General features: G+C 44.3%; 4 protein-coding genes and 1 long non-coding RNA gene across 11 annotated transcripts; 3 read left to right on the forward strand and 2 right to left on the reverse strand.

The window, feature by feature from the left end:
* The first annotated feature begins 599 nt into the window (after positions 1-599).
* Positions 600-72,648, forward strand: LOC102458959 (synaptotagmin-like protein 2). 4 transcript variants are annotated; one of them, XM_075940955.1, is made up of 18 exons: positions 600-923; positions 4,131-4,267; positions 22,325-22,914; positions 34,068-34,219; positions 40,822-40,933; positions 43,235-43,328; positions 44,361-44,454; positions 45,005-46,108; positions 47,340-47,438; positions 49,292-49,383; positions 50,144-50,245; positions 51,339-51,508; positions 53,718-53,820; positions 55,836-55,997; positions 56,701-56,779; positions 58,035-58,134; positions 63,717-63,922; positions 69,716-72,648. In XM_075940955.1, the coding sequence occupies exons 3-18, from the start codon at positions 22,814-22,816 to the stop codon at positions 69,859-69,861; spliced, it is 2,916 nt and encodes a 971-aa protein (XP_075797070.1). In that variant the 5' UTR covers positions 600-923; positions 4,131-4,267; positions 22,325-22,813; the 3' UTR covers positions 69,862-72,648. The 4 variants fall into 4 exon arrangements, with proteins under 4 accessions (XP_075797070.1, XP_075797072.1, XP_075797071.1 ...); XM_075940957.1 differs by lacking the exon at positions 4,131-4,267 and adding an exon at positions 22,096-22,230; XM_075940956.1 differs by lacking the exon at positions 4,131-4,267 and adding an exon at positions 22,096-22,219.
* A 20,223-nt stretch (positions 72,649-92,871) lies between these two features.
* On the forward strand, positions 92,872-108,022 carry RAB39B (RAB39B, member RAS oncogene family). Its single transcript, XM_006136224.4, has 2 exons — positions 92,872-94,238; positions 102,901-108,022. The coding sequence occupies exons 1-2, from the start codon at positions 94,024-94,026 to the stop codon at positions 103,325-103,327; spliced, it is 642 nt and encodes a 213-aa protein (XP_006136286.2). The 5' UTR covers positions 92,872-94,023; the 3' UTR covers positions 103,328-108,022.
* A 3,655-nt stretch (positions 108,023-111,677) lies between these two features.
* Positions 111,678-130,125, reverse strand: VBP1 (VHL binding protein 1). The gene is made up of 6 exons (XM_075940958.1): positions 129,969-130,125; positions 122,645-122,769; positions 120,865-120,931; positions 119,050-119,148; positions 115,437-115,575; positions 111,678-113,017 (listed from the first exon to the last, which is right to left on the reverse strand). The coding sequence occupies exons 1-6, from the start codon at positions 130,059-130,061 to the stop codon at positions 112,947-112,949; spliced, it is 594 nt and encodes a 197-aa protein (XP_075797073.1). The 5' UTR covers positions 130,062-130,125; the 3' UTR covers positions 111,678-112,946.
* A 14,112-nt stretch (positions 130,126-144,237) lies between these two features.
* Positions 144,238-208,204, reverse strand: LOC102459993 (phosphatidylinositol-binding clathrin assembly protein-like). 4 transcript variants are annotated; one of them, XM_075940960.1, is made up of 21 exons: positions 207,737-208,204; positions 186,725-186,867; positions 183,074-183,149; positions 181,179-181,281; positions 180,898-180,991; positions 180,660-180,771; positions 178,667-178,773; positions 178,025-178,066; positions 171,488-171,573; positions 166,287-166,410; positions 164,178-164,314; positions 163,541-163,644; positions 162,540-162,686; positions 161,071-161,181; positions 159,121-159,237; positions 157,161-157,191; positions 156,263-156,383; positions 151,698-151,721; positions 151,503-151,559; positions 150,994-151,101; positions 144,238-148,940 (listed from the first exon to the last, which is right to left on the reverse strand). In XM_075940960.1, exons 1-21 carry the CDS (start codon positions 207,864-207,866, stop codon positions 148,926-148,928), a joined length of 1,989 nt encoding a protein of 662 aa, XP_075797075.1. In that variant the 5' UTR covers positions 207,867-208,204; the 3' UTR covers positions 144,238-148,925. The 4 variants fall into 4 exon arrangements, with proteins under 4 accessions (XP_075797075.1, XP_075797077.1, XP_075797076.1 ...); XM_075940962.1 differs by lacking the exon at positions 162,540-162,686 and having other exon boundaries at positions 207,737-208,203; XM_075940961.1 differs by lacking the exon at positions 151,698-151,721 and having other exon boundaries at positions 207,737-208,203.
* LOC142831243 (uncharacterized) lies at positions 207,430-217,741 on the forward strand. Its single transcript, XR_012906917.1, has 2 exons — positions 207,430-207,576; positions 217,593-217,741. It is a non-coding gene; the product is annotated as an uncharacterized LOC142831243 (long non-coding RNA).
* The last annotated feature ends 18,493 nt before the right edge of the window (positions 217,742-236,234 follow it).

A 236,234-nucleotide genomic window follows, 5' to 3' on the forward strand; every position in this document is an offset into this window, starting at 1 on the left:
TGAATTGGACCAATAGCCAGTATTCCTCACTAAAATATAATACTGAAAAATGTCAAAGCTGCTGAGATGTGGATTTAAAAATCTCAGCCTGAATGAAGAACTGTGTTTTTAAGTAATATTTAAAGTGTGTGTGTGGGGGGGGGGGGGGTGGCGGGGGCCGTGGATTTCTGACCCACCCACTGTGGAGGAGACCCATTGTCATACCCCTCAAGGAGGGCTGCTGGGAACCCTTGGTCCTTCTTTTGCTTGTGACTATTCATTGTGCCAAGGGTAAAAACATTGTTAACTTATAGTAATGCCATTAAGGTCCCCTTTGTTATCCCTTAGACTCTGTGTGACTATTTATGGGAACCCCCCAGGCAGAGGGGTGGGGTCGCGCTTGTAGAGCTCAGTGCCTGGAGCACCTCAACACTTGCCTCCAAGCTCATGGTGCACCCAGCGCTTTACTAGGCACAGTGGGGCTGGGGTATCAGTACACTGGTGCGCCACCCTGCAGGAGGGGCCTGTTTCGGGACCTGGGGCAGTGGGTGGGGGTTGTAGCCGGGCAGAGAACCTCGGGATTTGCAGCTCCCTGGTGGAGGCTGGCTTGGGGGGCGGGCACGTGTGGGGATCTGGGGTGGGTCACCATGTTACGATCCAGGCCAGGTTTTCAGGCTGGCTGGGGCTGCTTGGGCTAGGGGCTGGCGATGAGCTCCGTGCCGCTGGCCCCTGGCCACAGCCGCTGGCCCGGTCCCTAGGCGGGGATCCAGGCCGGCTTTTACAAGGCGCTGGAGTCTAGGTGCAAGCCGTGTGCGGGGCAGGACGGGCGCGGGCTCCGGGCCGGGTTTGCCGGCTGCCCGGGCATAGCCGCTGCCGGGGGGTGTGCGCTGCGCCCGGAGCTTAGCCCGCTGCCGGGGTTCCCCTGGGAGAGCCGCGCCAGCCAGGTAAGAGACCCCGCGTGCCCCGACACTCTATCCCGGCTTCCCCGGGGCGGGCACCCCGCGAGCCCCCTGCGCTGGCTGCAGCTGCCCGGGCCAGTGGGGGCGAAGATGCGTCCGAGCTGCGCCAGGCTCGCTGGCTGCCCCCTCAGCCTGCGCTGCTCACGTTTGTCTGCAGTCAGGGGATCTGCGGGGCATCCCCCCCTTACTGTCTGTCCGCTTGGGCGCACGGGGCAGCGCCTGGGGCGCCCTCCACTCCTGTGCCGCCTGTGCAGACTGGGTGCCAAACGGCCCCGAATCAGACCCTTGCCAGCGTGTCGTGCTCGCTTCGCACACGTGTAAACGCTCCCCGAGGTTCAAGGACGTGCAGAACCGGCCCCTTTCGGTGTGGTCCTCTCTCGTTTCCCCTCGTGTGGCCTGTCCTGTCGTTAGGTGCATGCCCGCAACCCGGATCTCAGGATCAGGGCCTTCACTTACCTGTTTCCCCTTCCCCTCTTAGGTTGTTTTCTTTCTATGTGAGTGGCTCTTACTGCAACAAGAGAGAGAAAAATAGGTGTAAAGGCAGGAGGATGTGTTTGTAAAACTACAGAAATGGGAATTCAAAAGCACTTTATGAAAGTATCTTATAACTTGTTTGTTTTATGGCTGGCTAGACTAATTATGTTCATGAACAGCTTTTTCCTTTGAAGACATATATGGACAGATCCAGCTACCAGAACCCTGATCCCAGTTCTGCAGCTGCCTTGCTGTCTCAGAGTTGTAGTAAATCTAGTTTCTGACCAGCCCCAAACTTTATGGGGATTAAAGAGGTTGAAACTGAAGTCCATTTTCTTGTTCCACCTCACTCATCTCTCACCATAATTAATGTGCACTGAACACAGCCTATTTCTTTGCAAAGTTTAGGTTGCCTTTTGATAAGTATTAAAAATTACAATCCAGGAGACATGGCCAGAAAATTAAAGTGAGTGCTGCCAGTCTCTGAGTTACTAGCAGAAAGCTGGAGACATTCTGCTATCTGAAAGTTAGCAATCTAAACTGAAATTAATGTTGCATCTGGGGAAAGGGGAAGAACATGGGAGGGGGGAACAAACCAAACCAATCCACTTGTAAACAAAGTAGGAAGAGTGTATTAATCACTAGGAAAAAGGTTGAATTTTAATGCCAACAACCCCTCCCCCTGCCACTATCTAATTACCGCCCAATCCTATCTAAGATGAACATGTGATGCTGGTGCATCTGCAAAGTAATGTTGGTTTTAATACTTATGACAATGTGGTTTAACAACTCCTGCCTTGTGGAGATCAGAGATACAGGTTAAGGGGCCTGATCCGCAGCAAAGTAGCTTTGTCAGCAGTTCCACCCTTGGTCCAGAATGCAGAACCATTTTGCTCTCTAATGTAAGGAAATATTTTGAAGATGGGTCAGGCAGACTTGCATGAAAGGAATGCAAGATGTAATGAAAGGAATTACAATTGGGATTAGCAAAAAAGTCAAATCTCCTTGCAAGCAAAAGTATCTAATTTAACAAGGAAGATGGGGCTGATTCTGGCCCATGCAGGCCGTTCCAGGACCACAGTAAGTATGGACTCAGCAGGATATGGCTGCTGTAAATGTCCTACCCTCTCCGTCACAGGCTCCCATGCAGGGGTTATGTGAAAGGTGAGCGTGTCTGTGTGATTTGTGCTGTGCAACTGTGCAATCCACAGTCTTCATGGGGAGGCTGACCTAAATTAGAGCACCCCCAAAACTACTCTAATTTATGCCAGAAGCCTTTTTATCCCTGTTAGCTGCCTAAAATCTGTCTATTGGAAAGATGGCTTTAATCTTTAGTTTTAGAAGTTGATTATGAGAATCTATTAGACGTTTAACTGTGCTCATGTGTGAGAGAGTTGGTTTGGCACTCTTGTTTTTGCCTGCATTTTCACTTGTTACCAAAAAAATGTTGGTTTACAAATCCTGATGTACCCTGAGGCAGTGTGATTCAGTGCATAAAGATGGGAAATCGGCACTCCAGGGCTCTATTCTCTGATCTACTGCTGTCTTGCTGCATGACATTTGTCAACTTCTAACCATGCCAGATATTGCCCAATGTAAAGTGCATTGAGCTGTACAGATTAAAAGCACTACGTAATTGCAAGGTGGTGTTAAGATGCATTTGATTATAATAGTATTGTCACTGTTATGTATAGACAGTCTCATTGCATACTTTGACAATCCACAATAGTACATATTTATATGATGTATGTGAGGTAAGAAACTGTATCATAAAATAAAAGCACAGTATAGGTCCTCTCCCGCTTCCATTTAGATTAATGGGAATCTGCCCATTATCTTGACTGGGATTAAAATTAGTCCCTATACAATTTTATATTGTTGCCAGTTCTAAATGCATCATCATTGTACCAGACCACTGTTTTCATGTCGTTGGTTTTTGATCCCTCTTGAACGTGGTCAGAAGTACAGACACATGAATTTTCATCCAATTAAATCATACCACTTAAATAAAACTTACTTTCATGAGTCGTGTTGTCAAGGCTTTTGGCCATCAGTTATAAAGCATATGTCCAGTATCAAGAATAAGATTTAGGCAAGCATGATTGCCGGGGAAAAAAACAAACAAAACATTCAACAACAACCACTCCCCACCCAAAAAAGCCCCATATGTGCATTTGGAATAACATTCCGGGTCCCTTTTAGGAAGAGACAAAGAGATTTTTTTTATAAAGTAGGTGGATCTTCCTGATAGCTACATCAATAGATATTTGGAAGGGACATTGTCCAGTGCACCTTCTTGTTGTTTTCCTGCTTTGCACTGTTTCAAAAATTTCTTAGAACCTGGAGTAAAAAAACATTTTTCCCTCTGAATTTCTCGTGCTCCTTTTGTCTTCGTTTTCCCAGGCCTCCCCTCTATCCTATGATCTTTAATTCTTCTGGCCCTGTTTATTTACTTCCTTGTTCATGTGCCATTGTTGCTGATAAATGCCAGCACAGCTCTAAGAGTAGGGCTTGTTAATTTCTGTTCCCTCTGCAGCTGATCTTTCTATGTGAACAATAGTTCTGTATGAGTAATGTCTATTTTTGACTTTTCTCATTTATTTTATAAATAATCATGTCTTTGTTTCTTAAATGGTGAATATCATATTTAGATTCAAGCTCACATCCCCGACCAGATCATATGGGCCATTTTGTACCCTCTGCTTCTGTGCATAATAGGGTCAGAGCACTGAAGGAACCAGGGGAGTTCTGCATATGGTGGTGTTCTTCACTTCCCAAACCTCACAAATGATAACTTTGGATGGGGGGCAGGACTCCGTGAGCATGGCCCAGATGTAGCAGGACACCAACATTTTGTAAGTTCATAGTGACTCGGTCAACATTTAAGATGCTCATACTCCATTTCTGCCTCCATGTGTGTAACCCCTCTTTTTCAGGGGCAAGAAGGGCTACGGGTCTAGGAGATACTGCTCTGAAAGAGTCTTCCACAGATTCCTCATGGATTTTGGGAGGGATGTGCTGCTTTTGAGCATTGAAACTCTTCCTTCCTTCTCTCCTCTTCTATGGAAGAACCCCACAAAGAAGGGCTCCCTGAATTGCTGGTCTCCTACATGGTTCCAGATGGATCTGTAGTGTCAGGGCAAATCTGTGGTTGGTTGGTTTGTTTTATGTGTGAGTGTTTTACTCTAAGGCAGTGGTTTTCAAGCCATGGTCTGTAGACCCCTGTCCGCAAACTGTCTAAGATTTCCAAAAGGTTCTGCATCTCAATCTGAAATTTTTTAGGGGTCTACAAATAGAAAACATAAAAAATAAACCATGACCCCACGCTATTTCTCCATTTAATTAACCCACAACATTGAATCTTTTTTTTTTTCATAGTTCGCAAGTAGGCAGCCCTTAGAAGATACACAATAAGGCACAACAAGGACAGTGTGTTCATTGGAGGGCAGGCATATTTTGATTGCTTTTTAAAATCAATACTGTTATCTACAACTCAAAAGATTACAGGAATAATGGAGCAATAACAAATTATCTAAGTAACAGGGTAGCCAAGTCCAGGTGAATAAAAGCCCATTCTGCTCTGGTTAGTGAACTGCAAATCTGCACACAGGTAAGAACTGATCTTGTTGATTGTGAAATCAAAATTAAATAATCTTTCATAGCTTAACTCTAAAGGAACAGCCTTTTGAGGGGAAAAACATTATAAATCAGGACAACAATTTACTGGAATTCACTTTCAGTGGTTATCCTGTTACACTGACAAATATGCCTCTTGAGTACAGGCAGTCCCCGGGTTACATGGATCCGACTTACATCAGATCCCTACTTACAAACGGGGTGAGGCAACCCTGCACTAGCTGCTTTCCCCCAGCAGACCAGGGAGACGCGAAGCTAGTGCCCCCCCAGCAGACCAGGGAGACGCGGAGTGGCTTTTCTCAGCAGACACCTCAGCTTGAGAATAAAGGACTGCGGGAAGTGAGGTGTGGGAGAATAAAACTGAGCTCCGGAGAAATGTTTGGCTAGAGTTTCCCCTACAATATGTACCAGTTCCGACTTACATACAAATTCAACTTAAGAACAAACCTACAGTCCCTATCTTGTATGTAACCCAGGGACTGCCTGTACTTGTATAAGCTCACCTCATAGCAAGCTGTTCAACTTGAGCACTTACACCCTTAGATGATACCCCTGTGTAGAACAAATTTGCACAATAATGCACAACATCCAGAATATCTCACAGTTTGCCCTTTGGTACAACTGTACATCCTTTGCACTTACGATACCTCAGCACCCTGGGTCAGCTGTCACTGGGGCAGGAGTTGTGTAAGTATGGGCAGAATCTGGAATCTGTCTCCTGTTACTTTGTGGGAAGAGAAATCCAAGCCAGTGGAGCTAGGTCCTAAAATACAGAATGGGGGAAGAGTTTCACTGTTTCATACTTCCCTGTTGGTGGCACCTTCCTGGATGTTCTGTACATGTTCCGGGAGCATAAAGGAGAAAGGCAGTTTTGGTCTCATCACCATCATCTGCTGCAGTTTCTCTGTCCATATATTGAAACCTGCCCAAGGGCAGATTTGGAACAGCATTTGTGGAGAACACCAACGATCATAGCTGGTAATGGACATGCACATCCATGGATAAGAGCTTGGGAAGCAGGATGTTATAGACTTCTGTAAACATAACCTGCACTACAAGATCTCCCTCAGCAATCCCTTGCTGCAGAGAGCCAATTCAGAGGAAACTGGCCAGGCTCATGTCAGAGTTAGCATTGGGATTTGACTCTATTGTAGGCTTCTCCATGGAAGGGAACAGTAGTCCTGGTCAAGTTTTGCACTGCAGTAGTAAATTAGGTCAGTAGGAGGAACTGAAGGCAGAATTTTGGCCACTGCCATTCAAATAAAGGGTTTGGAGGAGGACAACTTTCCAGGTGAATACTCAGAAATAAAGAAATGTTATTCACTGACACAGGTGAACTTGTGATCTGAAATGTCCGGTTCCCCTGTATCCCTGGAAAATTAATGTGTGCCCCTGGGGTTATGAAGCTGTAAAGAGCACCTTGGCTAGACAGAAAAGTCATACCAGTTGTTCAACTTCAATTGGTTACTAAACTGATTTCAGCTGGTTGTAGTCCCTGTTTGAATTTCAGCTTCATTTACATCGGAAACTTCAACATCTAAAGCAAACTGAAATAAGGGTCCATATGGGATTGTACCAGTTTACCTAAACCTGTTTAAAATCACGTCTTTGGTAGGGATATAAGTGACTAGTTGACTAGTGATGCGACTGGTCGCTTTCCCCTACCCCCTTTTTGCCTCTATCAGAGAGAGAGACAGCAAAAGGGGGGAGCAGGAGCTGGTGCTGGGGGAAGCCGGATTAAAAGTCAGTTCCCCCTGGCACCGTATCTGTGGGAGCAGGGGAGGTAGAGGCACAGGGGAAACAGCGCGAGTGGGAACTGTAGCAGTCTCTGTTCGCACCATTTCTGCTGCAATTCTGCTTTTTAAATGTACAAGAGCCCCAGTGGTGCTCTTCTACATTTCAAAAGGAAGCCCCGCAGGGAGCGCAGGGCCAATGGGCAACTCCTGCTGGCCCCGTGTTCCCTGCCATGCCTCAGCCTTTGAAATGTACACGAGCCCTGGTGGGGCTCATGTACATCTAAAAAGCAGAAGCCCCACAGTTGGCCTCACACTCCCTGCGGTGCCTGCTGGGGCTCTTGTATATTTCCAAGGTTGAAGCACTGCAGGGAGCGCTGAGCCAGTAGGAATCCCCAGCTGGTCCCATGCTCTCTGCAGGGCTTTCTTTTGAAACGTGGGGCTCTTGTACATTTCAAAGGCTGAGATGCCACAGAGAACATGGGGCTTCTGTGTTTGAACTGTAGCAAGAGACCAGCAGCAGGAAATCCCATTGACTGTTTGATTAGTTAATCTACCTTTAGCGTCTTTAGTTAAGTTAGTGTAGCTTCCTGGTATAGACAAAGCCTTAATGTGGGGACAACTTGACCTTTACTCCATAAGGAATATTGCTCCTTATTTAGCATTTTGAAATCGAGTCTGATCCTTTCATGTAGTGTGAGCTGTTCTGCCCCTTCAGATGTTGTCGATTGCACTTGAGTGGATGGATTCTTAATTTGGGCACCTTTGGAACACTGAGGCTACGTCTACACTGGCCCCTCTTCCGGAAGGGGCATGTAAATTTCACTAGTCGTCGTAGGGAAATCCGCGGGGGATTTAAATATCCCCCGCGGCATTTAAATAAAAATGTCCGCCGCTTTTTTCCGGCTTTTAAAAAAGCCGGAAAAGAGCGTCTAGACTGGCCCCGATCCTCCGGAAAAAGTGCCCTTTTCCGGAGGCTCTTATTCTTACTTTGAATAGAATAAGAGCCTCCGGAAAAGGGCACTTTTTCCGGAGGATCGGGGCCAGTCTAGACGCTCTTTTCCGGCTTTTTTAAAAGCCGGAAAAAAGCGGCGGACATTTTTATTTAAATGCCGCAGGGGATATTTAAATCCCCCGCGGATTTCCCTACGACGACTAGTGAAATTTACATGCCCCTTCCGGAAGAGGGGCCAGTGTAGACGTAGCCTGAGGAAAGGAAGGAATGGGACTAATTGTTTTGTTTTTCCCTATTCTTGGCTAACAAGCACTGCCAAAAATGTTTCTTTGGCTAGCTCTCACCATCCAGCCTATTGATCAAATGAAACCTGCTCCAGTGAATGAATGCATGATTGACTCTGTGTTTGTATTGGAGAGTTATGTTAAAGCTAGAAAAAGGGTATCCAAACAGAGCTAATTTGTTCAAATGTATTCCCATCTACGGATTTGTTTTCTCACAGAAGGCAGCATGCTAGGAAAGGGTGTAACCATAGCTAATTGGATTACTGTAAACAAAATTTCATTTCACTGGCTCACAAATCTGGGATATGCAAGGTAAGAAATGAAAATGTTTGTGTGCTTTTGAAGCCTTAAATATTTTATCTGTTCAAAACCTAAACCAGAACTAGGTCTGGACCCAACTCCAGAACTGAACACTCTTAAAATTTGGAAGGGGAGTGAGTGGTTTAAAAATCCCAAATCAGTTCTAGATCTGAGCTTTGCTGTTGCTCCCTTTCATAACCACAAAGCTGCCACATCACCATTTTGGGATCTGGATCAGCTCTGGGACAGAACTTTGCATGTTGGGTTCACCTTTTGCTGAAATTCTTTGTAACAGATTTGTCTCTGAGAGCTTATTTTCATAACCTTTAAAAGGAATCCAACCTTTAAAAGGAATCCTACCTCTCAAGTGTAGCTCACTTCATCACTTGTTTTAAGTCCTAGGTACTTGTGCACCACCAACTTACCTGTGCAACTAAAGTATCTGCTTTTTTTTCATTGTTTACATCACAAATTCCTGTGCACCCTAACTTTGCTGCATAAATAACTTTGTGTGTGTGTCTGAGGTCTTTGTATCACATTGTGTCCCACGTTTTAGAACTTAGCAAGTTGAGAGGAGTGGAAAGAACTGGCCCCTAGGATTTTTAGCTTGCGTGACCTCCAGCATCATTAGACGTAGCCAAATAAGGTGGGGGTTTTTTGTTGTTGTTGTTTGGTTGGCTTTTTTTGTAAGAAAATTTGGCTACCTCTTTGAGGCCCTTACTGAATGCTGATTCTTAGGCCTTGTGTATGCTTACTGGAAGATTGGTGCTGTGGGCATCGATTTCCTGGGTGTGTGTGTGTCAAATTAGCAGGTCAAATGAAGACCTGCTAAATTGATTGCTGATCACGCTCCCATCAACTCCACTACTTCACCAGGTCGAGAAGAGGAAGGGGAGTTGATGGGAGAGTTTTTCACATTAACCCTCCACAGTGGAGATGCTGCAGTAAATCAAACTGAGGTTTGTAGACTTCAGCTATGCTATTTATATAGCTGGAGTTGCATACCTTTTTAAATTCATCATTGCCCCAGTGTAGACCTGGCATTACTTGCTGAAGAGTTTGGTGGGATGAATTTATGCAATGACAGAGGCTTAACTGCACTGTGGTTTTAATGCCTTGGTTCATGTGACCCAGTCTTTGATTGTCAAGTAGTTACTATGTCATTGAGCTCCTAACAAATGAGGGAAGGGACTGACTGTGTCATGCTAAAGGAAACAAAGGCCAATCCTTCTGGGTGTGGAGCAGCCCTGCGGTGTACAGGTGTCTGTAGGAGGTCAGGAAAAAGTCAAGAGTTGAAATGAACAACTATTCTCCTCCTTCCATCCTGCAGTTCCATCATTAGAAGGAGTCTGTAATTTACATTATCATGTTTTCTTTAAAGATTGCACAGTAAAGAGGATTCAGACTGCGTTTAAAATGGATAAATAGAGTATGGACAAAGAGGAGGGGACAAGTCCACAATACAGGAATGTGAGATGATTTGCCTAATACGTGCCTGCCTTCTGCAGTGGTTTGAATGAATCATTCCTGGGCTTTGCTCTGATCTCACCTGCAGATATTTTCCTAGCTCATTTTCTTTTGTTTTTGACACAACCTTTTCCAAGTTGCCTCACAAATAAACAGCGTAGGCAGTTTAAAGGGCAGCTACTGCTCTCTGAAGCACTTACAAAAAAGGCAAGCATGCATTTAGTGTGAGGATATGTTTTTTTCTTCTTTAGTGAAGAGCAACATGATAAATGTGTATAATGTGAGGGAAAACAAGATGTTTCCATAGTGGAAGAGTTTAAGTGGAATGAAATGGGGGCTTGACTGCATGGGGTGATCAGGGCTGGATCACGATTAGAGCCCTACCAAATTCATGGCCATGAAAAATGCATCATGGACTGTGAAATCTGGTCTTTTGTATGCTTTTACCTTAAACTGTACGATTTCATGGGAGAGACCCCTCAAATTGGGGGTCCTAACCCAAAAGGGAGTCAAAGATATTTTAGGGGGATCACAGTATTGCCACCCTTACTTCTTCATTGCCTTCAGAGCTGGGCATCCTGAGAGTGGTGGCTGTTGGCCAGGCATTCATCTCTGAAGGCAGCGTCCTGCCAGCAGCAGCTCAGAAGTAATGGTGACTATATCCTATCACATAGGTATTGACTTCCCCTCTAGCCAAGTGGAGCTTGATTTCCGCCTCCCCGCCGCCCTCTCTGTCCACCACCACTTCTACTTCACCTCTTCCCATACCTCTTCTGCTGCCTCCTGTTTCCATTCCATCACTTCCCCCAAGTGCGCTGTATCCCCAATCCTTCCCTTCCCTCCCAGAGTGTCCTGAGTGCTGCCAAAGAGCTGTTTTGCTGTTGGCAGGAGACGCCGGAAGGGTGGAGTAGAAGTTGGTCAGCGGGGCTGCCAGCAGATGAGAAATGCTAGAAGGATAGAAGGCAATACTCATGGAGTTGGCACATATGCCCTACCATGCCACTGTTATGTCTACACTGCTGCCTTTAGAGCTGGGTAGTCAATGGCTGCTGCTTACTGAGAGCCCAGCACTGTAGGCAACACCATAAAAATAAGAGGTGGCAATCCCATCCCATCCCATCCTTCTGCATTGCTGTTTGCAGTGGCTCTGCTTTTCTGCTGCCCAGCTCTGAAGGCAGCATGGCTACCAAAGCAGTGCAGAAGAAAGGCTAGCAGTACAACGGTCCCCCTGCAATAACCTTCCAAACTCCCCACAACTCAGGGGGAGAGGGAGGGGGAGCCCTACAATTACAACACATTGAAATTTGCCATTTTTAAAATCTAAGGACCATGAAATTTACCAAAATGGACCTAGAATTGGGTAGAGCCCTGCTCCTTATGAGACCAAGGGACTTAAAAATACTACCAAAGGATAAAAAAATAGTCATTGCAAGGTGCTAGGAGGAGTGTCTTCTGCAAAACCTTTGGATTTACACCCCCAAAATAAAACGTCTCTGAAAAGTCCAGAAAATGTCTGTGTAGGGTGTAGTGTAGGAAGAGAAGAGCACTATCTGACTTGAAAGTTTGTCTGCCTCACCACAAGGAGTTAGTCCACATTGTGTAGTGAGCATTGTATAAACGTTCCCATCCAGCCTTCTTGCTTACAGTGCACCTTAACCTTCATTTAGACCCCACTCTCCCTGCCCCACTTCCACCTTGTGTCCCTTTTATCTACAGGGGATTCCACACTGTAGATTGGATAGATGAGAGACAGAACAGACTTAGTCATGTAGCACATGAGGGTGGCTACAGTAATGGCAGACTCTTTAAAATACTGATATTCTCTGCTGCATTTGGGACATTACCATACATATTAAAGGGATACAAAGTAAACCTCTACTATCCCCTATGGGCAGTGCTTGTTTGGTTGTGTTCTGACAGCATACACATACAATGAACTACATCCTGTAAAAGCTTTGCAAATATTCCCCACCTATGAAGTAAACAGAACTCTCAAATATTTAAACTAAAGCATCCAATTAACAGTTTATTAACAGAAAATGTTATTTGCTTTATTGGTTTTCGTGGACTCTGGTTCACCTTTTCCTGAGACTTTTTTTATTTGAGTCATTAATACGTTTAAATTAAAATAAGACCATTCTCTTTAATTTAACCCTATAAGGTCAACATATACCTTTTTATAATAAAAGAACCAAGAATTATCCACTGAAATTTAGAAGGCAACATTTGAAAATGATAAAAAGGAATTCTATGTAATATATCTATGTAAAATTAACCAGCAGAATATTCTGCCACAAATCATCATTGAAAGGCAGAGATGAGTAGACAAGTTAAACTACATAAGATACACATTTATCGGGGATATATATCCTCATGATTCATTTATATCATATGATAAACACTATCTGATGTGTTAAGAAACGTATTCCTAATGCAGAATTGTTCTTTACTATATTTCTTCCACAGTTTTCAGAAGTGTCGGGAACTAGTTGTTAAAGTTTGAACTAGATGGACTATTAGCATGATTCATTATGGCAGTTCCCATGTTGCTATGATCATTTGAGCAAGAGCTGTGCAAATAACTTTTTTTTTTTTTAAGTTCATTACTAGGCATTCCAAAATATTCAGGGGTGAAGGGATTGTTTAGGGTGGACATGAAATGCAAATTTTTCAGTTTGAAATGTTTTCATTTGGGTTAATTAAAATGTGTTGTTTTGAATTTCACTCTTTTAAATGTTCTTAATAAATATGTAGTTTCTAAAATGTAGAATTCCTTTGGGTTTGTTTGGTTTTTTTTGACATGAGCAATTTGGCGATGCCAGTACAATTACAAAATGTTTAATTGATATTGAATCTGTTTCCTCCCACCTCCCCCCCCAAAAAAAGTTTCAGTTGATTAATTTAATCAGTTCTAACATGAGTGCGGTCAGTGAACACCCTTTATAAGCTGTTTACAGTGATGGATGTCTCAGAGGGAAAGCCCTATTAGTCTATAACTTTAAAAATAGTGAGAAGTCCTGTAGTATCTTAGGATATGTCTATACTACGGGACTAGATCAAATTAAGGTCTTCAGCTACGCAATTAACGTAGTTGAAGTTGAAGTCTAAGCAGCTTAACTCGACTTTTGGTGCTGGCCACACTGCTGGAAGTTGAAGGGAGAATACTCTCCCTTCATCTTACTCCTCATGAAGTGAGGGTTACAGGAGTCAGAATAAGAAGTCCTCCATCTAAACTTTATTTTAAAAGAACAGCTTACTGTGCAGATGTGCACTGTTATTTCAGAATAACGTGCATTATTCCAAAATAATGCTGCTGTGTAGACATAGCCTTAGAGATTAACAAAAATATATATAGTTTCATGAGCAAAACCATGATGGAGAAATTTATTTCTATTAATTTGGATTACTTTCTAATAACTCTTGATATGATGGGTATACAATGGAAGACAGTGCTGAAACTGAGTCCATCCATTAACTAAGTCCAAGTTAATGCTCTTGTCTAGTAAAATGGTGCAAAAGGCCTCACTTTTTTTGTAACATGAATAGTTGTGAGACTGAAAAACCATTGATCCGGTCAGAAGTTCATTTTTTTACTGGTGCCTCCTTGTTTACCCATTATTGTGTTGTCAGTGGGAATGACAAAGTGGGTCTCATACAATTCCTGTTGCATACAGAAGGTATATTTTAAAAATATCCATGGGGTAAAGGTAAATTACTCTGCTGCAGGAGTTCCATTTTGAGATTGGTAAACTTGAACAATCAAAGCCTGAACAGAAGTAACTCTGAAAGATGACCTATCTTCACAGGTAGGCCTTGACCAACATAGAAAAGGTAGAGCTGTGGAACTCCATTACAGTTAATGCATAAGCGAGAGGAGAGTTGTGTTCATTGTTTCTAATCCAATAACCTTTCAGAAAACTATTGCACTTAAGCCATCTTCTGCACACTCACCTACAGCCAATCTTTGTTTGCCAAGAATGAGGTGGCTCCGTCACTACTGATGATGATGAATTATTTTAAGACCAATATTGTGCATCTCTGTGGAGCATTCTACCTGAAGATGTCAAAAGCACTTTAAACATACGATTAAGCCTTAGAACATCCTGGTGTAGTGCCACAAAATGAGGAGGGAAGACCAGTACAGAGAGTGAGCCACACAATGAGGGTAGGTCTATGCAACAGGTAAACACTCATGGCTGGCCCGTGTCAGTTGACTTGGGCTCCAGCCTGAGCCTAAACATCTACCCTGCAATTTCGCAACCTAAGCCTGGTAACCTGAGTCAGTTGATATGAGCCAACCACATGAGTTTAATTGCTGCATCGACACACCCTGAGTCAATGATAGCATTTTGAGTAGAATATAGATAGTCTGACTCCAGACCTGTGCATTACCCAGTAGATTGGCTTTACCTAAGACAATAAGAAGGAATTATGCATGGGCCATTGGTGCAGCTGGGGCTGAGGGAGGCAGGACTCCAGCCCCACCTACAGCTCTGCCCCCTTTGCTGAGGTCCTGCCTCCCATGGGGAGGGGTGGGACAGTGTGCCAAGCATGCTCACCCCCTGGGAGGTGGTGAAGCAAGGCAGCATGCCGAGCATGCCCCAGACTCCCAGAGCACTGGGGAGGGGAAGAGAGAAGAGGGAGCATGTATGCGCAGTGCAGTTCCCCCACACCACTGGAGCACAAGGGGAGGGAGGCCGGCCCCGTGGTTTCTGCCTCCCTGGCCTGGAGCATGGGGAGGGTGGGTGTTAGGGGCAGCAACACTATGCCTACAGCAGGCATTCTGGGGGCAGAATGTGGGTGGGGACAGGCTGGTGGGTTGGGAAGGCAAAGCCTTCTCCTGCCTAAGCCACCAGAAGCCCATTAAGTTATGTGTATTAGAACCAAAAATAATCCTAGCAATGGTATTTGTCTATTACAATAAATATTTCTGGTCTGTATTTGGGGGGAGGAGAGAGATAGCATGCTTTCCATTTCACTAGCATCCTAAGAGGATGTTGAACAGCAATTATCAAAATTAGCTATTTTTGAATTAGCCGGTCCAGATAACTTGCAAGAGTTTTAAAAGAGCTGGCTAAGTTTTAATGTTAAAAACTAGGGAACTTCCAGAAGACTCAAAGAATGCTAATATTATACCAAAATTTAAAAAGGGTAAACAGGGTGACCCAAGTAGACATAGGCTTGGCAGTTAGACATCAATCCCAAGCAAGATAATGGGAAAGCAGATCCTGGACTCAATAAAGAATTAAAGGAGGGTAACTAATGTCATTCAACATGGATTTTTGGAACATAGATTTTGTTAAACCTACTTTTTTAAGATAACAAGTTTGGTTGATAAAGGTAGCAGTGTTGACATAATATACTTTAGATTTCTGTAGCACATTTGGCTTGGTAATACATGGCATTTTGATTAAAAAAACTAGAAAGATATAACTAACATGACACATGAAATGATTAAAAGCTAATCTGGGTCTCAATGTAACTATAAATGGGGAATTATTGCATGCGTATATTTCTAGTGGGATTGGTTTTTGGTCTTATGCTTTTTAACTTTTTTTTTCTTTTATTAATGATCTGAAAGAAAGCATGAAATAATCACAGACAAAGTCTGCAGATTACACACAAATTGGGGTCGTGGTAAATAATGAAAGAACAGGCCACTGATATGAAGCATTCTAGATAGCTCTAAACTGGGGGAGAGGGTTCAGAGAGGAGCTACGAGAACGATTAAAGCATTAGTAAATATGCCCCATAGTGACAGACTCAAGGAGCTCAATCTAGTTAAGTTAACAAAGAGAAGGTTAAGGGATGACTTGATTAGTCTCGAAGTCAGGGGTTCCCAAACTTTTTGACATGGGGACCAGTAAATCCATTCACGAGCTTTTGGAGGACTGGTAACATTTATTTGCATATTCATTAAGCAACCGATGAATATTTAAATGAGTTGATTCTGGTCCTCCCAAAGCCCCCTGTGCCAGCTTTAGCAAAGCTTTTGATACAGTCACCCACAGTATTCTTGCTAGCAAGTTAAGGGAAATATGGATTGGAGAAATGGACTGTAAGATGGATAGACAGCTGGCTAGACCAGGATTTCCCAAACTTTTTACTTTAGTTGGAACCTGTTTTTTTCCAGTACTGTTTTTTGCAGCCCAAAAATATAAATGCGTATTAAAAAAAGAATTAAAAATGAATAAATATTCAGTGTTTCACTCAGCTGCATCCTCTGCCCAGCCTGGGTCAGGGCTTGGGGGACTCGATGCCACATGGGTACTCCAGGAGGCGGAAGCAGGAGCAGATTGGGGGTAGGGTATCTGGCTAGGAGGGAGGGTGCAAGGAAGGGTAGAGTTGCCAGGTGTCCGGTTTTGTACCAGACAGCCTGGTATTTGAGGGTTCTGCCCGGGAAACAAATTGAGAAAATACTGGACATATAAAATGTCCAGTATTTTCTAATTAGGTAAGTTTTATTATAATTAGGTGTATCAGTCCATAGCTGCAAACTGCCTGGCTGGTAAATATGCTCAGGCTGTGTGAGTGTGTCTACCAGCCAGGCAGTTCGCAACTACTTTAGGGAAGGTATGGGGGGGGAGGCAAAATGGAATCCCCGGGGCGAGACTCACTCGTGTGCACGAGTGTGCATATGCCCAGGTCAATCTTGCTTCCCGCCGGCCAATTCGCTCCTCCTTCTTCCCCCCCTCCCCCCATTTCTCCTCCCAGTCTCCCCCATCCAGCCCTGCTTCCGGTAGCCGGTTCCTCCCCGCCCCCCACCGATCTCTCCTGGCCAGCCCCGCTCCTCCCAACAACCCCCCCAACCAGCAGCTGAATCTGGATGCCAGTTCTGACTTACATACAGATTCAACTTAAGAACCCCAGGCATCCCCAAGTCAGCTGCTGCTGAAACTGATCAGCAGCTGATTCCAGGAAGCCCGGGGCAGAGCAACTCTGCCTCAAGCTTCCTGTAGTCAGCCGCTGGTCAGTTTCAGCAGAGGCTGACTTGGGGATGCCTGGGGCAGAGCAGCTTGGGTGCTGCTGGGTTGGTCCAGTAGCGCGGCCGCTCCTCGGCGCTACTGGACCAACCCAGCAGCACCCCAGCTGCTCTGCCCCAGGCGTCCTGATCCAGCCGCTGCTGAAACTGATCACCGGCGGCTGAATCAGGACTCCTGGGGCAGAGCAGCTGGGGTGCTGCCGGGTTGGTCCAGTAGCGCCAAGGAGTGGTGCTGCGGGACCAACCGGCAGCGCCCCACCTGCTCTACCACAGGCCCCGGGCTTTGCTCCACATCTCCCTGGTCTGCTGGGGGGGGTCACTAGCTGCGTTCCCCCCCCAGCAGACCAGGGAGACGCGGAGCAAAGCGGCGGAGGACCCGGGCCGGACCGCGGCTCTTCCAGATCAGCGCCGCGGTCCGGCCCGGGTCCTCCGCGGCTTTGCTCAGCGTCTCCCTGGTCTGCTGGCTCCCCCAGCAGACCAGGGAGATGGGGAGCAGCTTTACTCGCCCTGGAGGAGGTGGGCGGCGGGACCCGCCGCTCCAGTCATCCGGAGCAAGAAAATCCCCGTTCGTAACTGCGGATCCGACATAAGTCGGATCCGCGTAACTCGGGGACTGCCTGTATTGCATTTGCTTTCAAACACAGTACACTTTCCTTCTTTTTGTCCCAGGTATTTTCTAGCTGATGGAGGTGTTGTGATGTCTTTTACCTTCTTGGGCTCTACAGTGTGTAATTCTGTTACATTGTCAGAGGTTTGCTGGGGTGGGTGGAGGGAGCTAGAATTGATGACCTCTGTGGCATGTGTATTACCTTTTGTCGGTTTTGTTGTGTGTTTAGGCAGAGGCTGGAGATTATTTTGTGACAATGACATTTTCCCATATCTTTGTTGGATTAGTATGTGGAACTTCATATGCTCCACGTCCCATTTTGTTCTGGAAGGTGATGTGGTCCAGATCTAAATGATTCTGTTTTGATCAAGGTGATACCCCGGAATTGGCATATTGACTATTCAGCCAACATTAGCAGGGGCTGTTGAAATGGGATTTGTTTGTCTGCCAGATTTTCAGATTAAAGTTTCTAATTTGGCTCAGTTTCTCTGTTGTGTGCAGTACGCCATAGAGTAAATGGAATCCGTTTAGCCTGCAGTGTGTGGTATTGTTAATTTCTGAGTATACCGGTATTGAGGAAGAAGACGTGTGACACTCAGAAACTGGGTATTCAAGGTGAAATGAGATCTGAGACTGGAGTGCCTTGCCGATAATCAATAGGTGACAAATGTCTGTAAACCGCTAAGAGCAACAGTCTTCTGGCATCGTTTATCGCAATGGCTTGTATTAGGCTCAGTGAAGAATCCCCTTAACACAGCTGAAGAATGCAGCATACACAAGGAAGGCAGGTCCTCCAGTATCCAACTTTCCAAAAGGAGCTGTGATTTCATGCAAAACTAAACTAACAAGAGTTTCATTTTTACATATGTTGTCTTTTAAATAATAAACCTGTTTGGGAGGGGAAAAAACAGCAAAAAGAAGGCTCCTTTGTAAGGAAAAGGTAAAATATCTTGAAGGTAGTAGCTGGTAATAATGTATAGTGCAGCCTTATAACACTGCACGTGTGAGTACTCCTTCCTGCAAGTGCTCCTGTTTGTAATCTGTTGGACTACTTCCCTTGGTAGGAATTGAGCCCTTAAAACAGTTCTTTACAGGGGTGGTTATTTGTACAGCCCTTGTCCAAACCCTTGAATAACCTGGTAATTTGATTAGATTTAGACTGGAGGGCGGGGTTGGGGTAATTCAGTTGTTTTATAATTTGTACTGTGTGTTCATCCAGCAAACCAAACAGTCAAGTTGCAAAATGCAACCGTAGAAATAAAAAGTGCATTCACATGGTCCAGGACCATGGAGGATCTTAGGCTTTGTCTACACTGCCTATTGAGCGGCAAAACGTTTGACATTCACACTTCCTTAATCCTCCTCTGGCCCCAAAAGACACAAGTTTTGCCACCTCAAGTGGCAATGTAAAAGACTCCTTGTCAGGAGGAGTACTCTACTATGGACAACACAAACTCCTGTTGCAGGGGGTGGAAGTGTTTTTACTTGCAAAAGTGCTGACAAACAGCGTTTACACTGCCCAACTTTTCAACATGGCTGTGTTGCTAAAAGCTGTGTAGTGTGGACAAAGACTAAGGCTGTGTCTACACTGGCCACTTGCTTTTCCGGAAAAGCAATGACGATCTAATGTAAAATCCTCATTGTTTTTCCGGAAAAACTATGCTGCTCCTGTTTGGGCAAAAGTCCTGTTCCGGAAAAACTGTTCTGGAAAAGGGCCAGTGTAGACAGCACAGTAGTCTTTTCCGCAAAAAAAGCCCCGATCGTGAAAATGACAATTGGGGCTTTTTTGCAGAAAAGCACGTCTACATTGGTCACGGACGCTTTTCCGGAAAAAGTGCTTTTCCGGAAAAGCATCCTGCCAATGTAGACGCGCTTTTTCCGGAAATACTTATAATGGAAAACTGTTCCGTTTTAAGCATTTCTGGAAAAGGGTGCCAGTGTAGACGTAGCCTAAGGGTGCTTCTACACAGCAGGGCTAAAGCCAAAATAAGATATGCAACTTGAGCTACGTCAATAGTTTATTTCGGCTTTTGGTTCTATCTACACGGCAGGAAATCAAAGGAAGAACACTCTTCCTCCAACTTCCCTTACTCATCATAAAATGAGGGTTATAGAAATCAGAGTAAGCAGTCCTCCAGCTCGACATTGTTTTGACATTATGTCAAAATAACAGCTTGTAGTGTAGACATGGGCTATGTTATTTTGGAATAACATCAGTTATTCCAAAATAAAGCTGCTGTCTAGACGTACCCTAAGTGTACTTTAGCTTGTAGTTCTAGATTACAGAATACTTTCCCTTCAAGTCACAATGACTTAGCAACCCTCAAAACTTTACAATACTTGAAAATTTGGTGTTTGGCCTCTCTGTTGTTGTTGTTTTTGTTCTGGGATTTTGGCCTTGTGTGGGCTATACTAATTATATGTCTGCTCCGTGTCACTGGTTCCAGAGAAATAGCAGAGCTTGTTGGAGGAAAGTTAATCAAGTGTTGATTTATTTTATTTTATTTTTTGGTCAAGATCCTTAGCTGATATAAATTGGCACAACAACTTTGAACTCAGTGGATTTGTGTTCATTTATGCTTGGTGAGGGGATCTTCTAGCCCCTGATGTTGAAATTAGGACGTCTCCATTTCACCAGTTGTTACAGTACACTGGATAATAATTATATGAAACTGGCATGTCCTTTCTCAGCAGCACACTCGAGTCATACTGCTGACTTTCTTGAAAAAATAAGTTGTATTAGCACTAGGGATGTTAAGGACTAGTTGACTGTCCAATAAGCATTTGCAATATCCTGCCTCTTCTTGCCTCCCAGACCCTATACCTCCACCCCTACCTGCTCCCCAGCAGCTCCCTCCCACACACTAAACACCTCATTTTGGCTCCACCTCTGTTCCTAAGGGGGAGCCCACAAAATCTTGTAACCCCACACCTCACGAGGAGTTAATCTAGCCCAACTGACAACAGAACTGTTGGCCAAGTCCCAATGGCAGGGCCAAAGTTTGCAACTCCAGTACGTCGCGCACGTATAACTAAGGGAAGGGCACAATGTGGCTTGTAGAAACTTTACTGTTGGTGATGAATCAAAAGATAGAAGGAAGCCAGCTTGAGTGCGAGTTCCCAGACTTGGTTTGCAGTGCTTGCCATGCGGGGGGGGGGGAATATTTTCACTTGTAAACTGAGCTATTGAGAGGCAAGAGAGACAAACTCCTTGACTTTTTTTAGAGACCCTTTTCAGAATAGAGTCCACATCTTCCTTGCACACAGTGCTTTGGGTAGGCCCTGAGTAGCTCTGTGCCAGCACCACATTCCCTATGCAATTTTTTTGGTGCTGAGTGACTTTATTTTTGGGTCTATGTTAAAGAAATCCCCTAAGAGACAGAAGCTATTGCAGTGAAGGGTATAGCCAGCAGCATGGGAAGATGGCACTGAAGTAGGTCTACTGCCATGTTCCTATCAGCTAGTACACCTCCACACTGGGCATGCTGTACTTAACTTGGGAGGTTTCCATGGATCTGGCAATTTGACCGTTTTGGATTTCTCAGCACAACAAGCCTTCCTCTTGTTGATCTTCCTATGATGTTCTTCTTCAGAGAGATTCCTATCAAAGTAATTAGATTTAAAGGCCCTTTGGACATCTAATACGTTGCCTTTGCCGATGCAGCGATGGGTCTTGTGGTTACTGAATAGGGAAACATTACAACATATTGTCGCCCCTCTGCCATAGCATATCTGGGAGGAGAGAGGACGCCTTCTAATGCAGCAAAGCATTGTAGTTATAAAGAGAGAGAACAAATGAGATCTATGACTTTTATGGTAAGAAATGTTATGGAAGCCAGTATACATTACAGAATGCCATGTTCCTGTCTGATAACATACCATGTATGTCAAGTGATTTTATTCCTATGTATTATGCCTCTAGGTACTAGTAAACAAATTACATGCGATTGCCCATGTCTTAAAATACCATGCTGAATAACTGCAGGTTTTCCTGTTTCAAGACTGAGTCAACAGTAACTGAGGTGTGGTAATGTGCAGAACAAACATTAAGAAATGCTTTGGCTAAAATCATAAAGGTGATGGGTTTGCTTAGCTCCCAGTGCATACAGCAGATATGCAAATAGTCTCTGTTTACTTCTGCGTGGCTGGTCCTAATGGCTTGGCTTAGCATTGAGGTCAGCTACCCAAACGGCAGGTGGAGATTTCTCACAACTGGGAATTTAAAAAAAACAAAAAAAAACACACACCACACCAAAAAACCCCACCTTCCCCACAGTAAACACTTCAGGTAGTTTGGGGTGATAGTGCATAAGAATCCATGGGGGAAGGTGACAGGAAATGTGAAATTGTTCCATGCTGTTTCAGACTAAGCTGCAGGAAAGGTACACAACAGAAATGAAATTTAAAACAATTTTTTTTGCTTTAATCCTATAAGCTGGTACTGGGGGGACAGGTAAGAAAATACAATGTTTGTCGGACAAAAACAGAGTGTATAAATGGGCACAGCTCCATTGAATGTGCAGTGTAAGGAGACATGCACGTTCCATTACTAAATGAGCAGTCTGAAGGCTCTTGTCCTGGAAGGAGCAGTAACAGCACTTAACCCTTCAGAGATTAAAAAGGTGATAAGTGTCTGATATTCACCTCCTCTTACAGGTGGGTTAATGAAGGTGAAGTGACTTAATATTTTGTTTGTGTTTCCTACCTTGTTTGCTTTAGAAGCAGTGTTCTAAGGAAGCTGTTTACCAGTTCCCTTGAAGCTGACTAAAATAAGCTTGTATCGTGGTTAGGCTTATGCTGTATCAAGAGCTGGCAGAGATGGGGAGAAAGGCAGGACAGCTTGGTATGGGACTTGTGCGTAAGAACAAATAAACACCTCCAATGTATACATTCACTTACCATATGGCGTCTTTATCTAAAGAGGCATCTCTGTGTGATTTCTTTGCAGGAACAATTGATCTACCCTTGAGATGACTTCTTTCCTGAGAAAGACTCATGCTAGAAGTTCTGGTGGTTGTTGTCTGTAACGTCCGAGTTGGTCCTTCATCCCTTCTGAGGCAGCTAAAACTAGTGGGAAGATTTCGTCTCTATATTTGGATATTTGATTGATGTTGGCTCAAGAATGCTGTGACTGTGTGTGAGACAAAGGAAGGAACATAACTCTGTGAAGAGACACCCTCCCCCCTTGGCACAAGAAGGCATTCAGCATAGAAAGCGATGCCAGAGAACTGCTTAGTGCCTTGAAGTAGGAGTTGAAATCTTAATGCAGCTTCCCTTCAAGCCATGATGTCGTGAGGTATTTCTATCCAGCTCCAGTACAGTTTAGCACGCTGTGGCTCTCTGCTCAGGGGGCTGCTAATGGCCCTCAAGTAATCTGCTCTCAGATAGTTTGTGGCCTCTCAGTGCTCCAGCTGGCTGGAGATCGTTGACCGAGAAGATGCTGGACCTAAGCTTTCTGACCGAGGAGGAATACGACAAGCTTATGAAGGTTCTGCAGAGAGATGCGGAGTTGAAGAAAAAAGACAGTGATCGTATCAGGTAAGGAGCTCGAGTGCACACAAATGCTGATCTGTGAGGCTTCTCGTTGTATGATTTCCCCACCGCTGCCCTTCCAGGAAGTGTGTATGTGTGTGGGATATAGGCTGCCCTGGTTTTTTTCTTCCCTCCCTTTTCTACCACGCTGTTTTGACCCCCAGGAGAGCTGGGCACAACTCCATCTCTGAGTTCAACAATAGCTCTCACATGCATGGAGAAGTCATGGTTGAGGAAAAGGAGTGAAAATACAGGAGCAGCAATTGACATGAGTCTCTCCCCTTGGAGTGTAGATGTGTCCTTAAATCTCTACCTCGTATATTTATGCATCTTATTAAGTGGATCTTTGCCCCTCAAAAGCTTATGCTCAAATAAATCTGTTAGTCTTGAAGGTGTCACAGGACTCCTCATTGTTTTTGCAGATACAGACTAACACAGCTGCCCCTCTGATACTCGTATATTTATAAGGCTTTTCCATGATGTGTGTCTCTGTGGTATGTGAGTACCGATGCACATTAATGACCACGTCCTCCCAACAGCCCAGGGAAGGAGGACAATATTTGATCTCTATTTTACAGAGAGCTGATGCGGAGAGGCTAAGTGATTTGCCCAAGGGCACCCAGAGAGCTGTGGCTGAGCCAGGAAGACACACCAGATCCACAGTGCCAAACTGCAACACCATCCTGTTGCTGTTTGATTTTTTTTTTTCATTTGAATTCTGGCTGTTTTGTGTGCGCTGCTGCTGCCACTTCTAAAATACCAGTCACTAAGCTATTCTGGGTTGGCAGTAAGCACAAGGCTTAAAAATTCAGGGCAGCTAGAGCTCTGTGGAATTTTGCCCGCTTACACTAGTGGTGTGAGCGTTTTGACTTCTTGCTGAGCCAGAAAGGACAGCGTACATCGTGAGGGGCAAAGCACAACTGTCTGGAATGGTGGGTGGATAGCACTTCTACAGCAGCCTCCGAGTAGCCTATGGATGCCCTGTCCTCTGGCTGGAGGAAATGGCAGGCCCCTATGCAGGAAGGGTGAGAACTCCCCTCCCCCACCTCCCGATGGGGCCGATTCCATTTGGGCTTGGGAAGGCTGCAGTGTCTCCAGGCAGACTCGAGCGGCAGCCGCCCCCTCTACTAGCTGCTTGCCGCAAGGGACAATCAGAGCTGACAAAGAATGAGACCTGCCACCAATGCCTGGCCAGCACTGAGGGGAGGGGCCCTGGCCCTCTGGGAGCAGGAGTCCCACCCCATCCCTCCATGCCACCCGAAATGGGGAGGGAAGCAGGGGAGGCAAAAAAAGGACCACAACTCTCAGCATGCCCTCTGCCCCCACATAACCCAAATCTTCTGTCCCCTCCCTGCCCCCATATCCCCTCCCAGAGCCTGCACTACAATCCCCTGCCCCATGTCACAACCCAAACCCTCTGCCCCCCTCCTACACCTCAATCCCCTGCTCTCGGTCATAACCCAGACCCCTGCACCCTAGTCCCCTAACCCTGGTCACAACGGCCTCCTTCATTCAAACTCCTTCCTAGACCCCACACTCTCTCCTGCACCCCAGTCCCTTACTGAAAGCTGCCTTCTGCACCCAACCTCCGTCCCAGATCCCGCACCTCCTCCATTGATACAGAAGAGTGCAGCCCTTGACCACTTTCCAAATTCTTGGAGTGGCCCCCATCAACAATTATTGCCCACCCCTGGTATGGACAAACTCTGTGCACAGCAATAGTAGGAGGCCTCTGAGACCTTCATTCCGAGTCTGGGTTTCAAAGGTCTCCTAGCGAGAGGAGTGGGGGGCAGCTGCTCTGCTTAGTGTCCTCCTAACTGCAGCAATAGTGTGAGCCTCTTGTCCACAGGGCAGACAGGCTGTGCTCTAGGACGGGTGGTGGGACTTGGGGGGGCTGCTGGCTGTAGCAGGAAGGGCCCAAGAGAGTGTAGCTGCTGCCCCTCCCCCTCCACTCCAGCTGAGGTGAGTGCCCCACTCCTTGCCCTTTGCCACCTGGATATATAGGAGGGGCCACTGCTGTTCTAGCAGGTGCTATTGCTGAGCCACAGCTCGGTACTGACAGCCTCTGCCCATTTTCCCCCTACCCCGCACTTCTCTGGGGTGATTTCCCCCTTCACTGCTGTCACCTCACTCCCACATTCTAATCCCGGAGGAAGTAAGGGGACCATCCCTTTGGATGGTGTCTGATTCTGTTGCAGTTTTGCAGTTTGCTCAGAGGAGGCAAGAGGGTACGAGCAGGTTTGGTAATGCCTTTGAAACTGCAACACTTCACAAAGCCACCACTCTGTATCTGATCCCTCAGGCCTCGCCCTCAGAGGGAAACCTTCACACCAGCTTAAAAAATGAGCCTGGGAACTTAAATTCGTTCCTTTGCTAGATGCTGCAAAATATGAACTGACCAGACACAGTGGATTTATGATTCATTACAGAAAGAGGCAGCAAGGGTGGGGGAAGAGAAGGGGCCGCTTCAAAGCAGCTGTGCTATGTGGAGCCCGTGGTCAACGGGGTACCCTGGGCTCCATGTGGCGCTGCCACTTTGAAACGCCGCAGGGAGCACAGAGCCAGCGGGGGGCTGCTTGAGTCCCCCGCTCACCCTGTACACCTCACAGTGCTTTCGCCTTTGAAGTGTAGCAACAGCCCTGGGGCTGTAGTACACTTCAAAGGTGGAGGCGCCCTTATTGACTAATCAGATAGTCGATGCAGATTGCATTGGCTATTCGATTAGCCAATTAATCTAAATTTAACATCCCTATCTGTGACCCCCTTAACTACATCAGGATGGGGGAGTTGTTAAGGGGCCACTTCACCTTAAGTGGTCCTTTGAAAAATGTGTTAACTATTTATGCTAAACCATCTGTTCCATCTTATGTTTGACAGTGACACTAACTCTGGGTATGTTTCCCAAACCTGAAGAGCTCTGTGTAGCTTGAAAACGTGTCTCTCTCTCCAACTCACATTGGTCCAATACAATTTAGACAATGTAGTACCTCCACCAGCTTGTTTCTGTGAGGTAATTGCAAGTCGAACTTCCCCTTCTTACCAAGGCTTGTGGAAGCCCTTCAACTACAAGCATGGGGGTAGACTTGGTTCTCCAGAACACAACAGGGTTAAAACTGGAGAACAGCTTCTAAATGTGGCTTCAGATACAGGCAGATTTCCAGTTAGCAATTTGAACTGACGAATCAGGCCCGTACATGGGGGTGTGTGCGCGCAAAGGATGTGAGTGCACCCCTGTACGGTGCCCCAAGTAAGCATGCTCCGGGGAAAGGCAGGAGTGGTGCACTGTCCGAGCCGCCCTCCCCTATGCTCCGGCTGGCCCAGGAGGGGTGGAAATCAACTCCGGGCTGGCTGAAACAGAGAGGAGGGCTCGAACAGTGTGCCACTCCTGCCTTCCCCCAGCTGGCTGGATCACGCTTACTTGGAGGACTTTGGGGGAAGGGTGTGCTCGCACCCTTGTGGTCCACATTTACCAAAAAAAAAGCGTGTGCACGTGCGCACACAGAAATTCCTGCGTATGGTCTCTCTCTCTTTCTCTCTCTCACTCACCCCCACCCTCACCCCCTCCAGAGACCAGATAGCCAAAAGCTAGTGCTGCACTGGGAATGTCAGACAGCATGATTAGAGTCAAGACTATTCTTTTTCTAGCAGAGCAATCTTGGTTAGGGTTGTGATTTTCTTTTCACTGTGGTTCTATAAAGGCAGAAGCCCTAGTGTAGAGGCTGCATTACCAGCTTAGATTAGTTTGTGCAAGGAACCAGTATTAGCAATTCCAGAAGCAATTTTTTTCTGGTATAAGCCTCATTTGCATGTGGACAGTTGGATAGCATGGCTATCCCAACAAACCTTTTCTAAGGTAGGCAAAGTGGAAAGAATGTGTCACTGCAAAAGCCATTGTTATAGAGATGTAGCCGTGTTAGTTGTTGGCACTCATCCAGATTACGGTTTTAATAATACAGTTGCCCTCCTAAAATGCAAGATCAATTGGCCATACTGTTTTGTTTGAGGCTTTATTTTTTCCTTCCTTTCTTAATTTTTCCAGTGCTGAAATTTGGCAGTTTCTATTCGCAGATGGTTGGTTGGTTGGTTTGGTTTCTATGCATATTTAAACGCCTGTGCTTACGGTCTTAGTCAGCAGGGCTGACAGCCACTGCAAGCCCAGGGTCAAGGAGTGGGAAGGTATGGCTCCACGCCCCTGAAAGGGGTGGGGCCGAGAGCAGGCAGCCCTTGGCGCTGCCCAGAGCACAGTGCTCCCTTTACCCCTCAGCGCCACTCAGGGTGGCATTGCCGCAGTGTTTCAATGAGGCCTGGAGCTTGTGGCTGCCACTGCGGCTAATGCAGGGCCCCGGTGAAATTGCCCTCTTTGCCACCTCCCCACCCATCAGCAGGCCTGGTCTTAGCTGGGAAAGTGTCATAGAGATTTTAACTATGGTGATGCTTGTGAGCACTTCTCTAATACAATTGACCTGATTAAATGCTTCTCTGTATGGGAACGTCCATGGCTGGTTTCACTGCTTGGCTTGCTTTTGAGCAAAACTCTGTTGGTAGTTGGGGAAAAACTGAGTACAGTGAGTGGAGTTAGGGTTGAGTTCCAGGAGTGTCAGTGAATTCAGAATACAACCCTTAGTGGGTTTTTTTATTTTATTTTATTCTCTACTAGTACTTGGTCCAAATTTTCTCCATTGCATGCATTAAACGGGGAGAGAAGAGGAATGGAAAGTAGGCCACAAAATGCCCTAGAATCATGGAAGGGGGAAAGATGGGTTTAATATAGAGTGTTCTCCCAGTGTTCTGGGATCGACAAGCTTTCAGGGTTCATGTTAGTGTTAATCCAGAGGAGCCACTCTCTGGATACTGTGCTTTATACTACAGGGTGGAATGAGGGGCCGACTAACTACTTGGAGGGCAAGGCCCTTCAGGGGCTGATCTGGGATACCTGGGAATATTCTCTAAGTTCATAGCCCTTGTCACTCTCCTCCCAATGGGAGTTTTGGAGATAAGCTGCCAACTATTGGAGTTGGGATAAAGTGTTACCTTTCCCCAACGTTGCCATTTCGGGAGAGCAGGGGCACAGCAGCCGAGCATACCGAGATGCAGCTTGCTTTTCTTCCTGTTCCCCTCAGGGAGCGAAGGGGGAAGTACTTGGATTCTGTGACTTACCCCTGTGGCCCTTCCTTCACCAGCCAGGAGTAAGAGGCATGCACGGAATCCAAGTATTTTCCCCTCGCACCCTGATAGTCTGGGGAACTGGAAGAAAAAGCAAGCTGCATCCTAGTAAGTACAGCTGCTGCCCTCCTGCCCCCCAACTCCTGCTCTCCCGCAATGGAACCCAGGTTTACTCTTCATGCCGGGGGAACTGACCCCGAATTCCCTGCTGGGCTTCTGCTTTTGAAATGTACAAGAGCCTCAGATTTCAAAGACTCGGGCTCTTGCTACAGTTCAAAGAAGGAGGCGCCTTTATAGACTAATCGAATGGTCAATGGAAATCCCATCGACTATTCAATTAGTTAATCTAAATTTAACATCCCTAGTCGCTCTGTTTCCTCTAGCATCTGCAGCCATCCCTGAGGGTAGAAATCCATTTGTATTGAGCTACAAGGAGATAGAGCCAGCTCACTCAGGGATGTTTTTGTGCAAAAATGAATTTGCTGGAGAGAGTTAAACGTACACATTAGCAAACAAAACACTAGCTGGGGTGCCAGAACAGTCCGTCGGGTGTGCCAGAGCCAGCTACAGTACAGAGAGAAATGCTTTGGGAAGGACGGCTAAGTGCTTGTGTGCCAAAGTCTGCTTGGTGTGGTGACCAGAAGAAAAATGGCTCGCCAAAGAGGATGGTGGGCCAAATTGCTCTCTTGCATGTAACTTCAATGGGGGCTGTATTTGGCTCCATGCATGCTGAGGCATGAATTTGGGACGAGACATTCAAGAGCTCATGAAAGATACTAGTGGGATTGGCAGAGGTCAAGTGCAGAGCCTATAAAACTTACCTGTCACAGGCTCCTCCAAAACAAACTGCAACAATGCAGTGACGCAAGCTTCTAGTTTGGATTTCATTTTTGGGGACAGCTGAACACCCATGTTCACTATGGACCATTCCCTGTGTTTTCCTGTCCAGTTAATGCAGGAAGCCACCTTTTAATTTTCTTGTAGTTCTGACCCTAATCTTTGTAGCAGCAGGCAGGTAAATTGCCCACTCTGTGGGCTGGCAGTTATAAAAATAGCATCAGGAAAGACACAGCTGCTGTGATCTTTGTTTGCCATTCGTTGATATTGTCCAAGTAGGAGTGCCTTTTATGATCTTGCTGCTTTCATCTGCCAGGGAATGGTTTCCATGATGCACAAACTCCTGCTGCATGATCATGATTCAGCTACTTAATGCATTAATGATACTGTAATGATCTGGCTAGGCATATCCCTCAAAGCTTGCTAGTGAATGGGATGGCAAAAGCTCAGCTGAGTGTCACAGGCAGTATCCTGTTGAGATAAAGGAGTCTCCTTATCTCTTAAGTGCCAGAGCAAGAGGATAAAGGTTTTATCTTCATTGTCATCATGGAGTTCCCAGGGGTAATGTACCGCCACATTGTGATGCACCTACAGCTCTTGGTTGGCCACAGGTTTGTTGCCATACATAGGATTTTTATAGGGCCCTCAGTCTGAGTCAGAAACTCCTGGATTTAGCCTTGCAGTGGCTCCATGAGGAAAATATTTCTAGGCCATGTTTCAGATAGGAACTGAAGCTCAGAGTTGAGGAAGTTTGCACGAGTTCCTGAAGGATTTACTTGGGCAGAGCTTAAAATAGATCCCAGTTCTTTGATCTCGTAAAAGAGTTCACTCTCTTCTTGTTCACGATCATCTATATTCGCATGTGAGTGGGGAAAGAACGGAAATAGTCCATGGGGGAAGTACCATGTAGCAATTTTCTTACTTGAGGAGGGGAAATAGCCACATGGTTTTCCTTAATTTTATTTGCAGCTCTGAAAAGCTGAGGTTTGTCAACTGCTTTCTTCAGTTTCATGTTCTGAGTGGTTTCCACCTTCTAGACCAATATGTTCTCGAGAGGGATGTGACTGGCTGTTCTGCAAAAGTATGTTCAGTCATGGGATGTTCACTGTGATTGGAAAGCGTAGCAGCCCCATGGCGAGTGCTCAGTCAGTCTCTAGCAATTCATTCTGTTCATACCATGGAATATTTGATAATTGAGAGAGTGCTTGGTTGAGCCAATCAATTCCTCAAACAGCCCTTTGGTAAATTGCAGAATTGCTCTTCATACAGCTCTCATCTCTGTGCCGCTCAGAGGAAAAGTCTTTGCACCCAACACTCGTTTACCAAGAGAGCTCAAATATTCATGGTGACTGCCCCTTCCTGGGACAAATACAGGTTGAACCTCTCTAGTCTGGCACTTTCTGGTCTGGTAAATTCTGTGGTCTGGCATGATTTTAGTTAGCCAGATATCCACTTATTGTGGGTGTGGCCAAGTTTCTTGTGGTCCTGTAAAGTTTTTGGGGTGGGGAACCTCTGGCCTCCAGGCTGGATGTGTCCTGCCAAACAATTTAATCCAGCCCTTGGATTAAATCGTGAAATGGTGTGGAGGGTTCTGGGGGGCCACTTTTAAAACTTCACCCAGCCTCCCTTGCAGCGGCTGGACACCTTCAGTTCCTCTCCTGCACGTAGGAGAAGCCTGCGCAAGAGACCTGGCCAGAGGGAGACGTTCCACGTGCTGGAGCTCCTGAGTAAACAGAAGCTCTGGTGTTTCTGTGCTTGCCCCCCTTCTCCCGAGTCCCGCATGGGGGGGGCAGGCAGCAGTGAAAAAGAGGCCGGAGCTGCTTCCCAGCCAGCAAAACTCCTTTTTCGGGTGAGGAGACATGCGGGACTGGGAGGGCGGGAAGAGGGGAATCTGTCCCTGGAATGGGAGGGAAGGAAAGCTCCCCCCAAGCCTCTTCCCTGCATGGGGCACCTTTCAGGAGAAAGGGAAGGCCACATCGAGGCCAGCTTCTTCCTTCTTCCCCCTCCGCCCCTTTCTCTGAATAGGCTGGCTGCACCAGGCAGCAAGTGTCTGGCAGGCAGAGCCACATGCTGCCAGCAATGCCTCCTTAACAGTTAAGTAAGGAGGCATGCGGGACTCGGGAAGGTGTGGGGGGGGAATCCTATGCAGAAGTGGGAGGGAAGCCCCTCCCCCACAGCCCCTTCCCTCTACCTCTCCTTGGATAAAGAGAGGATGTGTCTACACTGCGCCGTTATTCCGTAATAATGGCCGTTATTCCAGAAAAACAATACTAGCATCCACACTGGAACTGCATTATTTTGACAGAAAGTCGAAATAACAGAGGGGTTTTCCGACAGCGGTAAACCTCGTTCCACGAGGAATAAGCCCTTTTCCAAAAAGGCTTTTTCAGAAGAGGGTGTCGAAATAGCTCCTCCCCAGGGCCATTCTAAAGTTATTCTTTCCCAGTGCCTCCTGGGTCTCAAAGTCGAGATTGCGCGTCCGCATTAGGGGGGCCTGCCTCGGACTGATTTTGAGGCTTCTCTGTAGTGTAGACAGTCTATTCCGAAATAAGATATCTTCCGGAAAAGCTTATTCCAAAAGAAGCTTGCAGTGTAGACATACCCAGAGAGAAGCTTCAACTGACAGAAAGAGACCTCAGAATTCTCCCTCTTGTTTAAGTCTTTATAACCCATCCCTTCTGGTTCAGAGAGTTGGTGCAAATTTAACAGCATTCCCCTGCAGGGTCATGACCCTGGGACCTCCGAGCAGGCACCTTCAGCCTTTCAGGTTTGTTTAATAGCATCTTGAATCTCATTCATAAACTGTCATTGTTCATATTGTGAGCACCATGCTTTGACTTTGTTTGTAAACCACACTGAGTTTTAGTCTTTGAGGGTTGTTATGCAGGCTTCAGTGAAAGCAAGACACAAGTAACACATTTTTAGTCCGGTATTTTTATTTATAAAGGTACTAGAGGATTTACCCAGCATTGCTCTGGGCCTTGGGGAGGGGGTGTGCACTCAGGTTAGGGGGTGGGAGGTGCAGGAGTCAGGACAGTAGTTTGGGTGTTTGGGGGACTCAGGGCAGGTGGTTGGGAGGTGTATGGGGGTTGAGAACAGGGTATGGGAATGCAGGAATCAGGGCAGGGAGTGGGGGGTGCTGGAGTCAGGGCAGGGGGTTGGGAGGAATGGAGGGGGCTGTTTGTGGCCACACTGGCTGGCCAGCAGTGGCACCCCGGAGACACTTGTGGTGATGGGCCACAGCTCCCAGCCAATGGTGGCTCCCTGGGGTTGTGCTGGCCAGCTGGTGACAGTTCCCTAAAGCCACCTGCAGCTCTGGGGACCACAGTGCCCAGCCAGCGGCAGATCCTGAGGGGCTGTGGTGCCCAGCTGGTGACGGGGTTCCCGAGGGGCCACCTGCGGTGGCAGGGGCTGCGCTGACCAGCCAGCAATTGCTCCCCAGGCCCGATAGAGGCTGCATTGCCTGCCTGGGCTCTCCATAACCCTGGTGTCTGGTGTTGGGGTCAAGGACAGGGGAGGGAGTAGTCTGGACTGTGGTTGTGGAGCAGGGGGCCAGCATAGGAGGGGAAGGACAACCATATTCAGCACTAGCACGGGGCCCTTAGCTGTGGATTGTCAGCTGGCCACTGTTGTACGGTGATTTTGCAATATAACTGTGCTGCTAGCCCTAGTGTTTTATGAGAAATGATCACATTCCAGGCACATCCCATTTTCCTAGCCCAACCAAACCCCAACCTTGCTTTGTTATGATAAGAAGAAGTTGCATAGCAAGTGTGGTAGTCCTAACTCTTACCATTGAGAAGGAGTTCTTGAACTGACAGACTCACAGATAGACGGACAGACAGAAGACACACAAACTCTCAAATATATAGTATATTTACTGTGTGTCTTTCTGTCTCTTTCCAGTATTAAAGAGACTACCAGATTTAATAGTTTGAAAAAACTTTTGGATTGTGTTTCAAAAATGACCACAATTGTCACCTGTATGGGGCTGGTTTCGGCCCCCCTTACTCAGAAGGTAGTCCCGTTGAAATGACTGGGACAACTCCAAAAGTCAAGGCTTAGTCACTGTGACGAGGGATGGCAACATCTGGTTCATAATAAATATCCAATGGGGCTGTTTACTTCTTGCCTTTGTAGTATAAGTTATCCTGTAATTTTAGTACAGTAAATATGTATTTCCTGATGGGAGGGATAAAAGTGTTGGCCTTGACTGGATATGGACAGGCACTATTAAATAGTCACCAGTTGGCTGGGTCAGACAGCCATAAAATTGGAGAGTGTGGATTACAATATGTTCCAGTGAGTAAAATACTGACTGAGGAATTTTTCAACAGGAAACATAGAAGACTACATTGTTAGAACATCTAAATGTGATGTACCTGCAGCTGTATTCCCTTGGGTTCTGATCTCCGTTAATCCACAATTTAAGCAGGAATAGGGTGGGTCTGTAATTGACTGGGAGACTGTCCAGGATTATGTATTTGTTGCAGAAAATAGTTTTGGTGATTCAATGGATGACGCTCTTCCATCTTGATCAGAACGGAACCAGGTGGAGGTAGTTGAGTTGTAAGGCCCAGGGTCCTGTCCCCTTGCATTTACACGTGATCCCAGGGCGCATTTTGTAAAAGAAGAGGGTTTTTTTTAAAACCACTGTCTCTCCTGAATTCCCTTTCAAGTAATTTATATTCAGTCCAATTAAGTGGCCCGGTGTTTTCAATTGGATGTCACATTTTTCACTTCTTGTCCTTAACTTTTAATCAGCTGCTGTGGTCTATCTTGATCATAATTCAGTGGTGGATGAAGAGATTTCTGCTTCATAGGAAGGTTGCAGGGGATGGTGGTTAAGGTTTGTAAACAAGCCTTCGACATAGGTGAAAAGTATCGTTTATAAGCAGGTTTAGATTTTGGAAATATGTAAGTAAAACCCAGCCTAACATAGGATTTTTAACTTTAAAAGAAAAAAATCCTTTTTCTCAATATCTGACTTACACATGCAGGGTATTTTGTATGACGAGTACTGTGTGTGGCTTTAGAAAATCTATGAGATTAGTCAGCTGGAGTCAAGGTTCTTACTTGACTTCTGCCCAGCACTAGTAAAATATTTGTGAATGCAGTATAGTTTTAGAGCATCTTTTTGTTTGTTTGGTTTTTTTTAGACGGTTACAAGGCTCTCTCAAGGATGAAAAGAAGAAAAAGTTTGTGACCGGTGAATGGTTTCATGAAGTGAAGGCAAAACGTTTTCAGGAGGATTTAGAGGGGCCAGATCTGCTTCGAGCATCAATTAGAAGGAAAAAGGAGAAGCCAGGAAGTAAGTATATTACTGCACATTATTGGGCAGTCTGCTGGGTGACCAGGAGAAAGTGAGACCCAGACGCTGTATGGTCTGATTCCTAAATGCTGTGCCTTTGGGGTACTTGCCTTTATATACCTGACACTTCCATTCCAACAGGGGTTTTGTGAACTGTTTTTAATACTAGCGAATATAACTGGCTCTGCATTAGGGCTTACAGGTGAGATTTACCTGGCTGCAGAGATCAACCCTGACGGCACGTGGGTGCCCAGCAGGACTCAGATGTGTGAGGGGTAGACTGGAAGTGACAGCTCTTCTCCCTGCCATTTGTTCCTTCCCATTACAGTCCTGCAGGGTTCTACTGAGCCCAGTAGGTCAGGGCCGTGGGTTCCTCCCATGCGATGTGAGCCACCCTGGAGAGGGGATTGTGGGGTTCAGATGGCAGAGAGCTCCTGCAAGAGCCCGGCTGTCCAGGGGCTGGAAGGAAGTTGCCTCAGGTCTTCTGTGTGGATGGCTGCATCCTTCCTTGTGCTCACTGCCACTTCTGCTGGAGGAGGAATCCTTGGCCCTCTAAGACAGGAGTGGGGAACCTAAGACCTGGGGGGTGTCAGATGTGGCCCCTGGCTTGCCTGTATCCAGCGCCCCTGAGGCTCAGGGCTCTTCACCACCACCCCCAGCCTCAGAGAAGTTGAGGCCCTGCAATGCTCCCGGAGTTGCACCCACAGGGCTGGAGCAGTGGGAAAGCCTCAAGCCTCACAGGCCAGAGTCAGGCAAGCCAGGTCCAGATCTAATTCATGGGTGGGGGAGAAAGCAGCTCCTGCACTCCCCCCTTCTGCCCAGACTCCCCCATCCCCACTTTGCTCCTGCACCTACCTTCTACCCAGCCTTCCCACCCCTAGCCTGCTCTGCACCCTAACACCTTCCCAGATCCACCTCCCCAATCCACTCCTGCACCCTCCCCCCTGCCCAGACTCCACACCCCAAGCCTGCTTCCCAGCAGCCCTCTCCCACAACTGAACCCCTCATTTTGGCCCCACCCCAGAGCCCAGGGTGGCCCACAATATTTACTACCCCAGGCACTTTTGTGAAGCCCCCAACTGTTTTTTCTGTGGGTCAGGGGTCCCCAACCAAGATTCCCCACCCCTGTTCTAAGGAAAATGAGAACTCTGCAAAGTCTAGTTGCCTACCAAGGAACTAGGTACCACAAGGTGTGCTGAGTCCGTGCTGAAAATGCCTGACTCACACCCGGGCTATTGTGCTAAGGCAAGGGTGCGTCTGGGAGCGTGCACTAATTCCAAGATGCATTGTGCTTCATTTGATACGCATGTGCAAACTCATGAGTGTGCATGGAACAGAAGAAATCTGATTTGACTGCTAAGGGCACTGAAGAGAATAGTGTAGCCTTTCGTGAGCTGGGCGGGGCTGTGCATTGAGTCCAAATATAACCAGCCTGAATTTGGCATTTTTTTACTGAACGCTTGTGGAAAATAATACCGGGGATGATTCACATCCAGTTCCGAACATGAATATGAGCCAAGTAAGACTCGGCAGAAATGCTGCAGGACTGTGTGCCAATCTTGCGCAATCTACAGCTTAATTATTTTGCTAGAGTGGAAAATCACAGATATTCAGACACGCTTGATTAATTATTGGCTCCAGCAGGTTCCGGGAGATCCAGGACCTGATGGCAAACTTTGCTTAGAGCTGCCAAGTTCTGCAGTGACCTAATTGTGCTTTGGTCCTGTGCATAATTCAGGTTGAATCACCTTCCAGTTTTTCAAAACGCTCTTGTGTTGCTTCACCTGACTTCATAGTCACCTCCTCTCCATAGTGGGCTCCTTCTGCATTTCCTTCTTGATTCATGCCTGGAACGGGATTGCTTTTTCAACTTGTGCTATCCCAGCAACCCTACCACCAGCAGAGTTTGGACTACAATGTGAAATGCTGTAGACTACATGTGTATTCTATAGGAATGTTAAAATTAGGTTATTTTAGTAATCAGCTAATAGAATACTTATCAATTACTCGATAGGGGAAAGCAGCCAGTCCAGTCCCAGCTTGCACTTTTAAGCTGGCTCCCCCACACCAGCTCCTTCTGTCCTCCTCCTCTCCTCCCCCCCCCCCCCCGCTACCTCTGATATAGAGGCAGCAAGGGGAGGGGTTAATGCAAGTAGTCGACTAATCGACTACTCTCTTACATCCCTAGTATTATACCTTTCCAAATCAAGGGTCTCTCATTTCACTTCGTAATGCTCAGAGCTTTAAATGAGGATCCTGAGCCCTAGACTCATGGAAGCATTGCACTCATCTTGTTACTTGAACACCTACCTGTTCTACTCAGACTTAATTGATGGCTAACTAAACAGTTCTGATTCGTGGAGGCAAAGAATAAAGGTTGGCAAGACAGTAATTGAACACCCTTATCTCCCTGATTTCAGACTCATCATAAGTTGTGTCTTAGCATGTGTGTTTTGAGTAGTGGGAGATGAATATTTGTTTAAACAGGATGTGGCAAATGCTGCTAAACTTTCATATTGTTTATTATTGTGGTTAGACTTTGCCCTCTCTTCATTCTCCCATTTTCTTTCTTCCCCTTCCTACTTGTTTCTCTTTCTATTCTGAGGCTGATTTTCAAATCATTGGACCAGTATATGACTCTTATTTTCAAATAGAATTCCTCCTATTAACCTTTCCACTGCCATGCTATAGTTTTGGTTAGGGGACAAAGGTCAGGTACTCAAACCATTGCTTACACTAAAGGCTACTTCTAGTAGTAGTCAGATGCAAAAATCCTCCCTCTAATTGCTGTATATTAATATAGTACCATTTGCTCTTCACTGTAAAAAGTAAAATAGTGATCTCACCAACCCTGCCATGATTCCATTGATGACGATGTTGCACCAGAATACTACTGGTGTCACTGAGGGCAAAATCCGATTCATGCAAGTAGGTAGCAGAATGGAACGTGCCTTGAGCCTATGTCAAGTCTGAAATCAGTGAGATAAGGAAATTCACTTGCTGTCTTGCTAACCTTTATTCTTTCCCTCCGGAGATCGGAACTGTTTACCCTGCAGTCAGTTCTTAAGTCTGACTGGAAGAGGTAGGTGTTCGTTTAACAAGATTAGTGCAGTGCTTCTATGGGTATAAGACTGAATCCGGACTTAAGGCTCAGAGTTATTGCCTTAGGAAGTGAACTAAGAGAACCTGTCCTTTGCAAAGTCCTACCCTGCTGGACGCTGAGGGTAGGTTTAGACAACAAGCCTCTTTCGAAAGAGATCGCCTAGACAGCTACACAACTTTCGAAAAAGTGATCCGCTTTTTCAAGAGAGCACTCAGGCACTCTGGATGCTCTCTTTCGAAAAAGCCCTGTTTGCATTCAAGAACGCCTTTTTTTCGAAGGAGCTCTTTTGAAAAAAAACTCTTTTAAAAATGAGGTTTACTGCTGTCAAAAAAACCGCTGCATTCTTTTGATTTAATTCTGAAAGAGTGTGGCGACAGTCTAGACACACGTGAAGTTTTTTAAAAAAAAGGCCGCTTAAAAAAAAAAAAATCCTGTAGTCTAGACGTACCCTGACAGTCTCTTCCACCCTTAGCTGCTACCAAAGGGAAGCAGAAGGGGAAACTTTAAAGTCCTAAAAGAACAAAACATTTCTACTAGAAGCAGAGTTTGGACTCCAGAGCAAAAGTGCCAGAGACTCCAGATAGTTCACTGGGACTTCCACTGCTCACTATGGAAGATGCTCCGATGTTGCGGTGATGATGGGCCGCCGTAGAAATCCCTAAGGGTATGTCTACATGAGCTCGGTAATTCGAGCTAGGTAGGCAAATCAGGCAACCGGAGTTGCAAATGAAGCCCGGATTTAAATATCCCGGGCTTTATTTGCATGCTCCAGTCTGGCTGCCATTTTTAAATCCCCCTTAGTTCGAACAAACTGCCTGCGGCTGCACGCAACAGTTTAAAATTAATCCGAACTAAATCCTTAGTTTGGATTAACTGTTACACCTCATTCCACTCAACTGCATTGAGTGAACTTCTCAGGTCCAGCAGATAATGGCTCCTTTTTAAATCCTGGGAGGAGCGTGTTTGCCTACAGTCAGCTTTCTTAGCTTTTTCTCAAACTGGGTAATTTCATGAATTTAGTGATAACTTCTTTATCCCGGAACAGTCACTGCATGAGGCGTGTCAAAAAAGAAAGCACCTACTTTTTCCTGCCAATGTGGGATGATTCCCTATAGTACATTTCTAGTGTTTCATCTTGTATCAAATGCAGGTCTGTGTTTTAATGCAGTAAGGAATGGATAGCCAAGGAAACAATTGACCTGTTAGTGCCATATGATTAAGCCGTACCCATGTATTTTTCTTTTAAATATAGAGCTAAGCAAGCTGAACTCGTTGAACAACTGCTAATTCAGGGTGGAACTTGACTCTCACAGTATCCGTTCTTAAAGTAACCAAGGCCATTTTCCTGGCTTTTGTGGATTATAATACCCTGACAACCTGTTTGTAATTAAGACAATGATTTGTGATAGTTGATTTGATAGGGAAATCTCGTTGGTCGGGAATCTGAATGAGACTACATGAAGACCTCACGGTGCTCAGCTGGCAACAGTGCAAATATGTTGCAATGGGTTTCATAGTGCGTTGCAAGGTGAACGCAAGTGTTAGTTGTCAAGGCCTCTCATGGCTTGCATAGACCAAGTATAAATTTGAAAGGTTTTTGTTTGCTCCTTCTCCTTCTGGTTCTAGAAGAGTGACCTGGTTTGCATCTCACTATCTTGGGTGCAAGAGAGTGTTCGGGTGAAGGAGGAAGCTCTTGCTTGTGTCCACCCATTTGGTTTGACACACAGTGCTTGTCATTTGCCATGCTTGTCTTGGCATGTGCCCAGCCAAATGGAGACTTTTTACCACATTACAATTCTGTGGCTTTCCTTTGTACATTGAAATGCTACCCCTTTTGCAGTTCTCAGGAAAAAAAATATGGAAAAATGGAGAGACAAGGTGGGTGAGGCTGGAGCTAAAGCCTGGGCCAACTTCCACTATCCCAAATAGCTATTCTGCATCTTTTGAACAAGCCCATTATTTCGAAATCTAATGGGCTTGCTGTTCTGATGTCCCTGTGAACCTTGTTCCGCAAGTATTAAGGGACGTTTCAGAGTAGCACTTTTTCAAAATTTGGCGCTGTGTAAACAGCACCAAATTACGAAATAAGCTATTTCTAAATAACTCAAAATAAGCTATGCAATTTGAGTAGCTCAAATTGCGTAGCTTATTTCAAGCTAAGCGTGCTGTGTAGACGCACCCTTAATGTGGGTTCTATCTGCTCACGTTACTCCTGTAAGAATGTGTTTAGGAAAATTTCTGTCTTGTGCATCACCAATAGAATTCCAATTCCAGTTGTGGGGACCATATTCTGCCTCCATGTACATTTCTGCAACCCAGACATAGATGTAGGTAAGGACAGATTTTTGGCCTGCAGAATCTTGGATACATGATGATGCACAGACTTGAATTTTAAGGTTTTAGGAACATAGGTTTTGCCATTTTGACTCGGATAGTCAGCCACCTGGTACAGTGGTTGGTCTGTCAGTGGTCAGTACTATGTGCTTCCAAGGAAGGTGCAAGAATCACCGTGGCTGTAGGAAGAGGCCGAACCATGATGTGCCCATGAAGAGTTTCTCTGCTGTTTTGACTCTCAATTTTTCCAAACCAATGGCTGAATTCCATGTTATACAGTGTGCCGCACATGCACACACACGCATGCACATATGTGTTATACAATGTGATATTGTGATATTTCAGGCCTTTGAATAGGAGCCCTTGTGTGGTCTGTTCCATACAATCTAAGGATTGCTGGCAGGTTTAATAATAGGTATGTAGTCTGGGTGCAATAGATATTGCTGGATCAAGAATAAACGTATTGAGATCTTGTGTAGCTTTTATTGCTCAGAACACATTGACTTTTTCCTCCCTGTTTGAGAGTTTAACCCTTTGTGTTGTACAGTAAATCTGTTTGACAATTGAGTTTAAGGCAGCTTTTGTACGCTGGCATATATTTTTTTTGTTATCTATTTGTTTTTTTTCCTGTCAGTTGGTTCAATAAAACTCAGAAGACACAGCTTAGCCTTGTTCCAGTACAAACAATAGGGCTCTCCTCTTATTAACTCTATTGGCCTCCTCATCTGTTTGCCAAGATCAGATGACTTTGAGTCAAAACAGGAAATAGCTGAATTCAAATCCTGAAATGGATTAACTTTGACCACTGCTGCGGTGTCTTGTGAAGGTTTATTACCTGTAACTGGTTTGACAGCTTCTATGCTGAGTAGAGTCATTAGCCAAATCTGTTGATGCTCACAAATCACAGTGGACTGGGACTTGCTTTTGAAAGTTGTATGTGTCTTTTGCACCCTATCCACCTCCATTGAAATGGACAGATCTTTTAATTGAGACTCTGAGAGTAGAGAGCTGGCCAGTCTGCCTCTCTATCCATTACCCCCCGTTAATTTCACGGTTTAGCTCTGGTATGAATCATTGAACAAGTGTTTTACACCACATAAAAACGTAGCGGCTGTCGTGGTTTTTAATTAAATGTCATTTCCCAATCCTCTGTGTTGTATAATAGATGAGCCTAATGAGCACATCCGGCAGAGCCTGGAAGGTAGAGCTGCTTCACTGTCATCAGATGCGTCCAGTCCTCTCTTCCCTGAACTCACTCCAGACTCAGGAGCTGAGAGGTAACTGATGAAGAGAAACCGTTTCCATGCTGCATGTTTGCTGCATAGTCTCTTTGGCTGTCTCCGTTATTGTTTGTGAAAATTAAAACTAACAAGCAAAATCTTGGTTCTTTAAATGAGCCTGTAGTTCCTAAGGGGTATCTTATTTACCCTCCTGTAATAAATGTCTGGTAATGTGTTTTTTATTAAGACTTTTCCTGCATGATTTGATAAGGCGCTAATAAAAAGGCGGCAGAGGCCAATCTCTGAATATTATGGTTAAATTTCCAGATAAAACATGGGCTTATATTTGTTTAATTTTTGCTGCTGAGCGCCATTAACAAAAGAAGCTGCTGTGGGGACTCTGTTAATTTCTTAGCTGTTCCTTGCCACCCTTTTTGCAGATTCAGAATGCTGCATTGTAGCTTGATTGTGCAAAGAATAACTAATCAAAGTACAAGCAACACGGTGACTTCCTTCAACATTTATAAGTTCTAGATAAACAGTTAAAATAGGTGCATTTCTGTTGTTCCAGCTCATCTACATTTGGTCAGCAAAATAATAAATAATTTTTAGCAACAGGAATAGTGGTAGAGATGTAGCCGTGTTAGTCTGGGGTAGCTGAAGCAAAATGCAGGACAATGTAGCACTTTAAAGACTAACAAGATGGTTTATTAGATGATGAGCTTTCGTGGGCCAGACCCACTTCCTCAGATCAAATAATGGAAGAAAACAGTCACAACCATATATACCAAAGGATACAATTTAAAAAAATGAACACACATGAAAAGGACAAATCACATTGCAGAACAGAAGGGGGATGTGGGGGGGGGGGGAAGGAAGGTGAATGCCAGTGAGTTAATGATATTAGAGGTGGGGAAGGGGAAATGTCTGTGAGTTATTAGTATTAGAGGTGATAATTGGGGAAGCTATCTTTGTAATGTGTAAGATAGTTGGGGTCTTTGTTAAGTCCGGTGCGGAGGGTGTCGAATTTTAGCATGAATGCCAGTTCAGAGGATTCCCTTTCAAGTGCAGATTTGAATGTCCTACTTCAGAAGACATTCAAATCTGCACTTGAAAGGGAATCTTCTGAACTGGCATTCATGTTAAAATTCAACACCCTCCGCACCGGACTTAACAAAGACCCCAACTATCTTACACATTACAAAGATAGCTTCCCCAATTATCACCTCTAATACTATTAACTCACAGACATTTCCCCTTCCCCACCTCTAATATCATTAACTCACTGGCATTCACCTTCCTTCCCCCCCCACACATCCCCCTTCTGTTCTGTAATGTGATTTGTCCTTTTCATGTGTGTTCATTTTTTTAAATTGTATCCTTTGGTATATATGGTTGTGACTGTTTTCTTCCATTATTTGATCTGAGGAAGTGGGTCTGGCCCACGAAAGCTCATCATCTAATAAACCATCTTGTTAGTCTTTAAAGTGCTACATTGTCCTGCATTTAGCAACAGGAAGGTAGTGAATTATTAGACGAGGCACAATGATGCATCCATGCTCAGAGCAGTTGATGGTGGGATTATTTAGTAAAGAGTTTCCTTGCATAACAATGTTCTACTCCTTTGCCAGCATAGAAATTCCTTAAATTTCATTTGGGCCAAATCCTGAAATCCTCAGGATTTTACTTTTCCTCTCACTTGGGCAAAAGCCCTATGGGAGTCTGACCTAAACATTGGAATTACTGTACTAGATCTGACCAGTGGTTCATTATCTTGTCTTTGACATTGCCTGCCCCTTTCTTGGACAGTTCTGGCCAATCGCATAGCCTGCCCGTAGGGAAATTTCTTCCTAACCTGCAGGCAGGTAGCAATTGACTTCTGCCCAAGCATTTGCACTCCATATATGTATTTGTCTCCTGTCCAGTGTAATTCTGGCTGTTGTCTGTATAATTATCTGATCCCCCATTAAACCTGTTAAGCTTTTGGACTGAATAAGGAGGAGCTTTGGCCTGATACCCTCCACACCCTCGTACGCCACTCCTCCAGGTCAGAATCCTCTTCTGCACCCATTCCCCCTCCAGGACCATGCACCCCAATCCCCTGCCCTCGGTCACAACCCACTTCCAGACCCCACATCCCTCCCTGTCTTTGACTCAAATCTCCCTTCTGCACCCAACCGCCATCAAAGACCCCACACTTCCTCCATTAATATCATAGAACAGTGCATCTCTTGACCACTTAGCAAATTCTTGGAGTGGCTCCCCTCATCAAAAATTATTGCCCACCCAACCATGCAATGTACTTTCAAATTTGGTGTTGTCATCTGTCTTTGCTAAGGCAGCTCTCATCTTTCACAGATCCAGTGCAACTGCTGTGGATTCTTCAGAGGAACATAAAACCTGGCCAAAACCAAAACCAAGACTCATCATACTGACACCCTCCTCAAATGAGGTAGTATCCACACATAGCATCTATGTGTTGCTTGATGATCCTTGGGATCTATATGTAGCCTGTGTCTGTTGGCTGATCAAGAGGCTGGGAGGGCTGCTTGGGGCCTATGCTGAGATACAAGACAATGTCTTTCCAGTTTTTATAGAGTTTCAGGTCAGAAAGGACCAATCACCTAGTCTGACAAACTACTAACCCCACCCAGTTTTCTCTGGATTGAGCCCAATAACTTAGACTAGACTAAAGTATTAAAGCCTCTGGAGACTTAACTATCGTATGCAATCAGCAAAGAACAGGCAGTATTGCAGTGCACTGGTGCCAGATAAGTGGAAATGGGAGGAGGGATCCTCACCTTCCCACTTTTCAGCGGGGTCCTGCTTCCACTCCTCCTGGCCAGACTGACAGCGGAACCTGGGCAGTTGTGGGCTCCAGGGACCCTCCACCAGCCAGCCTGGGTTGTAGAAGTTGGGAGTAGTCCCTGGCCTGAGGCTGTGCCATGCGAGCTCTTCTCCTTCACCATCCAGAGTCCATGGCTCCTCGCAGCTGCCCATACGTGGCTCTTATCTGGACCTAGCTGTGGCTTTGGGGGGGAGGGGCACAGACTGGCCATGGGAACATCAACGTGGACAGCTGTGGGGAGCTATGCTGTGGACTCTCCACCTGCTAGGGCAGGGGACACGAGCTGAGGGCTGCTCTCGTTCCCAATTCAGGCAGATGGGGGATCTATAGCATGGCGCCCTCTAGCTGAGCTCTTACCATGGCAGGGCTGTAGTCCCTCAGCTAGAGCTGAGTCCAGATGACAGCCATATGTGGAGAGCTCCAGACTCTCCTGCCTGGGTCTCTGGCTCCCAGCCTCAATCCAGCTTGACTGGGGTGGGGACTTCAGCATTAGAGGAGGGATGGGGGGCCTTGGCTCCTCCCACCCTATTTTTGGGTGGACTCTAATGCTCCTGCCATGACAGAGAATTGATTTGTAGAACTAGACTCAGACATTTTGCCAGTTCATACATGCTGACAGGGTTTATTTGCTTGCAGAGATCCAATGTAAAGGACATCTCCCCAGGAGAGAGCAATGCTGGAGTTAGTCCACACTTCACTTCCACAGACAACTGGCAGCTGTCTGGAAAAGGTAAGGCTGTTGTTTGTTCAGCAATATGACTTGTATTGTGCAGTATGGAAGGTGGTGTCTAGGTTCAAAGCATTGCTTGTTGTGACTAAGGGCAGTTCTTACCTCAGCACATAGGAATGAGTTCCCTGAAATGCACAAATATTAACCCTCTAGCACATTCTATCAAAGACGGGAGGCAGGGAGAGAAACCCTCTGATTAAACCTTCTTTTGGTTCCCCTAGTGTATCAAATGTTGTCTGTTTTGGCTTGTAAACTCAGGACAAGGACCTGCTTTCTGTCTCTTGTACAGCACTGAGCACACTGAGTGCATCGCGAATAGTGCATATGAATAATGAGAGACCACTTACCTTGCCTCAAAGGAACAAACAGGGGAAATTGTGTTTTTATTTTTTGGTTGAAACTTCACAATTAGAAGGGGGGGAAAGGAGGGGGAATGCTGGTGGCTTCTCCAAAATGTTTTCCCTTTCTTTTTGACCAGCTGTTGCACAAACCTTCTGGTGAAATGTTGCTGTGCAAGCATTTGGCTGTGAATGTATGTTTGTTTTCGTAGGTCATGAAGTACCTCCATCTCCTGCCAAGCTCTCAGAAGAAGATATGGTACAGTCCAATTGTTCTTCTAGGGTGGAGGCTCCTGATGTGGCCAGTGGGACTCCAACGACGCAGAAAGCACCCCTCAAAGACATTAATACTACCAGCAAGATACCAGTCAAGAGGAAAGCAAGCAAAGGTCTGTTCAGGTCAGAGACTCTCACGGAGCAAACTGAGGACAGTTATATGAAAAGAGAGTCCCTTAAAAGCTCAAAATTATTGTCTGGAGAGGAAGACAACAATCCGGCTCTGAAGCAAGGAGCCAACTACACCATCTCTTCCATGAGCAGTAAAGAGGAGGAAATTGGCCTAGATCATGAACACTTTAAGAGCCTGAGAAACTTTTGGGAGAAAGGTGCAGATACTGTGGTAGCAAGTAATGTTTCAGAGGAGTCTTTTGAAAAGCCTGGTGTGGTGGAATCCAATGGAAGACCGCTCACACTGAGTCGATCTCTCTCTGCACAGTCTAATCAAAGCCAAAATGGCGAAGAAAAATCCACTGTCTCCATAAAAAGCAGAGTTCCCTACAAAAGAACAGTCACCTTCTCTTCTAGTGAAGATGAACCATGCTATGTCGCCCCACCAAGGAGGGGCTCAGCTTCTTCTATGCCCAGATCTACATACAGCAAGAGCAAAGGGACAATACTTACTAGGAATAATTCATTGACTGAAAGTAATGGGAGGCAAGAGGAGGAGAGAAAGGCACAGCGCTGCCTGAGGAAATCCAAACTGCCTGTGCGAGTGCCTTCAATTAAAATAGAATCACCCTCTCAAGAGGGGCCCAGCAGCACGTTTGAGCCAGAAACGCCTGCAGATGAGTATGTCATGCCTGAGGAAAGCAGGCGCAAGGTGGACTCCTTGGCGAGCAGGGTTCAGATATTGATAGAACCTGTACCTTCAGATAGGGGTAGGGATGAAATGTCTGATTTGGGCATTCAAGACAAAATGGAAACTAATGGAGAGGTGCCTGAGACTAAGACAGGTGAGCCTGCAAATAATGTGATGCCCAAGGAACCAGCCATGGAGAGAGAAGCAATTCAAGGAACTGACTCAGCTGTATTCTCAGGTATTGAGAACTCCAACTGCATTCCCTATAAAGTCCTAATACGTAGGGTTCCCTCCTTCCCTGCATCTAGTCTCTTTCCTTATCTCTGACCTGGAGGCACCTAATCTGTGGATGGGGACAGTTCAGGCTGTCAACTCACTCTGTTCTCTCTTTGGAGGCTGCCATTGGAGAGCTTTTTCCCAGAGATTTTGTGTTAAGTCGGTACCAGGGATAATTACAGAAAATACGTTTGTTCTTCTCACTGACGTGTTGCTAGAAATATCAGGAGGCCTAATTTAGCGTGGCAGTTATTTAGATTTTTTGCTTTGGTGGTATAGAGACCTCTCCATCAGTAAATGGATTGAGGCTCCCAAGCAGTGTTTAAATGTCAGTGACTTGTGGGCATTTCCAGGCCTCCAAGATTTTGTCCATTAATAAATTTTGTGCTCAAAACTGCAACCACAATTAATTGCACTGCCATTCTTCATCTCTCTGGATTTTTATACACTACTCCTCCTTGTAGTAATGTTGCTTTGATATGCCTAGCTGCCTGAAGTGTGATTTTGTTTACGTGCCTGAGTGATACGATAGGTGGGGGACAAAATGTACCATTCTAGCTTGTATTTTTAGGTAAAAACTAGCACTTGCAGTACTGTAGCTATTTTTCTTAAAATGCGGGCTGTGTTCCTCCAGCCAGTGACAGAAGTGGAAGGCTCTGAGTTTTGTATACAGTCTCCATAGCTGCCTTCTACTCTTACCATAGCCTAGGACAGTATCAGGTTGAGACTTAGTTAATGCCACTTTCTTCACACTTCACATATCCTTATTTTCAAGTACTGCTGCCACAACAGGGTTTATTCCCTCTCTTCTAACATCTTGGTCGAAATACTGAAGTGTGTTTTCCTTCAATGGAAGCCTACCTTGTAGGTAGATATCAGGCCACTTTTCAAAGATATATTTAAATGTCTTTGTCTACATGCTGTTTTCACAGGAATGAGCCTGCCAGGTGGTGTTTTGTGTGGGAAGCTTTGCGCCTGGGATGGTCTATTTTGGTGACTAGATTAACTCTTTAAGTGTTTGGTTTGTAATTGGGGGGAGATTTTTCAAAGGCACAAGTGTCTGTCTCCGATTGAGTCATTAATTAGGTGCCTAAACTGCATGTGTGCCTTTGAATCACCTCCTTTATTTAATCCAATTAGTGTACTGATTATTTAATGTCCATAATTAATTGATTTTTTAAAATTTATTTCAGAGGAAGACCGGCATCAGTCCCCTGTTGCCATGGCTCTGGCACGAGCGAATAACGTTAACCTAGCCAAGAGCATGGTGAATATTTACACAACCAACGAGAGTGAGTAATGTCTTCTGTCCTCTTTGTTTTACATTCGCTTAAGCTCATACTTCACAACCCTGATCCTGCAGCCATTGCGTTCATGTACATGGACTAAACAAAGTATGTTTCTTTATCAAATTATACAGCTGATATTGCCTAGGGTTAGATTCAAATCTTGGTAAATCTCTTGCCAAGTTGATGTTTATCTTTGGCTTGTCATTATGTTGTAGGTGAAACCTTAGGGGTGTCAGTAGGATGGTGAAAAGGCCATAACTGAGCTGTCTGTGCCAGGCTCCATGGCAGCCCACTCAGTGGCACATCGGGGGTGGGACTTTGGCAGAGTCCGTATCTGCTGGCTGCAGTCCCTGTGTTGGGAAAGACTGGAGGAAGCGATGCTGCAGTAATGACTCCAGACTAGCTGCTCCAGGCCTCTATATGCTGCACAGCTCAGTTTGTTTGGGACTTGCACAAGGACCAGGATTTCAGCCTCTGTTTTAAAGTTGCTATGAAGTTTTTGTTCAGAGCCATAAGCCCTGAAGGTAACAAAATCAACTATGTAGCATTGTTTTGATGTAATTTGTTGGCAAAATAATAAACCTGGAGGGCGGGTTGTAATCAACAATGTATTGTGTTTACTGCAGTTTAGAGGTGAAAATGACTTGTAGGTTTCTATACTACTGAGAGTGTGCTTGGGCACTTTGATTATTGTAGGATGTATTGTGGATAATCTAAAATCAAGTCCATTGTTTTAGAAAGGGGTTAGTTAAACAAGGATCAAATAGATTTTATTTAACTTGGCGTTTAAATGTCTAATCTTCTTTTTAACTTGGACATTTTTAAAACTCGCCTTTTTTTTAATACAAAAGACTCCCTTCACCCTTTGTTTAATCTTTCCCTTGAGATGTTGCCATATATTCTGAAAAACCAGTTAGTGCCAATGCAGTAGCAGAATTTTAAAAGCATGTTGTTAAGAGTCTGTGCAAACCGTGTATTTAAAGACTGACCAAAATCTTAGGACCAAATTCGGCTGCTAGTTATACCAATGTAAAGCAGGAGGAACTGAGTAAAGTCAGTAGAGCTGCCCTGATATACACTGGTGTGACTGGGAGCAGAACGTATCTTTAGATGTTAGTGACCAGTATCACTCTTAACAATAATTAAGGAGTAAGGTGACTTTTCCCTCCATATCTCATGCAGCCTGAAGATCAAATTGGATATTACTAATCCATTTGATAACTTATGATCTGATACAAAGCCCACTGAAATCTATAGGTTTCTCCTCATGAACTTCAGCAGGGTATGTACCTACCTAACTACAAAGAGAAAGTTGGATTCAAAATAATCATCTCTGTCTTCCTCAGAAGTACTAGGAGAAGAGTGTATGCAACTCTGAAACTGTAGGCACAGATACATAGTGATTTTTTGCAAACAGTGAATACTGCATGCAATATGCTGATGGTAAATATCAGTAATTTTTTGTGTTCACATTTTATCCTAAATTAATCCTACATTAATAATGAGATACATTTGTTGTTCATAACTGAAGAGTAATGCACAATTCTTTTAGCTAATATTTAGATTAAACTAGCCACTAGAGGGAGTTTACACACTCTGACAAATACCGTGAAAACTCATTGAAAATAGCATCGAAAAATTTGATAAAAAGTATTTCAGGGTTACAGTTAAACTTACAGGGCTAAATTCAGGTATGGAGTGAGTGGATAGAACTCTGTTGACTTCCAAGATAATTTCCCTAGGTCATCCCAAGCCCTATGTACCTACTGCGGTTAACGGAAAGTGGGTCTGGGTCATTGTTTTCCTGCCTAGTCTGTAGGATAATTTGTTGCCTTTTTTCCACTTTGTGCCTACAGCATACAATAAGCCTCCCATTATAACCCATCAACTTCTTGAGCCCGAACGAGCCAAGGAGCTGAGCAGATCCACCCCGGTCCTGCAATCTGAGGTAGGGGGTAGCCCAAAATGCACCAACTTGAACATGAATAACATCCATGGAGAACCTTCATCTCCGTAAAATATGTTGCTGCAAATGCTTGGTTTTTTTAAACATTGGTTGAGCCACAAACTCTGGCGATGATACTGTGTGGGGCCACTCGCAGCACTCCCAGGACTGGCCTTATGGGGATGGGGAGAGGGAACACCTGGCCTAGGTGCTGTGGTCAGTGGGGCGCTGTGGTCAAGAAGCAAAGAGCAGGGCAGGCCCGGGCTGAGAGGCCGTAGAAGGGGCAGTAGGGTGGGGGAGGCAGTGAGTGCCAGGTGAGGGGCCCTAGGGAGGCAGCGAGGACTGTGGAGAGAGGGGAAGACACAGAGGTGCCAGGACCCTGAGGTGCCAAAATATAAGTTTGCTCAGAGCCCTTTTCTCTAAGGCCGGCCCTGAGACCGTGCCTTCGGTTTGGGAGGTTGAATCAAAGATCCTTTTTAACAGAAATAGTCCTGAAGGATACCCAGGACTTCTCCTTTGTCGTTCTCCCAAGATCATCCTGGTGATTTCTCCAGAGAGGGAGATTACGTGCAGCTCCATTGGTCGTCCAGCAATGATGTTATTTCAGTCAGTCAGAGGAAATATCCCTGAGGAGACTTCCCCACGCAACATTCCTTTTAAATCTTCTTGTAACCGATCTCTCATGGGAGTCTGCTGAGCTCTGGGGTTTTGTGCAGAGTGCTTATACCGCAGTGTTTAAAGGTGCCTGTTCATTTCTTCACAGACTGAATCAGACACGGCTTCAGAAATCAGCTTCCAGTTTAACAGGCACAAAAAGTCGCCTAGTAGTGGCAGCCACTCCTCTGACATGGCATCGGTCTCTTCGGTAGGTATTTAATGGGCCCATCGTGCTAAAAAGAGGTTTGTGGTAGTGTAACCCGCACACCTAGTGGTTCACTGTCCCATGTAGTGGCACTTAAACTTACAGCCAAAGATAGGAACAAGGGAGCTCTACAGCCTAAGCTGAGAGCCAGCTGGCTTTATAGCTCTAGCAGTAGAGACTCCTACACAGAGATCCCAGGCTCAACTCTGCCCATTGGTGGTTATTGTAGGACACTGCATTTAGCTCTTATGCTGTGGCATCTGGAGTCTCTGCTTATTTTGGGGCATTATCTGGTCTATCATGTTTTAGAAATGTGTCTGTCTGTCTGGGTCCGTTTGTTCAAGAACTCCTCCTAAAGGGTAAGAGCTAGTGCCACCAAATTTGGTATGCAGCTTCCCCTGAGAACTTACAATAACATAAGGGTTTGGTTGTTCCTGGAAAATGGAAAGTGGTGATAATGGGACTGTTTTCCTGAACATGGAAAGGGAGGGAGCAGAGAGAGGAGCGATGTGATACTCAGAGTGACCGCTGGGGCAGCAAGCACAGGGGACAGCTATACTGCAGAGTGACCACTGCAGGCACCCATGCCACTCAGAGAGCGGCTGACAGGTCTGGGGCTTGCCATCTCGGCTCCTCCCAGGGTGGTCTGTTGGCAGGCAAGGAGGAGGGCAAAATCCCCTAGTAATCTCCCTGCCCCAACCAAATATTCTAGTGTTGCCGTAAGGAGCAGGAGGATGACTGTAATGATTGTGTTTTTCTTTTTATAATTTATGTATGCTTATAGTTGTGTCTAGAGGCCCCATCCAAGATCAAGAGCCTACCGTGCTAGGTTTTTATGTAAACACAAAATAAGAAAAAAATCTCTGCTCCAAGCTATTTACAACCTATATAGATAAAACTGACAGTGGTGGAGAAAAGAAAGCACTGTTATCCTTGTTTTACAGCTGCAAAGCTGAGGCACAGATTAATATAGCTAAAATCAAGTACAGAGTTTTTACAGTGTTTTGCTGTGAATGTAGTGCTGGTTGTTGTTTTTTCCCAGCATAAGGAGGCTGCCTGCCTTATTAGCACTAACCTCTCTTTTCTGCCCGGACAGGTGAGTGGTAGCGTGCTCAGTGTGTACAGTGGTGATTTTGGGAGCGTGGATGCACAAGGCACTGTTCAGTTTGCTCTGGATTATGATGAGAAAAACCGAGAATTCCAGATTTGTGTTTTCCAGTGCAAAGACCTGGCTGTGGTGGATGAGAAGAAAGGCAGATCTGATCCGTGAGTGAGGCTTATGTTTGTTGCAGTTTTATTTCTAAATTGTCTGATCTTTTGCCCTGGGGGATTCTTGCTTTATCTGTTTAATGTCTTTAGCCTAAAAATTTAATGGTTTCCTCCCTCCCTCCTCCAGATTTCTCTCACTTGCATGGCAGTGCTGCCTTTCCAGTTGACAGCCCTACACCTACTCGAATCAGTAAGGGATTTGCCACTGACTTAAATTTGAATGGGATTTTGAAACCTAAGGCCCTGCTCATGATAGGGGTTAAAACCCTGCAATTCCTATTGAAGACAGTAGGGGATATGGGGATATGATGATACTTATGATTTGATTCTTGTTTATGTTGGTTCCTACAGACCTTTGGCACATGTCTGGCAAAAACATGATCACAATATTGTAAATACATTTTTGTTGATACTAGTGATTCTCCATCATGTGAGGCTGAAAAGGAGACTGTCTTTTTTTTAACCTATGTAGGAGCTTCAATTGAATGTCTTCTAGGTTATAAGCTTCAGGGGGTAGCAGAGTTAGTCTGTACAGGATAAACTTAAAAAACAACAAATAGTCTGGTAGCACTTTAAAGACTAACAAAACATGTGGATGGTGGTATGAGCTTTCGTGGGCATAGCCCACTTCTTCATATGCAAGGCATTGCATTCAGCTGAATGGAGTGGAAATCCATCAACTACACAAAGAAACTCGCACAGATCCAGACTGACATCCTCTTCCTTTCCAAGTGCAAACAGATGAACATCATACCTAAGAGTGAAAAACCCACTACAGTCTACATATCCCATGGACTACAGACGGAGATTATGCCACGCTCTTGCAAAAAAAACCTAAGGAATCACCTTTATCAGCATTCTGTACAACAAATGGAAAAAAATCAAGGAGGAGCTCTCAACATTAGGGTCATCTGAAGAAGTGGGCTGCGCCCACAAAAGCTCATGATGCCATCTACATGTTTTGTTAGTCTATGAAGTGCCACCAGATCATTTGTTCTAGATTATAGTTCTGCATAACACAAAACCCACAACATAATGGGGGTAGTGGAATTTTTAAGTAACACTTTTGGTGTGATGCATAAATACAGCAAATTTTGAACCTAGAACTGCACGTTCCTTCTGGTGTAGAGCTGCCCCATACACTGAGAGGAAATTTGCCTGCCTGCATATGTAGCCCCATCATTTTAGCATCTGATGAAACATTACTGAGGCAGGGCAAATTCCCATGTCCCAGATGGGATACGGGGGCGCACAGAGATGGAATGACTTAACCAGAAGGATGAAGGAAAGCTGGGAATTGAATCCAGGTCCGTTAATTCAGTACCCCATCCATATGATCATCCTATTACACAAGCAATGACATACCAATTTCCCCCACACCTATCTGCCATGACCTAGAGGTATCACTTCTGGGGGTGAAAGGGTAGTCAGTTTTCAGGCAAATTGCAAACGCTGTATTGGCATTGCAAGCTACACATGAGTTTCCAAAGCATAAAAGCATTCTACAGTCCTCCCATTCCTCACTTTGGGTCTGCTGGAGAGCAATACAGATAATAGAACATTTGTCTAGGATGGAACCTCACAGTATATTGGAGGTATAGTCTCCTGTGTCCATTTTGTGCCTTTTCAATCCTTAGCCTCTCTGTGAAGAATATAAAAAAAGAGCTCTTCAGTCCTAATTGTAATGGTGGTTCTTTGATGTGGATGCTTCCTCACTAGTAATTGGATCGTTTCAGGTGGTGATAGCCTCTGCTTACCACCATGCCATTTGGATTCAAACATGGTGACCGACTCCATCCCCTGGAGACATTCCACCTTTCTTCTCATTTCACCCTTACACAAGGTCACTTTGATCTCACATGCACAGACAGCTTATGATATGACAGCTGGTCCACTATCCCCCTTACCACCTCTACTGTTACAAAGAATGGTCTCTAATGATTTCTAAATCATTGCCAGTTTTACATATTGGCCAGGGAGCCACCTGCTTCTGATTTCATTAGTGTCCATCCTTCCCCATTGAATGATTTATAACTTCACACAGAATCCAGGTTAATATCGCAGCAGGTTTCTTAGCTAGTTTTCATTCCAGACGGTCAACTCCAGGTTTTGTGTTTGCATAAATTTGGTGTAACAGCTCAGAAATCTCGAGTTGGTTGGAGCATGGCAATGTTGAATGTTACTCATCTGGAGTTCTCTTTTCCAGATATGTAAAAACTTACCTGCTCCCAGACAAAGCTCGAATGGGCAAGAGGAAAACCTCAGTGAGGAAGAGAACGGTGAATCCCATTTACAACGAAGTGTTAAGAGTAAGAATATTTTTGACGAGCTTTATTACAGCACACCTGGAACTCACTGGCAATGCCAGGGTCTGATCCTTTAGAAGTGCTGAGCACTTACAAACCCCTATTGATTTCTGTCTGACTGGTGGGTACTCCTAGCCTCTCTGGATCTGGTCCTAGGGCTTGGTGTCCCCTACAACTCAGCCCTGGTCTAGGCAGGCCTATCTCGATGACTAAGGGTATGTCTACACTAGCCCCTTAGTTCGGTCTAGGGAGGCTAATGAGGGCAACTGAAATTGCAAATGAAGCGTGGGATTTAAATATCTCGCGTTTCATTAGCATGTTCCCAGCCAGTTGCCATTTTAGAAATTGACTAGCCCGAAGTAACTGCCCGCATCTACACGCGGCAGTGAAATGGGATTCCGAATTAAAGCCCTAAATCGAATTAGCTGGTAAACCTCATTGCGGGGGGGGAGGAGGAAGACGTGAGGATTTTTCAAAAATCAAAAAGGGAACACGATGCCGAAAAGTTTGGGAACTACTGCTCTAATCTTTTGTGGAAAAGCAGTGCCTCTATTGTTTGGGTTTCACTTTCAAGACTCTTAGGCTGTGTCTAGACTACATGCCTCTGTCGGCAGAGGCATGTAGATTAGACAGATCAGCAAAGGCAAATGAAGCCGCGATTTAAATGATCGCGGCTTCATTTACATTTACATGGCTGCCGTGCTGAGCCGACAAACAGCTGATCAGCTGTTTGTCGGCTCGCCGCTAGTCTGGACGTTCCCCCTGTCGACATCAAAGCCCTTTGTCGGCAGCCCCGTTATTCCTCATGGAATGAGGTTTACTGGGGCTGCCGACAAAGGGCTTTGATGTCGACAGGGGGAACGTCCAGACTAGCGGCGAGCCGACAAACAGCTGATCAGCTGTTTGTCGGCTCAGCGCGGCAGCCATGTAAATGTAAATGAAGCCGCGATCATTTAAATCGCGGCTTCATTTACCTTTGCTGAACAAACAAATCTACATGCCTCTGCTGACAGAGGCATGTAGTGTAGACGTACCCTTAGTGAAAATAAGAGGCTACAAATGTATTTTAAACAAGTGCACCTCCCCAAAAAAGGTGAAGACTAGCTAAAATCTTTCTTAATCCCCAGAATCAGCGGGTTGAGATGTTGCCTGTCCTCATTACTTTAATCATGAGTCTCATGATAATGTGGTGAGGTTTTTTTTTTTTTTTTAAAGCCACAGCTGCTTGGAGGCCTGTGATAACCTGAGAATCTCTGCTTCCACTTAAAGCCCAAACAAACAAAAAACTAACATTGCTGGTGGTAGAGTAAAATTTGAAAATATAAATCCTAAAGCAGAAAGCCAATAAAAAGCCCCCAAATGTATTCTCATTTTAAAAAGCTTTTAAAAGGCTTTTAAAGCTTAAACACATGATTATTGGGAGGGCTGACTCATGATTTTTGAATGTTTAGAGTTGACAGAACTAAGATTGTGTTGGGATTGGGAGAAGGAGTGTAAGTGGATTTGGAGAGCCCCTATGATCTCTCTGCCTGAGCTATTTCCTCTATCCTGCACTGGCTACTATTCATAAAACAGAAATATGCAGCATTCACCACTATGATCTTACTGATGAGAGCTGTAAGGGTTATTTAAAAACTCCATGTCTTTTAAGAATTCTTATAAATGTGTTGGGTTATCCTTATAAAAAAGAATTCATGGTTTCCTTACATGCAGAAGAAGCCATTAGCAATGTCTGAATATAGACTATGAAGCAGCATCAGTCTGACATGAGATTTATAATTTTCCAAAAAAGGGGGCCAAGTCCTTCAAAATAAGCACAGACCAGGTGCCTTTTGGTTTGTTTTCTATAGTTTTTTGGGGGGGGGAGGGGGGAGGAGGATGGAGGAGGACGGACTGTGACAGGTTATTACTTGCTGTTTACAATACTGAAAAATCAGCTTTATTGCCAAATTGTATTTAATATTCTAACAAAAGCAAAATTATTTTGAACAGCCCAACCCTCTCTTTCTCCCCTGTAGTACAGAATAGAAAAAATGGTGCTGCTGATCCAAAAATTGAATCTTTCTGTGTGGCACAATGACCCATTAGGACGTAACAGCTTCTTAGGAGAGATAGAAATAGACCTTGCTAGCTGGGATTGGAGCAACAAGAAACTCAACTGGTACACGCTGAAGCCACGGGTATGTCGGTCTCAGCTGGTTTCCTACTACATTTATTTATGATTGTGAGTTCCTGGTGAGTTTAAAAACAATGAGTAGGCCTGTGGCACCTTAGAGACTAACATAAATATGTGGAATCATGAGCTTTCTTGGGTAAAACACACTTTGTCAGTTGGGTTGGAGTTTAAAGTAATAGCTTAACAAAATGGCACAGAACCAATGCAAGGACACAGCTCTCCACCTGGAAATGGTTCCTTTAAGGCCACAGAGAGACATCCGTTCCAAGTTACTGCGATCTCTAACCTCTGCAGTAGGCTGTGAGCAGAAAAGCAAGGTAGCCAAGGCCCAAACAGAAATTGTCATGCGAAGTCAAAGGCAACTGCTTAAAATGGCACCTGGAAATGTCAGAAGCTGTCCAAGACAATGGCAGAGCATCTGCTCTCTGAAAATCAAGACCCTTCAATGTGTCTTAAGCTGAAGTCCTAAAATCACAAGCCAGGTTGGGGACTTTGAGCTCTGACAGGCCAACAACAGGAGCAAAGCCTCAGTGAAGAGCCTCCCCCTGAGACCTAGAGACTCTCTGTATGAGCATCTAGGGATACCTAGAATAGCCTTCCCCATGAATACCTAGGGACTCCCTGTATGAACATCCCCACTAATCTTAAATGCTGCTGCATGATTTGTGCTAATACCAGCGCATGTATCCTGTCTCTTTCTTTTTCAGAGCCTTTCTGCCAGTAACGGTGTGGATCATCGAGGAGTGATGAATCTGTCTATTAAATATGTCCCACCAGGAACTCTAGGTAAAATATATTTAATCCATTAAAGAAGAAAGATTGTCTATGCCTAGGGGGCATGCAGCTTGCAACCCAGTGTATTTTATGCCTGGTGAGAAGGGTGGTAATCTCATTAGAGCAAGAGATGGTCTTTGTGATCAGCACAAATGAAGAACTGCGGGTGCTTTGCACTTCAATCTGCAGGTTGTGTCTGGGTTTGTGCTTTAATCAACCCTTTGCTGTTCATTGCTCAGCTCTGAGAGAGGCAGAAGCTTGGTCTCCCTCCCCCAGTGCACTCGGCCCATTGCTTTAAAACAGCAGTGCTGGCAAGTTCTAAATGGAGCCCTGTTAGACTGACTCAACCATGGCAGCTGGGAGCTGCAACATGGAGTATTTCAGCAGGAAGGGGTAGAGACTCACTGGCACGGGAATCCAGCCCCTTTCCCTCCATCCACTCCCCACCCCAACTGAAGCCAGGTGCAAAGCTCCGGCACGCAGGTCAGCAGCAGCCACCACCCCAGGGGCGTGGGTCCAACAGTGGCTGGGACCTCAGGGTGCTGCAGCTCCACTCACATCCCTAGTTCCTGTGCCTATGTGTGGAGTTGGAAATGGGAATCCTTCTCTGTTAGTCTTGGGTAGAGATGAACTCCCAGGACAGGAGCCCTTGCAGGCTGAAACTGGGCAGTGGCTCTGGGAAAACATTCATTAGCCAGGGGACTACCTTCTGCTTGGATCACTGATAGGGTCCAAAGGTAATGTCCCCCTCAAAGGGGAAACAAAGGGTCTGAGTGGGCAAGAGGGCAGCAGCCAGTTTAGGATGAAATGAGCAGAAAGGAGGATCTACTGTGCCCTAGTACTCTGTTGACGTCTCCCCTCAATAATGCAGAAGGATCTCCTCTCCTGCTCTCTCACATGTTCTAGAGTGCTTGTCCCTGAGCACACTTCCGTTACTTTCTCCACCTCCCAAGCTGCCACTCAGCCAGACTGTCCTGATTAAATGGCTTTTCGGCGGGGGTGGGAGAGGGGGAATAACACCTTCTGTTGGCCCGTGTGAGGAAGTGCTGTGTCCAGTGTCTCCTAGTAAGGAGCATTTCATTGGAACAAACTGATAAGCAGCTGTGCACCAGCACAGCTGGTATCTAGATGTTCTGTGTCGTGGGAAGTAAGAGAAAAAGTTGGGCCCTGGATCTACACCTCCACACTTAAGTGAAGGAGGCTGCTCTCTGCTTGCTGACTGCTATTAGGACTTGATTAAAAACAATTTTATTTTCTGAAATGGCAGGTCCAAAGAATCCCTCATCTGGGGAAGTTCATATCTGGGTCAAAGACAGCAAGGACCTCCCACAGTTGCGCCCATCTGGAGTTGACTCCTTTGTGAAATGGTACGTCTATGAACTTTTTCTCATATGTCAAAGTGGGGAAGATCTTGGCTCAGATGCAGGGCTCACAGACCTCCAAAAGGACACTTTCTGGAGGATGTGAGTGTTGTCTTCTAATGGGGGGGGTCTCATCTAGCGGTGCATCAGTTCTTGGCACTATAAATAGCCTCCGGGGACCTCAGGTGCAGTTCCCTGTTCTCTAGGATCATCTGGAGTGAATTGCCTTTTGTTGTAGGCCAAATACAAAAGTTTGTATTCTGGCAAATGCTCACAGAAATCAGTGGGAGTTTTGCTTAACTAAGAACTACCGTATTTTCCGGCGTATAATGCGACTGGGCATATAAGACGACCCCCTAATTTTTTAGTTAAAAGATAGGGTTTCGTCTTATACCCCAGCGCCCCTCCGCCTCCTTTGCTCCCGGTGTCCCTGGTCTGCTGGAGACGGTCTCCAGCAGACCAGAGGCACCGGGAGCAAAGCCGCAGCAGCGGCGGGGTCCCGCGCCTCTGAGGCTTTGCTCCCGGTGCCTCTGGTCTGCTGGGGACCGTCTCCAGCAGACCAGGGACACCGGGAGCAAAGCCTCTGAGGACGCCCCGGCAGCGGGACAGACCCGGTGCGCCAGGGCTGCCCCACCGCCGGAGCCCCTCCGCGGCTTTGCAAAGCCTCGGGGGAAGCCGGCGGCGGGGCATCCCAGGCGCGCCTGAGCTGCCCCGCCGCCGGAGCCCCTCCGCGGCTTTGCAAAGCCTCGGGGGAAGCCGGCGGCCGGGCATCCCAGGCGCGCCTGAGCTGCCCCGCCGCCGGCTTCCCCCGAGGCTTTGCAAAGCCGCGGAGGGGCTCCGGCGGCGGGGCAGCTCATGCGCGCCTGGGATGCCCCGCCGCCGGCTTCCCTCGAGGCTTTGCAAAGCCACATACCCGGCGTATAAGAGGACCCCCGATTTTGGGGGGATGTTTTTTAACATCAAAAGTCGTCTTATACGCCGGAAAATACGGTAAGTAAAAATGGAGGGAGGGCCTCTGGGTCTGACCTTGTGTGTTCAGTCAAAATTGAGAATTTCCTGTATCAAAGGACATGTGCATGCATGTGCACGCACACGCAGCACGGGGGGGGACGAGAGGTTTATTGTAGTTTTATAAAAGCAGCTCAAGTGGGGATGAGAGACACAAAGTGAGCTATTACTGGTGCTTGTCAACATCCAGCAGCGATAGGGTGTCTGTGCTATGGGAAACACCCAAATGCTAGACTGTGTACATGTGTGCAAAGCACACAGCTCTCTTTTGTAGCGTTGGTAAATGTACAAACCATACATCAAAACCATGAGTGTCTGTCTGGCCCCTGGGTTGGTCTGTCTTTTTATTATTCGTACATGCTCACTCAGAATTATAGGTCTTGAGGCCATAGTTGCAACCTAAAATAATAGGATCCTAATTAGAGAATTAGTGTTCCTTTTGCTTTTCATTTGAAGTGACATATTTTCAGTCCCTGCCAGTAGCTGTCAGCAGAGGATAAATAGTATAAAAATTTGATATGCAGTTAAATGGCACACTTCTCTTCAGTTGCGGAACCTCCCACCTAAAGAAATCAATGGATATTGACAAGACCGAGGGATTTATGTGCTTAAGGAACTTTCTTTAATCCAAAAGCAAAGGAACCTCTGGGCTTCAATATTGTTTAATGGAGTGGTGTGAGAGTGAGAGAGATTGGGTGTTGATCCATATTTATATATAGTAGAGATGGGCCCCAATGCTTAAAGTTTGGATCCAGGTTTTGTCCTCGCCAGAGTCCTCTGTGTATGATGTGGGATATTGGTTCTGCCTATTCTACAGAACATTGGTTTAAAAAAACCCGAAGTGATATACAGACATTCAAAATCATTTTCAAAATGGAATTATTTTCATTTCATTATTACACATTATTATACATTTGTCAGAGGTATGTGGATTTGTTTCTCTTTTTAAGAAAAGGTGCCATTGAAAATTCTTTCTTTAAACTACTTGAAGTAGTTTTTTTTAAAAATCCCTCTGTAAAAAAGGTGCAGAATATTATGAAAAAAAAGTGTATTTCACTATATATATATTTTTTTCTTCTTTCCAATTTGCTTTTTGCTATGGTGCAAATATTGAAAAATGTTTACAAAATGATTTTTTGAAAGTTTACGGTATTTAGAAAATACAAAAAAAGTGGATAAAATTTTATCAAAACATCTGGGTTGGTTTGTTTGTTTTTTTCCTCATGGAATCATGTTGGATTGTGTCGGCTGAATGTGAGCTTCCAGTGCAATTCTGTGGCCGACAAGTTTAAAGTGATTCTTGCATGTATAAAAGGAAATGTAGAGTAGGAGTAGAGATGTTATACTGACCTATGTATTTGGTACTGGTGCAAGCTGTACTGGAATGCTGCATCAGTTCTGGTGTCTACATTTTAGGAAAGATGTTGAAAAACTGCAGAGAGTTAAGAGAAGAACCCTGAGAATGATTTAAAGGATTAGAAAATATGCCTTCTAGTGAAAAATTCAAGGAGCTCAGTCTATTTAGCTTAATAAAGAGAAGACTAATAGGCGACTTGATTATAGACTAGATACTTTGATGAGGAACAGAAATTTGATAATCGAGGGCTTTTCAGTCTAATAAGATCAACAGCTGGAAGTTGAAGCTACAAAAATTTAGACTAGACGTAAGTGGTTTCTTTTTTTGTTTAACAGCGAAGGTAGCTAACTATTGGAACAATCCAATAAAGGCTGTGATGGATTCTATGCCACTGGTAACTTACGAATTATGATGATGGGTTTTTTTTTTTTCCAAAAGTTCTAGGTCTATGCTCCATTTCAAACGCAACTGTGGGCTTTGAAAAAGTTCTCTGACCTGCATTAGAGGAGACAACTTAAACAAAGAATAGTTCTGCAGCACCTTAGAGACTAACAAAATATGTAGATGGTCTCATGAGCTTTCATGGGCACAGCCCACTTCTTCAGATGAATTAGAGAGGAGGTTAGGCTAGATAATCACTGTGGTCCCCACTCTAAGCTTCATAAACCACAATTCTACTTGTCTAAAACACTGTCTGCTTTTCAGATTTGAACCATTTTATGAAAAAAAGAGCATTTTTTAACATTTCCCTTCAAATAGTTCTGACAAGATCTAGTCTATGGGCCAGGGTTACAGTTCAGGTCAGTTGTAGCCCAGGAATAGGACGAGTGTTGGGACATGCAGTGAGCCCAGATAAGTTTGGAATTAGGGCTGATAGTAGGGATGTGAAAGTGTAACCATGTACACAGGGAGCCTGGGATCATTGGTTAACCGTCATGGTTACACACAGGCTCCTGGTACATGTAGAGAGCTGGCTTAAAAGCATCTACACCCTGCATGCACCTACTCCTGGGGAGTGCCTCCCCCTCTCCCCCCGCCCTGTGCTGCTGCCTCTATCAGAGTGCAGGTCGGGGGAGGAGGGGACAGGTGGGAAGTTAAACTCTCTGCATGCACTGGCTCCTACCTCCTTCCCGCCCTCTGCACTGCTGCCTCTGATACAGAGGCAGCACAATAGGAGGCGGGGAGCAGGAGGCAGCTCCCTGAGAGCCAGTATGCACCGGGGGTCTTTAAAGAAAGACTTTGGGGAGGGAAAACTGGCTACTCTAGTGAGCTTCATCCTCATGCCAGCCACCCCATCTCCTGGGACTCTTGATCTCTTTTATCTTACTACTAAGAAATATCTTAACCAGATTGGGTCAGACAGATGGAGAAAAATGACATTGCACTCTCCGCTGATTTAAACTAAATCCTGAATACCAACTGGGACCTGAGACTTTGTGTGTATAGGGTTGCGGGGGTTTTTTAAATTTCTAGTCTCCTTTTTCCTTCTGTCTGGTAAAACATTGGCTTAACCAAGACTATATATTTTGCAACACTGCTGAAAGCTCAGAGTGACCAGAGAGAGGCAGCTGAAAACAATGCCTTAAACATCCTGATGATTATACAAGTTTGCTATTCTCAAAGTGGCTAAGACAAGACCGTGGTGGTTGGTGTGTGTGTGGCTGTGGCTTTTTTTTTTGTTTGGTTGGGGTTTTTTTTGTGCCTGTGTTTTTTTCAGCCATGAGGTTGCAAGAGTCAATGCCAAAATAGAAGCTACATTTTCTCTCTGTGCTGGTCTTTTTGCTTCTCTTCTTTTTGCCTGCATCTTCTTTTTTGCCTTATAGGAAATGGGATCAGACTTAACAACAGCAATGACTACTTCAGCCTGTCTCTGCTAACTTCTCTTTTCCTCAGAAAGGACAGTTACCATCTTTCATAGAGACTATCAGATCAGGGGGATATTCCCCAAAGGGAACAAAGGACATTGTTTAAATGAAATCCTTATTTAATACTTTATATTTCAAAGGCTTTAACTGTTTTTTCATCTTTTCTGTATCTCTAATACATTATTTTAAAGGATTTTTAAAGGTTTGTTTGCTGTGATACTAACCAGGCTAAGGTCTTTCTATGCCAGCCTCCAAACCTTGTTTAATGCTGGACCGTGGTGACAAGGTCTTGTTCACACCTTTGACCTTTTGGGCTCATACCTTCTATGTAAATGAATACAGCAAGGCCCTGGGCTAGGAATCGGAGTGAGGCTTTTGCCTGACCACATTAACCCTGGTCTCACTCCCCCTAACACCACACCAACATTTAGGATTGCACCCACTAGGACTCTCTGGGCTCAGGGTGGGGTTGGGGCTAGCATAGGGCCCCCGGCTCAGATTAGGGTTGGGGCTGGTTAGTCTCACTAGCCTAGGGCAAGGACTAGGGACTGTATTGCCCACTGAGCCAGAGTTGGAGCTAGTAGGGCTTGCCAGGCGTAGGTCTAAATTAGGGCCGTTGGACTAAGGTCTGAATTAGGGTTGGACTGTAGGAGGTCAGTGTTCTACCGCTGTGGTTGTGGCTGGAAGAGGGCCTAGCCTAGGAGAGAGCTGTGGCCAATGGGGGTCTTCTGACCAGGGCTAAGGTTGGTGCTTATAGGTTTCACTGTGCTAGGTATAAGTTGGGGCCAGTACGTGTATGTGCATTGGGTTGAGGCCAGCAATCGTGCCAATCCTACCATTGGATGCATTTCTTGTAGGACTCACCAGGCTTGTGTTCGGGTTGGATCCTGTAGAATTTCAGTCGTGTTTACAATCGTGCTGAGATGTGGTCCAGAATTACTACTAGGATTAGCGTGGGCTTATTGTTAGTTATGATTGCAGTTGGGTTCTTGTGCCAATTTCTGGTGAAGACATTGTTTATTTAATAAACAGTCAAATATATTTTGTACATAATAAATGAAAATGACTAATTTGATAAATACTCGCCAAAACTTTGCCACACTTTAAAACCGAGAAAATTCTTCAGGAAGATTTTTTACTTTTAAAGTGGACTCTTATGGCTAATAGTTTCTCATCTGAAACTTTTGACTATTCTAATGTCTCTAGAGCCTAGTTGTTAAACTGAGACCAGATTTCCCTTAAGTTCACAATTGAGTCTGTGGACCCAGGAATTTGGTTTGGTCCCGTCCTTACCAAAGAAAACAGAAAATAGATTAAAACTTTGTTTAACTCTGATATTTTTTTTTCTTCTCTCTAAGCTATGTACTTCCAGACACCAGTAAGAAGAGTTACCAAAAGACCCGAGTTATCAAAAGAGACCCAAACCCTGTTTTTAATCACACCATTGTGTATGATGGGTTCCACACAGAAGATCTGAAAGATGCCTGTGTTGAGCTGACTGTATGGGATCATGAAAAACTAACCAATCACTTCCTTGGCGGGATCAGGCTGGGCCTGGGGACAGGTAATTGCATCGTTATTTGAGTCAGTAGTTTTTCTTCAAACTAAATTGTATTAAATATTGTCACTCCTTTACTGAGCCATAAATCATGATGGGGCCTTCCCAGGTGGCTTTGTTGAAGGAGATGTGCGTTGCAGGGAATGTGGGCGTGTTCTACGTGTAACTTTGGTTTCCATGCACACACCACTCCAGGGCAGAGGTGGTCACAAATGGCACGCTGACAAACCTCTCTTTCAGGAACCTCAGCACTGTCCCTCCCAGTGCTTCCACGGGCTAACGTGGGATGGATCCTGCCCCAGGAAGGCAGGGAGAGGGGCTCAGCGGGTTGGCTCCAAAAGGGACCAGGAAAAGCCCTTGTGGGGAATCAGAGGTGCTCTCAGAGAAAAGAGGGAATTGGAGAGCAGGGGGAGGAGGAGAAGCAGGTGGCAATGCCTGGAACAGAGCATCAAGCCCACCCAACCCAGCAAGACAGGAGTCATTTCAGCTGGGAAAGTGGGGTTAGAGGTGAAAGCAGGACAAAACCCGGGACTGTTGGGAGATCTGCAACAATACCTGGATCCTAGGAAGGAATTCCACCCCCAGAACTGGCTCTAGTTTGAGAGAGAATACATCACAAACAATGCATAACTTCTTCCTCACCTGAGTAGTGCTTGCAGTGGGTATCCTAGGCAGCTGCAGTCCCACCCACACTCCTCCCCCAGTCCTCTTTCTGCTCTGCAGGTGGTCGGCTCTTCTGTGCCCGTTAGAGCCATGCTGCCCGGCCTCCTGGTGCTCTGCGGTTGAGGGGGAGGCTAGCCTGGGGCAGGACACAGCAGCAATAGTGGAGTATGCTGGGATCTGGCAGGCTCAGAAGGGTTAGGGCCTCCGATGGAAGGGCCAGGACTCTGTAAACCAGCAAGTGGTTCACCCACTGCCCATGGTGTTTGCAGTTAAGAAAACGAACTTGTGTATCAGCACCACCTGGTAGCTCCCTCTCTAACAATACATTGAAGTTTACAAGTAATACCAATAATGAATACCTTACAGTGGCAACGTGGATCCTAAACAGACCAGGTAGACAAAGGGTAAGAATAGCCATACTTGGTCAGAACAAAGGTCCATCTAGCCCAGTATCCTGTCTTCCAAGAGTGCCCAATGCCAGGCGCTTCAGAGGGAAAGAACAGAAGAGGTAATCAAATGATTCAGTCCCTGTCACCCATTCCCAACTTCTGGCAAACAGGCTAGACACACCATCCCTGCCTATGCTATACAATAGCCACTGATGGACCTGTCCTCAATGCGTTTATCTAGTTATTTTTTGGACACTGTTCTAGTCTTGGCCTTAACAAGGCTACATAGCTATAGATATCCATGTTTCTGTGCCAAGATTATATGGAGGTCCGTTAGAATTTCTGTTTTGCTGTCCTTCACTTGGATAATTTTTCATTGGGGCATCTTCGCTTCCATTCCAGTCCTATTTCCCCCTTCCCTCCCTTTCGTGACAAGATTTTCATAGAATAGGTAGGGGTGGCCAATCTGCGGCTCGCGAGCTGCATGCGGCTCTTCACTGCAAAAAGTGCAGCTTGCGAAGACACCCCTGCGCCCCCACAAAGGGCCCCCAGCGCTGGTGCTCACCGAGTGCAGGGGAGCCACCTGGCGTGGTGAAGCAAGATGGTGCCAGCCAATGGGAGCCTGATGTGGTCAAAAAGCCAAACCGGAAGCATGTTTTGTTTTTGTTTTTTGCTCGACCAAACGCGATGGCTCAGGCTATTTTTCTTTTTCCTCGACAACTTTTTTCCCTCAGCTCTTTGCTCCATTTCCACAGGCTCTTTGCCTGTATCTGATTGGCCACCCTATCATAGAATCATAGAAATGAATTGCTGGACAGGACCTTGAGAGGCCATCAGTCTAGCCCCCTGTCCTGAGGCAGGACCAAATAGCCTTAGACCATCTCTGACAGGTGTTTGTCCAACAGGTTCTAAAAAACTTCCACTGGTAGGGATTCTACAGTCTCTCTTGGAAGTGTATACCAGAGCAGCTACTGTTACCATTAGAAAGTTTTCTCCTCTACTATCTAACCTTCATCTTCCTTGCTGCAGGTTAAGCCCACTACTTCTTGTCCCACCTTCAGTGGACATGGAGAATAACTGATCACTGTCCTCTGTATAACCACCCTTCAAATTTTTGAAGACTGTGATCAGATCCCCACCCAATCTTTCCTCAAGACTAAATATTCCTAATTTTTTTTAAAAAAAACCTTTCCTCATAGATCAGTTTTTCTAACTTTTTATCGTGTTTGTTGCTTTCTTCTGGATTCTTTCTTATTTGTCCACATCTTTCTTAACGTGTGGTTCCCAGAACGGGACATAGGACTACAGCTGAGGAATTGCTAGTGCCATGTTGATCAGGACAATTACCTCTTGAATTTTATATATGACAACCCTGTTTGTATGCCCCACAATGGCATTAGCCTTTTTGCAACTTCATTACAAGGTTGGCTCCTATTCAGTTTGTGATCCTCTATCATCCCCAGATCCTTTTCAGCAGCACTACCAGCTAGCACTTAATCCCCATTTGTAATTGTGCGTTTGTGTGGGAGGGGAGTTTCCTTCCTAAGTAAACAGCTTTACAGTTTTCTTTATTGAACTTAATTCTGTTGATTTCAGTCAATTTTTCTAATTTGTCAAGGTAATTTTGAATTCTAATCCTGTTCTCCAAAGGGCTTGCGGCTCTTCACAGCTTGGTGCCATCTGCATATTTTATAAGCATACTCTCCGTGCCATTATTCAAGTCATCTTGCCTTTAACACAAATAGCTGACCTAAAAATGTTGCCTTCTAATGCCGAGATAATAATCCACATTAGTGATGCTAAAGAAGTGAATTCCATTCTGGTGAAATCTGGTCTGTGCCTTTTTTCTTGTACTGTTCATTGTGGGCTAGTTTGTGGCATCTCCCACATTTAGCCGTTAAGGGGCAGATTGAACCAACAGTGCCATAAGTATAACTCACAATGTAGAAAAATACAGAACTCTAATCTGCATATTTATTATTAGACCAGGAAATTGTTATAGGAGATCTGCGCTGAGGAAAAAGGCCGATGAAATTTTAATGGATTATAATACAGGATGAACAATCCCTGGAGGTTGTTTGGAAAACATTTGTAGCATCTGGAAGATCTTCCTCTCAGACCTACTTAACAGTGTGGGACTTGCCAGCACGCTCTGTTTTCTCTCTCCTACCATGTCACCAAGAGTTGTTATGAAGTTCCCAAGTGTGAAATAGCATCTACAACAAGCTAATAAATAAGATATAAAAATATCACATTCAGGATTCGTTGTTGTGGATAGGACATGGTCCAGACTGAGACATTTATCTGGTTAGCGATGTTATAGAGTCATAGAAATATAGGGCTGAAAGAAACCTCGAGAGGTCATCTAGTCCGTTCCTCCCTCCCCCAAACCTGAGGCAGGACAAATCTATTTAGACCATCCTGACAGCCATTTATTAGATTCCACAATCTCCCTTGATAACCTCTTCTAGTATTTAACTGTCTTTACAGTTGTAGCATTCATCTCAATATCTAACCTAAATCTCCCTTGCTGCAGATTAAGCCATCATGTCCTACCTTCAGTGGGCATGGAGAATAATTGATCACCATCCTCTTTATAACCATCTTTGACATATTTGAAGATGGTTATCTGGTCCCCTCTCAATGGTGTTGTCTCAAGACTAAATATGCCCAGCTTTTTAACCTTTCTTCAGAGGTCAGGTTTTCTAAACCTTTTATCATTTTTGTTGCTCTCCACTTGATGCTCTCCAGTTTGTCCATATCTCTCTAAAAGTATGGCTCCGAGAACTGGAAAGAGTATTCCACAGGCCTCATAATTACCTCCTGTGTGTCTCATAACAACTGTTGAATATCCCTTTTTGTCCTATCATCAGAGGTTAAGGAGAATAATTTTTCTCCCTCCTCCTTGTAACAAACTTTTAGGTACTTGAAGACTGTTATCTCCCCTCTGTCTTCTGTTTCCTAGTTTTTTCAATCTTCCCTCCATAGATCATGTTTTCTTGAGCTTTAATCATTTTGTTGCTCCTCTTTGGATTATTCCACTTTATCTACATCTTTCCTGAAATGAAACACCCAGACACTACTCCGGTTAAGGCCTAATCGGCGTGGAGTGGAGCAGGAGAATTACTTCTTGTTTCTCACTTACAGCACGTCTGCTAATACATTCCAGAATGATGTATGCTTTTTTGCAATCATCTCTCACTGTTGTCTTATATTTAGGTTATGGTTCTCTATGACCCGCAAATCCCTTTCCCCATTACTCCATCCTAGGCTGTCATTTCCCTTTTTGTATATGTGCAGCTGATTTGTTCCTTCCTAAGTGGAGTACTCTGCATTTTTTCTTATTGAATTTCATCCTGTTTACCTCAGACCATTTCTCTAGTTTTTCCAGGTAATTTTTAATTATAATCCTATTCTCCAAAGCACTTGCAACCCCTCCCAGCTTGGTATCATCTGAAAACTCAATAGGTATTCTCTGTATGCCATTATCTAAATCACTGATAAAAACATTGACTAGAAGTGGACCCAGAACTGATACCTGTGGAACCCCACTCATTATGCCTTTGCAACATGACTGTGCACCATTGATAATGACTCTTTTTCCAACTGTTATCCAACCAGTTATGCACTGACCTTATAGTAGCTCCATCTAGGTTGCATTTCCTTACTTTGTTATGAGAAGGTCATTTTGAGACTTTATCAACAGCCTCATTAAAGTCTAGATAGATCATCTGTCCCCCTAGCCACAAGGCTTATTACCCATCAAAAAAGCTATCGGGTTGGTTTGACATGATTTGTTCTTGACAAATCCATGCTGACTGTTACTTTATCTTCTAGAAGATGCTGCAAACTGATTGCTTAGTTGTTTGCTCCATTATTTTTCCCAGGACCGAAGTTAAGCTGACTGGTCTGTAATTCCCTGGCTTGTTCTTATTTCCATTTTCATAGATGGGCATTATATTTGCCCTTTTTCAGTCCTTTGGAATCTCTCTCATCTTCTATGACTGTTCAAATATGATAGCTAATAGCTCATATCTCCTTAGCTCCTTGAGTATTCCAGGATGCATTTCATCAGGCCCTGGTGACTTGAAGACATCTAACTTATATAAGTAATTTTTTGTCTAAGTAATTTTTAATTCCTTCTTTTTCTATTTTAACTTCTGACTTTTCACTGGCATTCACCCAACAGTCACCACCAACCTTGGTAGAAACTGAAACACAGAAGTCATTATGCACTTCCTGCCATTTTCACATTTTCATTTATTGCTTTTACCTAGTTATTGAGTAAATGACCTTACCTATCTTTGGTCCTTCTCTTGTTTCTGATGTAATTATCATCATTTCACTAGTGCTTCCAAGGTAGACACGATGTGGGTTTTGGATGTAAAACTGACAAAAAACAAAGAAACCACCTCCCCTCCCCACAAGCTCACAACAGGTTCCTTTTTAAAAACGACAGAAGTCAGGCCTACACACACAAATATAAAAAGCAAGAAAGGGCACAAAGCCAGTATCATTTTCCTTTGTAGGTTACGTTCTAAGGAGCGTCTGACTTTGGGCATTTAAATTGACTTAGGCCTCACATTCATGGTCTCAGGAATCGAATGATAAGTGTTTATGGTGCTCAACGCTCCTCAGGAATAGACCCCTTCAATGCAGGACTAGTTCACATTTAAATATTCTTGTATGTAATAGAAATGTCTTCTGCAGCGCTGACCATTATCACCTCCTCCTTGTTCTTTCTAAGGCACTAGCTATGGTATCCCGGTGGATTGGATGGACTCCACACAGGAGGAAGTGGCCTTTTGGCAGGAAATGATGTTGGCCTCCAACGAATGGATTGAAGGATCGCTGCCACTGCGTTCGCTGGCTGGGCGGAGGAAACTGAAATGAAAGTTACACAATTAAAACTGAGCATATTCATTAGAAATGGGGAGCTCCCCAAGACGAAGAGATGGAGCGCTTCCCCTACCCACGCAGATGTATGGTTAACTGATAATGATTGGATTTTGCTTTAAAGATGTTAAGTGCTACATGGTGTTAATCCCCCAGTAAGAGGGTTTAGAAGATGCTTAACTGAAGCTATACTTGATCTTAGCAAGAGGCCAAGAACGAACACTGGTTACTTTGGCTGATCATTTATATAGTCTCTTAGATTTCATTACACTCTGAATACATTGGCAGGATAAAGGAGGTGTGAGTATTTTTTTTAATACAGGATTATTTTGTTACTGGATTTTTGTGCTGTTCTGTGCAGGAAGATCTTTGTAATAAAGCAGCAGCTCGGTATTCTGCATATTCCCTTTGAAGTGGTACACGTTGTACTGGATGGAGGATTGCAAGCATCATCACAGAATGGGAGCTTTCCATCTGTTACTTGTCATAATGCAGCTAAGGCTCAGAGGAAAAACCCACTTTGATTGCTTTGAGATCCAAGGTGAACCTGCAAAAAGAGAGGACTATTTGGAACAGACAATATAGCAACATGACTAGGGTATCAGAAGAGAATTCAATACATTTTATTCCATGCCCCTTTTATTTGGAATAGAGAAGTAACGGTCTTGCAGCTAATGTATCAGCCCGGGACTCTGTAGATACAGGTACTATTCCCAACCCTGCCACAGACTTCCTCAGTGACCTTTTGCAAGTTACGTAATTAAAGAAAAATTGCAGCAGGATATAAATTTGTTTGCATTTATTTGGCCAAATATAAAATATGATTAAATCTCTGCTGGGCCAGATTGGTTCTTTCAACTCTGTTGTGTATAAAACACTATGAAATTATGTACATCAGCAAGCAGCCTTGTCAGTTTGATGAAATGTATCAAGAGCCACACAACAAGGAGATTTTGTGGAGGGAGATTTTTGGAACAGATGTGAGAGGCAAGTGCTCCATGGTCATAAAAACTGAACCAAAGTTACAGCAAGTTACATAGTAAAAAGTACTGGAGAAATCTCCCACTGCTCCCTGTACCTCTGGCTGCTACTTTTAAGTTACTTTCTCTCAACTGATATCAATAAGTTGCGGTCTGTTTTGGAACTGTTGTTAAATACAAATTTTCAGGGATTTTGCATCTGCCCAGTGCCCAATAGTGAGGATTTTTGCAACCTTTTAAAAATGTGTCTTTGTAATTTGCTTTTTTAAATGTACATATTCTGATTTAAACAGAATGATTTCCCTTTGGAACCAAATGATCTCTTTATACCTATCATTAGTATGGGCTGAGTAACCAAATATATACAAAATAAAATAGAGGTAATGCACATTAAACAAAATCATTCCTGCCTTGTCCAGAGTGGTAACTCTTGGAGAAATTTCTTCTTTAGGTGTCTGACCTTTAAAAGTAATCTGCATAAGGCTGAGTAGAGCTGATTGTGAAATGGGAGTCGTGGGCAGAAAATCATGAAAACATTTCAAGTTTGTTTTCCTTTTGAAAGATTCAAAACTGATTTTTCAGAAGGGCTTGGAGGGGTTGTGAATTTTATTAATTGTTTTCCAAAACAGCTGTCTTAAATTACCCAAAAGTAAATGATAGAGAATATTTTTAATAAGATCAAAGCACTTTTTTCATGAACCTTGAGAAGTTAAGTTGTCAGTAGCTTTTTCATTAAAAAAATGTTTTAGTAAAATTGTATATTATTTTTTGACAAATGCTAGACAAATTTTAACTGTAGTGTTGATGAACTAAGCAATAATCCATAAGAACGAGGTCAGATGAAAAGAGAGATTTATTGTATGAGTGCCAATCTGCCTCAGTTCACTCTCAAAAATTACCCATTTACTGCCTCCGTGAAGTGTGTATCAAAGGAGCTAGATTGGCACGATGGTTTGGATTTGCTAAGCTGAAAAACTTAACTTTATTGCTGTGTGTAACCTTATTGGTTTCAATGGTGTTATTCAGAGTGGATTCTGATACTTTTACATGAAGTTATGCTTTACTCCATGGATAGAGCCATCAAAGTTGAAAGAATTACTCATTGGATGAGGTGCCAGGTAAGGGTATGAAAATCTGGTCCATAATGTACTGACTTTGTGCTTACATAGGACTGGATTCTTTCTTTTACTGTTGACTAGTACCTTACTCTGTGAGTGGTCCCACTGACTTCTATGGAACCGTTTATGGAGTGAAGTGCTATTTATTGTGAATAATAGTATCATCGTTTTCACCCATAATAGAAACACACATTCATTTCTTTCACTGTTTTACAGTGTTTGTACATTTGTAGTGAATGTGCCAGAACAGCTGTTTATACAAACAAAAAGTAATTTGAAAAGTTCATGTAAGTATTTATCACAAATTATTATTCGTTGCACACCTAAGTTCAGTTCTTTCCTAATATGGTGCCAATAAAGTGAAATAATTGTTAATGGGCCAAGTTTATCCCTGATGTCAAAGTTTAGATGAGTTTGGCCCAAGCTATGTATATTTTTGATCGTTTGTTTTTGTAAATTAAGCCCTGATTAATTTCAGAAACTTTTTGTATTAGCACATAAGAGTAAAAGATTATACCACCAACAATAGTAAATTAGTTGCATAGTACATTCATCATGTCATATCTGCTTCATTTAATAAACAGAAAGCACTTTATCAGTAAAAATGCGAGGCACTTTGGTCACGTGTCAGTGTCATACATAGGAGTGGACGAACCTATAGCAAATAAAACGTAATTGTCTATTGGTATGTGTTTTTTGTTTTTGTAATCTTCAAATTCTATCTGTAAGAGGAAAAGCATCTTGGTAAAGATTGAGAAGTCATTCTTCTGCTCTACTCTGTGCTGGTTAGGCCTCAGTTGGAGTATTGTGTCCAGTTCTGGGCACCACATTTCAAGAAAGATGTGGAGAAATTGGAGAGGGTCCAGAGAAGAGCAACAGGAATGATTAAAGGTCTAGAGAACTTGAGCCATGAAGGAAGGCTGAAAGAATTGGGTTTGTTTAGTTTAGAAAAGAGAAGACTGAGGGGGTACATGATAGCCGTTTTCAGGTATCTAAAAGGGTATCATAAGGAGGAGGGAGAAAACTTGTTCATCTTGGCCTCTGAGGATAGAACAAGAAGCAATGGGCTTAAACTGCAGCATGGGAGGTTTAGGTTGGACATTAGGAAAAAGTTCTTAACTGTCGGGGTAGTCAAACACTAGAATAAATTGCCCAGGCAGGTTGTGGAATCCCCATCTCTGGAGATACTTAAGAGTAGGTTAGATAAATGTCTAGACCATCCCTGATAGACAGTATTTGGTCCTGCTATGAGGGCAGGGGACTGGACTCAATGACGTCTCAAGGTCCCTTCCTGACCTAGTGTTCTATGATTCTAATTTGATTTATTAGTTTTTTGTCTGATGCACTAAAACTCTCTTAAAGGAATAGGGATTTTTCTATGCATAATATATTTAGGGTCATAATTCCCTTGGGTATAAGCATACAAGTTTGTTGAAGCCAGGGAGATCTTTGCATGCAGCTGAAACCAAAGTTATGGTCTATAGAGCTAGATCCTGCAACTACCAATCACTGTTGGTGCACAAGTAGGCCTACACGATTTGGCCTTTTTTAAAATGAAAAAGTTAATATTTTGACTAGCATGGGGCAAAATCTATTGGGAAAAACTTCCCATGACCATTCTTCCGCACTCAGGAATGCATGTGCTTTCTTTGTGCTCGTACCCCTTTCATATCTGCTTTTTGCTGATCTCTTGCACATGAATTTACAAGCAGGAATGTGTTTTGTTCAAGTAGAAAATTTTTAATTCACCAGTAGCAAGAAGTGCATAGGAAGCAGTTGCTCCTCTAGTCAGGAAACAGAATACCATGTGATTTTTGCGTCTAATCAGGCCTGCTCTGGTTATGTACCAAATAGTTGAAACAAACAGTTCATGAACAATCTTTGGACAAAGCAGCAGAAATAATTTGGTCAATAATCTTGAATGGTATCCAGGGAATCACTGTCTGTATTTGGGTAGTAAAAGTATTTGCCCCGCTCTATTCTTGACGAAGATACAGGCAGAAAAGCAAAGCTGAGGTTATGGTGAAATTTATAAGCTACGCAGAGAAATGTGAATAGACCCATAATCATAGAATCATAGAATAATAGGACTGGAAGGGACCTCGAGAGGTCATCGAGTCCAGCCCCCCGCCCTCAAGGCAGGATCAAGCTCCGTCTACACCATCCCTGACAGATGTCTATCTAACCTGTTCTTAAATATCTCCAGAGCGGGAGATTCCACCACCTCCCTTGGCAATTTATTCCAATATTTGACCACCCTGACAGTTAGGAATTTTTTAATTATAAATCTATAATAATATATAAATCTATGTCATAAGATGTGCTAAAAGAAGAAATACTGAATTGTGTGGGCTTGTTAAATAAACCAAAAGGAATGTGTAAAACTGAGAAACAAAATCATAAACCACCCTTTAGTTCTTGGTAAGTGTATAACTCCCTGCTCCCCAATGTATTTACATTTTTCCATCTCTAATGTGTTTGTTTCTCCAGGAGGATTTTCCCCTGTGTGTGTTGTTCATGGTGGCAGCCACAGTCAAGAAGCTTGTCAGCAAGCTACTGGGTAACTCATATTAAAATGTACCACTAAGGAATATTTGCAAAGACATTGTAAGGGATGCCAAGTGTCTGTTACATTGACCATAAGCCAGTGGGCATGAGGATCACCACAGCAGAGCAGCACCTATTCCTCTTTGGCTAGTTTCTCTTCTGAATACAGAAATTAAAGACAATTAATTCAATATTACTTAGATCTGGATTTTGTCCCTTTCCTACCTATGTTCAGGGCTGCTCTGATACAGGATTTTGACAATGAGCTTATTTCTGGATCTTATGCTGAGTAACTCCACTGAAGTTTACACCACCATGAAAGTGAGGTGAGATCAGGCCCAAGAAGGCAAAATCCTACTAAGTAATGGAATCCCTTGTGACAGAGATTCCTTCTGGTGCACTCTTACATGTCTACAGAGCAGCAGCCCACAGGTGCCTGGCCTGATGAAATTCATCCTAGGGTACTTAAGGAATTAAAAGCAATCTTAACCCCTATAGCAATTACCTTTTTTAACACTTGGAGGTGGTAGATGACAAGAGAAGGGTCAATGTAGTACTTCTCTTGTACTTCTCTTTAAAAGAGGGAAACAAAGGACCTAGGAAATCATAGACTTCAATACTGGGAAAAGATACAAGAGCAAATTATTGAGCAACAAAATTGTAAGTAGCTAGAGAATGATAGGATTATAGGAAGACTCAACATGCTTTTTTACCTTCTCCCTCCCCCCTCCAAAAAAAAAACCTCCCCTACTTGCCTTCATTCTTTTAATCAAGCTACTGGTCTAGTGGCTGGAGGAATGGAGTAGACTACAGCAACCAGAGATCATTCTTATGGTTGCTTTTTACAATCTTTTATTTCAGAAGAATGAAAAAGGAGAGAGGGGGGGGGAAAAAACCCTAATCTGGATTGATTTCCAGACAACTAAACTGTAGCAATTTTATACATATGGGGCTAGATACTGATATTTTACTATAAGAGCAGCACCACTGGTTTGAATGAGACATACACAGAAATGGCAATTTTCTTCCATATTCTGGGAGACTTTCTTAGGTTTGAGTATCTTTGGGGATACATTGTGCAATATTGCTATACAGCCACAGACCCGGAATGTATGTTACCTCTTCAGGGGAAGATGTAATGTGAAGTCTTAAAGTTCAGAGAAGAATGGGCTTTGATCACAATAAGCATAAAGACATTATAATCTTGATTTTTAGTTTTTAGGTTTTGATACATTCTCACTTGTCATTCCCATAAGGGAAATGTGGTCTAGATAAAAATAGTGTAAGATGAGTGCACAATTTATTGACCGAATGTACTCACAGGCCAGTTCTCAATTGTTTACTGTCAGACTGAGGAGGTGTGATCCCTTAGGGGGTCAGTCCTGGCTCTATTTGTTTAATATGTTCAGTAATGACTGGAATAAGAGAGAGGAGAGAGTGATATGTCTACATTACAGAGGTGTTTTTTTTGTTGTTGTAAAAACAGGCCTTTTTTCCCTACTTCAATTACATCCCCACTGCAATCGAAAGAACAGAGGTTTTTTTCCCCGACAGCGCTAATCTTCTTTCTATGAGGAAGAAGCCTTTTTCCGAAGGTGCTCTTTCAGGGAAAAAAGGCGAGTGTGGACAGGGAAGAGGGTTTTCTTTTGAAAGAAGAGGCCTCCAGGAAATAACACAGGTGCCCTGGTGGCCCCTCAGTCCAAAGTAATCACAACTCTAGTTCCTGTTTCTGGCCCTGTTAAAGCTGCAGGCACCCTAGACAAGCCTTGTGGCAGGAAGCTGACCTCGGAGCAGCACCCTAACCAAGCGGCTCTGCCACAGGCATTGCCAACCTGTCCCAGCCTCAACCCCCTCAAGACTTTCCTGGCCCTCACAGGAAGCAGCCCCAGGGCTCCCAGGACCCACCCAGGGGAACCAAGAGATGGGCACCCTCCTGGTCTAGAGCAGAGATTCTGTCGCTCCTTGAGCTGTGGGTGAGGAGGAGACACTCCAGGATCTCCGTTCCAAGTGCCACAATGTGGACATTTATGGCCGGATGGCCAAGTCCCTGGCGGAGCGCGGACACCGACCCCGGACCTTGGAACAGGTCTGGAGTAAGGTCAAAGAGTTCCACCAGGGATACATGAGGGCCAGAGAGCACAGCTTGTGCTCCAGGGCAGGACCCCATACCTGCCCCTTCTACCAGGAGCTGCACCAAATCCTGGGGGGTGGGGAAAGCCGTTTCCCCAGCCGTTGGGGTGGACTCTGGCCTTGACACACCCATCGTCGCCTGGCTGGAGGTCACGGTGGAGGAAGAGGATCGCGACCAGGGACAGCACAAAGAGGAGGAGGCGGGCAACATGGCCACTGTCACGCTCCCCTTAGAGCCGGTTCCCGTGAGCCAGGACATCTCCCAGGCCTCTGATGCTGGGGAGGGATCTTCAGGTGAGTGCTCTCAATTTGTCACACACGCAGGGCGGGGGAGGTGGGCGCAGAGGGGAAGAGGTGCAAGCATTGTTCGGCCTGGACATTGTACTGCAGTCCGTGCATGTGGAACCACGTGCAGCGTTCGTGTGTGCCACGCAGGCTCAGGGAGGCTGCACACGCGTCTGGCCATGCGGGGGGGGACAACACCCTCTGACCACCTGCCATGGCTGGAAGCAGGCTAGCCACAAGAGTGCAGGCATGACCCCAGACACACCGAGGAGTGCCATGCACAGCACACGGGCATGCCTGCACGTGCAAGGCAGCACCCACTCCCATGGGCAATGCTGTGAGGCGCAGGTGTGTGTGCGGGTTCCAGGGAGGGTGAGGCTGCGCCCGGCTCTTCTGCCACTCAAGGTGGGATCCCACTGTGGTCGGACCCTTCCCTTGCCTGCTTGTCCGTGGGCTGGGGGAGGAGTGAAATGGGCAGCATAGCCCCCTGGGCACCTCAAGGCCCCTGTGAGGCAGGGCCTGCTGTGCAGGCCACACCTGGTCTTGCTCCTGGGACATCCCCCCCACCTGGGGCCCAAGGACTGTTGGTTGCTGCTCACAGAGGAGGGGCACAGCCTCAGGGACAGTGTCTGCATGGATGACTGACCATCTCCCCCACTTTGTATTCTCCACAGCCAGGATTGAGGGGCGACCCACACCAACCAAGCCAGCCGCCAGACCCCAGGGGACCTGATGCGGCAGCATGTCAGCATCCTGCGCGATGTGCAGCCAATCCTGGCACAGAAGATCTGGGAGGACGCAGAGTGGTGGAACCGCGCATGGGACCAGCTTACGCAGCGTTGCGATAGCATGTGTGCCATCATGAGGGTGCCTCCTGTCCAACCCCCTTGTGGTCCCAGGACCCACCCAACCCCAAGTCTAATGAGGTCCCCGCACCCAAGGTGGCACATCCAGCTGCCCCCCATGCTACTCCAAGTCCCCCTCCCACTCCTGGTTATGAGCCTCCCCCCCCCCCCAAATTCCCTTTTTGTCTTTTACAAAAAAAAATACAAAGTTGATTTTGTTCAAAACCAAACAGCGGGTGTCTTTATTGAGGGATCAGGGAAGGGGTGAAGGGAGAGGTTGTGGTGGGAAAGGAATTGGGGAGCAAGCCAGAAGCCCCTAAGGAGGAGGCCCTAGGGAGAGTTACTGGAGTCCTTGAGAGAAACTCTCCCTCAGGGCCTCCTGGATCTGCACCCAAGCCTGATGTGCCTTGCGGGTGGCAGCTGTCCGCGGCTGCTGGAAAGTTCACCCCCACCCCAGAAAGGCAACGTCCCTCTTCCTCTCCACAATGTTGTGGAGGACACATGCAGGGGCGGATATATGGCAGGGCGAACGGGGCAGCCATCCCAGGCCCCGCGCTTCAGAAAGCTGCGCATGCGCCGTGGCAAAGGGGGGGGGCGCGGAATTATGCTTCCCAGGGCCCTGCAAAACGGTCATCTGCACCTGGACACATGCCAACACCACCTCGGGGATGTTGTGCTCCCCCACATCCGGGCGGGTCAGGAGGCACCTGAAATTCGCCTTGAGGCAGCCGAAGGTGCACTACACCTGAATCCTGGCCTGGTTCAGGTGGACATTAAATTGGTTCCTGCTGGGGTCCAGGTGGCTGGTATAAGGCTTCATTAGCCACGGCATCAGGGGGTAGGCCATGTCTCTCACGATGCACAATGGTATCTGCATGCCCTCAACCGCAAAGTCCCAGCGGGAGAAGAATGTGCTCCTCTCCAGCTTTCCATAGAGACTGGAGTTCTGAAAAATCTGGGCATCATATTTCCTGCCTGACAACCCATCAAGAATGTCCATGAACTATCCACAGTGGTTGACCAGGGCCTGCAGCACCATAGAAAAGTAGCCCTTGTGGTTGATGTACTGAGCTGCTCCATGTTGAGCTGTGCAGATCGGGATGTGGGTCCCATCAATTGCTCCCCAGCAGTTTGGGCAGCAAATCCGTCCACGATTGTGGCCAGGTCTCCCAGGCAGATGACTCTCCACAGCAGGATGGAGTTGATGGCCCTCACAACCTGCAGAAGGAGACAAACACACACACAAAAACAGAGAATGGGAGAGAGGGTGCCTGAGCTCTTGGGAGGTGCCTGTCCCCCCAAAAAACACCCTAGGAGCCACCCCCTATGAGGCCGCCTCTCCCTCCAGCAGCAGGGCTGTGTAAGGGCAGGATTGCATAATCCCCTGGGCATGGGGCTTCCCCCACATCTCCACTCCACCCCACACACCTCCCAACCCTCCCTTACCTGAGGGTCACCCTTTTCCAGGACCCTCTTCCCCCCCCCCCCCCCTCCACAGGGACTGTAGCCTGAGAGAGCCTTACCTCCATGAGGAGGGCCCCAATGGTGGACTTCCCCACACCGAACTGGTTGCCTACAGACCAGTAGCTGTCTGGGGTGGTGAGCTTTCAGAGGGCAATTGCAACCCGCTTCTCCAGGGGGATGGTGGGTGTTGTGTCGTTGGAGGGCAGGGTTGAGCCAGGCACACAGCTCCATAAAGGTGGCCTTCCGCATGCAGAAATTTTGGAGCCATTGCTGGTCTTCCCACTACTCCATAACCAGCCGGTCTCACCAGTCGGAACTGGTGTCCAGCCTCCAGAAACGCCTCTCCACCGAGGGTTGCGGTGGCAAGGGTGTTGCTCCTGTATCCAGGCAGAGGGTCCTCAGAATTAGCTTGGGGTCAAGCTCTTGCAGGACCAGGAAGGCAGCCGGCACAAAGTGCTGCAGAAACTGCAGCATGGCCGTGTGGGGCCATCACAAAGGGCAGCTCCAGCTCCATGGCACAAAGGAAAAAGCTGTGGCCTCCAAAAAAAAGCTGGGCAACCACAGCATGCACTGCGAGAGCTTTGCTGTCCCTCAAAAAGGTAGCAAGCACACAGCAGAAGCAGAGAAACGGCTGTCCAGGGGCGTCCCTTTAAGCGTGTGTGTCTGCAAGGCTCCGGCACCAGCACTCAGAAGCAACTGGTGACCTAAAGCCCTGGCTGAAGCGGTTCCGGGTGGCCTTTTATGAGAGAGCGCGTCCAATCAGTCTGGATGCTACCTTTTGCAAAAGCAGATGGCTTTTTCGATGCGCTTTGGCAGTGTGGATGCGTTCTTTCGGAAGAAGTTTTTTCGGAAGATCTCTTCTGGAAAAGCTTCTTCTGAAAGAAGCCTGCAGTCTAGAAATAGTCCCCGGAGTTGTAAACACTGGAGGGACAGGATTAGCACCCAAAACAACCTTGACACATTGGAGAACTGGTCTGATGGCAACAAACTGAAATTCAATAAAGCTCGTGTGTGTGTGGAGGGGAGAATTCAGTAATTCTATCAATGCGCTACTTGTGTTCTCATACACAGAGGTACTTCTCCCTTCTGCCAGTTCCCTCCCAAAGGAGCTATCCTGCAGGACTTGGGTTCCCCAGGGCTAGATTCATCCCACCCTACAATCGGACACGTGTGCACACATTAACAGAGCATGTCTGAGAGGACCAGGTTAATTAGCACTTCCATGCTGATCCCTTACATGTCCCTGGACTCCGTAAGCTGGCTCCAGTAGCCCTTCCAGGCTGTCACACTCATATGCCCTAGGACTCAGCAGGCTGGGTCAAAACAGCATTTTCAAGCTCCCACCCTCATGCCAAGGGCACCACACTGGAGGAGGGCATCTGAGCAGGCTGGGTTGAACGGCACTTCCAAGCTATCACCCTCATATGCCCAGGTTCAGCACATCCCTATCCCCACTTTCACATGATAATTATTCTGGTAATAACCTACTTGTTGAGTAAACTCCACAGGATTTTGAGGCACAGCTGGAATCTTTAGCTTAGCTGTGAGGAGCATTGCTGCAGAGAAAAGGGGAAAGCCAAAAACACTCAGGCTATGTCTACACTGCAGGCTTCTTGCGCAAGAGCTGTTTTGCTCAAGAGTTCTTGTACAAAAGGTCTTCCACAAGGGCATGTCCACGCTGCCATGTGTTTTTGCACAAGAGATGTGCTTTTGCGCAGAGCGTCCATGGCAGTGTGGATGATGTCTTGCGCAAGAAAGCTCTGATGGCCATTTTATCCACAGGGGTTTCTTGCGCAAGAAAATCATGTTGCCTGTCTACACTGCCTTCTTGTGGAAGAGCTCTTGCGCAAGAGGGCTTATTCCTCATGAGGAGAGGAATAACTCTTCTGGAAGAAGCCCTGTTTTCTGACACTGTACTGTAAATGTACTTGCGCAAGAATGCGCGTGCAGTGTAGATGCCCATCTACAGCTGTTCTTGCATAAAAAGCTTGCAGTGTAGACATAGCCTCGTAGTGGTAGAAGGGGGAAGGCAGGAGAGACAAAGAGAGAAGCATCCAACTTAAGCATGGAAAGTATGGTTATTACCCAGAAATAAATACTAGGGAAGCCAAACAAACAAAACAGATAATATTAAATCTCATGCTAATTACGTAAGTACAGTTTAGCAAACTATAACTGCATAGGGCAGGGCAGGTGGTTGGACCTGCAGAGAGAGAGAGAGAGAGAGAGAGAGAGAGATCGCCCTTTCATGAAGCTTACATTGATTGGGTGTCCCCAGTGGTGGCAGTAGTGGGTAGTCCAGAGTGTTGGAAACAGGCAAAGCAGAGCCCCCAGCACAATAAGTCAGGAGATGAAGTTCCAGTGGAGCTGACGCAGATGTTGGATCCAGGCATCAGAGCACTTTACTTGAACATGGGTAGGGGTTTTGTAGAAAAAGAACAAAGATTCAAGGGAGAGCATGAGATTTGTTTATGGGTCAACTGATGATTTAAGGGAGCATTCCAAAGTTGCTTTGTTTAGGCTAGACAACAGGAACTGATCATTCCTGGCTATGGATGGTGTTCCTTTGAGGGAGCTCAAAATGCACTTAGTATTATGCATAGCAATATCGATATTCCGTAGTTAGGAAAGCAATAGAGGATGGATTACTAGAGTTGTTCTGCTAACTTCTGAGCTGGGTATGTGCAGGTCTGGGTCCATTAGGAGCTGGAGCAGAGATGTCCCATCTCACAGTGCTCTCTTGCAAGCTGCTTTGTCGACAAAACCCTGTAGTCTAGACGCAACCCTACAGGCAATAACACCTTCTGTCAACAGAACTCTGTCGACAGAAGGTGTTATGCCTCGTAAAATGAGGTTTACCAGCGTTGACAAAACTGCTGAGTTCTGTCGACGTTATGTCGACAGAACTCAGCGGTAGTGTAGACGCAGGTATAGTTTTGTCGACAAAAGCCCACTTTTGTCGACAAAACTCATTAGTCTAGACACACCCTTGGTGTTCACACCTCCAGATCAGCTACTAGAAGTGGGCCTCACCCTCCCTGACTGAATTAACCTCGTTATCTCTAGTCTTATTCTGGCCTGCATATTTATACCTGCCTCTGGAAATTTCCACTACATGCATCTGACAAAATGGGTCTTTGCCCACAAAAGCTTATGCTCCAATACATCTGTTAGTCTAGAAGGTGCCACAGGACTCCTTGTCACTTTTGCAGATCCAGACTAACATGGCTACCCCTCTGATATCAAAGGGCTAGTGAAGGCTCATTGCTATGCAGACTTACTTAGCTCTGCGGCAATCTGCTGTGACTGAGCTGGGAAATGGGTTAAAATAAACAGTCAACTATTTTCTTCTTAATAAAATGGAAAGTTGCCCACCCGAAGCTGCCATGCATTTAAGCTATTGCATCTCTCTTGTAAGCTGAAATGAAGACTGCTGTGTTTTAATGGCCTGGCAAAAGGCAGAAAGTGGGAGACCAAATTCTGCTGGCTAAACCTCACGGCTTTTTTTTTCAGGATTTTTATTGGGAAATTTTGTGCAATGCAGTTTGTAAAATGAAAAAAAAATGGTATCAACTTGCCACAAAATCCCTCAATACAGTGTCTAGCTAGGTAGTTGAGCTTCCAATAAAAATGTAGGTGATGGAATAGTCACGTGTTACGATGAATCTCAGAACAGGATTTTAAAATACGCCAGCTGCCTTGTGCCTTACCCCATTGTAGGGCCCCTTCCCAGCTCCCACAATAGCAAGTCAATAGCAACACTTCCGTTGCCCGCAGTAGAATAAAATGAGGCTCTGTATGTGTTGCATCCCTAATCTGACCTTGCTGTCAGCTAGCAATCCAAAGTAGTTTTCCAGCTGTAAACAAGTGATTGTTGGCAAGTCTCAAAGGGGGGAATATAGAACCATTTTCTAACAATGTAAGTAGTTAAAGGCAAGCTGCATGGAGAAAAATTGCTGCACCCTCCTCTCTCTCTTCATTATTAAAAGACAATGCTACAGGGCAATGTCAACCTACAGTATGCAACTCTGGCTACGTGAATAGTGTAGCTGGAATCAGTGTACCTTAGATTGATTTGTCAGGGGGGTCTCCACTGCAGAAGATTAATGGGAGAAACTCTCCTGTAGACTTTCTTATGCTTCTCATTCTGATAAAGTACCAGAGTCAATGCAAGAGCGCTCGGCAGTTGATTTAGTGGGTCTTTACTAGACCCACTAAATTGAACCCCGAGGGATTGCCATCATCACAGCACCTATCTCCAAATAAGTGTAGACCTGCCCTAAGTCTTCCTGGTGTACAGAAATGTGTTTAAAGAGCTCCTATTCTCTCACTGGGCAGGCCTACCCTATGGCTATAAGGGCATAATAATATTCCTTGGAACCTTTAAACTGGAAAACTGCCACTTGGACCAATCAGCCAGTGTCCTTTTGAACTGACTGGTATCAGAAATAAGGCACTAGATCGCATACCTACACTATACTGAACAATGGTTTTTAATTCATTTTCAGGGAAATCAGTGTTGTGCTGGGGAGGCTGGGGCTCTTTATGAGCAACACACCATAGCTATGTCTACACTCGCGGCTTCTTGCCCAAGAATCCGCATAGCGTCCATACTGCTCGCTTGCTCTTGCGCAAAGAAATGTACAGTACAGCATGATAAGAGAGGGCTTCTTGTACAAGAGCCATGCTCTTTTTTAACAGGTGTAAGCCCTCTTGTGCAGGAGCTCTTGCGCAAAAGGGTAGTGTGGACGCTGGGCAGGGATTTCTTGTGCAAGAAAGCCCTATGGCTAAAATGGCCATCAGAGTTTTCTTGCACAAGCGAGCGTCCACACTGCCATGGGCGTGCTTGCGCCAAAGCACAGCTCGCACATGGCAGTGTGGATGTTTTCTTGCACAAGACTTCTTGCACAATATCCCTTGCGCACGATGCTCTTGTGCAAGAAGCCGTGAGTGTAGACATAGCTCTCGAGTCTTTTTTTTTTTTAAACTAATGGAGCTAGACACACCCTGGATGCTTTGTGGATGGCATGAAGTACAGTTGTTTAAAAAAAGACTGGACCAAACTGATGCTTCGTGTCATGTCACTGCTTGTCAGATGAGTTATATCTGACGTGGGGAGGTGTGATCCCTTCTGTCTTCAGGGCTTTCACTTTGGCACCTGTAAATCATAAAATGTTCTTTTTTTCAAAGAAAATCGGTAAGTTTAGTGAGTCCGTGTGCTCAGTTCTCAGGCCTTTAGGGCTGCCATGTACCTTTGTCTTCATACTGCTCAGAAAAGGCCCTGGCAAACTGTTGGTGTCATCAAACTGATAATCCCCTTAATGTCTTCCTCCTGCTGCTGGCTTTCACAATAGCCTGCAACAGTTAGCGCTTCTCATGTACAAACGTTCTGTCAGTCCTGGCATCAGGCTTGGCTTCAGAGCTGCCAGGACAGGCCTCATTTAACAGGGGATTTACTTGTGTAACTAGCTAATAAATAAAGAGTCTGTTGTGTAGAGTTAAATTTAATCAAATCCCATCACATAGACCTAATGGTGTATAATGTAATACCAAGCATTTGGTCAGTATATATAAAGGGCCTGATTCTGATGTGATCTGCACCCGTATACACCAGGATGAAATCCTGTGGGGTTTAGCGTAAAATCAGTTTTAGTAAAAGGAGAATTAGGGTCCAAATTCAGCACCATTGTAAAGTGCAGTTTGAGCAGCCTAATCCGGGGTAGGGAACCTTTTTTGGGTCAGAGGCCAATGACCCACAGAAAAACCAGTCAGGGTCTGCACAAAGTGAGAAGCAAAATAAAAAACAACCCAAACCTCATTGACATGGCCCCTGACTGAGCAGGATAAAGACACTCCCCACATTCTCCTCCCACAGCAGAGCCTATGGGGGCCAAGCGGAGTAGATTTTGTGTGTTCCAGCCCTGCGGTGGGGCAGTGGGGGGAGGGGGCTGGAGTGCCAGTTTGGGCTTCCCGATGCTTTTGTTTAATTTGACCCCCTTGATGCACAAAAGGTTCCCCACCTCTGCCCTAAAGCCCTCACCCTGTAGGTCTAACTAACCTCGCAGCCGTGTGAATCAGGAGAGACTCCATGAACAGCAATGGCGTTACACTGGTATAAAAGTGATCCGAATTGGGTTCTGTGTTTCCCAGATGTGGCAGCTGGTTCTACTATTCCTTGGAGTGAGGGTTGAAAGACTTTTCCAGGTGATGGTGTGAGTAGCAGGGCAGTGTTGTGAGGCTCGCGCACAAACAGCGCTGCAGAAACGTATGTTTGATTGATTTTATTTTTTAGTATCCTTGGAAACCAAAAGAGCATTAAAATTGCATGGAGTGTGTGGCGTTCCGCAGGGTTTTATGTATTCCTGTTGTAGTTCTGCCATCAGGCTGGAGAAGGCTTAAATCTCCAGCTGCCAATTAGTGGGTGTAAAAAGCACTGGCTGTTTATGAGGGCCATAAATCAAGGCTAAATAGTACAATATTCAGAGCAAAGGACCCTATCAGCAAAATATCAGCGCTGAGGTCCTGGTTGGGGCTCTGGCCTTCAGCCATCACTGTGCATGGGTCAATAGCACCTCTGCTTGTGGTGAGAGGCTTTTACCACACTGCCACAATGTCCCATGTTGTCCTGGAGCCAAACAAAGTGGTTTCCTTCTAAAAAGAATCTCTTGTTACAAAATGATCCCAGCAGCGCTCGCAGTGGCATTGTCCTTTTCAGTGAGAGACATGTTCTCCTTGCTCCAGAGGCACATGGTGATGATGGTTAATCAAGCCACAATTCCAGAGGTGCCAGGAAGAGATCATGGCCCCATTGAAGCAAAATTCTCAGGGGAGCCAGGATTTAACTCCTAGCTGTTTGACCAGGGTGAGTAGATTAGTGCTGTTTGCCCAGAATGGAGCATGGCGCCTTCCCATCTCTGCTGGCAAAGGACCTGGCCCACATGCCTGGACTCACATAAGTGATCCCACTGGCATAAGGACTAGTTGTGAGAGCAGATGTCACGGGGCCAGCCTGGGGAAATGCTCGCCCTCTTTCCCAGCATGCCATGGGGTCCGGACACCACTCCCAAATGTCACTCAAGTAATTAACACAATGTAACAGCAAAAGAAATTAACACGATTCAGATGTAAAATAGTGCTCAGAAATAAGCTCTAAGGCCAAGAAGGTCGGGTTAAGGCATGCAACTCCAGCTGCGTAAAATATGGGGGCTTCCCATTGGCTTCCCTTACTCCTTGCAACTGCAAAGGGTACCAATGCCAACCAGAACCACCCACAGCGTTGGATTTTGTGGGTCTCAACTAGACCAGTTCATCGAACATCAGATCAATCTCTGGTGCAGCAAGTGAAGATGTGGCCTTCCTTTGCTGCTCTTTGCTATTCCCTGTGCGTTCTGTTCAGAGACATCCCTGCACAAGGCTGCCTAGCATTTCTGATATCAATGTCCCCCCATTCTTGTGTTTATACTCAAATTGCTGCAAAAAAATGCAAAACAGAGCCTGGTTTTACAGTGCTCTTTTAAAATAGTGCATCGTCAATCCATGTTCTCAATTTAGCAGTGGCAATTAATTATCAGTCTGGCTCTATCATTTTTATTAATCAAGCATTTAAATTAATGTTCAAACCACTCCCAATATTATATGTTATTAAACAAAGAGCATTAAAGACAGACGTTAGAGTGTCTCAGCAGCATAATAAAGTGATAGCAGTTCATGGATTCACAAGCTGGGGACTATGATGTCACAAACAGGTTTTTTTGGAGTGGAGTGGGTCATGTCACCCTCTCGTTCTCGCTGTTTGATGTTGTATGATAGAGTATGGGGGTCACAGCTATAAACACCTCTTTAGTTTGGCCCTTTGGAGTAGACAGGTTGAATACAATGGAACTGACAAAACGAGGGTCCTGTGGCACCTTAGAGATGAATAGATTTATTAGGGCAGAAGCTTTCATAAGAACATAAGAATGGCCATACAGGGTCAGACCAAAGGTCCATCTAGCCCAGTAGCCTGTCTGCCAACAGTGACTAGCACCAAGTGCCCAGGAGGGGGTGTACCGAAGACAATGATCAAGTGATTTGTTCTTGAATCTAACCTCCATGAATTTATCTAGCTTCTCTTTAAACTCTGTTATAATTCTAGCCTTCACAGCCTCCTTTGGCAAGGAGTTCCACAGGTTGTGTGAAGAAGAACTTTCACTTATTAGTTTTAAACCTGCTACTCGTTAATTTCATTTGGTGTCCTCTAGTCCTTTTATTATGGGAACTAATGAAGAACTTTTCTTTATTCACCCTCTCCACACCACTCATGATTTTATATGCATTCATCAGATGCATTGAAGTGGAAATGACAGAGGCAGGGAGTATATATATATATATATATATATATATATATATATATATATATATTTGTATACATATATATATAATTAAGGGAGTTACTTATCAAGTGTAGGACCTGTGACAAAGGTATGCACATGTGGACGTGGTCATAGAAGCTAAGCAAAGTTTAAGGGAGCTCTTACTCTGCCTCACTAAGAAAAACAGCTTCATTTGAGAAAATAGGATAGCACTTGTAACAGGAAGATTAACACTGCTTGAGCCAACTTGCTGCTTAACAGTTTCTGGAGAAGGCAAAGCAAGTTATCTATTGAACGGTGTGAGGGCAAGCTTGCTGGACTCAATAAAGTATGTGTCATGGTCCTAAAACAGAGAATTCACCTTTCCCTGAGAAAGGTGGCACTAAGCTCACAATTGTTGTCTCAAGAACTTGGAAGAGGGAAAAGTCATCAGGAATAGTCAACACGGACTCACGAAGGGCAAGTCATGCCTGACCAATCTGATTAGCTTCTGTGATGAGGTAACTGGCTCTGTGGACATGGGAAAGTCAGTGGATGTGATATACCTTGACTTTAGCAAAGCTTTTGATACGGTCTCCTGCAATATTCTTGCCAGCAAGTTAAGGGAATATGGATTGGATACATGGACTGTAAGATGGATAGAAAGCTGGCTCAACTGTCGGGCCCAATGGGTAGTGATTAATGGCTCGATATCAGGCTGGCAGTCGGTTTCTAGCAGAGTGCCCCAAGGATCTGTTCTTGGACTGGTTTTGTTCAACATCTTTTATTAATGACCTGAATGAGGGGATGGATTGCACCCTCAGCAACTTTGCAGATGACGCTAAACTAGGGAGAGAGGTAGAGACGCCTGATGGCAGGGAGAGGGTCCAGAGTGACCTGGACAGATTAGAGGATTGGGCCAAAAGAAATCTGATGAGATTCAACAAAGACAAGTGTAGAGTCCTGCACTTGGGATGGAAGAATCCCAAGCATAGTTACAGGCTGGGGACCAAATGGCTAAGTAGCAGTTCTGCAGAAAAGGACCTGGGGATTACAGTGGATGAGAAGCTGGATATGAGTCAACAGTGTGCCCTTGTAACCAAGGCTAATGGCATGTTAGGGTGCATTAGGAGGAGCATTGCCAGCAGATCCAGAGAAGTGATTATTCCCCTTTATTCGGCTCTGGTGAGACCACATCTGGAATATCGTGTCCAGTTCTGGGCTCCCCACTATAGAAAGGATGTGGACGCATTGGAGAGGGTCCAGTGGAGGGTGACCAAATGATTAGGGGTCTGGAGCGCATGACCTATGAGGACAGACTGAGGGATTTGGGTTTGTTTAGTCTGCAAAAGAGAGGAGTGAGGGGGGATTTGATAGCAGCCTTCAACTTCCTGAAGGGAGGTTCCAAAGAGGATGGAGAGAGGCTGTTCACAGTAGTGACGGATGGCAGAACAAGGAGCAATGGTCTCAAGTTACAGTGGGAGAGGTCTAGGTTGGATATTAGGAAAAACTATTTCACTAGGGCTGTGTCCAGACTCAGGGTTTTTTTCGGGAAAAGTAGCCTTTTTCCGAAAAAACTTCACCTGCGTCTAGACTGCAGCCGCGTTCTTTCTAAATTAAATCGAAAGAACGCAGCTTTTCTTTCGACAGCGGTAAACCTCATTTCACGAGGAAGAACGCCTTCTTTCAAAAGTGCTTCTTTCGAAAGAAGGCGTTCTTGAATGTAAATAGGGCTTCTTCGAAAGAGAGCATCCAGACTCACTGGGTGCTTTCTTTCGAAAAAGCGGCTTCCTCTTTCGAAAGTTCCGCGTGCAGTCTAGATGCTCTCTTTCGAAAGAGGCTTGCAGTCTAGACATAGCCTAGGAGGGTGGTGAAGCACTGGAATGGGTTACCTAAGGAGGTGGTGGAATCTCCATCCACAGAAGTTTTTAAGGCTCAGCTTAAGAAAACCCTGGCTGGGTTGATTTAGTTGGGATTGGTCCTGCCTTGGGCAGGGGGCTGGACTTGATGACCTTCTGAGGTCTCTTCCAGCTCTATGATCCTATGATTCTAAGGCGGGCGAGGTAAATAGCTATTGGACCAACGTCTGATGTGAAACAGGGTTTTGAGCAGACACAAAGCTCTTCCTCTTCTTCAGCCCTGAAGAAGAGCTCTCTGATGTGTGAAATGTAACCCTGCTGGGTGTGGTGCACTGTCCCACCTTAGTAGTACCAAGACCACTTTAAGAGAGAAGAATGAGTCTGCTCTACAGCCTTAGCTAAGAGCCAGCAGGCTTTTAGCTGGTGTGGTACAGGCTCATGCACTAAGCTCCACAAGTCCTAGGTTCGATTCCATCTGTCATTGTTATAAAAGCCTATGGCTTTCATCAATGGAAGTTGGTCCAATAAAATGCCATTGCCTCATCTACCTTATCTAATAGCCTGGGCCCAACATGGCTCCAATGCTGCACAATAACAGCTAGAAACATTCAGGCTGTCTCTAGACTGGCCAGTTTTTCCGGAAAATCAGCCGCTTTTCCGGAAAAACTTGCCAGCTGTCTACACTGGCCGCTTGAATTTCTGCAAAAGCACTGACTTCCTACTGTAAGAAATCAGTGCTTCTTGCGGAAATACTATGCTGCTCCCATTTGGGCAAAAGTCCCTTTTGCACAAAACTTCTGCACAAAAGTGCCAGTGTAGACAGCTGAGATTTGTTTTCCGCAAAAAGCCCTGATCAAAAAATGGCAATTGGGGCTTTTTTGCAGAAAAGCACGTCTAGATTGGCCACGGATGCTTTTCCGCAAAAAGTGCTTTTGCGGAAAAGCGTCCATGCCAATCTAGATATTCTATTCCAAAAATGCTTTTAACGGAAAACTTTTCTGTTAAAAGCATTTCCGGAAAATCATGCCAGTCTAGATGTAGCCTCAGAATGGGCCTGTTTCATTTTCAGCATAAGTATCTTCCATGTAAACACATTCAGCCACTGGGCTGTTAAATTTTCCAGCCTAAACCAGTACAGTTCCACCGCACAACTTACAACACCCATAGCTGACCAGGTGTCATGGCTGCAGGAAAAGCTGAGCTCCTTTGTCAGTGGTTTGGCTCTCTGGAACGTGGGTAGTTGAGAGCGGTGCATCATGGGTGGACACTCGCAGGACGAGAGCGCTTAATGAGGTGACATTCCTGGGAGGTTGGGGGATTTATTTTGCTGCAATGAGAAATGTTCATCTGGGTTGTGGGAGGGTTAGGGTTAGGGTTAGGGTTAGGCTCAGGGAATGCCTTAGGATTCTCTCCCACCATGTTAAAGACTCAATGCAGCTCAGTGGTCAGACTACGTGCTCAGCCCTGGCTCACACACCTAGCCCTTTTGCAGTCATCTGCACATCATACCGGTTCTGGGGACTCTTTGTTAGCTTCACCCACTCTCACACCTGTTCCGCTTTCTGGATGTGGGAACCCATTAGTGGAGCATCTTTCCAGTCACTTTCCGTGATGCCACTTCCTCCTTCTTCATAACCCTCTAGATACATTTCTTTTTTACAGGAAGTAGGTTACTACAGGTACCTCGCTAGCAACTCTGGAGCTGAGTAACCCAATGGTTTTATTATTGTAACCCTTGCCCTAATTTGCCCCTTCTCTTTTGTTTGCCATGTCCTTCAGCTGCTGTGTGCTAGGAATCCTGTAAGGACCCAGGCAAGGTCTTTATCTTTTAGGAATGCTTTAAAGTGGCTATTTCATGCTGAAGTGCTCTAAAATAATGACTAATAATAATTGTAGGCTACAGCACTAGAGTCACCATCCTTCTGCAAAAACCAAATGAAAAATATGCATGGGGGTGTATGTATAAAAACAGTAATAATAAACTGCAAGACCTGTTGTGAGGCTTAATTCATGTTTGCAAAATGCTTTGAAGGTGTTGGATGGAATACAGTTGATATGCATACAATATTACTATTAATGTAAAGCTAACTTTGATTAATGGTTTTAATATCACTCTGTTGCCCCATTTCTGTAGCTACTTGAACCATCCTTTTTCCCTATTCCCAAGATATTATTGAAACAAGAACTTCCTGGTTAAATATTTTAAATTAATAAATTATATTTTAAAGTACATTAAAATACCTTCACGTTTTTCACAGAAATAAGCACAAATAAGTATCCTGGAAAAATTCCAACTTAAGAAATTCACTTTTGCTGCCTAAATACATGCCCTTACAATGTCACCTGAATACAGTTGTTCTCAAGGTATCACTTCGTATCAGGTTAGAGAATTTTGGAGGGAAAAAAGGCAAAAATGCCCCTTTTTCTTCATCAAAACTATTCACCAATTGTCCACACTTTCCAAATTTTAATTTTTCGTGATTTGCTATTAACCAAGTTCTAGCAACATTTTTGTCATTTTCAGGATACTTTTTTCCATTTTACAGGGTTCAGTCATGCTCAGTGTGCTGCTGTACTAGGTGCTGTACAAACACTGGACACTAAAGACAGTCTTTATGCTGATTTTATAATCAAATCGTCCTGTCCTACATGGTTTTGGTGCATGATGCACCTATGTGGTGTTAAAAAGCTGCCATGTACCACCCCTGAAAAGGCTGCATTGCAAGTGATGGGTGAATCTGCTTCTAAACGTATAATATGGTGTTTGCTTCTTCTGCATGAAATGACATATACAATGTAAGACACTTGTTTCTGTGGCTTTGTTTCCACAGCACTAAGCAGTCTGATGGTGCTCAAAACATCATTGTTTATTGCTTCACTCTGCTCAGCACGGTGTAGAAGACGGGAATACTCATTCAAAATATTGCTAAAAATAGAAGGGGTTAAATTTAATCAATTAGTTGGCTAAGTTTTGTGACACTTAAATAACCAGTTGTTCATATGTTTTTCATTGGCTGCTTGTTTTAAGGGTGAATATTTGCAACGATATACCAGTGTAGCTATTTTGTTTCAAGTACAATGTGTTCCATTATCCATCTAGTTAAAAGCATCATTATCTAGATGGTGAGCTCTTTTGGGGCTAGGGACTGTCTTCTACATATAAAGACAGCACCTATCACATTATGGGTATTCCCAAAATAGAAATAATAAATCATGATAATATTAGGTGTTCACTGCTGGCATTTCTAGATGGTTGAGCCTTGCACAATGTGCCATCCCATTTTACCAAGTTGATATGTTTGCTAATTTCCTTTGTCTTCAGCTAAACTATGGCGCTTTGTTGTGTTAATTTTTTGGCCGGTAGCTTCTTTTCTAATCAATATGGTAGAGTAAGGCAGAAGGAAGTTGCTCTCCTATCCTGCGGATTACAGTAGCTGCTGATGCCAATGATGAGTCAGAGTGTTTGGTGCTGATGTTGCTGCCATTTCATCAGCTCTGTGATCCCCAGCATCCCTTATTCACCAGCTCTCCATCTTTACAACCCTGGGCATCTCTGCGACTAAAGTCCATGCTGCAGGAAGGGCAGCACTTCTGTCTGCAGGGAAAGGAAACCTCTTCTCCAGAGCTAGCCAGGTGCCCTTGAGGACTAACCCCTCTCTGCTTGGAGACAGAATAACGGAACCTAGGAAGCCTTCTAGCATTGGGTTGTTGCTGTTGTTTTCAGTCAAAATCGGATCCCCTGAGCCTGGAGGCTTAGATCTTCGCGAGGTGGGTTCTGTTTTGGTGAGGGGGGCGGATCAGAGCGCTTTCTTGGAACCCTTCGTTGCTGACCTGGACGTAGGCGGCGGAGTTTTAGCTCTAGATCTTTGTACTGACACAACGTGAAAAAGGCTGGAGCCCTCGAAGGGGAGCCGGCCCTGCCAGCCAACCCCGCGCCTGCTTTTGTAAACAGCCGGCCATCGCTAAGCTCGTTCCCATGACAGACAAAAGCCTTCCCCCGCCATTGCAAAAGGAAATACGGATCAGTGGCCAAAAAACGCCCGTCGCATCCTGATCACAACGCAAAACAACCAGCGGGCGCGGAGAGAAATCTGGGCTGGTGCGGGGCCACATGGAGCCCATCTGACCTTTGCATTGCCGGCAGAGGCAGCTTGCGGCTGTGGGGCAGAAGCGGGGGCAGCGAGACCCCCGCGAAGCTTTCCCTGGAGCCAGAGGACATGACCCGGGAGGCGAAGGTAGATGCCAGGCGCCCTGAAGGCTCCTCCGCCAGCCAGCGGCCACGCAGACCTGCCCTTGTGGGGCTGGCACTTGTCGCCTGAAGAGCCCTAGCGGCTGCGGCGAGCCCGGCGCCCGCGGGTGGGCAGTGTCCCCACAGCGCCCTCTGCCGGGGGCCTGCACGTCTGGCTGCAGGACTGTGAGCCGCACCGCGGGGCACCTGCTGGCCGCGGGAGCCTCCCCGACACCCGCTCCCGGCTCGGCATGGGCGGCGCGCAGCTGGCCTCTCGCTAGCGCTGTGCCCGGGCAGGCTGCGAGCCAAGCCGGCGAGGCCCGGGCTAACCCAGCCCCCTCCAGCGAGGCCAGAGCCGGGCGCAGGGGGCAGCATGGAAGCGATCTGGCTCTATCAGTTCCGCCTGATCGTCATCGGGGACTCCACCGTGGGCAAATCCTGCCTGATCCGCCGCTTCACCGAGGGGCGCTTCGCCCAGGTCTCGGACCCCACGGTGGGCGTGGATTTCTTCTCCCGGCTGGTGGAGATTGAGCCGGGGAAACGGATCAAGCTGCAGATTTGGGACACGGCCGGGCAGGAGCGATTCAGGTGAGAGCCGGGGCAGGGGCGGCTTTACGGCTGTAGCTCCGCTTGCTCCGGGAAGCGAGCTCGCCCGGGCTCTTTCGAGTTCACAGACCTGCTGCTGGAGGAGGGCGAGGTGAGGGGGGCGCCTAGTCTGGGAGCAAAGCCCCTGTGCAGGCAGCGCCCTCTAGTAGCAGCGCCCGCAGCCCGTTCTCCCTCTCTCCTTGCATCTGTGGAGTGGGCTCCAGGCCAGGGAACCATAAATGTGTCAGTCTTTAAGGTGCCCCAGGACTCCTGGTTATTTTGGCTGAACCAGACTAGCCAGGCGGCCGTTTTGACCCTCATCCCTTGTAATCCTAGGCGGCCTTGGGCAAGCATCCGCCCTGGCCCAGGGAAGGAAACAAGCCAAACCCTTGCTAGAGCAAAGCTAACCTGACAGGGGCTCTCAGCAGGCCTGCCCCAGAACAGGCCCTAATACACTGCAACCCTCTGACACCTGGCCCTTAGCTTGGCCGGAGATGGGAGCTGGCTTTTAAAATGTGCTAGGTGGAGAGAATCTGTCTTTCCGCCCTTGGGAGGGATGCTGGCCAGCCTAGACTGGATGAAATTAGCTAGCCGCCTTTCTCCCTTTTTCTGTGATGCCTTTGCCTTTTGTACAAAGAACTAGGCAGGGTTCCATTCAGTGAGCCTGCTGTGGCTTTTGATGCAGCAGAACAATACATTCAAGCCTCAGAGGGGGAGTGAATGAAGTCTAAAGAGTCAGGACAATTCTGATTAGACAAATCATCATTGTTAATAAGGTTGTGAAATCAGGCACTTGGAAGCCAAGAAATGCACAGTTAATGCTGCTGGCTTGGGCTTGTGCATTGAAATATGATCACTCCAGGTCATTATGAATTATTTCTCCACTGATGCTCTTTTATGTAAGAGGGAATTTCTAAACAGGCTTTTGCGTAGCAAGATGTAGTACCATCCCTACAATCCTCAGACTGGATTTTTAAAGATCCGTGCTTCTGAGCAAGCCAAAATTATAAATTGCAACATGGAGACTGAGATGTAGTTCCATTTTAGAGCCAATTTGGCTTGCTTTGTTCATGTCTAAGTCCTGTTGAAATCAATGGCATAAAGATTTTGTCTTTAACTTTCTGCTAAGCCCACAAAGATGTAGTAGGCAAAATCCACATTCTGAGCATGTATTAACGGTTGCCCAAGTTATACAGAAACACACAGCCTGTCTCTGCAGCGGAGGATGAATGAAAGATTTTGAAACATAACAAGGCTTGTTTGCCTCCCACTGGCCCAAATGAAAATAAATCAAAACTGAACTCTGCATGTGGGAGCAGAAATAAATGTTCACCAAGTGGAGAAAGCCAAGACAAATTCACTGCAATTTGCTAGTCACATAAAAAAATGTAGGGTATGCAGGAACATGAAGGAAGAGCATGTAACAGACTGGTGAAAAGAAATAGCAGCCAAGTGTTCAAACTGGGCTGCCTAAAATTAGGTTCCTAGGATCATAAATGAGGCATCTAAATATGGAAACTTGATTGTCAAAAGTGTAGCAGCTTTCACTCAAGTCTATTGACTGTGGGTTGGAGATAAAGGATTTAGACTGACTGTGACGAAATGCTGTCTTCCTACATACAGGTACTGCTGTAGTGTGTGTGTGTCAGCCTGCAGCAGTGAATACTGAATGGGGACTAGTCATTTAAGAGGCTAATTGGTAGCAAACTTGACTTCATTAGCAAAGAAAAGGAGTATATGGGGGCGGGGGCTATCCAGGGGATTCACTGCAGCACCATCTGGTAAATTGCAGCCATGTGATGATTGTATTTATCATACCTCTTTCACCCACGCTCTGCTCACTCAGCCATCTCCCAAGTGGCCACTTCCATCATTCCAAACCTTGGAGCAGCTTCAAAAAGCTGCCATTTTTTTATTAGTCTGATCCAGAATGTTTCAGTAGCTGAATCTCTCCCTCGTATGACTGTGGCTGTGACCCAGGATGGACAATACTCAGACCTTAGCTGGTGACATATGTGAGGTCTGATTATTTTGCATCCATTCAGGGCTAGAAACACCAGATTTATACCATTGGGAGAGGGCAGTTACCAGTGTTCATTTGCTACCGGCTCTATCGTTAGAGCTTGGAATTTAAAGGTTACCCGTTAAGGACTTTTTTAAAGAATGAGTTTAAGCTAGCACTCCCCACCACTCCTCATCTCCCCTCATGTTTTGTGCTGCATAAAGATGGCTTGAAAGGTTTTTCAACTACGATATTTTTTCCTTGCTTTAAAGTCTAAAAATATTGTGGCTGCTTACCCCTGGTTTGGCCAGCTGACCTCTCATAGGGTCACAGATCATATGGAAGGGAAGCCCTCTTACCTTTCTTGAAAGAGTAGGGTAGGTGTGTGTGTGGGGGGGGGAAGGGTTCAGTTTAAGCAAGATGCCCTGTTTCCAAAAGTGTTCTTAGTCATTGGCATTAAGCAATACGAAACCAAAAGGAAGCATTTTAAACAGTCGGACAAAAATCACTTTCCCTTCCCTTTGCTCATCTTTCAGGCTTGGGTGCTGTTATCATTTCCCTGATTAAGAATCAGGCTGTGTTATTACGAGGATGAAGAAAAAGTGTTCTCCTGTCCCCAGAGTCTTGTCAGGAGGACAAAGAGACAAAGACCTGAATTTCTAATATAAAACGCACCAGAAAAAAAAATCAATATTAAAAACAACCCACTGAACTCCCTGTTCCAGGTCATCTTTGTATGGCATCAAGAATTAAACAGACAGAAGTCCTTTTTTTGCTCCTCTACAGGTCTCTTCTTTAAAACAGTGATGTGCTTTTATATGAGAGAGGTCCTTTTTACAGTATTGTGGCGATTTCTACAATCTATTAGCTCTAATCTCTTTTCCCTTTGAGGGACACAGGCCTTTCAGACTTGAGTATGAAAGCTAGTACCAGTGAATGATGCTAGCACCCTGGTGAAGGGCCAGACTGCAGTAGCACCCAAACTTTCTTCATAGGTTGAATCGCTTCTGAAGAGTGATGCCCTGTTGACGCCCTCCTGCCCAGCCCTGGCTTCCAGGTCTTCCCTACATTGTTTGCTTAAATGGGTAGTGAACACAGGGGAAAATAAGCTCACTTTGCTCTCATGATTGTGTCTGAGGAGTTACTGGCCTCCTGTTTTGTAGCTGTGCTATTTTTTGGATTAGGGTTAGAGCTATTTCCACAACCTGGACAGCTCTGCCAGGCCCAGGGTATGACCTCAATTATTCTGATACAAAACAGGAGCAACTCCACTTTATCCAGTGGCTCAGTCAAAGTGAAGTGTGTGCTGAGTGCTTTGCTGAATCAGGGCCCAAAATGACATGGGCTGTGGGAGAGCACTGAGTCAAGTTGGCTGCTTGGAAAGCATTATGGGGCCATCTTTCAGGACCCGCACTACGCTGTGGAGAATGGTCTTACCCTGCGTGGACCTGGCTGGTTTGCTGTCCCAAATGGTTGTAATTCCATGTCTTCTTCCCTTGAATGTCCTCGTGAAGGCCAATTGATTGTGTAATGCTAACAAGAATAAAAGACTTTACAACCTGTGTTATGTGAAGAGTAATGTGCCCACCAGCAGCCCAGCTGCCTATTTCCATCAGGCAACCTTTTAGCCACTTGCAAGAGAATGGAAAAATTCAAACAGCGATAGACTCCAGCTGAGAGTCTCCTACCCAGAATAGTTATAGAAATGTAGCTGTGTTAGTCTGGTGTAGCTGAAACAAAATACAGGACTATGTAGCACTTTAAAGACTAACAAGATGGTTTATTAGGTGATGAGCTTTTGTGGGCCAGACGCACTTCCTCAGATCAAATAGTGGAAGAAAATTGTCACAACCATATATACCAAAGGATACAATTGAAAAAAATGAACACATATGAAAAGGACAAATCAAATTTCAGAACAGAAGGGGGATGGGAAGGCGGAAAGGTAAATGTCTGTGAGCTAGCGATATTAGAGGTGATAATTGGGGAAGCTATCTTTGTAATGGGTAAGGTAATTAGAGTCTTTGTTCAAACCTAAGCGTAAAGTGTTGAATTTGAGCATGAATGACAGTTCAGAGGATTCTCTTTCAAGACTATTCTTGAAAGGCTTTTGAAGCAGGATGCAGGTTTCTTGCCATTTCAACCAGAAAGGACATTGTCTCAATGACTTAATTACCTGCATCCTGCTTCAAAAGCCTTTCAAGAATACTCTTGAAAGAGAATCTTCTGAACTGTCATTCATGCTCAAATTCAACACTTTACGCTTAGGTTTGAACAAAGACTCTAATTACCTTACCCATTACAAAGATAGCTTCCCCAATTATCACCTCTAATATCGTTAGCTCACAGACATTTACCTTTCCGCCTCCCCATCCCCCTTCTGTTCTGAAATTTGATTTGTCCTTTTCATATGTGTTCATTTTTTTCAATTGTATCCTTTGGTATATATGGTTGTGACAATTTTCTTCCACTATTTGATCTGAGGAAGTGCGTCTGGCCCACAAAAGCTCATCACCTAATAAACCATCTTGTTAGTCTTTAAAGTGCTACATAGTCCTGGTTTTTGTTTCAGCTACCCAGAATAGGCAGAGAAGCTAATCAAGTTTCAGAATCAGTTGGCCAAATTAAGACCTGGGTTCCAAATGGGTGGAACAGCAGTAACTGTAAATGGGCTAGAATAAAGGGACAAGTAGCTAAGTGGTGTAATTTGCCCCCATTTAGCATTCAAGGTGGGAGGGGTCAGTCTTTCCACACCTATCAAGAGGCTTTGCTGTAGTTAAGAGTTATAACTGCCTTAGCTCAGAACCAGAACAACCATGAACAATTCCATCTTTCCTGTGTCCAGCTTGGCCCTTTGAGTTGGGACATGTGATCAGCGGACAATGGCCCTCTCCTGGGGGCAGAGCTTCAAACGTCTGGGTTTTTGCATCACTGGACCCAGAGTTTTGTCTGCTCCTCCCCCTGAATATTCCCCAGGAAATTCACAACATACCTGTTGTCCCAGAAGCCCATTCTTGTCTGCCTCATTATTCAATATAGCCCTTTGATCATCCAGGCCCCCAATAATATTTAATCTTTGCATTAATACAATGGGCTCCAAAGACACAAACTTCATACAATAAAGTTTGCCGAGATAGGGGCAGGCAAGATACAGGCTGGATCCTGCCTTCAGGCTGCCCCACCAGCACCCTCAGACACAGAGCAGTCAGCCACTTCAGAGCAGCCCCACTCCACTTTAAGCAGATGGCTGCTCCTTGTGACTCTGCTCCAGGCGCCAGGGAGGGTGAGGCTTTGTGTGCTGCCCCCAATTCCCCAGCAAAATCTCTAAGCTCTTATTAGCTGGGTTTTGCTGGGAATCAGGGGCAGCGTGCGATAGGGATGTTTAACCTGTTAACCGATAAGCTGATGCTGGCAGCCCAGGGGGGCCAGGAGCCGGCAGTCTCACAGGGTCGAGAGCCAGCAGCTGGCAACCTCGTGGGGACTGGAGCCCCAGCAGCCCCAAGGGCTGGAAGCATCGGCAGCAGTTAACGGTGTAACTGATAGAATTTGTATCAATTACATGGTTAATACGTTTATTCATTTTTTACATCCCTAGTGCACAAAACCTCCCCCTCACTCAGAGCAGAGAGTCATAGGGAACCACCAGCCATTTTGAGCAGCCTGGGACTGTGGCAGGCAGGGAGCCTGCCTTGGTGTCCTATAGGACTACTGGTTGGGAGACGCCTAGGTAAGCACCTCCTGGCCAGAGCCTGACTCTGACACCCTAGCCCCTCCCCTTCATTTCCTGCCCCAAGCCACTGCCCAAACCCTATGCAACCCTCCCATCCTCCAGGTCAACTCCCTCCTAAACCTTGCACCCCCTCATGTACCTCTTCTCCAGGCCAAAATCCTGTCCTGCACCCATACCCCCTCCTGGATCCTGCACCCCCAAGCTCCTGTCCCAGATCATGACCCCCTCCTTCACCCAAACTCCCTCTCAGACCCTGTATCCTCTCCTGTACCCAAGCCCCCTTCTGCATCCAACTTCATTTCAGCCCCCCGCACCTTGTCTATAGAAAAGTACGGCCATGATCACTTACCAAAATCTTGGAGTGGACCCCCATTAAAAGTTATTGCCCATCCTTGTCCAAGGATATTGCAGGAAGTGCCCATGCACATCACATCTTTCCTGTTGCAACTGTCCCACTTTGTATAAAATATTTAGTCATGGGAGCCGGGGACTGGACCCTCGGGCTGCAGGGAGAATGCACCAACCCCATGGGTAGAGTCATTTGTCCTCTGGCCTAGAAACTATGTAAAGCATTTTATACAAAGTGAACAGCTACAACACAAAAGATCAAGTGAGCTCACCAAGAATACTCTTTCCGCCTTAGACAGACTGGGGATTTGCATTTCCACTTCCTAGGTAAATGCTCTAATCGCTCCATCCGCTTCAGCTGTGTTTTGTGCAGTCCTCTTCTGTCCTCAGTCTGGTAGGTGTGCTCTTCCACAGTCCCTACAGATGAAATAGGCATAGAAGCACATAGTTCGAGGCTCTCAACAGGGCTCAGAAACTGTCAGAACTTTGATGGATTTGCATATGCCTAAGACTTTGGCAGTGAAACCTTTTGTTCCCAGGACATCAGGTACCTTTAGGGTTAGGACCGGGGGGAGGGAGGAGACCGACAGACTTGCTGGCCCTGAGTAAGGTGGGCAGGCCAGCTCTGCACTCCCAGAAGGGGCGGGGCAGAAGGGGCGGGGCTGTGGCAGCCAGCCCTCAGTCTCTCCCTTGGCAGCCCTCAGATCCATCCGGAGCACACTGTATAGCGCTCCAGTGGCAATGTAAAGGGCCTGGAGCTCCAGACCCCACTGCTGGAAGCCCTGGGCCCTTTTCAATCACTGAGCCCCAGGGCAATTGCTCCCGTTGCCCCTCCTCTGTCGGGAGACTGAGATAGGGCAGCAATTGAACATGGAGTAGAGAGGCTACATTTTGAATTTGGGTGCCAAAAGTGGCAGTTGGGAGCATCAACGTTTCCATGACTTCATCCCCGTGAGTTCAAGTCTTACAACAAAAATCATACTGAACAAATAGGTCTGGTGCCAGCCTTTGGAAAAGATTGACATTTTTTACACCCCCCACCCCCGCCCCTCCCAAAAATAAAGCACAACATTGTCAGTGGAGTTTTTTTCCCATATTTTCAACCAGCAGTATTATTAAACTGTATCATCACTACCAAGCAATGATGTCCATCTCCAAGTTGCTTTAAGTAAGTGTTGCACCAGTGAGTGGTTTGAATGCCCCTTAGCAATGTGTTGGCTGTGATGCCTCTAACACAAGCCAATACAGCTAAGAGAATAAAAGTGTGCACCTGCATGCAGATGCCTCTGATTTTTCAGTGTTTGCAGATTACCACTCCCTTGCAAACCATTGAAAACTGGCCTCTTTGCCTTACAAAAAGCTATCACCTGCCAAAGGAAGGATGTTAAAGGTTAACCGGGTGATCAGTTAACTGGTAAGCTTATGCCTTACCAGCATGCTCGCCAGCTAACCCAGGGGTCTGCAACTTATGGCTCTCGAGACAAATATGGCTCAGTATGAAACCAAATATGGCTCTTTTGTCATTCCCAAAATACATGCAACTTTTTAAATTAAAATGAAAAATTCAGAATTTTAAAAACGCATAATTACTCATGTAACTTGAGTGTGTGTATGAACCTGAATTTGACCAATTGTGATGTAAACATCAAAGACATGTGTGAAAAGATGCAGCAGTAGAAATCCCATTAAATAAAGTCTGTGTGTATAATGTTTCATGCATTCTATTATTATTAATCATATATTTTCAGTTATGCAAATGGTTATTCTGATACGGCTCTTTGTTGACCACTTGTTCTGAATTTTGATGTAGTTTGGCTCTTTGGTTTGAAAAGGTTGCCGACCCCTGAGATAACTGGTGTCTCCCCCACCACAGCCACCTAGCCAACAGGGCCACGGCAGGTAGCAGGCCCAGAGCAGCCCCCGTCACCCTGTGGCCAGGGAAGGAGTAGCCCTCACCGCCTGCAGCTGGTGGTTAATCAGTTAAACAAATCATATAACCAGTTAACTATTCTGGGCAGTTTTTACATCCTCGCTGCCAAGTGGTTGGTAATAAGAAGACCCCTTTTAGGGAAGGTGCACAGTGTATGGTATAGTATCTCTAACCAGGAAGTGACTTGATCATGGTATAGCTAGGGAAGAGATTTCTGAGACTGCAGACAAAGGCACCGCATGATCCAATGACTGAAAGATGAAGGTAAATAAACTCAAAGTAGCAACAAGACAGTAATTTTTAACAGTGAGGGTGACTAACCACTGATACGATCTCTCTAAGAAGATGGTGTATTCTCCATCATTTGAAATCTTTAAGTCAAGACTGGCTGTCTTTCTAAAAAAGATGCTGTAACTCAATCAGAAGTTATGGGCTTGAAACATAAATTCGTGGGTGGAATTTGTGGGGCTGTTATGCAGGAGGTGAGACTACATGCCTGTTAATCTTGAAGCCTAACTGTGCTAACAAATAGCTGGTCAGAAATATTCTGGAAAATGAAAATTTGAACCACCACCAAAAGGACAAAAACCTTTCTTTAAAATGTCAACTTCTAACATGGTCTTCACTTTCTTGTTGTTGGGGGTTTCTCTTTCAGATCAATCACCAGAGCCTACTACAGAAACTCGGTAGGCGGGCTCCTCTTATTTGACATTACAAACCGCAGGTCCTTCCAGAACGTCCACGAGTGGCTAGAAGAGACAAAGGTGCATGTCCAGCCATACCAGATTGTCTTTGTTTTGGTAGGTCACAAATGCGACCTTGACACACAGCGGCAAGTCACTAGACACGAGGCTGAGAAACTGGCTGCTGCATATGGTATGAAGTACATTGAGACATCAGCTCGGGATGCTATTAATGTGGAGAAGGCCTTCACTGACCTGACTCGAGATATATATGAGCTTGTTAAAAGGGGGGAAATTTCGATCCAGGAGGGCTGGGAAGGGGTAAAGAGTGGGTTTGTACCAAACGTAGTGCATTCTTCAGAAGAAGTGGTGAAATCAGATAGGAGATGCTTGTGCTAATCACTTCTAATGAAAAAAGCTATAATGAACTCTACTAATCAAACATACTCCACTAAGTGAACTCAGTGTGACAGAAAGGGACTGTAACACTAGCATGGTGAATGGCCTCACACATTATTATGGACACCAGAGGAACAAAACCAGGAAAAAATGGTCAGTTCCAAATACTCTTTCAGGATTGGGAGGTGGCGGGGCTACAGACCTATGTGAGAATGAATGACGGTGCATGTTTTTGTGGTAGGAGACTGGAGGCATAAGAGCAAGAGAGGATCTGACTGAGCTGGTGCAGAACAGGGAATTTTCCATGTACTGTTTTTGTATGCCATGTGCTGAAGCCACTCTATGAATAGTCTATTAAAACGACACACAGGAAGGGAGAGAGAAAATCTTGGTTTGCATCCATTTATTTCCAGGAAGATTAGAATATAGTGCAGTTGCCATTCATGAATGTTACTTCCAGGCTTAACTCAAAAGAAAATATTTTACAGATGTGGCACACACGCTTTTGGGGCTTCATGTTCTTGTAACTTGTTAAAACATGGACAAAGACTATATAAGGTACTTTAAAAGGAAAATAACAGTTATGGTATTGATAATTAAAACTTAACTATCATCATCTCCCTGGAGAGGAGACTAACGGAGATTTAAGTGCTAAGTCCAGCAAGGCAGCTCCAATTATAATTATTGGATGGATTTATAAATACTTATCTATCTACATGACTGTAGTAGAAGTACCTCAACTATGCAGATTTCCAATATAATTAACAGATTAGGAGCATTAAGCTTTTTAAGTGTATCCTCACATCCAGTATCTCTCAGATGGGTCATGGCAGTCAATGAATGGAGAATGCAGGTATTTGTGTCTTACTGTCAGAAGTAGGGTGAATGATTGGCAGTGTTTCACTGTAAACTTACATTGCTCCTTGGGAAAAAAGGAAAGAACAAAAGAAAATTAACAAAGATTTACATCAAGAGCATCATACATGCCTGAAAGTGCTGTTTTCTTTTAAAGAACAAGGGAAAGAGCCATTCACAGTACTGAAAGCAGTGGCTAGTGGCAGCATTCTTTTGCTTTTGTGTTGCTTTTTTTCATCTGGGAAACCAGGAAGAGGAAGGAGAGGTATAGAGCTAAAGTGTGTGGGAGGGTGAAAATGGAAGACGAGAGGAAGCATAGGAGAAAATGTCTTTTCTTTATTTGTTGGACCCATCTTGGGTAGAATATAAAGGGGCAGGTAGCTAAATTACAAAGGCTATAAATTATTGTCCATTTTCTGGGAATACCGCCTGCCATTTCAGCTTTGCTTTGTGTAAGAACTGTATTAACTATAGCTTTTGAAATGCCACAGGATAACAATGTGCCTGTGTTGTGCTGAGGAGGCTCAACATGTTAGCAAAACGTAATGTGACATTTATTCAAGTTTGCAAGCTTTACAAGTCAAACTGTTAATTTGGATCTGAAGGATTAAGAAAACCACATAAGAGATCCAGCATTTGAATACAGGCTTCTGGTACTTCTAATTGTTCCTCTAAGGTACCATAGTCCATAAGAGCATGTTTTCCGACAAGCTGAATCTATTTCACTTCAGAGCCATTCTTGAATTATGTATCATTTGAGCCCAACTTTATTATAAAAACAACAAAAGCATTGCTTAGGAATAAAAGTTGTAAAAAATTTAAATGAGTAATATTTTACCTTTACATTTTCTAGAAAGAATTGCAATCCTTGCGGGTGAGAGGAAGCATGGTAGGCCAATGTGTATTCATAGGCTGCAAACAGATCCTGAGAATATTGAAATGGGGGTTGGCTGGGGGGAATGATGAAGCCTTTTACCAATGGTCAATTTCGATTAGGTCGTACAGTTTTCCATTTGCTGGTCTAACTCTAAGACTCCCATTCAACTCCACTGCAGTCCATGGAAGCCTTGCCAGCGATTTCCAGAGAAGGTGTGTGCATTATAAAACCTTTCTTGAATGGCCCAGTTTGGCATGGTTGGGTCTTGGCTCAGGAGGGACCTACAAAAATATGGGTATTGCAAGCTATCCCCCTGATAGTTTCCACCATCAGCAAGAATTAAAGGGCATTGGTAGAGCATGATGAATAACATGCAGCATTTACCCAACCAGACCAGAGCTATCAGTCTCTCACATTCACGAACAAGGACATATTTAAAAGGGTCCAATGTATTTATGTACCTTGTTCACTGAATGGAAAATATGCCAACCTACCATTTTAGACTTTAAAGTCTGAGCCAGCTCTATAAGTTCTCTCCAATTTTCTAATTTAAAAAGTCTGTCTTAAATGTAGAGATCTTGGAGTAGATGGGGTCTCATGTTTTCTGTATCACAAAAGACTTATGAGGCAGCATAGCAGGATGAAGAAAACGATTGAACTTTTCACAGCATTTACTTTTTTTAACAAAAGAAAATCTACATTTCATTTAGCTGGGTTGGGTTTTTAGTACTTTAATATAACATTTAGAAAAATCAAGATGCTTGTTCAGGCTTCGAGTAACCTTCAATTTTTATTGTAAGTATAGTTTTAAAAAGTTACAGTATGAGAAAAAAATCTGTACAGTCTGAAACTACTTTAAAATAATGAAACAAAAGGAAATGGTTATATTGAATAATAAAAGATCATTGTATACACCTGTTTTCTAATTCCTTGCTTTTTCTAGGCAGCTTATAAAAATAGATATTGTAATAAAGTCATGTGTGCAAGTCTGGGCTGCTTTTTCCCCCTCTAAAATGAAAATCCTTAGAGGCTATGATAAACATTCTTTTCTAATGACTGGTTTTAGTGCTTTGACTACTGCAGGAGGCATTGGAGAAATCAGACAGGTGTGTCATTCAAAAGATACATCCAGGAGGACAAAAGGAAAACAACAATTTTTGTGGCACAGGTCACAGATTAAAAATCTGCATGTTGGACTGGAATTTCTCAGAACTCCAGAATAAAGTATACTGTACACTTTTCCTTGCTTTCTGTTATGCACTGTAATGAAACGTGAAGAAAATGCTGTATTTAGCTATATGTGAATGAAACATGCTTGTATTTAGCAAAATTGTCAATGTGATTGTGAAATTCAAATCTTGTAAAGAAAAACGTGTGTTTTTTCCTTCCCTGCACTCCCATTCTTCATCAGTTAAGCCATCTAGTAACTGTACTTTACACAGCAACCAGGACTGAAAAATCCAGTACAAAATAATAAACAACATGCACTCTGTTTACAACCAATCTGCTATGCATTTTCTCTTATGATGCGTTCTTCAGTGATCACCATTTTTAAAAGGTGTTCATTGTCCTTGTGAAAAAGAGTCCTAGGAAAATCAATAGGGATCTTTCAAAAATCAATATCGCTCTCCAGGAATTATTCTAAAAACCAATGGATTTTTTAAAAAAATAATTCATGCATTCACAGCCAGTGAGAGTTGTAGCAGTTATCCAAAATAAAGCACCATAGGCCAAATCCTCAGCTGGTGTAGCTTGTCCTAGCTCCACTGGCTTTAGTGAAGCTAGAACACTTTTCACCATCTACCCCCATATAAAGCAAAGACAGCTTAAAAAATCATTTGAGAAGACTAACTATCTAGAATCTACAGTGTTTGATCATGTTTATCTAGCAAATCCTAGATAAAGAATGGTTTAAAAAAGCAGAATGACTAGCGGTTGGCTTTGTCTATAGGCTGTGTGCATGAGGCTATAGCCCACCAGTCAGAGACCCATTAGCCTGGAACAGGGAGCAGCTCAGAAATCTACTAGCAGGTCTAGATTTTGTGTCAAGTTTTCAATCGCTTTTTAGGGTGACCCTCAGAGAGTTTCCAGAGGCTCTTCGTGCTCATTATGCGTAAAACATATTCGCAGAATGGTGTGTTAGGTGTGGATACTGTTTGAGTTTATTGCTGATCCCTCTACTCTAAAACACTAGCTCTTAGTAGCTTTTCTGGCTTGTATACAGTTAGCTGGACTTCTTACTGGGCACAGTGAAGAAATACCATCACTTCCGTGAAACCATCCAAAAGAGAGCAGCTTTGTAACAGGCTGAAGGCAGAAATTCCCAGTGGGAGACTCATAATACTCCAGCATGGGTGCAGGGGAAGGAGACCAGTGAGGAACCTGCACTTGCCCTCGCCTCACTAGCAACATTCTTCATGTGGTTCCTTTACATTTTTGGGCAGCCTTTCTAGTCTGCTGCCGCATTCAATGGAGAGGACAGCAATGAGCCAAGCCTGAGCATGCTGCAGCTGGGCATCACTGGGGCAATAAGGCTAAGGAAACAACAAAGGAGAAAGAAAACAGCAGAATCCATCAGAGCGAATTAACTCTGGTCCCATGGCCAACATGCTTCCACGCGCTGTACGCATTTCTCTTGCATCCCTGAGCTCTTAAACCTGGAGGTAGGCAACTCATTCCTAATAGTTTAGCCAACAAATTTTGTCCCGTTGCTGCTAGTTAATTCAGCTGCCCCAACAGACAGGCTGTGAGTGCTGTGCACCAAATCCCTGCTGGTGATTCTTGGAAGATGGCTTGCAGGGGTGCTGCCTGGTACAAGTCACATTATGGGGCTAGTTCTGAGTGGACATTATATAACCTGCCTGGGAAGAGCAGGTGGGGGGAACAACAAGCTTCTCCTTTCTTCCCCCCAAGACTGTCACTTGCCAGGAGACAAGAAGCAAAGTGAGGCTAGGGGCTCCTAAGCTGCCGGCACCATTTAGAACCGTGATTCTCGCAGTGTGGGGGCCATCTTGCAGGTAGTCCACAGGCTTGGCCTGCCCCTCCCCCTCAGCAGGGAGTGGGTGCTAACACTCCAGCTCCATGTCTCCCCCGGGCTAGATCTGACTGGGGGAAGGAAGTGGCTCCCAGTGCTGCTACTGTCCCTCCTCCCCCGTTGGGGGGAATGGCAGTGCAGGATACTTCTCACCTGCAGACTTCCCCTGCAGTTTCCATTGGCTGGGATTCCAGCCAATGGGAACAGTGTCTGGGAGAGGCATAGAGCCAGATAAGTTCTCCCTGTCCACCTCATGCCCAGAACATATAACCCCATTGCCCTCATACATCCTCCCTCCCTGTCTCCCCACCCTAGTCCTGCAACCAACCTCTCATCCAGACTCTCCCGCCAACCCCACCCTCAGTCTGCTCCTCCTTTGCACTCACACCCCACCCCTCTGCTTCTTGTCATCTTGGCTGGTGGTCTGTGGAAAGGTCTGTGTTGAGTGCAGGGAGCTGCAGGGCAAAAAGTTTGAGACCCACTGATTTAGAATCACATGCTCTTCTCCAGGATCACAGGCCACCACAACATTCCTGCTGCTGTGTCCCTGTCCTAGCACCACTGCTAACAGGGTCTCTCTGGCAAGTACAAGGGAGCCTGAGAAGAGAGAAGCAGAATTAGCCATCTAGTCTCCTGGTTTGACTGATAACTTTCAAACCCAGCTCAAAGAACTGCTGCCCCTGAACTAGAGAGCAAGCTGATCAGAAACATCCTGGTCCCATGGCACAGGCTGAAATCAGGAATAAGGGATCTCCCGGAAAAGGCTTTATTTTCCGAAAGATCCCGTCTAGACTGGCGCTTTTCTCCAGCAAAGCCCCGAGCTGGAAAAAAGCGGCAGCCATGTTCATGCAAATGCCACGGGGGATATTTAAATCCCCCGCAGCATTTGCAATTCTGACTTCTCATTAGCATCCCTTTTCCGGAAAAGGGTGCCAATGTAGACCCAGCCGCTGTGTCTGGACTACAAAGAAAAGTCAGAAAAAGATGCACAACTTGTGCATCTTTTTCCACTTTTCTTCTGAAAGAGGCTTTTCCAACATTTGGCCCATCTAGACTGGGCCAAATGTTGGGGGAGGGAGAAGGGGAGGAGTAGTCTCTTTCAGAACATCCCTTCTTCCTCATAGAACTAGGTTTACAAGGATACTGAAAAAACATGTCTGCTTTTCCAAATTTTTTCTTCAGAAAAGATGTGTTCCTTGGACCCAGCAGAGCTTTTTCAGACTACCTGATACCCTGGAGGCATTTTGCTCCCAGCTCTGGTCCTTTGCTGACCAGTCTAGAGAGCCATACTCAGGCTACTCAACTTATCAGCAGTGTGAAACTGGGAGCTATTCTGCTGGCAGTAAAGTTCATTAGCAGTCAGCAGAGAGGCCTGCATTCCGGGAACAAAACTTAATCAGTCACTGATGAATCAAGTCTGACAGAGGAAGCCAGGGGAAGGAAAGGAAAGCACCAAGGGAAAAGAGTAACAATCTCTGAAATCTGCTTTTAGAGAGGGGATGTGTGTCCTGGTGAATTTTAGGTTCCCAGATTTGAGAATATACTATAATCTTGTATGTCAGCAGTTCCTAACCACGGTCCACAGGCAGCTGTTGAGGCATGGTGGCTCTGGGGGCTGAGGTACACCACCATGGCTATTGGGAGAGGTGTGTCCTGTCCTGCCTCTCAGTCAACCAGTGCCAGGCAGGGGCAGGGTCTCCTCCCAGACGTGGAAGAGTGGTTCTCTGTGCAGCCTTAGAGCGGCTGCAACCTAGGTAGCAGTGCTCAGCTGGTGTCTGGGAAGCAGTGTAGGGCTAAGTGAGGGGTTTGGGGGAAACAGGCACTAAAAAGTGGGGGACTGGCACTAGGGATGGGGCTAATATTGGGAGGGATTTTAGGAGGGGCTGGGTGCAGTGGGGTTCTGGAAACAGGCTGGCACTGGGGCATCTGGTGGTAGAGGGCTCTAAGGAGCAGGGGTTTGGCACTGAGGGCAGGAGGCTGGCACTGGGGGGGGTTGGGTGCAGGGGATTCTGGGATCAGTGGCTGGTGCTGGGGGGTAACAGAGGGATGGGGACTCTAGGAGTTAGGGCTGGCACTGGGGGGTTTTGGGGACAGGGTATACCCCAGCCCCCAGAGCCACCACAAACAGCTGGCTTCAGCTGCAACAGCCACCCACCTCATGACAACTGACGGAGCTGAAACTGGCTGTTCGTGGCTACTCTGGGGACCGGGGCTTTTGGTGGACCGGTAACACCACAAACAGCTGGTCCCCACTATAAAATAGGTTGGGAACTACTCTTATATAGAACATAGGAATTACTACGTGAAATTGTATAGCCTATCAGTTATTTTATCTTTCTCCTTCACATAAAACTATGAGCCCAAACTCCAGAGCCTACTCACCCACAGCACTGAGCCTATGATCTCCAAGTGTATTAAAATAATTTTCCCTGTCAGAACGTTCACATGGAAGAAAACTTTGGCAAAACCAAAAGGAGTTAACTGAAGAAAGGGAAGAAGTGGAGGGAATTGGAAGAGAAGAGACACATTGCTGTGTTCACAGTACAGAAGAAAGTGTTAGGAAAGCGAAGAATGAATGAGAAACAGGTAAGATGCAGCAACTAGTGCAATAGATATGACACGCACAGACTCAAATCAGGTTAGGAATTAGGAAATAATTTACATCAGGTTCTTACTGGGCACCCTACACATTTAACTTTTGCACTTTAGTAAGAAAGTGGGTCTAGAGTACCTATTTTCATTAGTCTCTTGTCAGTGTCACTTCTTTCTCAAGACTGCAGTCTACTTACCTACCCTCATCTCCACTGGTTTGTTGAAATGTGACAAATCTTAAACTTTTCACTTCCCCTCCTAATCTCTCTCACCTCTGACAATTGAATTATTTGCCCCAGCTCTCAAACTTGAAATCATGGAATTAGCTTGGACTACTCCCAATTAGAAGATGGCCCAATTGTAATCAGGCATCTAACAATCTCCCTCTCTTCTATCTTCACTCAAATTCTGGAAGTCTCATATTGGGCTTACAGTAACCTTTTCCTGTCTTGACATAGCTTTCCCCTCTTCAGTCTAGCCAATTTAGTTACTTGTTGCTATACCCACATTTTCTCTCCCCTCACTAAGGCTACGTCTACACTGCAGGCTTCTTGCAGAGCATCTACACTGCACGTGTGTTCTTGAACAAGTAAATTTACACTAAAGCATCAAAAAAGAGGGCTTCTTGCGCAAGAGTTATTCCTCTCCCCAAAAGGAATAAGCTCTCTTGCGCAAGAGCTCTTGTACAAGAAAGCAGTGTGGATGGGCCTAGGGGTTTCTTGCGCAAGAAACCCCTATAGCTAAAATGGCCATCACAGCTTTCTTGCGCAAGAGAGCATGCACACGGCTCTTACACAAAAGCACACCTCTTGTGCAAAAGCACACGGCAGTGTGGACACGCTCTTGCGCAAGACCTTTTGCACAAGAACTCGTGCAAAACAATTCTTGCGCAAGAAGCCTGCAGTATAGACAAAGCCCAAGGGATTAAAAATTATCCAAGTTTAGGTGCAAGACTAAGAAAAATTCACAAAAAGAGATGTTTGCCACAAGTGTTGAGTTTCACTGTTTTAATATCATGAAATAAAAGTACAAAAACTTTACAGGTATATTGTTTATTACATGAAGATAGAACAGTTAACATTTGCATTTATTTTCTAGCAAAACTTGTATTACCAGTTACTCAGCAGTGTAAATACTAACCACTAATTTCATCACCAGGTGTGCATTTTGTTTTAGGAGGAAACTGCAGAGGTAAAGGCAACAATCTTGTGAGGCTTCATTATAACTGGAAAAAAATACTCAGCCTGTTTAGCAACAGAAGCTGTGCTCAAAGAGACTATCCATATTTAATACAGGTTTTACCTAGGAGGCTTAAGATATTTGAACTAGTCATCTTCTTGTCTAAGGGCTGTAATTGGGGATGTTCTTCTATTACAGTGTATTAGCATTTTGATGGCCTAGTTCTATATTTCTGCAAAGAAGGTGTGTGTGAGTGTGAGTGTGAGTGTGAGTGTGAGTGTGAGTGTGAGTGTGAGTGTGAGTGTGAGTGTGAGTGTGAGTGTGAGTGTGAGTGTGAGTGTGAGTGTGAGTGTGAGTGTGAGTGTGTGAGAGAGAGAGAGAGACAGTCAGTCATAGGGGATTGGGTGAGAATCTGCAGTCTTGACATAGCTTGTGCTGTTCATTGAATGAAACTCGCAGAGTGTTCTTTTCTGAAGACATCTTGAACTGTTATATGTAAAGTGCAGAAAATTCAGTAGCTCTCAATTGGCTAACCCAAACTTGATAATCAAGTTTATCCAAAGTGGATCTCTGGGAATGCTTGTGGGTTGATGTTGCCAAAGCAGTAATTGACTAAAAGAAAAACTAGGATTTTACTGTTTTCCCTGTTTGCTAAAATATCAGCTGCATGTCTTCCTCACCCCAAAAAGTTTACCTCATCAAGTGTATACAACACATCAGCAAATATGAAAGGAAACCCTCACAGTACAATAAAATGTCCTAACCTCAGTTTCATACATGCACCTCACATCTTTAGATAAACTCTCAAGTAAGAATTTACTTATGACAAATGGACTGAGTTGGTAAAAATGCTATGTCCTTTGCCGGACCATGTGGTATTCTTTCAAATAATTCATAATTTCATGAAGCATGCATGAAACCAAATTGTGAGTTTACAAATAAATAAAATGGTGCTCACCATTATTATTGAGTTATATATTTTATCATTTATTGAAATTATTAACTTAGTCCCTTCAGGATGAATTTTGGGGGTGTTTAAAATAAAAGTATTTGGAAATAGTAAACATTTAAAATTGCTAGAACTATGCTTTGTTTTTGGAAGGATCATCCTTGTTTCTTCTCTTTACATCCCAATTATAAACTCTAGCCATATCTGAGGGCATAGTTAAGGAAGCTGCTACAATGCAAAAAGATAATTAACTGCAGAACCATCCACATAGATTCACTCAAGTTAACTTTGCTTGTTTCAGTGATGCAGACAAACAATATAGAAACTGATTAACAGAACAGCTGTCTCCAGTGCAGAACCTTGATGCTGTGGAATTTCTGACAACTAATGGAGAAGCTATACATGGTCACTTCCCATCCTTCGTTCAGACAAGCTACATGTTAACAAGTACTTATTTTTGCACATACATTTCTCCCTTTGTGTTTACTTCCACTCTTATATGTCAAAGCTAAAACAGCTTCCGGTTACAACTTATTCTCAATTGGTTGCAACATTTGCCCATTTCAGCCACTCATGAATTTTTCAGCACTGAATGTCTAACATTGGCAAAATTTGAAACCTTAACAGCTCCCCTCCAGAACTAATAAATAACTACAGCAACATTCTTCAACTAGCAATGAGCACAGATCAGCGGCTCCCAAGCACCGGTCTGCGGACTGGTAGCGGGCCGCAAACCCCGCCTGCCGGGCCATCGCACTCTGCTAGGCCAGGCCCCTAGCTGCTAATGAGCTGCGCCCACTGGGGAGTTCCATTCCCTATAATGTGCTTGCCTGCGCATGAACAAGAAGTTCTCCTCCCGTCCTCCCACAGTGAGTGGCGCTGTGGACTGCCCTGATGTGCTGCGGCTGGAGCCGGGCCACGGTGAGGCTGTCCCTATTGGGGCAGCCTCACCATGGCTAGGGTGGGGCTGCATAGTGGGCGGCTGCCCCGTGTCCTTTCTGTTGCGGGAAGCGTGTTTGGGACGATCGAGCCACCAGAAACATGTGCCCGCCCCTGTTCCTTGTACTGCAGACACTGCCGATCCTGTCACTGTCACCAGGCACAGATACATTTCACCTCTGTATAAGACAATCAGAATGGCCATATTGGGTCAGACCAAAGTTCCTTCTAGCCCAGTATCCTGTCTACTGACAGTGGCCAATGCCAGGTGCTTCAGGAAGAACTAACAGAAGAGAATCATCATGATCCATCCCCTGTTGCCCATTCCCAGCTTCTAGCAAGCAGAAGTTAGGGACACTATCCCTGCCCATTCTGGCTAGTAGCCATTGATAAACCCATCCTCCTTGAACTTATATTGTTCTTATTGAAACCCTGCTATAGTTTGGGCCTTTCCATCATCTTCTGGCAAAGAGTTCCATAAGTTGACTGTGAAAAAATAATTTATTGTGTTTGTTTTACATCAGCCTCTAAATGTAATTGGTTCAGCTTCTTGTGTTATAGTAGAGAAGGAATCATTAACATTTCCTTATTCTATTTTTCCATACCTTCCATGATTTTGACGACCTCTAACATATCCCCCCATCCTTCAGTCATTTCTTTTCCAAGCTGAAGAGTCCCAGTCTTATTAATCTCTCCTCATATGGAAGCTGTTCCTTACCCCTAATCATTTCTGTTGCCCTTTTTGTACCTTCTCCAAATCCAATACATCTTTTTTTAAACGGGGTCACCAGGTTTGCATACAGTATTCAAGATGTGGGCATATACTGATTTTATATAGAGGCAAGATGGTATTTTGTCTTATCTATTCCTTTCCTCATGACTCCAAATATTCTGTTAGCTTTTTAGTTTTTAGACTGCCACTGCACATTGAACAGATATTTTCAGGGAACTCACCACAATGATTCCAAGATCTCTTTCTTGAGTGGTAACAGCTATTTTAGACCCCATCATTTTTGTATCTGTTAGGATTGTATTTTTCCCATGTGCATTACTTTGTACTTAACACTGAATATTATCTGCCTTTGGGCAACATAATGATCCAGTTTTGTGAGATCCCTTTGTATCTCTTTGCAGTCAGCTTTGGATTAGTCACTGTTTGCCCCAAGAACATTTATGAGAAGTTTAACAGTAGTGTTCCAAATACAAATCCCTGCAACACAACACTCATTCCTATATTCCCCTCCCCCCCCATTTTTAAGTGGAGTACCTGGCAAGGTTTTCTTGATGGTCTAACGATCCTTCAATTACCTATATAACCAGCCTTTTGTTATTCTTAATCACCTTGTCCCTCCCTCTTTTTATAACAAAGTCCCTGCCCCAAAGGCAAAGCTGCAAGCAGCCTAAACTGTTGCATTTAAGAACTCTCTTTGGAGTCAGGGCACAGGCTATAAGCAGACCTCAACTATTAAATCTGGGGGTTCAAATAGGGAGTGATGCTATTGGCCCCTTCGAGTCCCCTGCGTGTTAACCCTCCATCCACTGGTTTTCTTAGGGAAAGTGAGTAAGCAAAGCTGAATAATGCATTTCTCTTTCTAAACAATATTTATCTGTGTAGAAGTGAGAAAAATGTATACCAAAGTTTAAATGAAAGTTCTCCCCCACATCCATTCCACCAAAAGGATACTAACTTCTGTGGTGGTGAACTGATCTCTAAGAAAATCCAGGTCTTCCTCTAGTGACTCGAGATTTCTTGTGGCAGTAGACAGATTCTTTTCTAACAGAGCTTGAGCTTCATCAATATCATATTCAAGCATCACATTGGCCTAAGAAAGGAGATGGTTAATTTTAATAAGGTTTTTACTCTAGGTTGAAGGCTTTAAGGAAAACATTAACTCTATCCAACGGGAAGTTACAAACATTTTGGACGGTTTTTAACATACTTTTTAGACAAACTTACAGATATACATCAAAGCTATGCAAACAAAAAGCAGGTACAATGCAGGAATCCATGTGTGGCTTCTATCACCTCAGTATTTAAGAAGTAAAATCTGCAAAAGGCTTACAAATATTTCTACCCATGTCATTTTAAGTAAAAATGGATGCTTCTAACATTTGTCTTCAAAATAGAAGAGGGCTCCCTTAGCAAGAGTTTCTCCAAAACATTAAACAATACATTTAATAAAGTCTTCTGACAACAGCCAGATGCAACAGCAGAATGATCTTACTCTAGTATACCCAGTAACAGAAATGAACAAAACCATCTGATGCAATTTAGGAAGAAGTTCTATTTTGATATAAGCATGACAAATACAATGTTCTCTTGGTAAGTAAGTGAGTTCCCATGTAGAAAGACCAATAATGTCAAGTGAAGGTGCTGGAGACCTCAGAGCACTTTTCCACTTTGTGACAATAATGTACTAAGAGTTATACACAGTTTTTCAACTTTTATTTGGGGACCGGTGCTAATAATTTTATGTCTGTTTAGCAATTGATGGCAACAAATATTCAATGCAGAAATGCCCTTGGCCTCATATTTTGAGTTTTAAATGACACCACACCCAAAAGTCTGCAACAGCTTTCATGGAGCCAAAATTATATGTAAGAATTCTGCAGGCAAGCTCTTATGAAGATAGCAATCAGGGAGCAATCCTTTGGAAAATCTGATATTTAATAAAAGGATACTCCAGTTCAAATGAAGTTCTAAACATTTCCAAAACTATTGTACTTCAAGCCCTTACTAAGTGCTTTTCTTCATAAGGAAAAAACCCAACTAGCAAATGCTGCTGTGGACAGTGTTATTCTACACAAAGGGTAGATCTACACTGTGGCATTAAGTCGACTGACGTTACCTAGTTGGAGTCAGCTTAGCTTCAGTCAACTTTTATTGCACTGGGTCTATTAGAGAAATTTTCCTGTCAACTTATCTTACACTTCTCATTTCAGTGCTGGACCAGAGTCGATGGGAGAGCAATCTGCAGTCGATTTAGCAGGTATAGTGAAAACCCACTAAATCAATCTCCCAGGTGGATCAGGCTTTTGTGCAGATTAAATTGAGTAAGAGAGCATCACACAGCTCTGTGTGCAGCCAGTGTTTTGGTCCTAAACAGTTGATTCAGTTCTTGCATAAAGAGTTCAGGGACAGGTGGTCTCAAACAAACATTAGTTATCTTTACAGATAAGGCGACACAATATCCCTGCTAGATACTGCTTAAATACTTGAGATCTTTTCTGTTTAAAACCTTTGACCCAGGCACCTCATTATCTGCTTAGATGCAAAGTTTGTAAGTGCCCTATAAATAAAATACAAGACAAATACTTTCCTCATTTGAAATACAATGTAGATACTTTGTGAATAAGATTGTAGGAGGCTATATATGACTAAGCACACTGAAAACAAACAAAAACCTTAGCAGACGTAACTATCAAAACAGACTACTTTATTGGGCATATCCTTCAAGGCAGTGTGGACTGGTATTTGGAAGCACAGTGCAATAATGAAATACCTATAATTAATCATTCTGATGAATTTTATCTTAAAGAAAAGCCAAATCAGAATTTATGGCTCATTAGAATGTTAAATATGAGCACTGAGCAAAACAGATTAAATGAAGCTCCTAACAGGTTTACATTTCCCTGTCAGGTTTTATTGTTACAAACAGTAGAGCCAATGTAAACTGCAGACTAGCTATACAAGATAAACTAAATGATTAAAGGATTAAAAAATATAACTTACGAAGGAAAACAAATAATTGGGTTTTTTAGTCTGAAGAACAGAAGACTGAAAGGGGACATGATAACAGTTTAGGTATCTAAAAGGCTGTTACAAGGAGGAAGGTGAAAGATTATTCTCCTTAACCTTTGAGGAGAAAACAAGCAGCAATAGATTTTAATTAAAGCAAAAGAGGTTTAGGTTGGACATTAGGAAAAACAGGGTGGCTAAGCACTGGAAAAAACTGCCTAGGGAGATTGTGGAATCACCATCCTTGGAGATTTTTAAGAGCATGTTGGACAACACCTGTCAGGGATGGTGGATGGTGCTTGGTCCTGCCAGGAGTGCAGGAAACTGGAACTGATGACCTCTAGAAGTCCCTTCCAGGTCTAGGACTATCATGTTCTGTTGCAAGCATAATCAACAAGATTTCTAGTAAAAATATTCACATCTCAGAATTTATTGACAGTTGTTGGTCATCACACAAAGTAAGAAAAAGCCAACTGAAAATATACAGTTATGATTAGAAAGTCATCTCTTCCTCAACAGTTCTAATCCAGGTGATTTTTAGTCATATGGACTATAGTTATGCAAGTTACTTGTCCATTAAATAGTAGGAACTAGATTCTGAAGACCTTTTCGCACTCAACTCACTGGAGGCTGGTACAGGGACCAGTTACTGGATCACTAGTTTTTCTAGTTTTGACCATAATTACACTTTTAGAAATTACATCAGGTACTTAACTTTCCTCATACAGGCAGTCCCCGGGTTACGTACAAGACAGGGACTGTAGGTTTGTTCTTAAGTTGAATTTGTATGTAAGTCGGAACTGGCATCCAGATTCAGCCGCTGTTGAAACTGACCAGCAGCGGGTGAATCGGACACGCCTGGGGCAGAGCAGCTGGGGTGCTGCTGGGTTGGTCCCGCAGCACCGCTCCTCGGCGCTACTGGACCGACCAGGCAGCACCCCAGCTGCTCTGCCCCAGGTGTTCCCAAGTCAGCCGCTGCTGAAAGTGATCAGCAGCTGATTCCAGGAAGCAGCTCTGCTTCCGGCTTCCTGTAGTCAGCCACTGATCTGTTTCAGCAGCGGCTGACTTGGGGATACCTGGGGCAGAGCAGCTGGGGTGCTGTTGGGTTGGTCCAGTAGCGTCGCACCTCGGCGCTGTGGGACCAACCTGGCAGCCCCCCAGCTGCTCTACCCCAGGCGTCAGCGAGAAAAGCCTGGTCTGCTGGGAGGGAGGGGGGGTGCACTAGCTGCGCCCCCCCTCCCCAAGCAGACCAGGGAGACACGGAGCAGCTTTTCTCGCTGCGGAGGATGCAGGCGGCGGGATCGCCGCGGTGCGTCTCGGCGGTCTGCTGGGGGAAGGGGGGGGCGCAGCTAGTGCGGTGTTCCCTCACCCCATTTGTAAGTAGGGATCTGACATAAGTCGGATCCACGTAACCCGGGGACTGCCTGTACTTCATCCAATTGCATTAAACTCAGTGATTGTACAGAATTTTGACCAACTATGAGGAATAGAGAAACCTTACGAACCTACCGATTTAATTGTTTAAAAAATAATTTGGAGAAATTAGGTAGCTACTTACCCCCAACCATAAACAGACTTTATCCGTAGGAGGAACTGATGCTTTACAGTAGAGGTTATCTGCCAATAAAAACCTGGTCTCCATTGGGTTTGTGGATTCCTTAAGATAGATCACAGAACTTGAAGTTGCTACTTGCATTGCAAATGGTTAAGATAGCAATACAGAAACTACAGTAAAAATATTTTTCTGCCTTTTCTCTTTTAAGAATAGTAAAAGCTTTTTTAAATCTAGCACATTGGGAGAATGCCGGGTGGTGGAGGGGTTAAATATTCTGGTTGATTTAGGAGATCTGAGTGAGAGAGAGGACTCTGGTGCGAGGCAGGGGGATGGCTCCAGAAATGAGGGATTCAGGATGTGAGGTTTGTGCTGGGGCTAAGGATGTTAAGAGGTGGGTAATTCGCTAATCATGTAGTTGATAGTATTATTATCGACTACACGATTAAGGGAAGAAGCGCTCAGTCCTGGCTCATGCGGGTAGGTCCCGGACCTAGCGAGAGTCGGGCTGCCTGCCTAGATGGAGCAGCCCCAGCCTGGGCCACCACGGACAGGAGCTACTTCACAACAGCCTCCCCTTGCCCCCTCCTTCCCCGCCGCTCACATTGCTGCCTCTAATAGAGGCAGCAGTGTGTGTGTGAGGGGGAGGGAAGGCAGGTGGCACCAGAGGGCTGGCACGGGGGGGGGGGGGGGGGGGGGGAAGGGGGAGACCGCCTTTTAAGCTGGCTCTCCCCAGCACCAGCTCCTGCTTCCCCCACACCTTGCTGCCTCCAATAGAGGCAGCAGGGGGATAGGGAAGATATGCGAATAGTTGACTCAACTACCCGATAAACCTATGCTTATGGTTGGTTTCATTGAAGGAGAGGGGTACGGGCTCCCACTGGGGTGGAGTCAGGGATGAGGGGTTTGAGGTGCAGGAGGGGGCTCCAGGCTAAGACCAAAAGGTTCAGGCTTGGCAGGGGAGTTTAGGTGCAAGAGTGGGCTCAGGCCTGGGGCATGGAATGGATGCAGGGCATTGTCTTGGGAAGGAGTTTGGGTGTCAGAGGTTCCTGGCCAATGGGAGCTTTGGAACCAGCACTTGAGGTGGGGCAGAGCATGGAACCCCTGTGTCTGTTCCTCCATCTAGGATCAGCAGGGACATGTCATTACTTTTGGGGAGTCACGCAGACCAAAGTAAGGAGCCTGCTAGCCCAACACCAACTGGTTCTAAAACAGAATTTCAATGAAAATCAGAAATGTTGGTTTATAGAACTTTCCAAATGATACAAGGCTGGGTAGCAGCTTTTACTATCATTATGAATACTCAATTCGGTGGGGCGGGAGAAACTACAGCCGGTCCCCGAGTTGCGAACGGTCGACTTACAAACAGTGCGGTCGTGTGTAACTCTATGGGGTCCGACTTACGAACAAACCGAGTTATGACCAATTGCTTGGTCTGTAACCGATCTGTAAGTTGGGAAGAGACTGTACTATAAATTTTTACTTCAAGACAGAAGTTAAAATCCCAAGATTGATGAAACTATGCTGTAAGATGCTGATATTCTACACTCATTAGAAACTGCTGTAAAGATAACAGCTTGGGCTCCATGGACTATTAAGTGGATCATTTGCAGTTATTAAAAGTGAAGTCGAGAAGGAGAATGTTAACTTTCTGAAAGATAGTAAATAAAATTATATGCCTTAAAAATAATTCCACTATACTTTATAAAAGCATATAAAGTGTATCCTCCGAAGAAGCATTTATTGAAATGTTTTCTGCAAGTATGGAAAAACTGTTAGCTTTATTTATTCATACCCCATTATATAATTGAAATAGTTTACCTTTTTCTTCTGCATATGTTTTAAAATGTCTAATGTCTGTTTAATTTCAGGAATCTGACTTTTTAGCCTGTGAATTAATAAGTCATAATTAAGCACTGTGCACATATAGATTCCCCCAACAATTATCTATTATAAAATCCAATCTTTTTTTAATTGTACAAACAAGTTCTACAAGCCTTCTCTGTTCATTTTAATAAGGTATTAAAAAGTCATAATTAGGCCTAGAAGTTAACACAAACTCTTCACTTCTGAATATACAAGAGCTCTATCAAGGGAGGCTAGGTATATCAGGCATGTTCCAACATTCTAATTAATACAATGAATGCAAGAAAAATTTGAATGGAACAAGCATATTTTACTCTGAGCAAAGAATTAAAATTAGAGCCGGTTAGAAATTCTCCAGTTGAACGTTTTCCAGAAATGCTGATCAATCAAAATTGAAAGTTCTATTTGAATGTGGGAATTTGGACAAATCTTTTGATGGAAACTTGCCTGCTTTATTGCCAGCTCTCCTACTTGTGCATTTGCCTCTTTGGCAAGACCAGACTCCCCTGCAGCTTGCCAGGTTGACTGTAAAGGCCGACACTTGACTAATTGATACATAAAGATCCCCATCAATAAAAACACACCACAGTATCTGCCTTTGTTACTTCTTGCAGCTTTCTCCAAAGTAGCATTGAGTACAATTAACAAAAGCCTTGTCAGTTTCATGACCCTATTCACTTACAGGCAGCAGTAAGATCTGACAATTATTTCAATTTCAGTCAGCTCCTTAGGCTTACAAGCAATTAGGTAGCCAAGCAGGCAGGCCGTCACAGTATAGTTCCTAGGTCCTGGGCAACTTATTTCAGCAACACCAAAAAGTTCAAGTCTTTCAACAAGACTTGATGTCTTTCTGAAAGATAACTTCTGCTTGAACAAGAAAAACCCATGTGTTCTGAAATGCCATCGTCTGTGCTCTCAAAAAATTAGTGATTCTATCTTTCCTTCTCCAAGCTTACTTATTTTAAGGCTGCTGGATGAGCTGGTACTACCAGTTAAAATTAAGAAATGGATTGCAGTAACTATTTTAGTGAACACTAGAGTTATTTTCGGGGGAAAAAAGGAAATCTACAATTCCTCCCACATACCGACTGGCTTAGCGAGTTCTATATTATTGAATTAATGGAAAAAATGACTGTTAGAAACACTTGGGAAAAATGAGGATGTCTTGTCATATATGAAAATAATTATTACTTTTGCAGTTTAGTATAAATTAGTCCTGGATAGTCATAGTTTATGTTCTCTCATCTATTTAGTCACTTAAGTGACCGATGTCTTACATAACTTCTGCATGTCTGGGTTTTTTGTTTTGCTTTTTCCAGGTTTACCAAACAATGTATGTTGAATTTTGTTACATTTAATGCTATTTCCCTCTTGTATATATATTTATATAGATTGTTTTATTGTGTTTTTATTTTATATAAAAATAAGTTTAAAAAAGTTCTGGGATTGCTGTAAAGTGCCTTGGGGAAATTCTATGAACTATGCTATGCAGGTGATCAGACTACACAATCACAGTAGTCATTTCTGGCCTTAAAGACTATCAAGCTTTAAACAAATTTACTGACATTGCTCATCAGTCTATGGAAAAAAGGAGAAACTGCATCTTTCCAAATTTACTGCATTATTTCCATTGCTAGCACCCCGTTACTTAAAGCAGTTGGAAATATTTTGCAAAATTTAACCTTTTTTGAAGTCTTATTTTTCATTTCTAAACTTTGAAAAAATTGTAACTCACCTTCTTTTCTTCTGAGCAAGGTTAAGTTCCATAAACTTATACTTCTGATACTGTTCATCCAGTTTCTTAAGTACTACATCTGCAGTCTCATTTCCAGGTTGTTTCATAAAAGAATCTACATCCTCCTTTAAGAAAAAGATAAAATTAAGACTTTTATAGAAACCCAAGATCTAATGATATGAGAGATATTAAGTAGAAAAACGTTATTCTGAACTAAAATCATTTTATGCCTTAGTTCAATAATTTTCCCTTGATATATCACTCATCTTTGCTCGCCGCAGGATTCCCCAATGGTCCCAGGCTCCATGTGGCACTTTTGCCTTTGAAGTGTAGCAACAGCCTGATGGCTTTTGCTACACTTCAAAGGCAGAGGCACCCTATAGACTAATCGAATAGTTGATGCAAAATGCATTGATTTGATTAGTCAGTCGACATTTAACATCCTTATTCCATTCTTTACTAATTTAATGAAAAAACCTGTGCTGTTAATACAAACTCTGTGTGTTAATGATATTTTACTGCAATTATATTTATTTAAATAGGCAGGCAAGTGGTTTTATTTCCAGAGAGACTCACTGTGCACTTGGCCCAAATAGGCAAGTGCAATCAACCTGCTCTCTCAGCATAGAGCCAACAGCAAAATGTGAATGACAAGCTTCATCTGAAGTAGGAGGAGCTCACATGAATATATCAGGAGGCAGCAATCTACAAAGTCCAGTGGACATAACACTACACCAGGAGTCAGGATATCACATTTCAAAGATGCCTTTTATGTAGCACCTTCTGGCTGAGAGGCACCATATAAGCATGATATATAAACACAAAACTTCATCTTCCCAGACTAATTTCTTAACTAGGAACACCACATTCCTACTTCTTGAGGACAACTTGCAAAAGTGTATTAAGACCAACTTGTAAAACTGATTCACAAAACCCCACAACAGACTTCAAGTAGCTCTTTCAGGTAAAGAGATCCCAGCTGTGGCACTGAACTCCTTGGGCTGCACTAACAGGGTTAATTCTTAGTCTTACTTTCACTTGGGAATATCAGCAGCTCCCCTTTACCTTCTCCATCTAGAGATAAACAATCCACTACTTTGTCACAATTTGGTTCTCTGATGGTCTTTTATCTGACAATAAGGAGTTACACATTTAGTTAACTCAAAGAGCATGCACATTTATTGTCTATTTCCAACTTAGCCATTGAACAAGTGTGACACTCCATATTGAATCACTCTCTTTTTAGACAATGACTCACAATAAACATTCTGAATAATATACTAAGTCACCAATACCTTTAACACTTTTTAATCAACCCACATATCAGAGAATTGGCTGCCTATGTGAGAGGGGCTGCCAGAAATGCAGACATCAATAATTTCAAGGCACTTCAAGAAAGATTCAAGATGGCGCCTCCATATCCCTTCTGTACCAAACTAATGTCTATTTCTAAATATTGCAGCATGACACCGTAAGGACGAGATGCTCTGTAAGGGTGCATCTACACAGCACCCTAAATTCAAAATAAAATATGCAATCTGAGCATCTTATTTCGACTGAATTTTGAAATAGTATATTTTGAAATTTGGCGCATCTACACAGCGCCACATTTCTATTTTGAACTATACAGCAACAAGTCAATAGGATCAACAGCATTCATTCAGGAATTCTAAAGGAACTTGAGAATGAAGTGGACAGGCACTTAAAATATGCAGTCTCTCAGTAAGATCAGCTACTATGCTACAGGACTAGACCAGGGATGGGCAGAATCAGGCCAGGGGACTAGATCAGGCCAGCCCAACTGATGAGTAGAGCATGCATACTTATAGCTGCCACCCTGTGTTCAGCTGCCTCTCCCCACACCTTGCTCCATCCAGCACCTGAGCTGCTTCAGGAGTCTCCTGCTAGGTGTGCAGGGGCAAGAGAAAAGAGGAGTTCTGCAGTCAGGGTCCCCCTCTAACGCTGTACTCCATCTCTGCAGATAGGAAGAGGAAGGTACTCCAGTCGAAAATAGGCATGCCTGTCCTTAGAAACAGTACAGTGTTTCTAAGATTTCAATGCTCGTGTGTCACACACACACACACACACACACCTCACACTATCTCTGCAGAGAGTGTGAGGTGGGAGACAACAGAAAAGGACAGCTTTTCCTGCCTTAAAGAGACAGAGTATGGCTTCTCTCAAACTTATACAGCAGCAGCCAGTACACAAACTATGTCACTGCCACATGCACAGAGTCACTATCACACACACACTCAAGCTGTCATAAAGTCTCTCTCCCTGCTCCGTTCCCCTCCCGCACCTCTTCTGCCTGAGCCCTCACCCCTTACAGCCCATGACCATATACCAAAAATCATGAAGTGGCCCCTCCCTGAGAAAATTATTGCCCATCCCTGGACTAGACAGTAACATGCTGCAAAAGTGATCCTGAATACTGGAAACCAGTTAGCAGATTACTTTAACTATTTCCTTCAGTTTACTTAGCAGTAAAGGAATATAAGACACTTAAATTCACACGATATAGTTGTCAGACCAACATGGCTTTAGTAAAGGAAAATCATGATTCTTCATCTCCTCGAGTTCTGTGGTGAAGCAACAATATATTGGTGGGGGGAGGTGAGGGAAGCTAAGGAACAAAATGGGTCTCCCTCACAAAGGAGTAATAAGGAAGATTGCTGCTGCCGTGATCAATCTTCTGGAGTTCAATTTAGTGAGTCTAGCTAACACTTGTTAAATCAAACTCAAAGGGCACCCCCACTTCTGTCTGGTATTCCTCCTTTCACCAGAAGTAAGGGAAGCCAACAGGAGCATTTGCTCTTGTCAGCCTTCTGCTCGATTTATGGTAAGCTGACTCCAGTTATGTATTTTACATAGCTATAGTTGCATACCCTAAGCCATCTGCTGGGTCTACTGTAGACCTGGCCCAAGTAATTATGGCCAAGTGGTCATTCTGTCATACATTAGAAAATGGAAAATTACTGGGAGTTTGGTGCACAGATACTTCTGAAAATCCCATCAGATGCTTCTCTACATATCTAGGAACCTAAATACTCTTGAAAATGTGTGGAAGAAATAAAAGCAAAGAGTAGAAAATAAATGGTAACTTTGTGTTCTAACAAAAGATGTTTAGTGAGATATAGCCTAAGGGCCCAAACTGGAATGTTAATAATCTGGAATGGGAGATACGAGAAAGTGCAAGATGGTTTAAGATTTTCAAATGACACTGTTTAGGGCTGTGCTACTCAACTTTAGAAGCCCTGGGGGCCACAATGATACTCTCAGAACATGCCAAGGACTGCAACTTAAGTGTGGCTGCATATACATGCAAGTATATGACAGGTATGGATACAAAGATTAAGGCAAGACTACACAACATGCAGGCCTTATTTAAGTCAGTTCTGTTGATATTAATAAAATGCAATATTTACCCGATTTCCACCCATATGACAGCACTTTTAACGAGCTATGATAGTCCAGGAATTTAACTACTAAAATCCATATCAACAGAAGACCATTATATTGACTACTTTTGTGTTTTGGCTCCCACCCACAGGCCATGTGTTAAACCCCGCATAAACCCAAACTGCACCACGGGCCACATGTTGAGTAGCCCTGGTTTAGGGCATGAGAAATACCATAAATAGGAGAGGCGGTATCTTTTTATTGGACCAACAGCTGTACTGATGGAAGGGACAAGCTTTAAAGCTTCATGGAGTTCTTCCTTAGGTCTGAAAAAAAGCTCTATAAATCTCTAAGGCATGTCTCTTCCTAAATGTTAAACAGTTGGACAGATAATGGCAGATGCATTTTCTAGCAGTGAATTTTAAGGAAGTAACATGGGGGAAAGTAACTTTAAATTAGGGATGTTAAAATGGGGGAGGGAGGGGAGAAGAGGTTTTTTGGAAATGTGTAACCGCTGAAATTTTCAGCAAAGAATGGAAGAAAACGTGGGAGCCAGTGCTTGCGAGGAGCCGGCTTTTAAGCCAGCTTCTGCATGCCCCTGTTTCCTTCCTCTGTGCTTCTGACTTGTAATCATAGCCAGCAATACAGGGAAGGCATGCGGCTCCCGAGGAGCTGTTTGCGGGGAGCCTGCTTAAAAGCTGGCTCCCTGTGGGCATCAGTTCCTGCCTCCCCACCTCCAAGCACTGCTACCTCTGAAATAGAGGCAGCAGCATGGGGAGAGGGGGAAGAGGGAGAGGAAATATTCAACTCCCACCTGCCTCCCCTGTGCTGATACAGAGGCAGCAGTGGTAGGTGGGTGTGTGAAGTAGCATTGCATATAACTATTTTAAAAAGTACACTATTACATCTCTACTTTAAATATGTACTGACATCCAGGGCTCCAAATTAACTATCATATTCAAGAAGAGATCTAGATGTCATTACTGACAGCTCAATAAAAACTTCTGCTCAATATGCAGTTGTAGTCAAAAGACCAAACAAAGCAATAAGTTAAAGAACTACACTGTGAAGTAATTCTGAAACTGTATTGACTTTATACAAACTGATGGATAAATAGCCAACAATTTTTAAAGGGTTGAGTGATTTTGTGGGCCTAGTTTGTCATGTAGGAGAGGGTAGGTGCTCAGCTCTTTCTAAAAATCAAGGTGTCCAACTGAGCACCTAAAGCAGGAGTGGGCAATAATTTTTCAGGGGGCCACTCTCAGAATTTTGGTAAGTGTTCACAGCCACTCTTTTCTATCATATTAATCAAGGGGTAGGGAGGTTTGGGATGGAGTTTGGGCACAGGAAGGATTTCCAGGCAGGGGATTGAGGGACAGGGAACTGGGAGGCAGTTTGAGTCCAGGAAGAAGTTCAGAGATGCAACAGAGGGCTGGGGTGCTGAATGGGGTGTGAGGTGCATGCTGTGACCCTAGGCAGGAGGCCCTTGCCATAGGTGGCTCCCAGCTGGCAGCACAGTAGAGCTCTTAGGTGGGCAGCGGGCAGGCTACTTGCATGCCATTGTGGCCTCACACCACCCAAAGAGTGGTGTGGCAAATGCTAGCAGCAGCAGGCCACTTCCCGGGGCAACATGGTCAGGGCTATGGCAGGCAGGCAACCTGAGTGTTGTGCCCTGGGATTTTTAGAATCCCAGAGGATCATAGTGGGCTGGAGGGAAATGTTTGGTGGGCCATATTTTGCCCACCCCGACAAAGTCACCTTTGAAAATCCTGGCCATGGTGATCAGTTTTGCACACATGTAAAATAATACGTAATAGAAATACAAGGAATAAGGGAAATGATTAGAAGAATGTGAAGTTAGAAATATGAATAGTAAATGTGTTCATTCTAAATGTGGTAACAATACCTAGAAACTTAATGACTCAGCACTCAAAGCATGAATGGTCATGTTTGGCTTTTAAGTCCAAACTGTAGCTGGTCCTAGAAAAACATATGACCATGCGACCAGGTTCTGGGATCCATCTTGAACCTGGTAATTTTTCATGTGGTGGGACGCACTGAAGAAAGAATTGTCACCCTGGGGAAAAGTCTATTTAAGCAATCAGACTTTGTCTTCAACCCGCTTTTGAAATTGTCTGGCCCACCCTAAAAGGATACTTAAGGAACTCTGAAAAGCTGTAGGCCCAAACTAGAGTAAAAATCAACTCCGACAAAGCTTTAACCTGAGAACAGCTGTTAAGGTAAGAATTTGCATTACCTTAAACAGCTTTTTTGTTCATTGTAATTTAGTAACTTACTTTTATCAGACTGTTCTCATTTGTAACCAGTTAAATCCTACTTTTTGTACTTAATAAAAAACACTTTTATTTATTATCAATCCCAGTGCAAATAACTGCTATGGAGGGCAACCACTGTGCATCTCCTTCTTTCATTGATATAGTGGGTGACCTTTATGAGCCTTCACTATGTAAAACTTCTACAGAGTACAACAGATTCATGTGGGGTTTTGGTCCCCTTTAATGATTGTTCTCCTGGATACTGAGTCCTCAGAGCCAAGTCCTACCAGAGCTGAACTGCTTCACTGTCTGTGCTGCTCCGAAAGGGGGCGGTAACCCCAACTCTGTACCTTGTCTAGAGGAGACTAGAGAATCTGGCCCAGCATTATTGGGTAGTGGGGAACCCCAGAGAGCAGGAAGGCAGGCATCATGGTCAGCACATCAGGAGACAACACTAACCATCATACAAGGATTCTAGCAATTTTTTGTGAAACATTTAGTATTAGCCACTCTTGAAAACTGGACACTGAGTCACAGTCTGCTACTCTGAGCCATTAAAGCAAATTCTTTGTTCCTAAAATTATTATGAATTTATTAATTTTTCCTATAGCCTCATATTATACAATATTCAGTCTTTCTATTAAGGTTTTTCAAATTCACTTTTCCTTTTTTTTAAACAACAATCTAAAGAACTTGCAAAGGCAATTGCCTATCTAACTTAAACACCATATGGCCATTGGTCATCAATTTTCAGTCTAAACTTTATAATCAAAGTAAGTTGATCATAGTGCAGATTTATTTTTCCTCCAACTTTTGAAGGAAATTCAATAGAACAAAAAAAAAGCACACCATTTCAAAGATGTGAGATGCTGTTTAATTTTCTGAAAGGAAAAGAGTTGGCTCCCCACCTTACAGTCAAAAGAATTTCTCTCTACGGGACATTCGTTTTCCTCAAAAACTCTGGAGATATCAAAACACTTTAAGAAAAAACAAAGCACTTCATATTGAATACTGCTGCTTTGAATGTAGAAGACAAACACCGAACCAGGGATCATCACACAAGATCCTAAAACACTACACAAAAGGAAACCTCAGATACCAACCCGCTCCCTGGACACACACTCATGTCCACCAAACACTTCCTCAGGATCCAAGCCTGGAAGCAGGCAGACACAGCGCTGAACCCAGAACTGCATCTCTCACCCCCACGGGCGCTCCCAACGACTGCGGTCAGGAGTCACAGCAATTCGACCTCGGCACAGAGGGAGAGAGCAGGACCCGCGGCCTCACCAGGGCCGGCCGGTTACCGCAGGAGCGACCTTCCCGAACCCCCCTCGGCCTGAGAGACTAAGCAGCCGGGCCGGCCTCCCTGCCCCTGGAAACGGGGCCCGCGCCGCGGCTCACCCGGGGGGGCGATGGGTCAAGGGGCAGCCCCGGCGCGGGCAGGAGGATCAGAAGCCGCAGGTGGCTGCGAGCCCTTCCCCGCCGGGCCCTGGGGCGTGGCCGAGATGGGCCAGGTGCCCCCTTTCCACGCCGCTCTCTGGGACCCCCGCGCCGGGAACCGGCCCAGCTCCCACCCGGCGCCGCCGCCCGGGCTCGGCCTGCCGCCCCTCCCCCCGCGGCGGGGCGCCGGCTGCGGCTCTCACCACGAACACCGCCTCGGGGATGCCCAGGTGGCCCCGCTTTCCGCCCGCGGGCGCCTCGCCACAACAAATCTCGCCGCTGGTGGCCGCCGCCATCTTGGGGAAACTGACGGCGTGCGCGCGTACGTCCGAGCAGCCGCCCTCCGGCCGCCGAGCGCAGTGTACGTCACTGCGTCAGCGTCACACCCACCGCTCCGTCACGGCCATTGGCTGCCGCGCTTTGACGGACAGGGGAGGATACTGATCTAGTGCTGCCCCCTTGCTCTGCCTCTGCTGTGCTGCCCCCAGGGGAAAAATGGTACAGGGCTGAGTCACGCCCAGGGCAGTATTTCTGCTTAACACATTGAAGCTCTTTGTTACAATATCTTGCTTGCCACTGATGAGACCTTGGCGGTGACAAACTGAGGAGAGGTTGTGCTCATGACAGCTCATGATGATATATGTATATAGAAAAAACCAACAAATGGTCTGGTAGCAGTTACAGACTAACAAAACCTGTAGATGGTATCATGAGCTCTCTTGGGCACAGCCCACTCCTTCAGATGACCGGAGTTATGAGTTTGGGATGAGTACACTGGAAATAAATGCGGGGTGGGGGAGAGAAAAAGGGAGGGGGCTGGAAGACAGAGCATCAGTAAGTATCTGGAGAATGGGTACTTAAAAGCAGATAAAAGTCCCCGGACACTACGTTGACGTCTACACTGGCATGGTCTTGTGCAAGAACTCTTCCAGAAGAGAGTGTCTACACTGGCATATGCATTTGCACAAGAGATGTGCTTTTGCACTAGAGCTTCCATGCCACTGTAGACGTTCTCTTGCGCAAGAAAGTTCTGATGGCCATTTTAACCATAGGGCTTTCTTGTGCAAGAAATTCATGTTGCCGGTCTGCACTGGCCTCTTACACAAGAAGAGTTGCGCAAGAGGGCTTATTCCTGAGCGGGAGCATCAGAGTTCTCGTGCAAGAAGCACTGATTTCATACATTAGAACGTCAGTGTACTTGCGCAAGAATTCACGGCCAGTATAGACAGGATCAGTGTAGAGCAAGATTGCTCTAGTATAGACACAGCCTACCAATTTAACAACCATTGAAGGAGCTAACAGCTCTCTGTGTAGTATCCTTTCTAACAAGGGAATCTATCTATTGACTTGGATTTTTATTTGCTTTGGTTTAAGTACCCATTCTCCAGATACTTACTGATGCTCTGTCTCCTAGCCCCCTCCCTTTTCCTTTCCTCTCCCCTCCCCTTCCCCCCTCTTATTTATTTTGAGTGTACACATCCCAAACTCATAACTCCGGTCATCTGAAGAAGTGGGCTGTGCCCATGAAAGCTCATGATACCATCTACATGTTTTGTTAGTCTATAAAGTGCTACCAGACCATTTGTTGTTTTTTTTCTGTAACAGACTAACTCGGCTACCCCCTGAAGCTATATGAAGGTTCCACAGAAGGGTTTTGTTTTTGTTTTTTTTATGAGAGATTTTGTGTTTTCCTCTAAATTATTGTTCTTTGGGGCAATGTTCCCTCTCATCATTTCCATCCACGTGCAGAATAATTTTTGTCTATGTACACCAAGACACATGTGAATGTGCAGCACTGGTAGAAATAAAACCCTCCTTGAGGACACTCTGTTAATCAGGAGGGCAGCATTTGAATCTCTCCTGATTGACCCACAAACACAGCTTACGGCAGGGACTGCTGGCGGACTGAAAAATCAGTCATGGGCTGCACACAGGTGAGAAGCAAACAATGTTTTAAAAATATAACACCACCTCACTTACGTGGTCCCCGACTAAGCAGCAGAAAGACACTACCTGATTTCCCCTTGTACACCAGTGCTGGGGGAGGGGGAAGGAGACAGGCTAATAGATTTTATGGACCCCTCTAGGCTCTGGAGTTTGGCCAAAAGAAGGGGTTCATTGTGTGGGAGGGGGACTGCCAGCAAGCAGGATTCAGGTGTGGGGTCTGGGCAGGAGAGAGGGAGCAGGAGTGGGTTGGAGCCTGGTAGGTCTGGAAGGGTGATAGGATGCAGGAGCGCAGTAGGGGTGTAGGGCCTGGGTGGGAAGGTGGGTGCAGGAGTGAAAGGGGTGTGTGTGGGGTTGGAGTGCCAACACCAGCTCCCTAATGCTGAGGGAGAAAGCCCCAATCCTCGGGAACAGAATCCAGGCAAGCTGGAGGCTGCATCCAGCCTCTGGGTCTTAGGTTCCCTCCTCTAGCTTACAGGGAACATTGGCTCTGGATTTTATTGTCCATCCATTCCCACCTGCAACAAACTATATTGCTACCACCATTCCCTACCCCATATTATGGCAGCAAGTCCTACAGGATCACCTGCCCACTGCAGGGTTCCAGTAGGCTACGTCTAGACTGGCATGATTTTCCGGAAATGCTTTTAGCAGAAAAGTTTTCCGTTAAAAGCATTTTTGGAAAAGCGCGTCTAGATTGGCAGGACGCTTTTCCGCATAAGCACTTTTCGCGGAAAAGCGTCTGTGACCAATCTAGACGTGCTTTTCCGCAAAAAAGCCCCTATCGCCATTTTCACGGTCGGGGCTTTTTTGCGGAAAACAAATCTCTGCTGTCTACACTGGCCCTTTTGCGCAAAAGTTTTTCAGCAAAAGACTTTTGCCCGAACGGGAGCAGCATAGTATTTCCGCAAAAACACTGACAATCTTACATGAGATCGTCAGTGCTTTTGCGGAAATTCAAGCGACCAGTGTAGACAGCTGGCAAGTTTTTCTGGAAAAGCAGCCACGTGCCTGTGTTGAATGGGTAGTACTATATTTGGTTAGCAGGCCCAACACAGGTAATCCTTACACTTATGACAAAGGATGCTGTATTATTTTTATGTGCTATGAACCTTATATTGAATACAAAGCACAAGGAACGGAGAACCTTCACGAAGAAGTGTTGCATTATGTGTTGGCTCTGAAAAATAAATAATTGGACCTCTTTCCACAAAGAGCTGCTTCTTCCATGTTGGAAGAAGCATCTCCATTTTTTTGTGTGTGAAAAGGATTGTGGAACTGTATACAGTTATAACCTTTATAGACCTCTAGCATTGACATGACTTTGTAAAACAAATTATAAGATACTTATGGTACAGTTAGCATAATGATATTCACTGGAATGTCATTCCTTGCAAAACCAAGCTTCAGAGCTCAAATGAAAATTGTTAATCATGTCTGTTTTTCCCATCATGACAGTTCGAACTAGGGTGGCAGTGCAGACATACCCTAAGGTGCTGCAGAACTATTAGCTGTTTTTTAAGTTTTTCCAGTTACAGATTAACTCAGCTACCCCTCTGAAGCTCATGAGGTACGACTTCATTTGTAAGCTAACTGGAAGCAAAACCTTACAGCAACATTGTCTAATCATGAGGGACAGGGTAATCCTCATCCTCATAAGAACAGCCATACTGGGTCAGACCAAAGGTTCATCTAGCCCAGTATCCTGTCTGCCAACAGTGGCCAATAACAGATGTCCCCTAGGCAGGGATCACAATGGGTAATCCTCACGAGATCCCCTCCCCTGTCACCCACTTGCAGAGAAACAGAGGCTAGCAATACCATTCCTACCCATCCTGGCTAATAGCCATTGATGGACCTAACCTCCATGAATCTATCTAGCTCTTTTTGGAACCCTGTTAAAGTTCTAGTCTTCACCACATCCTCTGGCAAGGAGTTCCACAGGTTGACTGTGCACTCAGTGAAGAAAAACTTCCTTTTGTTTTAAACCTGCTGCCTATTAATTTCATTTGGTGACCCCTAATTCTTATGTTGTGGGAATAAGAAAATAACTTTTCCTTATTCACTGTTTCCATGCCAATCATGATTTTGTAGTTTTTGTCAGATCCCCTCTTAGTCTCCTCTTTTCTAAGCTGAAAAGTCTCAGTCTTTTAAATCTCTCTTCAGACCTGTTCCAAACCCCTAATCATTTTTGTTGCCCTTTTATGAACCTTTTCCAATGCCAATATATCTTTTTTGAGATGAGGCGACCACATCTGTACTCAGTATTCAAGATGTGGGCGTAGCATCGTTTTATATAAAAGCAATAAGATATTTTGTCTTATTCTCTATCCGTTTTTTAATGACTCCTAACATTCTATTTGCTTTTTTCACTGCCGCTTGTTGCCCTAGGTAAAGATCCAAAATGGAGTCTTAGGAGTTTTTCTCCCTCAAACAGCTTTCCTGCCAAATCCTGTAGGGAAGAAGGCTTTGCACGCCTCCCTGTCACCTATGCACACGGCTCCAGGCCTTTGCACTCCGTACTATGTCATGCGTGCACATCTTTTCTTTGCACACAACCCTCTTTTCTTGTGCACCCCTCTCACTAACCCACTTTCCCGCCTCGACTTCTTTATAAGCCTCCCCCTGAGGAGCGTTCGTGTTGTTTGGGTCTCCTTCGACCGTCTGTGTGCGTCGTTGTATTGTTTACTCTGAGGAGTCCATCCATCCACTGCCACGTGACCTGATTGGGACTATCCATATCCGGAAGTGCCATCCTGAGGAGTGAGGGAAGCCTCCTCCCATTCAGCATTTTGGATTTTGGGAATTACCATAATTAGTTTCTCTCATACGACCATTCAGACAAGGACTGTTATCTGACTTGGAGCATCAGCACATGGAGGGCAAGGATCCACACTGTTCCAGAATCCAAACCAGTGTAACATTAAGGGATCTCCCTGTAGTCGTCCCTCGAAGCTTTCAAATAACCCAAAGGTTGAAGGTCACAGACGTCTAGCGCCGTTTATTTGTGAAGTATAACCTTCTTTTTATGGGACCTTTTCTATTTTCTCTTTCTCTTCTGGGATAGGGTGGGACAATTATTGTTGGTGGCTGTGTTGATGATGCGTGTTTGTTCTTTCTAAAATATATGGTTTGGCCCTAAATTTGTGTCTGGCCTGTTTATGAACCTTTCCACCGCTGATAGATATGGATACCAGGTCGAATCTGGCTTCTGTGGGGGAGGCGCATTAGGCTTTGACTAATTGCCCACAGCAATTGTTTACCTCTGTCTTCCGGGTAACACACTGCACAGTGAGTGGATGTTTTCAGAGAACTATCCATGACTCCAAGATCTCTCTCGAGTAGCTGTAGTCAAATTAGTCTTCATCATACTTTAAATATAGTTGGGATTATGTTTTCCAATGTGCATTACTTTACATTTATCAACATTAAATTTCATTTGCCATTTTGTTGCCCAATCACTTAGTTTGATGAGATCTTTTTGAAGCTCTTCACAATCTGCTTTGGTCTTAACTATCTTGAGCAGTTTGGTATCATCTGCAAATTTTGCCACTTCACTGTTTACCCCTTTCTCTAGATCATTTTATAAGTAAGTTGAATAGGATGGGTCCCAGGACAGACCCTTCTTGGATCCCACTAGTTGGGCCCCACTTGGACCCTCTCTCCACTCGGAAAGCTTACATTTATTCCTACCCTTTGTTTCCTGTCTTTTAATCAGGTATCAATCCACAAAAGGACCTTCCCTCTTATCCCATGACAACTTACTTTACTTAAGAGCCTTTGGTGAGGAATCTTGTCAAAGGCTTTCTGGAAATCTAAGTATACTATATCCACTGGATCCCCCTTGTCCACATATTTGTTAACCCCCTCAAAGAACTCTAACAGATTAGTAACGCATGATTTCCCTTTACAGAAACCATGTTGACTTTCTCCCAACAAATTATATTCATCCATGTGTCTGACAACTTTATTCTTTATTATAGTCTCCCCAATACCCTCAGCTGTGAAGACTGAAGCAAAGAATTCATTTATCTTCTCCACTATAACTTTATCATCTTTGAGGGTTCTCTTAGCAGCTCAATTGTCCAAGGACTCTACTGGTTGTTCAGCCAACTTCCTGTTTCTGATGTACTTAAAAAACATTTTACTATTAAATAACTCAAAGTAGTTATTTTATGTATTTTCAATCAGTAAAGAAAGAAGAGAAATTTGAGGTAGTAACTGATGCTACTTAGTGAGATTCTAAAGTATTGTAACAGTTATTACATTGACTCTAACATACTGCATCAATTAATAGTTTATTTTTGTATGTCAAATAAAATATTTGCTCCAATTGTAATTAGGTGGAGTTCAAGCTCCAGTCAATTAAGCTAACTTTAATTTTTTAATATTTACAGCTTACTTTATCATATTCTTCTGTAATAAATAATTGAAAACACATGTTAATTGACCTTTATATTTAAGGAGCCTGCTCATGGGGAGATTGTAAATCAGAAAGGAACTATGACAATCTGTCAATAACAGGATACAGTTTTTTTTTTTTTTTTTTTTTTAAAGCATGTCCATTCCCTGCACCATATTTTTTACAATTAATAGTGAGTTAGGTCCCTATATATAATTATGCCTCTTTCCAAATTTACCTCTTTGTCAAGATGCCATGTAAGACTTCAGTCTTGTCATGTAATGGTCATTTCCTTGCCAGTTTCCAGTTGCCCTGTGTGCCTGCAACTTGTCCTTTTGTCCATAGATTTGTTTTCCTGCATCATTTCCCCCTTCCACCCATGAAGTTGTGCTGTGAGTTCTCCACATTGCTGCTTTCAAAGGAGACAGTGGGAGGAACCTCCTTTGGAATTCAAGACTGCAGGAAACATGATTATATTTCCACGCTAGTAGTATTGGCAGTGGTATGGAATTTAAAGCGCCATTTCTGCAGGAATTACTGGTGCCACAGGGTGGCAACTGTCTACCAACCAGTGCTGCTCCTAAGTGGTTTAGGAGACCTAGGTTTGGAAGCTACACACATGGGCTGCGTCTTGAGTGGCATGATTTCGCAGAAGTACTTTTAACTGAAAAGTTTTTCCGTTAAAAGTATTTCTGCAAAAGAGCATCTATATTGGCATGGATGCTTTTGCGCAAAAGCATCCATGCCCGGTATAGACGCGCTTTTGCGCAAGAAAGCTCCGATGGCCATTTTAAACATCAGGCTTTCTTGCGCAAAAAATTAAGGTGCCTGTCTACACTAGCCCTCTTGCGCAAATATTCTTGTGCAAGAGGGCTTATCCCTGAGCAGGAGCGTCAAAGTATTTGCGCAAGAAGCACTGAATTCTTACATTAGAACATCAGTGCTCTTGCGCAAATTCAAGCGGCCAGTGTAGAATCTATGCACGTGGGGGAGGAGGGGAAGGGAGTTGTGAAACACATGACCTATGGTTTAGACAGTCCTGTTCGGACGATAGGCTGAGGTAAGCCATGCATGTACTAGTCTGACTCTCAGCCTGGCATGTCTGACGACTGTGGTGCAGAGAGCCATGTAGTCTAGAGCTATGTCTACACTACGAGTTTTCTCGGCAAAAAAATGTGCTAATGAGGGACTCATTTGCATGAGTTGCGATCTCATGTGCATATTTTCTTCCAATCCATTTTTGCGCAAGGGTTTTTGCGCAAAAACAAGCAGTGTGGACGTTTTCGTTTTGCGCAAAAAACTCTTTTTCCGCAAGATCCTTATGCCCCAAAAAAGGAGGTATACCGATCTTGTGGAAAAAGAGTATTTTGCGCAAAAAGAAAACGTCCACACTGCTTGTTTTTGCGCAAAAACCCCTAGTGCAAAAACAGATTGGTAGAAAATATGCACATAAGATCGCAACTCATGCAAATGAGTCCCTCATTAGCATATTTGTGCACTGCCCTGTCCTAAGTGTTTCCTAGCCAATGGGCACTGCAGAGCTAGCATTGGGGATAGAGGCAATGTGCAGAGCACCCTGGCTACCCCTATGCATAGGAGCCAAAGAAGGGACATACCACTACTTTTAAGAGCCATGCAATGCTACGGCATGCATGAAACAGGACAAGCCTGTGACGCTGCTCCCTGGTGGAAGCTCAAGGGCTGAATTAAAAGATACTAATGAATCAGACATGGCCTGCAGGCCACTGTTTGCCCATCCTGAGCTATATAAGAAGATTCCAGCATTGTCATTTTGTGTCACTCTGAAGCCTAGCGTGGTTGTTGAGTCAGTCTGGCACCACAGAAACAGCTTTAAGCATGGGTGAGAACTGTTTAAATTATGACCAGGTTCAGTCATCACTGAGATTCTCATCTGTTACCATTCAATATTTTAAATCCTCATCTCATTTTGACATCAAATTACACCTCTGTAGGGTACAGCTACAGTAAGGCATCTATTATGACATGAGCCATACCACAATCACCATCCTTACTCTGCAGCTAATATGCATGCAATGTTTTCATTGGCTGTATGAAATTGTACAGATGGTTGACTGCTTGGCTGAACTGCCACACTCTTCTGACACCAGGGGCTTTCAGCTACCAGTAAAACAATACAGTGTAACAAGATATGGACACTTAGATTCAAAATGTACATTTCTGAACTGAATTCATGTACTCTTACCAGAAGCAAACACTTTACAAACCAAGAGAGTAATAAAACCCAACACTGCTGTATTTGAAAAAAGACTAGGTCTGGATCCAGGTTCAGTGCTGTAGCGTGTAACTTTTGGATTCCTAGCCACCTGCGGAATCCACAAACCCTGGGTTAAATTCCTAGGCTCCTACAGTGGAAAGAGACAAACGTCTGAATAGAATCAACAAAAGCCAGTGTACACCTAAACTAACCAATCACAAATGCTTAAGAGCAGAAGGTGTTGTAAGCCCTGCCTCTCTTCGGGAATTAAGAGTCTAAGGCCAGGCCTATACTGATAATGTAAATAAACCCAGCTATCTTGTTATGGGGTGTGAAAAATCCATACCTGAGGCTTTGTCTACATTGCAGGGTTTTTGTGCAAGAAGCTTTTTGCAGAAGAGATCTTCCGCAAAAACTTCTTGGGCAAAAGCACGTCCATGCCTCAAAAGCACCTCGATGTGCTTTTGTGCAAGAGAGCATCCACACTGCATGGACACTCTTGTGCAAGGAAGAATGGCCATCAGAGCACTTATGCTATTTGTGATAGGCTCTTTTTGTGCAAGAAACCCCTGTGGAGCGTCTATACACACACCTTTTTGTGCAAGAACTATTGCACAAAAAGGTGTTATGCCTCATACAAGGAGGTATACCTACACCGCAAAAAGCCCTCTGTTCTGCCAATTGACTGTAGATTTTCTTGCGCAAAAACACGCTTGAGGTGTGGACGCTCTGCGGGTTTTTGCGCAAAAACCCTGTAGTGTAGACGTAGCCTGAGTGAAGTTAAGCTGATTTAGCTGCCAGTGGAGACCGCACTAAATTGACAGAAGAACTCTACCATTGGCCTAGCTACCACCTCTCAGGCAGCTGAACTAACTACACTAATAGGAGGGTCACACCTGGGGCAATAATGAATGTTTATATGATAGTGCAACAGCTACAGCTGTGCCACTGTGGCACTTCTAGAGTAGTCCAGCCCTGAATCCGGGCTGCAGGGAGACACCTCTTTCTGTTTGGGGTCCACAGCCAGGTATTGCCACCCACCTCTGAAGTGGTCACCTAAAACGTTTGTTACAAGAAGAGCAGCTGTGCATACCTTGCTCCACATAAAGGAGATGGGGAGAAGAGCCCTCTGCTTTAACTTTTAGCTCAAGGGCTAAGGTACTCACCCAGGGTTCAGCAGGCACCACTCCACTTTCCCACTCTGACAAGAAGGGATTTGAACAGGAGTTTCCTACCTCAGGTGAGTGGCCACACCATTGGACCCCCATACTTCTGTCTCTATCCCAATTCATATTTACACACAATGGAACAGCTTCCACATTAGCAACTGAGAATGACCCAAACCAGCATATTTGTGCAGAGTTGGATTGCATCTCAAAAGAAAGGTAGGTGTTGTCCTGCCTATCTCCACCTGGTCTAAGGATGGTGATAGGGCTTAAGAAGTGAGATAAGCATCCATGCGCCTACCTGAAGTAGCAATGTGCATGCCCAGACAGAGGCAGACACCTACAAACACTGGGGACAACTACACTCTAAATTTAGGTGAGGAGTGAATTTGGGCAGCTCCTAAAGCAGCAGTTCCCAATCTTTTCCAGATGGGGACCCATTTTGACAATTCAGGAAGACTTGGTGACCCATGGCAATTCAAAAACAGGGAAGGAGAAGGGGCAGAGCCACCTGGGGAAGACACTTGGCAACCCTTTTGAAATGTAATTGCGACCCATATTTGGGTCCCAATGCATAGGTTAGGAAACCCTGCCTTAGAGGAATTCTGTGGATTGCAGTGGCACTGACATCTGGACTTACCATATCACAGTATCTGTGGATCTGGGGCTTACATACACTTAATTCCACAAAAATGTTGTAGGAAATTTATGCAGTCCAGAAACTCAAAAGATAATTGACAATTTTCCAAATTTTCCAAGCTCTGCATCTTTTAACTGCACTGCAGCGTGTTCATGAGCTTCCCTCTTTATATGTTGTACAAATAAGCAGTTCCAGTGATAGACAAAGTGCTTAGCAAAATGCTAAGTTTTAAGGGTATATTTTCAGAATGTTTAAAGGCTCAGCTGCAGTTGGTGAAATGAAATGGAGAGGGGCAACAGTTGACAAGGAAGTCCCAATGTATATTTGTAGATGAGTGAAATTCGCTTGTCCCTATTCCCACTTACTTCTGCAGGAGCAGACACAGCCTTTTGGGTTTTTCATGGGCTCTTCTTTAATGTGAACAAGCAAATATTTGTTTACTATGCACAGATAACAGTGGAAGTAAGACCACAGATAAGGAAACTAAGAAAAGGGCACTTAATCAGGGATTACAGAATTTATAGTTACAAATTAAATTGAGCTGGTCCTAAGATTTGTACTCGACTACAAAATGTGCCCCTCAGGCTAATATTCTTGTAAACTCCCATAAGTCAGTCAGTATTCATCCATTGTGCCTTGTCTTACACTCAGGTTGTAACCTCTTTGGAGCAGAGGATGTTTTTTCTGTATGTACAGCACCTAGTAGAAGGGGGGTGGGGGTCTAGTCCACAAGTTAAGGTTCTTAGGTGTTAATACAAACAATGTAAGAAAATCTTATAATGAATACTAGAAGATTTACCCAGTGTTGCTTGGGTCCTTAACTCAAAAAGTTTTGTTTTTCTTTGTTTAAATCATTATTCTAGGGTGGAGATGGGTGAGGGGGGTTCAGGATGCAGGATGCCCCAGGAGAACCACATCATTCCTCCCTCTCCACTGCAGCTTGGGGCCAGGTGAGAAGCATCTGTCCATGGACATTGCAGCAGGGACACCAGTGGGACAAACACAAATTCTCTGAAATATATAGTTGATAGATATCTTTCTCCACCCCCATCTCTGCTGGCCCAATGAGGTTACAGCTGTCCTTATCCCCATCTGGCCCATTGTTGCCCTCTTGTGGTCATTCTACAGTATAACCATCTCTATCACCCTCCCTTTCCATTTTAGAAAAATAGTTGAATTCCAGGCACATCCAAACCCTGACCTTGCATTAAGTTATAAGAGGAAGCTGCATATCAAATTTGGTGGTCCTACCTCTCACTGTTTAGGAGGAGTCCTTGAACAAATAGAATCACAGATGGACATTCACATTTCTAAAATGTATAGTAAGACTCAGGAGCCAAGTAGAGTCAACTTCCATGAACTACGTGCAGGTACAAGGGACTGCCCACAAAGATCTATTTTTAGGATCAAGGTATACATTTTACTCCTGGGGGAATTAAAGTACCATTGGTGCAATGCAGAATTAGAGACTTCCTTGCTTCCCTTGAAAAACTGGGACTACAGACTTGCTGGCCATCATTAGGGACCACTGGAGTCTGCAGTGCCTCGCTCGCAGTGTGTTCAGCCTGGCTGGGCTGGAGACTGTACATGCTCAGATTTATCTTCATTCTCCCAGGGACAGAAAAGGGCCCTAGAGACCCAGCTGTGGCAGAGGGTGAAGAAAGGCAAGGCTGCACCACAGTATATCCCCTGGCAAGACAGTAAAGAAGCTGGAGGGAGAAAATGAGAACAAGATGACCCAAGGGCTGCCCCATAAGCCAGGTTCTAGGGAGAGAGATAGTGGTGTTTGGGGTCTGAATGTGGCCACTGCTAGCTCTGAGGCTGATCCTTAGGTTGGGGTGTATCCCATGGCCAAGATCTAGAGTGAAGAGGGTGGCGATGTCTGAGCCAGGAGGGTGCCTCATGGCTGGATTGTAGGGAGAGGGATGCTGGTGTCTGAGCTATGGGTGCTCTATGGCTAGGATTGAGAGGGGAGAGGTGATGGTCAGGATCAGAGATGCCCCATGGCAGAGCTCAGATGGTGCTGGCTCAGAGATAGGAGTGTAAATGTCTGGGCCCTGGGAAGCTCCTACACAGCCCCCTCCAGCACTCCCCAACTGGAAGCAGATCATCATAAGAGTTTCTGTAGAACTCTACTCCTGGGGAAGCTTTTTTGCTATCTGTATTGTTGATGTACATGTTGACAGGCATCTTGAAATAAAGTTACCATATAACAAACTGGAATTTATTATATTGTATTATTTCGACATGAACGTGTTTTACAGAATTTTGAAATAACTGTGTGCAGGATTTAATTTTTTGGTGCAGAAATTCCCCAGGAGAAACATTTTCAGGAAGATTGATACAGCTCCACAACACAGAGGTTTGTCAGGGCTGATCAACCAAACATCTTGATTTCCTGAGCTTTCAAGTGATTTATAATAAGTTTTCACTGGAACTGTGCCTCTGTATTAAAATGTGACCAGTTGGCAGGGACCCAGTACTTCAAGAATTAGCAGTTTACCATTTCAAATTATTAATTGAAACAAATCTTCCAATAAACTTGCACCAAACTGTAGGTGATTCAAAATACTGCTGCTTAATGGGTTTGACTCCTAGGGTACGTATAGACTACATACCTCTGGCGACAGAGGCATGTAGATTAGGCTACCCAGCATAGGAAAATGAACCGTCAATTTAAATAATCGCCACTTAATTTAAATTTAAATGGCTGCCGCACTGAGCCGATCAGCTCTGTCGGCTTAGCGCAGTAGTCTGGATGCTCCGCTGTCGACATCAAAGGCATTTGTCGACCTCCCAGGTATGCCTCCCAGGGTTGAGGTTTACCTGGGAGGTCGACAAATGCCTTTGATGTTGACTGCGGAGCGTCCAGACTACCACGCTGAGCTGACAAACAGCTGATCAGCTCAGCGCGGCAGTCATTTAAATTTAAATGAAGCAGTGATTATTTAAATCGCCGCTTCATTTTCCTATGCCGGGTAGCCTAATCTACATGCCTCTGTCGCCAGAGGCATGTAGTCTAGATGTACCCCTAGACAACTTTGAAAAACTTTTTTTAACCATGTTATGAACATAAGCACGGGGATAGGATGTGCATTTTGTTACTGTAACTGGTTCATGCTACCTTATGGCTCAGTTTAATGCGTAGCCAGTTGTAACAATCATTTCCAAGAGCAACTCGTGGTGACATCAAATATGAACTTTAGGAACGACAAATCCCTGGCAAAAATAAGCCAAAATAGTAAAATCCAAAGAATGCAACATGTAAATGGATTTGCCTTTCATTTGAAGTTTCCTGGAGGCTTTTAAGTACTCACATGCCATGAACACAGCCCCGTTAAGATTTAAGCCCCTAGTTTTAATATTAGCTGATAACTTTGGGTTGATTATTTTAAAACAAGCAAGTTGCATAATGCTGGCAATTTGCATTATGCTGGCTAAAAGCCTAGTAATTTTTTTTTTGAGAATTAAAAAAAGTCTCAGTAAAAAACTTACTGGCTACAACTATCAGCCACACGTTAAAGTAAAGATTGCACTTCCTTCTCAAGAATTCTAGTTAAAAGTTTACATAACCAACCCACGCACACTAGGATATTCCCTCTTTTTGCTTCTACTATACTGGATTCAGACCGAATATTCTGTGAAATCCATTTGTATAGATTTGCAATGCCCAAAGTCTCATGCAGACACACACTGGTCCCAAATGGTAATAAGTTTGGGGATGATAGATGTCTTGCTAACATTTTATTTTCAACGATTCAATAAATTTCCCTGAAGTTTAGTGACTTAAATATTTCTCCATTGAAGATTAGCCTGCTTTAACAAAAAGACTGCTATTTTTCAAAGCAACCAATCTTCCCATTTACTGAGCTGACTTTCTGATGGGCCAAACCCTTAAATAAGAAAAAGAAGTTTGGCATTATGCCTTTAAGTGATGCTTCAATTATATTTAAATATAACAAACTAAGCAGTCTTTTGATTATTACATTCTGTTCTTGTTTCATCTTCCTAAACAATCTTCCACTCTCATAGCAATTTTGAAACAAACATTGAAATATCTGAACACATTAAATATGAACACATCTTATTTGTCCCAAAGTTTATTTTTCAAAACTTTCATTAACAAATGAATGAATCTGAGCAACAATCTTAAAAACCCAAAACAGTTTTGTATATGGTCAAATTAAGTGCCACAATTAAATGTCAACATAGCCAGTTTTGTGCTTATGCAACATGTTTTATTTTGTAGAATTTGCTTCTTTAAATTCCCTCCCCCCCCCCCCCCCAGTTTTATGGCTAATGGATTGTTTTTTAAATATTCTGTATCCATTTTTATAAAATGGAAAGGAACTCATTTAAAGAAACAGCCATACAAGAGTAAGCCTGTAAAAAACAACCTCCTACATTATAGTAAGCTTCTTTTAAATAAATACCCAATAAAAGGCACAAACCTGTTACACAAGGGGGGAAATGCAACATATAAAATGATGAAAGCTATTAAATAAATAAATCTAAAATGAAATCTATTCAGCACCTTTTTTTTTGCGAGTGCTTTATATGAGCAAATCCCAGCCAAATATCTGGCAAAGGACTAGACTGGAAATACAAGGATACAGGTTTGAGATACTGAAGGAGGATTCCTAATGTACATTTTTTTCCATTTAGAACTTCACCAGTTATTACAATCTCTTTAAATAAATGCACATGAGATACTTGTGGAAAAAAGCTATGCAGTAATGTATTTAGCAATGTGACAAATACATCTTCAGAGTAATAGCAACATAACTTTTCTATTTTTCTACCAATAAATGTATAAATGATAACATGTACAGTTTCCATTGCTCAAAAATATAATCTTTAAAATGGAAATAAATGACTGGTACACAGTGCCTTTAGATGTTATCCATACGATACAAACTACCCAAAAGAAAAAAAAGTTTTCCCTTTTATTTACAAATAAAGCACCGATCCACAGTGCATGCTACTCTAAAATTGTAACCCACCCTTTCTGCCACACACAAAAAAAATCCAAATCTGGACACGTCCTGTAATCAATCTTGTAGCAAGAGATTATTAAACATTTTACAAAAGTATGCTAACAATTTTTACCCTACTTTTTTCCACCACTATGTGCACAGAACTAAAATTTCTCTATTACATAATTTTAGCTGGAAATCTAAATTTAAAGTAGAGAACTTCCTGTAGGCAAATTAAAACACACAAGGACGTTAAAAAGGGACAGCTATTTAAAATGGCCACTTTCCAAGTCCAACACACTCAATACCACCATGTTCCATCCCACCTCCTGCAATAGATTTGATGGTAGAGTGCCCCATCAGAAAGAGATATTAACTTGCCTCACCAAAAAGGACTGCAGTTGTGTTAAAATCTCAGCTGTAAGGCCACTGGAACACATGAGAAAGTGCACGGCCTTCCTTAGATTTCACTGATTGAGAGAAAGGAAAGAGCTGAAGAGCACTCAGAACAAAAAACTTAATTATCGTGGTGTATAAACACAGGGTTAGTAAGGGGTGAAAGGATAATGTTTTCTTGCTCTTCTACCAGTTACTATTTGCAGTGGTTGCAGACTCTTCCCTCCCCTCCCACATCCCCAAGTCCTATCATCCCCAGTAATGGGGATAATTTACTATACAACAAAGTCTCAGATCATCCAGGTCAAATATTGAACCTTAAGAATCTTGACAGTGTCTTTCCTTGCAGTTACATTATTCTTAATTTGTGAAACCATACATTGTGGGCTAAAAATGATACTCCAGCATTTTATATATTCAAATACATACACAAGGGAGTTGCTAAAAGCTGTTCTGTACATTTCTATGAAGTCAGAAATATGCTAAAACTGCCATTTCTTCAAAGATAAAACCATATCAAGATTTTATGAACCCCATTAATGCATCAACAAATGCTCTATAAAACTAAAGGGAAGGTAGTTTATAAAAAGTTTAAGATTTACACTGTCGCTGTTTTCAATTTTTAAACACTAAATAAAACTGATACCAAACAGACTGAATACAGGAAAACTGTCTAACCAAGTCACTGAAAATTTCTCTAGCCAATCAAATTTTAAAAGTATTTGAGCCTATTTCTGACTGCACAAAGTACAGAACAAGTTCCTACTAGCTAATCAGAACGTAGCTCTTCAAAGTCTTGGATAGTTGTGTTAGTCTGTATCTGAAAAAACAACGAGGAACCCTGGGGCATCTTAAAAACTAACATTTATTTTGGCATAAGCTTTTGTGGGTTGGGTGGGCTTTTACCCACAAAAGCTTAAGTCCAAATAAAACTGTTAGACTTTAAGGTGCCCCAAGACTCCTTGTTTTTATAAAGTTCAACTGAATGTATGCCGTCTGCCCATTCATTTGGATAATTTAAAATGAATCATAAGAAAGGATATAATTTAAAATGGAATTGAACAATAGGACTATAAAATAATCTGCTACAGGAAAAAAGCATTGATATTTACTTTACAGTGCCAGATATTACCTATTCACAACCTATGAGCACTGACATTACTCTAATTACTTTAAAAAACCCACATTTGTCTATGTACTGATCTAAACTGGAGTTAAGACAGAAGAATTTCTTGGAAGCAAGATCTTTAAATGCTGAGTGAACTCTGTGGAATTCATCCCTCATATATTATAAAACTCATTCCAAGTTCCGGGCACGTTTCCCCGGTATGTGGAGAGCCACCCTGGGCACTGGAGAATTCACTGGCTTAAAAATAATTTACAACATTTTTGGTCAACCCAGGAAGAGGGGATTAAAGCCAAAAGCCTTTACATTCAAATTTCAATATTTAATCACTGTATGGTAGTCCAGTTTATATCTTTACTAGTACATGTCCAGAATTTCGGCTTAATACATCCGTTCCATTCGCAACATTTAATTTCACAGAAAATTAGTGGTTACAAATTTCAAATACATGTCAAAAGGACTTAAAAATTCTCACTTTGTTTGACAAAAAGGTATATTTCCTTTATGAAATAAGTATATTTTCCTTACACTCTTGGCACAAAATTAAACAAAAAAAGATACCTAGAGAAAAGGGTATTATAGAATTTAAGTGCTGAATTTCAAATGTTTGCTCTAGAACAATTTGGCAATATTATTAAATGACACACTGGCATCTGTATACTACCTTAATGATATTATTGCTAACATAACAGCCCCAAGACAAGACAGTCACCACTATACTGACGTAAACGACAAGGATGCTTGTTTCCTTTTCATAATGAGCCAGTTTAATATTATCCCATAGTGAGATTTAAATGATACAATAACACTTCCCTTTTCTTCTATTCTCCCACTAAAGTTCTGGAAACATGTTCAGTTGTATGTATGTCAAATTACCAACTTGTTTCATACTATCATGTTTATTCTTCAGGTATTTGAAGATATGAAAGATCAGGCTGAATTTTTAGCCAACATTCTATGGTATTTTTATTTAATATTTTAATTAATAAATATGAAAGTGAAAACCTAAATTTTTGAAATAACTTTTGCATATGTGTAGCTAAACTGCAGTTATTTTTTCGTAGGTTAGATAATGGTTTGCAAGATTTCTATTATAAAAGAAATGTATGTACATTTCTTAAGCAGTACAGTATTTCTATTTTGAAAAATTCTACAAAATAAAAAAGATACTGCAGCATTAAAGAAACATACTTAGAAGTTTACATATATATTTACATATTTAAAAATATTTTTTTTTGTAATTTGTAAAGACTGGATTTGTTAAGTGGGAAACGTTAGTCAAAGATTGGACAACACCATAAATATAATTCTCAGTCAAAAGAAAGAAAAAAAATCTTTTTGAACTGCAGAATTATTCAAATGTGGACATTTCTCCTCTAATGGCCAGCAACAAGACCTGCTAATCCCTCAATTTGCTGCTGGATGTGCTGTTTTCCTGTGACGTGAAGGCAACTCCTGCTAGAGCTAAGAATGATGCTGCTATCTGCACAAAAAGATACCATAAGGAAGTGCAGCTATTACTATCTGTATGGAAGTTGCACATGCTATCCTGTAACATCATATCTTCTGTTTGGAGACAGATCTCAAGCCTATGCCAATCTCTCAGGTGGCATAACACACTGTTATAATGCCAACAGATCAGTCTTTCCTCAATTGTTTTTATATATAGTTAGTTGATTCACAGCATTTAAAACTCACAGTATAAAATTTGTGAATTATAAGAAGCTATTCTAATATGAAAAAGCTGTCTGATTTCACACAATATTGGCTTTATATGATAATACAAGCATTACTCTATCAGAGTACTTTATTAGAGCACATGAAAGTTTTATTGCTCAATCTCATTTGATTTGTGCCTTGACTACAATAGCCACACAGTTCAGGGAGAAAATAAATAGAAATATTACACCCTCAGCCAACTTTCTACAGGCCATCTGCTGATGAATAAAGTTGCAAAGCAATTATATAAGTAAGCCCCTTTTCAGAAGGGATAGGTCCGTAAGTCAGATTTTTCCATTTCCAAACTGACTTTTAGCTTCAAAAATTTTGGTTTTCTACTGAAGCTAGTCTTACATAGTCTAAACCAATGCACAAACATGATTCCATACCATAGTTATAAACAAGAATCTTCTAAAGCACAGCGATTCAAAGTAATTTTATATTACACAGAAAGTAAGTGGATGCCCTGTTGAAGACTGCACTGTGAGAACACTGAATTTTCAATCTTCTTTTTACCAATATTTGGTCGTTATGCATCTTGCTGCTTTGGCGACTCTACATAAACTGTATCTGGAAGGTAGAAATTAAAGTTTAAGTATGTTTACTCAATGCACTGTTTCTGCAGAATAACTAAAAGTTACACATCTAAAAGCAGGACAATTAACCTTGTTACTGACAACTGGGATTTATTTGGGGGTAAGAGGAGATAATGCACTACTTATTTGGTTCCCTTTTGGAGAGTTATTTAAAACTACAAACCCCAAACACTTAAGAGTTATGATACAAATAGATACAGAGTTCAATTGACAGGTGAGCATGACATTTTTTCGCCCAATGGAGCACATAAAATTGGTGTGAATCTTCCCACACCCCACAAAATGAGAAAAATCACCGTATTTTACCATTCCAGCTGTGGGCCAAAATCAGTTGAAGACATTTCCTGCTGTGGTTTTGTAAGGCTGAACTCATTCAGGGGAAATGTCTGGCCAGCTAGTCCCAGAAGGCAAATACTGCCTTCACATCCCCCCCATGCCCAAAGTTTCTAGACAAAGATTTTCACAGCTAGCTACGCCAAGCTGGCCAGTAACAAGTGTTCTGCTGCTTTCAATTCATTTACCTCCTCCCCATTTAGGCAGTAGTGCATGCTAGCAGCTGCTATACAGATAAGAGTAACCCCTACAAAAGTGGTTCTCAAACCGCAGTTCGCAGACCACTAGTGATCCGCAGCTGCCTTCTGGGTGGTCTGTGGCTCGAGCTCAGACCCTCTCCCACCTTCCTCTTCCTAGGCTGGAGTGCCAGCACGGCTTCGGGGGGGGAGGGGGGGGGAGGAGGGAGAAAGCCCCGAGCCTCCCCACCAGATCCGGCTTGTGGGGAAGAATGCACGGATGCACTGCCTGGAAACTCTCTCCACTGTTCCCATTGGCCAGAATCCCGTCAATGGGAGCAGAAGGAGGCCATGCCTGGGACACAGTGCTGGGAGCAGTGCGGGTTGCAAAGGCAAGTAAGTGCCCCTCACCCTGCACGCTCACACCCTCCTCACTCACAGCCATTGTCAAGACCCTGCACCTCCAGTGGGCTCCTGACCATGCACCTTTCCTTTGTTCTTGCCCCCTCCCTTCCAGACAGCCTATTCCCAGCCTGCTTCTGCACCTTACCCCGCCCTCCCAACCTCCCTCCCTCCCGCACACCACCTTCCACCCAGATCCTGCAATCCATCCCTATCCCACTAATGGCAGCCCTGTCCTGCACACTGAACCCCTCATTTTTGTCCCCACCCCAGAACCACAAAAATCACTAATCCCAGAACAGGAAATCTGAACCTCAGTCCTCCCTGTCCCTCCTCCTCATCACATGGGTCTGGAGTGTCAGAGGAGTGAGGTGTGTCAGTTGTGGGCCATGTAAGTGACGGATGAAGGTTTTTGGAGGAGATTTTTGCTTCACTTGTGTGATCCCCAACTGGTTTTTATGTGGGTCAGTGGCCCTCAGCACAAAGAAGATTCCCCACCCCTGCCATAAGTAAAGAAAACATTGAAACCTTTTGTGTTGGACAAAATATTTCACTTAATTTAAAATGAAGTTTGATAAACTAACATGAGAAAGTTAAAATGCTTAATCTGTTTAATAATTTAAATTAAACCGCTCTCCCTGGTCTTGTAGCACTTGTAAAAAGGCTCAGGAATAATTATGTAATTAACAGCAAATTTCCATTAGCAAATGGCCGTCCATGGAAGGGTTTGCATGGAGTCAGGTGAGCCATGGGTGGAAAAATTTGAGAACTACTGCCCTACAAGCATAAAATAGATGACTGTAGCTCTAATGAGTTCAGAAAGATAACACTGGCTGGGAAGGAAGAAAGGCCAGTTTTACTTCACATTCTATTCCTTAAGGTATCCTTTTTGATCAGGGTTAAATCTTTATGGCAAAATTTTAAATCATGTTAAAACATAGGAGATCAATACAAAAGTAACAAGGAGGTCCATTAGTAAACACATTTGTAATTTAAGGGGTCTAGAAAAAGATACTTGTAAAACTACTAGAATCCTAAGTTGCTGGTTTTTTATTAGATCATGCACTTCAACACTGGAATTTTTCCTTAACTTTTAAGTTCATATAAAGTGTTTACCTGTGTTCCAGGGACAGGTGCAAAGGGATTCGTTGGCCTCAGACCTGGCTGTGTGAAAATCATTGGCTGGGGTGCCATTAAAGGTGCAGCACCAATCTGAGTAGGTACCTGCAAGGTACAGAGAAAGATAAGAAAACAGTCAAAGTAGTATTTAAAAAAAACAAAAAAAAACCTGCATACATTAATCCAGGAAACTCAGTATTGAATGTTTTGTGCTGAAAAAAATCAGGCTATTTTTAGCCAACAGTCTATGATATTTTATTGAATATTTTAATTATTAAATATGAAAGTAAAACCTTACATACCTGTTACTTCAGTTGTTGTACTGTATGTGACATACTGGAAAGCAGCACAATAACTGAAGTAACAGGTAGTTAATCTTTCAGGTCTTAATCTGTGCCAAGGAAGGAGTATAAACTGAATAAGTAGTATATCACAATGTGACAAGCAAACAACACACAATTACATTAACAAGTGTGACACTACAGTTTTAACAATGAGCTCCTTACCATTCCATACACAGGCACTTGAGGTGTAGTCACTGGGTAGGTCATTGGAGCAGGTACCTTTAGTGGCCAGAGGAAAAATTACACTTGAAATTATCTAAAATACAGTTATACTACTAACTTTTAATAAGGGACTTTACAAAATATACTTTTATATTTTGTAAAGCACTTAAAATAGGTTACAAGAAAGTAACTTACATATCCAGGATAATGTACTCCATTCTGGCATACCAAAAAGGAATAAGGACAGAAAATTATTGAAGTGGTATTGAAACTAGACTACTCAACCCAGGAATGGGTTACGATATACTGAAATGAGCTACATCCATGCTTTTCATTGGGACTATAATATAGTCTTTAAGTACAATGGATAAATGTATAAGCAAGGGAACTTATACATAGGGGAGTTCACCAGCCAAGAATGAGACTCAAGCACAGAATGCAAGCACTTTTCCCTCACTACCTTAGTGTCCGAAGAACAGGAGAAAAAGCACAAGTCACATCCCAGAGCAATGTGCATGGCTGCTGCCCCCCCTGCCCTGTCAAAATTCTGTCCTTGCCGGCCTGTCTATCCTGGTGGCCTCATCCCCCTTCCCGCGGTGCAGACTCCTTGGAGTGCTGGCGGCTGGGTGATGAACATGCGGACACCACAGGAAAGATGTTGCTCATGCGAGACAGGAGAACCATGGCAGAGGAGACGGGGGAGCAGAGGAGGTGGAGGTGGTGTGCATTCGCACTCTCCCTGAGTATGGGCCTGTAAATCCGGGACATTTCATTACTTGCTAGGGACACCAGAACAGAGTATTAAAAATATGGACTGTCCTGGAAAATCCAGGACATATGGTTGGCAAACTCATTAGGGATGTAATAGTATACTGTCTTTTAGCGAATAAAACCCGCGGGTTATATTCGTTTTTACAAACCCCACACCCCAGCTGCGGGCCAGACTCGTGCACGGGGTATATAGATTTTTTCCCCCCCCCCAGGATGGAAGAGCATTCCCTCCCCCCCCTTTCACTACCTTTGCCGGGTTGGGGTTAGGCTCCCAGCCCGGACCGAACAACACGGGGAAACTTACAAGGGGTGCAGCAGCCGGGAACGCTCTGGAGCTGGGGCAGAGGCATCCCCAGCAGAGGCACAAGGCGGGAGGCTCCCAGCCCAGGCTGACAAAGGGAAGGAGCCCGGAGCAAGTTGCAGTGCGGGGCTCTGCGGCCAGCAGCAGTGGTGGGAGTCTGCAGGCGGCCACGACTCACAGGAGTGGGGCCGGGGCTTGTTGCTCCTGCGTGATCCAGCCGGGCGTGCCTCACTGCCTGCAGCCGCTGCTCGCTGGACCCGCTGCGTGCTCGCTTGTTGCTCCCAGGCCAGTGCCTGTCCCGCCTCCCTGAACTGTGCCCCGCTTGTTGCTCTTGGGCTGGGGTATGGTTCGGGGCAGCGGGGCAGGCGCTGGCCCAGGAGCAACAAGCGAGCACACAGCGGGTCCGGCAAGCAGCGGCGGCGGCTGCAGGCAGGGAGGGGCGCCAGGCTGGATCGCACAGAAGCAACGAGCAACAAGCACCATGTCCTGGCCCCGCTCCTGTGAGCCGTGGCCGCCTGCAGACTCCCGTCGCTGCTGCTGGCCACAGAGCCCCACGCCGCAACTTGCTCTGGGCTCCTTCCCTTTGTCAGCCTGGGCTGGGAGCCTCCCACCTTGCGTCTCTGCTGGGGTGCCTCTGCCCCAGCTCCGGAGTGTTCCCGGCTGCTGCGCCCCTTGTAAGTTTCCCCGCACTGTTCGGTCACAGACTGGGAGCCTAACCTCCCGCACCATAAATATACCACCGCACCCTAAATATACCCCCAGCACAGTCTTGTATACCCCGCGGGTTATACAAGATTTTTTTTTACTAAAACGGTAAAAACCGCGGGATATATTCGGGTGCGGGGTATATTCACTAAAAGTCGGTAGATGGTTAACTGATTATTCAATAAGCAAAAGCTTATAGGTTAATGGTATAGACTACATGTATTTCCCTCTCCCTCCCTGATAATTTTTTAGCAGGCTGGCCAGGAGCCTGGCTCAGTCCTGGCTCACACCAGGTCCCAGACCTATCCCCACTGTGGCTCTACATTTAAATTGTATTAGGAGCCAGGCGGGCAGACAGCCTAGCTCAGTTCAGGTTTGCGCCGGGTCTGGGAGCTGAGCCCCCACCCTGGATAGGGGCTGCTGCCACTCCACCCTATTGCCTCTCTATCAAAGGCAACCACACAGGGAGACAGGCAGCCAGTCTGAGGGGAGCTGGATTTTAAACTGGCTCCCCTCGCGGACCAGCTCCCGCCTGGCACCCCACGCTGCTCCCTGAGATACAAAGGCAGCAGTGCAGAGTGGCAGGGGGCTCCTTGGGAGTGGGGCAGGAGCGCACTGGCTGCCGGCCCTGCCCCTAGGAACTACAGAATAGTCAAGTAACTGATAAAAATCAATGAAGGTAATCAACTATTCAATTAACGGATATTTAACATCCCTTCAATTAACTGATATTTAACATCCCATCGTGTTTTCTAGACCTTTAGTCATTTCTGTTGTTCTCCAGACTTCTACAAATTTGTCCAAATCATTCCTGATATGTGGCACCCAGAACTGGACACAATACTCCAGTTGAAACTTTGTAAGTGTGGAGTAAAGCACATGAATTACTTCTTATGTCTTGCTTACAACACTCCTGCCAACACATTTCAAAATTATTATTTTTTTGCATCAATGTTACACTGTTGATTCTCATTTCCTGAAGACCATTTCTCCAGTTTGTCCAATTCATTTTGAATTTTCATCCCATCTTCCAAAGCACTTGCAACCCTTCCCAACTTATCATCATCCACAAACTTGACATATGTACTCTCTATGCTGTTATCTAAGCTCCATCATTGATGAAGCTATTCAACAGAGCTAGACCCAGAACTCATCCTATTGGGATCCCACTTGATATGCCCCTCTGGCTTGACTGTGAACCAGTGATAAACTGCTCTCTGGGAATGGTTTTCCAACCAGTTACAAAGCCATCTTGCAGTAGCTACATCTAAATTGTTTTTCTCTGTTTATTCATGAAGTGGTCATGTGAGTATCAAAAGCCTCACTAAAGTCAAGAGATATCACATCTACTGCTTTCTCTCTAATCGCAAGGCTTAATACCCTGTCAAAGAAAGGTAAAAGACTAATTTGACATGACTCGTTGACAAAGCCATAATGTGTTACTTATGTAAGTTTCTGCAAATTGATTCCTTATTTATTGGCTCCATTATCTTTGTGAACTGAGGTTATGCTGATTGGTCTGTAAATTCCGCAGGTTGTCCTTATTTCACTTTTTTCAAGATGGGCTCTATTGGCTTGTTCCATTCTTTCGGAATCTTGCCCATATTCCAAGACTTTCCAAAGATAAATCTCCAGTCAGCTCCTTAAGTATTTTATAATGTATTTCAACAGGTCCTGGTGACAGACATCTATCATGTCTAAATATTTTTAATTTGTTTTTTCCCTATTTAGCCTCTTACCCTACCTCATTTTCACTAGCTTTTAGCTATATTATATCCAATTGCTATTAAACTTTTAGACGAAAACAAACAAAAAATCATTTAGAGTTTCTACCATTTTCACATCTCTCTCTAAAAAAAACCTCTCTCCCCCCCCCCCCCCAGCCTGAGTAGAGTCCCCAGAAGAGAACACAGCGGCCATGACTTGGGATTCCCCTGGCTTGGCTCCCCCTCGGAGGGTGCCCTCAGCCCCCCCACTGATCCCCATTTCCCCTGGAGATGGGCCAGGAGGTGGCAGCAGAGGGTCCTCACTGCTCTGAGGCCCCAATGCTTTGGGACTCAGCAGGGAACTGATACCTCTGCCTGTCTGATGGTCCAGCCTTGACATCCTCCTGCAAGATTGCAGCGCCAGTGCCCTGTGGAGGTGGGGGGAGCCCTGAGACTCTGGGCCAGATCCAGCTTGCAGGGAAGCACACGAGCCACTCCTCCCCTCCTCACAGCAGCATGCACGTTTGCTTGCAAGCCAAATCCGGCATGAAGTCTCAGGGTTTCCTCCTCTCCCTCTTCCCCCAAGAAAGCCAGTGCTGGTGCTATAAGCTCGTGGGACCCCGGGGGGGGGGGGGGGGGGGGGGGGAGGGAAGGGGAAGAGGGGTATTCGAGGCTGGAGCACCAGACAGGCAGCATCCTGAGTGTGGGCCAGGCAAAGGCAGCAGATCCCTGCTGGGTCGCCACTGCCTCCAGCCCCAGCTCCAGCCCTCCTCCAGCAGCCAGAGGGGGGCTGAGAGACTAGGGCTGTGACAGGGGGAGGAGGGGCGCCGAGAGGCTGGGGTGGCCCCAGCAGCTTGCTGGGGAGGGGAGGGAAGCCAGTGCTGGCTGCAGCCCTGGAATTCCCATTCCCAGCCTGCCTACCCCCAGAGACAGGGATTTCTGAGCGTAGAGTGCAGGGGGCACTGCCCCCTAGTTTTCTATTATTGGTTTCTCCTCCCCCTGAGTTTTGACAAATCCATTCACTGGAAAGCAGAAGATTTTTCCTAGTGAATGAGGAACTTGATCATTTTCTGCTGCCATTAAGCTTTTATTAAAAAGGAAAGTTTCTAGTTTTTAATAGATCTTCCATTTACCAACAAAACAAACCAATGCAAGTGGGTGGTCTTGAATCTATAGCCTAAAACACCACGAATTTGAGACAAAGGGGAAAGTCAATGCCCCTTCAGGTCATTGATTGTGGGTGCATAACCTCAAGTCAGGAATGGTGTAACACTTACCATATGTGAAGCAGGAGGAACGGGAGCAGGATTCCAGGTAGTTGATGTGCTTGTTTTTGCCTGCCAGTTTGTTCCTCCAGTAAGCTTCTTCTCAGTAGGCTGATTCCACTGCATGTCTGACCTAAAAAGAAATTATAGAGCTAAGAGGCTCCACAATAAAATATAAATTTTTGATCTGCATCTGAAAGAATTTCTATTTATGAGCAGATAAAAATCAGAGAACCAGTAAAACTGAACACTACAGAGGAACACTCATGCAGGCACAAGAAGTTTACAGAGATTCTTATACAAGAAAAATGCATTTCCACTGCTAACTTCATAACAGTAACAATTGCAATATCTGTATCTATGCTCTTACAATTTCTATTGCTTTTGGAGCAAGATGAAAACAACTTTTTAAACACTATCCAAAGCAAGCTCAACAGTTTCTCAAAGCATATTACACAAAATGGTATGTCAGAGTTACTTATTCAGTAATGTACTTCAATTATACCTTGTATGACCTTAACAAGATGCTCAAATCTTGAAGACTAATTTAGATGGTTAAGGCTGCCACTGAACCAGTAGGCTACTTCATCCTGAGGTTTTTGGGTTTTTTTTAATTCAAACAGTATGTCTAGTCCTTGTTGATAATGTATATGACAGTTCTCTTACAGGGGTTTATTTATTCATACTATGGTTGACCTTGTTTTAGTCACAGCTATGTTTGAACACTGTTGTTCACAGCATGATTTCCTGACCAGTGTAGATGGCTTTCAGAACAAAGATCTCAGTTACCATGTTGTGTGATGGACTATCTCTCTCTCTATCACTGTTTTATAACAAGGAATTCTCAAGAAACAAATATTACTTTTCACATTGTATAATTGTAAGAGCTTAGTCAAAAGAAAAATCTTACTTTTTGGATGGGGTTCCTCCAAAGCCAAGATCTGTAACAAAAAAGATAATCCCCCCAAACATAATTAGCAGAATATGTTGTTTCTTTAAGCTCTCTCTCTATAAAAAGTTTCTCCTGTGGGACGACAGAGTAATGTCATCACATCACTCTGCATCCCGCAGGCTCCGGTCTCGCAGCTCCAGACACTGTATGGGGAATGGCAAAGCCTCCTAGAAGCCCGGCCTGTGCAGTTTCCACCTCCCGAAAGGTTGTGGCCAGAGCTGAATACGCAGGACCAGTCGGAGGCGGAATCTGCCCAGGCCAGATTGCCAGGTGGCTTTTCCAGTCACTGAAGCGTGTCTGGGGCAGGAAGCAATTCCATCCAGTGGCTGGGCACCATTCCAGATCAGCCCGCTGCAGGAAATGGGGCTTCGGCAGCGCTGCTGCCATTGCTCATAAGGCATACTCTGAGTAGAGGCTCCAGGATGGCTGGATCTGGGGACATTCGGGGACTTCCTGGCAGCCAAAGGCGCTGCATGGGAACAGGCCCACAGGGGAAGAGGCGCGGGGCCTGGTGGCTAAGGGGAGATGCTGGCAGCACGCTGGGCCAACCCCGATGGCCTGCTACTCAGGGAAAGCAACCACTATGCCATGTCCCCTTCTGGTGGCTGGCTGTGGTGCGCGACCATGTGTGCATGGGGGCTCAATGCCTGGGGATGGGAGCCGCAACATCACGCTCCTCCCAGGCAGGGCCTCTCAGACCAGGGGCTGCGTCAGCTGGTGAGAGGCTCAGGGTGCGACTCACTCGCACTGGGAACTGAGTCAGGCTCTGGGTCCTCAGCTGTCCACCGCAGCCCGAGTGGCTGCATCAGTGCCATGCTGCCATTGTGGAAACCACTGTTGCATCAAGGGTTGCCAGACTGCATCACAGAGGGGAGGCCCAGCAACGTTCGTAGCGGCTGCCAACACGGCCAAGTGGGGGCAGGGTGCCTGCCTCTGCATGGCTCTCTGGCCCTCTTTCCATCCTCCACTCCTCTCCTGCCCCCTCACAGACTCTCATCCCTCCCTTCTCAACCTGGCATCCCAAAGGAACCCCCGCTCTCTGACCCTCCCTCCAACTTCTGCCTCCATTCCATTTTCTCTGCCCTGTTTCACTTCACAACACCCCAGTAATCCCACCTTTGCTGCCCCTTCTCTCCAGGCAGCTGCCCAGATCTGCTGTCACAGCACCCAGAGCAACCCCCTGACAAATTCTTGCATACAGGCCTGGTGCCACTTCTTTACTGGTTAGACTGCCTGTTGGTGAGAGGGAGCAGGGTGTGCATAGGGAGGGAGGAAAGGGGATAAGGGTGTATGTGGGGATGGATGGTGTGAGTGAGGGGAATACAGGCATGGAACCAGGGGGATGGGCAGGGAGGGTGGGGAGGGGTTACGGAAGGAGGTGGGAGCAGGAATATGGAAGAAGGAGGTTGGAGTAGGTATAGGTGGGGTGGGGTGGGGAAGGTGTTAGGGAGGATGGATGAGTGTAGGAATGGAGGTGGGGGTAAGAATGAAAGAAGGAGGATGGGGGGAGGTTAGGGAGGATGGTGGGGTAGGAATGGAGACAGGGAAACAGGGGGTGTAGGGATGGAGGTGGGGCTAGGGATGGAAGGAAGGGGGTGGACTGCTGGCCATAGATTATTTTATTGGCATGTGGGACAGGAATGGGAAGGGTGCAGGCAGGGGGACTGGCTAGCAATTGAAGAGCACGAGCAGGTGGGATGGGACAAGAGCATTCGGATAGAGGAGCCATCCAGAATGCTGGACATGGGCAGGAGTGGAGAAGAATGCGAGTGACTTGGGACTGTGGAGAGCACAGCTGGGCTCAATGCAAGATTAACAGGCTCTCTGGCTGCGAAAGGGCGTGTGCGTGCGCGCATAGCAAGCAAGGGGCACAGCCCCCTAGTAAAGAAAAAATAAGTTAAAAAAATTCCACACTTACTTCCTACTAAGTTAGCAAGTGATGAATCAAGGTCATTTGCTAAAATTTTCCCACTCTGTTGATTGATTATAATGGCTCTCTGACATTGAGTTGGTACTGTTGGTTGTAATACTTCCTCTAGAATAAGAGCTGAAAACAGACCATAGAAACAACAACATTAAAACCACCACGTACAGGCAGGAACAAAAAAAACAAAACAAATTTACATTATTCAGAAAGCAATATTCTCAAAGGACATCAGTAGCATGGCCATAATTTCAACATGCCTAAGAGGTTTTCAAGGTTTAGGCAAAAATGTAGGTTAATCACTTTTTTTCTTGGAATTCTGAATTATGTGTAAGTAATAAAAACTACTAGAATATGTACAAACACCCTCTCTCATTTAAAAGATTACAGGCAAGAATTTTAGAGAGCTCCTACACGAAGACAGTTTGACCTGAAAAAGCAACTAAGTTGCATACAAAACTGAACCATTCCTGACTTTCAGTCAAAATTCCAAACAAAAACCCTGACTTGACAGTGTTTTTGTTAGTTTAGTGTTATTAAATCTAAAAGCATTCTGTTACAAAACCATGACAACATTATAATTCATTGGCCAAATTACTATTAATAACTTTTGCACAAACTATAAAAACCCTCTTCACCTTTCAGGATCAAACCAAGTTACTAATGACCAGCAGAAACTATTAAAATATTCGCACAAATAATGTGTTATGCACTGTGTTACCTTTAACTGGATTTGCAACTGTTTGCAAGATCATCATCTTAGTCCCTCAAACCTAATGATCATGTTGTAGATAAATATGCCATGCTTCAAAACAGAACTAAGACAACTGCTTTTCTGCAACAAAACTACAATCAAATTTTAATTGTTTAAAACAAGTTTGATGTTTAAACGTACCCATTAATGGACAGCCCATGGACCACATAGGAAAATTGCATGACAGGAAGGAGGGAGAGAGAAAACACAAGACACATTACACCAGTGGTCTCCAACATTTTCAAGCATGAGATCACTTTTTGAATGTAAATGCAATCCAGGATCTGCCTCAAATCCAAACACCCTTGCCCCCGCTCTGAGGCCCCACCCCTGCTCACTCCGTCCTCCCTTCCTCCCTCATCCTCAATCACTTTTTTCAGGCTGGGGGCAGAGAACTAGGGTGCAGGGAAGGGGAATGCAGACTATGATCTTGGGCTAAAGGATTTGGGGTGTGGGAGGGGTTCTCAGCTGAGCCTAGGGCAGGGAGTTGAGATGCAGGAGGTGGTTCAGGGTGCTGGAACTGGGAGGGAGTTTTGGTGCAGGGGGACTCAGGGCTAGGGCAGAAGTTTGGGGGTGCAGGAGGATTCAGGTCTGGGTCCAAGGTTTGGAATGCAGACTCCAGCTGGGCATCAATTACCACAGGTGGCTTCTGGGTGGTGGTCCAGGGGACTAAGGCAGGCTCACCTCTCCCTGGACCCTGCACCACTCCCAAAAGCAGCTAGCAATTTTACTCCATCCTTGCCCTACCCCTGCTCTGTGGAGATGGGGTATAGGGTGGGGGAGGGGCAACCTGACATCTCTACTCCCTCCTCTTCTTCCTGTTCCCTGCACAGCAAGCAAGGTGCTCCTGCGGGGCGGGGGGGAGGGGGGGGAGGGGGGGGGCAAAGGGCAGGAGCAGCACAGCAGTGCTGAGACAGCCAAATAAAAGTGCCAGCGCTTGATAGCCTCCCAGACAAATCTGTCAGGATCACCTGTCAAAAGCTCCAAGACCTACCAGTAGATCCCGATCTACTGGTTGGTGACCACTGCATTACACAATATTTTAGATGATTGGAAGCTAGTTAAGAATTCTATTTTTATTTAAAATTAGAATTCTAAACAAGCTAGCTATAATGAAAGTGATATTATCTTATGTTCAATTTCACATTCTCTAGCAGTCATCTTAAGTTTGTTCACATTAAAGTTTTTACCACTTGTGGTTCTGTACTCATGTGCCATTGACTTTGCTCCAAATACAGCATCAAAATCCACATTAATTAAGGAAGAGGAGGTGCTCTGAGGAGCTGAATGAAGAGGAAATCCTAAAATATAAATTTAAAAATAATTAGATACAGTAAAAACATCATGGGTTCATTAGTACAGTCTAACGAACCCAGAAAGCTAAAAAAGGTACCATGAATTACCAAAGGAGAACACATGAGTGTACATAGGCTTATTACCACTAAAATCATCTTCATGCAAAAAGAAAAGAAATGTAGATTGGAGTGTGAGAAGAGAACAACAAAAACCCTGAAAGACAGATCTGTGGTAACAATTAAAAAATGTGTTTCATTAATAAAAAGGAAGAATCCACTATCCACTAGGGCAGTGGTCCCCAACCCAGTGCCCGCGGGCGCCATGGAGCCCACTGGGGCATTTGTGCGCGCCTGCAGACAACCTGGGCCGGCCAGACCCTGGCGCGCGGGAGGTGCTGGCCCCAAGCACACGACATGCACCAGCACCAGGTTCGCGGCGCTCGGGCGGCTCTAGCCCCGGAGCACATGTGGGCGCACAGCGCCGGTGCCGGCCCCAGGCACGTGGCTCGGGCGGCGGCGCCGGCCCCGGGCCCACAGCACAAGGCGCTTGGGTGGCGCCGGGTGCAAGGGCATCCCCGTCCCCTGGCATGCCCCCGGCGCGTGAGTGGCCCCACCCCCCAGGCGCCCGGCACGTGAGTGGCCCCACCCACCCAGGCGCCTCTAAAGATTGGGGACCACTGCGCTAGGGATATGAAAGGTTAACTGGTTAGCTATACCTGTAATAAGAGAGGTTTACTAGTTCTGGTTAACCAGTAACCTGTGGGGGCTGGAGCAGCTGCACAGGAGGCACGCTGAGGACAGGGGTTGTTCCAGTGTCTGGAGCAGCCTCTCTCTATGCAGAGCCCGGCCTGCGGGGCTGCAAGCCTACAGCAGTCCCAGTCCCCATGTGCAGGCTAGGAACTGGCAGCCAGCCCCAGCATGAGGCTGGGATGATCCTCTGTCCAGATCCCACTGGTTAAATGTTAGGTTTACTGGTTAACCAGGATTTTACATCCCTAGTATCCACCAAATACAGAATTAATCTGGAAACCTCAATTAACACTTTCATTTCTCAATTTTAAAGAAGGTGTCTCCTTGGACATAACGTAGTAAAAATAACAATGAATTCAGAAATGTTTCGATATTTGACATCATGTAGAGAAACAAAAATGAACCAGATTCCTTCAGATCTGGACATGTAATCAACATTTAAAAGTGAATATCTACTTTTCAGATGAGATTTGAAATTACAATTATCGGGTTGAAATCTGGCAATTCAAAATAGCTTTTAATATTATAATGGATTGGAAACATACAAAGAGTTACACAACCCAGTTTGCTATCACTGTTATCTCCACTTGGAAACAAATTAGAGAATGTTTTACCACTAAACTGTTCCACTGTTTGTTTGGAGGTAAAGGTGGAAGAGACGAAAGGGATAGTAGATTTTACTGCTTCTTCAACTGGCTTCATGTCAAAGATGTCCAGATGGGGTGGAGAACCAACACAACCATTTGAAGATGAGAAAGGACCTTTCAGATACAGCAGTAGGTAATAAGAAAGAAAGAAAGAAAAGAATCTAGATTTCAAATACCACATAGAAAAGCACAGAAATTGTGCACATCGCAGTATGAAAGTTCCTAGAACCAGGGTTAAGCACATTTATTTGAAATATATTGCTAGCTTTAAGTTTTCCCCCACTGTTCTGCCCAACTCAGACAGTTTTACTGAAACTCATACCAGTCTTCCATTCTGATGTTTCTCATGTTCTTTTTCCTAATAGAACAGTGACATTTACTCATTTGGGAAAACGAATTTCCAAGAATGCATTACCTATGTAGATATGTTCCTGATCCCCAACTTTGGCAAATGGCACTGGGATCATTTGCAGCTCCACTGGTTAATATACTGCCAGTTTTGATGGAAACATTTCCTTATTTAAGTGTTTATTAAAAACTGCATCTTGTTAGTTAAGTTCTTCCCTCAGGTAATAAAATTCAAGGGCAGTAATGAATGTGCAAACTGAAGTAACTAAAGTTAATGCAAGAATTGTGTCCATAAGGAAGCTGACAATAGTGTTGGCACCTGATCTCCCACTAGTGGAGATGGCACGAAATTCAGCTTAAGGTATATCAACTCCAGATATGTTATTTATGTAGCTGGAGTTACATACTTTAAGCCAACCTTCTGGGTCTAATATAGATCAGGCCTTGGATGATCAGTTTAATGTCTTACCAAGGTAACTAGTAATACTTGGATTTTCTGGTAGTTAATTGAACATACTGAAACAAAAATTCATATTAAGTAAGTTGTAATACAATGACAACTGAATAATTCTCAGATGCCAAGAATATTACTATATTGGTTTAAACAATAGATAACTTACCTCCCCAAGCACTGCTTGCTGATGTTGCTATAGCTGGAGTACTCTGTACAGTTGGAACAAATGCAGGCTGAAGATCAAAGAGATCACTGGAAAGGTTAGGCATGCTGAAAATAGAAAAAAAAGCTACACAAGTTAATAATTAAGCCACATTTGGTCTGTTATCCCGTTGAAATTTCCTGAGCAGATTAAGCAAGAATGGAGTTTGGTTTTTAAGTGTCTGCATGCACCTCTCAACTCCTAGAAATACCATACAGCTAAAAGTATATCCAATATTTATGTAATGCAATTTTTGTTGTATGTGGTTTGCACTAAATTATTTTGTTTGCTATAGCCAACAAGATTCAGTTTTATTTTACTGGACTATTAGAATTACACAGCAAATACATGTTAAAGTTTAAATTTTTGGCAGTCATAGTGAAGGCCAAGAATGGTGCTACAGAACTGTTTTTTTTTTAATTACGTTTTTAGTTTGGTAACTAGCCTAATGCCAAAAAAAAAAAAAAATTTTCAACCAGCCACAAGATTATTCTGACTCTTGAGAAATTTCATAGAATATATTATCTATGGTTTTCAGTTATCCAGACAATTCACCAATGCAGTGTATTACACTTGGATTAGGTAGAAAAGTGTCCCTCACCTACTAGTTGTAGGTGCTGGTGCTGCGAAGAGGTCAACAGCTGTAGTAGTATTCACACTTTTCCCTGACAAGGTGCTTGGAGATGCTGATGTAGAAGTGGAATTTGATACCACAGAAATCTCTTTTAACCGCTGCTCCTGAAAGATTAAGAGAGACATACTAATTTAACTTATGAATTTTCAAAAGCATTACTTTTTTAGGAGGATTCTTAGTAATAAAAGGTTGATAGGTTTTAATCACAATTTCTGTTATGACACCCAAGAGACTAACATATACCTAGCTGAAATATTAAGGGAAAGTGGAAATGTTTCTATTAGAACAGAAGCACAAATTAAGTTGAAACAACATCAAGAGTGACAAAAACCAATGTCAATATGTTTAGTTTTCACGCTAGTATGGGATACTTGGCTAATGCTGTTGGTCCCGAACTACATATTTATGGTCTACTATGAGATGCATTTATATAGCACCTATGCCTACAGGATAGGTATGTGCATTATATTGTTCAGATTACAAATTTGTAAAGTTAGTAATGTTCCTCAGGAGAAGTTAGTTCATTTTATTTAACAAGACAGATGGAAAATTTTGTCAGTAAAAAATAAAAACATTATGGTCCAGGCCCACCAAATAGCCAAAGCTACACAGGGATGTATCTTTATAATCTATCATGTAGGGTGGGGACAAATTATGAATGCATATTTCTAAAATCTTGTTTGCACTACACACGTTTCTGATTACCATTTACTTATAAGTTTTTATAATGCTCTTCATCACTGTTGAATTTTACAGCGTTCTATACAGCGAAGTTCCTAGCAGACTTCATGGAGTCTTCCCTTCCTTCCTTTTCCTAACAGCTCTGCTTGGGTGCACGCACTTCTTTAAAATCTTATTTAAGTACTGTAAATGAAATCTTTCCTATGCATGTCCATGGGCATTTTGAAAAATAAAGACAAAACTATTTGCAAATAAACACAAGTTGATAGTGCTAGGAAAGCTTTGCATACTAAAAGGCAACTTCTAGTAAAACTGTATGTGTCTTTAATTAAAATCTCTGTGCCATATCATTTAACCCGCTCCTCCCCATCTAAAAGGCAATCTAGCCCAGTTAGCCAACAAATAAGCCTAGATTTCAAACACAGCAAATCAGCTCAGAGTCCTATCAAACTTGATGGCAAAATCCAAGAACAAAATGTGCTCCTTTTCACTCCCGAAGGTTAAACAAACAGAAATGTCCCAAACATTGCCTACCTCGCTTAGTCTCACCAACCACATGTCTATGCTAGCCATCTCTCTTTGCGTTACATCACATTCTCCAGATGGAGCTGCTACCAAAGTAAGATTTAAGGACTAATGTCGAGTTCTCCAACAATAGCGTGATGTTGCCATGGAGGCATTCAAGCAAGTAGTAAAGGGCAAATAAAGTCTTTAAAGGAACCAAAAGGGAGAGGAGGGAAAATGTTTTAAAAAGCTCATTATTCTGAGGTCACTTCTTTTTCAAAACTTTAATTTAGAAAGACTATAGATGTGCCCTGAGATTGAAAATAAACTGTGCGGCAAGATTAACACTTTCCCCTTTCTGTAGCTTCATGGTCAGTGGAGTTAATTAGTGTCCTATACATACTGGAGCATGACATGGCTGCTGTCCCATGGGGATAGGGATCTATTTCCTCAAGCCATACTAGCTAAACCATCCTAAATAATGCAGAATACTCCAAGGAAAATCGCCTTATCTAGTGATAGGACTGAGCTCACAGTTGTGACACTTTACAAGTTCAACTGTAGCATGTTGACAGAACCTATAATTCACATAAAATTACTGTCTTCTCACAGAGCTGTATTACAAAAAAGTGTGACATGTATTCTGACAAAATGTGAGCCCAATCTATTTTTGAAGTATAGGTGAATAAAGTGTTCAGATGTTAGTTATCCAATTATGCAACTGCTATAAGAGCCACCATTTAATGGAATCTGCCATGGTTGCATATTTAGGGGAAATCCTGGTCCCACTGAAGTTAGTGGACGTTATCCCACTGACTTCAATGGGGCCAGGATTCCACAAAATATTTAAGCATCAGGACCTGGAACACCAATCCTTAAAAGATAAAATACCTTAAGTGCTTGCAGTCTAGCTTGCTCTTCCTCCAAAGCTTGCTGTTTCTCTCTCTCATCCATTTTGCTAAATGACATTCCTGTGTTGGCAAGTGTAGAAACAGCACTGGAGAGGGTGCTTGCTCTAAAAAAGTTTCAAGAGAAAAATTGGTTTTTAATTGTGACCTTTCATTTGCATCTAAAAAAAAATCACCTATAAAGTGCTTTGGAGAAAGTATGCTATTTGCCTCTGGACTCACCACTAAATACAATCATTTTTGGTGAGAAAAAACAGCAACCGCATAACACTGTACGTTTTGGGACAAGGGTATAGAAAAGTCCAAGTGCAGAATGAATTGTTCTTCCATGATTATAGATCTGATACCTCTTCAGCAAAAACTAAGTACAGAATTTTCTATAGATTGTGGTTTTGTCACACAATTTATCTGCTGTAAATGATATTTTAAATAAGTTAAACAAAATTCCAAATGGCATGTTTAAACAGATGTGTAAATATTTTATACTGACTTGGAGAAACGGCCCTTTAAAATCTGTAAGGGTCTCTAGCTCACACATGCACACACAGCAAGGTTCCCTCTAAGCTGTGTGGCAGCAGTGTCCAGCATCTGCTTTATCAACTCCACTCAGTGAGGCAGCTCAAAGCCCTGAGCCCCTAGCTGGGCAGGGCTGATTAAGCAGCTGCAGGGCTCTGCTGTGGTACAGTTTTGAGGGAACTTTAATGCAAACACACATGCTTTACCACATACAGCCAAATCCTCCCAGCTACTGGTGAAAATCCAAGGTAAGGGACTCAAGTGGTAACTGCTGCAATTGCAGCAGTTAGGTTTTCTGCAAAATATGCACATCCATGTTGACTATCGCAAAAAGAGGTATGCCAAAAAGGGTGTTTTCTCCCATCATAAATACTGATTGTGCATATGTATTGCATCTTTTGGTGAAGGAACCAGAACTATATCCATCTTTTCCTCACCTCATCGTTCGAGTGGCAATTCATTTTTCAGTTGAAAAAATCCTATCCAAAAAATAACATGTTGGGGAGGACTCAAATGAGGACAGGAGTGTGAAACACCTTAACATGCCCCCTTTTGGGGAGGAGGGAGACTCATACAGTACAGCCATTCAAAATTCCATTAGTATGATTTTTCAGCCATATATGTGGCAAGTATGGCTTGCCTATCAGGGCAGCAAAAGCAACATGGCATTCCTAAGAGACTGTCCAATGAAGCCTGGTGATTAGCACAGTAGAATTTAGTTAGCATACCAAAAATATCATGAAGTCATATGCAAGCAGTATCTGTTATAGAAAGCTGAAGCTTCTTGATAACTGAACAGGACTTGAAACTGTGTTCAGCAAAGGATTTCCATCTTTAACCCACGTGTGACGGGCCGTCACTTAACCGCAGGGAGGACAGCCGGGGCCACCAAATGCCGGGAAACGGCAGCCAGCCCCGAGCCCTCCCCTACAGCCTTGGCACGGGCGGGGGGAGCCGGCGGGGCCACGCGCTCCTACCGCGCCTACAGCGGCGGGGGATCATGGGCAAGGGGGAAGCAAGGTGGATGCGCGGTGTGGGAGGACGCTGGCGCGCTGCCGGAAGGGGAGGGGCCCCGGGTAGCAGCCGGCACGGCAGGCCAGTTCAAAAAAGCTCGCCGCCGGCAAAGGAGGGGGCAGCCTCCTCCCAGGAGAGGTGGAAAGGCCCCACAACGAGGATGGACCCTGAGCAGCACTGAGGCCTGCCGTCGGCCCGGCCTCAGCCCCGGGATAGCCACCGCGGCTGGCGGTCGGTCAGCCCCGGCTCCGACAGCGACTGGGCTCCCCCCCGCCGAGCCTGGAGGGAGCAGACCCAGCCAGGGGAGCGAACCCAGCCAAGGGAGCGAACCCCAGAGACCTCGCCCAGACGACCCAGGACCCGAACCGCTGAACCAGGGTAGGTCCTGGGGGTTGGGGCTGCGGCCCCAAAGGACTAGGGAAGGGAGGAAGGAGCCCGGGGCGGAATGCTTTTGGCGGCCGTGGGTAGACGGGTTACGGCCGGAGTGGCCCCCGTCTACCGCGTTGGGGCACGAGCAAGCCCCGACACTTAGGGCCCCGGGCTGGGACCCGGAGAGAGGGCGGGACCGGGTTCCCCTCCCTCCCCCGAAAGAGCATTCGGTTCTGCACAACTGGAGCTTAAAACGCACGGACAAACTAGGACCCCTCGCCAGGGAGAGCTTAGACTGGGGGCTCAGGCCCCATCCCACAGGGACGGGTGACAATTGACGGGTCGGCTCATCCCCCCTTCCATCTAGGAGGGGGTGATCGCACACCAAGGGCCCGGGCTCCTCAGCGGGGGCCCGGGGCACGAGGAAGCCGGGAAGAGGGCCAAGGGGTCCGCAGAGCCCCCCTCCCATGTCAGGAGGGGGTGATCGCACCCCGAACCCTTCACACCATGCTATGAACAATCTTTAAAAACGAATAGTTGAGCTCTTCAATTTCCAGCAGACTATGATTCTAATGGTATGTTTACACTATAGCAGTGAGTCACAATCTAAGGTATGCAACTCCAGCTACGAGAACAACATAGCTGAAGTCAACGTATCTTAGGTCAAGTTACCGCTGAGTGTACCCAGAGAGGTCGATAGGTAAGTCGACAGGAGAGTTTCTCCCTACTTTTCTTGTTGGGGGTAGAGTACAGGGGTGGGCTAAAGAGCTATCTGTGTCGATTTAGCAGGTCTTCACTAGACCCGCTAAACTGACTGCCAGTGCATCTGCTGTAGTGCACATGTAGCCTGAGTTTGTACATCATGCTCTCGACCACCACAACACTATGTGAGCAAGTGGAACCATGATACCTGGTTTCTGAGTTCAGATACAGTAATGTGAATACTCATAGGAAAGCTATGTTAGGTGCATTCAGGCAAGATTAATTAAGCAGCTAAATTCTGCAATTTGACAAATCAGATCCAAAGCACAAATAGAGTGCCATATGCAGTTCAGATGTGCCTGCTGGTTGAAGTCTACCAAATGCTGTGAGAACATAGGACATGGAACACCTTCATAGCCTAACAACATACAAGGCACAGAAGGTTCTGAAGTAACATGAGCTACCTTGCCTTCATGCACAGATACACAGGCAGTAGTAAGAATGGCTTACATACATCTGACAGGAGAAATCTGGCTATAAAAGTGACCATATTCCTGCACTCCCACAGTACAGGGTGAACCTCTCTAGTTTGGCACCCTTGGGATCCGACTGGTGCTGAACCAGAAAATTTGTCAAACCATGGGAGGTCAGTATTGTTTAGCAACTTTACCAACACTTCCACTGTTTACTGAGCTCTTAAAAGACATTTAAGGGTAAATGAGAATTAAAAAACAGCACAAAACATTGAGAATCAGGACTGATGGCTGAAAACAAACTTTATAGGACCATGAAAAACTTGGGTACACCCATGGTAAGGGGATACCCAGCTAACTAAAAGTCACACTGGACTGTGGATGTTGCCGGATCAGAGTGCGCCGGCCTAGAGTGGTTCAAACTGTAAGAGTGAGAGAGGAGAGAGTTTCCATAAAAGCTTTCCCATTGCTATACATCCATCTTCTATGGCTTCTGTGACTCAACACATCTCTTCATTTAAAATCAATGTAACTGTTGTAAAAGTAACATCAGTGACAGGCCAACAGTGCCTAGTTTATCTTCAACAGATTTGGTCTAGCTTTAATTTACAGTTCTAATAACCTGCTGCTTAGACTGGGTAGTCAAGTGCATGACAATGTCCTTACATTTTTTAATCATGAGGAATACTGTATAGTAGTACTGCCAGATCTGGAAGAAATTTTATCCAATACTCAGCCAAAAGTACAATAATTGTGATATCATGAATAAATATTACTTATCATTCTGCATGCTTAAAGCACTGCACAACTATTAGATCGTTACAATACCCTATAAGGTACGACTGCTAATTTTGCCAAGTTGCAAAGTAATTTGTTCAACATTATGGAGCTAGCCAGTGGCAAAATTTGAATTTAAAAAGAGCTCAGGACATCTTGATTCCCATTCTCTCCAAATTCAAGAGAAAGAAGGAAGGAAACCAATAGATTTAAGAGATATTACAGATCAAATAAGGAAGATTCCTTACCTGTATTTATAATCCCTTAAAGACTGAAATTAAAAATCTTTACAACACTGATTTTGTAGTCTTCGTTTTAACATTTATTTTTGTTCTTCATTCATTATGAACAATTGAAACAGAATAATCTGTTTCTGATTCTGAACACTAGCAATTCTACAGGGTTTCTGCTGCAAACACGGAAGAGGAATATTCAAAACTAAGCTTTTTTTTTTTTTTTTTTTTTAAACTGAAAAATCTCATAAGATTTCTATACAAACTCCTACATGGAACTCCTTAGGATACTAGGAAATATTTCACCCTTCACCCTAAGTTTCTATGAAGAAGTTTTCAGTGACAAGCAAAAGAAAGAGTGGTAAGTTCTTAGAGCATGTTGCACAACTTGCAGCTTGTGGGCCCCATGAGGCTCAAGTACTGCTAAAGTTCAATCGGCACACCTTGCAAATTTTAGGTAGTTTAGCTAATTGCACTTGCATACCTATCCCAGTAGACTGTTTTGGTTATGACAATCACAATAATGCCACAAGACAGCAAAATAAGGTGATACAGTTATCCATATTTCAGGGTGCAAATTAACCATATTGTGTAAATTCTAACACAACTGACAGAATACAAGTTCTTCTGAAGACTGATATCATGCATTCCAGATAGTAAGTGCTAAAGACATATGTTCACTTTAAAAGCCAGTTTAATTCTCATGACTTGTCAGACTACCTTAACAGTTAACAGGGTAAAAATATTTAGAGGAAAGCTACTACATGAGGCCTCAGCTCTGCACTTTGCTACTACAGTTGTATATTAAAACACAGTTTAATAAGGAGTTTGACACAAAGATAAGCATACAAGTGAAGTCCTGAGTTCTTAGCGTTAGATAAGAACATTTAAAGCACATTGAAGTGATAGCCTCTACTAACAGAATAACTTAATAAAATGTTAGTCCATGCTTCCTACACTTAAGAGTAGGAAACAGATCTTCCCAGAAGCAAGTATAAGGGAAGAGTATCCCAAGGAAACAAACTTACTGATGCCCAAAACTCTTCAATATAAAGAGAATTACAATTTTAAGACAGCCTTGTGATCCATTTGATGCTTACCTGCTGGCAGCTGAGACTTCTTTAGTTTTTTTCCCCTCTAGAGAAGCCAAATGCTGTTCCAATGCTTCAAGCAAGCTGCTGGGTGCCTAAAGTTAAAGTGCTCATAAAACATCCACTTGATAACAATGCATCACCATCTTGTGACATATTAATTCATCCATCCACAAACAAAACAATTATGCATTTTAAGGTCAGACACTTGAATTCAGTTTGCAAGATTCATTTTTACAATACCCCTTCCACAGAAAAGCATGCAAACAATCATTAAATGCTGGTCTATGAAACAAACTCCCCCAAATTGAGCACGTTTAGAAGCAAAAACTGGAATTTTATGACAACAGGAAATTAGCTGTGCTAACATTTTAGTAAAAAGGCAGGTGAGTTCATTATAATCAGCTCTAATTAGCACATTCCAAAACTGTGAAAGTGCTTACAGAAAGTGTTAATTCTCTAGCTACAGTATCAAAAAAAAAGTCAGGATATATTTTCATTTGTTTGAAATCCCTGAACAAATTTAAATCAGATGATAAATCCTTACAGCCAAAAGCCCACAGAGTAAGCAAACACAATTATCTCAGTACAACGGGGAAACTACCTTTCTAAAAATGAAGTATGATCCACATAACCAGTTTACTGGAAGCAACAAAACAGTTTTACTGCAGTCACACCAACATAGAATATTAATTGCTATTCCTCTACCACTGTTCATATTTTATGGCAAGCTAACATTTCCTCCCCTCTTTTCTCAGATCCATCAGTGAACTACATCAACCCATGAAACCAGCAGCTGTTATAATCTAGACATTAAAACTGACAATATGGTTATAATTCTTGGTCAGGAAAAAAGTGTTATACGTGAAATGTTCTTAATTTTCAGGCAGACTTCTCCAGCTTTCTAGTATTCCTAGCAAAAGGCTAGGTTTTAAAACGTCATACTACAGACTTTTAAAAAACTGAAACAGCTCAACAGACATCAGTAAATGTGTTTACAATACTGCAAATAAATTTACAAAGTTTTTCTATATCTGGAAACCTTAATCTCTGAAGTGCTTAATACTGAGTGAATGAGGCATCTGAACTGCCAAGTGGACGAACAGAAATTAGCAGCTAATAAATTAGAATAAACAAACCACACCAGTGCTAATATAGTTCTTAGTAAGACATAGGAAAGAGTAGTCAACCCACTTAGAGGGATTGTCTACCTGGGCAAAAATAGGTGCCTTTTTACTTGAAATTAGTTTAGCTCAATTGAAATTTCCCCTCAACACTGACTGGCACCGAGTTCAGCACCTTAACAATATTTCAGATTATCCTGCTTGTGGCTATGTAAGAACCTAGCTTTTTTCAATAGTTCCATGAAAATAAACTTGTCTTTAAAGGCAAGAGATGCTAATCTGGCTTTGGAGAATTTTCTCTTCACTGTTTTACACATGGGACTCTGCTATCAATGCAGCCATGGCTCCATAAATTGAGTGAATTATAATAGACGTGATGGACTCTCACGAGCAAGTCCCAGAAATGGGAGTTCCTTGGTTAGTTACAAGTCCTCATCTTTAGTCTCTAGAGATCTAATGGTCACTTTGACAGCTGCCTGTGAGTTACATCCCAATAAACTGAGAACTAACAAGTGTAAAAATTAACAGAAGACAGATAAACTTGTGTGTCAGCCCACTTAGACCAGGAAAAAGAAATAAGCTATTTCAAGAAATCCAGATTTCTAAAATAGTTTTAATACAATCTATTGTTATTGTAGAAAACAGGTTTTACTTATGTTAGCTGAACATGATTTTTAAAGACTTAGCCAATAATCTAACATTTTGTAGATCACAAGTCATTATGCTATGTTTTTCAGAAAAATAAGAATCACAATGACGAATCATTTTGATACAGGACAAATAAGATTAACTCAGAAAAAAATAATATTGAAAGTTTGGAAGAATGTACAATACAATTATGGAAAAAAGTTTGCTGGAATGGTAGCAAGATTAAAAGTATTTTTTCTGCTGCAACTGTTTCTTGAAGGGGACATACTAACAATGAACATACAACTGGTTAAAAGAAAATTTTTGAAAAGGCAAGCAAGTGCTGAGGAACACCCAGACTGAACTATTCTCTTTGGGACAACAGATGAACCAATGAAACTAAGACCATTATGAGTACATTGGTGGGGGTAGGGGGAAGGAGTAGCAATCCTTTAGTCTCATCCAAGAGAGAGTACAGCCATTACAAATAAGATCTACAAGCTACTTGTGGAAACAGCCTAAAGCAAAATGTGTGTTGGAATATCTGATACTGGGAGAAAAAGTCACTTTGCACTTCCAAAATATACTGGAGCAAGAATACTCTATTTTTCTGCCAAAGTGGTGTCTTAGCAAGAGTGAAAGGTATAGTGTATAGGCAGAAGTAGAAAAGGAGAGCCATTACATAAAATATCCCATTAAACTACAAGAAGAAAATTGTAAGAGATGACAACACAGAACATGGGGTAGGATTCTTGCTTCCTTAACAGATACATGATCAAGCTGGAGTGTCACTGCAGATCAGGCAGGCAAAGTTTGCTAGAAAAATAGGTGAGTTCAGCTTCCAAAATATATATGGTTTAAAGTTCCATATGGACATTGCTTAAAAATAACCAGTTGTGCCTCTCAGAACAACAAATATGGTCAACAGTAAGTATAAGTGCTTCAGCCAAAAACATTAAATATCATAAAGTGATAGAGCAGAACTTCAGTGGATGCATAGATTAAGGGCCAAATTTTCATCTCAGCCTAACTACAAGATTTTTATTAGTGCAAATATAAATATAACAATACCCTCAAAACCAAGGATTTAAGTGATATACATTTGGAATGAGCAAAAATGAAAGCTAGGTTTTGAAAGTCTGGTTTTAAAGCTTAAGTACATGTAAACAAATAGCCAAAAATGACTTCAAATATATTATTCAAGTTTACTGCAGTGTCCACGAATTTACTAGGGAATGAGGGTAACTATCAGAGACAAAGGTATCAGATGAGGTGCTGAAGCAGACAAAAAACGAATACACATCACGAGAACTATATGATGGTCACCTGCGAGTTCTAAATAAGTGAAATAGCAAGATACTAGAAAGCTATGATTTAACAGTAGCTGTCCTTTGAAAAGCTTAAGTATGGACAATACTTTGTCATTTTTGGAAGGAATTCATCTAGAAGAGGGGGAGAGTGATAATGGAACAAAATTAGTTTATGACCATTTATTCGGGTTAGTTAAGACTAGAGAAGTCTGAAGAACACTGGACTACTTAACGGAACAAATGATGACAATTACAAGATACAAGTGTTGCATGGAACAAATTTTTCTATCACTAGATTTTTAGTCTAAAACTTAATAAAATGGATTTGAGCATTGTTGCAGAAAACCCACTAAAAATATGTTTTGAACATGCAAAGACAAGCCAAAGACATTTCTTAAGATAGTAGGGTATTAAGAAGTGAATAGAGTGTATACAGAAAATAATGCTACTACAGGCAGTCCCCGGGTTACGAACAAGATAGGGACTGTAGGTTTGTTCTTAAGTTGAATCTGTATGTAAGTCGGAACTGGCGTCCAGATTCAGCCGCTGCTGAAACTGACCGCCAGTTCTGACTTACATACAGATTCAACTTAAGAACCCCAAGCTTCCCCAAGTCAGCTGCTGCTGAAACTGATCAGCGGCTGATTCCAGGAAGCCTGGGGCAGAGCAACTCTGCCTCAGGCTTCCTGTAGTCAGCGCTGGTCAGTTTCAGCAGCGGCTGACTTGGGGACGCCTGGGGCAGAGCAGCTGGGGTGCTGCTGGGTTGCTCCAGTAGCACCGCTCCTCGGCGCTACTGGACCAACCCAGCAGCACCTCAGCTGCTCTGCCCCAGGCGTCCTGATTCAGCCACTGCTGAAACTGACCAGCAGCGGCTGAATCAGGACCTGGGGCAGAGCAGCTGGGGTGCTGCCGGGTTGGTCCAGTAGTGCCCAGAGCGGCGCTGCAGGACCAATCGGCAGCGCCCCAACTGCTCTGCTCCAGGATCCAAAACAAAAGCCTGGTCTGCTGGGGGGGGGGGGGCACACTAGCCGCGCCCCCCCCCCCCCCCCCAGCAGACCAGGGACATGGGGAGCAGAGCCGCAGCGGCAGCAGGGTGCCGCGCCTCTGAGGCTTTGCTCTGGCAAAGCCTCAGAGGCGCGGGACCCCCCCGCGGCTGCAGCTTCAGTCCCGGTGCCTGTGGTCTGCTGGGGACGGTCCCCAGCAGACCACAGGCACCGCGACTGAAGTGGCAGCAGCGGCGGGTTCCCGCGCTTCTGAGGCTTTGCTCTGGCAAAGCCTCAGAAGCGCGGGAACCCGCCCGGTGCCCCTGGTCTGCTGGAGACGGTCTCCAGCAGACCAGGGGCACCAGAGCAGCTTACGAACGGGACTTTCTCGCCCCGGAGCTCGCAGGTAGCAATCCGCTACCTCGACCTGCGGGGCGAGAAAGCCCCGTTTATAAGTGCGGATCCGACATGTCGGATCCGCGTAAGTCGGGGACTGCCTGTATACCCACAGGTTAATGTATCTTCATCTCAGTGGCTGTATTCATATTTAGTGTGTCTACTATTTCTTTGTTATTTGTGCTACAGTTCCCCCCAAAAGGATAAATGAACATGAAAAATATTGGGAAATGATCACAAAGAGATTAGATTTAGTTTGTAAAAGAAATGAGTATAAGATCAGATGGAAGTATACTATACAAAGTAATGAACAGCAAAGAAAAAAAAGACAGTTGTATGCTGTAATAAGACTTTCCATAATAAAATACAAATGATACTCAATTAAATTGGAGGTAACAATTTTAACACAGAAAGAGGAAACACTTGTGAATGATTAACCTATGGAACTCATGGCTGTGGACTGTGTACACAAAATTAGACATTAAGTTTTAGTAAAAGTTATGAATTGCATCTCAGCTGCTTGAAATTGAGCATGTTGCAACAATCTCCAAGAGCTATTCTAGAGCAGAGTGGCATTCTACCCATGAGATAGGAAAGGGTGCATAAGCAATACCACTAGAACACCATTTATTTTCTGGGATTTCCCTTACAGAAAAAGGAATCCTGAGGAAGTTGTTTTTCCACTGGCCTGCTATGTGGTCTGTTCTTATAAGGATATTCAATGAGCCTCTACACCAGTGGTCCCCAATCTTTTGGGGCTGCCGGGCGCCCGGGGCAGGGCCACCCATACACCACGTACCCGGTGCCGGCGCCACCCATGCGCCGCACTTCCAGGGCTAGCGCCGCTCCTGTGCCGCACACCCAGGGGTGGGGCTGGCCATACGCCATGCGCCCGGAACAGCTCATGCGCTACCTGCCCGGGGCCAGCGCTGCTCGCCCAGGAGCTGGCAGCGCCCGTGAGCCGCACACCTGAGGCAGGTGCCAGTCCTGTGCTGCGTGCCATGGGGCAGGGACGCCCTTATGCCATGCGCCCAGGAGCCGGCAGCGCCCATGCGCCGCGCACCTGGGGACAGCGCCGCTCCTGTGCTGTGTGCTCACGAGTGGGGACGCCCATACGCTGCGCACCCAGGGCTGGCACAACCCCTATGCCGCGCGCCTGGGGTTGGCACAGCCCTTGCGCCGTGCACCCGGGGGCAGGGCTTCCCATAAGCCACGTGCTCGGGGTGGGGCCAGACCCGATCACTCGGCAGGTGCACAGAAGTGGCCCGGCAGGCGCTATGGTGCCCGCGGGCACCACATTGGGGACCACTGCTCTAAACTGATTATACATAGTGTCCATCCCTGTGCTGTCCCTGCTCCAGTTCAAGACACCAAAACCAATCTATCTTCATCACCCGATTTTGCAATGTTTCTCATAATTTAAACTAAGTTTTTGGGGGCAGGGACTTTGTGAGCATCTCTTATAGTGCATTAATATAAATATCATTACACACTGTGGACCTTGGAAAAGCTTCTATAGCTGATAACAATACTTAATATACAGGCATGCACTGCTGTGCAACTTTGAATAAAACCTGTTGCTTGAACAGAATTGAGTGTTTTTTTCCAAATTGTGGCATAGAAGGCCTGCGTACTTGAAAGGCAGATTCACAAAAGATTCAAGGGAAAAATCCATGTTTTAGTAACTATCTTTAGAAATTAGGGATGTTAAAATAGTTAACCCAGTAGACAACACTGCTTAACCAGTTAATCGTTTTAACCTAGGTCCCCCTGCAGCCATGGCCCCAGCCTGGCTGACTGCCAATGGAGTTAACTGGCAAGGACTGGTTAACCAGTAAGCATACCAGTAAGCCTCATGCTTGCTGGTATATTAACCAGTTAACTTCTGTACTATAAATCAGAGAAACTTCACTGCTTTAACACAGAACTCTTAAACAATTGCAGAACTATGTACATGTAACAATCTATGGAAAAAGTGAATATGCGTATTTCCATATATAAATATATGGAAGAGAATATATTCTCGGGATGAATATGGCACACATTAACCATTAAAACACAAAGGACAAAAGAACTGGGTTAAATTAATATGAAATGTACACTGACCTGAGTAAGATCTGGAATGTCACCCTGATCAATTCCAACTTGCTAGGTTCACAAAAAAGGGGAAAAAAATGTACATTACTACATGCAGCGGCAATGGAAATAAAAACTGTGGGGTCTGAATGTTACACAGAAGCAAATATCAAAAGGGACATGAATAACTTTCTGAACTGGTACATTGCTTATGCCAATTTTCAAACAGACAAGTTAAGCTAGAATTTCAGTGTACACGTCAAACAAGCTCAAACCATTTTTCTATTTGGACTACTGCATGCATAAATGTTAAGATAAACTGCAAGAAATAACCACTCATCTTGCTTGAATTTCTTCTCTCTCAAGCAGAAATATGAAAGGAATGCTTTGTAGATATTTAGAATCATCCAGCCCAGTCATTTCCAACTATTAATCAATGCATAAAAGCAGATTCTTAGTAGCACTTAAAGATAAAGTAAAGAAATTTGGCAAAGAAAGGTGCCTTAAAGATAAAGTAAAGATAATTTGGCAAAGAAAGGTGCCTTAAAGATAGCCTACAGTAGTTTTATTTTGCATGGCAAATCACACAAACATTAGATTGTTTGTGATGGGACTGCTGTACCAGTACAGATAGCTAACTGACACCCTTTTGATGTATGTAAGTTTATTTACCTCTGCTACTTTGAGGAATTCTGACAATTTGGTCATTCTGGCTAGAAACTTTTTGTAAATATCCAAACCTTCTTTGCATTGATTCTTCTTCATATCAAAATACTTTTCTGAAGAATGAAAAAAAGAAATTTGTAAAAAAGGTACAAAAATACCCCAAGCCTTCTCCCATAAAAACACAAGATAATTTTCACAGTAACGCAACAGATTTTAAAAGATGCAACACTTCAAATAATAACTTTAGTTAATTTCACTGAGAAGAGACATTGACTAATACAGAAAGCAATGTACTTTGAAGAATTAGGCGTTTGGGACTATACTTCATAATCTTCATATTTATAATGTGCTTGTTGAATTTAGGGTCGCCGGATGGTTTAACCAAAAATACCAAACACCTCCCTTTTCCTCCCCTCCAAAAAAAAAAAAAAAAAAAAAAAAAAAACCACCCCACACACGCACACGGGGAAAAAATTCTGAGGAAGAAAGGGGGGAGGAAGGGGAAAAAGACCAAAGTTGTTTAAAAAAAAAAAAAAAAAAAACGATCAATGGTTAAGCAAAAAAAAAAAAAATTTTTTTTTTTTTTTTTAAAAACACCCAGCATGGCCCCTTTGAGCAAGGCCTTTGAGGCTTTTTGCCGGCGGCCATCTTGTTTTCCTGCTCCAAGCCAGAAGACAGCTCCCCTGTGGAACCAGTTAAGCGCGAGAAGGCGGGGGGTATTTTCGCCTCCTGGAAGGGAAAAATAACCAGAAAATACCGGACATTTTAGATGTCTGGTATTTTCTGAATTTTTACACTGGACAGGAGGCAAAAATATCGGACTACCCGGGTCAATACCAGACACCTGGCAACCTTAGTAGGATTTCAGCGAGTAATAACATGGTGGATAGTAGCAGTTGTCAACCTGAATGTAAAGTGTTTAATCTATTTTAAAATTCTTTGTCAGCCAAGAAAGACTTCATTTTGAAGAAAAATATTTGCAAAATGTCAGTCCATGAGATGGACTCAATCACTAGTAACGCAGAAGCTGATTTTAGTACACTAAAAATGCACCATGATTATCTATTTTAAAGCATTTTTGAACTACACATTAACATCTCAATACTACACATTTGTGGCTTGTTTAATGGAGACAATTTGAAAGAGGCATTTCAAATGAAAACAACTTTCACATGTATCCAAGTATTACCTGTCAATATTAATGTACAGTATCCTTATTAGTAAATCTAACAGCATTTGCATCCTTTTGAGATATTTAGTTTTATTTTTCATAAAATCTACAAGTGTGAGTTTAATATATCAGTAAAATGGATGACACCAGCAGATTTAATGGAGGAGAGTGAAAACTGAATCCCAAAGTTAATAAATATTTCTACTGCTATGCTATCTTTTCTTTGCGAGATTTTTCCAATTTCACCACTATTTTCCCTTAAAAACAATAGGCACAATCCACTTAAAAACTTTATCTGACCAATGTTATTCATAGCCAAGAACTCAGCAAGGTAGAACTCTAAGCTGTGCAAGACTATGCCAATTGTTAAAGTTAAAACAAAGAAATTCAGCAATGTGCACTGGGTGTGCTGTGTATTCAAGCAAATAAAATTACCTTAAAAAAAAAAAAACTCTATACCCAGTACAAGCCAATCTACTTTAGAGCGGAAACCCCTCCATGTCCACCCCCCCCCCCACTAAAGTGTACTTATATACTGAGTTACTTTATAACCTGGTTACAAAGAACATTCAATACACATTTGGGGTACTTCTAAAATAGAAATTCAGGCAAGACCACCACAGATTTACACTTCAGCCTGAAAAATAAGGCGTAAGGCCAATCCTGCTGTCCCTGACACTAACGATAAAAGTTACGATTGACTTCAATGGAAGCAAGATCTGACTCTTAAATTGTTAGGCTATAAAACAGATTCAATTTGTTTTACAATTTCTTCTTCCTTGCCTCCCCCCAAAATTCTAGTCCATATGCACACACATTTCCACATACCTAATAGGTTAATAATCCCCTCATTATAGGCTGCAAAAAGCCTAATGGAATCTTTGAAGAGAAGCATGAAGGCAGCATTTATTACGCCATTGGTTAATTCATTTGGATTTGCCTGTGTAGAAAGTGGAAAAAATAAGAGTAGATTAGAAGTATTGGTGGGAAGAAAAAATACCAGTAAGTTTCTTCCTGCATCAAATAAAATATTTTAACAACGAAATACCAGTTAGACTGTGCTTACATCAAAATCAAGGAGCACATCAAGCTGGTTCTGAATAATCGGAAGGGTTTTCAGAAGCTTTTCAGTATTCATAGTTCTCATCACTCCATCTATCCTACAATGTGTAAAATGGCAAATAAGGTAAAAAGGTACACATGACCTAGAACACTGATGCCTTGATTTGTTTAGTGCCCTGTATTTAACTATAGTTTAAAAGGCACCAAAGTTCTACTGCAAGAATATATATGAATTGTTAGTAACCTTTTGTATCTGAAATAAACAAAAAAGAGAATATTTCTTACCCTCTTTTCATTTTGGTGAAATCAACTGCTACAAGTCTGTAAGAAAGTGCTTTTTCATTCAAGTATTTGCTGTATCGCCTAATGAAGGTAGACATATCATAGCCTGAAGATTAAATGTTTACTAGTTAGACATTTTGAAGAGGAAAAGTATCTATTCCTTACATAATAACTTCAGCAAGATTCTATAAAGTGTGTCATTGCACACAACTTGCTTGAGGAGACAACTCCGTATTCACATTAGAGAGCCTTTACAGCCTCCCTCCATATTGTCCTTATGATTATTTACAGTAGCCTTGAGGTGCACTGTGCAGTCATCGTGTTCCCAGAGGATGACAATTCCATGGAAGGTATCTGGATTATGTTAATGCCTCACCTAATAATGGAAGGAGAGGCCACTGTTGGCAACTGTGAGCACTCTAAGGATAACAGTATACAGCTCACTGGAACCAAAATTAGACAAATGCTTAAGACTAAAAATGGGAATTACTGAACTTCAGCTACTGTAAAAAGTAAGCTGTCAAAAATAAATATATATACACAAACTACCCCTAACGCTCTTCAGAGATCTATATAAAAGGCTTTCATTAACCACACAGTAATGTATTCTAATTATCATTGTATGAAGCTTGACAACTGATGTAACCTCCCTCCCCCCATTATGGAATGCAGCCAAATGAAAAAAAGATTAATTTGGTGTTCATGTGTTAAGTTATAAATGCCTTTCAAAAAAGATGCAGGTAACGAACTATAAAAACATTTCTAGCTCTCACTGTGTAATTTCAAGCTGGGGCGGGGAACTTTTTTTGGGTCAGAGGCCATACATAAGACGAAAAAAAACAGAACTCCCCCCTACCCCCCATACACAACCCCACAAATGTGGCCGCCAACTAAGAAGCAGAAAAGACATTCCCCTCAAGTTCCAGCTTCACCGGGATTAAATTAACTCTTTTGGAGGCCTGAGGCTAGTAGATTTTGTAGGCCCCTCTAGGCTCTGGAATGTGGCCAAAACAGTTTGTGGGAGGGGCAGTTAGGGAGCAGGCTAGTGGTAGAGGTGTGAGATCTGGGTGTGAGGGAGGGAGCAGGAGAGGGCTGGAGGTGGGGCTGCAGGTGGGGGGGGGGGGGAAAGACAGGTGAAGGAGGGAACAGGGGATTGGGCACCTATCTGGCACAGCTTGGGTTCGGGGAGACAGGTGTCTTTGCATGGCTCGTTATGGTGCAAGGATGCACTCCTAGCAGGCACGCCTCTGCCATTCCCACTGGTCATGATTCTTGGCCAATGAGAGCAATAGGAGGTGGTGCCTGCATGGTGTACTTCCCTACAGCGCACAGGAGCTGCTTCCTCCCTGCTGCCAGCTAGAGCCAGAGCCAGAGGGCCCAAATTTGGCTTGTGGCTTGCCTTGATCAGTCCCTTAAGGCTTGGGGCTCCTCCCGCATCAGGGGAGCCAGTGTGAATGCTCCAGCCACAGTGTCACTCTTGTGGTTGGAATGCCAGCACTGGCTCATCATCAACTGCAGGCGGGGGGGGGCCTCACAGACTTAAGGCAATCCACTGGCCGTAGGTTCCCCATCCCTGCTTTAAGCCATCCCTGCTTCCTTTTGCTTATTGTGATCCCTTTGCATTGTGTAATATGAATTAAGCTCTAGCCTGGAAACATTTTCTGTTGAACACACCAGTGACTTAGGGTCAATCACTACTAATACAGAGCTAGAAAAATACATGTATTTAAGACTTTTTTTTTAAATCAGCTGTTATGTACAGATTTTTGGAGGTGTGTTTTTTTGTTGTTGTTGCTCTGCCAACCTTCTCTTCAAAACATAATACTTTACTGTTTGCAATTTAATTTTCACACACACACACACACACACACACACACACACACACAGAAGATTCTTACCCTGCATGGCACTTTTGTCCAGGTAGTTGTTTAGATTGAACAACGTATTTCGGGATGCAAGATACTGGATAAAACGCTGTTGAAGGGGGAAAAATGTCAACATCTTGAAAATTACTTTTCTTTCATCAAATGTAATAAGTTTAAGAAATAGATTACAAAACTATTGCACAGAACTTGTGGATTTCAGAGGCAATGTTTACCCTTATCTACAATATACACATTAGCTGCAACAAAAACAATTCACTTACATAAGTTTACTAAATGTTAAACAAACACATGAAGTTTCAGGACTGAGCATTTGGCAGAGGAAATTTGTTCTGTTTGAAGAAATGCAATTCCACTGTTCACACGTGAAGCCACATTAGCATTAGAGGGAGTAGCTTACATGACTTAAATAAAAATTTTGTGAATTCTGCATCTCAGAGTAGGAAAATTGGAGAAAAACAATAGGAGCTCTAAAAGTTCTCTCTGTATGACTCTACATCTTGGATGTGAGAATTAGAGACACAAATATAGACTATCGAGGAATGTTTTTCAACTTACCTTTCTCCCTCTCTGAGGTAATGAATATTTTAGTATTTATACAAACTAACACACTTTCAAAAGACAGAGGTAAGGGTACGCAATAGGGATGTCAGAGACCCAGGGTATCCTAGCATGTCTCTCATTTTTCAACTCATTTTTGTAACCTATCCTTTAAATCGGCTTCTGTACCTAATGACTGGAAGGTAGCCAACATGACACCAATATTTAAAAAGGGCTCTAGAGGCGATCCTGGCAATTACAGACCGGTAAGTCTAACTTCAGTACCGGGCAAATTAGTCGAAACAATAGTAAAGAATAAAATTGTGAAGCATGTAAAAGAACATAATTTGTTGGACAAAAGTCAACATGGTTTCTGTAAAGGGAAATCCTGCCGTACTAATCTGTTAGAGTTCTTTGAAGGGGTTAACAAACATGCGGACAAGGGGGATCCAGTAGATATAGTATACTTGGATTTTCAGAAAGCCTTTGACAAGGTCCCTCACCAAAGGCTCTTGTGTAAATTACATGGCCATGGGATAAGAGGAAAGGTCCTTTCCTGGATTGAGAACTGGTTAAAAGACAGGAAACAAAGGGTAGGAATAAATGGTAAATTTTCAGATTGGAGAGGGGTAACTAGTGGTGTACCCCAAGGGTCAGTCCTGGGACCAATCCTTTTCAACTTATTCATAAATGATCTGGAGAAAGGGGTAAGCAGTGAGGTAGTAAAGTTTGCAGATGATACAAAACTGTTCAGGATAGTCAATACAGAAGCAAACTGTGAGGGACTCCAAGAAGATCTCACCAAATTGAGTGATTGGGCAACAAAATGGCAAATGAAATTGAATGTGGATAAGTGTAAAGTAATGCACATCGGGAAAAAACCCCAACTACACGTACAGTATGATGGGGGCAAATTTGGCTACGACAAATAAGGAAAGAGATCTTGGAGTTATTGTGGACAGTTCTCTGAAAGCTTCCACACAGTGTGCAGCGGCAGTCAAAAAGGCAAATAGGATGCTAGGAATTATTAGGAAAGGGATAGAAAATAAGACCCAGAATATCTTACTGCCCCTGTATAAAACTATGGTACGCCCACATCTTGAATACTGTGTACAGATGTGGTCTCCTCACCTCAAAAAAAGATATTTTGGCCTTGGAAAGGGTTCAGAAAAGGGCAACTAAAAGGATTAGGGGTTTGGAACGGGCCCCATATGAGGAGAGGTTAAAGCGACTGGGACTTTTCAGTTTAGAAAAGAGGAGGGATGTGATAGAGGTATATAAAATCATGAGAGGTGTGGAGAGGCCGATAAAGAAAAGTTATTTATTAGTTCCCTAAATAGAAGAACTAGAGCACACCAAATGAAGTTAATGGGGAGCAGGTTTAAAACTAATAAAAGAAAGTTCTTCTTCACACAGCTTGTAGTCAACCTATGGAACTCCTTGCCAGAGGAGGCTGTGAAGGCTAGGACTATAATAGAGTTTAAAGAAAAGCTAGATAATTTCATGGAGGTTAGGTCCATAAAAGGCTATTAGCCAGGGGATAAAATGGTGTCCTTGGCCTCTGTCAGAGGCTGGAGAGGGATGGCAGGAGACAAATCGCTTGATCATTGTCTTCGGTCCACCCTCTCTGGGGCACCTGGTGCTGGCCACTGTCAGCAGACAGGATACTGGGCTAGATGGACCTTTGGTCTGACCCAGTACGGCCGTTCTTATGTTCTTATAACACACACTTTGAAATGTCTTGGTTTAATCTCAAGGCAGAACAAGGAAATTTCAAGCATGATCACAGGAAAGGAAAACTATTTTTCATCCAGCTTCAGTGACCAATGTTTGACAGAGTGAACACACTTTTCTTTTTTATAAATACAAAGTATTTTTCCTAAGACCAGGAATTCAGCAAAGAGGAAAAAGATTTTAACACAATTCAACAGTCTATATGGATGTGTGTCTTACTAAAAAGAGAAAGGTCTACTGCTTCAGACTCTCCTACAGGGTATGTGGCTGTATCAGGCTGTTTTGTGAATAGCTCCCATATGACAGAGAAAGTTTTCAATTGCTTTACACTCCTTTGGACCTGTTCCTTCTCAGCCTTGCCTGAGCAGCTGTATAACTTTGGCAGGAGCTTAGAAGTAGCACCTTCACATCTAATGAATCAACAGTAGTGTTTTATCTGGAGCCACTGTTTGTCCTTACTTATTTCAAAACAGGCTGCTTTAATTAAATCAACATATGTATAAAATAAATTAACTCATTAGTCAATATTCCATGACCTGAAGAGCTCTGACTCAAGTAAAAAGCTTGTCTCTTCCAACAACAGAAGTTAGTCCAACAGATATTGCTGTATCCACCTTGTCTCTCTAAAGAGAGTCACACACTGCCTCTTTCAATACCCTCGTCACATATCTTGCATATCTTTTACATTTAAAGCAAAGGTAAAACTTTGTTTTAGAAATACTTTGCTTCAGTCACAATTCTGTGCTCACATTTGCCATGAGCTAGAGATGTGAAAGGTTAACCTCACCTTTATTGTGGTTGTTTACCAGTTACAGTTAATCAGTGCGGGCTGGAGCAGCCCTCACCCACAGCAGGGGGCTCCAGTCTGGCTGCCCCTGTTTAACAGGTTAACTAAACAAATGGGATTTTACATCCCTACCATGTGCATAATTGGATACTGGAGATAATCTCTATATCTGACATAAAAGGTTGCCAGGTTTAAGCTTGAGAAATTGTGTACAAATTAAAGATAAAACTTCTGTCATATTGTGGTCTGGAAAAGAAAGACTGTCATCATTACTATACCACAAATATTTTAAATTATGTTTGCTAATCTTTCATTTTTAAACTGAATTAAACATAGGTAGTAAGTGAATAGTAGTAGTAGTTCAGGAAGGAAAGTAACTGGAAAAGAGGCATGACATGGATCTAGATATCTATTGGGTGTAGTTAACTGATTTTCTAACTGACTTCACTCATTTTCTCGCAGAAAAGGTAACTAATAGCCAATGATAAACTTCATTACTTTTTTCCAAAATAGTATTTTTTTAAGTTTACAGATCAAACCTTCCTTTATGGCATTCTGATTTTTTTCAGAAATACCCCCACACTATAGCTAGTAATCAGTCTTACCTCATTTCCATACATCATGAGGTGGTGTGTTGTAATTAGAGCTTTAAACACTACGACCCAACTGCTGTTCGCAGTCCTCTCAAAAAGTGTGTCTGCCAGCTGTGGAATATTCACATTCATCTCATTTGTGCACTGGATTAGATCTAAATTTAAAAAATGCAACACATTAGGTTTAGACAGACATTCAAAGATACAACAGAAATAAGTTTCACAGGATGAACATGTAACATGAATTGCTTTATACAGGACTCCATATCATTTGAAAGCTTTAACCAGAAGCAATTATATTTCCTTCTGGAATTGCAAACCATGCAACAGCCCACCATCTCTATTTCCTTAATAGCAGTTTTACAGAAAATAAACTAAGCTAAACTCTGGAACTGATTTTTTTTTTTAAATATAAGTTTCTCTACTAAAATGTCAATTTACTAGCTTAGACATACTCTAAAAGCTTTGATTAGGAAAACTAGGGAAAAAAGCCTTGCATGGATTACAATTCAAAAACTGTATTAAGCTAGAGTTAAGATGAGAGGGCATGTAAATAAATTGGGGGTAAAAATATATTATAGGGATACTGCAACTATTCTCAAAGCAAGCATTACAAATTCACGGTTAAGGTTAAATTAACTTTTTAAAAAATGGGAATATAAACTTAGGGTCACTCACAACCTTAATATCACCCTTTAAGGAACACCCTGCACCAACCACATGACTAAAGCTACTAGTGAGCCCAGATCAAAGATTACCATCCCCTCCCCTCATGGTGAGGCTATAAGACATGTCTATTACAGGTTGGACTTCCCTGGTCCAGAACCCTGGGGACCTGAGTGGTCCCAGATGAGGGATTTTCCTGGACCAAGGAAGGTCATTTCTGGTCCCCCTGCTGCAACCCCGACTGGGCTTCTCAGCTTCCCTGGGCAGCCCAGCTTCTGTGCGCACGCACGCACGCACACTCCCCTCTCCCCTGGTTCAGCTGAACTGTGCACCAAGCTTTCCAGCACTGCCCCACACCATGCCTGCAACAATCCTGCAGAGCTGCACACCAGGCTTCCCGGCACCATTCCCCCCGCAGTAATCCAGCTGAGCTGCACGCCAGGCTTCCCGGTACCCATCCTACCTTCAAGCCCAGCTGAGCCACATGCCAGATTCCTTTCCCTCCCGGCATTGGGCCAGGACTCTGATCCTGGAACATGAGTGGTCCTGGTAGACCACAGATGTTGCCTGACCATACAGAGTCCTGGTTTAGAGGTGCAACCTGTACATTCAAACTTTAATCCTAGGCTTTTCTACCTCTGAGTTAAGACTTCAAAAACAGGCATCTATCAATATGTAACAAGAGATGATTGGACCATTACTTAAAGCTTCATGCATCACTGCCACTTGTATACTAAATGTCAACACTGGTATAAATTCATTTGTACAACCTGCCATCACAATAGTATTTATTTCATTACATTCCCAATAAAAGTCACTTGAATGTCTTAATTTATGTTCTTTGAATTCAGATAACAGCTTATTCATTGGTACACAACATCAGTCTACTAGCAAGTGGCAATAATAAAGAAATAGAAATCGATGGCAGGTAGGAGCTTTTAAAATTGATGTCTATTATCTTTTATTCCAGAAATGAAGCTCAATTCCAATTTAAGATACTCAAGATAAAAAACCAAAAACCCCACCACATTTATAATTCTCTCTAGCAAGACTAATAAGCACCTGCAGGATAAGTAAAAGTTATCAAATTGTAATAAAGCAAATAAGGATGTTAGGGTATGTCTACACTAGCCCCCTAGTTCGAACTAGGGTGGCTAATGTAGGCATTCGAACTTGCAAATGAAGCCCGGGATTTAAATATCGCGGGCTTCATCTGCATGTTCCCCGGGCGGGTGCCATTTTTAAATCCCCTTAGTTCGAACTGACTGCCCATGGCTACATGCAGCAGTCAGAAGTTAATCCGAACTAACTCCTTAGTTCAGATTAACTGTTACACTTCATTGCGGCTCTCTGATTCAGTAGAATCACTGGTCCTGCTGGACCGTGGATGTTACTAGACCAGAGAGGTTCAATCTGTAATACACTTAAGATACACACACAAAAAAAGAAATGCTCAACTACACAATGGGAACTAACTAGCTAAATAGCAGTACTCTAGAAGAGGATCTTATGGGCTCACAGTTGATGATCAATGGAATGAGTCAATGTGATGCTGTGGCAAAAAAGACTAATGCTCTGGATGTTTTAAATTAGAAGGGGGACTCTCTTTTGAGTTGGGGGATACTGACCCACAGAAAAAAAAAATCAGTCAAGCGCCTCACACAAGTGAGAAGGAGAAAACCCCCCACGTTGTGGCCCCGACTGAGAAAGAACGATACTTCCCACATTCCCCTTGCACACCAAAGCCGGGGGGGGGGGGGAGGGGGCAGGGTGGAGGGGGGAAGAGACAGACAGCCTAGTAGATTTTGAGCCCTCCAGCCCCCAGGGGAGCAGCATGGAGGCTGGAGCACCAGCATGAGCTCTCCAATGCCAGGGGTTGGCCTAAGCTTCGGTGGCTAGATCCAGGCATGCCAAGGATTCAATCTGGCCCCTAGGCCTGAGGTTTCCCCACCCCTGTTTTAAAGGGTGTTTCATATAAGATGCAGGAGGCAATGGTCCTACTCTATTCAGCACTGGTGAGACCTCAGCTGGAGTACTGTGTCCAATTCTGGGTGCCACACTTTAGGAAAGATGTGGACTAACTGGACAGAGCCCAGAGAAGAGCAAAATTGATACAAGGTATAGAAAAACATGACTTAGGAAACATTAAAAAACTGGACAAGTCTTGAAGTATTTTAAAAGGCTATTAAAAAAAAAAGAAGTGAGTGATCAGTTCTCCACACCCAATACAGACATCATAAGTAGGAACTGGTTTAATCTGCAGCAGGAGAGATTTAGGTTAGAAAGTTTTTCCTAATAGCTAACAAAGGATAATTAAGTGCTGGAGGAGGTTGCCAAGGGAGATTATGGAATCCCTAAACTGTTATTAAAAACCTACATGTGTCAATAGCGGTCTCGGTATATTTGGTCCTCAGCACTAGATGAACTCTCCAAGTCCCTTCCAAATCTACATTTCTTTAGTGAGTAGACAACCACACTTTTGAACAAGTTAGCCATCCAACAAACTAGGGATGTAAAATCCCAAGTAATCAGTTAATTGGTTAAACATTAGGTTAACTAGTTAAATATTAAGTTAATTGACTCAGTGGGATCCCAGGAAGGGGACCACTCTCCCCTGGCTGAAGCAGTCCCCAACCCAGGGGGGGGGGGGGTTCCTGGCCCCTCAGCTCTGGGGCTGGCTGCCAGCCACCAGCACCCGGCCTCCACTTGCCAGCCACAAGGGGGTGGCTGCCAGGGCGGGAGCTACCCTCTGCCTATGGCAGTAATGGTTAACCAGTTAACTGGTTAGCTGTTCACATCCCTACAGCAAACATACAACCTTGGGATGTCTTTTCAATCAGAAGAATGGCCATACTGGGTCAGACCAATGGTCCATTCAGCCCAGTTTCCAGTCTGCGACTGGCCAATACCAGATACCCCAGAAGGAGGGAACACAATAGGTAATCATCACATGATCCCTCCCCTGTCACTTTCAGAGAACCAGAGTATAGGGATACCATTCCTACCCAGCCTGGCTAAATAGCCATTGACGGACCTAACCTCCATGAACCTATATAGCTCTTTTTTGAAAATCCTGGCCTTCACCACATCCTGTTGTACTCCTTGCCAGAGGATGACTGTGCAATGAGTGAAGAAAGATTTCCTTTGGTTTCTTTTAAACCTGCTGCCTATTAATTTCATTTGGTGACCCCCTAGTTCTTATATTGTGGGAATAAGTAAACAACATTTCCTTATTCACTTTTTCCACACCAGTCATGATTTTATAGACCTCGATCACATCCCCCCTTACTCTCCTCTTTTCTAAGCTGAAAAGTCCAAGTCTTTTTAATCTATCATGTGGGACCCATTCCAAACCCCTAATAATTTTTGTTGCCCTTTTATGAACCTCTTCCAATGCCAATATATCTTTGAGATGAGGTGACCACATCTGTATGCAGTATTTAAGATGTGGGCGTAACATGGTTTTATAGAGAGTCGATAAGACATTTTTTGTTTTATTCTTTATCCCTTTGTAATGGTTCCTAACATTCTATTTGATTTTTTGACTGCCACTGCATACTGAGTAGATGTTTTCAGAGAACAATCCACAGTGATGCCAAGATCTCTCTCGAGTAGTTGTAGCTAAATTAGTCCCCATCATATTGTATGTATAGCTGGGATTATTTTTTTCCAGTGTGCATTACTTTACATATATCAACATTAAACTTAATTTGCCATTTTCTTTCCCAATCACTTAGTCTGATGAGATCTTTTTGAAGCTCTTCACAATCTGCTTTGGTCTTAACTATCTTGAGCAGTTTGGTATCATCTGCAATTTTTGCCACTTCACTGTTTACCCCTTTCTCTAGATAATTTTATAAGTAAGTTGAATAGGATGGGTCCCACGACAGACCCTTCTTGGACCCCACTAGTTACCGCTCTCCACTTGGAAAACTTACATTTATTCCTACCCTTTGTTTCCTGTCTTTTAACCAGTTATCAATCCACAAAAGGACCTTCCCTCTTATCCCATGACAACTTACTTTACTTAAAAGCCTTTGGTGATGGACCTCGTCAAAGGCTTTCTGGAAATCTAAGTATACTATATCCCACAGTTGGAAGATCCGAGGATGCAATTCCCATATGTGGTCTGGGATAAAATGTCTGCTAAGGGGGTCTGCTGTTGTATTGTTTACCCCTGAAAGGTATGACGCTATGAGGGTGATGTTTCATATGCACCAACTCCATCATCTTCGTATCTACCAATTCCATATGCTTCTGTGCATACAGTATGGGATCGGGCACCTCCCTTGGAATCTCTGCATGGGGAGGTATGCCCTTGTGGGCACCAAATTTAGCTGCACACCTATGAATTCTAGAGCTCATGTAGGTTGCAGCGTTGACTTGTGTGTTGAGTATAAGGCCCAAAAGATCGAATGTTTGTTTGGCTGTTGCCACCATGCGATGCATGTCTACTTCTGCTGGGCCTTTCACTAAGCAATCATCGAAGTACGGAAAAGTGATCATGGCTTGTCTGTGAAGGTAAGCCGCAACAACAGCCAGCGTCTTTGAAAATACTCTGGTTGCCAAGGAAAGGCCGAATGGTAATACCCGGTATTAATAATGCTTTGTGCCCACCACGAAACAGAGGAATTGTTTCTGCATGAATAGTTGCATGTGGGGTGAATAGTTATGTGAAAATAGGCATCCTGCAGGTTGAGGGCTGCAAACCGGTATCCTTTCTCTAGGGTAACCATTTTGAATCATTGCTTTCGCAGATATCGATTTAATTTGCTGAGGTCCAAAATAATCCTCCATCCTCCCATCCTTTTTGATGTGAGAAAGAAATGGAAAAAGAAATGGAAGTAAAACCTCTTGCCTCTGAAGTCCTTGGGTACTATTTCCCACTGCTCCTAGGTTGAGCAGTCGCTGTACCTCCTGCTTTAGCAGGTCTTCATGAGAGGGGTCCTTGAATCATAGAATACTAGGACTGGAAGGGACCTCAAGAGGTCATCACGTCCAGTCCACTGCCTTCATGGCAAGACCACATACTGTCTAGACCATCCCTGATAGACATTTATCTAACCTACTCTTAAATATCTCCAGAGATGGGGATTCCACAACCTCCCTGGGCAATTTATTCCAGTGTTTGACTACCCTGACAGTTAGATTGTAGCCAGGAGGCTCTTCTCATAACTACTGACGTCACTGTAGCTCTGGTTGCTGTGTCAAGTGCTATTTGGAGGGCCGTCCTGGAGGAAGCATAGTCCTCCTGAACTATGGACTTTAATATGGGTCTCTTGGAGTCTGGTAAGTGTTCCAAGAGGGATGTCAGCTTGGAATAGTTATCAAAGTTAGGATTGGTAAGCAACACTGCATAGTTGGCTATAAGCAGGAGTAAAGTGGAGAAAGAATATAGTTTCCTGCTGAACAGATCCATGCATGTATTTTTCACAGAATAATAGGACTGGAAGGGACCTCAAGAGGTCATCGAGTCCAGCCCCCCGCCCTCAAGGCAGGACCAAGCTCCACCTACACCATCCCTGACAGATGTCTATCTAACCTTTTCTTAAATATCTCCAGAGAGGGAGATTCCACCACCTCCCTTGGCAATTTATTCCAATATTTGACCACCCTGACAGTTAGGAATTTTTTCCTAATGTCCAATCTAAACCTCCTCTGCTGCATTTTAAGCCCATTACTCCTTGTCCTGTCCTCAGAAACCAAGAGGAACAAATTTTCTCCTTCCTCCTTGTGACACCCTTTTAGATATTTGAAAACCGCTATCATGTCCCCCCTTAATCTTCTTTTTTCCAAACTAAACAAGCCCAGTTCATGAAGCCTGGCTTCATAGGTCATGTTCTCTAAACCTTTAATCATTCTTGTCGCTCTTCTCTGTACCCTTTCCAATTTCTCCACATCTTTCTTGAAATGTGGCGCCCAGAACTGGACACAGTACTCCAGCTGAGGCCTAACTAGTGCAGAGTAGAGCGGCAGAATGACTTCACAAGTTTTACTTACAACACACCTGTTGATACAACCTAGAATCATATTTGCTTTTTTTGCAACAGCATCACACTGCTGACTCATATTCAACTTGTGGTCCACTATGACCCCTAGATCCCTTTCCGCCATGCTCCTTCCTAGACAGTCGCTTCCCATTTTGTCCACCATGTTCTTGTATTTAGGGAGTTTGGACCTATGCTGGGCAGCATCAACCACCAATGAATTTGGTGGAGGGTGGGAGAATAAGAAGTCAGCTCCCTTTGGAGGGACAAAATATCTTTTGTCAGTTGGTGGTGCTGAAGCCTGCCATATTTCATCAGCGGCTTCCATAATGGCCTTGTCAATAGGAATTGCGATTTTTCCCTGTGGTGATGGCTGAAGATTTTTGGGCAAATTGTGTTGCTTCTCTGGTACTTCTGTTAGAGTGATGTCCTGAGATTCAGGAGCTTTTTAAGAGGGTGGCTGTAACTGCCTAAGATCATCAGGAGGGGACTGGTCACCAGGTATTTTTGTTTGTCGAAAGGAAAAATATCCTCATCAGTGGATGATGACAACTGGTCAGTTGAGGATACATTTGGTGGGTGTTCCTCCACTTCAACCTCTGATAGTTGATCCTCTTCCAGTTTGGAATGGTGAACCATAGAGAGAGCATTGGCTGGTGACATTGTTACTCCATGACTATGAGAGGGTTGCAGAGAAACTGAGGGAGCACAGGAAACTAGGTGACAGTTACAGAAAGATTAGCCACAGCGGTGATAAGTATGGCGAGCTGAGTCATGCCAAGAGTAATACTGGTAGCATGTTGGGCTGTGTCTCAGACTCATAGACTTTAAGGTCAGAAGGGACCATTATGATCATCTAGTGAGTCTGACACCCTGCACAGTGCAGGCCACGGAATCTCACCCACCCCCTCCTAGAATAATCCTCTCACCTATATCTCAGATATTGAAGCCTTCAAATACTTTGAAGACCCAACATGCAGAGAATCCTCCAGCTGTGATCTGTACCCCATGCTACAGAGGAAGGCGAAAAACCTCTAGGGCCTCTGCCAATCTACCCTGGAGGAAAATTCCTTCTTGACCCCAAATATGGCAATCAGATAAACTCTGAGCATGTGGGCAAGACTCACCAGCCAGACACGCAGAAAGTTCTCTATAGTAACTCCTATCATCCCTCCATTGACCTATTTACCACTGATAATGGTCAGTTAGTTACCAAGATCATGTTATCTCATCAAACCATCCCCTTCATAAACCGATCTAGTTTAATCTTGAAGCCAGATAGATCTTTTGCCCCCACTACGTCCCTTGGAAGGCCGTTCCAGAACCACACTCCTCTAACTGTTAGAAACCTTCGTCTAATTTCCAGTCTAAACTTCCTACTAGCCAGTTTATATCCATTTGTCCTTGTGTCATCTATGATAAAACCACACCGGAGAAATGAAGTGAGATAGATGGCCAGTCCTGTAATGCATCTGGTGGTGTACCGGTAGCTGTGGAGAATGTGGTGAGTGGGGTGATCCCCTTGAAGGAGGAGGACAATTCTATAGGTATTGTGTGTAAGGGGATGGTGATACTTAATATCTCGATGCATGGTGAAAAAGTATGTATCATGCCAGACACATGGAAGGCAATTTATAGAAGTACCTTGAAGAAACTCACAGATGCTAAATCAGGAAGACTGAAAGACACCAGCGGTAATACAAAGCAGCAGACCGGCAAGTCAAGACATTGGTGAGAGCTGATAAGGTAGCTCAGAGGAATGAGCAGTACAAGCTGAAGAAGCAGCTACTCGAAGAGAGCAAGGAAAGGTTTTTTAAAAATCACCAAGCTTGTTTGCGGTAAATGTCATGCCAGTACAAGTGTCCCTGTCATGGACAAACAAGGAAATCTACTTACAACAGAGGGAACAAGAGGCTCGTTGGGCAGAATATTTTCAGGAAGTTCTGAACAGGCCACCTCCAGAAGAAGCAGCCGATATTCTAGAAGTGGGAACAAGCCTTGACAAATACTGCTCCACCAAAAACGGAAGAAATTAGCATGGCAATAAGATCCTTAAAGAATGTGCCCTGGAGGTTTACCAATCTCAATGATGAATTGTTCAAGGCAGACCCAGACTGGCAGCCACTATTCTCCAACCACTCTTTACAGCAATATGGGAAGGGAAGCAGGTGCCAGAGGAATGGACGAATGGAATTATTGACTGTAACAACTGGCGCGGCATCACTCTCCTTTCAGTGCCAAGCAAGTTCCTTGCTAAAATCATTATTCAGCAGATTGTAGACACTGTTGACAAATTACTGAGGAAAGAACAAGCTGGGTTTCGTAAAGAAAGGGGTGTGTAGATCAAATTTTTGTACTGTGTAACATCATTGAGCAATGCATTGAATGGCAGAGGCAGTTGTTCATCAACTTCGTTGATTTCGAAAAAGGCCTTTGACAACATTCATAGGGATACTATTTGGCATATTCTGAGAGACTACGGAATACCACAACAAGGAGTACAGCTCATCAAGACCTTTTATAATAATTTCACATGCAGCGTGGGGAACAATGATCTACCCTTCCAAGTTAAGACTGGAGTAAGGCAGGGATGCATCATGTCTCCGATGCTCTTTAAACTTAGTCGGACTAGGTTATGCCACGTACAACAGAAGATGAGCTAAGAGGCATCAGATGGACTTTCTTCTCCATATTAGAGGACTTTGACTTTGCTGATGACCTTGTGCTACTCTTCCACATGCATCGTCGTATGCAAGAGAAAACAAATCGACTCTGCACCTTCGGAAAACAGGTCAAACTAAGAGTTCGCCAGAAAACACAGAAGTCATGACCCTAAATATTGAGGCACCAGCATCAGTTAAGATCGATGGCCAAGACCTATCGCAGAGAGCTTTACATACTTGGGTAGTATTATCAGGCAAGACTGAGGCATCAGAAGCGATATCCAGAGCATACTCAAAGCTAGAAATGTCTTCATGAGTCTGAATGCTGTATGGAAGTCATCACAATACAGCATCCACACCAAACTGAAGTTTTATCAGAGCTGTGTTTTATCAATACTATTATATTGATCAGGATGCTGGCAGATGACAGAGTACAACCTAGATAAATTGTCGACTTTTCACAACAGAAGTCTTCAGAGGATCCTCCGTATTTTTTGGCCAAGAATAATTTCAAAACAGAACCTGCTTGTCCAGTGCAAACAAAATAAAATGGCTACCACCATTATGAAAAGATGCTGGAGATGAATTGGGCACGTGCTCAGGAAAGATGCAAGCTCTATCACAAAGACTGCTGTGCACTGGACCCCTGAAGGAAAGTGGAAATGAGGACAACCCAAGACAACATGGTGCTGGACTGCTTAAGTAGAAATGAAGAGCATGAATCACACTTATTGGAGCACTATTGAGAGGCTAGCCAGAGAGACAGAAATAGAGGACCTTTGCTGCTGCCCTATATGCCAGTGGGCGTGAAGGCCAATGATGATGATGATGACAATGACGCATGGTGTCTAGTTTTTTCACGAGGAGAGCGACTCCTGTCGTCTGTTGGTAGGTGAGGAGAATATGGAGACGGCGGTGCAGAAGACAGTGCAGAAGACGGTGAAAAGATTAATAGTTCCAGACTTCATGTTCTCACTGAAGCAGATTTATAGGGCGCTTTCTTCAGTGCTGGAGGGCTAGATGAGACATATGGTGCCTAAGATGCCCATGCTGTTTGTGTCAAGGCCCTCAGTGCGAGAAGGTCATCATACGAGTGGTTGGTGCCGAAATCTGCAATGCCGATGTCGCCGGCACAAGAGTAGGTGGTGCCGATGTCGTCAGAAAATGTGATTCTGATGCAGAAGGTGCCGATGTTGTCGGTGCTGTAGTAGGATCAATGGACTGTTAATGGCACCACCAATGTATGTTTTTGTCACCATTTCAGCTCTGAGCGCGACTTATGCTTGGGGGCCACCGAGCCAGATGTACAGGGCTTATCACCGACACTTACACATGCTGACAGTAAAGAGTGGGAGAAGCTCTTTTTTGAGCTAGAGCCGACTACAAGGAAACAGCTTTCCTTTTTTCTGCCCTTGGAGACCGTGAAGTGAAAACAACTGGAGACTGGTCTGGCGATTGAAGAGCCTTGTCGAACAGGAACATTTTCAGTCTCATCTCCATGTCCTTACACTTCCTGACTGTCAGTTTGGCACAATGGACACATTTCTGAGGCACATGAGCCTCGCCGAAGCACTTGATGCACTCGGCATGACTGTCTGATGCAGGCATGTTATCACTGCATGTGGCACACTTCTTAAAACCGGGGGAGCCCAGCATAGATAACTATAAAACTAACTGAAGAAAATGAACTTTTTTTAAAAACTATATTAACTAATTAACTACAAGTATAAGAACTGTGACTAACTATAAACTCTAACAACTACGTACTGACAGGGTTTACCTGAGGAGAGAAGGCTCGCTCCGTCTGCGACTGCGGGCAACAAAGAAGGAACTGGCTGGAGGTGGACCATGTGAGACATCAAAAGGGCATGAATGGTGCAAGGCACAAGCTGCACATGAGTGATCCAGCAGATCGCTGCTCAAGAAAACTTAGATCTGCAGCGCCAGGATGACCTGACACCTACAGTGGAGCAGCCACGGGGACATCACTCAAAAAAGAATAACTCTTCTGGGACTCCAGGATTAGTGGATTTTGTGGTCACCCTAGGCTCTGGGATGGGGCCAAAAGTTAGCAGTTAAGCGTGGGGGACAAGGTTGCCAGTGAGTGGGATAGGGATGGGGGTGTGAGGTTGGGGTGGGAGGCAGGGTGTCTGACTAGGGGAATGGGTCAGGAGCAAGGGAGGGTGTGGAGTCTGGCCAGGAAGAAAGGTGCAAAAGCAGGCTGGGGGTAGACATATGGCTGGCAGGGACAGTAGTAGGGGAGGGGGCAGGAGTGGACTGGGGGTGTGGGGTCTTGGTGGAGGAGGTGAATGAGTGGGCTGGGGGGAGGGGGGGTCTCAGCTTGGGGCTTCCCCTCCTGCAGGAAGCCGGTGCTTCAACCTTGTGGGGGGCCGCCAGGCTGAAATGCCAGTGCAAGCTCCCTACTGCAGAAGGAACAAAGGAGGGGGCTGAGCTGGAGTTGTAGGAGCGCCATATTTAGCTTCCTACTAAGCCATATTTGGCCAACTCTTAACTTAAAGCAACATAAGGATTTTGCAGTGCCAGGACAATGGGATGTGCCTGGACAATGGAATGGGATTGCGTCTCAGAAAACCACACAGAAAAAGATAATTGGCAGGCAGCTGAAAGGCACCAGCTGCCCCTCCTTCCCCAATCTGGGACTGCCCACTCTGAGCCTCTCAACCCCCAGGCACCCTTTAGTGTGGGAGGGGGGGGCTGAAGCGCCTCCCCTCCTCCCCTCAATTTGTATGGCAACACTGCCTCCTGTTCCAAGAGATCTAGGGGAAGTGCACAGTTGGCTGCATTCCTCACTGTGGCTGGACCTGCCTCAGCCAGAGGATATGCACCCCTCATCCAGCTGTGCCCGCTGGAGCTACAGCAGCCATCGAGAGGGACCTCTCACCTGGTATCAAGCTGCTGTGGTTAGAAATCCCTTCACCCTTGAGGCAGCCTACATACTAAAACCCTCAATCCCAGGCCCACCCCAAACCAATAATTTAAATGAAACACGTACATTTTCATTTTATTTTCCAAAACCCAAAACATCCGTTGTGAGGGCAGGGGACTGGACTTGATCTCCCAAGGTCCCTTCCAGTTCTAACATTTAAACTAACATTTAAACAGCATCTTTTCGCTCAGTGTTAGACAAACCACAAACACAGAAGCCACTCCCACCAACAGCGAAATGCTATTTCTGGAATGGATTTTAGAAAGTTATACCACCACACAACAGTTTTAGACTGGAAGAATACCAGGTGTCATCAAAATTGAAGGGGAATATAGATGGACCAACAATTAACTATGGTACCAAGATTAATACCTTATAACCATATAAAGTAGTACATGGGATCTTAGAATGTCCTGAATGTTCTGTAGGCCATTAAACAACCCAGACATATCAGCAAATCTCATTTGAAATCAGACAGCTACTCAATGATTAACAAACAAAATACAGGACTATGTAGCACTTTAAAGACTAACAAGATGGTTTATTAGATGATGAGCTTTTGTGGGCCAGACCCACTTCCTCAGATCTGAGGAAGCGGGTCTGGCCCACGAAAGCTCATCATCTAATAAACCATTTTGTTAGTCTTTAAAGTGCTACATAGTCCTGTATTTTGTTTCAGCTACACCAGACTAACACGGCTACATTTCTATCACTATTAACAAACACTACTTCCTCATGAACATAGGGTTTTCATTAGACATTTCTCAGCCAAATACTGACCAAGATCAGTGTTGCTTTGATTGTACTAATTATTGCAGCTAAAGGTCCAGAAATAGACCGTTATGAAAATTGAGTAGATCAATAAAAATCACGTAAAAAGTTTAGTTGCAGATTTAAGAATGAAGGTGCTCTTATAATTACTTTATCAACTCATTTCAGATATTTCCAGACGTTTATGACCTACAAACAACATTCAAGCACAATGAGGACATTTAGGAAGAAGCTTAGCCCTAACTGATTTTGTTTTACTTTTCTGAGTTCAAGTAAAAGTCTCCAGTTGCTGAACATGGCTTTATAATTTAATTATAACTTAAAATTCAGGGGGCCAGAATATCTGGGGCTGTGGAAACAAGAAAACTGATTTTAGATTATGCAGACAGTCATTTTTCAGTTTTCTTTTTAAAATACTGATCACTATCTTCTCCCAAAGCTGTAACAATTGGATTATATTTTAGAGAAAAATACAGTTTTGCAGTGCTCAATTTAGCCTTGCTCAGGAGCCTGGCCACTCTGTAAAACACCAGCTGAGATGCAACAAAATTGTGTCAGAAGCTGATGAATTGTACTAACTTGGGCTGTAGCCTATTTCTTTGACAGTCAACTAGGACTAAAGGGCTTGTGTACTAGGGATGTGAATGTTTAATTACTGGTTAGGGTTAACCAGTGGGAGCCGGAGCAGCCCCAGAGGTGCCCATCACAGGCAGGGGCTGCTTCAATCCAACCAGAGCAGTCCCCACTCATTGTGGAGAGGAGCACTCCAGCCCCGCCCTCCCGTTCAGTTGGTTAACCGGTTAAATGTTACGTTTAACCAGTTACCGAAATGCGATTTTACACCCCTACTGTGCAGCAATGCATACTAGAAGGGAGTAAATTGTAGTGCGCTAACTGCTTTGCATAGACTATGCTGACATGGTCTGGCAGGATCCTAGTGTGTGCTTGAACTAGTCCTGTTTCAAATGTTACATGACTGTTCTGATTATCTTTTAGAGTATGGCTGCAGGATCAACATAGAGCATTTAGGGAGGTCTACAATTTTCATATCTGTGGTGCATGTTATATTGTGTGGACAAGCCTCAAAGCACCACCACACTCAAATTAAAGAGTTGGGGATATATTTGCACTGTAAAGTAAATTCAGCTGATAGGGTTCTGGGTCTAAAAGTGTAACTGGCCATTCTGCAAAGCCATGCTTGAATTACTGAGTCCACGCTAGTACTATTCACCCCTGTATAGGCACTAGGACTTTTGCGGGTATATTCCATTGTTCTTTATCACCATAAGCAGCTAAGCCACTAGGGATGTTAGAAATAGTGTTTAAATAATCATGTAACCACTAAAATTCTTAGTGATTACACGATAACTCAGTAATCCTCCTGGGGCAGGCTGGCAGCCAGTGTGCTCCCAGCCCGACTTCCGGGGAGCCCCCTGCTATCCTAAATGCAGCAGCCCCTGTCCATGGGGGGAAGAGGGAGAGAGAGAAATATCTCCGTGGATAGATTCTGCGCTGGCATCCCATGGAGCAGCTTCTGTCCACGTGAGCCTGGGCCTCCCTGCAGACAGTGGCTGCTACTGCCTTGCATGGCCACCTCTGATATAGAAGCGGCAGGGCGGGTTGGCAGGTGTCTTCCCTGCATACTCTTCATTTAAAACTCGAACTGGCAGGCTAGGACTGAGCCAGCCTGCCGATCGACATTTTAAATGTAAAGCACCCCGGGGAAAGGGAGGGGACAGGGAGTTGATGCAGCAATCTAGTAGGTTAACTGATAACCAACTGGTTAACCAATAAGCAATTGCTTAACGACTACTCAGTGGACATTCCTATGAGTCACTGATTTTTTTTTTCCAATGAATTGTGCATGTGTTCGTCCTTCTGGGCACATAGTGAAATTCTGGGAAGGCACAAGAGGACTATCAGTACTAGATTGAGAGGATGTTGGCTAAACCAAAGTGGTCAAGTTATCAGGCCAAGCATAATCATCACTTGGGCCTTGGCCCATATGCCAGGACTGACCACCATCTTGGCTGTAACTCACTATTATTTTCAGATCAAACAGACATGTGAACAGAAGTCAAGTTAGTAAGATCTGAATTAATTTTGTAAAAAAGACAGTTACCTCTGTAACAAAGACCTGGATTAAGCTTGTCTGGCTCATAGGCTTTACAGTGTTGCTTTATAGAGAGACATTTTCTTAATTCTCTTTTTGGAGGGGTTGGGAGTAGAGTGAAGACTGTCAAACTTGATACTTTTCAGGGATAGAGGATAGGATAATAGACAACTAGGACAACTATTGAGTATTTCATCTATATTACCATCAAAATAAGAGGGAAAAGCTGAAACAAATGCAAACAGTGGCGCGACCCTGTGCGCGCTGGGATGCCAGACAGTAGAAGAGTAAGGGGCCAGTAGCCAGGACCCTGGGCACATGAGCACCCCTCCAGCACCTCTCTCTCCTTCCCCTTAGGTTCCCGGATAACTGTTTAACCATGTAATGGATAGATTTTTTTTTAAAATCATGTAACCAATGTTTTTAATACATTTTTTCCATCCCTAAAATGGGTGTCCTCTAACTTGGCTATAATTATACACAAGAAATACATTAAAAAGATTATTCGAGTTGTAAAGCCAAACACTCAAGAGCTAGGAAGTGTCAAAATTAAAAGCATCTGGCATAGCCTTAGCTCTTCCCCTTGTGTGTGTGAATTGTGACAAGTCTTTAGTTACGTGATCACGTGCTACTTTTCCCATATAATCCACCTCATTCACTACGTGTGATGGCCCATTCCTCAGTGATCCGTCTTGTGCAGCAAAGAGTTGTTTGTAGGATCTCTGCCTCATTTCTTGGAGAAATTGGAAAATGCATAATGAATGAGGCTAGGGACTATAGAAAGAGTGGATGATCTCACAACTAAGGCAGCTGAATATAGTTCTGGAGAATACAATTCTATCCCTGCCTCTGCCAGAGTTCCTTTTCGAAAGTGGCTGTAGTTGTGTTCATTTTCTGGGCACCTAATCTGACAACCTGGAATCTGATCTGTTGAAATGCGGAACACTTACAGCAGCAACTCATGTCAATGCAAGCTGCGCTTCAAACATACAAATAGCTATATAATGATAAATACCAAAAAAATGAAGGCCTATGCATTTTAAATGTGGCACCTAAAATACTGGACATATTTGTACTACTCCGCACTTGGGAACCCTAATCATGGCCCAGGACCCCATTTTGTTAGGCTCAGTATAAATACATGACAAGATGGTTCCTGCTTCAAAAAGTTTACAATCCAAGACGTGAATCTCACACTCCTCCAGTTCCCAATCTGTAAAATGGGGATATTTCTTCTTCTCACATTGTGAAAAATAACGTCATTAATATTTGTGAATCAGATACTACAGTGATAAGCAGCATTAAAAACCGTGAGCAAATTAGTAATTCTGTCTTTAGAGCAGGATTCAATTAATGTGTTATAAATAAGGGCTGGGGCCACACACTGAACAGTGAGGATAAAACTAAATATTGAACAGATGCTAATTCAATGAGCACTACGCAGCCTGTGCACTAATTGAGGCAGGTGTCCCATGGAAAAAATAGTATACAATCATGTAATTATTCTAATGCAGCTGATGTTATCAGGCTGCTGTAGTTCCAAAGTGATCTATGCCATTTTGTAATACATTGACATCCAAGTTTCAGGAAAGTTTAATTTTAATCAAGAACTGAATTTAGTTATTTAAAAATTACTCTAAAAATTACAAAGCTAAGAGAGAGAAACTGATAAAATCAAAAAGACTGACCAAATGAAAATTTACTTAATTTATAACTTATTCATACTTACATTTTACAACCAATTTCAAGCAAATATTTTCTATTTCAACAAACGTAAAGAACATTTGTTGGTATGCAAGGTTTACACAAAAAAGCATTAGTGATCTCTAACTTGCCTGTGATGACAATATTCTGAGCAATCTCTGTAAAAGAGAAAATCATGATGAACTGCAAATCCACAGTTTTGTTTTAAAAATTGCCTGTCCAAGTGACTGGTTTCAAGAAGCCTACAAATGTATCACTAAAATGATCAGTTTAATATAATCTCTGCAATTAAAATATTTTAGACAAATTTTTGCCACTTAAAGTTTCAAAAAGCAGATTCCAACTGTTGCACAGACAATCCTTATCACTTGTCCCTTCAGCAACTGTTGACCAACCTGAAAGCAAGCTATATTTGCTCAAGCTTTGTTTCACTTTATTAGAAATGGTCTTTACAAATACTTTATTAAAATGAACTGAAAGATGGTTATTTTCTCACTATTGATTTGTTAAATCCTTTTCAACACCTTGGCTGAACTTTTGCAACATTTCTAGCACATTATAAACTTCAGTATATTTCACTGCATATGCATGTTACACAACTGTGACAAAGTTCAATTTTGTCCACTATTCTGTATTGATACATTGACAAAGACTAGGTTCTACCCTTAAAAACTGAAACATAGGAAGTTGAAGGAAATGATTCTCATTTGCAAATCTCTTCATATTACATACGACAGTCTCTCACCTCACTCTTTAGAGTTCAGATAAAAATCAGGATTAAACAGATAAACTGTAAGAGCCAATAGGTATTTTTATGCCACTTCATAAATATGACAATCTTCCTAAAAACAAATAAAATATCAAGTTATATATTGTGGCCTACTGAGTCAGTTATAAAATTCAAACAGGGAATTTTTCCCCCTCTTCACAAGTCTAAAACAAGTGAACTATGCAATGGATATCGCCATCTGTCCAACATTTAAGTAGGGAATGTCAAAAGCCTTTACACTAATTTATTAGGACAAAGACGAATTTTTTTTTTTAAGTCTCACCCTTAGTTTCTAATATTTACCTTTTTAGACAAAGTCCACTGAAACACATACCAAATGTAGCAGGCTTGATGCCATAAATACACTTTAACCCATTGCAGTTCTGATGCAAATCACCTTTAATATGTATTGTCACATTCATTAACTATTTTAAAAGAACATTATGGGTGCAGAGTCAAGCACTCAAAGTTAAAAAATGCTCATCAAACATCTTGCATGGATTGGAAGACGTAAAACCTTCCATTAAACTATTTGAGTATCCTTTCCTCCATCCTTTTCGAAAGATATGAGGTTTTTTTTTTGGGGGGGGGGGGTTTGAGAAGAATATTCCTTTGCTCTTGTGTTAACTCTTGCACACCACATAAAAAAAATAAAGTTAAAGCACTAGCTGTGTGCATATACTCCATCACACAGAAGTGACAATACACACCTTTATGAATAAATGCAGAAAATCAATAAGGAAGTTATTTAAAAACAGAGCAAAAATGCTGGAATGTGCCACCATGGGCAGGACAAAAGAGTATTTAAAAATAGGATTACCTATTTAATTACATATTTTAATGTGTTTTTAGAAGGTGATTCTGATGGATTTTAAAAAGAAAAGTTATCTAATCCTTTCCAAGTACTTCAACATAAAATTCTGGAATGGAAGGAAAAGCTGGAGAATAAAGTGGGAAAGTTAGGAGACTCAATGTTCCAATAGTAGTCAAGAAGTACCACTGTAAACGTTATTTTACTTTGGTTTATTATCTTAACATTATGAAAAATAGAGCAGCTGATTTACTTTTGGGACATTGTAACCCTTGTTAAAAATGGAATATTTCCATTCACACGACCCTGATTCCCCCGACTTAAAAATTAATGCAGATTAAAATAGGTGATTGTATTGTTCAGTAGCCCAACAGAAGCAAACTAAAAGTTCTATAGCACTGTGCAACTGCTTACACACACACACACACACACACACACACACACACACACAAATACATCATGTGTAGGTCTATGCCTATAACATTTTCTTATCACTAGGTGATTTTTCCTACTATTTAAATGTGAGTATGTTTGGAAATTTTTAGTATTAATTTGAGAAGAGCACTGAAGCTGAGCACAGTCTCAAACTAACAACCCTCAACAGGCATGCATATTCTAATTCTGGATTCATTTTTGAGCAACAAGAGACAACACTGACTTTCACTTCTAACCATTCTAGTTTCTTGCATAGAATGAAAGTGTCTCTAAAAAACATACTTTGTGGATGTTCCAACTATAACACGATCTATTGCTTACCTGATGGCAGTATAAGTATAAGCTGCCAGCTTAAGCTAAAGAGCAAAGGACATCTCCATAGCTTACAGCTTTAGCAATTCATAACCTTTGTGGAGCTGCACAGAGGCGAAGCTATATCTAACAGACACACATACACAAACTAAAAACCCAAGAGAGAAAGTTGTGAACACCTGAGCTAAATGACAAATGCTAGCCAGAAGTTTAAGCTCTGACCCTGAAAAAGTAGAGTTGTTACACCATGATGGTGTCTGTGAAAAATATTTATGAATAAGACATTCACTAAAGTCTGCATTACAATCACTCCAATGATGTCATTCCTTATATGCAGTCAGAATGTTTGTATTTGTTCTTAATAGCAGAAAACCAAAAGAAAAATCATGCCAAATGATGGAATTCTTTTTACACAAATCCCTGTAGAAAACTGATAACTCTAATACAGAGACCTGAAACAAATGATATCCTAAGGAATCTGAGTAACACAATACAACCTCAGCGGAAGTTACTGCCAAGGCATGTTGATGTCTGCATATCAGAGAACTTTGATTTACTCACAAAATGAGGAAATGAAACTCAGTCCTGTTAAATGTTGCACTCAATATACTAATGAAAACTATTGAAACCTTCGAAGTAAGAAGTCTCACTCTCACCTGGAGATGTAATAATATCGTCATTAACTGATTAAGCAATAAGCAACAGCATACCAGTTAAAGCTATAGACTACACACATTCCATCCCCTCCCCACCTGCGCCAGTAAATTTTTAGGTGGCTGGCCAGCAGCCCAGCTCAGTCCCAGCTTGCGCCGGGTCCAGGACCTACCCCCGCTGCGGCTCTACGTTAAAAGTGTATTAGGAGCCAGGCAGGCAGACTCTTAGTTTCAGCTCGTGCCAGGTCCAGTTCAGACTTCCACTCCTGAAAGGTGCTGCTACTACTATCCCATGCTGCTGCCTCTCCATCAGACACAGCAGTGTGGGGCAACAGGCAGACAGTCCACAAGGGGAGTTTGTTTTTAAACTTGCTCCCCTCATGAACCAGCTCCTGCCTGGCACCCCAGAGCAGCAGTGCCAAGTGGCAGGGGGGCTCCACAGGAGTGGGACCAGAGCACACTGGTTGCCAGGCCCACCCCCAGGGACTATAGAATAGTCAAGTAACCAATGAGAACTCATGAGGTTAATCAACTCTTCAATTAACTGATATTTAACATCCCTACTCTCACCACTGTCTACCTTACTGTTAGGGTGCCACTTAGGGACTTGAGGTTTACCTCTCAACTTCAATTTACAGTGGGAAGCAGACAATGAAAGTAAAGAAAAAAAAACCCCTGACCTACTTCAATTCTAGCATCTGACAGTGTGGTTATTAAAGGTTAGTTGTATCATTTTGAAAGGCAGACTATACCCTACACAGCAAGCGGGAGCGCACACGTCTCAGGTTGTACATGACCAATTGAATGCAAGAGCATCACTAGGGTACAACTGTCTCGGCACAATAACATGCAAGTGTTTCGCTTTCTCGCCGGGGGAGGAGGGAGGCACCTCAACTTCCTGACCCGGTCATGGCTCCAGGTAACGCTCCTCGGGCGCGGGGGCGGCTCAGTCCCCGCCTCCCTTGCCCGCACCGTTCCCTGCGGAGCGGCAGAAAGCCGAGCGAGGGGGGTTTCCAAAGGCGCTGCCGAGCAGGTGAGTGGCAGGCATCGTGAGCGCCTCTGCGGGCCCCGAGGCCAGGCATTTCAGCGCGGCTGACTCAGCGGGGACACGGCCGGGGAGTCGTGATGCGCCCCCGCCCCGGGCATGCGGAGGCTCCGCTCGGCGCAGCGCGCCCCGCCGGGCTGGTACTCACAGTCCAGGTGCTTCTTCTTGGGCCCCATGATTTCGTGGGTCGTGGCCTTGCAGACGGCTTTGGAGATGGCCGAGCCGGTGACACTGTGCTGGGCGGCCGCGATGCGGTCGGTGAGCGACTGGCCCGACATCTTCCGCCCCCCGGACCCTCCTCACCCGCCCGGGCTGCCCCCTCCCCGCGCCGGCGAGAGCCTGGACTGTGACGCCCGCCGGGAACCGACCAGCCCGCCCTGAGAGCGCCCGCGGCCGCTGCTGTGCGCCGGGCGGAGGGGGCCGGCCAGCCGCTACGGCCCCAGCTCACCCTCCTGTCCCTGGGCCGCGCCGCTCTCCGGGGACGGGGGGGGGGGAGGGGCTTTCTCCGCCGCGCGCCCCGCTTGGTCTCCTGCCCTGGGCTCCGCTCCGGCTTTTCCTTTCACATTTCCACTCCCAGACAAAATGGCGGCAGCTCCGCGTCGGCGGTCGGATCACGTGACCGGGCCGCTGCCCCGCCCCGCTTCTCCTTCCTCCCCGCCCCGCCCGCGTTAAGGTGGCACCGGCCCAGAGCGATGCTGGGCTCAGGGGCAGAGCTAGCGCCGGGTCTCCACAGCCCCAGCCCCCCCATGTCCGCCTTCAAACACGCCAGCGAGCCCCTCCATAAACCCCTGCCCATTGCAGGGAGCCCCGTCCCGCCCCCAGGGCTCCCCACCAAACATACCCCAGATCCAGGCGCCCCTCAGGGACAATCTCTATAGCACAGAGTGACTTGAAATTAACCTGGGCCTCCCACCTGCCTTCCTCCCCGCCTCCTGGCCAGAACAGCGAGGGGCGTAGCAGGTGCTCACTTCTCTGCCGCGGGAAGCTTTTCCAAGAGAGACAATGCAAATGCCTTGAGCCAGGGGATGGCCATTTATGGCCAACAAACAGACACACACACACGTTCATTTGCTGGAGACATAGTCATAGGAGCAACATCATCTTAAATAATTGTCCAGGCAAGTGCTGGTCAACTAGGCAGGAGCCATTGTAAAGGAATCCTGGGTGTTCTACTCCATCTATTTTTTAGAGGACTTATTAGATTTTTCAAGCATCCAGCCTATGTCATTCTGTACATTTTTAAAAAATCCCCCCCAAACACAGGAATTTGGGGCATTGAAATGGACCAAGAGGTGGATCACAGATTGAATTGGCATTTCAGACTGCCTTGGCATATCAGGACATTAGGAAATGATGGCAACTATGAGGTAGCACAGGGCTACTCAACACGCAGCTCACGGGCCCTATTTGGCCCATTTGTTTGCAGCCCACGGCGTGGTTTGGATTTAGCAGGGCTCAACATGTGGCCTGTGGGCGGGAGCCAAAACAAAAAAGTAATCAATATAATGGTCTTCTGTTGATGTGTGTTTTAGTAGTTAAATTCCTGGACTGTCATTGCTCATTAAAAGGACTGTCATATGGGTGGAAATCGGGTAAATGTTGCATTTTATTAATATCAGCAGAATTGACTTAAAAGGGGCCTGCATGTTGTATAGTCTTGCCTTAATCTTTGGATTCATGCCAGTCAGTGCAAAATAAGCTATTTGCATATATTTGCCTATGCATATATATTTGTATATGCAACCACACTTAAGTTGCGGCTCTTGGCATGTGCTGTGAGTATCATTGTGGCTCCGGGGCTTCCAAGTTGAGTAGCTCTGATGTAGCACGAAGATGCTGCAATGGCATATTCTCTATGTTGCAGTTAGCCATCCTTCAGCAATTCTTAGAAAAGAAAAAACTCTTCAAGAAAAAAATTGTCATTTTTCTTGGTCCTTTTGTCCTCTGTCTGCATCTGATTCTTGCCTCTCATGGGTTAAAAACAGAAAGAAAACACTTGCTGCTATTATTCTGTTTTTTCTGCTGTGGATAAGGAAAGAATTACAAAACAATTGTACTTGTAGTAAAAGTACAATCATGTATTGTAAAAGTGATGGAAGATATGACTTAATAAGTCTTATTTGCATCTCTAGTATTTGTGGGCCTTGTTCTCTCAGCTACATCTGAACATCATTGACTTCAATGGGAAGAAAATTAGACCTGAACTGTTGGCTCCCTTGCTAGGCTCTTCCTGGTGAACCTCTTAAGAGTCTTTATGATCAAATATACTGAGAGCTTCGAAAGTGATTCCTCACAGTGGACTTAAATTGCATCATAAAAAACTGAAAATCTTTAACTACAGTGGAAGCTATCTAACGTTGATCTGACTATGAGCATTTGTCCTGTTCCTTTAAAATTGTAATGGGAAGCTGAACAGGATGGCGCCAGGGACAGATCTAGTCAGAAGGAAGGGGAAAGGGTAGCCTACTGTGTATGTACATTCACTTCTTTGCTGAGACAGCTAAGGAGGGAGAGTGGTGACTGCCAAAAGTAATGGTGTTTTTTGTGATATGAGCACCTGTCCATTAGGAGCTGGACTGTGTCCAACAACTCATTTCAGATGTGCTATCAAACAACCATCAATCAGATTGTGATATTTGGCCACTGGATTTAAACAAACAGCCTGGAAATGATAGATTGTGTGGCTCATTAGCAATTCCCTTGATCCATCTATTCCTGCTGTCTTTATGCCAGCTGATCAGCGGGCTAAAATAGTGCATAGGGTTGAGTGGAACTGTAAGAGTGAGTCAAGGCCTCACTTGGAATCATTTTATAGCTGAAATTCACTAGTGTAGTTTATGGAATTTTGATCAATTCCAATAGGTCAGTTGGTTGTGATTTTGAAAGACTGTCTTAGACACTGTCATGTCTGTATTCATAAAAAATGGCAGCTCTCAAAATAAGAGAAAATAAATGAAGCAGCTTGTTAAAGGAAATCTCTTACTGAGGGTCTGCTCCTCACACTCCAATGGTAATCAGTCACAAAACTCAAACTGACTTTGAGGGGCGTCAAAGTTGGTGCGTAGAGCAAAGTGAGTAATTTACCTTATTTGGCCATTTTACTGAATGGAAAAAAAGATAATTTTTTGCTTTTACAAAGAAATCAGGCCTTAGCACATTACTGAAAAATACTCATCACAGAAGATAAAAATAATTTTAAATTCTAACTTTATGATGAGTGGGACCCCTTTTCTCCCTGAAAACAAATACTTCTCACTGTATTTTCTGCTGCTCCATATGTTAATCCAAGCGTATGTTGTGACTGACAGATATGGCAATTTCCTGCATATCACTGAAAGCACTTATTGTATTAAGTTTATATAGTATTGTGAGCTGGGATTGTCTGTTACCTCTCTAGGGTGAAGATGTGATAGATACGAGACTTGGGAGTTCAAAAAACTATACTGAAAATATGCCATACAAGCAGTGTTCTCTGTAAGATGTGTGCTTGTGTGGCCACTCAAGAGAGATTTAAATGCTGTGCAGCCGATTAACACAGTAGCCACAGCTAGGCTTTTGTTTCTACTGGTGATGCACATCCCTTGATGCACACAGAAAAAATTATTCCATGCATAGATGGAAAAAAATCTGCACCTGGATGGAAAAGATTAGAGGGAACATTGCATAGAAGTATGGGCTTTTGGGACAGTACATAGTAAGGGACAGAGCCCTTCCATTCATAGGACAAATTGGGGTGGCCACACCAGGCCCCGTACTTTTGGCGACCCCACATCAGTTGCCCCAACCATCCTATGGATGGGAGGGATCTGTGGATTACGGGGGCCCATCAGCCTTCTCTGACTCCCCCCGCCCCGCCCCCCCGCCTACATTGCCCTCCTGGCCTGCTCCATGGCACTCTGCTTCCCACTGCTGTGGAAAAGTGGGGGGCTGTGGGCAGGGAGAGGGTGGTGCAGCAGAGTGGAGCAAGCTGCTGGGCCTCTCTGGCTCCCACCACTGATGTGTGTGTGGGGGAGTGATCTCTGCTGCCACTGTAATCCCCCAGGCTGCATTGCTCAGGGCAGGGGGCAAAGGGGTAGAGGTGTAGTGAGGATAGGGCCTGTGATGGGAGGGTTGCCTCAGGCAACGCGCCTGGGGCACTGTTGGGGTTGCCCCCAGACCACACATGCCCGTTGAGATGGCAACGTCCCAGAGTATCCCTAGAGCAGAGGTGGGCAAGATACTGTCTGTGGGCCACATCTAGCCTGTCAAGTTTTTTGATCCAGACCACCCTGCCAAGATTCTGAGGCAGGATTGCTGCTTGCTGCAAGCCTGAGGCTGCTCAAAATGGCTGGCAGCTCCCACTAGATATGTGGTGCAGAGCAGCATATAGTGAGAGCCTCTAGCTCAGGGTTTCCCAACCTATGGGTCGCCATTACATTTCAAAAGGGTCACCAAGTGTCTCCCCAGGTGGCTCTGCTCTCCCTCCTCCCCCCCCCTTTTTGAATTGCCTTGGGTCATCAAGTCTTCCTGAATTGTCAGAATGGGTCCCTATCTGGAAAAGGTTGGGAACCGCTGCTCTAGCAGTTTTGAGCAGCCTTAGGCTGTGGAAGGCAGGGAGCTTACCTTGGGGTCCCTGTTGGGTTGCAGTCCAGGAGCCACCTAAAGTAACTGCATCCTGGCCAGAGCCTGCCTCTGACACCCCACCCACTTCCACTCCCCAACTCCCTGCCCTATGTCACCACCCAAACCTTCTGCACCCCCTTTACCTCAAGTTACAACTCCCTCCCAAAGCCTGCATCCCTTCCTACACTTTTTCTCCAGTCCAGAATCCACTCTTGCACCTCAGTCTCCTGTCCCAGGTCACAACCCCCTCCTTCACGCAAAATCCCTCTCAGACCCTACACCTCTCCTGCGCTGTATCCCAGTACCCTACCCTGAACTACCTTCTGCACTCAACCTCCGTCCCAGACCCCACGATCCCTCCATAGAAAAGTGTGGCCCTGTACCACTTACTAAAATGGTGGAGTGCCCCCTGCATAAAAAATTATTGCCCACCCCTGCCCTACAGAGGAGTAAATCAAATCCCCAATTCTGGTTATTCAAAAATCCAGCCTTTTGAAACTCTGCCCAGAAGAGAGGTTGTTTCTCTGTTGATTATCTGTTACACAAGGCCAAGATCAAAGGCCCAAGCTGGTGAACTGTATACAAAATTGGTTGATTAGCCCTGTCTGAGTTCTGGATCTAAGATAGATATGAACTTGTAATCCATGGGAAAACCCAGTTGTGGGTTTTGAAGGACTGAAACCTACCAGAGCCCTACGTTGGAGTTAGGTTGACCTTTGATAAGCATTTTGGCATGTGGGTAGGTTCTTTTATTGCTTTAATGTGTTTTCCCTGTCCTGCTTTTTACCTTAACAATAAATGTGCCTATTAGAACGAGCTGGGTGGTAACTTATACCTAATGGCAATACTTTGCTCATAGCCTTTGGAGAGAAACCACAGTGCAGTCTTGTAGGCAGTCTGGCTTGCTAGGGATATCACAGAATAAACCAGAAAACTGTGCAGCTTAAAAATCCCTGGGCAGGAGGGAGTGAGATGTGTGACAGCTGGGAACCAGAAACCTAGAGTGGGTGTTCTTGGTGGACCATAGAGGGGGAATGCAGGTACAATTACCCTTCAAGTGTGGCAGTGACATTATAATTATTTATCCTGTATTAATATTTCCAAAATGTGGCATTCCTCTGAGTCTCATGGTGACTATTGTCATTGTCACACCAGGAATCATTACTTGTTTTTCAGTAGTACCTTCAGGTTCCAGTTAGGCTTGGGACTCTCTCGCACCAGGTTTGTCCAACTTCTGGTAAGAGATGGCCCCTGTCCTGAAGTTAAGACCCCCCCACAGAATGACTATTTTGAAAACACAGATGTATTTATCTATACAATAATCCATACAATGCACATTGTCAAAGACATGACAATGCAGCTGAGAAATTAGAAGTCCTGAGATCCAACACTCACATGGGCAGAATATGATCCTACTCCTCTAAGGAAAAAAACAAACAACTTCTGCCAGAGGTGAAAGATACATAGAACCCAAGGGCATAAATGCGCTGAAAACATGATCACTGCTGTTAGTAATGACAAACACTTCCTGCAATTAAAAAAAACACACACCCTCTTCTTTAGTCCTCCTGGCAACTGGCAATCTCAAGCTGTCTCAGGCTACATCTGTACTGCGGCAGTTTGTCAGAAGAGGAAATGCAAATGGAGCACTCATTTTCAAATCTCGTGCTCTCATTTGCATATTCTCTTCTGATCCTTTTTGCGGAAGAGGTTTTTGCGATAAAAAGCCCTGCGTAGACGGAGCCTTTTGTCAGAAAACCCCATTTTGCACAAGATCCTGTAAACTTCATTTTTTGAGGAATAAGTGATCTTGCACACAACAGGGTTTTTCTGACAAATGACCCAGTCTACACAGGGCTTTGAACCTTGGTAGTTCAAATCCCAATCATCCATGTTTGCAATCAAACACAAAACCTGGTATCTTTGACACTATTTAGTTTAAAAGAACCTAGAATATCTCAAATGTCTATGGTACTTCTAGTGAATAGCAACATGTGGGTAGTACTTGGTAAGCCACGTATTAACTTTCTCAGTATCTGTCCCAAGACGGCAAATCATTCTTCACATACTCCTTACTTACACCAGGATGGCCTCTGTAAGGCTTTGTCTACACTGCAGAGCTACGTCTACATTGGCAAGGTTTTGTGCAAAAGCAGGTGCTTTTGCGCACAATCTTGCCACCTGTCTACACTGGCCACGAGTACTTGTGCAAGAACACTGACGTTCTAATGTATAAAAGCAGTGCTTCTTGCGCAAATACTCTGACGCTCCCACTCAGGGATAAGCCCTCTTGCACAACTGTTCTTGCGCAAGAGGCCAGTGTAGACAGGCAACATCAATTTATCATGCAAGAAAGCCCGATGTTTAAAATGGCCATCGGAGCTTTCTTGCGCAAGAGAGCGTCTACACTGGCACGGATGCTCTTGCGCAAAAGTACATCTTTTGCGCAAAGGCACATGCCAGTGTAGATGCTCTCTTACTCAAATACTCTAATGCAAAAACTCTTCTGTTAAAGAGTATTTGCGCAAAATCTTGCCAATATAGACGTAGCCCAGGGGTTTCGCACAAGAATCTTTCTGCGGAAGAGATCTTCCGCAAAAACTTCTTGCGCAAAAGTGCATCCATACCTCAGGGGGTCTTCGCATGCTGCAATGTACTTTTTCGCAAGAGAGCATCCACACTCCATGGACACTCTTGTGCTAGAAAGTTCTGATGGCCATTCTGCGAATGGCCATCAGAGCACCTGTGCTTTTTGTGATAACTCTTGCGCAAAAAGGAGTTATGCCTCGTAGTACACCTACACCGCAAAAAGCCCTCTGTTCTGTCAATTGACTAGATTTTCTTGCGCAAAAATTTGCTTGAGGGGCGGACGCTCCATGGCTACATCTACACTGGCCCCTTTTACGAAAGGGGCATGCTAATTTTAAACTTCGTAATAGGGAAATCCGCGGGGGATTTAAATATCCCCCGCGGGATTTAAATAAAGATGTCCGCCGCTTTTTTCCGGCTTGGGGAAAAGCTGGAAAAAAGCGTCTAGACTGGCCCCATTCTCCGGAATAAAGCCCTTTTCCGGAGGATCTCTTATTCCTACTTCAAAGTAGGCACCATCCCTGTTGCCTGGGGAGGGAAAGCAGAGGGTCTTCGCATGCTGCCTCCACCCAGAGTGCCAACTCCACAGCTCCTGCTGGCTGGGAACTACAGCCAACAGGAGCTGTGGGGGTGGTGCCTGCAGGCAGTGGCACGGAGACCTGCTGGTTCCCCCCTCCCCTATGTAGGAGAATCAGCTGCCAGAGGGATGTACTTCTGGGAGCCACACTACCTGAGGTAAGTGTGGCCTACTGCCCCCCCGGCACTCCTTCACAGACAGATAGAGATAGTTGATATTTATCCACATTTGATAGATGCATTTAACGCATCCCTCTGCCCCAGCCTTCTTCTGTTCATTGATATTTATCCACATTTGATAGATGCATTTAACGCGCCCCTCTGCCCCACCCTTCTTCTGTTCCTTGTTCTATTAGATTACGTAAACTCTTCAGAGCAAGGTCTGTGTCTTCTTGTGAATTCAGCCAATGCCTAGCACATCATAGACACCATCAAAATAAAAATAATAAAAATGGTGATGGCAGTGAACCTACTTATTTGCAGTAAATACAATGTAACTCCAGATTTACCAGTTTAAAGCAAGAGTAATTTGATGCATTTTCTGTGTAATAAACACTATTTTTCTTGATGAAGAAAACTAATGTGATTATTAAATATCAGAGGGGTAACTGTGTTTGTTTCTGAAGTTACAGACTATGAGCAGTCCTGTGGCACCTTAGAGACTAACCAAATATATATAGAATCATGAGCTTTTGGGGGTAAAACCCACTTCAGATGAATTGGAGTGAAAATAATAGTAATTTAATGATGTGGATTTTACCCACCAAAGCGCATTCTATATATTTTGGTTAGTTTTTAAGGTACCACAGGACTAATCAGTTTTTTCATTCTGATTATTCTTTTCAAATGGATTCTTGTTGTCCCTGTTTGGATGCTCTGTATCAAAAGGCAATTTTCACTGTAAGTAAAACAAAACAAAACAAAACAAAAAACAATGTGCAATTCTGTGGTACTGACTGATAAAGTAATAATTCCTCTTCTTTTATTAAATGAAATGAGTGCTACCCCCAATGCAACTTTTGCCAGATTAATGCAGGTAGGTGTTTTCCGTATAGGAGTCAAGGTGACAGACTCTTTCCCTTAGATGCTACTTTTAAACCAATTAGGGTTCTAATCCACACACTCATCTTGGATCCATTCACAAATGAGAAAACAGGATGATATACTCTCCTAGGGTATGTCTACACTTGCACCCTCTTTCAAGAGAGGGATACAAATGCAGACATTTGAAATTGTAAATGAAGCTGGGATTTAAATATCCCATGCTTCATTTGCATAATCGCGATATGGCGCTATTTCGAAATAAAAACGCTGTGTAGATGTGGTTGTTTCGAAAGAAAACCCTTACATAAGAACATAAGGATGGCCGTAGTGGGTCAGACCAAAGGTCCTTCTAGCCCAGTATCCTGTCTACCGACAGTGGCCAGCACCAGGTGCCCCAGAGAGGGTGGACCGAAGACAATGATCAAACAATTTGTCTCCTGCCATCTCCAGCCTCTGAAAACAGAGGCCAAGAACACCATTTTATCCCCTGGCTAATAGCCTTTTATGGATCTAACCTCCAAGAAATTATCTAGCTTCTCTTTAAACTCTATTATAGTCCTAGCCTTCACAGCCTCCTCTGGCAAGGAGTTCCATAGGTTGACTACACGCTGTGTGAAGAAGAACTTTCTTTTATTAGTTTTAAACCTGCTCCCCATTAATTTCATTTGGTGTCCTCTAGTTCTTCTATTTAGGGAACTAATAAATAACTTTTCTTTATCGGCCCTCTCCACACCACTCATGATTTTATATATCTCTATCATATCCCCCCTCAGTCTCCTCTTTTCTAAACTGAAAGTCCCAGTCGCTTTAATCTCTCCTCATATGGGACCCGTTCCAAACCCCTAATCATTTTAGTTGCCCTTTTCTGAACCCTTTCCAAGGCCAAAATATCTTCTGTTAAATCTCATTTTATAAGGAATAAGGGTTATTTCAGAAGAAGGGTTTTCTTTTGAAATAACCACATCTACACAGCATTTTTATTTCGAAATAGCGCCATAACACGACTATGCAAATGAATCGCGGGATATTTAAATCCTGGCTTCATTTACAATTTTAAACGTCTGCATTTGCATCCCTCTATCAAAAGAGGGTGCAAGTGTAGACATACCCCTATATATTAAATAGATGCTGTGCTTTATATAATGTAGAGTTTAGCCTATAACACGTATTGATGGTACTGTTTCTTCTTGTAGCATTCACAGAATACCGGCGATGTAGCTGCATATGATGTGGATTGGTTCGTGAAAGATGCTTCAAAAGACATTCTGTTCCAACACCCCCACCTCTAAGGGATCAGTTGTAATATTCCTGAAAGCATTTAATCAAGAGTAGCAGAGTCATTCATAGATTCTTTCTTGAACTTGTGCGTCTTTCACACTGTACTGGATATTTATAGTAATGTGGAAAGTGGCAGTATGTTAGCATGAAGAGATAGACAATTGAAAGTACATTTCATAAAAAGTCAAAATAAATTTTAACATAAATAGCTTAAGAATGAGAGAATCTTGAAGGGAAGTCGGTGCCTCTTCCTGAGTCTGCAGTTGAACTTGGATTAAAGTGACGCCATTGTCATATCTTCTAGGTCCAGTGCTTTTGACAGTTCTCTGCAATTTACTCAGATTCTTGGGGATAGAACATAACGAACAACCCTGAAATGACAGAGTAGATGGAAAATATGACCTTCTCTTTTCATCAGTAGGATTCTCAGAGATTACTACAAGTCTGACAAGAATGAAAGTTACGTAGTGTGGAAGAAAGGGTCCCCAGCTTTCCTAACTTGCTATGGTAGTGCCTGGTAATTTAAGTTGAGGAACAGAGATGTGAAGAAACATGAAGAAAAGGTAAACAAACAAGACAATGTTAGAGACCGAGGATGTGGAGCTACAAAGTATTGGCCAGAGTAGGCAAAGGATATTCTCTTATGCTGGCCTGAAGTGCCGTAAATCAGCCTTCCCTCTTCTTATGGAGTTTCCTGTCCCTGTTACTGAATTGGAATGGGCAAAGCATGCATTTCTAGGAGGTTGGTTTCTAAGGATCATGTGGGGGAATGGATGGGTAGGGAGCTGCAGGAGAGGAGAATAGGTCAGCCATCTGCAGCTGAAGATACAGGAAAGATGCAGCCAACATCCTGAATATGTAAGGTGTGGAGGCTGCTCCCCACAAAAGATAATAATGGTCCCAGTACTTTCTGGGTCAGGAAAGGATATTTCCTAGCTCATCAGTTTGTCTGTCTTTGAGTTTTAGGAGTGAGAGCTCCAAAGAAAAAGGAAGAAGTAGGGATTACGAGTCCCCATGCATCCATAAAGAAAGAATAAGATACTCACATGAATCCCTGTGAAAAGAAGTTGCTGAACTCCCTACCACTCTAAAAGGCACAAGGGAGAGACATAGGCTGGACAAATGAACTAAACATAGAAAATAATATAAAGTGTAATATAAGGAAAATAATATAAAGTGTAATATAAGGAAAATAAACTGACTTACTGAATAGCAGCTGACAGGCATATACGCTGTTTGACACAGATCACAGCCATTCCACCTTAAAAGCCTTTGGGTGTTAGCTGATCAGGGTTGTACAGATTCTACTAAGCTGCAAAACCTCCAAACGTTAAGGGATGGTCCAGAGTACAGTACATTGCACTAAAGCTGAGTAGAGTGAGATATTGCTCAGTGCACTATCTATACAGGACAAAGTATCCTGGAAACATTCTGGTGAATTAAGGCGAGAGATTTGCATTGCAGTGACCTGGCTATGCAGATAATGAAGTACTCCTGCTTCCTCTAGCATGGTATACATATTGGTTGCCAGCTCATGCAGGCCAGAAGGTGAGATGAAAAGTATAAATGATACCATTGTTTCAGGCAAACAGGAAATGGCAATCATTGTTTCTTGAGAATTACCAGTGCAAACAGCACAAGTATAGGAATGAAGTATGGCCCATGTAATTCACTGTACTGGTCAAGAAAAGGTAATTAGTAGGGCTGTCAATTGACCTGCGTTAACGCCTGCGATTAATGCAGGACAGGATTAACACGTTAATTTTTTAAACGCATTAACTGCAGGCGTTAATGCTGCACTGCCCCTTTGAAGTGCTGCACCAGTGATTCAAAGGGGCAGCGCAAGCGGAGCCGGCGTGCAGCTGGAGTCCCCAGCTGATCCCCGGCTCTGCTGTTGCAAAGCCCCTTTAAAGCGCCAGAGCGGCACATCAAAGGGGCTTTGCAATGCAGAGCCGGGGTTCAGCTGGCGTCCCCTAATGCGCTGCCCCCTGGAAATGCCGCCATGGTGCTTCTAAGGGATAGCACTGCATGGAGCCTGGGGTCAGCTGGGGACTCCAACTGATCCCGCGCTCCAGGCAGCACTGCCCCGTTGAAACGCCACCGCAGCATTTCAAAGGGGTGGCACACGCAATTAATCGCACGATTAATCATGATTACATTTTTTAATCACTTGACAGCTAATTAGATTTATTATAACTGACATATCTTGTAATGTCAAGTAACTTTTGTTTTAATTTTCCAAGTGTGGAATAGAAGTAGCTGCAAGTTAATGCAAAAATTCATTTCAGAGAATTGTGCAGACAGCAGGCCATATTCTCTCACATATACATCTGCAACACCATGACCACTGACTTCAGTGGGATTGTAGTGAGGCAGCTAAAGGCAGACTGTTAGCCTAGGAACTCTGATTTACAGGAGGGCTAAAATCCAGTGACAAGGACGATATTCAGGGCTTAATCCTACAAAGGGCTGATCACTTTGGTATCAGTCCAGCAAAGTGCTTAAACACATATTTTTCCAATAGCAAATGTAAATTTAAAAAAGGGATGCTTCATTTCCCCCCATGCTATCGACACATTCTTCAGTACATCAACTGATAGCGTTGGTTAATTAAAGAGATTCCATCAACTTGAAAAGAAAATTAACTAAGAAGATACATCAAGGCTTATCGTATTTGTCTTGCTAGAATAAAGGTTGAGAGATGTTCAATTTCAGTTAACGTATGGATCTGATTGATCATGACAATAGTTTTTAAGCATTATCATATATATAGTAGCCCAATGTCTGTGACTCTATAACGCTGAAACGCTGGCTGTTTTCTCTGGGCAGTGCTGTTGCCTCCCGCCATGGTGCTCGGCTGACTTCTGCGCCGCTCAGCTGGGCCACTGCGCAGGAGCGAGCGACACAAGCGGCTGTTTGGGCACCGTGCTCCCCATGCAGCATGACTCTCATGTGACTCTCAAGTCACTCTCATGCTGCATGGGGAGCACGGGGCCCAAACAGCCGCTTGCGCCGCTCGCTCCTGCGCGGCGGCCCAGCTGAGTGGTGCAGAAGTCAGCCGAGCACCATGGCGGGAGGCAACAGCGCCGCCCAGAGGGACCAGCCAGGGGGCGGGGCCTAGATGAGCGTGCATCTCTGACGTCAGGAAAGGGCACCAGATTCAAAAGAAGGAAAGTAGAGCAGACACAGAGGATGCAGAGGAGACCAAGAGGAGAACAAAGGAGGTGGAAGACAGTGAGAGAGAGAGAGAGAGAGAGAGACGCAGCAGGAGGAGGAGAAGAGAAACACAGAATGAGAGGCGGGAGGGGGAGAAGAAAAAGAGAGAGAGACAGAGAGAGAGAGGCAGGAGGCGGACAGAGCTGAGAGAGAGAGAAGGTGAGGCAGGAGGAGGAGAAGAGAGAGGCCATTTGCGCCACTTGCTCCCGCGCGGCTGAGCGATGCAGAAGTCAGCCGAGAGCCACGGCGGGAGGCGAAGGGGGGAGGGGTGGTGACGTATATGTCGGGGGGCAGGGCCTGGACAAGCGTGCATCCCCAACAGAGACAGAGGAGAGCAGAGAAAGAGTGAGAGGCAGGAGGAGAAGAAGAGAAAAAGAGAGAAGGAGAAAGAGGCAGAAGGTGGAGGAGAGCTGAGAGAGAGGGGATGAGGCAGTAGAAGGAGGAGAGACAGACAGAGACGGAGCGAGAGACCAGAGGCTCAGGAAAGAAGATGGAATAAGATCCTCCGGAAAAGGGCGCTTTTTCCGGAGGATCGGGGCCAGTGTAGACGCTCTTTTCCGGCTTTTCTAAAAGCCGGAAAAAAGCGGCGGACATTTTTATTTAAATGCCGCGGGGGATATTTAAATCCCCCGCGGATTTCCCTATTACGATCGCTGAAATTACCATGCCCCTTCCGGAAAAGGGGCCAATGTAGACGTAGCCTTAGAGTTTGGTATGACATGATACAGTCATAAGATCTTTACTGTCTCTTATTGATAAGCACTGGCAGTTTGCTAACGAGATAATGATGTTCTTTCATTAAAAGCTTTTTCTTTTTTCCTCTAAATAAGTTGGTATCACTGAGGCCAAGAGATACCTGCATAGAAGTGAGCCTAGGTTTGGAGTCCCAGATCCTTAAAGGCATTTAGGAACCTAATGTTCTTGATTTCAATGGGAATTAGGCATCTGAGCACCTTAGAGGATCTTCCTATGTCTTCTGATAGACCACATGGTGGTCAAGAAGCTTGTCAAGTCTTTGGGCCAAAGTAATATCATGCTGTTTAAAGTAGTGTAAGTGGATTCACTTACACTCAGACTCCCATATGCTTGGTTAGTATAGGACTGCTTCCAATTAGCATAGCTCTTTTTAGCTATTTACAATTACCGACCAGTATGTAAATGAGCAGAAAGAAGACTAAGAAACTGTAATTTACACAGTAGGAACTGAAAGGAGTACTAATTAGAGAGCTAAGAGATTCTTTATCTTGCACAGTTTTACACCTTCTTACTACCTGGTTTTCTTGACACATTCTTGTTTTTGGTCCCTCAACACATCACCTCTGAACAGCTGGTGCTGCTGCCCAGCTCAGGCATGTCCTCCCCTCCCAACTGGCCACTCCATCGCTGTGGGGAAAGCAGTTGCCAACTCTCCCAGATCGGACAGACCAGATGCCATTTACTGCAATGGTGTCTGGTCTAAGAGACTTGGCAATGCAGGAGCAGGACCAGAAAAGAGGTGGGGGCCAGAGGAGCAGTAGGCCATCACACAGTCAGCTGGAGAGAAGCAACACTTTTAAGAGGACTGTGCTGGTTCTCTCCAGTCTCTCGTTGCATGGCTGACCTCTGCTCCATCCAAGTGCTCTGGCCCCGCAAGTACCTCTTGCCGCAGTTTGGTGAGTGGATGCTGAGCCCCGAGGGAGTGTCTGGGGAATGGGTCTGAGGGATGCCAGACTAGCGCTGAGCTAGGAGGAGCATCTGAGGGATAGGTTGGGGGCTGCCGGATCCCCCTTCAGGACGGGGGGTGGCCGGAACCCCTGCACTGAACCTGTGGGAAGGTGTATGGGGATAGGGGCTGCCAGAGCCCATAAGCAGCATGCAGCTGCATAGGGTACCATGAAATTTGGGACATTTGGTGCCCCAAATTTCATGGTGCCCACTTGGCTGTATATTTTGCTGATTGTTACAGACAGCCCTGCCTCTGAACTTGAGCCTTTGTATTTTTGTGTATTGCACATAGAGGAAGTAAGCATCATTTCAGGAAGTGACCAAACTATTATTTTAAAATCCTGTTGCTACATATGTAACTAGAACAGAAGCCTGCTGTGCTGCTGATCTGGCTTGTGATATGCAACATTGTTTAGTCTGTTTAGAAAATTGGCCTGTATGGCATGGTGAAAAGCCTAGCTCTTTTCTCCCGCTCTACCTTGAGGGAATGGATTTAATCAGTAGAAGTATTTGTTTACACTACAGTAGCGTCCAAAATGTGCTAGGTGCTTTAGTGACACCTAGAAAAGGACAATCCTTCCCCTTCAAATCTTGGAGTCTAACCACACAATAAGCTATTTGCAAAAAAGGCCTGAGCACTAAGGACCCTAAGTCTGAAAGTCAAAGAGACTAAAGCTCCTAACGGCCAGATTCTGTAAAGGGATCTAGAGACAGAGATAGATGTCTAGTGAGATCGTGAAAGGTACCAAGGCACTGACTCCCATTGCTTTTTCCTATGTGCTTTCAAAAATGCATCTTTTACTACGTAAGCCCCAATGTTCTTTCAGACCGCTTCACTATGTGAAAAAATGTCCACAAAAACAAGCACAGAGGATCAGGTAAAGTACTTTCATGGGAAGTTAATGCAAAAATATAGTATTCTTTGTTAACTATAGTGTTTGGTTTCCAGCTAGGCCAAATAGTTTGCTTGAAAAAGGAGGATACAAAACTGTTAGTAGACCATAGGAATGTTATTTAGTTTGTAGACTTCTCTGCCGTGGGGATTCCTGGCTTTTGCAGATATGATGTGAATTCTTCCTCTTGTTTTTAAATTACTGCATGGTTCTCATCCTCACAGTGTAGAGAAGGGCTTTTTCTTCCCACCTGTTCTCTAGGTCAGTGGTTCTCAAACTTTTGGCCCATGACCCATCCTGCTCTATGCAAACCTTTAAACAGATCATCAGTCAACCACCCATGATGACAAAATGGGTGCAGGAGGGGTGGGAGTGTGGGATCTGCCCGGAAGGTAGGGTGCGGGAGCAGGCTGGGGCTCTGATCAGGAGGTTGGGCGCAGGAGTGAGCAGCAGATCGGTGATAGTGGGAGGCTGAGTGCTAGAGTGAGGTGAGGGTCTAGCTGGGAGGTGGGCTGCAGGGGTGGGCATGTTGGATGCAGGAGGATGTTGGGGGTGGGGGTCTGGCCAGGAGGTAGGGTGTCAGAGCAGGGTAGCGGTGAGGGGTCTGGATGGGAGGATGCAGTAATGAGCTGAGGGTGGGGGGTCTGAGAGGAAGGGAGGGTGCAGGAGTGGGCTGGTGATGGAGGATTTAGGAGGGAAGAAGAGTGCAAGAATGGGAGGGCTGAGATCTTGGCACTCCAACATCATGGGGAGGGAACGTTGCAAGGGGGACGAGCCCTGAGCCTGCAGCCCACCTACAAGATGGTCACCGACCATACTTTGACTATCTGGCTGATGGAGCGGTTTGCTGCAGCCTCAGCTCAGCAGAAGCTACTGGAAAGGCTGGTCTTCCTCAGTGAACAGAGAATGTCTCAGATTCATTTGTATTTCTCCTTTTTTTTCACCCCATGGATGAAGAGGCTACTGGATTTGATGAGGAAATAGCAATGGCTTCCTCTTCCCTTTAGAGAATCCAAAGCTGGTATTCAGCCACGCTCTGAAAATGACTGTGGTTAGATGAGACCCAACCCGCTGTAGCTTCTATGGAGAGCAACAGGTATAACAGCAGCCAACTAAGAGGAACAGAGAGGGGTTGGGACTTTTGCTGTCTAAAACAGCTCTATAGCAGCAGCCTAGGATCCATCTCAAGTTGGGGACAGGTTTGGGGGAAAGTGCTAGTAAAGCCTGAGCAACTGAAGTTACAGAGCTAGATTCTTACTTGTAACACAAGCTTCATAAATCTGGAGTAACTCTATTGAAACCACTGGTGTTACTGGTTTTACACTGGTGTAAAGATCAGACTCTGACCTTGGTCAGAATCTGAATTGCAGCAGAAAGCTGTAATCCACCATCATTATTGTATTCTCCTGTTCATGGATGTTTTGCCTTGTTTACCTCACCTCGACTTGCTCTGAGCTATCTCCTTGCAAGCTTCTTCTGTACTCATTCTCTGATTACACAAGTTCCTTGTGCTGACCATGCAGTACAGGAAGGATTTCCTGAGGGGGAGTGTTTCCTGATGACTTCTTGATTAACTTCTGTGGAAATCAGCTTGGAGAATGTGATGGTGAATCTTTCCCCTCTCCTCCCATCTTTTTAAATATCTTGCACTATAATTTTTTAACTTAAAATGATCATAATAGAAATATGATTCCTAGCAGCTGTAAATTTAGGTTTTCCCCTTTTGGAGGAGAGTAACAACATGCATCACACCCCCCTATCAGTTTTCTGTTATTGCCTTTTTAAAAGTTTTGCCAATGTGCAGCATCTTGTGTTTTTTTATTTTTATCATTATTTGAACAAGGCTTTTGAGGATTAGAAATATATATAGCTGAGTTTGTGATGACTGAGAAATTCACAGTGAATTGTCTGGTTGGTATAAAGATTGTGGAGCTTTTGTGACATCTAAACAGACTTGTGTGCGGGGAGGAGCGGGGGGAAAGAGACAGTGGATGAGGTAAAAGTGACATAGGAAAAAGTAGAAGAGAGATCCTGGCGGCCAAATTTAGGCTGCTGGGTAAGATATTAAAGCCTAGGATCTCCATTATAGTGCTTCCTGAAATCTTCCAGCCCCATGTGCAGGACTAGTTAGGCAAAACTACAGTCTCTCATTTTGAGGATGAGACAATGATGTAAGGAGGAGGGTTTTAGATTGATTAGAAACTAATGCATTTACCCGGTGTTGTTGCAGTCCTTAAGGAGGAACTCAGGGCAGGGGGCTGGGGCTGTGAGGGGTGCAGGAGTCAGGGTTGAGCAAGGTTGCCATATGTCCAGTATTGAACCAGACTGTCCAGTATTTTCACCTCCTTTACAGTAAAAAAATTCAGAAAATACTGACATCTAAAATGTCCAGTATTTTCTGATTTTTTCCTGGCCTGGAGGTGAAAATCCCAGGTGCTTACTGGGTTCTGCAGGGGAGCTCTCTGGCCCGGAGCAGGGAGGCAACATGGCGGGCAGCCGCCAGCAGTTTGTTAGGGCCAAAAAGCCTCAAAAGTGTTTCTTAAAGGGGCCATGCTTTTTTTTTGGCTCAACAACTTGGCTGTGTCTAGACTGCATCCCTTTTCTGTAAAAGGGATGCAAATTAGACACATCACAATTGTAAATGAAGCGGGGATTTAAATCCCCCCGCTTCATTTGCATAAAAATGACTGCTGCTTTTTTCCGGCAAAGCTCCAAGCCAGAAAAAAGCAGCAGCCATTTTTATGCAAATGAAGCGGGGGGGATTTAAATCCCCGCTTCATTTGCAATTGCGATGTGTCTAATTTGCATCCCTTTTACGGAAAAGGAATGCAGTCTAGACACAGCCCTTTGGTCTCTCCCTCAACAGAAGTTTTTCCCAAGGGTTTTTTTTGAGGGTGGGAGGGGGGGAAATGGTGTTCGGTATTTTTGGTTAAACCATCTGGCAATCCTAGGGTTGAGAGGTAAGATGGGACTCTGGGCAGGGGACTCCATTGGAGGTGGGCTGGGGGGGCAAAGCCCCCCCATGCTGAGTTTCGTACGAAGGCTGCTTGCTTTTCCCATTCCTGTCCGTCAGGGAGTGAAAGCAAAGTGCCCAGCTCATCTGCCCCCCTGCACTGCCCAGCCAGTGAGGAATGCAGCAAACTGTGCACTTTCCCTTCACTCCTGGATGAAGGGGAACAGGCAGCAACATCTCTATACAAGTCTGGGGGCAGAAGCCCTCCCTAAAGAGTGCCTGAGGGTGGGAGTCTCAGGCAGTCTCAGATGCGGCAGGAGTATCTCCAGCCAGTACCTTTCACCTTTCTGGTGACTGTCACTTTTTTGTATGGTTTTATGAGAAGCAATCCCATTCCAGGCACATCGGCTGTGTCTAGACTGGCAAATTTTTCCGCAAAATCATCTGCTTTTGCGGAAAAACTTGCCAGTTGTCTACACTGGCCGCTTGAATTTCCGCAAAAGCACGGACGATCTCATGTAAGATTGTCAGTGCTTTTGCGGAAATACTATGCTGCTCCCATTCGGACAAAAGTCTTTTTCTGAAAAACTTTTGCACACAAGGACCAGTGTAGACAGCAGAGAGTTGTTTTCCGCAAAAAAGCCCCGATCGCGAAAATGGCGATCGGGGCTTTTTTTGCGGAAAAGCGCGTCTAGATTGGCCACGGACGCTTTTCCGCAAAAAGTGCTTTTGTGGAAAAGCATTCTGCCAATCTAGACGCGCTTTTCCGAAAATGCTTTTAACGGAAAACTTTTCCGTTAAAAGCATTTCCGGAAAATCATGCCAGGTAGACGTAGCCATCCTGTTTCCCTGGCACAGCCAAACCCTTACCTTACACTAAGTCATGATCAGAGGAAGCTATATAACTCCCAAATATGTAGACTATGAAACTTTTTGGGAAAGAAAACTATAGAGGAAGGTTGGGGTCCACTTAAACTCAAACAGAACCAGATTGCTGGCATGTAAAATTAAAAAGTTTGTTGGGAGTTAAACTAAAAGCTGACAGAGGAGTACAGTACATGGTTCAGACAGACATCCCTTAGGGGAGGAACTCTTAATGGAGATTCTCTATATCCTAGTAAACAGGAGAGGATAGAAGCAGAGGAAATAAAGGTAGGAGTTGAAGAGAAAATCAAATGAAAAAGAGTCCAATTTAGTTAATCACATGGGGGTTAGACTAGATGACCCTTGTGGTTCCTTCTTATCCTAAGATTCTGTGAAGGCAAACAGCTAACTATTGACAAATTTTATCAGTGCTTATGGGTGGAGAACTTTTTTTTTGATCAGGGGCTGCTGAGCCACAGGGGGGAAAAAATCAGTCAGGGGCCCGCTCACAAGTGAGAAGCAACAAAAAAACCAACCAAACCCCACCATATCAAACCCTCCCTAATGTGGCCCCCAACTGCAAAGGAGAAAGACACTCTCTACATTCTCCTCATACACCAGAGTCTAGGGGGCCCCGGGCTATAAGATGTGTGCTCTGGCCCCACAAGGGAACTGTAAGGAGGTGGGGGCTGGAGCCCCAGCATGGGCTCCCTAATGCTGGGGGGAGCCCTGAGCCTTGGGGGCTGGATCCAGGCAAGTTGGGGGCCACATCTCGACCCCGGGCTTTAAGTTCCCACCCCTGGCTTATGTAGAAATACAAGAAGTATAAATACTTGAGTCTCTGGTATTAAGTCTACAGGTTGAACTCTCTCATCTATGGACAAGCATGATTTTAGTTAGCTGAATGTCTACTTATGATTGTGGCCAAGTTTCCCATGGTCCCATAAAGTTTGTTTAAAACCACCAGTCCTGGCTCTCGGTGCTCTGTGCTGTTTTTTAGCTCTAGTTTACCCCTAAACATCTTCTAAGACCCCAGTAAGCAGTGGAAGTTTTGATAATGCTGCTAGACAATATTGACCTCCTGTGGTTTGGCAAATTCTCTGGCTCAGTACCAGTCAGGTCCCAAAATATCTTGGTGGAATAGTGATAGTCATGGGATATGGTAATCTGAGGATATGAAAGAAAGAAGGAAAGAGTGGGTCGTAGAGGTAGGGGACTGGCATTATGTGTGAAAGAAAGCAGAGTCAAATATAATAAAATCCTTAAATGACTCAAACTATACCATAGATATCTATGGATAGAAACTCCATGCCAGACTAATAAAAATATAGCACTAGAATATACTGCTGACCCCCTGACCAGGATGGTGATAGTGATTGTGAAATACTCGGGGAGATTAGAGAGGCTACAAAAACAGAAAACCCAGGAATAATGGGGGACTTCAACTATTCATATTGACTGGGAACACGTCAGACTCCATTAATGACTGTTTTTAGACCCATTTAGTCCTGGAACCACAAGTGAGAGGCAATTCTTGGTTTAGTCCTAAGTGGTGCACAGAATCTGGTCCAAGAGGTGACTATAACTTAACCGCTCAGTAATAGCAATCATAATGGAATTAAATTTATCCTTGTAGGGTGAAAATACCACAGAAATCCACCAGAGGAGCATTTCACTTCAAAAAGGGGAACTATACAAAAATGAGGAGGCTAGTTAAATGGAAATGTAAAGGAACAGTCACAAGACTTAAACGCCTGCAAGCTTAGTAAAGGAGGTAGTTAGAGACAAAAATATATCTTTAAAATTGGAAGTCAAATCCTATTAAAGAAAACAGAAAGGAGCATAAATTCTGGCAAGTCAAGTGTGAAAGCATAATTAAGCATTCCAAAATGGAATTGGAAGAGTAACCAGAAAAGGACACGAAAATTAACAGCAAGTTAATCAGGTGCAGGAAGCCTTCCAAATGATCAGAGGGACCACTGGATGTTTGAGGTGCTGAAGAAGCACTCAGAGATGACAAAACCATTACAGAGAAGCCAAATGAATTCTTTGTATCAGTCTTCATTGCAGAGCATGTGAGGGAGATTCCCATACTCAAATCGTTCATTTAAGGTGACAGATCTGAAGAACTGCCCTAGATGCGAGATGTCAATAAAGATGGTTTTGGATCAAACTGATAAAGTCACCAGGACCAGGTTGGATTCACCCAAGAATTCTGAAGGCACTCAAATATGAAATTTAAGAACTATTAACTGTGGCATGCAACCTATTGCTTAAATCAGCCTCTGTACCAGATGACTGGTGGATAGCTAACATAATGACAGAGTTTAAAAAAGGCTCCAGAGGAGATCCTGGCGATTATAAGTCAGTAAACCTAAGTTCAGGATCAGGCAAATTAGCTGAAACTGGTTGTCAATGGGCAGCAGGCTCTCAGAGGCCTTTCAAACTTATTCTCTTTGATTGAGCGACCTAGTAGCCACCCAAACTATTTACAGAATTGCCCAACAGCCTCAGTGAATATGCTAGTCCCCCATTCAGGGTATCACAGCCCAGCAGCCTCAGTCAAAATGCACTAGAAAAACTCTCCCCATGCAGGGGTATCTAGGGAGCAGGTAGGGGACCCAGGTCCTCCCTCTCCTCTGGGTCCCAGCCCAGGGCCACGTTGGCAGTGGCACAGTCCACTGCTCACTCAATGGGGAATCCTGCCACAACATGCTGAGCACTCAGGAAGCAATTCCCCGCTCTGGGCCACTTCCTACCAGATCCTGGCAAACATCCTCTCTGTGCTCTCCCTCAAGTCCTGTAGCTTCTTTGGGAGCACTTCTTGGCCCAGCTGCCGCTGCTTGGTCTGGCTGCATTCCGCCCCCCCATGCCTCCTTCCCCGTCAGCAGTCAGCCCAGACAGAGCTGCTCCAGAAGCCTTTATAGTCAGTCTCCAGTTGGAGCATGCTCAGCAGGGTTGTGGGGTGGTGCCCTCTCGGCCAGCTGGCCCAAGGTAACTCCGTCAGCCTCAGGGTGGGGTTGATACACCCAGTTACACTGGTAAAGAACAGAATGATCACACATTTAAATGATCATGATATGTTGGGGAAGAGTCAAGACAGCTTTTGCAAAGGGAAATCATGCCTCACTCATCTGCTGGACCCAGAGTCATCCCATTCATAGGAGAGGTTGGGGCAGCCACTCCAGGCAATGAATTGGAGACACCCCACAGATTGTGGGGGCCCGGTGCAGGGTGACAGCAGGGGTCAACCTTCCCCTCCTCTGCACTTACTACGTGGGTGGCAAGAGCTGGTGTGGTCCAGTAGCCTCCTCTGCCCTGCCCCCCCCCGTATCCTTTGTGCTTGGCTTCTCAGTGGCAGTGGGAAGCTGAGCAACCCGGCTCCAGGGCGTTCCATTTCCCACTACTGCAGAGAAGAGGGGCGCAGTGGACTGGGAGAAGGTGGCAGAATGGAGCAGGCTGCTGAGCAGCTCTGGCTCCAGCCATATGCACGGTGAGAGAGAGAGAGAGAGAGAGAGAGAGAGAGTGTGTGTGTGTGTGTGTGTGTGTGTGTGTGTGTGTGTGTGGTGGGGACCCCTGCTAATGCTGCACCAGGCTTCCGAAATCCACCAGGCTGTGTTGCTTGGGGGAAGGGGCAAGGGGACAGAGCAATGGCAGAGCATGGGCGGGGCTTGGGGAAGGGGTGGAATGGGGGCTGGGCCGGGATGGGGCCTGCAGAGGGTGCGGTTATTCAAACCTCTCTTCTGGGGCACTGGGGTGGGGTATTGCACCAGTCCTGTGTCCCCCTTGGGATGGACCTGCCTGGACCACTTTGAGGGTGTCAACAACACATGCCGAAGAGTGATCCAAGGAATTTAGTGTACTTAGATTTTCAGAGAGCCTTTAACATGGTCCCTCATCAAAAACTCTGAAATAAAATAGACAATCATGGGATAAGAGGGGAGGATCAGTAACTGGCTAAAAGATAGGAAACACAGAGTAGGAATAAATGCTCAGATTTCACTCTGGACACATAAGTAACAGGGTCCCCCGAGGATCTATACTGGGACCGGTGCTATTCATCATATTCATAAATGGTCTAGGAAAAGGGTATCCAGTAAAATGGCAAAGTTATTTGCTGTCTGTGTGCTGTAGGGAGCTCAAATAAAATTTTCAAAAGTACTTAGTGATTTGGGGAGCTTCGGTTCCCAACCTGAGGCACCACAAAGCAGCCCAGTTTTCAGAGGGTGGATGTTCAGCACTTTGGAAAATTGAGACATTTTAAGATGTCTCAGTTTGGTAATCCAGGCATGGCATCACCCCAAAATCACTAATCCCCTTGGGAAATCTTGGCTCTTCTGTCCCTAAGATGGCTCAGCTGGTATCCTTCCAAACATTACATTGACTTGATTTTTTTAAATGGATCCCAAAAGCATAAATGTCCAGGAGATCTGATGATTCTCTATCATCAAATAGGATGCGGAATCTCCATCTCTGGAGATATTTAATAGCAGGTTTGATAAACATCAGTGAGGGATGATCTAGATCAGTGGTTCCCAAACTTTTTGGCATCCTGCCCCCTTTTTGATTTTCTAGAAACCCTCCCCCCCAATAGCAGCAAAACTTGTTGAGCAAAACAAGTTTTGACTGGGGCCAAAAACCAAAAATAGCAGCACAACATCGGGGGGGGGGGGGGGGGAAATTGACAGGGTGGGGGGACTGGGTTGCTTTGTGCCCCCCCCCTGGAATTTCTTCATGCTCCCCGAGGGGAGCACACCCCCCAGTTTGGAAACCCATGAGCTAGATGGTGCTTGATCCTGCCATGAAAGCAGGGGACTGGATTTGATGACATATCGAGGTCCCTTCCAGTTCTAGTGTTTTATGATTCTATATCCCTAAGTTTCTTGTAGGGATACCATCTGTCCCAGAGCAGCATGCCAGTTCTGGACTTTGGTCTAACAATGTGATGTTAAAAGCTGTGTTTGCCTTCTGACAAATCCTCTAGCTTGGGCAGGTTGCCTTGTGTGCTGCCTAAATTGGATGTTTTGTCATTCCTATGGCCCTGTAATTTTCCAGAACCTTTCCCTGAAAGAACAGCTGTGGTCTGCAAGCAGTGCCTTCTCATAGTGGGAGCTGCAGACCAGCTAGCAAAGCAGCTCTCTTGGTAGGTATCTTATTTTTTTTCCCGTGGGAGACAAAATACAAAGTTGTGAAGAGTAGTTCCCCTCCATCACAACCTGCTGTTCTCATAGGGAAGGAGGTTATAATAAAATAATAATAATAATACCCTCTGTAGACTCAGTGTGCTCACAATAAGCAAGTGCTCCTGTTTTCCAAGCACGAGTTGAATGTACTTCTGAATTAACACTCCTTTCTCAAACATATATTTCACGTGTACAATCCTGAAGATATGCAAAAGACTAATGAAGTCTATTGAAACCTATTAAAAGTCGCCTGTTGAATAAGTATATTCCTAGCAGTTTTACCAGGGAGAGAGAATTGTACTGTGTAACAATAAAAACTAATTTACCAACACTTTCCTAAAGGAAAGATTTTACTAGCTTTCACAATGGGTGACTCGTCGGTATTTTCTGACCATCAGCACAAATCTTGCTGTCAAATCTTAAAAGAAATAAAAATTTTAAAGTAAAAAAGAACAGTAAATTCAAAGTTCAGTGGTTGCTCCTGCTTTACACTAGGGATGTGATAGTGTAAACATGTAAACGGTTAATGGATGAGCCTGGGCTCGTCAGTTAACCTTGACAATTACACACAGCCCCCCTACCCTGCGCTGCTGCTTCTGTTACAGAGGCACCAGTGTGGGAGAAGGAGGGGGTCAGACAGGAGCCCGTACATGTGGCTTTTAAGCCAGCTCCCCATGTGTACTGGCCCCCATGGAGCTGCATGTCATCCCTGTGCTGCTGCCTCCATATCAGAGACAGCAGTGGGGGTGGGGGAGTTGGTGCTCTGGGGAGCTGGCTTAAAGGAGCACCAGCTCCCGTCTGCTCCCACCCACTCCCCCTGCAGTGCTGCTGCCTCTGATAAACAGGCAGTGGGGGGAAGCAGCTTCACAAAAGCCGCCTTTCCCCCACATGCAAAGATTTCAGTGGTTACACGTCTACCAAAATAAACGTATTTTAATATCCCCCGTTTATACCACATCCCTGTGATCAGTTCTCCAGCTTTAACATGGGTTGCAGCATTTTGGGACTACTGAGGTACACATAAATGGCTGTCCTTAAGTATGACTGCCTGACATTTAGCAACAGACTCACTAGTGTTTGTTCCAAGAAACTGGCTGTGACGTAGTGGGGGTACCTGGCTGGTTTCTATGCTGCTGGCTCTGGGGTAACCCCACTGGCTGCTGTGGGTACCACGACCCAGCAAAACAGGATGAGTCACTATGCAAAGTCGGTATGGCCAGACACCCCCCATGGAGAGGAACAAAGGAAGGTGGAATGCTGCCCTGGCTGGGGGGCAGGGCTGGAAGAGTGTTAGTTGGTTGCTGTCTGGGAGCATGGAGGAGACAGCCTAGGGAAAGGGGCTGGAGTTTAGGGGCCCAGTCTCCCCCATCTCAAGGGGGCCTGAGGCATCCTAGCCCAGCTCTGTGACCAGATCACATCTGTGCTGTACTGTATCCTGGAGAGGCAATAAACTTCCTCTATTCCACCGGCTGGTGCAGTCTGTTTGTGCCATTTCGGGGTGCAGGAGACGGGGGACTGGCAGAGCTGCTTTGGACTCTCTTTAGAAAGGAAAACTTATCTTAGGCTTATCAAAACACAGCTTTTGTGGTGCTTTAATCATATTGGTGTGAAACTGGTTTAGTTACATTGGTAGGCTGTGTCTACACTGGGCCACTTATTCCGGAAAAGCGGCCGCTTTTCCGGAATAACTTGCCAGCTGTCTACACTGGCTGCTTGCTTTTCCGGAAAAGCAATGACGATCTACTGTAAAAATGTCAGTGTTTTTCCGGAAAAACTATGCTGCTCCCGTTCGGGCAAAAGTCCTTTTCTGGAAAAACTGTTCCAGAAAAGGGCCAGTGTAGACAGCACAGTAGTCTTTTCCACAAAAAAGCCCCGATCGCAAAAATGGCAATCGGGGCTTTTTTGCGGAAAAGCGCGTCTACATTGGCCACGGACGCTTTTCCGGAAAAAGTGCTTTTCCGGAAAAGCATCCTGCCAATGTAGACGCGCTTTTTCCGGAAATACTTATAACAGAAAACTTTTCCATTTTAAGCATTTCCGGAAAAGGGTGCTAGTGTAGATGTAGCCGTAGAGTAAACACAGTTATAACAGGATAAGCTGTACTAATCTACGACACCTTTTTACTGTCATAACTGTGTCGCGAGAATCACAGGTCCGATAATGAATACCCAAGGGGGGGAGGACAGAACCAGGTGGACAGTTTTATCAAATAAAAAATATTTATTTATGACAGTGGTGAATTTATAGTATTATTCTAAGATTTTTAATAGACCGTGTTAATAATGAATTTACAGTATTTATTATATTTATTCTATGGTTTCTAGTAAAACGTGTCAGAGATATAGGGATGGGAATGGCAAGGGGAATAGTCTCTAATCTTAAAATATCCAGCTACAGTAATAAAATAACCGTGATAACTACAAACTCTTATGTACTACCCACAAACAACTACAACACTAAGCTTATACAACAAGAAAAAATCAAATCATACATACCAACTTACACAGCACACGGAACATTTCACAGATATCGGTTTGGTTGCGAAGGCCTTGGTTACGCCCAAGAGTCGGGGGAGGTGGCTGGTCGGTTGATCAGGCTGGCAGCGCTTTGAAGTATACGAGAAGGCACACGCACGGTGGTACATGTGTTGCGAAGACCTCCTAGAGCAAACTGTGCCATGGGTATTTATCCCCAAATCTGCACATCGCTTTCCCGCGCTTGCATATTACCATATATGGCCCAATGGTCACCAAGTGGGGGATCTGTGTCCCAGGGGTTGGGCCGAAACTGCAGGTTTCATGTGACCAGGTAAGCCCCGCAGTTCTCACGCCAAGGTGACGGGTGGGAGAGTCTGAGGCTATTTTCCCCTTTTCACACCTTTCCTTTTTCTAAAGGCAATGGTATGCAGGAAGGGTGAGGCCGGTTTCTCTCAAGGAGTACTGCAGAACAAGAGCGGCCTGGCCAAACTTTTTTTACTGGGGGGGGGCAGTTTCTTTTCTCTAAGGGTATGTCTACACTACCCCCCTAGTTCGAACTAGGGGGGTAATGTATGCATACCGAACTTGCTAATGAAGCCCGGGATTTGAATTTCCCGGGCTTCATTAGCATAAAGCCGGCGCCGCCATTTTTAAAAGCCAGCTAGTGCGAACCCCGTGCCGCGCGGCTACACGCGGCACGGACTAGATAGTTCGGATTAGGCTTCTAATCCGAACTATCTGTACGCCTCGTGGAATCAGTTCTTCGAAGTGAAGAGGAAAAAATGTGGCAGACTAAGTCAATGAAAGAGGATGAAGCATTTCCAGGCAAGTCATAGTGCCTCCCCCTTTTTGCTTGGTATATGACATTGGAAGCACTTAGGAATGGAGGAAGGTTTTCACTGCGCAAAAGTAACTTTGATTTGGTAACCTGGAAGTTCACTGTGTGACTTTGTTCTTCAGCAAAATTTAAAGGTTTTGGGGGATTTGTTTGGTTCATTTTTTTCTGAAAGGAGGTTGGGGGGACTGCAAAAATGCCAGTAAACAAAGATGGCGAATCTTTACTAAATTTGTATATAAATCCATCTGTGTGAAACCTTTTGATTTGTTATTAGCAATCACCTTCTCTCCATGCCACTTATTACCACTGACTTTGTACAGTAGGTATTCCATTCCTGGGTTAATAAAATAGTTCCTTGAGTTTGGTACCAGACCAAGTGCACATTTCCTCTATGATTGTTATTCATAGAGTCAAATTCAGAGATGAGTA

Source organism: Pelodiscus sinensis, chromosome 13, assembly GCF_049634645.1.
Source record: "Pelodiscus sinensis isolate JC-2024 chromosome 13, ASM4963464v1, whole genome shotgun sequence".
Taxonomy (NCBI): Eukaryota; Metazoa; Chordata; order Testudines; family Trionychidae; genus Pelodiscus; species Pelodiscus sinensis.

What these genes read in the sequence shown, in the direction of transcription:
- RAB39B (XM_006136224.4), top strand. Translation starts at nt 94,024, where the DNA reads ATGGAAGCGATCTGGCTCTATCAGTTCCGCCTGATCGTCATCGGGGAC. An exon ending in GCCGGGCAGGAGCGATTCAG is followed by an intron (nt 94,239 to 102,900) that starts GTGAGAGCCGGG and finishes TTTCTCTTTCAG; the next exon opens with ATCAATCACCAGAGCCTACT.
- LOC102458959 (XM_075940955.1), top strand. Translation starts at nt 22,814, where the DNA reads ATGCTGGACCTAAGCTTTCTGACCGAGGAGGAATACGACAAGCTTATG. An exon ending in TATTTACACAACCAACGAGA is followed by an intron (nt 47,439 to 49,291) that starts GTGAGTAATGTC and finishes TTGTGCCTACAG; the next exon opens with CATACAATAAGCCTCCCATT. An exon ending in CAGGCTGGGCCTGGGGACAG is followed by an intron (nt 63,923 to 69,715) that starts GTAATTGCATCG and finishes GTTCTTTCTAAG; the next exon opens with GCACTAGCTATGGTATCCCG.
- LOC102459993 (XM_075940960.1), bottom strand. Translation starts at nt 207,866, where the DNA reads ATGTCGGGCCAGTCGCTCACCGACCGCATCGCGGCCGCCCAGCACAGT. An exon ending in ACATTCCAGATCTTACTCAG is followed by an intron (nt 171,574 to 178,024) that starts GTCAGTGTACAT and finishes CTTTAACTTTAG; the next exon opens with GCACCCAGCAGCTTGCTTGA. An exon ending in TGAGTACAGAACCACAAGTG is followed by an intron (nt 159,238 to 161,070) that starts GTAAAAACTTTA and finishes CTCTTATTCTAG; the next exon opens with AGGAAGTATTACAACCAACA.
- VBP1 (XM_075940958.1), bottom strand. Translation starts at nt 130,061, where the DNA reads ATGGCGGCGGCCACCAGCGGCGAGATTTGTTGTGGCGAGGCGCCCGCG. An exon ending in CTTGCTCAGAAGAAAAGAAG is followed by an intron (nt 120,932 to 122,644) that starts GTGAGTTACAAT and finishes ATTAATTCACAG; the next exon opens with GCTAAAAAGTCAGATTCCTG. An exon ending in AAGTCTGTTTATGGTTGGGG is followed by an intron (nt 115,576 to 119,049) that starts GTAAGTAGCTAC and finishes CTCCTTTCTTAG; the next exon opens with GCCAATGTGATGCTTGAATA.